The following is a 277,545-nucleotide window of genomic DNA, read 5'->3' as shown; positions in this document are numbered from 1 at the left end:
TGCTGACACATAGTGTGTTTTGCCACAGAAGTCATATTCATGTTTAGGACTACATGACAGGGCTGTGCGGCCATCTATCTTTCAAATAGCCTTTTAATCAGTCAAACCCAAACACCTGCGGGTCTTAACCAAGGTTTCCCCTAAAGTCGCATTCATGAGTGAATCACAGCCAGTGGAATAGGCCTTCCCATTGAGTCTGTGGCACACTCACCCAGGGTAGGGGTTGACCCTTTTGATGTTCAGTCTAAGGTAGGATTTGACCTTGGGTCTACTGGCCATGAGTCTGATGCAACAACCACAAGGCTACCAGTGACCGGTTAATGAAACAAACATGATATATCAAATGTGGCGAATAAACAGATTGAAAATTGAGAGAGAGAGAGAGATTAATGTATTTAATTGTACAAGAAGGGCGCACTGGCACAGTTTTCCAATGTACCAGTATTTTTACTTTATATTTTTTTTCATTTATTTATTTGATGCTTTTTTATTTCCAAGATAAATCACCATTCACAGAACCAAAATAATTGAGGGATCTGTGTTTTTTTTTTACTGTGGACCACTTGTATAATAATATGAGCTAAATAATTATTGTTCTTACCATTCAGTCAAGATTTTAAAAATAAACAATTACATTGATAAGTAATGTGCAATATGTAAAAAATAAAATGCTTTAGCAGTTTTCTTTTTGTTTTGTATCTATTCTGCCAAATAAAATATACATCTACATACTATTAATTTAATAGCGCAATTGCTGATTTGTGACCTGTCCTGGATGAAATTATGCAAATATGGATGATATCACTGATTCCATTACGTGAATGCAACCAAGACCTTACAGACTCAAAGCAACTAGGTGACGTGTGTAAATTATGTAGTTGATATGCATAAACTGATACCAGATTTTTATTTACATTAACACCAATTGTGAACAAAAATTCAATGTCAAACTGTAGCACATATGCACATAATGTACTAAAACTGGCAATTTCTTATGCAAATTGACTAATTAAAAACCATGGATTTGTTTCAATATCTAATCAGGTCTTGAGTTACAATGTATCTGTGTGCCAAATTGCATTCACTTCACTCAGTGGTTAGTATTCTCACCCTTGGGAATATTTTTCTTTTTTGCTCCTCAAAATGTACATGTACCAAGTCAAAAGCCAACAAGGCTTGTACTTGTGAACTATGATTGGAATAAACAAATAACCAATCTGCTTAGGAGGAACTAGTGTGTACTGAGAATATTGGAGAAATTGACAAGTCATTGAAAATGACACAGTCCCCATTAAATTTTTAGCTCCGCTGTCGACTTTGTCGAGCGGAGCTTATCATATGAGTGATTGTTCGTCGTCGTCGTCGTCCGTCGTCGTCGTCCGTGTCAATGTTTTACTTTTTCGACTTCTTCTTGAAAACTACAAGCCTGAATGCTTTGATACTTGGTGTATATGTACCTTGGGTAGACCTCTCTCAGATTTGTTCATTTCATGATATCTTCAATTCTCTAATTTTGGTGAATATTTTTGTCATTTTTAGTAAAAAGTGATATTTTCGACTTCTTGTTGAAAACCGCAAGTGCAATTGATTTGATATTACATATATAGGTACTACATGTCGACCTCTCTCAGATTTGTTCATTTTGTAATTATATCTTTAATTCTCTAATTTTGGTGAATATTTTTGTCATTTTTGGTAAAAAGTGATATTTTCGACTTCTTGTTGAAAACCACAAGTCCAATTGCTTTGATATTACATATATAGGTACTACATGTCGACCTCTCTCAGATTTGTTCATTTTGTAATGATATCTTCAATTCTCTAATTTTGGTGAATATTTTTGTAATTTTTGGTAAAAAGTGATATTTTCGACTTCTTGTTGAAAACCGCAAGTCCAATTGCTTTGATATTACATATATAGGTACTACATGTCGACCTCTCTCAGATTTGTTCATTTTGTAATGATATCTTCAATTCTCTAATTTTGGTGAATATTTTTGTAATTTTTGGTAAAAAGTGATATTTTCGACTTCTTGTTGAAAACCGCAAGTCCAATTGCTTTGATATTACATATATAGGTACTACATGTGGACCTCTCTCAGATTTGTTCATTTTGTAATGATATCTTTAATTCTCTAATTTCGGTGAATATTTTTGTAATTTTTGGTAAAAAGTGATATTTTCGACTTCTTGTTGAAAACCGCAAGTCCAATTGCTTTGATATTACATATATAGGTACTACATGTGGACCTCTCTCAGATTTGTTCATTTCATGATGATATCTTTAATTCTCTAATTTTGATGAATATTTTTGTAATTTTTGGTAAAAAGTGATACTTTCGACTTCTTGTTGAAAACCGCAAGTCCAATTGCTTTGATATATTATACATATAGGTACTACATGTGGACCTCTCTCAGATTTGTTCATTTTCTAATGATATCTTCTGTTCTTTAATTGCCATGTGCATTGCTAACAGCGGAGCTATCTCAGCCGACAGGCTGCTTGTTGAAAGTTCTTTGTGCTTGTCATATTAAAGCGAAGGGGTTGTCGCAGGCGTGTCCTTGAAACTTGAGTTCCAAATGGCATATACAACAGATTGTTTATTCACATCAAAACACGTGTTCCGTGTAGTAGTAATATGGCCAAAAATAAAAACAGCCGTTATTCGACCATCTTTGATCTGATTATGAAATACACTGATATGTATGATGTATGTGCCAAATACGAATGAAAATGGTACATAAATTGTGGAAATATAGTTGTAAGACCAAAAAATCAGATGTCTGTAAATCGGCCATCCTCGACCAGATTTTGAAACAAATTGTCATGGACATGCATCCTAACATGTATAAAGTACATGTATGTGCCAAATTTGAATGAAAACTGACAGAGCACGTCCAAGATACCGCATAAAAAAACAAAAACAAGATGCCTGCCAGTCGACCATCTTTGATCCAATTGCGAAATAAATCGTCATGGACATGTATCCTAACATGTATGATCTATGTACCAAGTTTGAATGACAACTGACAAAGCATGTCCAAAATACAACATTTTCAAAAAACAAGATGGCTGCCAGTCGGCCATTTTGAATCGAATCGCTAAACCATTGCATGTCCATATGTCCCACATAAGGTACTAGACACATGCAAAGAATGAACGGAATCAGTCCACAGGATTCTGAAATATGACTCTGGACAGACTGACGCACGGACGGACATACTCAGGAACTCACGAACGGTCAGGGACATGTATCCTAACATGTATGATCTATGTACTAAATTTGAATGAAAACTGACAAAGCATGTCCAAAATACGACATTTTCAAAAAACAAGATGGCTGCCAGTCGGCCATTTTGAATCGAATCGCTAAACCACTGCATGTGCACATGTCCCACATAAAGTCAGTGTTCTCCCCAAAGCGTTTTAGCGTAGCGGGGCCGCTACTCCATTATTTATGCCGCTACTCTGAGAGATTGCCCGCTACTCTGTGGCATTTCCTGTTACTCTTTCTTTTAGCTTGTTAATACACGTGCGAATCTGTTAGTCAGCGTCATCAGCGTCCGGTACTGTGAGCCAAATCAGGTGTGAATGGAAACATGTCAGTGATTACGCAAAGACAATGGACTAATACAGCTTCGTACTTCGACAATAAACACTTTCGCCCTATTTAATTGGGGTAATAGCGAGTATTTTCTCAGTAACATATTTGGCTGGAAGAAGCAACGATGTCAAACAGCAGAAATATTACGTTGTGGTTCCGCGTAGAACGCCCTGCTGGGCCCCTGGTTGCGAGCGATAAACCCACCAGCAACGCGGTCACCGGTACCCCTGTCGGCAGTGGTACTAAACGTGTCCAAGATGATGTTACAACGAAAAGTGCAAAAAAATAAACTCTAGATTTGATGCACAATGGACAACAAAATATACGTGGCTGAGAGAAACATCCGATGGCAAAGGTAGAAAAAGTATTTATTTGTAGCGTTTTACTTGGAAGCGAGTTTTGACCTAGTTTAGTAAATTTTTGTATGGCTTCATTTTTTGCCGATCGTCGAAACATTTTTTTGGAAACGACCTTCTTTCTGGAAGTTCAAAAATTGTTGGCTACGATTTATCAAAGTAACTAATACTAGTATTGTGTTTTGAAATAGTTGGGTAAAGTTTATCGTGGCAATTTTTAAGTTTAGCGACTTTTCAAAATGGCGGCAATTTGTTTATTTTCGTGTTGATCGTGACGATCGTGACGATATTTTTTAAATACAAGTATTGATTCGCTCCTATTTCGTATCTTTTAGGAATGCTGTGACACATATGTGGAAAATTCAACTTAAAAACATCCAGAAATAGTTCTTTGGTATGGAATTCTATGCCATGTATAACTATTACGAAATATATGCTATCGATAAACACGCACACTCGGAGATGCACAAGAAGGCCATGTCATTTAATAGAAGTGGGAAGCAAAGAAAATCACGGCGTTCTCAAAAGCTGCAGATCACTGGGCTTCCATGAAAGTCCGAAGAATCAACATTACATAGAAATCACACAGCAGCAGATTCATTTAATCTTTTACATAAATTTGTTAAAAAATAAAGACACATTTTCATCCATGCAAGCCTGTCATTATTGTTTTCTTTATCTTCAGACAAATGCTAATGATATGTAAATTATATGCAAATTAGCCGCCACTCTGATACATTTTTCTGGGGAGAACACTGAAAGTACTAGGCACATTCAAAGAATGAATGGAATCGGCCCAAGGGATTCTGAGATATGACTCCAGACGGACGAACTGACGGACGGACGGACAGAGACCGAATTACAAGTCCCCGTTTTCGGACTTCGTCCGAACGGGGACTAATAAAGCAATGAAAAACTGAGGTAATCTTTTCCTGAGAGAGAACATCCAAGCATTTTCACTGCCTGACAATCATCCAAATAATGGTCAAAAACTCCCAGACAACTACTTAGTTGAGACACTTCTGAACGACATGTGCAACATGTATAAATTTGGTGGTTCAGGATAGCCTCAAAAGTGAGTTTGTGATGTTTTCAGCGGCTCTTCAAGCAGCTCGCACAGAGCCTATAGAAATGCATAATACAGTGATGTGCATCCAAATAACATTCACCACATACAATAAAACAAGCAGCCTCTCGGCTGAGATAGCTCCGCTGCTATTCATCAAAATTAGAGAATTAGCGATATTATCACGAAATGAACAAATCTGAGGTCTACCTGTAGTACCTATATATGTAATATCAAAGCAATCGATCAGACTTGCGTTTTTTAACATGAAGTTGAAAAAATCACTTTTTACCAAAAATGTCAAAGATATTCATCAAAATTAGAGAATTGAAGATATCATGCAATGAACAAATCTAAGAGAGGTCTACCCAAGGTACATATACATCAAGTATTAAAGCATTCAGGCTTGTAATTTTCAAGAAGAAGTTGAAAAAGAAAAACATTGACACGGATGCCGATGGACAATCACTCATATGATAAGCTCCGCTCGACAAAGTCGACAGCAGAGCTAAAAAAAATATGTCAGCCGTGGTTGAGATAAAAATTGAAGTCAAAATAATAACAGAAAACATAGTTACATTATGACAAAATATATGAATTTGATTGTATACAAGTGTAAGAGTTGAAAATTGTTGAATTTATGCATGTTAGGAATTAATATGCATAGATTTGTAATACATATTTCAATGCGACATGTAGGCAATAAATAAATGCAAGTACACATTTTAGAAATCAGATTTATTTTTTCTCCATTACTAAAAAAAATACAAAGGCAATATACAAGCTGAATCAAATAGCATATGACTACTATTGAAATGTATCTCAGTTTAGAAGACAAAGTACCAATTCATGTACAACCTTGAAGTACATCTACTACAAAGTAAGAAATGTATACAGATATCATTTACATAAATAACTTAGGTGTCTTATGTGAAATTGTAACCTAGTAAGATTGTGTAATTACTAGACAAAGAAATAAACTATATTACTGTAAAATCTGTATTAGAAACTGCGACTTCTATTAAAATGGCACAATGCAACGAAAGGGATGCGGCTTTTATTAGAGCATCTACACATATGAAAAATGGTGAATTTTTGGTTTTCAATTGTTCAAAAAGAATGGGTGCGGCTTCTATTAGGGATGCGGCTTCTAATACCGATTTTACGGGTACATGCTAACACCGGGAACAAAATTATGATATTGTGTAAAACCTTGAAACCATATTTTCTTCATTAGTAGTACATCTATGCACTTATGTAAGCCAATGAGTCAGCAAGGTTGGCTCAGGGAACACCACAGACACATCTATGTTGACACAGAGAGCGCCACTGAACTTCAGCAAGGTTGACACAGAGGGCGCCACTGACTGTCAGCAAGGTTGGCTCAGGGAACACCACAGACACATCTATGTTGAAACAGAGGGCGCCATTGACTGTCAGCAAGGATGACACAGAGGGCGCCACTGACTGGCAGCAAGGTTGACACAGAGGGCGCCACTGACTGTCAGCAAGGTTGACACAGAGGGCGCCACTGAACTTCAGCAAGGTTGACACAAGGAAAGCCATAGATAGCAGAGTTGGCACAAGGAATGCTATAGACAGCAAAGTTGACACAGAGTGTCCACTGACAGTCAGTAAGATTGGCACAGGGAGAGCCATTGACAGCCATCAAAGTCGACATAAAGCACAATTGTTTCAGAACGTTATATCTTCACCTCAACCTCATCTTCATAATTATCCTCTTCAGTTGGCAGCCAGTGTTCATATTTGATTCGATGTGAGTCAAGAAGAAATGCAGTCACTACGGCTTTGGTTATAAATGGACCTACAAGTAAATATTAAATGAGATGATGTCTATGAATATCACAATTTAACAGTATTTTATGCTGTATATAAAATGGAAAAAAAAGAAGCGAGAAACACATTCTTCCTTTCCACAGTAGAGGGCACAATTTGATCCATAGTTGTCAGATTATGATTTTCTCACACACCCAGCTACATTCCAAAAAGTTGTACAACAGTATGATTCCCCTAGCAGCGGGTGAAAATGTGGGTTGAGTTGTCATTTTATTTATTACATTACCACTTATGCTCATATTTGAACATCTAGGGTATTTTGAAGTCCAGTGGAGTGTGTATTGATAGTCTCCACTTATGCAGCCACTGCTACGCAGAGTACCCCGATTCCCAATGGCGATACTCACAAAAGTTTGGCAAGGTTTTGATAACTAGTGATATGATTATTTTGGAGAGTGAAATGCATGTATGATTACAGCCCAAAGTTGGGGGTTTGTGATCTCACACAATGAAAACATTTATTCTCAGGCAAACGTTCTCCAGCAATAGGGCACAAACGTCAATATTCGGCCAGTAAGGTAATATAGTCTTTTGTGGATTATGAAAATTCCCAACTCACCGTATCTCAGTGGTTTCTGAGAACAAATTGCTTGAATCATCGTTTCTATGTTCTCTGCTATTTGTTCATTTGATTGGCTTAACTGAAAAGAAAGATTCTAACATTATAGGTGTAATGCATAATTTATGTTGTTAGCATATTACCAACATGTTTTTTTTTATTGTTTATCAGTTGCTGTCAATTACTTGCATCTCACACACCCGCTTGTTATTTTTATATCATGTACACCGGTATCAAATTAAACACATACATGTATGCTAGGTATAATGCAGCACATCAAGCAAATAGAAATCTTGCATATTAAAACTAGTTAGTAATTTGCAGTAATTGTTTTCAATATAAAAACAAAGATGTTACCAATGGAAGTCATCATTAAGTGGCAGCGTGCATAAACCCCTACGATTGGCTATTTCTCAAAATAATGGAGATATTTACACTTCCAATCAGATCAATGCACTGTACCCTTTATTCAGCTTTTTGTTCAAGTGGGACCCACCAGCATTCTTGATGTACTGTTCTAAAGATGTCATAGTTAATTCTAGACAGTGTCAAATCTTATGAATAAGTATATCTTATAATTTCATATATTCATTCAGAATCAGGCACATGTAAATAAACAAAGTGTATTTGAATGTTTGGTGCTGGAAAGTCTTCACACCACATCCTGTTTGATATGGGACTCATAGAGACGTATACAACGCAAGTAAAATACATTGTTTATTTACATGAAATTTGATCACTCGCTGCGCAACGACTACCATGCTTTAAATACTAAAGCAGCAAAGACATTGGATACAAATTTACCTTTCCTACATTGACACTAACACCTTCCTTATGACATTTATAAACTTGTCCTTTTCTGTACAATTCAATCATTGGTGGTAAATCTCTGCCAACAGATTCTGAAAAATATATTACGAACAGGATAACAGATAGCTCTGCTGTATTTGTACTATTAGTAGTACATGCTTACATAAATGTATCTATGGTCCAAATCACAGTTCCTTACGGGTAACGATTTGATTTCCTTTGTTTATCTTTCAAATCCGAACACCATTTCGGAGTATTATGGCGAATGCTTTGTGGGGATGTACACAGACAGATGATATGAAAGAGGTTTGTCTTTGTGTCAAAATAAGTTATGGTTTGAAGCTGAGGGTTAGTTTCCTGTGCATGCAGGGAAATTGAGTCATAAGTGACGTACAAAATGTACACTGAAAATGCAGAGAGTCATGGGTAGAAGCTTATTTGTAAACAACAACATGCTATAGCCATCTGTCACATGCATGACTCTCCCACTTCAGTAATCCAGGTTACAATAAATGTGTACGTCTAAATAGAGCAAATACAGGTACGGGTTAACCTTATTTCCAATGTGCACATGGTAAATCTACAAACACTTGGCAAATACAGGTACGGGTGACCTCATTTCCAATGTGCACATGGTAAATCTGCAAACACTTGAATATACTTACTTCGTTTCGTATTGGGAAATTTTTTTCTAAGTTTTGCTTTCAATGGCACTATTTCCCTCATGATATCAGGTGCAGAAACATAGTGATCAATGTGTTTGAATTTGCGGCTTAAAATGTCAGGAATCAGTTCACTTCCCCCAGCTATCTCAGCACCAGACTGTTTAGCCAAGTCTACATCTGACCCCTATAATAGGGAATACTGTTAATGCAGAGGCAATAATTGAAAGCATAGAAGTGAAATGGGTTCTAGACTGTGGCTGAACCATCATGTGTCCAGTTGTGATTACGAACACTTATTTAAACACGCAGTGCTTTTGTACCCTATCTTGTGGTATACTGTAAAATATTTTATTTTAGCTGGAATTAATTTCTGCTGATAAGACTTTTTGGGAGTTTTGTGTTTGCATAATATTCGCATAATTATTCCAAATGGACATTAATTCACCTCCTTAACACAATGCACATATTACCTTACAAAACTGTTATTGCTTTAATAGTGTTACAACTACACACAAGTTTTCAGTAAATTATCATTTTGATTTAAAAAGCCAGCCAAGGCACTGTGGTAGTCAGTATAATGACCGTGGCAGGGTGTGACCAGTGTGGCGGTAAAACAAAGCACTGCCATGCTGTTTGTATCCTGGTGAAAACGCTGATAACAAGTTTTGTCTTTGGTACTGTCATTGTAGAACCGTATAAGTGCTGAACTTCTATTGCAGTGGCAACCTGACCCACAAAGGAACAGAACCAAAATGCATTTTTTTTAGCTTAGTTTGTAATGATTTTGCTTGAGCTTGAATAAAAACACTAAACTAAAGTATGATTAACTGATTCATTCAAATATTACCTTTGCAAAACATAGCACTTTTCTATCTTCTCGGAAATGGTGTGGTAACATAACAATACTTTTAAAATTCTCCACTTTTTTCTGAAATTAAAAAAAAAAAAGATATATAAAATTCTCCAAATGATGCTGTAAACTTTCATGAGATCCTCAGTGAACAATTATTTGATGGTTTACAAAAATAGTAAAAAGTTAAGTTGTCTGATTCAAATGTCGTTATTAGATCATGTGATTAATTCTTCAAAAAGAAGTTAGTATATTCGAACATGGAAACAAAAAGTAATTGCTTTTTTTCAAGGACTTTTTTCATGCAGTAAACTTCTTAATTTACTGAAAAGTAAAGTTATGCATTAAAAATTTCAACATGTTTGTTCAATGTGTTTCAAATGCTGTACCATGATTTCTATTTCTCAGTAAAATAGTGTAATTGTAACAAAGGTCATTTTGTCTCAGTGATATCAGAGGTACATTACTTCCAAGGGGTTTGCAACGCCCACAGTACTGTATGGTGACATCATGTCAAGATTCCAGTCAAGTCTCATCTCGTAGATAGCGAGACTGATGCTACGACCTTCTGACATGACATAGGCGGTTTGTAATAAAACAATAAAACATGTATTACCACATTCATAATGGAAAAATGTAATACATCGAAAATGTACAGAAAATATAGTTATCGTAATCCGTCATATTGTGAGCAGCTATTTTGATCCACCTGGACATCCCAGTATCCAAGTTACCTCGGGCATGTGCATTCACATTTTTATGAGTTGGAACGCTTATGTGAGAGTGAGATTGAAACGGGATCTTGGTATCATGTCACCGTAGTTGCAAACCCCAAGTAATGTACCTCTGGTTTTACATGGATTAAGAGTAGAGTAATAGAGTAAGCTCTGTGTTACTGCAAACATACTGTAAAATGACAAATTTTCACTGGGTTTAAATTTCACTGATTTACCATTTCAGGCATATTCAGTGGGTTTTAAATTCACGGTTTTATCATTTAGATAATGTGTTCTAAGCTAAATTTTACATATTCACTGGGTTTTAATTTAGCGCATTTTCCAGTCAGCCAAATTAAAACCCAGTGAATAACTAAACCTTTTACATTATTTGCTATATTTACTGCATACAATTTCTAGGCAATGATAAAATGTCTGTTTATGCCGTCTTACATGTATATTTCACCATTTATATAAGTGAAAGAGATGGATGATGATGCATTCTTTTTTTTATAAGCAACGTCTTATGGAATAAAGTTCTTTATCTTCTCTATAAGAAGTACGAATCAATCAAAAATTGCATTTATTAAAATAAAATAAAAATGTTACATGTCTGTTATTTACATATACATGTATGTACTAGGAATAGATTGTTAATTGTTTTTAGTGTCTTTTGAAAGTACCTGTATCGAATATGTTGGAGCCTTTGTTATGTCATTTTGTTTTTTTGAACATTTTTCAATCCCCCACGATTCATAAAATAAGAATTATTTTGAAATAAGAGTTTTATTATAGCTCTGACAGCAGCAGAAAACCAAGATGACAGATTTACACAGTTGTGATTTACTGCAGCTAAAATAAATAACTTTTTTTTCTTATAACAAGATTTTATTTCAGAGATGTGCTTCTAATATACATGTAACAGTAGTTGATCTTAAAAGATGGAAATTTAGCTAGATATGAGACAGTTTATCACTCCAATAACAAACATATCAAATGAATCATTTCCCCAAAATAGCAATAGAGATAAAATATTGATACCTTTTTATCTAATGCCATATCTAATTTCACTGCCAGCTGAACTATCCTGTCACTGTATTTACCCTTTTTCCGACACCATGCCCATTCACTCTTAGTTCGAAGTCTCGCCAGTGCTTCATCGAGTGTCAGAATTCTGGGTGGATAATGTCTACAAAACAATCATCGACAGATATATCCATCATCAATTAAAGAGTAAAATGAAAACCACAGGATGAATGGTAAACAATATCAATTTTTTGAGAAGCCTGATTTTTGTGAATTTGGTTCATTGTGTTTGACTTTTGCGACATATAGGTAGTTTTGCACAATATAGGCAGTTTTATATCTCAAAAAATATTTTATTCTTTTGGAATTATTATATTTAGAGCAACTTGCATGAATCTCTGTGTAAAGCAATAGAAAATCTAAAAGTTTACAGAAAACATTATTATATACATGTACTTGAGTATGGTCATTACAGGTCTGGGGCTGTGTCACAAACTCTTCTACGAGGACGTGGAAGCGATTTCATATGAGAAAATGGTCTTTCGCACATGTATGTGGCAAGAATTTTTAAAACTTGAATACACGTTAAAAGGGTGTGTCCCTTTAATTTTATTTGTACAAACAAAATAATCTCTCAGTGTACCAAACATAAGATAATTTTGTGACAGTGAACATTTACAGAAGGCACCAAAATAAACATATCTGGAAAACTGCTGTCTCTCCATCAATTGCAACATTGTATTATTATTAGGAACAGTACAGGTGGTGTTTTCAACTAAAAATAACAACATTCAATTGGATACAAAAAGTCCATTACATTTACCGGTAACTGCCCAATTTTGATATGCAATTGAATGTTTGCGAGTAAACAGTATTTCGCTGTGTTTAAAAGCTAGAACATAGACAGGAACCAATAAATAACAAACTTCATATTTAAAGTAATTCATCTTGAATCTAAATCCATCAATGTCAATTTCAAAATGGGCGTTATCAGGGAGCATTGGGTTGTTAGGATTGAAAAGGGCAAAGTCAAAACAAAAACCAATATTGCAATGGAGATTTGCTAGAAGATAACTTTTTTTTTGATCACTTTATTTCGATTTTAATAAAACTTGTCCTCATTAGTGTTATACTGTGAATGTTGATAGCAGCAAGAATTAATTGGAATCTGTTTTAAACCATTGAATTTAAAAACTGGTGACATTTCATTTAAGACAAGTCATTGTCAATGACACGTCCCCGTTCCGTTCATATTTGAGTGACATATACATTCAAAGCAGATCATGACCGAAATGCACCTGCATATGTACAACACATTGTGCTAAATCTGAACAAAATCCATCCATGCATGACTGAGATCCGGTTCTGGAATTGTGAAAATATGTGATTTTGATGCATTTTCGGCCTTAAAATGGCCATCATTCCGCTATTGTTAAGCAGATCATGAAACAAATGCACATATCTATTTGTGACATGATGTACCATGTGTGTGTGAAGTTTGAACTTGATCAATCCAGACATGTCTTGGATACGGATCCAGAACTGAATTCTTTAACAAAATGGCCGCCAGTCGGCCATTTCGAATTTGATCCGAAAAAAAAAAAAGATGTGCATCAAGGTCCTATTATGTTTAATGTATGTACCAAATTTGAACAAAATCCATCCATGCATAACTGAGATACGGGTCCGGAATGGTGAAAATGTGCGATTTCAATGCATTATCGGCCTTAAAGCGGCCCCGATTTGGCTATCGTTAATGAGATCATGAAACAAATGCACATACATATTTGTGACATGATGTACCTTGTGTGTGTGAAGTTTGAACTTGATCAATCCAGACATGTCTCGGATACGGATCCAGAACTGAATTCTTTAAAACAAAATGGCCGCCAGTCGGCTATTTCGAACTTGATCCGAAAAAAAAATGACGTGCATCAAGGTCCTATTATGTTTAATGTATGTACCAAATTTGAATGAAATCCGTCCATGCACAACTGAGATCCGGGTCCGGAATGGTGAAAATGTGCGATTTCAATGCATTTTCGGCCTTAAAGCGACCGCCATTTGGCTATCGTTAATGAGATCATGAAACAAATGCACATACATATTTGTGACATGATGTACCTTGTGTGTGTGAAGTTTGAACTCGATCAATCCAAGCATGTCTCAGATACGGATCCAGAACTGAATTCTTTAAAACAAAATGGCCGCCAGTCGGCCATTTCGAACCCGATCCAAAAAAAAAAATGACGTGCATCAAGGTCCTATTATGTTTAATGTATGTACCAAATTTGAACAAAATCCGTCCATGCATAACTGAGATCCGGGTCCGGAATGGTGAAAATGTGCGATTTTGATGCATTTTCGGCCTTAAAATGGCCGCTATTCGGCTATCGTTAATCGGATCATGAAAAAAATGCATGTGCATATGTCCCATATAAGGTGTGATGTATGAGTGAAGTTTGAACTTAATTGGTCCATGCATGTTCAAGATACAGGTGATCACGGACGCACGGACGCACACAGGGCAAAACATAAGTCCCCGTTTTCGGACTGCGTCCGAACGGGGACTAAAAATATAAGCTACCGGAAAAACAAGTTGTGGCATGACATAGTCTTTACTTGTTCATACAGGGCTTACATGCATACACATGTCCTATGATAAATCGCAAGATATACGTTTCTAGAACAGCATTCATTAAAACAAAATGGCCACCAGTCAGCCATTTTGAATAAAATCTGAAAAACAAAAGGGCATACATGCCATTATTTCTGATGTATGTACCAATTGTGAATGAAATCTGTTGATGTACAACCAAGATTCGGTTACTGATTTGCAGAAACACTTGTTGATGAAATTAATGAGGTCACATGAACCCAATTATACAAAGTAGGAATTAATATGCATTAATTTCAACCAGAAAGTAATCAGATCTGTGGATTATCCAAAGGCACCTATGTACCAAGTTTCACCTATAAATTGTTTAATTTATACAAATTAGGCAATTAGTTCTCAAAAAAAAAAGTTAAAAATAACATTTTTGTCAACAAAAATAGAAAATTGAAAATAACATCATAAAAACTTGTCAGCCGAGATACCTACATGCCAAGTATCAAAGCAATTGAGCATGTTGTTTTCAAGAAGTCAAAAATAGCATTTGTTTTTATCAAAAATGACAAAAATATTTGCCAATAATAGAAGATATCATCACTAAATCTATAAATCTGACAGAGGTCCACCTGGCATTCCTACATACAGTATCAAAGCAATTCAGATGGTAGTTTTCAAGAAGAAGCCGAAAATGCAATTGTTGACAGATGATGATAGACAATGAACAGCTCTGCTTTGTCATCTAATATGACAGTGGAGCTAAAAAATACATAAATGTGAGCAAAATGTTCTCTTAACAATGATGCTCAAATAAATAGAACCTTATGTGTACAATGGTTAACGTGTACATTCTGCCCACTTGTTAGACTTGCGAAATTCATTTCGGGAGAATTGAGTCATTTTGATTAGGAACAGGTATTGTTCCTTATTGTCAGTGCATGTCAAAGATCCAGTTGTACAAAGAGTAGCATTTCCTGTAGAACAACTTAAGTATTCCTCTCAATACATGTTTATGCTGGAGTTGTTGTACCGCATTTCTATGTCTGTAAAGGCGAGGATCCCCTTGACAGGAAATGCTAGCCAATACCCTCAATCTGTAATGCCACAATATATAGTGCCAAGGTGTTAGCCACGCTAGCTAAGATAATCACACGTTAAGCTTAAAAACAATCAAGCATTGGCGCCGATAATCTTTTCCTGCCTTGGCATTGGCTTGAAATTGTCTATACCAATAAACAAGCTGGTTGCTATACAGCTGGTAGTGAGGGGAAAGATTACATTGCTTAGTCTGCCACTAAAGGTTATGTAACAAAAGATGACACATTTAAAACTGTATTAAACATAAATACATAACATAGTATGAGTGGGTAATAATAAATATGTATCTTCAATACGATAAATAAATAAATAATAATTACCTCAACATGTATACATCATCTACTGGTTCCCACGCCATATAACCTGGTGGTTTCCTGGCTTTAGCTAAGAAATCTTCTGCTGATTTGTCTGTATCTGAGTCGATATCCGAGTCACTACTTGACTCACTATCTGATGATGACGAACTTGAATCTGAACTTGATCTACTGCAAGAAATCAACAATTTAAAATAAGAATTGTGATGTGTTTAACAATTCGTAAACACAATGCTTTGTTAGTAAGTAATACCTTGAAAATACCTCATAATAACCTCATAATACGCAGAATTCTTTCATTCTGCAATAAATTGTGCTCCGGAACAATATAATGATATTGACTTTAAATAAGTTGGCGGTCACCAGCCAAATTTTTGAGAAGATGTGGTTGTATTTTAGTGGATAATAACCAATTTTGTCAGTATGCTTTTACCATAGGTTCCTATAGCAGAGATATTATACCATATCTCAAATTGTAGGCTGGTGAAATAGACTGAAAATATAATATATTGTGGTAGGGTACGTTTTGTTGTCCAGAATTAACTAAAAAATCTAAGGTTTGAAAAGTATCAAACAATGCAATAGCATTGTGGTCTATGGAATTGTTCTAAAAATAAAAAAATTTCAAAAAGTAACACACAAAAGAAAATTATTTCATGGTGCCATGGGACAATAGCTTCATGATTTTACTTAATAATGAACAGTTATGCAATTTATGACCAACTTTTTTAACAAATTATGAGTAGGTCTTACTTTAATATTTGACATTCTGTGGTCAAACAATCATATTAAACAGTTTGATTTCAACGCTCCCTAATCCAATTTTGTGATTTGATAATGTGAGGGAATTTTTGCAGATAAAATTAAGGTAAATTGACTTGCCGACTTAAAGACCCCTTATGAAATGCTACAAAATTTCATGTGTTCCCAAACTCGCAAACATTTGTATTAATTTTGAAAAGAAAAAAAATGTGCTAAATCAGCATGTCCCATGAAAATTGCATGTCGTTGTATGGAGTTTCTGATGACATAAACTAAAATGTATTGTCACCTGATTTCCAAATAATCATTCTGTTTATAAAATGTAAATTTCATTTCACCAAATTGCAAACTATAGTAAGATGTTTTTCAAGATTGTGAGCAAGGAAAAAAGCATAACTATTTATGTTGCATTAAAACTCTATCAGTGACGCCTCAAAAACAAAGATCTACAGTGTGTGCGTCAGTGACACGTCAAAAAAAAAACTATGTGCGTCAGTGACACATCATATTGGCAAAGAGGGCACACAGGCTCAGCAACAAATTTATTGCAAGGAAACTAGACACTTTTGTATTAAGTTACAGATCATTTAACTTGTGGGGAAAATCCACACAGAAAAGTGCATTGATATAACGTAATATATCTGTATGAATAAAATTAATGTTACTGAGATATACAGTATTTGCTCCATTAGAAGCACATCTCCAATATAAGCGCACATTACCTTACACCATTAAGCCAACTTGAGCAAGTTATGTATATTCAAGGAATTCAGCATTCTCCTAAATGCCAAATTTAATTTGCATATTGATATTACAATTTGCATAATGATTTTGTCACAATCAATACTGTGTTGTTTCTTAAAAGTTGAAACAAAGCATTTTTGTGGGCAAGCGCAGTAAACTTTCCTCAAATACTCGGGAACAACACTGATGATTGTCATATTAAACAAGTACAAATCAATTTCTGACAACAGACTCTATGATATCATACTTTACCCTTAATCCTTTGTTGAAGAATCAAGATGGTGGACTACATAAATTGATGAAAAGTTGAATATCTAGAGAATGAAAAGTGATATAAAAAAACTGTAAATTGCATGTTCTTACATTTGGCGAGCTCTTTTATCGGGTAGTATTATGTTGTTAGCCTTGACGTCCCCTTTAAGAGACAAATTTTGGTGAGTTTCATAGAGAAAAATCAATAAAATTCTCGTGGTCATAATCGTGAACCCTTGTAAACTCATCAAAACAAAAGCATTTGTAAAAACTGAATGTGTTCATTTTTTCCCCCTGTCAGAACTGTAAAAGTAGCATGTGTATTCAAACACATTTATTCATCTAATATAACGTGTTTGAAATTAAGAAAACAGTTTACTTGTCCATCCTAGTGGTTTGACGATTATGGTTTAACGATCATGATATGTGTACTAATAAAAAACACCAAAATATTTATTCATTATCATGTTACAATTATGTAGTTTTTGGTAACTATATTTGCCACATGTGACGTTTGTTTGGCAAATGTGATGTGAAAGCTTGGGGAACAAGCAATTCCTACAACCACCTGTTACAAAATATTTCAAAGTACAGTAATCTAAAGTAATCATGAATGACCTACTAGTATCTGGATTTTGAACTCTGCATTGCTATCAACAAGTACTATTCTAGTTATTTGTTTACTCAACCAGCATGGTACACAATGTACATAAATAATATTGATAAATTCCATTGAAAATATTTTCTGTTTTTGCTAAGAATTGCTATTATAGTATATTATAGTCAGGGTTCTCCCCAGAAAAAAATGTATAGTGCTGTAACTAATTTGCATAATAATTTGCATTTCATTAATTAATTAATTAACAGAACTCATTTCCAATTATGAATATTAATGAGCTCGGTCAGTGCAAATATTTTTTTTAATGGGATTCAAAAATGAAACATTCTCGAAATACAAATGCTGCAGACTAAAAACAAAAACAAATAAATTATTGTTGCAATATTAATTAATGTTGATTAATTATTAACGTTAAATGAAATGCATTCGAAACGTTAAGCCAGAAATATGTTCACGAATTTCATGATTTTATTTACTCCAAAAACATTCTCCTTCAAAAAATTAATTGGCGGTTGTGATTTATTATTCGTAACATCAACTTCTAGAACATTTACATATACAGTAATGAACAAACAGATAAAACTTCAAAACGATCATCAAATTTACGACGCGACATAACTTACTTTGCGATGTTATAAACCGGTTATACCAATAATTCCTCTTACTCAGTCATGATGCCATGCAAAAAAATGTTACTTCTTTTTTTTTGATATGAAATGAAAGTAAATATCGGGAGTGATTATTTTTGATCACTCGATCGCTTCGGTAAAAAACACAGACCAGCCATGATGAGTGTGACGTATTAGTTGACCGGCATGTGTCCTTTGACTTGATGGGTCAAAAATGCCATTAACCAATCAAAATGCCGCATGGTATTGCCGGTAGAATCTGAAGTTTTCCGAATGGTAGTGATCATATAAATTACATTGTGGAAGTGAAGCGAAGTCGTGCTACTATGTGTGATGTATTGGCATCAATTTCAGTTAAAAACTGCATGATGGTTTTCGAAAGAGATGATTTGCAATTTTTAGAAGGTAAAAAGGTCTTGAAAAAAGAGTTTTTACATGATTCGCGATGATAACAGTTCAAATGTATTTAACCAAATCACGCAATAAACACGTTTTTTTCTTGAGTAGCGTAAACTGATCGTGAACTTCCCTTTGACAAAGTTATATCAAGGTGGAATTGATTTTGAAAGAATTTTATCTTTCAATCTAAAGACTGTGTCTATCACAGAAAGTATTTGCTTACAAACAAAGAGGTGCTAATTTTACAAAATTGACTAGCTGCTGCGTATCATGCGACTAGGTCTATTGTTTACAAATTATAATCCACCACTGGCAGGATGCGTGTCGATGGGTACATAATAACAATTAAACAATAGTCCTAGTCGAAAGTGTTTCCGTGGTGGTTACTAATTTTGAGTGCCGGTCGGGTTGACCAGCGTGGCGAACAAACCTTTTGCACATCTGATATTGGCATGTCAAATATAAAATCAAGCGCTGAGGTCGGAACACATAGCGCCGAGGTTGGAACACATAGCGCCGAGGTCCGAACACATAGCGCCGAGGTCGGAACACATAGCGCCGAGGTCGGAACACATAGCACCAAGGTCCCAAGTAAAGCGTCAAGATTCACAAATATAGTGCCGAGCACTGCGGCGCTAAAAAGCCCTGGGGAGAACCGTGATAGTAATATTCATTGCAGATAGCTCTCAGCATGAAACAATTAATGTAGGGGGACAGGAAGCCATGTGAAAACTATTGAGGATTTCTGGGAATATTCCCCTGCTTTAAGTTCTGAATCTTGAATATCAACCCCTAATTACTGAAAATTTTAATTTGTGCTTCAAGTATTACAATATTTTCGGATGTTGAAATGATTTTTTACGTATATTGCACGATTTTATCCATGTATGGTGTTTTTTATTGGCCTTCATGAATGAGTGAGTTGCAGTAACTCCTTTGAAATGCACGTTTTTCTAATCGCCTATCATCTGAAATAGTTTTCTCTCTACAAGTGTGTAACTCGTTTCTATAATGTAAAGCAGTACACTGTACCCTTATATAAAGATCAGATATAATTTATCTCTATATGTGTATCATTCCAAAGGTCAAGTAGTTATTGAAAATGACGTGTGAGGCGCTGACTTGTTTACCTGAATTTGATTTCATGTCAAGATCTCTCTCCCAAACTGGGGGATTTTTAACCCTTTTAACCAAAGTCAACTTTAGTCATTTGTCATAAAATAAACTTGCATAATTTTTTTCCAGATTATACTCACTGGGTCGAAAATTAGAAAAGAAAATAGTAAAAAAAAGCCTTGAAAAAATGATGTGTAATTGTATTTTTGTTTTTAATTTTATTAATACTTTTACATTTTGATGCTATGAAATTGCCATGACCCCAATGACATTGTGGTTAAATATATATGAATTACTGATCATTGTAAGCCAATGACAGGGCTGTTTACATGTTTCTAGATTCATGGCTACGGTGACCAAATAAAAAAACATTGTATCATTTGTAATTTGTACAAACACACTTCGTTCAACTATTTAGCAAATTCGCAGCCCTTACTTGAAATGATTAAATGAATATTTTTCAGTGAATGAATTTGTATCAAGTATAGGAATAATATGGGCAATACATCCACATTTTTACTGTGATTGCAAAAAAAGAATGGAACAGCAATATAGTTTTAGACACTGTTTTGCTAATGATCAGTGTTCTCCCCAAAGCGTTTTAGCGTAGCGGGGCCGCTACTCCATTATTTATGCCGCTACTCTGAGAGATTGCCCGCTACTCTGTGGCATTTCCTGTTACTCTTTCTTTTAGCTTGTTAATACACGTGCGAATCTGTTAGTCAGCGTCATCAGCGTCCGGTACTGTGAGCCAAATCAGGTGTGAATGGAAACATGTCAGTGATTACGCAAAGACAATGGACTAATACAGCTTCGTACTTCGACAATAAACACTTTCGCCCTATTTAATTGGGGTAATAGCGAGTATTTTCTCAGTAACATATTTGGCTGGAAGAAGCAACGATGTCAAACAGCAGAAATATTACGTTGTGGTTCCGCGTAGAACGCCCTGCTGGGCCCCTGGTTGCGAGCGATAAACCCACCAGCAACGCGGTCACCGGTACCCCTGTCGGCAGTGGTACTAAACGTGTCCAAGATGATGTTACAACGAAAAGTGCAAAAAAATAAACTCTAGATTTGATGCACAATGGACAACAAAATATACGTGGCTGAGAGAAACATCCGATGGCAAAGGTAGAAAAAGTATTTATTTGTAGCGTTTTACTTGGAAGCGAGTTTTGACCTAGTTTAGTAAATTTTTGTATGGCTTCATTTTTTGCCGATCGTCGAAACATTTTTTTGGAAACGACCTTCTTTCTGGAAGTTCAAAAATTGTTGGCTACGATTTATCAAAGTAACTAATACTAGTATTGTGTTTTGAAATAGTTGGGTAAAGTTTATCGTGGCAATTTTTAAGTTTAGCGACTTTTCAAAATGGCGGCAATTTGTTTATTTTCGTGTTGATCGTGACGATCGTGACGATATTTTTTAAATACAAGTATTGATTCGCTCCTATTTCGTATCTTTTAGGAATGCTGTGACACATATGTGGAAAATTCAACTTAAAAACATCCAGAAATAGTTCTTTGGTATGGAATTCTATGCCATGTATAACTATTACGAAATATATGCTATCGATAAACACGCACACTCGGAGATGCACAAGAAGGCCATGTCATTTAATAGAAGTGGGAAGCAAAGAAAATCACGGCGTTCTCAAAAGCTGCAGATCACTGGGCTTCCATGAAAGTCCGAAGAATCAACATTACATAGAAATCACACAGCAGCAGATTCATTTAATCTTTTACATAAATTTGTTAAAAAATAAAGACACATTTTCATCCATGCAAGCCTGTCATTATTGTTTTCTTTATCTTCAGACAAATGCTAATGATATGTAAATTATATGCAAATTAGCCGCCACTCTGATACATTTTTCTGGGGAGAACACTGAAAGTACTAGGCACATTCAAAGAATGAATGGAATCGGCCCAAGGGATTCTGAGATATGACTCCAGACGGACGAACTGACGGACGGACGGACAGAGACCGAATTACAAGTCCCCGTTTTCGGACTTCGTCCGAACGGGGACTAATAAAGCAATGAAAAACTGAGGTAATCTTTTCCTGAGAGAGAACATCCAAGCATTTTCACTGCCTGACAATCATCCAAATAATGGTCAAAAACTCCCAGACAACTACTTAGTTGAGACACTTCTGAACGACATGTGCAACATGTATAAATTTGGTGGTTCAGGATAGCCTCAAAAGTGAGTTTGTGATGTTTTCAGCGGCTCTTCAAGCAGCTCGCACAGAGCCTATAGAAATGCATAATACAGTGATGTGCATCCAAATAACATTCACCACATACAATAAAACAAGCAGCCTCTCGGCTGAGATAGCTCCGCTGCTATTCATCAAAATTAGAGAATTAGCGATATTATCACGAAATGAACAAATCTGAGGTCTACCTGTAGTACCTATATATGTAATATCAAAGCAATCGATCAGACTTGCGTTTTTTAACATGAAGTTGAAAAAATCACTTTTTACCAAAAATGTCAAAGATATTCATCAAAATTAGAGAATTGAAGATATCATGCAATGAACAAATCTAAGAGAGGTCTACCCAAGGTACATATACATCAAGTATTAAAGCATTCAGGCTTGTAATTTTCAAGAAGAAGTTGAAAAAGAAAAACATTGACACGGATGCCGATGGACAATCACTCATATGATAAGCTCCGCTCGACAAAGTCGACAGCAGAGCTAAAAAAAATATGTCAGCCGTGGTTGAGATAAAAATTGAAGTCAAAATAATAACAGAAAACATAGTTACATTATGACAAAATATATGAATTTGATTGTATACAAGTGTAAGAGTTGAAAATTGTTGAATTTATGCATGTTAGGAATTAATATGCATAGATTTGTAATACATATTTCAATGCGACATGTAGGCAATAAATAAATGCAAGTACACATTTTAGAAATCAGATTTATTTTTTCTCCATTACTAAAAAAAATACAAAGGCAATATACAAGCTGAATCAAATAGCATATGACTACTATTGAAATGTATCTCAGTTTAGAAGACAAAGTACCAATTCATGTACAACCTTGAAGTACATCTACTACAAAGTAAGAAATGTATACAGATATCATTTACATAAATAACTTAGGTGTCTTATGTGAAATTGTAACCTAGTAAGATTGTGTAATTACTAGACAAAGAAATAAACTATATTACTGTAAAATCTGTATTAGAAACTGCGACTTCTATTAAAATGGCACAATGCAACGAAAGGGATGCGGCTTTTATTAGAGCATCTACACATATGAAAAATGGTGAATTTTTGGTTTTCAATTGTTCAAAAAGAATGGGTGCGGCTTCTATTAGGGATGCGGCTTCTAATACCGATTTTACGGGTACATGCTAACACCGGGAACAAAATTATGATATTGTGTAAAACCTTGAAACCATATTTTCTTCATTAGTAGTACATCTATGCACTTATGTAAGCCAATGAGTCAGCAAGGTTGGCTCAGGGAACACCACAGACACATCTATGTTGACACAGAGAGCGCCACTGAACTTCAGCAAGGTTGACACAGAGGGCGCCACTGACTGTCAGCAAGGTTGGCTCAGGGAACACCACAGACACATCTATGTTGAAACAGAGGGCGCCATTGACTGTCAGCAAGGATGACACAGAGGGCGCCACTGACTGGCAGCAAGGTTGACACAGAGGGCGCCACTGACTGGCAGCAAGGTTGACACAGAGGGCGCCACTGAACTTCAGCAAGGTTGACACAAGGAAAGCCATAGATAGCAGAGTTGGCACAAGGAATGCTATAGACAGCAAAGTTGACACAGAGTGTCCACTGACAGTCAGTAAGATTGGCACAGGGAGAGCCATTGACAGCCATCAAAGTCGACATAAAGCACAATTGTTTCAGAACGTTATATCTTCACCTCAACCTCATCTTCATAATTATCCTCTTCAGTTGGCAGCCAGTGTTCATATTTGATTCGATGTGAGTCAAGAAGAAATGCAGTCACTACGGCTTTGGTTATAAATGGACCTACAAGTAAATATTAAATGAGATGATGTCTATGAATATCACAATTTAACAGTATTTTATGCTGTATATAAAATGGAAAAAAAAGAAGCGAGAAACACATTCTTCCTTTCCACAGTAGAGGGCACAATTTGATCCATAGTTGTCAGATTATGATTTTCTCACACACCCAGCTACATTCCAAAAAGTTGTACAACAGTATGATTCCCCTAGCAGCGGGTGAAAATGTGGGTTGAGTTGTCATTTTATTTATTACATTACCACTTATGCTCATATTTGAACATCTAGGGTATTTTGAAGTCCAGTGGAGTGTGTATTGATAGTCTCCACTTATGCAGCCACTGCTACGCAGAGTACCCCGATTCCCAATGGCGATACTCACAAAAGTTTGGCAAGGTTTTGATAACTAGTGATATGATTATTTTGGAGAGTGAAATGCATGTATGATTACAGCCCAAAGTTGGGGGTTTGTGATCTCACACAATGAAAACATTTATTCTCAGGCAAACGTTCTCCAGCAATAGGGCACAAACGTCAATATTCGGCCAGTAAGGTAATATAGTCTTTTGTGGATTATGAAAATTCCCAACTCACCGTATCTCAGTGGTTTCTGAGAACAAATTGCTTGAATCATCGTTTCTATGTTCTCTGCTATTTGTTCATTTGATTGGCTTAACTGAAAAGAAAGATTCTAACATTATAGGTGTAATGCATAATTTATGTTGTTAGCATATTACCAACATGTTTTTTTTTATTGTTTATCAGTTGCTGTCAATTACTTGCATCTCACACACCCGCTTGTTATTTTTATATCATGTACACCGGTATCAAATTAAACACATACATGTATGCTAGGTATAATGCAGCACATCAAGCAAATAGAAATCTTGCATATTAAAACTAGTTAGTAATTTGCAGTAATTGTTTTCAATATAAAAACAAAGATGTTACCAATGGAAGTCATCATTAAGTGGCAGCGTGCATAAACCCCTACGATTGGCTATTTCTCAAAATAATGGAGATATTTACACTTCCAATCAGATCAATGCACTGTACCCTTTATTCAGCTTTTTGTTCAAGTGGGACCCACCAGCATTCTTGATGTACTGTTCTAAAGATGTCATAGTTAATTCTAGACAGTGTCAAATCTTATGAATAAGTATATCTTATAATTTCATATATTCATTCAGAATCAGGCACATGTAAATAAACAAAGTGTATTTGAATGTTTGGTGCTGGAAAGTCTTCACACCACATCCTGTTTGATATGGGACTCATAGAGACGTATACAACGCAAGTAAAATACATTGTTTATTTACATGAAATTTGATCACTCGCTGCGCAACGACTACCATGCTTTAAATACTAAAGCAGCAAAGACATTGGATACAAATTTACCTTTCCTACATTGACACTAACACCTTCCTTATGACATTTATAAACTTGTCCTTTTCTGTACAATTCAATCATTGGTGGTAAATCTCTGCCAACAGATTCTGAAAAATATATTACGAACAGGATAACAGATAGCTCTGCTGTATTTGTACTATTAGTAGTACATGCTTACATAAATGTATCTATGGTCCAAATCACAGTTCCTTACGGGTAACGATTTGATTTCCTTTGTTTATCTTTCAAATCCGAACACCATTTCGGAGTATTATGGCGAATGCTTTGTGGGGATGTACACAGACAGATGATATGAAAGAGGTTTGTCTTTGTGTCAAAATAAGTTATGGTTTGAAGCTGAGGGTTAGTTTCCTGTGCATGCAGGGAAATTGAGTCATAAGTGACGTACAAAATGTACACTGAAAATGCAGAGAGTCATGGGTAGAAGCTTATTTGTAAACAACAACATGCTATAGCCATCTGTCACATGCATGACTCTCCCACTTCAGTAATCCAGGTTACAATAAATGTGTACGTCTAAATAGAGCAAATACAGGTACGGGTTAACCTTATTTCCAATGTGCACATGGTAAATCTACAAACACTTGGCAAATACAGGTACGGGTGACCTCATTTCCAATGTGCACATGGTAAATCTGCAAACACTTGAATATACTTACTTCGTTTCGTATTGGGAAATTTTTTTCTAAGTTTTGCTTTCAATGGCACTATTTCCCTCATGATATCAGGTGCAGAAACATAGTGATCAATGTGTTTGAATTTGCGGCTTAAAATGTCAGGAATCAGTTCACTTCCCCCAGCTATCTCAGCACCAGACTGTTTAGCCAAGTCTACATCTGACCCCTATAATAGGGAATACTGTTAATGCAGAGGCAATAATTGAAAGCATAGAAGTGAAATGGGTTCTAGACTGTGGCTGAACCATCATGTGTCCAGTTGTGATTACGAACACTTATTTAAACACGCAGTGCTTTTGTACCCTATCTTGTGGTATACTGTAAAATATTTTATTTTAGCTGGAATTAATTTCTGCTGATAAGACTTTTTGGGAGTTTTGTGTTTGCATAATATTCGCATAATTATTCCAAATGGACATTAATTCACCTCCTTAACACAATGCACATATTACCTTACAAAACTGTTATTGCTTTAATAGTGTTACAACTACACACAAGTTTTCAGTAAATTATCATTTTGATTTAAAAAGCCAGCCAAGGCACTGTGGTAGTCAGTATAATGACCGTGGCAGGGTGTGACCAGTGTGGCGGTAAAACAAAGCACTGCCATGCTGTTTGTATCCTGGTGAAAACGCTGATAACAAGTTTTGTCTTTGGTACTGTCATTGTAGAACCGTATAAGTGCTGAACTTCTATTGCAGTGGCAACCTGACCCACAAAGGAACAGAACCAAAATGCATTTTTTTTAGCTTAGTTTGTAATGATTTTGCTTGAGCTTGAATAAAAACACTAAACTAAAGTATGATTAACTGATTCATTCAAATATTACCTTTGCAAAACATAGCACTTTTCTATCTTCTCGGAAATGGTGTGGTAACATAACAATACTTTTAAAATTCTCCACTTTTTTCTGAAATTAAAAAAAAAAAAGATATATAAAATTCTCCAAATGATGCTGTAAACTTTCATGAGATCCTCAGTGAACAATTATTTGATGGTTTACAAAAATAGTAAAAAGTTAAGTTGTCTGATTCAAATGTCGTTATTAGATCATGTGATTAATTCTTCAAAAAGAAGTTAGTATATTCGAACATGGAAACAAAAAGTAATTGCTTTTTTTCAAGGACTTTTTTCATGCAGTAAACTTCTTAATTTACTGAAAAGTAAAGTTATGCATTAAAAATTTCAACATGTTTGTTCAATGTGTTTCAAATGCTGTACCATGATTTCTATTTCTCAGTAAAATAGTGTAATTGTAACAAAGGTCATTTTGTCTCAGTGATATCAGAGGTACATTACTTCCAAGGGGTTTGCAACGCCCACAGTACTGTATGGTGACATCATGTCAAGATTCCAGTCAAGTCTCATCTCGTAGATAGCGAGACTGATGCTACGACCTTCTGACATGACATAGGCGGTTTGTAATAAAACAATAAAACATGTATTACCACATTCATAATGGAAAAATGTAATACATCGAAAATGTACAGAAAATATAGTTATCGTAATCCGTCATATTGTGAGCAGCTATTTTGATCCACCTGGACATCCCAGTATCCAAGTTACCTCGGGCATGTGCATTCACATTTTTATGAGTTGGAACGCTTATGTGAGAGTGAGATTGAAACGGGATCTTGGTATCATGTCACCGTAGTTGCAAACCCCAAGTAATGTACCTCTGGTTTTACATGGATTAAGAGTAGAGTAATAGAGTAAGCTCTGTGTTACTGCAAACATACTGTAAAATGACAAATTTTCACTGGGTTTAAATTTCACTGATTTACCATTTCAGGCATATTCAGTGGGTTTTAAATTCACGGTTTTATCATTTAGATAATGTGTTCTAAGCTAAATTTTACATATTCACTGGGTTTTAATTTAGCGCATTTTCCAGTCAGCCAAATTAAAACCCAGTGAATAACTAAACCTTTTACATTATTTGCTATATTTACTGCATACAATTTCTAGGCAATGATAAAATGTCTGTTTATGCCGTCTTACATGTATATTTCACCATTTATATAAGTGAAAGAGATGGATGATGATGCATTCTTTTTTTTATAAGCAACGTCTTATGGAATAAAGTTCTTTATCTTCTCTATAAGAAGTACGAATCAATCAAAAATTGCATTTATTAAAATAAAATAAAAATGTTACATGTCTGTTATTTACATATACATGTATGTACTAGGAATAGATTGTTAATTGTTTTTAGTGTCTTTTGAAAGTACCTGTATCGAATATGTTGGAGCCTTTGTTATGTCATTTTGTTTTTTTGAACATTTTTCAATCCCCCACGATTCATAAAATAAGAATTATTTTGAAATAAGAGTTTTATTATAGCTCTGACAGCAGCAGAAAACCAAGATGACAGATTTACACAGTTGTGATTTACTGCAGCTAAAATAAATAACTTTTTTTTCTTATAACAAGATTTTATTTCAGAGATGTGCTTCTAATATACATGTAACAGTAGTTGATCTTAAAAGATGGAAATTTAGCTAGATATGAGACAGTTTATCACTCCAATAACAAACATATCAAATGAATCATTTCCCCAAAATAGCAATAGAGATAAAATATTGATACCTTTTTATCTAATGCCATATCTAATTTCACTGCCAGCTGAACTATCCTGTCACTGTATTTACCCTTTTTCCGACACCATGCCCATTCACTCTTAGTTCGAAGTCTCGCCAGTGCTTCATCGAGTGTCAGAATTCTGGGTGGATAATGTCTACAAAACAATCATCGACAGATATATCCATCATCAATTAAAGAGTAAAATGAAAACCACAGGATGAATGGTAAACAATATCAATTTTTTGAGAAGCCTGATTTTTGTGAATTTGGTTCATTGTGTTTGACTTTTGCGACATATAGGTAGTTTTGCACAATATAGGCAGTTTTATATCTCAAAAAATATTTTATTCTTTTGGAATTATTATATTTAGAGCAACTTGCATGAATCTCTGTGTAAAGCAATAGAAAATCTAAAAGTTTACAGAAAACATTATTATATACATGTACTTGAGTATGGTCATTACAGGTCTGGGGCTGTGTCACAAACTCTTCTACGAGGACGTGGAAGCGATTTCATATGAGAAAATGGTCTTTCGCACATGTATGTGGCAAGAATTTTTAAAACTTGAATACACGTTAAAAGGGTGTGTCCCTTTAATTTTATTTGTACAAACAAAATAATCTCTCAGTGTACCAAACATAAGATAATTTTGTGACAGTGAACATTTACAGAAGGCACCAAAATAAACATATCTGGAAAACTGCTGTCTCTCCATCAATTGCAACATTGTATTATTATTAGGAACAGTACAGGTGGTGTTTTCAACTAAAAATAACAACATTCAATTGGATACAAAAAGTCCATTACATTTACCGGTAACTGCCCAATTTTGATATGCAATTGAATGTTTGCGAGTAAACAGTATTTCGCTGTGTTTAAAAGCTAGAACATAGACAGGAACCAATAAATAACAAACTTCATATTTAAAGTAATTCATCTTGAATCTAAATCCATCAATGTCAATTTCAAAATGGGCGTTATCAGGGAGCATTGGGTTGTTAGGATTGAAAAGGGCAAAGTCAAAACAAAAACCAATATTGCAATGGAGATTTGCTAGAAGATAACTTTTTTTTTGATCACTTTATTTCGATTTTAATAAAACTTGTCCTCATTAGTGTTATACTGTGAATGTTGATAGCAGCAAGAATTAATTGGAATCTGTTTTAAACCATTGAATTTAAAAACTGGTGACATTTCATTTAAGACAAGTCATTGTCAATGACACGTCCCCGTTCCGTTCATATTTGAGTGACATATACATTCAAAGCAGATCATGACCGAAATGCACCTGCATATGTACAACACATTGTGCTAAATCTGAACAAAATCCATCCATGCATGACTGAGATCCGGTTCTGGAATTGTGAAAATATGTGATTTTGATGCATTTTCGGCCTTAAAATGGCCATCATTCCGCTATTGTTAAGCAGATCATGAAACAAATGCACATATCTATTTGTGACATGATGTACCATGTGTGTGTGAAGTTTGAACTTGATCAATCCAGACATGTCTTGGATACGGATCCAGAACTGAATTCTTTAACAAAATGGCCGCCAGTCGGCCATTTCGAATTTGATCCGAAAAAAAAAAAAGATGTGCATCAAGGTCCTATTATGTTTAATGTATGTACCAAATTTGAACAAAATCCATCCATGCATAACTGAGATACGGGTCCGGAATGGTGAAAATGTGCGATTTCAATGCATTATCGGCCTTAAAGCGGCCCCGATTTGGCTATCGTTAATGAGATCATGAAACAAATGCACATACATATTTGTGACATGATGTACCTTGTGTGTGTGAAGTTTGAACTTGATCAATCCAGACATGTCTCGGATACGGATCCAGAACTGAATTCTTTAAAACAAAATGGCCGCCAGTCGGCTATTTCGAACTTGATCCGAAAAAAAAATGACGTGCATCAAGGTCCTATTATGTTTAATGTATGTACCAAATTTGAATGAAATCCGTCCATGCACAACTGAGATCCGGGTCCGGAATGGTGAAAATGTGCGATTTCAATGCATTTTCGGCCTTAAAGCGACCGCCATTTGGCTATCGTTAATGAGATCATGAAACAAATGCACATACATATTTGTGACATGATGTACCTTGTGTGTGTGAAGTTTGAACTCGATCAATCCAAGCATGTCTCAGATACGGATCCAGAACTGAATTCTTTAAAACAAAATGGCCGCCAGTCGGCCATTTCGAACCCGATCCAAAAAAAAAAATGACGTGCATCAAGGTCCTATTATGTTTAATGTATGTACCAAATTTGAACAAAATCCGTCCATGCATAACTGAGATCCGGGTCCGGAATGGTGAAAATGTGCGATTTTGATGCATTTTCGGCCTTAAAATGGCCGCTATTCGGCTATCGTTAATCGGATCATGAAAAAAATGCATGTGCATATGTCCCATATAAGGTGTGATGTATGAGTGAAGTTTGAACTTAATTGGTCCATGCATGTTCAAGATACAGGTGATCACGGACGCACGGACGCACACAGGGCAAAACATAAGTCCCCGTTTTCGGACTGCGTCCGAACGGGGACTAAAAATATAAGCTACCGGAAAAACAAGTTGTGGCATGACATAGTCTTTACTTGTTCATACAGGGCTTACATGCATACACATGTCCTATGATAAATCGCAAGATATACGTTTCTAGAACAGCATTCATTAAAACAAAATGGCCACCAGTCAGCCATTTTGAATAAAATCTGAAAAACAAAAGGGCATACATGCCATTATTTCTGATGTATGTACCAATTGTGAATGAAATCTGTTGATGTACAACCAAGATTCGGTTACTGATTTGCAGAAACACTTGTTGATGAAATTAATGAGGTCACATGAACCCAATTATACAAAGTAGGAATTAATATGCATTAATTTCAACCAGAAAGTAATCAGATCTGTGGATTATCCAAAGGCACCTATGTACCAAGTTTCACCTATAAATTGTTTAATTTATACAAATTAGGCAATTAGTTCTCAAAAAAAAAAGTTAAAAATAACATTTTTGTCAACAAAAATAGAAAATTGAAAATAACATCATAAAAACTTGTCAGCCGAGATACCTACATGCCAAGTATCAAAGCAATTGAGCATGTTGTTTTCAAGAAGTCAAAAATAGCATTTGTTTTTATCAAAAATGACAAAAATATTTGCCAATAATAGAAGATATCATCACTAAATCTATAAATCTGACAGAGGTCCACCTGGCATTCCTACATACAGTATCAAAGCAATTCAGATGGTAGTTTTCAAGAAGAAGCCGAAAATGCAATTGTTGACAGATGATGATAGACAATGAACAGCTCTGCTTTGTCATCTAATATGACAGTGGAGCTAAAAAATACATAAATGTGAGCAAAATGTTCTCTTAACAATGATGCTCAAATAAATAGAACCTTATGTGTACAATGGTTAACGTGTACATTCTGCCCACTTGTTAGACTTGCGAAATTCATTTCGGGAGAATTGAGTCATTTTGATTAGGAACAGGTATTGTTCCTTATTGTCAGTGCATGTCAAAGATCCAGTTGTACAAAGAGTAGCATTTCCTGTAGAACAACTTAAGTATTCCTCTCAATACATGTTTATGCTGGAGTTGTTGTACCGCATTTCTATGTCTGTAAAGGCGAGGATCCCCTTGACAGGAAATGCTAGCCAATACCCTCAATCTGTAATGCCACAATATATAGTGCCAAGGTGTTAGCCACGCTAGCTAAGATAATCACACGTTAAGCTTAAAAACAATCAAGCATTGGCGCCGATAATCTTTTCCTGCCTTGGCATTGGCTTGAAATTGTCTATACCAATAAACAAGCTGGTTGCTATACAGCTGGTAGTGAGGGGAAAGATTACATTGCTTAGTCTGCCACTAAAGGTTATGTAACAAAAGATGACACATTTAAAACTGTATTAAACATAAATACATAACATAGTATGAGTGGGTAATAATAAATATGTATCTTCAATACGATAAATAAATAAATAATAATTACCTCAACATGTATACATCATCTACTGGTTCCCACGCCATATAACCTGGTGGTTTCCTGGCTTTAGCTAAGAAATCTTCTGCTGATTTGTCTGTATCTGAGTCGATATCCGAGTCACTACTTGACTCACTATCTGATGATGACGAACTTGAATCTGAACTTGATCTACTGCAAGAAATCAACAATTTAAAATAAGAATTGTGATGTGTTTAACAATTCGTAAACACAATGCTTTGTTAGTAAGTAATACCTTGAAAATACAACTACCGTAAAAACTCAATCGATTCGGCCATGTAAAAATAAATATTTTTGGGGGTGGGCCAATTGACTGAATAAATATAGAAATCAAAGAAAGCTTAGAAAGAACTCCCATGTGCTGAGAGTATTGGAGACACATTAAATATAATTTGAAATTACTTAGCTGAAAACTAATTATGCAAATCAGAAAATGAAAATGAACAGATTTGATTGTAAAACTAATGAGGTCTGCGCAATGTAACAAAAACTCTATGTACCAAGTTTAATTGAAATGTGATTAGAACCAAAAAATTATGAATTATTATGCTAATTAGGGAAACAATATGAACAGTGTTCTCCCCAGACTTCATGTCAAGCATCACGGTCAATTTGCATAACAATACATCTAATTTGCATAATTATATTTGCATAATACTAGTAATCAGTTTTTCCCAACCAATTTGGTCAATCTACTAATACAATTAATTAATACAATTAAGACAAGATATTTTTATATTTGATAAATTTTATATCATTTTACTGCATTGTATTTTATGTTTTTGTATCAAGTCAAATAAAGTTTGAAATAGAACAGCATAAAAAGGAAAACAAATTGAAAAACTTGTGTTATAGCTAGTCAGTGAATATAATGTTATCCATGGATGCATGGATGTACATGATGGATGTAACTGATCATTGTGTACAAGTTTTAGTGCCCATGTCACTGTCAGTTCATATAACGTCGAGGGAAAACATCTTTTGGTTAAATTTATAAAGTCGGCGAGATATCGAAATATGTTGAAATAAATCAATAATTAGAAAAAAATTCTACAATGGCAGTTCGGCACTAATAGTCGGCGATTTTTCATTGCTATATACCTTGTGAGTAACGCTACGATCACCGTAACATTGTCAGCTGACGGCGTTGCGTTGGACGGGTATTCACTGCTGCTATTGCGATCATCGGTATCTGACTTTTTGGTGTAAAATACACAAATTGTTTATTAAAACGGTTCATTAACTATTATCATAGGCAATACATCAAAATCGCCAACGAGATGTTGTTTTTAAACATCGCGGAAAAACATGCACTCTGCGCCGCCATCTTTGTTACCTCGATCAGAGCCCCCCTGTAACGCAGCATGCATCGGTCACAAGGTTGCAACGTGCATTATGTCGCCTTAGGGCGGCGTTCTTCGCTACTAAGGCATCCTATGAATGGGGTATTTCCAGAGGTCAGGGTTCGTTTTTTCTTAACCCGTCTCGTCTGCTGTTGAATTATTCACACTTTTCTTTCCAATGCGACTTAATTTCACTTGTTTTTTTTTTTTTAATTTTGGGGTAATTAATGTCACCGGCGATTGAGTGATAAAAAATCGGAGTGCAGCAAATCGGGGTTGATCTTCCCGACGTACGCCGTGACTTGTTTTGTCACATTGTTGCCGTTGCGTGCAATGGGCAAATTATTGCTACTCTAGTATTTTTGGGGGGATTTGGAGGCTCTGCACCCCGGCTCTGCATCCTTGAAAGACTTCGCAACTTATTGCAGACTTCCGTTTTTATCACTGTCTTTGTATGGCTAACAAAAGCGGGATTACCTTTCGATCAATACATGTTATTGTTTTAAATTCGTGCAAGACGAGACTGACACTTGTAAACAAAGCAATAAGCATCACGGGCAAATGACCAAGCGTCACGAACAAAGGGCAAGCATCACGGCCGAGTGTCCAAGCGTCACTGTACCGTGTCGCTTCAGAGGCCTGGGGAGAACACTGCCCCAAACTAATTAGGTTTGTACATTGTCCTAGAGCATCTTTGTACTAAGTTTCATTAAAATGGAAATTAGTACTTTAGATATCAGTGTGAAAGCTTAAAATTGGTTAATTATGCAAATTGGGTAATTAATATGTACAGATTTTAACCCACAATTATCCAGGTCTGTCTATTATCCTACAGCATCCATGTATAAACATTCATTGATATGTGATGATTAGTACCTGAGATATTAGTGTGAAAGTTGGAAATTGGTTAATTATGCAAATTAGGTGATTAATATGCACAAATATTTACCAAAAACTAATTGGGTCTCTGCATAATTCTAGATTCATTGAAATGTGATGATTAGTACTTTAGATATCAGTAGAAAAGCTGAAAATGAATTATGCAAATTAGGTAATTAATATGCACAATTATTTACCCTGAAACTAATCAGGTCTCTGCATAGTCCTAAAGGATCTATGTACCAAGTTTCATTGAAATGCGATGATTAGTACTTGAGATACCCGTAGAAAAGCTGAAAATTAACTAATTATGCAAATTAGGTGATTAATATGCACAAATATTTATCCGAAACAATCAATCTCTGCATAGTCCTTGAGTATGTAAGTACCAAGTTTCATTGAAATGTAATGCTCACTACTTATATCAAAAGCTGAAAATTAATTAATTATGCAAATTAGGTAATTATATGTACTGATATTACCATAAAAACTATGTACCAAGTTTCATTGAATGTGATGATTAGTACTTGAGATATCAGTGGAAAAACCGAAAATTGACTAATCATTATGCAAATTAGGTAATTAGTATCCACGGATTATTACCAAAAACTAATCAAAACCTAGGATTAGTTCAGAGCAAGTTTCATCAAAATCCAATGAGTGGTTGTTTAGATATCAGTGGAACAGTCATGGAACCACTAAAAAATAGCTAATTATCATGCAAATTAGGTAATTAAAATGCACGGATTTTTACCAAAAACTAATCAAATCTGCGCATATGTTCAGAGCATCTATGTACCAAGTTTCATCAAAATCCAATGAGTGGTTCTTTAGATATTAGTGGAACAGTCATAGAACAGCTAAAAATTAGCTAATTATCATGCAAATTAGGTAATTAACGAGCATGGATTTTTACCAAGGGAAGAGTAGGAAATCAAACGGGCGGTTCACCGCGGTAATCACCGCGGCTCTCCGCGGTACACCGGGGAGAGCCGCGGACTGCTTATAATTAGGGGTCTCTACCGCGGTGGCCACCGATACCGGTTGCAACCGCGGTCGTAGGAAAAGTGTGAAATACGTACTTAACAGTTTCCTTTGTGATTCCATGAGTCTTTGTTTCAAATAGCTGTTTTTAAATCGAGCATGTTACGAGCATCGCTGGCATGGAAATACTAAGCATATAGTAATATTATCGGCCCACGTATTTTATTAATATAAAAATCCATAAGTCCAATGCTGTATACGAATTGTTGTTGCGTGAAACAATGTTGTATTTTATGCATGTATTTATCACCAATTCCAAGAGTAAAAGTCGTAACTTTCGAAGGTACGAGTATTATGACTCGTCCATACATTTCACTTACGTTTGTTACACTTGAATAAAGTCTACCACATGAAAAGAATGTTATTTACGAAGTTTTAAATAGCCAAGCCTTCCTGATTCGAGCCTCTTGTTGATTTGACAACGGTGGGTATCATTAATGTTTATTCTTTGCCTGTATCGCATTCCAGACGAAAAGTTCAAGATCGGTAAACAAGAAATGGACGAACTAAAATGTCTCCCGTGTTTCACGCGCGGCATGATTATATTAAAAAAAAACAGAGTTAAGCGGTCATGTACATTCTATAAATCTAACCTTGCACACATAATCTTGTATTGACGTGTTTTTTTTTTGGTCAAAAACGACGTTGCCTTTCAGTTAACTCTTCGCGAGAGTTTACCGATTTTTTGAACAAATGTTAAGTAACTATATCGTTTTGCGTCAAACTGGGTGGCCCGAATTTAAATGTCAGTGCGTGAACTCATTGAGGTCATTGCCCATTGCCGCACGTAATTCAAACACGTGGTTATTAGAGTTCAGTCAAAATGTACGTGAATAATGCGATCGAAGTGCGCTGCGAGTTTATTATAAAAAAATTTAACATTACGCATGATATTGTATGGTTAATATTACATATTCACTTTATTTCGAATAAAATAATTCACCGATGAGTCACAAGTATTTAAATTATTTTCTCAACTTTCGTTAGACACCTGACTCCGGGACCTGACTATCTTTTTCAATGATTTACTAGTAAATGCGCCCATGTTTATATTTGCGTAATAATTACGAATGCAACACATTATCAAGTCGGTAATATTGAAATATTCACAGACCCAATAGCCCGGGTTAGTGTCCCAACAATAATAAAAATAACATAGTTTACGTAATTATTATAAAAGTAATACATTGCAAAGTTGAAATATTTAGAGCCCGTCCAATACTGTAAACATATTTGCGTTATTAGAAAAGCAGCACACTAAGTAAACGATGTTGAAATATTCAAAGCCAATACAGAGTTGGATACAAGTTGTGTTATTACAGTACCGCCGGATAGGATAACAAATTTACGAGATCGAAGCGCGGACCAAGAAAGAAAAAGGTTGCTAAGGTAACGCGCCAGTTCAGCGCGTGACTTGGGGGTCAAACTTCGGTCAACACACACTTGATGTCAGCATCGCCGCGTAGCAAGTTTCGCAACGTACAAGTTCAATTGTGCCCCAAAATGATGTCGACGATCACTCAATTGTCGCAACGCATGTTGTACCAAGTCCATGATACACCCCGTTTCGACTTTGGCTTGCTTTTTCTTCTTAGTGCATGTTCTTGTTCACGTAAATGCGACCTCTCACCAATGTATTAAAACACTTTGAATTTATACTTATGCGTGATTATATTTGGTCTACGCGAAACATTAATCTTTTTAAACATTTTCTGAGACCATGCATGATATATATTCACAAAATAATGCGATCTTATTTTATACTATATTGATCTCTGCGTCTTTCTGGATCGTTTTGTGATTTTATTCCAAAGCTCAGGCAAATAAAATAATGTGAACTATTATAGACTAGTTTCCTAGCTTTTGGCTCAGCCAAATTGGTTTAATTTTTCATTAGAACTTTGTGATCCTGTTAATTTCCCAGTTCCTTGTGTTCATTAATGGTCTTGACAATAAGTGTGAATTGCTGTGCGAGCCCACCGCACACGACCGCGGTAAACCGGGGTCATGGATTCTATGCATAAATTTGCATAAAATGCGGTCGACCGGCGAGCACCCACCACCACCGCGGTAATGACCGCGGTGCACCGCCCGTTTGATTTCCTACTCTTCCCCAAAACCTAATCAAATCTGCGCATTGGCCCAAAGCATATATGCACCAAGTTTCATCAAAAACCGATGTATGGTTCTTGAGATAGCAGTGGAACAGTCGGACACACACACACACACACACACACACACACACACACACACACACACACACATACAGACACACTAACTGCAAAGACTCCCATTTTGTGCTTCGCACATGGGAACCAAAAACCACGAACAAGATATCACCAATAATGACTAAACTGATCATCATTTCACTCTATTCACTGCTATATTTGGAATAATATCATCAAAAATATAAATATACAGTGACTATTAGCCAACATTTATTTTAAATACTGTTTTATTAAAGTAAAAAGAACACTGGGTTCAAAAACCGATGTATGGTTCTTGAGATAGCAGTGGAACAGTCGGACACACATACACACATACACACACATACACACATACACACACACACACACACACATACAGACACACTAACTGCAAAGACTCCCATTTTGTGCTTCGCACATGGGAGTCAAAAATGTTTCCGAAGTGGTCGATTTGTTTGAATAATTTTTCAACGTTTTAAAACTGGGTTCGAAGTGTGTATCACCGGTAACTGAATAAATATATCGTTTTCCCGAGATTAGAGTAAAGGTGTAGTACTAGTCTGAGACTTGACCCAATTTTAAAACAAACTACAAGCGCGTTCAAGAAATCTGATGCAACCATGCCACCTGCTGTTTTGTTGCCGTGGAGACGACAGTTTTATGTCACGCTCCCGTAAAAAATGAATCGATTCGAGACAAGGCTAGCGAGCGACAAAATAAGTATTAATAGCTTGTGGGAAAACTAAAAGTGAGCGTCTTTCCCCAGAGAAATCGCCACTTTTATAGCATGATACTCTGACCAGCCACAACATTATCACATATTCTTTTGAAATTAAAGGATGTACATCAGTCAGTACTCAGTCTGACGTACAATGTCGAAATGATAGGCCCAGGATTCACACCTCACGTCGTCTCGTCTGCCACTTTACCGTAACCACGCACCGCTACTGAAACCGCTATGAGAGCGCAGTCTTCACTTCACGGTCATGTTTTTTTACCCACAGTTAAAACAAAACAAAAAATCCACCCGACTTTTAAACGAACAACGTTGCAAGAGGAAGTTTAGAACATAACTGGGACAACTGTGTCAAAACAATCCAGCCGGTGATTTTATTTGGGTCAACCAAAAAAAAAAGAAGATATTTTGACTTGCTGCGTGACTGTGTAAACAAAACCATGTCCAATAAAAATGACGCTTTCACGCTACACATTGGCGACTTTGTATCGACTTACTGGAAATGCCGAAGACGATACAATTTGCAAGTCGGCATTAATTAATTTTTTACCCCGTTAACATTAATAATCTACTTGACTTTTAAACAAACAACTCTGCAGGACAATGTTTCGAACATTACTGAAACGACTGTGCTGAAACAATCCAGCAGATAATTTTATTTGGGTCAACCGAAAAAAAGAAGATATTTTGACGTGCTGCGTGACTGTGTAAACAAAACTACGTCCAATAATAATGACGCTTTCACGTAACACATTTGCGACTTTGTATGACTTGCTTGAAATTCCAAAGACGAGAGTCAAGTGTCAGCCTGAATTTTGTTGTCCCTAAACCATGGAGCTTCGTTTCGTCAGTGATTGCTAGCAATGTCTTAAAGTATTTGTTCGTTGTCCATATTTTTGGCGTCGTGATGAGAATTTTCTTAGCGATTATTTACAACTGATGTACTGGGTAATTTGTAATGACAATCAACAGAGTATATTTCACCATGGACGTACTAGAGATTTCACACGTCTTTTGTACAACCACGGTTGACACCATGACTGCACATCTGGCGGATATCCCGATTGCTTATACCATGGATGTAAATGCTTATACATGTACATTGTATTTACGTGATAGATGTGTGAAAATATACCTTTGTTGAGAGAGTGACGTAAAAATCGGGCGGTGTCATCACCGGGCGAACTAATTGAATACAAACAATAGACTGACTGGACAGATGGTCGAACTAAACGGATACATTTTAAAATTAACCATGACGCAAAAAATAGGTGGCCGAACTATTTGAGTGGCCGAATTGATTGAGCTTTTACGGTACTTGCACTACATAGTCCCACGAATTTTTCAAGAAATGTCAGAAGTATGGCTCCAAAAGTACATTCACTGAAACAAATTGGCCACCAGAAATTGATGTGCTCAAACTTCAATGTACATACCAAGTATGACCAAGATCCAGATCATCAGAAATGCTTGATTTTGAAGAATTTTTAAGCACAAAATGGCTGTTAATAGGCCATGGAACGAATCGACATGCATATGGTGCTCAACAGACTGCAAGCAAGTCTAGGTCAACTCATGTATGGGAAAGAACATGGCGGATATTGTATAGCACCGAGTGTTTACATGTGAGTGAAATCATTCGCTTGTGATGAAACTTAGTTATATTTTACTTGCATTTCATAACAATTCAAGAAATTTATTTTTTGGACATTATTATCACTACTGGGTAATAATCAACAATTGTGAAACGCTGCATGACTGGATTGCGCTACCTTGATTATTAAGCTCTAAGCAATGCATTCATGTTTGCTTTTATTTGAAACTTCTTTAGGAAAATACTTTCATTACAAATTAAATTAAAAAAATAAAATAATAAAATAAATATAAATTAAATATACTGAGTACCGGTATACCTATTGTCATCTGGTGATTTTTTTTTTTAGGCACGGATCGATTAGTATGGCCAAAACGGTGTTGGTTATATCATTGACGTACTAACACAGGCTGAGCCACTGAGTTAAGAGGAATAAAAAAGCACTTGAGAAAGTTCACTTTCGGTGTTATAATGTGTTAAAATCCTTCTCAAACCTCAAACCAATAAACATAGTCCATGGTTATACCTACACACATGACAGGGCTGTGCGGCCATCTCTCTATCAAATGGAAATTTAATGCGCTATCCGAATCAACCATGGTTCAGTCAAACACAAGCACCTGCGGACCTTGCCCAAGGTTCGCCCAAAGTCGCATTCGTTAGTGAATGAATCTCGGCCAGTGGAATTGGCCTTCCCATTGAGTCTGTGGCACACTCACCCAGGGTATAGGTTGACCCTTTTGGTGTTCAGCCCGAGGTAGGATTTGAACTTGGGTCTACCGATCATGAGTCTGATGCAACAACCACTACGATACCAGTGATCGGTTCGGAGTCAAATACCTTAGCTTGTGACAAGACAACATGTTGAGTGCTTAGCATGTGCAAAGAAATGCTTAAGTTACAGATTAAATCTGGCCTGTTTTTAAGACCTGGTTCAGAGCTGGCACTGGCTAATAAAATCGGCGTGACCACTTAGAGACGACGTCAAAAGATCGATGTCGGATAAAAAACTTAATTCCTTTAGTTTTTTTCCAAACCCCCCTACCCCCCACTGAAACTTAATTGATAAATATTGGTCATGGCGTCAGACTGCATTCACCATTAAACACAAATTGATAATCTAACAGTATTGCATAGCAGTTGGTTGTCGGGTGGGTGTAAAAAGATTTTACAAATGCACCTCATTTGACGCACAGATTTACACTCGAACCAAACCATTTTTCTGTTTTTTTTTTTTTTTCCTTTTTCGGTTATTTCTGTCCATGATTGGATAGAAAAAAAACGAACTACAAATACTCCAAGATTTTTTTGACTACATTAAAAAATAAAATCGTTTTTGTAGGATGGAAACTTTTTGAGGTCAAAACCCCCCACCCCCAAACTAAAGGAAATAAGTTTTTTATCCGACATCGATCTTTTGACGTCGTCCCTTAGCTAAAGCTATACGGCACTGTATTCAATATTCATTTGGAAGTTTTACTATTATATTCATAACTATTAATACTTCCAACATGACAATCAACACGAGCACAACTAGGAACATTGTTCTCGAGAAAAAAATAAACTGACGATGAGACTATGTGGTACTTCCTGCAATTTCCAAATTTGTTTTGGTATTGTTTTAGAACCGTAGAACTAACATGTATGCCTTCCTAGTTACTGTAGTGAGTAAATCTAGTAAGGGAACTGATCATTACCACCAAGCCGGTTTCCTGTGAGTCTCCTGCGGCATGCGTTTCTTTACCGTACCAGCCGCTGCTTTACCGTACCGGCCGCTGCTTTACCGTACCGGCCGCTGCTTTACCGTACCGGTCGGTTCTTTACCGTACCCGAAGGTCATTAGCCGTACCGGCAAGGCCGTTACCGTACTGGCAGGAGGCAATTCACACTTCTGACAAGTTAATTTATGCATTGATTTTCCGGTTTACCGGTAAAATGCCGACCTGTTTAAATTTCAGTTTTATGCACAGGATCGCCAGAGAAAGCAGAACTGTAGAATTAATTTGAGTAGAATTTGTTTAGTTTGTAGTTATAGTCTGTTTATAAATCATTTTGTTCATGTTTGCTATGCGGTAGCTTTCGAGGTCAAATACACCACCAGGGCAATTTGTTGCGTCTTTTTATTTGTCAGAGATTAAACTTTACCATTATTATTGCATAATATTTACATTCAAGTTGCGCGTGATAATGCTACACATGATTTTTGTGAGACCATGGAGCTCCCAGTACGTCCAAGTGAACTGTTGGATATGACTACAGACGGAACTGCGTCTTTATTTTATACGATATTTTTTTTTTTTTAAATCGGGATCAGTGCTCCCAAATCAACTGAGCCGACAAAGTGGATTACAAAAATAACAGTTCCATGAAAGTGGCTATATTTGTGTATGATGAATCCTGAGTCGGTAGTTTTGGCATGTAACCTAATGGTTTTGGTTATTGTTACAAATGCACAGTGCAGACGTAATTTTGTTTTCATTTTTTCACTTTATCTGGCGCCAGTGCACGTGTGCTTGGATGTTTTTTTATTCAGTGATTGGGCTAAATATTTGACGACGTTGCCAACGTATTCAACATACGAAAATAGCATGTGTGTGCGTGTGCGCGAATGATAGATGCAGACGAGATTTCTCGTCGCAACGCGTTTTATTAGTTTATTTCCAACGCGAGTGGTTGGCGCCTTTGATTGCGTTTAGTTTGTTCTTTCATTCGCAAAATCTATCGCTGGCACCGTTTATTTTGTTATGTCTCACAACTGAATGTCCAAGCTGACTTTGTATTGGCTGTAATTATTTTTTTTTTTTGTAAAACAAAAAAAAGTCCCGACCTTTCCAGTCTAAAACGTATTCTGCCCCAAACCAAACATGGCCAATCACATGTTCCAAAAAGAGATGTACCGGCACACTTGCACACTCTGTTTTGTTATAATAAAGTTACATCGGGGATTGTTAGAAGGGATGTGTAAATATGTTTGGTCAATTCCATAAGCAAAATCACAAAATGAGGTCGAAAAGCAATGGAAAAATGTTGACCTAGAGCAAGGTCAAATTCCGTTTTACGCACTTGAATTTTATCTGGACTACGTGCACGCGTTGCGCGTGTTATTGTCAACAAAGTATCAAAACAGATTTTCGAACGCCCAAGCCCGAATTTAAATACATGTGAGCTCGGCCAAGCGAGTCACGCTGACAGATTATGCAAGTATCATCGAATTCATGCGACAGGTTGAGACGTTTTATTCAACGTTGTGGGTAAGCTACGATTTAGGACTGTCGTTTTATAGCGTTACAGGCGATCATGAATATGTGAATAACACACATATATTGAAAAAAAACACATGCGAAGAATTTCAGAAAGACTTTTTTATTTAATTTATTTATTTATTTGTATTTCGACGGTTGTCCGACTTTCTTTCCACTGTGTGAGCTACTGACAAATATAAACAAATAATTAAACCATCGAGTCCTCTAGTCGACTGGGACGTAACACTCTGTTGTACAAGTCCTAAAAAAAAATTCTTATTGTTTGCAAAATGCCCAATTAATTCATGCATGACTCACGGTTACCGGCAGGGCGCCGATCAGTTACCGGGGCTTTGTTTACCATGCATTCATTAATCGAAGGTGATAAATAGTCGGTATTGGTCCTATCAGTACGGTAATTGTCCAGCCGGTACAGTAAAGCACCGGCCGGTACGGTAACGCAACGATCGGTACGGTAACGCAACGGTCGGTACGGTAACGCAACGGTCGGTACGGTAAAGCAACGACCGGTGCGGTAAACCGAGTCAAACTCACAGGAAACCGGCTGGGTGGTAATGATCAGTTCCCTAAAAAAGACGAAAAATTTTTGTATATTTTTACAAGTTTGGGCATTCATTAGCCCGTGCCACTGTTTCCTCTTGCGTGTGAATGCAATTGGGTCTATCAGATATGCAAACATACAAAATTAGCGCAAATCTTAGCCCGTACTTGGTGTAGCGTGAACACTACTCATGTCAAGTCAAGTTAATTAGCCATCTCAGCTCACCTTGGTGTCAAGCCCTGCTAGTACTATATAGTCTGAATGAAATACATGTTTTTAAATATTTTGACCAGACACCTCCTAAAGACAAAGCAACTACTATTTTTGAAACTATTGTATTTTTGAAAAGTTGGAACTTGATGAAAATAGTTGCATCTTTGCAGAACTAATGACCTAGAACATAATATTTGGCCTATGCATAGTATTGTTAAAGCAAGTCTGTAGAGAAAGGACCAGAACAAATTCAGACCGGTTTCTGGTTCACACAAAATGTACTTGCCCACGCAACATAATAGAATAGAAGCAGTACATACCTATCCGGGGAAAAGTATCTTACATTGAGTGTACTTGTGGTTACTTGCAAGTGACCCAACAATAACCTTTGAGTTTGTAATTTATATCCATGATGTATTTTCAAAAGATGGCCATGAAGACACCTGAAAAGAACTTTAAAATAATACACAAATTACATTGCATGCAGTTTCAAATTGTACCAAATCCTTAAAAACTCTCTGGGACTGGTACAATCAGAACTAAAGATGCACTTTGAGATCATACCTTTATTCGAAATTATTGAGCTATTTGGTGTATGAAATATTTGTTGGGTTACATTTTGATGCGAATTTTTTAAACTTGACCAAGAATTGCTGGAGTTGTGCTAAAAACAAGACGTTAACTTGATTTTTTTCCAATATTGTTGTCCATAAACACGAGAAACAATAATCATAGTTATTAAATATTGTAATATTTTGATGATACACCTCTCCGAAGTGTGTTGGAACCCATTTTCAAGCTGAGATACTGAGGCAGCCATTGTCTAGTTTACAACACATCGCATCATGACTTAGTTCCTAACATTTTGACTTCATAAGTACCACTTGCTTCTTATCATTAATGTCACAAATGGTCTTCACAATGCCCTCGTCATTTTATTTTAGTGTGTACAGGAGATGTTTCAGTAAGGAATTGTTATGCATATCAAAATCCTTTATTGGAACAGAACATCACCAAAAACAACGTTGCCATGTTTCAAGGCGTACAACGAATTGGGAACAAAAGAAATCGGCCGATCAAAACGACCCGCGTCCTTGAGAATCTAGTCTTATCGCCTTTGCCTTTCAAGTGAAAAAAGGTCAAGGGCAAAAATAGGATAGGTTATTTATTAGAAGCGCACGCAAAACCAAAATTTGGAAAGTGAATCACTCCGGCGGCGAAAAATCAGTGATACCTGCAATAACCACAGTCCCTGTGTAATAACCAATGGGTGAGAGACTATTTACCAAATCCAAAATTTAGCGTGAATGCCTTTCCAAACGAAAAATGTTGAGGTAAAAAAAAAAAAAAAATAAAAAAGAAATATTTTCGCCCAATCATCCATTTTTTTATTCAGCCCAGCAATAATATAGCTTATATATTAGTGGCACACGGGAACCAAAATTTGGGACGTGAATGACTTGGACAACAATCATAACCAACAGGTGAGAAACTACCGTGGCGATAGCTACACCAATTATATTTTGATTTTAGTAATCGAGGGTAAAAACCGTGTTTATGCTATGAGAAAGTGCAGATTTTGAAAGTACTTTAGTGCAAATACGCCTATCACGGTGAACGCAATTTAATGCGAGTAAATTTCCCTACTAATTTCCCTAGTTGCATGTGGTGTCCAATATGGCGACCAAGGGCAAAAACATGGTTATGCAAATTAGCTTTAGTTGAAAATTTGAATTTTCTCGGCGATAGCTACGGTAAAAACTCGATTAATTCACGGTAGTAAAAATAATTATTTTTTCAAGTGCGCGAATTAATAATGTAAAAACCGAAATTATTGGTATTGGTATTAGTACTTTTAGATTGATTCAAAACAGAGCTGTTTTCATAAATTTATTAGTGATTTGTTTTGTTTTCCAATGAACACGATGACAGGACGTTGTTTTAGTGCCTCTGAGACTCAAGGCTAGGGACATTTATGGCGTATAGTCGGCCAGAGAACACGCACTGCGTCAAGGACCACGCACCATGTTACACTTGAAATGGAACAGTGAAATGGCAAAGGTCACTCTGTACACATACAAACAATGAACACGTGGCTACAAAGTAGCCGTCTGGCTGCACTGCCACTGGCAGTACTGTCAGACACAAATTATTAATTGTTTAATAATTAAGGTCGTCGGCAGTGAAGCCGTCAAACCAATCACCATCTTCGTCGTCGTCGTCGTTTAAAAGCAGATCGGCAATGAGTTCTGCTATTTCAGTGTTGCTTCGGATAAGGTGGTCTTCTGCCCCGTTGATTGCATTTTTGTAGCCATGTGTTCATTGCTTACATGATTGTTTTTTTTCTGTCAAGCACTTTCATCTACCGGATTCGGCTGATACCCCACTCTGGGCGATCTTATGGAGGATTCGATTTTTTTTTAGAAAAATGTGGACCGAAAGATCGCCCAGGCAATGTTATGGCAGATATTAAGAAGCCCATCTTGTTTGTGAAAATAACCCTACGTTGATAAAAATGGTCTCAGAAAATGTTTAGAAAAAATAATTTTTCGCGTTAACCAAATATAATCATGTAAAGTATAAATTCAAAGTGTTTTAATACAGAGAGGTCGCATTTTACGTGAACAAGAACATGCACTAAGAAGGAAAAGCCAGCCAAAGTCGAAACGGGGTGCATCATGAACATGACACAACACACGCTGCAACAACTGAGTGATCAGCGACATCATTTTGAGACGCAATTGAACTTCAAGTACTTCTTTGCGAAACTTGCTGCGCGGCGATGCTGACATCAAGTGTGTGTTGACCGAAGTTTGACCCCAAGTCACGCACTGAACTAGCGCGTTACCTTAGCAACCTTTTTCATTCGTGCCCTGCGCGTCAATCTAGTAAAATTGTTATTATATCCGACGGTACTGTATCCAACTCTGCACTGGCTTTGAATATATCAACGTTGTTTACTTAGTGCACTGCTTTTCTAATTACGCAAACTTGAATACAATATTGTACCGGCTCTGAATATTTCAACTTCGTAATGTATTGCTTTCATGCTATGATAATTAGTTTTTTTTTACTATTGTTAGGGCACTGACCCGGGGTATTGGATCTGTGAATATTTCAAAATCACCGACTTGATAATGCGTTGCATTCGTAATAATTACGCAAACATAAACATATCATACGTCAAATTAAATTTTACTATAATATAATATAATAAACTTATTAATAGGATACAATTTTAAACATGTTTTTGAACGGCGTGAATTAAAAGAATACATTTAAAAATTAGCGTTCGAAAATAAAATGGGTGCGCGAATAGGGACCGCGAATTAATCGAGTTTTTACGGTACGTACATTTGAACCAAAATGTTATCGGCAAAACTCAGAATATGACTGTGACAGCTACTGAAACGTAATTGAAGGCAAATGAACACGTCAAGCGAAAAAAAGGCCTTTTTTAGTCGTGGCGTAAAATGGAGGCATATACCATTGTTGACTCTTGAGGCGAATGGAAATCAATTGATTTGAGGGTGTCACAATAAGCGAGGGAGCAAATCATTTTTATGCTACAAAAAAATGAAGACCTTGAACATACTTTTTGGACTTTAGTACAAGGTCATTTTTGTTTGATTACCTAAAGTTTTTAGGTTTATGTGCTGCAAGTTTCAGAGCACATACCTAAGCGACCATCGCTCAGCAAATAATGAAGCAAAGGAATTTCCGACGTTGAAATCGCGAAACTTTTCCTTTTTAAGCAAACTGGGAAGTTTGAATTACTAAACGAAGTACAGGACGAAGAAGATGAAAGAACCAACATATACCAAAAATTATATCTCAAAAGTGAATATTCGTGGTGTATTTTAAGTCTAACCGGATCCGAAGTGGGAATTTGTTAGTACTCTAAATATCCAAACATATTTTAGTACAAGGTAGTAATAATATCATCTGCTGAAAATTTCATTCAATTTGGTTGAGAAATAGCGAAGTTATACAAGATTATAATTGTTTTTTGTCATACAATTATTGCCACTGTCTTCTGTATTCTTCAATGGTCAATTGTGCAAATTAGTGTCTGAAAATTAATTGAATCTTAAAAGAATCTGTAACTGCTGTAACTTTTCAACAAGACCTCTGAATTAGATTGTGTAAAGTGCACTGTACTGCTCTTGTAGTGAGCTGTAAAATGCCACTATTTACACTGCAGTAGTGTACATAAATAATTTCCCCCTGGAAACCCTATTTCTATTGTCTTTGTATGAAACAAGTTTTCACAAAATTTGTCTGTACATGACCAAGATCTGGTTCCGGAATGATAGAAATGGTTTGTGAAAATTTATACGACAGACTATCAATAGTCGCACCACAGTGATGTTTACAGCAGAAATATATCCATGATATGCATCACAATGGTGTACTTAGTGAATGACATGTGTTAATTTACTATTCTTATTGCAGTAGTCTAATTTGATAGACTATTCACACCACAACCACAGTGTAACTAACATAAACTGGTCACATGCAGCATAGTAAACAACAATAATAGATCCACTGCATTAAATTTTCATAAAAAACATTCATGCTTTAATGAAGTTCACCGTAATTATGCTCCAGTCCATGTCGACCCCGGCCTCTCCCACCTCTGGCAATACAGAACAAATGTGGGGCATTATATGGGGTTTACCGCCAAACTGTGTCCGTGGAGGTGGGGTAATAGCAGTGTTTCGTGTCCCGTCATCGCTATCTGCGCATGCGTATACGTTCATTGAGTACTCTGCTGATAGCAAGCATGGCGGACAGTGGGGATCGGTGGGGGAAATGTGGGGGGTTTGGTTTGGGTGGGGATTTGCCTATCCTTCTTGCCCCAGGAGGTGGGGCATTTGGCAAATTTTACAACAATAATTTCCAAATCCCCCACTAAACCCCTGGTGGGAGGGTGGTTGACATTGACTGGAGCATTAATTACTGTAATTACAAAAACTGACTGGCCTGGGTGGTACGGGCTGAATCGGTAAATTTGACTTTTTTTTTTTAATCCCCCAACCCCCGGGATCTGATCATGCGTCAAATACCCAAGGGGAGTGAACCTCTACTGTCAATTTAATTAGTAGACGCTGGTAAATTTAACAACATACGGGAACGTCATGCCATTCAATCCCCAATATTGGATAGTTTTTGTTGTCAAATTCCCCCCGCTGTCCCGTATTTGAACACTTGTATGGTCGCGATACTGAGTCCTAGTACAGCCAGCGTGTGCACAAATCGCGTCACGTGTTTATAAATCGAGTCGTCCTCTTGTGCACAAAAAACCGCCACGTGAACAATGTGTTATTGAGATGGCGTTTACCACGTGACGCATAGCTTTTCTTATTTTGAATCGAGTTCTGCTGTTGCATTTTTAACGCACGTTACTGTAAGTTCACATTCTCACCTTTTCCTGCATTGGAGGCTGCCATCTTGAAAATCACGATCCGGTTCGGAAATGTCCGACTTTTACCGAGGTGAATCAACATATTAAATTAATATTTAACTCTTTTTCCGAGACCTTCCTTACACTTGATTGCTTCATGGAGTACGAGCAAAAATATTTTATTTGTTTGTTAACGTACTACAACGTTTATGAGATACAATTTCCGTATTCAAGCTAGTAATTTTAGTTTTTCTTCTATTTGAACGAGGATGAATAAAGTTCCCAATGTTGACATTTGAGGATAATGTATTCAAACATATTCGATAATTGGCCAATCACAGGCTTCGTTACAGGTGGCTTCGGTAAGGTAATTCCCCTATTTTTTTTGTTTGGTGGCCATGTTGGATTTTCCTGCTGATATTAGTGTTTTCTCGAAATTTGCCCCCAATTCTTGACAATCGTGCGGTTGTACCGTAATTTTAGTTCAATGAAGGTGAGTAACGTTTATCAAAAAATATAATTATTTTATTTTTTTCTAGAATTGACATCCATACTTTGTAAAATTTCAGAAGCAAACACGAGGCGGTAAAATCGAAAGCACGTCTTTCATAAGAGTTCCCTCTGCAAATACCACCACTCTACCATTGACCGACAAAGCTGTTATTATACCAACATTTATACATCTCTTCATACAATAATTGATTTGTGACGTATTTTCGGTAAAAATGTAACTGCCGATCCTATTAGTTTTAAACTATTTAAGCGTTTTTCAACGTTAGAATAACATACGTCGAGGTCTCTTTGTCTAATAGTAAACCTGTGTGTACACAACGTACGATACGTTTTACGTAAAAGAACAATCTCGTCAACGTGTATTCATAAGACTATTTTGCAATTTTTATTTTTCTTGCATAATTACCGCATTGTTGTGACGCGTCAAATGTGCACCTGGAAAATATTGGCTCTTTGCCGTGGCTCTTTAGTCTGATCGTTTGCTGTGGACGCAGTTGTAGATAAGTGTTTTTCGTGGTTAACAGTGAGGGCTTCCCCATACCCAAGAATTGTCAATCAGAAATGTTGCATGTGGTATTGACCTACTATCCATCTTGAATGTCCGTCTTGATTACTGTTTATTCCGATTTTTTTATTCACGACTTAGGAACTGTAATCATTAAAATAATTAAAAAGATTGTCATTTTTTTTTGCTGCTGAAAAAAAGTGTTAGTAATAGTATGAATTTAGTAATAGTATGAATAAATATTGACATATTTTAGGGTGCATAAAAATGAATATTATGTGTGTTATGCAAAATTATTATTTCCTAAATTTGTAAAGTAAATATTAAAAATCAATTTATTTATTGAAGGGGTGTATTCATTATGTTTACCCACAGAAAGGGACTATGTGTTGACCAACCAATGGACAAGGTCTCAACCTTTGAACAATCGTTTCTTTCTACTGAATAAAAATGCATGTGTCAAACTGAATTGACCTTTTTAGCTGTTACAGGTTTGCTGTTTTTTTAAAAACAACCAAGCTTTGTTTTAAAAATTAGGTTTTAAATTTAAGTGATAACTACATGTACTGGTATTTTAGTGGATTTTTACAAATCTGATCAATCATCATTAGCATTTGTGGTAATGTGTTACAATAATAGAATATATTATTTATCTCATTTCTTTGTGTTTTTTAGGATTTACCATTAACTGAGCACAATCTGAAAATGTTTGGCGGATTATGTGAAAATAAATCACATGTAGAAATCTTGTTAGTGATATCTTTGAGTGGTTCAGAGAAATATGCACAGTCCTTCTACAAAATCAAAATTAATTTCCTGTCTTAAGGGTGAGCCAAGTGCTCAAATTTAAAACATAGATATTTCCAGTTGTTTCCATCACAGTGAGAGAGACAAATACATGTAGGAGCAGTATGTGTGTCTGAACTAATTTTTGAGTTGTGTGCATTTTAACAACCACAACCTTGTTCTACAAAAAGTATTGAAAGTTGAACACTCATAAGGAAAGTACAAAGAAAGGTATTACAAAAGTTGGAATAGTTCTTATGCAAGTATTACCAACAAATAAATGTTGTAAAATTGGTTTAATATTATTTTTAATTTTAATTTAATTTAAAGAAATGATAGATAAATATTTATTTTCTTTTTTTTCGGAAAATTGTAAAAATAATAAAAAAATTTAGCCATGAAATTTTCTATAATTTGGGTGTATATTTCCAAATAATAGTGACTAAAGATGATATAAAAATGGTATCCAGGTAAAAACTTTTTGTTCACGCTTGTATGTTCACTCAGGTATTTTTTTATCATGTGAAAATACCAACAATATAAACTTTTCAACTGTTTATGATGTCTACTGGTAATTTAGAAACAAATTAAGGCCTTTTATACTCACCTGACACCTAAATTAGAGTGACGCCTAAATTAGAATACCTACAGTGAGTGCTGGTATACAGACATGTAGAAAAACCTACTTCACGATGGGATTTCCTTACACAGAAATGATTTCACAGTACTACTTGACACATCAACAATGATCACATTTTATACAAATCAATTTAGGATTATTTCTAATCCATCTTATTTATTGTTCACTGCTTTTATAAAATGTAAAGTTATCATATAGATTAGTACATATTCACTAGCATTTTCTGTCAATGTAACTAACTCATCACATCACAATCTTGGTGCATGTCCTTCAACTCGATTAAAATTTGTGTTAATGCTCAGATTTAGATTTTAATACGAAACAAGACAAATGTATCCAACTAAGATAATTGGGATTATCTTGATCCCATTTCATTTCAGATTGTGATGACTATGGCTATGACGACATAATTGCTAAAAACGTGTGCTTTGGACAATTATGAGCTAAATCGAAAGCTTACTTTATGATCAATTTGCTTGGTAAAACTACTAGATTGAAATTGGCGACCAAACAAGCTGTCTGTATTTTATTTATTAATTTATTTATTAGTCGGCTGGTTTTGAAAATTTTATTGACATCAAAAGCTTGCAACGTGATTGTTTTTGGTTACAAATCCCTTCGATATCCAGTGCTTTCGATTAGCATGTGTGGTGTTTGATTTTATCCTTTGCTGACCATTTAAAAAGCAAGTCAGTTAGAGTTTACTGAAGAATCATGATAAACTGTCACAGTCATTTTCAAATTCCTGTTGTTTAGACTTGCTTGTAATTAATTCAAAACTGCTAATTTGATTATTCACACCTGGTAATCCCCAATAAACCCAATACATGTAAAAGTATTATCTTTGTTTTGAAGCAATTAGTCGACAGAAGTTGGCGAAAAATGGCATCAAAGGGAGTTTTCTTTCTCTTTTTTTTCTCCCTTGGCTAACAAAGTGTGTATCAACACTTTGTGCCCGAACACTTTTATTCAATGTCCTATTTGGAAGTTTTACTACTATATTCATAACCATTTTATTGTGCATGATCACATCCAAAGACACAGTAAAAAATTCAGTCTATACCCTTACCTTACCTTACCTTACCGATCACACCATGACCGATGTCTGATTTGAAAACAAGAATCATTCAAAGAAATGCTGATTCCAATGTTGAAAATAAAACTTTTTATGAAAGTACTAATAATTAAAACATCAATGAAATCAAAAAAATTATTTTAGGCTTCACGTAAGGCCATAAAAACGTGATGTCAAAAAGTTCAACTTGCTTTCCATCATGGTTGGTGACCTTTTGGCCTACTTTTTTCAGTGTGTAGCCTATCTGCCGTAACACACAAGCTGCCATGATTGTTTACGACCAATACAATGTTCAGTTTCCACTACGGCCAGGGATTTTTTATACATTTCAGTTGTTATTGTTGTCATTTAACCGAAAATCTTGTCATATTTTTGCACCAATATCAGATAATATTAATTTTCTTTTTTTACTGATTTAAGCGCTGACTCGTGTCTTCATTCTAAATTATAAAACTAAAAGTAATATGGTAATACAAATATATAAGCAGTTTACGAATAATTAAAAAAATGTACGAACATTATGAATAAATTAAAAAAATCATGTTCTAATTATTATGCAAATTAGCCTCCATCCTTGACGAAATCCTGGGGAGAACACTGCTTAGTGATTTCCTTTATTGTTGTCAATTATAGTGAAATTGGCCGCAAGGTAATCTCTTGGTTTGACATAATCACTACCATATTCATCTATATCCAAGCTTTCAGATGATGTATAGGTTATTTATGGCAAGCTTAGTAACTTTTATAGAATTTCTGAATCCTAGATCAATTTTTTCCCCATTGCTACCTTAAATGTGGCCCAATTTATAAATTGTACATACCATGGGCAAGGTTTTAATAGCAATGCCATGGTTTCATTTTATTGTGTGAATCTTTATCTTTAAGGTAGAAGCCTATTTATAAAAGCAATTAATATACGTCTGTCACTGTAACGCTGTAAGTGACAGCGTGCCGTAACTTTGTGGTATTTTACGCTTTATATTCATTCTACCATATTAGGAAATGCGAATTCCAAATATGGAATGATTACGTGCCTAAGCGTCCTCTAATAATAAAGTGCGCCACGCATTGACCTCCGCTGTGCGTTGGTCAATATTTCCGCTGTACTGACTTTGTGCAACCTTTGAGGTATCCTCATAATAACCTCATAATACGCAGAATTCTTTCATTCTGCAATAAATTGTGCTCCGGAACAATATAATGATATTGACTTTAAATAAGTTGGCGGTCACCAGCCAAATTTTTGAGAAGATGTGGTTGTATTTTAGTGGATAATAACCAATTTTGTCAGTATGCTTTTACCATAGGTTCCTATAGCAGAGATATTATACCATATCTCAAATTGTAGGCTGGTGAAATAGACTGAAAATATAATATATTGTGGTAGGGTACGTTTTGTTGTCCAGAATTAACTAAAAAATCTAAGGTTTGAAAAGTATCAAACAATGCAATAGCATTGTGGTCTATGGAATTGTTCTAAAAATAAAAAAATTTCAAAAAGTAACACACAAAAGAAAATTATTTCATGGTGCCATGGGACAATAGCTTCATGATTTTACTTAATAATGAACAGTTATGCAATTTATGACCAACTTTTTTAACAAATTATGAGTAGGTCTTACTTTAATATTTGACATTCTGTGGTCAAACAATCATATTAAACAGTTTGATTTCAACGCTCCCTAATCCAATTTTGTGATTTGATAATGTGAGGGAATTTTTGCAGATAAAATTAAGGTAAATTGACTTGCCGACTTAAAGACCCCTTATGAAATGCTACAAAATTTCATGTGTTCCCAAACTCGCAAACATTTGTATTAATTTTGAAAAGAAAAAAAATGTGCTAAATCAGCATGTCCCATGAAAATTGCATGTCGTTGTATGGAGTTTCTGATGACATAAACTAAAATGTATTGTCACCTGATTTCCAAATAATCATTCTGTTTATAAAATGTAAATTTCATTTCACCAAATTGCAAACTATAGTAAGATGTTTTTCAAGATTGTGAGCAAGGAAAAAAGCATAACTATTTATGTTGCATTAAAACTCTATCAGTGACGCCTCAAAAACAAAGATCTACAGTGTGTGCGTCAGTGACACGTCAAAAAAAAAACTATGTGCGTCAGTGACACATCATATTGGCAAAGAGGGCACACAGGCTCAGCAACAAATTTATTGCAAGGAAACTAGACACTTTTGTATTAAGTTACAGATCATTTAACTTGTGGGGAAAATCCACACAGAAAAGTGCATTGATATAACGTAATATATCTGTATGAATAAAATTAATGTTACTGAGATATACAGTATTTGCTCCATTAGAAGCACATCTCCAATATAAGCGCACATTACCTTACACCATTAAGCCAACTTGAGCAAGTTATGTATATTCAAGGAATTCAGCATTCTCCTAAATGCCAAATTTAATTTGCATATTGATATTACAATTTGCATAATGATTTTGTCACAATCAATACTGTGTTGTTTCTTAAAAGTTGAAACAAAGCATTTTTGTGGGCAAGCGCAGTAAACTTTCCTCAAATACTCGGGAACAACACTGATGATTGTCATATTAAACAAGTACAAATCAATTTCTGACAACAGACTCTATGATATCATACTTTACCCTTAATCCTTTGTTGAAGAATCAAGATGGTGGACTACATAAATTGATGAAAAGTTGAATATCTAGAGAATGAAAAGTGATATAAAAAAACTGTAAATTGCATGTTCTTACATTTGGCGAGCTCTTTTATCGGGTAGTATTATGTTGTTAGCCTTGACGTCCCCTTTAAGAGACAAATTTTGGTGAGTTTCATAGAGAAAAATCAATAAAATTCTCGTGGTCATAATCGTGAACCCTTGTAAACTCATCAAAACAAAAGCATTTGTAAAAACTGAATGTGTTCATTTTTTCCCCCTGTCAGAACTGTAAAAGTAGCATGTGTATTCAAACACATTTATTCATCTAATATAACGTGTTTGAAATTAAGAAAACAGTTTACTTGTCCATCCTAGTGGTTTGACGATTATGGTTTAACGATCATGATATGTGTACTAATAAAAAACACCAAAATATTTATTCATTATCATGTTACAATTATGTAGTTTTTGGTAACTATATTTGCCACATGTGACGTTTGTTTGGCAAATGTGATGTGAAAGCTTGGGGAACAAGCAATTCCTACAACCACCTGTTACAAAATATTTCAAAGTACAGTAATCTAAAGTAATCATGAATGACCTACTAGTATCTGGATTTTGAACTCTGCATTGCTATCAACAAGTACTATTCTAGTTATTTGTTTACTCAACCAGCATGGTACACAATGTACATAAATAATATTGATAAATTCCATTGAAAATATTTTCTGTTTTTGCTAAGAATTGCTATTATAGTATATTATAGTCAGGGTTCTCCCCAGAAAAAAATGTATAGTGCTGTAACTAATTTGCATAATAATTTGCATTTCATTAATTAATTAATTAACAGAACTCATTTCCAATTATGAATATTAATGAGCTCGGTCAGTGCAAATATTTTTTTTAATGGGATTCAAAAATGAAACATTCTCGAAATACAAATGCTGCAGACTAAAAACAAAAACAAATAAATTATTGTTGCAATATTAATTAATGTTGATTAATTATTAACGTTAAATGAAATGCATTCGAAACGTTAAGCCAGAAATATGTTCACGAATTTCATGATTTTATTTACTCCAAAAACATTCTCCTTCAAAAAATTAATTGGCGGTTGTGATTTATTATTCGTAACATCAACTTCTAGAACATTTACATATACAGTAATGAACAAACAGATAAAACTTCAAAACGATCATCAAATTTACGACGCGACATAACTTACTTTGCGATGTTATAAACCGGTTATACCAATAATTCCTCTTACTCAGTCATGATGCCATGCAAAAAAATGTTACTTCTTTTTTTTTGATATGAAATGAAAGTAAATATCGGGAGTGATTATTTTTGATCACTCGATCGCTTCGGTAAAAAACACAGACCAGCCATGATGAGTGTGACGTATTAGTTGACCGGCATGTGTCCTTTGACTTGATGGGTCAAAAATGCCATTAACCAATCAAAATGCCGCATGGTATTGCCGGTAGAATCTGAAGTTTTCCGAATGGTAGTGATCATATAAATTACATTGTGGAAGTGAAGCGAAGTCGTGCTACTATGTGTGATGTATTGGCATCAATTTCAGTTAAAAACTGCATGATGGTTTTCGAAAGAGATGATTTGCAATTTTTAGAAGGTAAAAAGGTCTTGAAAAAAGAGTTTTTACATGATTCGCGATGATAACAGTTCAAATGTATTTAACCAAATCACGCAATAAACACGTTTTTTTCTTGAGTAGCGTAAACTGATCGTGAACTTCCCTTTGACAAAGTTATATCAAGGTGGAATTGATTTTGAAAGAATTTTATCTTTCAATCTAAAGACTGTGTCTATCACAGAAAGTATTTGCTTACAAACAAAGAGGTGCTAATTTTACAAAATTGACTAGCTGCTGCGTATCATGCGACTAGGTCTATTGTTTACAAATTATAATCCACCACTGGCAGGATGCGTGTCGATGGGTACATAATAACAATTAAACAATAGTCCTAGTCGAAAGTGTTTCCGTGGTGGTTACTAATTTTGAGTGCCGGTCGGGTTGACCAGCGTGGCGAACAAACCTTTTGCACATCTGATATTGGCATGTCAAATATAAAATCAAGCGCTGAGGTCGGAACACATAGCGCCGAGGTTGGAACACATAGCGCCGAGGTCCGAACACATAGCGCCGAGGTCGGAACACATAGCGCCGAGGTCGGAACACATAGCACCAAGGTCCCAAGTAAAGCGTCAAGATTCACAAATATAGTGCCGAGCACTGCGGCGCTAAAAAGCCCTGGGGAGAACCGTGATAGTAATATTCATTGCAGATAGCTCTCAGCATGAAACAATTAATGTAGGGGGACAGGAAGCCATGTGAAAACTATTGAGGATTTCTGGGAATATTCCCCTGCTTTAAGTTCTGAATCTTGAATATCAACCCCTAATTACTGAAAATTTTAATTTGTGCTTCAAGTATTACAATATTTTCGGATGTTGAAATGATTTTTTACGTATATTGCACGATTTTATCCATGTATGGTGTTTTTTATTGGCCTTCATGAATGAGTGAGTTGCAGTAACTCCTTTGAAATGCACGTTTTTCTAATCGCCTATCATCTGAAATAGTTTTCTCTCTACAAGTGTGTAACTCGTTTCTATAATGTAAAGCAGTACACTGTACCCTTATATAAAGATCAGATATAATTTATCTCTATATGTGTATCATTCCAAAGGTCAAGTAGTTATTGAAAATGACGTGTGAGGCGCTGACTTGTTTACCTGAATTTGATTTCATGTCAAGATCTCTCTCCCAAACTGGGGGATTTTTAACCCTTTTAACCAAAGTCAACTTTAGTCATTTGTCATAAAATAAACTTGCATAATTTTTTTCCAGATTATACTCACTGGGTCGAAAATTAGAAAAGAAAATAGTAAAAAAAAGCCTTGAAAAAATGATGTGTAATTGTATTTTTGTTTTTAATTTTATTAATACTTTTACATTTTGATGCTATGAAATTGCCATGACCCCAATGACATTGTGGTTAAATATATATGAATTACTGATCATTGTAAGCCAATGACAGGGCTGTTTACATGTTTCTAGATTCATGGCTACGGTGACCAAATAAAAAAACATTGTATCATTTGTAATTTGTACAAACACACTTCGTTCAACTATTTAGCAAATTCGCAGCCCTTACTTGAAATGATTAAATGAATATTTTTCAGTGAATGAATTTGTATCAAGTATAGGAATAATATGGGCAATACATCCACATTTTTACTGTGATTGCAAAAAAAGAATGGAACAGCAATATAGTTTTAGACACTGTTTTGCTAATGATCAGTGTTCTCCCCAAAGCGTTTTAGCGTAGCGGGGCCGCTACTCCATTATTTATGCCGCTACTCTGAGAGATTGCCCGCTACTCTGTGGCATTTCCTGTTACTCTTTCTTTTAGCTTGTTAATACACGTGCGAATCTGTTAGTCAGCGTCATCAGCGTCCGGTACTGTGAGCCAAATCAGGTGTGAATGGAAACATGTCAGTGATTACGCAAAGACAATGGACTAATACAGCTTCGTACTTCGACAATAAACACTTTCGCCCTATTTAATTGGGGTAATAGCGAGTATTTTCTCAGTAACATATTTGGCTGGAAGAAGCAACGATGTCAAACAGCAGAAATATTACGTTGTGGTTCCGCGTAGAACGCCCTGCTGGGCCCCTGGTTGCGAGCGATAAACCCACCAGCAACGCGGTCACCGGTACCCCTGTCGGCAGTGGTACTAAACGTGTCCAAGATGATGTTACAACGAAAAGTGCAAAAAAATAAACTCTAGATTTGATGCACAATGGACAACAAAATATACGTGGCTGAGAGAAACATCCGATGGCAAAGGTAGAAAAAGTATTTATTTGTAGCGTTTTACTTGGAAGCGAGTTTTGACCTAGTTTAGTAAATTTTTGTATGGCTTCATTTTTTGCCGATCGTCGAAACATTTTTTTGGAAACGACCTTCTTTCTGGAAGTTCAAAAATTGTTGGCTACGATTTATCAAAGTAACTAATACTAGTATTGTGTTTTGAAATAGTTGGGTAAAGTTTATCGTGGCAATTTTTAAGTTTAGCGACTTTTCAAAATGGCGGCAATTTGTTTATTTTCGTGTTGATCGTGACGATCGTGACGATATTTTTTAAATACAAGTATTGATTCGCTCCTATTTCGTATCTTTTAGGAATGCTGTGACACATATGTGGAAAATTCAACTTAAAAACATCCAGAAATAGTTCTTTGGTATGGAATTCTATGCCATGTATAACTATTACGAAATATATGCTATCGATAAACACGCACACTCGGAGATGCACAAGAAGGCCATGTCATTTAATAGAAGTGGGAAGCAAAGAAAATCACGGCGTTCTCAAAAGCTGCAGATCACTGGGCTTCCATGAAAGTCCGAAGAATCAACATTACATAGAAATCACACAGCAGCAGATTCATTTAATCTTTTACATAAATTTGTTAAAAAATAAAGACACATTTTCATCCATGCAAGCCTGTCATTATTGTTTTCTTTATCTTCAGACAAATGCTAATGATATGTAAATTATATGCAAATTAGCCGCCACTCTGATACATTTTTCTGGGGAGAACACTGGCTAATGATACACCTTTAGCTATAAATTGTGGCAACACTTTGTGTAATGTTATTTTGTAAGTTGGAGGACATTTCATACATTGAATACACATTTAAATAATGATTGACAGAGATTAATTATTCAATACAATGGTATTAAGTATTAAGTCACTTTTTTGTATGAAAATATACAGTTAAAAGTAACAAAAACAAAAAATTTCACCACCACATACTTTTATGAGAATCACGTTACTCTAAAACAAATCCTGACATTGGCATAACAAAAATTTTTCGGACTATAGACAAATCTATGGGTAGTCATATTGAAATGTTTATAAATTAAATTTGTAAAAACAATATTAGTATCACTTTCAGTCATGCTGTCAAAGAATGAATTTCTGACTTGGTCACAATATTCTATTTTTAATCTTCACTTTTATTCAAATTTATTTAAATTGAAGTAAGCCTATAGCTATTTGCCTGAACATGTAAAATCGAAAAAATAAAGGGTGGGCTTGTACTCAAGGACCACCTCGGAAAAAATAATTTTTTGGTGCGTTTAAAACTGTAACCATCTTCCCAGCCTCGTTAAATTTCCAAAAACAGAGGGATGGTCTTATACTCGGGGAGGGGCTTATACTCGGGGAAGTACGGTACTTTAATACTGTTGTGCATTTATCACACAACAGAAAATATTTCACCAATACTGTAAATAAATCTGAATTGAGGTATTACCGGTAATAATAACCTTGTCAGTTTAGTGTTTTTGATTCATGTTATTTTAATGTTTATTGCTCAGCTGGCTACATTTAGTAGTCTGTGTTGCCTGGTCAAAATAACACCGAACAATTCACTCGGAAAAGTTATGTCTACGTAAATTGCACCTGGTGATTTAAAAAGATAAGGATCTTATAATCTTGTGTCCACATCAGCAATTCTTACAAGAGGTGTGAATATGGTGGCCGCTGAATCATGTGCACGATGACACTGACTAGTAGGTTGGCTGTTTTGGTTTACCACATATATTTGTCTTTTGTCTACATTTTCAATCGAGCAATAATAGTTAACAATTTTGGGTCGTGTGAAATTTCATAATAATATACATGTATGTATGAGCTAAACGCTTGTTTAGATCTATGTTAGAACTAATCGGCATAATTTGAGTTAAACATCAGATATAGGTCAATGTAACAACCAGAACTGCCTTAAAATTGGATACCTGTTGTCAGCCTGCCTATTTTGAAATAATATAAACTCAAATATGTAGTAGTACAGTATATGTATAACAATTTACAGGTCTGTTCTAAGTGGCTACATGTTCGTTATGTGGGACTGGTAATTGTACATTTTTGTGTGCAATTTTTGTGGCTAATAGGCTGTCTCACTATGACATTATTCATTTATATTTTTGCCAACCAGCAAGCAAATGTCCAATAACAAATATTGCTTATTATCCCCTAGCAAGTAAGTTATTTTATTAACAGGGACAAATACATTTAAAACAGCAGCAAAGAACACTACTATTTTATCTAAAATCGCATGAACGTCTGGTTCTTCCCAACCAGTCACTGCATGTGCATGCAAAATGTTACTCTGGCCTATACATTCAAGTGTTGCTACTAAAAATTTCTAATATGATATTGACAAGTTATTCATCAATTGGTAGATTTGCATACAGTCGTTGTTTATTTTTCAGTGTTTTTTTTCAATAGCAAAGAAACCCTTACAAGGGTAACAAGTCTCTTGTTTATTTCGCCATAACGCGGCTTTATCATTTATACACTTCCATCTTTATTTTATTGAAAAACAACAATGAAAAATAAACAAGTCTTGCCGCTTGGTTGAAAATTTGAAATATCCATTTATATGTTTACATGTATACATGTAGATATGTGAACATTTAATTGCTGTGGAATATTTTAATTTCACTACTTTCACTGCACTGCATGAGTTTTAATACACATAAATTCCAAATCTGTGAAAATATATTACACACATGAAACAAAGTAATTTACAATGTTCTCCACAAGAAGATTGACCCACTGACCAACTTTTTAGCTCCGCTGTCGACTTTGTCGAGTAGAGCTTATCATATGAGTGATTGTCCGGTGTCATCCGTGTCAACTTTTTAGCTCCGCTGTCGACTTTGTCCAGCGGAGCTTATCATATGAGTGATTGTCCGTCGTCGTCGCCCGTATCAATGTTTTACTTTTTCGACTTCTTCTTGAAAACTACAAGCCTGAATGCTTTGATACTTGGTGTATATGTACCTTGGGTAGACCTCTCTCAGATTTGTTCATTTCATGATGATATCTTCAATTCTCTAATTTTGGTGAATATTTTTGTCATTTTTGGTAAAAAGTGATATTTTCGACTTCTTGTTGAAAACCGCAAGTCCAATTGCTTTGATATTACATATATAGGTACTACATGTGGACCTCTCTCAGATTTGTTCATTTTGTAGTGATATCTTCAATTCTCTAATTTTGGTGAATATTTTTGTCAGTTTTTGTAAAAAGTGATATTTTCAACTTCTTGTTAAAAAACACAAGTCCAATTGCTTTGATATTACATACCGTATTACCCCGGGCACGCGCCCAGGGGCCTGAACATACAAAATCGGGAAAAAATGGGGGTAGGCGCTTACCCGAGGACCAAATAAAAATAAATAGAAGATAGAAGAAGGGATGTGCTTGTTCCAACTCGTCAAATTGTAAAACCAATGCATCTATCTATGTCGTTTTTCTAATTGCCGTATATTTAGCTACAATTCTCGAAATATCTCATAGTGGTTAGCTGTTGAGTTTGTTTGGTTGAGTAAAAAATGTCATCAACAAAATTGGTATCAGTCATCTTGTTTGTAGCTTAAACTGACTGTTAAACAGTTCTTGAATGTATTTTTATTATGATATTTTTTTGTTCCTTTGCAGATAAGGCTGACGTCATGCCTAAAGAAAAGTATGAACCGCCGAATCCTCGGCGGGCCTATAAGATAATGTCAGCAGAAGAAGTTGCTTCAGGAAAACCATCCCATTGGCCGGAATTGGAAATTAATGGTAAGTTTAAATCTTTTGTCTTTTTCATAACTTCCATGTGGCCATTTTAGTGTATCTTGGAGATTTATTAATTCTGTTTACTGCTACATGTACTGAATTATTCATGAGTTTAACCATGTAGTTCAATCACTTCAATTTTGCAAGAGACTTGTAAAAAATTCAGGGAAAGGTATTGTCGTTATTATGGTAGGCCTTGTGCTTGACCTCAAAAGGTCACACATCTTGGTATCTTCTGGGGAAACAAATTTCTGGATAATAAATTTCAAAGTACTGCAATCTGTTTTCTGGAAAACGACCAAGTTTAAGGTATGCTATTGGAAAATAATTATGGTTATGAACAAACAATACCCTCAGAAGTGCCAGGATGTGCGACCTTTAAGGGTCATGTATACAGCCTACCTGTACTTGCGTTATATTTCAAACTTGTCTTACATAATGCATAGTATAAAGCATTTAATGATGTTATTCTTCGCTCTGTACCCTCTATATACAAGGATGTATAAAACATGGGCATGCACACTGTGTGATATGCTATGAAGATCTCACAAGAATTGATGTCACGCAAATTGTGACACGATCACAAAGTCGCAAGACAAACCTATGTTCCTAGAAATACAAAATGCTAATGAGTGAGTTTGTGAAAGAAATCTCTGGTGTTCATCTCTGGTAGTTTTTCTAGTATCCTTACTTGTTAGAAAGGTATTTTTCTTTTCTTTTTTTGAATACAACAATAACCACCATTATTTCTTTCTGTTTTACATGAATGAACGGTTGATTACATAATGTTCATAACAGTTGGGACAGAATGTGGATTCGTTGTAATAATTCCTAAACATGATTTGGCAAGTACAACCCACAAACTATGAATAAACAATCACTACCTCATTTATCTGAAAGATCGTTCTTGGACGATGTTTCATTACCGATCAAAAACAAATACCATGAATTGTAAACAATAGTGAATTAATAGAATACAAATGGAATTTTTTTTTTTTTGAGTTAATAGAATAATTTTTGATTGACTCAATTAACCGTTTCACCACCAGACTTTCTCGTCCAAAAATCTCTGGAAACCGGCACCCGCCAAAATGCACCTGGGGTAGGTTATCGAGTTTCACCAAAAACACTGCATTAATGAAAAAACAACTGAACAATGCTGTTTTTTAAACAGTCCCATGTGAATTAATTACTGAAGTACAGAGTAACAACTAAAATTGTGCTACCTGAGCCGTGTCTGTGCGTAGACAGACGTATACCAGTACAATGATATAACATGTCACCACGGTATGCCAGAACCGTATAGACAGAGACTTCTCCAATACCACCTGTACAATGCAACAAGGGTAATGTGTATAAACATTCAATAGAGATTCAATAGCTGTGTGTGTAGTGTAGTATGATGTTGACCCTTTGACATTCACATGTCTAAATTTAGGAGAAAATTACAGTGAAATGATTTGCTTCATCCCATCTTTGTTTCAAGTAACGTTTTCTGCAAATTAAAATCATACAGTAATTTGGTAAGCTAGAAGCCACGGCTTCTATTAAAATGGTGGAATGCAACAGAGGGGATGTGGCTTTTATTAGAGAATCTACACATATGAGGAATGGTGAATTTTTGGTTCTCAATTGTTCAAAAATAATGGGTGCGACTTAGGGATGCGGCTTTTAATACAGATTTTACGGTAGTTCCTCTGCTTGCACTTTCACAGATTAGTGTAGGAGCCAGTATTACAAAAACGGTTCCATATCAGTACAGTAGTTGTAAGCAACTGCACTGGATTATATTTTGTATATGGTATTTTGGCATTTTATGCCTCTATTTTTGTCTTTTCATTTATTCATTTTGCAACACCTTTTTTTTTTTTTGACATTGTGACCAATGATTTACGTGACATAGACTATTTACAAGTACGTGACCGATCTGAATAAACTTAGATGCTTTCAGACTGCGTTGATCATCATTGCTTATGGCAAAAAAAAAACACACATCTAAGATGAGTCTCATAGAATTGTAGCTGTGGAAATCGTAGACAATAGAAAGTGGAGAAATTGAGTGAGGCGGTAATGTTTTTTTGAGTGTGGTGGTCTCCACCAGCGTGTGTGTTGCGGGGAGAACACAGCAACTGTATTTCACACGTCTGTAGTACATTTCTCAGGTCCATCAGGTCCGGTGGTAAAGTTGTAAACATAGTGGTCAAGACTCGAGGAGGACCGCCATGTGGGGATAACACTGAGTTTGATATTTTTATCTTATAGATTCTTGTCAGTACTTTATATTTTTTGTTTCTCATCTTTTCAGGAATTGTGAAGAATCTTAGTCCTGAGTTATGGACTTTACATCATTTGACTTCTTTATATTTGAATGGTAATAATTTATCTCGAATACCACCTGATATATCAAGGCTTCGGAATTTAATGTTTTTAGATTTGTCTTCAAATAAATTACGAACGTTACCGGCAGAACTAGGAGATATGGTGAATCTCAGGTGAGTGACTATGTGAGTGGTGATCTTTGTAGAACTTGTTGGATAAATGAAATCTTTTCCATCGGAAACAATTCTTGACTTCCTTTGCGTTTTAAATTACCTTCTAGTGGTAAAGCTGATTTGATTTTGGAAATCTCAGCGTAACCAGAAATAAATTAATTTTAATATTAAACTTATGCGTTTGCCTTTTTTCTATGCCAATTTTGTGACATTTGAACCTAATTGCAGTGTTTTACCCTATATTGACCTTAGTGGCAAAATCTTCCTTCCTTTCTCAAAATTCAGTTCTGTGCAATGGGCTAAAAAGTTGTATATTGTTATTGACATAAATGCTAATATTGTTAATACATTTCAAAAAATTGACATATAATTTAGTTGGTTTTCAGGGCAATAAAAGTCATCATATTAATTGGGAAGTTTTTCCTCAATAATGCATTGCATTAGTGCAATATTGGGCTCAAACTTCCTTTTGGGGCTAACCATTAGATCCTAAGGAGATAGGGGAAAATGGATTATAGAAAGTAACAATAATTGATAAAATAAAATTTTTGGGAAATGTAATTTGCACAGTATTTTCACCTAACCCTAAACTAAGCCTCAAATTTCATATATTGTATTAAAAGTTCATGAGAAGGTCTGAAAGAAAAGTCAAGGAATATGGTTAGGGTTAAATTTGCTTATCAGGGATCGAAATACCCTGGTGCACACTGCACTATGCACATAGATTATTAGCTAGTGCAAGTAAACTCAAAATATAATGTGCATGCTGTGCATGTAGATTTTAACACAACATTTTCTCATTATATTCACTAAGCCTAAATTAAGTTCAACCAACATTGTGAGACAACTAAAAAAAATCAAATTCTTTTGTGATTGCATCAATCGAGAACCCGTAAATTTGATTTAAACTTTAAAAATGGTGCATTTCACAACAAGTTAGTGCAGGTAAATTTCAAATTCAACATGCACACTATGCATACAGGGAAAAAATTCTATTTCAATCCCTGCTTATGATCTTTTTGTTTAAAGGGAATTATTGCTCAATAACAACTGTTTACGAGTGTTACCCTACGAGTTGGGCAGGCTGTTTCAGCTACAGACACTAGGATTGAAAGGGAATCAGTTGTCATCAGAATTGATGGGCCTTTATAGCGAGCCAAATGGAACATCCAAATTACTTCTTTATATGCTGGACAACCTGGCAGGTAAGAAATGACAAAGCGGGAATTATCTCGATTTAGTATTGTAAATTTCCTAATATAGTTTGAGTTCTAAGCAATGCATGTTTTCTTTCTGTAACATAGCTGCAGGAAAAGTTTTTGGGAACAGATCATTATTAGTGTAGGGGTGGAGTAGGGATTCAGAGCAAAAATAGGTGTCTCTTTGAAAAAGAAGTTGCGATAAACGCAAATGATCACCCAAAATAAATACTGAATAAATACCCACCCCCAGATATAATGGCCTACTCCTGTCTTGTTCAGTCCCCAACCTTAAAATATGTGCAAATTTAAAGATTTGATTCCTCAGTATTCTAAGTAGTGGGGTATCTATTTTTGTTAGCCTTTCTCCCTCCAATAAAATTTTAATATGCTATGGATCGTTTTTCTCGCATGCCTTGGCTTTTTTGTTAGCTCCGCTGTCGACTTTGTCTTGACTTCGACTTTATTATATGAGTGATTGTCGTCGTCCGTGTCAATGTTTTACTTTTTCGACTTCTTCTTGAAAACTACAAGCCCGAATGCTTTGATACTTGGTGTATATGTACCTTGGGTAGACCTCTCTCAGATTTGTTCATTTCATGATGATATCTTCAATTCTTTAATTTTGGTGAATATTTTTTGTTATTTTTGGTAAAAAGTGATATTTTCGACTTCTTGTTGAAAACGCAAGTCCAATTGCTTTGATATTACATATATAGGTACTACATGTGATCCTCTCTCGGATTTGTTCATTTTGTAATGATATCTTTAATTCTCTAATTTTGGTGAATATTTTTGTAATTTTTGGTAAAAAGTGATATTTTTGGCTTCTTGTTGAAAACGCAAGTCCAATTGCTTTGATATTACATATATAGGTATTACATGTGGACCTCTCTCAGATTTGTTCATTTTGTAATGATATCTTTAATTCTCTAATTTTGATGAATATTTTTGGTAAAAAGCGATATTTTCGACTTCTTGTTAAAAACCGCAAGTCCAATTGCTTTGATATATTATACATATAGGTACTACATGTGGACCTCGCTCAGATTTGTTCATTTTCTAATGATATCTTCTGTTCTTTAATTGCCAAGTGCATTGCTAACAGCGGAGCTATCTCAGCCGACAGGCTGCTTGTTTTTTGTATGATGGTTTTGATGCACGTCAGTTTACTTTGTGATCTGGTTTTATCATTTTCAGACATACTTTGACTGATTTTGTTCAAGAAAATTTTCTTTACCCTGTGGGTATTATGCAAAATACTTTCCAAACATTTACCGGATTCGGCTGATACCCCGCCCTGGGCGATCTTATGGAGGATTCGATTTTTTTTTAGAAAAATGTGGACCAAAAGATCGCCCGGGCGATCTTTTGGCAGATATTACGAGGCCCATCTTGTCTAAAAAAAATAACCCTGCGTTGATGGAAATGGTCTAGAAAAAATAATGTTTCGCGTTGACCAAATATAATCATGCAAAGTATAAATTCAAAGTGTTTTACTGTAGAATACTTTATTTTCGCTTGGAATTTATTTTCGCTATTTTCGCTGAAAGGATGTTTCCGTGAAAATAAAATCCAGCGAATATACTTTTTTTCCAATATTTCACATTAAACTCATCAAAAATCAGTGAAAATAAATTTCATACAAAACGCCCAAAAAGCCTTTTCAGCGAAAATTAATTCCAGCGAAAATAAAGTATTCCACAGTAATACATTGGTGAGAGGTCGCATTTTACGTGAACAAGAACATGCACTAAGAAGGAAAAGCAAGTCAAAGTCGAAACGGGGTGCATCATGGACATGACACAACACACGCTGCGACAACCGAGTGATTAGCGACATAATTTTGGAACGCAATTGAACTTGAAGTACTTCTTTGCGAAACTTGCTGCGCGGTGATGCTGGCATCAAGTGTGTGTTGACCGAAGTTTGACCCCAAGTCACGCGCTGAACTGGCGTGTTACCTTAGCAATCTTTTTCTTTTGCGGTCCGCGCGTCGATCTAGTAAAATTTTTATTATATCCGACGGTACTGTAATTACGCAACTTGTATGCAACTCTGTACTGGCTTTGAATATATCAACGTCGTTTACTTAGTGCACTGCTTTTCTAATTACGCAAATTTGTTTACAATATTGTACCGGCTCTGAATATTTCAACTTTGTATTAAATGTATTGCTTTCATGATAATTACGCAAACTCAAGTTAATTTTTACTATTGTTAGGGCACTGACCCGGGGTATTGGGTCTGTGAATATTTCAATATTACCGACTTGATAATGCGTTGCATTTGTAATAATTACGCAAACATAAACATTGGCGCATTTAAATCATTAAAAATGATAGTAGTCGGGTATCTACAGAAAGTCGAGAAAATATTTTAAATACTTGTGATTCACCAATGTTCCAATGGTGATTTTTTTATTCTAAATGAAGTGAACATGTAATATAAACCATACCATGCGTCAAGTTAAATTTTACTATAATATAATAAACTCTGGACAGCGCACTTCGATCGCAATATTCACGTACATTTCGACTGAACTCTAATAACCACGCGTTTGAGTTCACGCACTGATATTTAAATTCGAGCCACCCAGCTTGACGCAAATCAATATAGTTACTTGTCATGTGTTCAAAAAATCTTTCAACTCTCACAAATACCATGAACGCGAAGAGCTAACTTGGGGTTAACTGAAAGAGAACGTTTTTTTTTTTGGAGAAAAAACACGTCAGTACAAGATTATGTGTACAAGGTTAGCTTTATAGAACGTACATGATCGCTTAACTCTGTGTTTTTTAATAATCGTGTCGCATGTGAAACGCAGGAGACATTTTAGTTCGCCCATTTCTTGTTTACCGACATTTTGTCTGGAATGTGATACAGACAAAGATTAAACATTACTGATAACAACCAAGAGGCTTGAACCAGGAAGACTTGGATATTTTAAACTTCGTAAATAACATTCTTTTCAAGCGTAGACTTTATTCGAGTGTAATAATACGCAACAACAATTCGTTTACAGCATTGGTTTTATTGAAGTTTTTAATGCTTTTCGGTCTCACAGTGAATTATTTTAGCGTCATATTTGAAATAGCGCGCTCGATACAAGATGTCGGACGGGAAAATTGGGGTCTGTAAAAATGTCTGTTGGTTCAGTCAGGCAATGTGTGGACCAAAACATCGCCCACTATTTGAAACATCGCCCATGGGCGGGGTTTAGGATGGGCGGGGTATCAGCCGAATCCGGTAATTATAGCATGTACTTGTCATTATTTATTTTTAAAACAGGGACTGTCATTCACAATTGTTTATGCTGTCTCTTACAGACCCACAGAGTCAGCCGCCTCAAAGGCAATGGATACAATTTGCTGCACCTGATAGAACAAGACCAACAGGTAAGACTTGGACAAGATATAGTGGGATCAAGGCAAAGGCTTAATGGGGACCAGACAAGGTGTTGTTTGATCCTGACAGACAGACAGGCTCTTTAGGGACTAGTGGGATCCAGACAGACAGACATGCTTTTAGGAACTAGTGCGATCAAAACAGACAGACATGCTTTTAGGGACTAGTGGGATCCAGACAGACAGACATGCTTTTAGGGACTAGTGGGATCCAGACAGACAGACATGCTTTTAGGGACTAGTGGGATCCAGACAGACAGACAGACAGACAGACAGACAGACAGACAGACAGACAGACAGACATGCTTTTAGGAACTAGTGCGATCAAGACAAACAGACATGCTTTTAGGGACTAGTGGGATCCAGACAGACACAGACAGACAGACAGACATGCTTTTAGGGACTAGTGGAATCCAGACAGATAGACATGCTTTTTACGTACTAGTGGGATCAAGACAGACAGACATGCTTTTAGGGACTAGTGGGATCCAGACAGACAGACATGCTTTTAGGGACTAGTGGGATCCAGACAGACAGACATGCTTTTAGGGACTAGTGGGATCCAGACAGACAGACAGACAGACAGACAGACAGACAGGCTTTTTAGGGACTAATGGGATCCAGATAGACAGGCAGGCTAGCTTTTTATGGCCTATTTGGATCCAGACAAGGACACATAGTAGGAACAATGTATATTATGAACCAGACCAGGTGTAATTTGATCCCCAAAATATGACAGTGGAACCAAGAACCAAGCAGGGTATTGGAATCACAAAAAGGAGATTTAGTATTTAGAGATTTAGACTGTAGGAACTAGAATTATTGATGCCACTGAAAGTAGATTTGCAATCAATTACTTGCCATGCATTGCTATTATAACCTAAAATTCATTTGACTTTTGTAGCTATATTCAGTGTAATGTGTTACAACGTATTGTGTGACAAATACGCTACCAGACAAATATACGGTTACTGTCCGTCATGGGCGTTAGATTGGGACTATCGACGGAAAGGCATAATGCAAGAAATACTACAATATGGTGCAGACATAATAAGCTTGCAAGTAAGTATATATTGTCTCTGTCAAGAGTCATTCATTTGGTCTTTATTATATTAAAGGCACATCCCTAAAGCACATGCAAATTAAATGGAAGCAATCTAACTGTTAACAGCTAACAGAAAATGGACAAAAGGTTTTTGAAAACAATTCAACTTTAAATGTGAGATTTATCTTTGGTTGCATTGCTTTTGGTTCAATGTTTATGTCAGGTATAAATTTGTTTTTGCAGGAAGTTGAAACGGAACAATATTACAATTTTTTCCTGCCCGAGTTAAAGCAGCTGGGATATGATGGTGTATTCACTGCCAAGTCGAGAGCTAAGACAATGACAGAACATGAAAGAAGATTTGTTGATGGGTGTGCTATCTTCTTCAAAGTAAACAAGTATGTAATTTATTGATGATCAAATTGTTACTCACTATGGATGTAAGATACCATCAACCACTATCAAGCTAGGAAGTTCATAATTTGATTTTTGACTCCCATGTGCGAAGCACATAATTGGGAGTCTTTGCAGTTAGTGTGTCTGTATGTATGTATGTGTGAGTGTGTGTGTGTGTGTGTGTGTGTGTGTGTGTGTGTGTGTGTGTGTGTGTGTGTGTGTGTGTCCGACTGTTCCACTGCTATCTCAAGAACCATACATCGTTTTTTGATGAAACTTGGTGCATAGATGCTCTGGGCCAATGCGCAGATTTGATTTGGTTTTGGTAAAAATCCATGCTCGTTAATTACCTAATTTGCAATTTCCACTGATATCTAAACAACCACTCATTGGATTTTGATGAAACTTGGTACATAAATGCTCTGAACTAATGCTAGGTTTTGATTAGTTTTTGGTAATAATCCGTGGATACTAATTACCTAATTTGCATAATGATTAGTCAATTTTCGTTTTTTTCCACTGATATCTCAAGTACTAATCATCACATTTCAATGAAACTTGGTACATAGATGTCATATGACACTGTACAGACCTGATAGTTTTTATGGTAATATCAATACATATAATTACCTAATTTGCATAATTAATTAATTTTCAGCTTTTGATATAAGTAGTGAGCATTACATTTCAATGAAACTTGATACTTACATACTCAAGGACTATGCAGAGATTGATTGTTTCGGATAAATATTTGTGCATATTAATCACCTAATTTGCATAATTAGTTAATTTTCAGCTTTTCCATGGGTATCTCAAGTACTAATCATCTCATTTCAATGAAACTTGGTACATAGATCCTTTAGGACTATGCAGAGACCTGATTAGTTTTAGGGTAAATAATTGTGCATATTAATTACCTAATTTGCATAATTAATTTTCAGCTTTTCTACTGATATCTAGAGTACTAATAATCACATTTCAATGAATCTAGAATTGTGCAGAGACCCAATTAGTTTTCAGTAAATATTTGTGCATATTAATCACCTAATTTGCATAATTAACCAATTTCCAACTTTCACACTATTATCTCGGGTACTAATCATCACATATCAATGAATGTTTGTACATGGATGCTGTAGGACAATAGACAGACTTCGATAATTGTGGGTTAAAATCTGTACATATTAATTACCTAATTTGCATAATTAACCAATTTTAAGCTTTCACACTGATATCTAAAGTACTAATTATTCCATTTCAATGAAACTTAGTACAAAGATGCTCTAGGACAATGTACAAACAAACCTAATTAGTTTGGGGTAAAAATCTGTTCATATTAATTTCCTAATTAGCATAATAATTCATAATTTTTTGGTTCTAATCACATTTCAATCAAACTTGGTACATACATTTTCTGTTACATTGCGCAGACCTCATTAGTTTTACACTAAAATCTGTTCATATTAATTTTCTGATTTGCATAATTAGTTTTCATCTAAGTAATTCCGAATTATATTTAATGTGTTACAATACCCTCAGCACATGGAAGTTCTTTCTAAGCTTTCTTTGATTTAATGATTTTGTTGCAATATTTTGTAATTTTCACTGACTGTCTTTTGTAAAATGAAAAGTTTTGCAGTATAATCTGTTATGTTGCACTCAAGATTTGTATGTTGTTTTTCACTGAATTCTAAACCAAAATTTATTTGCTCCATATTTTATCATTGCATGGCTATAAATATTCCCAAAGTTCCCAATTTATTGCAAAATTCTAATTTCTGTATAACAGTACTTGTTTCCCACTTATTGGTGCAATAATGGGTACTAAATTCGTTATTGACATGGCAATATCAAACACTATAGAAAGACACTTAGACATGATAATTGTCATGCTTCAATGATTCAAGCATGTTGTGAGGACAACATTTTATGGCAGTCACTGTAACTATCATAATTTCTCATGGAATCATTGAAATAAGTTTTTCAAATATCTCCAATAAGAAGCAGTTCACATAAAACCCAAAATGTATTGGTGGAATTTTGCGCACACAAATCTCATCGTGAGTTGTTGCTTACCTCTGAATAAAGCTTTTATATATGTGTATGCGCTTCTAATAGAGTGAATACAGTATTATTGTGGAAGTGGTTTTATGCGACTTGGGTGCCAATGTCTATCTTTGTAACTTTTTACAGGTTTTCCCTTGTGAAGGAACACATAGTTGAGTTCAATCAGGTAGCAATGGCTAATGCTGAAGGATCTGAAGTGATGCTGAATAGAGTAATGACCAAGGATAACATTGGTATTGCTGCTATGTTGGAAACTAAAGATGGTATATTTGAAAACTCAGGTAGGCAGTTTTTTTAGTCCTCATGACATTTTTCAAAATAAGGACTTGTGTTTTGGGCTTTAATAGAGTGTATCCGTCCAATGTCATTTATTAGACTTGCTTTGATTGATATTGATCAAAGTTGGTCTAAAGACGAGACATAAATAATAGTGTACATTTGTTTGTTTTTTTGGTTTGTTGAGATTTGATCAAATAGTGGCCATTTTTGTCCCAAACAACACAAAAATCAATTTTATTCAAACTTGTTTTTAGTGGTTGGGCTCATGATTATGTGTATATATTTTGACATTCAGTGATGGAATTACTTTCCATAAATTTGTGAATTTTATAAACTTCTACAAATAAGTTGTTCTTAAACAATCATTAATAGAACTCCCATTTTTTGTGTGTTTGTTTATTTATATTTACTTATTTAAATCATTCATACCTTTTTGTTTGTTTTTTCAGGACCACATTGCGAACTTCCATCTGCTCGTCAGTTGATTTTAGTCGCAAATGTACACATTCATTGGGATCCTGAGTACAGTGATGTTAAACTCATACAAACTATGATGTTCATGAGTGAATTGAAAACATTTATTGAAGAGTCAAGTCATAGTTTCCGACCAGGAGCAATGACGCCTGATAGTAATTCCATTCCACTTGTGTTCTGTGGAGATCTGAACTCACTGCCAGATTCAGGTGAGGCATTTAAAGTCTTGTGTTGAAAGTTCATTTTGAAAATCATGAGCCAAAATTTAACAGAAAACACCTGCGCTCTTTGTCTGAAATTTATAACATTTAAAAAAAAATACTAGCAAATTATTGATGGTCCTGTGAGTATCTGAACCACTGGTGATTGGCGAGACCCTACCCTGTTTAATTTATGCATTTATGGTTAGTGTTGGAAACAATACAAAAAAACTTTAAATCAGGAAAACAAATCAGATGCATTATGCTCTATTTCAAGAAGATAACTATCGTTTCTGCTTTAATATATATTTTTATAGACTTGCTGACTGTTGTGATTCTGAAAAAAACATCTTGAAAAATAAATATAAATTTCGATGAACGCGCTGAAGGCAGAAAGCGAAATTACTTATTTTGCTGTCACAGCTATTTCGCGTTCACCCCTTGTTTTACGCAATTAACAATTATTTTTAAAGAATGTTTATAAGCAGACTGCAAGAAAGTCAACTGTTATACAACGAATAGAAAATAGGTTTTTGTTATTTTGTTTTGTTATATGACTTCAACCTCTTTATTGTGTCAAAAGTGGGGGGTGGGTGTTTGCCTTAGCATGGGCCCTGACCCGGATAAATATGGTACTTTTCGACAATAAAGCTATTCTTCCTCATCCGTCAGCTCATCCACCTATTCATTTCCTGAGGGTGATCTTGACCACTATAGCCAATCTTGACCACTATAGCCAATCTTGACCACTATAGCCAATCTTGACTACTATAGCCAATCTTAACAACTGAGGCAAGACCTGCGAAAAACTGAATTTTTTTCCTCCACAAATTGTAGAGGCAAATATTTTTTTACATGTAAAGAAAGCCCACAAGTGTTCTTTTTATTAGCTTTGTTATCTGTGTTTGATCTGGGCAAAGCAATGCTGTGATCTTCTAAAACTTACTAAAATGCAATTCGAAATTTGATAAGCATCGATATTCTGTTTGTTTTTTCGACCTAATTAATTTTTTTTACAGTCACTGCAACCACTGATACAGTTCTTCGTTGAGTACCATGCTAACCAGAAATCTAATTTTCATTTCTGCTTTTGATAAATTTCTTAAATATTTGTTTAATTTTTTAGGCGTTATTGAGTTTTTATCACAAGGCGCAGTTGATGTCAATCATGCCGACTTCAAAGATATAAAATATCATTCCTGTCTCACCAACTTCTCAAGCAACGACCACCCGAGCGAGTTCTGTCACTCATTCAAACTCCGGCGGGCTTACGAGGGAAATATAATGAGTTTCACCAATTATACATATGATTTTAAAGGCGTTATCGACTACATTTTCTACTCGCACCAGTTCATGCATCCATTGGGTGTTCTGGGTCCAATCGATCCTCGATGGTTTGAAGAAACGAAGCTCCTTGGTTGTCCTCATATCCACGTCATGTCAGATCATCTTGCATTACTCACAGAGTTCGAAATGTCGTTTCCGATGCCTGGCAATAATTTAATAGCTCGGAGATAGCGCATATAACTAATGTGAAGTGTACATAAGAGTACATTGATTTAAGTTTCTGAAATGATCGTCTGTAATGTTTGCATTCAAGTTTTAGTATTATGAATTGTGCCATCTAGGTAATAGGCCTTGTTTATGACCCTAAAAAGGTCACATATCCTGGTACCTTTGGATGATACAAATTTATTATAAATGTGGATTTCTCAATTACATTTCCTCAGAAATGCATGCTGTGAATACACTGAAGTTCATAAACTGTTTAACACTGAAAATTTAGGTACCATTCAAAATTATTGATGTTATGAGATAATACTTTCTGAAATTACTAGGATGGGTGACCTACTATGATAATCAGTGGGATGCATATCATTATAGATATGAATACTAATCGGGTGATTCGCATAATTATCCTGTTATCTGGGTGGTATGATTTATAACATTTTTTAATAAATTTAGTGGGTTACAAAGGAATTAATTCTTAAAAGATCAATTAGCTTTGTTTCTATATTAACCCTCTTAACATCAAACTTGAATTTTGTCACTTTTCACAAAACCTGCAAACTTTTTCACATTTTTTGACAAATTTTGATCAAGAATTGTATCCAATGGCAATTTATGTCCATTTGGTTCAAAATTTAAAAAGAAATTATAAAAACATGTAGAAAAATGTTCCATCAAATTTTGGCGGGAAAGCATGAAGAATTTATAGAACAATGCAAACAAATGAGTACCAAAATTTATGAATTCAAAATATTATAGTTTTTTTCAGTTGAAAGTGAATGCAAATATTACAACTGTTTTTATTGATCAATGTGATCTTTACAGACTGACCTTATTTTGTAAAAAATAGTCGAAAAAATAATGCTGAGACAGAAGTACAAGATTTGTCTATTGTTATCAATTCCAAGTGTTCCCTTGTAAAGAATTTTATCCAAAAACTTTATCATAAGGTGATTTTTTTGAAATTTATATATAGTCTTTCAGATCTGTCCATGTTTATGTTTAACTTCAAACTGCCAAAAGTGGGAATTATTGTCATGTTTGGTTTTATCAATGCCTGAAATATTCTGGTTTGGATCTTTATGTTGGAATCTCGATGTTAAAATCAACCAAATGTTTAAATCAATTTAAATCTCCAAAAATTACATCCCTCCCCAGATACTATTTGGACAGTTTTAATATGACTTGTGTGTAAACTTTTTATTCTGTGCTATTTGCAGCTTATTTCATTTATTTTTAAATGTGTAGATCTTCATGGTAATATTCACAGACCACAGATTCTGTTCTAGAGATTGTGTCTACGTTTGCAGACTTGCATTCATATCTTAATGTTTTTGAATTTACATACATGGCACTGAATTAATTTTAAATTTCCTATTAATTGAATCATTTATTGTCATTGTTAAAGTAATGCTATTTTAAAGAAATTATAGCAGCTTTTGATAGCTTCAAGATATTGTCAATATTTGAATGTGAGTTTGCTAATGCTAGAATGGTTCCTACACAAATCTTGATTGCAAAACAAATTTTGTTTTTAAATTCAAAATTGATATTTTAATAAATATTGCCATTATTGTAATTTTTGCCAATTTTTAATTGGGTATGTTTTGATGGTTTGCAGGCAGTTTTTATTCACTACTCTACCTTCCACCTATGAATACCTTCTCTATTCTGTTTCTAAGTTTGTAAATTTGGAATTTGGGGCGTATGTATGTGCGGCATTCATCATTGCTGTTTTAAGACCGAAAAACAAATCATCAACATTTGTATGATAAAAACTGCCATGATTGCCTGCCAAGCTAAGGCCTTTGTGTGTGAAGATACTTCTATCAGATTTTTTTTATTTGCTAACGAGTTAAAGTCAGCATTGACAACTCTCTAACTAGAGACGTAAAACTATTTTTGATTGGTTGGTTGAACAAAACATTCTGGTCGGTGGATTTTTTTTTAATTGTTGTCATGGATATAAGCTTCTGTATATCAGATATATTAAATTTTCTCCCGTTTGCTATAATTTGTACAAGTTATGTTTTGTAGCAAACTGTTAGTACAATGCACAAAGAAAATTTTATCATTTTAATTATGAAAGTTCGGGTATTTTCAAGGATATGTAAATAATAGCTTAATAAATGCCATTTAAGATGTATCACCATCTTGCTCATATTCTATAGTTTGAGGACATTTAGTTATTTTTGTAGAATTTTTAGTTTGCATGTGTAGGTATTCCGATTGAAATATATCACTCTTTCCCTCACCTTCTATCCATACACTTTAGTGATAATGCCAAACATTTTAGTTTTCCATTTGCACTTTACTATTGATTGGCTGCTTTCAGTCATGTGTTCTACACTTGACTGCCTATTGGCTGCTTTCACTTGTGATGCTGCTCTTTACTACTGATTGGCTGCTCTCACTTGAGATGCTGCTCTTTACTACTGATTGGCTGCTTTCACTTGTGATGCTGCTCTTTACTACTGATTGGCTGCTCTCACTTGTGATGCTGCTCTTTACTACTGATTGGCTGCTCTCACTTGTGATGCTGCTCTTTACTACTGATTGGCTGCTCTCACTTGTGATGCTGCTCTTTACTACTGATTGGCTGCTCTCACTTGTGATGATGCTCTTTGCTACTGATTGGCTGCTCTCACTTGTGATGTTGCTCCTTACTACTGATTGGCTGCTTTCAGTCATGTGATGCTACAGTTGAATGCTCATTTGCTGCTTTCACTTGTGATGTTGCTCCTTACTACTGATTGGCTGCTTTCAGTCATGTGAAGCTGCACTTTAATGCCTATTGGCTACTTTCATTCATAATGCTGGATGGTAATTTCTTTTAGTCACTCTGGTTCAAGTTATGCTTCACATTGATGCCTATTGGTTGCTTTTACTCGAGTAATATTGATAGTTTTTTTCATCCGTGTGATACTGCAGATGAATCTATTGGTTACATTCAGTAATGTGATGCCAGGCTCATTCAATATTGGCAAAGGAGACTAAAGTTTTGAATACTGAATGAAATGAACATAACTTTCTTATAACTGCATTTGCATTCCTCCTGTCACAAGTATTCACAACAGTATAATTTCAGCAAATTTTGAAACAAACTTGATTATCTGTTTCATTGGGTGGATAACGTGCATGCAAGAGTATAATTTTTATGATGATTGTTTCATTACTTTGATGGGTCTTTCAGGCTAATAATTGGCTCTTTATGTGGGTGGGTGTATGAATTGCAGTTGTGGAGAAGCCATGTTTCTGGGAGATTGGGTGTTGATGGGAATCTGCCATGGTGGTAATTGGTGGTATTTAGTTCACGATTCAAGTTGTGATATTTGCCTTTGTTTTGCCTTAACGACAGGGGATAAGGTTAATTAGACGTTATTGGGGTGTGTTTTGACTTCCCCCTAATGAATGCATAACAATTGTGTTGGGCATTGAATCAACCCATTGTGTTTCTTTGCTGTACATCTTGTATCAATTTATACGCAACTCAACCAACCAGCTGTAAGCATTTCATTTCATTTCAAAGGCGAAATTGGTTGTCATTTTACAATTTGAATTTCCCAAGAACAAATATAGAATGTAATTCACTTCAACAAGATTGTTTTTTTTTTGTTTTTTTGAACACTATTTGAGTCTGTGATGTTAAAATTGGATTTCTTTTATTAGCTACATGTAAAATGTTTTTCCCGGAAAAGTCCTTTGTTACCACGACAATGGTTTATGTAAATATGCATTTGGTTAAAAAAAAATAGTTTCATAAGGAAAGAAAAGTTTTGTACAAATGTGATCAGAGATTCTGGTCCAGTTTTTTTAAAGTATGACCAAAGTTAAATGAGAAAATAGCTTTCCTTTTTTGTGACTAAAACAGGGATTTTGAAGGAAGAATCATTTTATATGAAGTATTTGTATTTTTTATATTGTGTCTTTAAGTGTAATAAAGCCAGTGTCCACCATAATGATATATTTGGATATCTACATGCCTCATTTGAATATGCTAATTAGGTGATGTTACCCTATTGAAGGAATTATGGAGCAGGACTGCCAACAAATTCACAATAAAAACTGATTCTAGTCACAAAAGGATGGGCACTTCATTAATATTCAGATACTAATGCAACGTCATTTAAATGCAGAAATAAGTTTCCCTTGCCTCCTGGATATGCTAATATATTTCCTATGCCTACTAGATACATGTTATATGCTAATAATTTTCCCATGCCAACTAAATGTGCTTATAAGTTGCCCATGACCACCAGACATGCCAATACATTTCCATGCCTACTAAATATGCTAATGAGTTGCCAATGCCTACTATGTATGCAAATGAATTTGCTCTCACTTGTATGCCACTCAAGTAATTCCCTGAATCCGTGGTATAGCATTCACTATATATCTGTGACTCTACCATCTAATGCATAGAATCTATTCTGTGTTTTATGCACTATATGCCACTTCACAAATGCCTAGAATCAATGTTCCACTCATCAAAACAGTCCACTAATACACAGCTTTGACACTAATATTCTATTTTCTTATCCATTCTGGTTTATGTAAATGTCATGAGTCTCTTATTGAATAAAATACTCACTTGCTGTTCAAATGCATGGAATTACATGTATGCATATTACGCGATCTAAGATGATTGACAATGTTTACAAAGACAGAATTTTCATCCAACCAAATCTATGACCAAGCAGCTGACTGATGAGATATTACTAGCATTGTAGCTAAGCATTTGTGCGGTGTCATGTAATAAGGGAAATGTACATTCTAGGCTATGGAGATCATATCAAAGGCAATTTATGAGAGAAAAAAACACCTCTTTGATTCACATTATGACGTTATAGTTCATTTTACGTTTGAACTCTGGTTCACCAGTTGTATAAGAATCCAGTCAGTAAACACATCTCTCAATCATCACGGCAGCCATATGATTATGGTGGAACCTTTTTTGGGCCATTCCACTATGAATTAGGGGTTCAGCTAGTTTAATGGTTATTTTCACCTGATTAGAGAAATCCAACCACCCTAACTTAGCAATTAAAAAAAGTCAAGTTGGAACAAATTTGTACTAAAGTACCAATGAATGATTAAAGATATACCATATTGCCTTATAATTGCATTCTTTGTACTTCATTAAAATTATGTTGTGCATAAATTGGCACTATTGAGTAAAGTTATTGCCATAAATTAAATCTTATGTCAGGAAGGGGTTAGGGTTATGAACATTTCAGACTTTTTTACCATATGTAGTCCTGCACTTACCTTTCTATAGTTGTCATGGTAACCACAGACCACACATCTATTTGTATATTTTTGTGGAAACAATAAAGTCCAAGCATTTTACAAGCTTCAAATGTGTTATTATTCAAATTTGACTGAATAAATGCCGAGACTTCTCACTCGGTGAAATGGTTCCTACTACATGTACTTGCAACACAGGATTTTATGAGTGTTTTGATTTCCGTGCATCACGATAGTTCCGATGACTTACTGCACATGGTTTAACAAGTGAACTTTCAATTTCCACAAGTTCTCTCGTGCACTATGGAATTTCCCACTTCTCACACAAAAATTAGCACGCGAGACCAGTGCAGCTACCTTCCCTGGAGGTTCCTGCGTAAATTTCAATATTTATATATACATTCTACATCTTGTCGCACATGTGTATGTATGTATAAGTGTTTGACCATCAAATTCAAGATGGCCGAATGGCAGCTATTTTGATGTTGAAAATTCATGAAAATCAAACATTTCTGTCACTTCTGAACTAGATATTGGCTGTGTATGGATGCATTCGTACATACCTAGTACATATATTGGACATTATGGGACTTTGATGATAGTCATTTTGTTTTTCGGATCAGATTCAAAATAGCAGACGAGCGACCATTTTGTTTTAAATAATTGTTCCTCATCCGTATCCTGATTTGCCTCGACCAATGACGTCCAAATTTTATATATACATTATACATGATATCACACATATGCACATTTATTTGATAATCTGATTCAAGATTGCCAAATAATTGTAGATTCAATGTTAAAATGCATCTAAGTCAAGCATTGCCATTTGCCATTATGAATCCATTTACAATTTTTCAGATTCGATTCAAAATTGCTAATGCAAATGCTTTTCTACTGACAACGATCAAACTTTATACAATTACATTAGACATACCCTTTGTTTCATGGTCTGATTCAAAATAGATGACTCATTTTAATTTTAATTTGACCAATATGACTTGTTATATTAAAATATTCATGCCTAACTGTATAAAAGAAAATTTCATCAACCAAGAAAATAAAGCTGACTTCCCATTGGCCAGTGAATCAAGTATGACTGTAGTAAAGCTGACTTCCCATTGGCCAGTGAATCAAATATGACAGTAGTAAAGCTGACTTCCCATTGGCCAGTGAATCAAATATGACAGTAGTAAAGCTGACTTCCCATTGGCCAGTGAATCAAGTATGACTGTAGTAAAGCTGACTTCCCATTGGCCAGTGAATCAAGTATGACAGTAGTAAAGCTGACTTCCCATTGGCCAGTGAATCAAGTATGACAATAGTAAAGCTGACTTCCCATTGGCCAGTGAATCAAGTATGACAGTTGTAAAGCTGACTTCCCATTGGCCAGTGAATCAAGTGTGACAGTAGTAAAGCTGACTTCCCATTGGCCAGTGAATCAAGTATGACTGTAGTAAAGCTGACTTCCCATTGGCCAGTGAATCAAGTGTGACAGTAGTAAAGCTGACTTCCCATTGGCCAGTGAATCAAGTATGACTGTAGTAAAGCTGACTTCCCATTGGCCAGTAAATCAAATATGACAGTAGTAAAGCTGACTTCCCATTGGCCAGTGAATCAAATATGACAGTAGTAAAGCTGACTTCCCGTTGGCCAGTGAATCAAATATGACAGTAGTAAAGCTGACTTCCCATTGGCCAGTGAATCAAATATGACAGTAGTAAAGCTGACTTCCCATTGGCCAGTGAATCAAGTATGACTGTAGTAAAGCTGACTTCCCATTGGCCAGTGAATCAAGTGTGACTGTAGTAAAGCTGACTTCCCATTGGCCAGTGAATCAAATATGACAGTAGTAAAGCTGACTTCCCATTGGCCAGTGAATCAAGTATGACTGTAGTAAAGCTGACTTCCCATTGGCCAGTGAATCAAATATGACAGTAGTAAAGCTGACTTCCCATTGGCCAGTGAATCAAGTATGACTGTAGTAAAGCTGACTTCTCATTGGCCAGTGAATCAAATATGACAGTAGTAAAGCTGACTTCCCATTGGCCAGTGAATCAAGTATGACTGTAGTAAAGCTGACTTCTCATTGGCCAGTGAATCAAATATGACTGTAGTAAAGCTGACTTCCCATTGGCCAGTGAATCAAGTATGACAATAGTAAAGCTGACTTCCCATTGGCCAGTGAATCAAGTATGACTGTAGTAAAGCTGACTTCCCATTGGCCAGTGAATCAAGTATGACTGTAGTAAAGCTGACTTCCCATTGGCCAGTGAATCAAGTATGACTGTAGAAAAGCTGACTTCCCATTGGCCAGTGAATCAAGTATGACTGTAGTAAAGCTGACTTCCCATTGGCCAGTGAATCAAATATGACAGTCGTAAAGCTGACTTCCCATTGGCCAGTGAATCAAGTATGACAATAGTAAAGCTGACTTCCCATTGGCCAGTGAATCAAATATGACACTAGTAAAGCTGACTTCCCATTGGCCAGTGAATCAAGTATGACTGTAGTAAAGCTGACTTCCCATTGGCCAGTGAATCAAGTGTGACAGTAGTAAAGCTGACTTCCCATTGGCCAGTGAATCAAGTATGACTGTAGTAAAGCTGACTTCCCATTGGCCAGTGAATCAAATATGACAGTAGTAAAGCTGACTTCCCATTGGCCAGTGAATCAAATATGACAGTAGTAAAGCTGACTTCCCATTGGCCAGTGAATCAAGTATGACTGTAGTAAAGCTGACTTCCCATTGGCCAGTGAATCAAGTGTGACTGTAGTAAAGCTGACTTCCCATTGGCCAGTGAATCAAATATGACAGTAGTAAAGCTGACTTCCCATTGGCCAGTGAATCAAATATGACAGTAGTAAAGCTGACTTCCCATTGGCCAGTGAATCAAGTATGACTGTAGTAAAGCTGACTTCCCATTGGCCAGTGAATCAAGTGTGACAGTAGTAAAGCTGACTTCCCATTGGCCAGTGAATCAAGTATGACTGTAGTAAAGCTGACTTCCCATTGGCCAGTGAATCAAATATGACAGTAGTAAAGCTGACTTCCCATTGGCCAGTGAATCAAATATGACAGTAGTAAAGCTGACTTCCCATTGGCCAGTGAATCAAGTATGACTGTAATAAAGCTGACTTCCCATTGGCCAGTGAATCAAATATGACAGTAGTAAAGCTGACTTCCCATTGGCCAGTGAATCAAGTATGACTGTAGTAAAGCTGACTTCCCATTGGCCAGTGAATCAAATATGACAGTAGTAAAGCTGACTTCCCATTGGCCAGTGAATCAAATATGACAGTAGTAAAGCTGACTTCCCATTGGCCAGTGAATCAAATATGACAGTTGTAAAGCTGACTTCCCATTGGCCAGTGAATCAAATATGACAGTAGTAAAGCTGACTTCCCATTGGCCAGTGAATCAAATATGACAATAGTAAAGCTGACTTCCCATTGGCCAGTGAATCAAGTATGACAATAGTAAAGCTGACTTCCCATTGGCCAGTGAATCAAATATGACTGTAGTAAAGCTGACTTCCCATTGGCCAGTGAATCAAATATGACAGTAGTAAAGCTGACTTCCCATTGGCCAGTGAATCAAGTATGACTGTAGTAAAGCTGACTTCCCATTGGCCAGTGAATCAAGTGTGACTGTAGTAAAGCTGACTTCCCATTGGCCAGTGAATCAAATATGACAGTAGTAAAGCTGACTTCCCATTGGCCAGTGAATCAAATATGACAGTAGTAAAGCTGACTTCCCATTGGCCAGTGAATCAAGTGTGACAGTAGTAAAGCTGACTTCCCATTGGCCAGTGAATCAAGTATGACTGTAGTAAAGCTGACTTCCCATTGGCCAGTGAATCAAATATGACAGTAGTAAAGCTGACTTCCCATTGGCCAGTGAATCAAATATGACAGTAGTAAAGCTGACTTCCCATTGGCCAGTGAATCAAGTATGACTGTAGTAAAGCTGACTTCCCATTGGCCAGTGAATCAAGTATGACAGTAGTAAAGCTGACTTCCCATTGGCCAGTGAATCAAGTATGACTGTAGTAAAGCTGACTTCCCATTGGCCAGTGAATCAAATATGACAGTAGTAAAGCTGACTTCCCATTGGCCAGTGAATCAAATATGACAGTAGTAAAGCTGACTTCCCGTTGGCCAGTGAATCAAATATGACAGTAGTAAAGCTGACTTCCCATTGGCCAGTGAATCAAATATGACAGTAGTAAAGCTGACTTCCCATTGGCCAGTGAATCAAGTATGACTGTAGTAAAGCTGACTTCCCATTGGCCAGTGAATCAAGTGTGACTGTAGTAAAGCTGACTTCCCATTGGCCAGTGAATCAAATATGACAGTAGTAAAGCTGACTTCCCATTGGCCAGTGAATCAAATATGACAGTAGTAAAGCTGACATCCCATTGGCCAGTGAATCAAGTATGACTGTAGTAAAGCTGACTTCCCATTGGCCAGTGAATCAAGTGTGACAGTAGTAAAGCTGACTTCCCATTGGCCAGTGAATCAAGTATGACTGTAGTAAAGCTGACTTCCCATTGGCCAGTGAATCAAATATGACAGTAGTAAAGCTGACTTCCCATTGGCCAGTGAATCAAATATGACAGTAGTAAAGCTGACTTCCCATTGGCCAGTGAATCAAGTATGACTGTAGTAAAGCTGACTTCCCATTGGCCAGTGAATCAAATATGACAGTAGTAAAGCTGACTTCCCATTGGCCAGTGAATCAAGTATGACTGTAGTAAAGCTGACTTCCCATTGGCCAGTGAATCAAATATGACAGTCGTAAAGCTGACTTCCCATTGGCCAGTGAATCAAATATGACAGTAGTAAAGCTGACTTCCCATTGGCCAGTGAATCAAATATGACAGTTGTAAAGCTGACTTCCCATTGGCCAGTGAATCAAATATGACAGTAGTAAAGCTGACTTCCCATTGGCCAGTGAATCAAATATGACAGTAGTAAAGCTGACTTCCCATTGGCCAGTGAATCAAGTATGACAATAGTAAAGCTGACTTCCCATTGGCCAGTGAATCAAATATGACTGTAGTAAAGCTGACTTCCCATTGGCCAGTGAATCAAATATGACTGTAGTAAAGCTGACTTCCCATTGGCCAGTGAATCAAATATGACTGTAGTAAAGCTGACTTCCCATTGGCCAGTGAATCAAATATGACTGTAGTAAAGCTGACTTCCCATTGGCCAGTGAATCAAGTATGACAATAGTAAAGCTGACTTCCCATTGGCCAGTGAATCAAATATGACTGTAGTAAAGCTGACTTCCCGTTGGCCAGTGAATCAAATATGACAGTAGTAAAGCTGACTTCCCATTGGCCAGTGAATCAAATATGACAGTAGTAAAGCTGACTTCCCATTGGCCAGTGAATCAAGTATGACTGTAGTAAAGCTGACTTCCCATTGGCCAGTGAATCAAGTGTGACTGTAGTAAAGCTGACTTCCCATTGGCCAGTGAATCAAATATGACAGTAGTAAAGCTGACTTCCCATTGGCCAGTGAATCAAATATGACAGTAGTAAAGCTGACATCCCATTGGCCAGTGAATCAAGTATGACTGTAGTAAAGCTGACTTCCCATTGGCCAGTGAATCAAGTGTGACAGTAGTAAAGCTGACTTCCTATTGGCCAGTGAATCAAGTATGACTGTAGTAAAGCTGACTTCCCATTGGCCAGTGAATCAAATATGACAGTAGTAAAGCTGACTTCCCATTGGCCAGTGAATCAAATATGACAGTAGTAAAGCTGACTTCCCATTGGCCAGTGAATCAAGTATGACTGTAGTAAAGCTGACTTCCCATTGGCCAGTGAATCAAATATGACAGTAGTAAAGCTGACTTCCCATTGGCCAGTGAATCAAGTATGACTGTAGTAAAGCTGACTTCCCATTGGCCAGTGAATCAAATATGACAGTAGTAAAGCTGACTTCCCATTGGCCAGTGAATCAAATATGACAGTAGTAAAGCTGACTTCCCATTGGCCAGTGAATCAAATATGACAGTTGTAAAGCTGACTTCCCATTGGCCAGTGAATCAAATATGACAGTAGTAAAGCTGACTTCCCATTGGCCAGTGAATCAAATATGACAGTAGTAAAGCTGACTTCCCATTGGCCAGTGAATCAAGTATGACAATAGTAAAGCTGACTTCCCATTGGCCAGTGAATCAAATATGACTGTAGTAAAGCTGACTTCCCATTGGCCAGTGAATCAAATATGACTGTAGTAAAGCTGACTTCCCATTGGCCAGTGAATCAAATATGACTGTAGTAAAGCTGACTTCCCATTGGCCAGTGAATCAAATATGACTGTAGTAAAGCTGACTTCCCATTGGCCAGTGAATCAAATATGACTGTAGTAAAGCTGACTTCCCATTGGCCAGTGAATCAAATATGACTGTAGTAAAGCTGACTTCCCATTGGCCAGTGAATCAAATATGACTGTAGTAAAGCTGACTTCCCATTGGCCAGTGAATCAAGTATGACTGTAGTAAAGCTGACTTCCCATTGGCCAGTGAATCAAATATGACTGTAGTAAAGCTGACTTCCCATTGGCCAGTGAATCAAGTGTGACAGTAGTAAAGCTGACTTCCTATTGGCCAGTGAATCAAGTATGACTGTAGTAAAGCTGACTTCCCATTGGCCAGTGAATCAAATATGACAGTAGTAAAGCTGACTTCCCATTGGCCAGTGAATCAAATATGACTGTAGTAAAGCTGACTTCCCATTGGCCAGTGAATCAAATATGACTGTAGTAAAGCTGACTTCCCATTGGCCAGTGAATCAAGTATGACTGTAATAAAGCTGACTTCCCATTGGCCAGTGAATCAAGTATGACTGTAGTAAAGCTGACTTCCCATTGGCCAGTGAATCAAATATGACAGTAGTAAAGCTGACTTCCCATTGGCCAGTGAATCAAGTATGACTGTAGTAAAGCTGACTTCCCATTGGCCAGTGAATCAAATATGACAGTAGTAAAGCTGACTTCCCATTGGCCAGTGAATCAAATATGACAGTAGTAAAGCTGACTTCCCATTGGCCAGTGAATCAAGTATGACTGTAGTAAAGCTGACTTCCCATTGGCCAGTGAATCAAATATGACAGTAGTAAAGCTGACTTCCCATTGGCCAGTGAATCAAGTATGACTGTAGTAAAGCTGACTTCCCATTGGCCAGTGAATCAAATATGACAGTAGTAAAGCTGACTTCCCATTGGCCAGTGAATCAAATATGACAGTAGTAAAGCTGACTTCCCATTGGCCAGTGAATCAAATATGACAGTTGTAAAGCTGACTTCCCATTGGCCAGTGAATCAAATATGACAGTAGTAAAGCTGACTTCCCATTGGCCAGTGAATCAAATATGACAGTAGTAAAGCTGACTTCCCATTGGCCAGTGAATCAAGTATGACAATAGTAAAGCTGACTTCCCATTGGCCAGTGAATCAAATATGACTGTAGTAAAGCTGACTTCCCATTGGCCAGTGAATCAAATATGACTGTAGTAAAGCTGACTTCCCATTGGCCAGTGAATCAAATATGACTGTAGTAAAGCTGACTTCCCATTGGCCAGTGAATCAAATATGACTGTAGTAAAGCTGACTTCCCATTGGCCAGTGAATCAAATATGACTGTAGTAAAGCTGACTTCCCATTGGCCAGTGAATCAAGTATGACTGTAATAAAGCTGACTTCCCATTGGCCAGTGAATCAAGTATGACTGTAGTAAAGCTGACTTCCCATTGGCCAGTGAATCAAATATGACAGTAGTAAAGCTGACTTCCCATTGGCCAGTGAATCAAGTATGACTGTAGTAAAGCTGACTTCCCATTGGCCAGTGAATCAAGTATGACTGTAGTAAAGCTGACTTCCCATTGGCCAGTGAATCAAATATGACAGTAGTAAAGCTGACTTCCCATTGGCCAGTGAATCAAGTATGACTGTAGTAAAGCTGACTTCCCATTGGCCAGTGAATCAAATATGACTGTAGTAAAGCTGACTTCCCATTGGCCAGTGAATCAAATATGACTGTAGTAAAGCTGACTTCCCATTGGCCAGTGAATCAAATATGACTGTAGTAAAGCTGACTTCCCATTGGCCAGTGAATCAAATATGACTGTAGTAAAGCTGACTTCCCATTGGCCAGTGAATCAAATATGACTGTAGTAAAGCTGACTTCCCATTGGCCAGTGAATCAAATATGACTGTAGTAAAGCTGACTTCCCATTGGCCAGTGAATCAAATATGACTGTAGTAAAGCTGACTTCCCATTGGCCAGTGAATCAAATATGACTGTAGTAAAGCTGACTTCCCATTGGCCAGTGAATCAAATATGACTGTAGTAAAGCTGACTTCCCATTGGCCAGTGAATCAAATATGACTGTAGTAAAGCTGACTTCCCATTGGCCAGTGAATCAAATATGACTGTAGTAAAGCTGACTTCCCATTGGCCAGTGAATCAAATATGACAGTAGTAAAGCTGACTTCCCATTGGCCAGTGAATCTAGTATGACTGTAATAAAGCTGTAGAAAACTCAATGCATGAATAGTTTAAATAGAGGAATATAGCAAACCACCATTAGAGAACCATCATAGAATCTGAGTCTGTCTTGAAAGGTCTGTCTTAACAGAAAATGCTGCCAATTTGAGCAATGGTGATAAAATATGCAGGTTTACTGGATCTCTCGCCGGAAGTGTTGCCTATATAATAATTCAAAACATTACGATTGCCTTTCTCTAGGTCCAATATATAGTCAGTATAGGGTTTTAAAAAACTATTGAATATCAGTATTTAAAACAATATTCTTTTATTCATAAGACTGTATCAGAGCACCACACCATGGAATAAAATTCACATTTTCAAAGAAATTAAACTTATAATAACAAGACACAATTCATTTCTTTAAAAACAAAATGTTTATATCAATGTATTTAGCACATGCGCTTACGGGTATTAATTTCACAAAATAATTAATAATTTAAAGATTTAATATACAACAAATGTGATTTTCAGTTTACATGCACTTCTATTGGAGATGTCTATCTATTAGAGCATATACCGGTATATGCATCAACTAAAAAAAATGATATGCTGAAGTTTTAAAAATTAAATACTAATAAATTAAAATGTTTTTCGTAAAAAAATACTTGTCACCTGGTAGGAAGGATTAAAAATAAGTGAGAAGGAGCTTTCAGATTTAATGCCATATCAGAATGGTGACATGTCAAATCATGTTACAAAGAAGTCTGATATAACTTATGATGCTTAGTCTGTAACTAAGCTGATTCATAGTATAGAAGAAGTTGCATTGAAGATATTGTCACAAAATGAAGAATCTAAAGTCCATCGCCTATTAAAATATAAAATACCAAAGCACTAACACTGGCTGTTTTCTATAAAATTAGAGAATTGAAGTTATCGTCATGAAATGAGTAAATCTGATATAGGTACACCCAAAGCACTTTCTTTAAAAATATCAAGGCCACATGTTTAACAGCTATCATGTGTAAGCCAGCTGACTGTGCATGGAGTCATGCTATAGTTGCCAGTGCATGGAGTCATATGCTATAGTTGCCAGTGCATGGAGTCATATGCTATAGTTGCCAGTGCATGGAGTCATATGCTATAGTTGCCAGTGCATGGAGTCATATGCTATAGTTGCCAGTGCATGGAGTCATGCTATAGTTGCCAGTGCATGGAGTCATGCTATAGTTGCCAGTGCATGGAGTCATGCTATAGTTGCCAGTGCATGGAGTCATATGCTATAGTTGCCAGTGCATGGAGTCATGCTATAGTTGCCAGTGCATGGAGTCATGCTATAGTTGCCAGTGCATGGAGTCATATGCTATAGTTGCCAGTGCATGGAGTCATGCTATAGTTGCCAGTGCATGGAGTCATGCTATAGTTGCCAGTGCATGGAGTCATATGCTATAGTTGCCAGTGCATGGAGTCATGCTATAGTTGCCAGTGCATGGAGTCATGCTATAGTTGCCAGTGCATGGAGTCATGCTATAGTTGCCAGTGCATGGAGTCATATGCTATAGTTGCCAGTGCATGGAGTCATATGCTATAGTTGCCAGTGCATGGAGTCATATGCTATAGTTGCCAGTGCATGGAGTCATATGCTATAGTTGCCAGTGCATGGAGTCATATGCTATAGTTGCCAGTGCATGGAGTCATGCTATAGTTGCCAGTCCATGGAGTCATGCTATAGTTGCCAGTGCATGGAGTCATGCTATAGTTGCCAGTGCATGGAGTCATATGCTATAGTTGCCAGTGCATGGAGTCATATGCTATAGTTGCCAGTGCATGGAGTCATATGCTATAGTTGCCAGTGCATGGAGTCATATGCTATAGTTGCCAGTGCATGGAGTCATATGCTATAGTTGCCAGTGCATGGTATCATGCTATAGTTGCCAGTGCATGGAGTCATGCTATAGTTGCCAGTGCATGGAGTCATGCTATAGTTGCCAGTGCATGGAGTCATGCTATAGTTGCCAGTGCATGGAGTCATATGCTATAGTTGCCAGTGCATGGAGTCATGCTATAGTTGCCAGTGCATGGAGTCATATGCTATAGTTGCCAGTGCATGGAGTCATGCTATAGTTGCCAGTGCATGGAGTCATGCTATAGTTGCCAGTGCATGGAGTCATGCTATAGTTGCCAGTGCATGGAGTCATATGCTATAGTTGCCAGTGCATGGAGTCATATGCTATAGTTGCCAGTGCATGGAGTCATGCTATAGTTGCCATGTATTGGATGACCATTTTCTCAGGTATGTGGTTCTATTTCTAAATCATGTGACTTCAAAGTTTGGTGTTTGGGAAAAACAATTTTGAATTCACTTTCCAATGAATTGCAGGTGTATATCTTAAACAATAATGAATCGCACATACAGTATTGGATCAGGTGAACGGCCTATAGTGAGATAATGTGTGAGGTGAAGCTAGGCAAATTATTGTGCTTGGACCCATCTTTAAATATGACGCTGTTAGGTATTCATTATTATTATTATAAATCCCCACCATCAGAATAAAAAAATTTTGTTGAAATGAGTTTACTTGCCGATTTACATTAGCGTGTGATAAATTTACAGCTATGATGTCAAAAAAAACTCTAATTCACTAAAGTGATGATATATAAAATAGAGGATAAAGGATGATACACTGCCCATTATCATGTGATAATGCACAGCTATGACATCATAAAAACCTCAAATTCTGATAGTGGCAATATATAATAGAGGATAAAGGATGATGCACTGCCCATTATCACGTGATAATGCACAGTTATGACATCATAAAAACCTCAAATTCTGATAGTGGCAATATAAAATAGAGGATAAAGGATGATGCACTGCCCAAAATCATGTGATAATGTACAGATATGTCATCATAAAAACCTCAAATTCTGATAGTGGCAATATATAATAGAGGATAAAGGATGATGCACTGCCCAAAATCATGTGATAATGTACAGCTATGTCATCATAAAAATCTCAAATTCTGATAGTGGCAATATATAATAGAGGATAAAGAATGATGCACTGCCCAAAATCATGTGATAATGTACAGCTATGACATCATAAAAACCTCAAATTCTGATAGTGGCAATATAAAATAGAGGATAAAGGATGATACACTGCCCATTATCACGTGATAATGCACAGCTATGACATCATAAAAACCTCAAATTCTGATAGTGGCAATATATAATAGAGGATAAAGAATGAAGCACTGCCCGTAATCATGTGATAATATGGCAAGGTCCCTTAACATGAATGATTCATAGAAGTGTTGGTAAAACATTCAATATTTTCAATCCATGCACAATTTTTTGGAGAGTTCAAAAACAACCTCAAATAGGGCTCAGATATAGTGTCTCATAATCAGGCAAACCGGGTACCAATCAACCAATTAGAATGCTCCATTTGAATAAACAGCTACACTCTGTATTACAATAGATAACATCAGGAAAGAATAACGCTAAACGACATGATTCACGGTAATATTCCCGATTCCCGAAAGTCACTTTCCTTCTCAGTCTTAAATAGTAACTCACTATCAAAACTCACATCAATTGCAAAACGCATGAATTGCATGCAGTTTTACCCATCATGCAGTTGTTCTATTAAAAATTCTAATATTCAGAAACATAAAATATAATAATACAGTTTTCAAATTACAACAGTTTTTTTTTTGTTTCTTTTTAAACTATATGTACTTCAGAATCAAACTTCTAGCGTTCCGGTAACTTGTGCATCATCTGCCGCAAGACCACTGCTTCCTGTCCCGAGATCAAAAGAATTGCTTCGCTTGCGCTCTGTACTTTCATCTCTAAATGGATTTGATCGAATTTCTTCCTCCACATCTTTTGTACTCTCATCATTCCATGCATCTTCTTTAAACAAGGGTTCAATATTATGAATACTATGCGTTGCTGCATCAACTCGTGCGCCACCAATTGGAGCTATCATATCATCCCCTTCAACTTCTCGAAAACGTCCATAATTTTCGTTTGAAATACCTTGCTTGTCCTTGGCATCTTTTATCGTATGTAATGAGTGCAATACAGCACTAATTATCAACATTATGCCTGAAAGAAAGAAATTATTGAAAAAGATTTGATTACAAAATAACGATTTCTATGGAGAAATGATATCGCTTCCTACTATTTACATGATTTTATTTTTATTCGTCAACATGGGGTGTATTTCAAGTTCACGTTAAAGTTATGTCTTCCTTCTGAATCAAAAGAAATTAGTGTAATTAGTACATATTGAATCTGAACAAAACACTTCTATTTCATGTATGAGAACACAATAACAAGGAAGATAAACACGCTATGTGAAGTTGTATACCTTCCTATCATGAATGGTCTGTTTACATAGTATCACAGAGCGTCAGTGACGCTCGTCAGTAAACTATGAATACGTCTGACTGTAGAATTAGACACATGAGCTATGTTATCGTAAAAGCCTACTCATAATGTTTGAGAAAGTCAGTCACAAATCACATGACAATGTTCATTGGTTTATTATGTAAAATCATGGAGCTATTGTCATTCTTTTGTATGTACAGTGACATAATTTGAAAAAACTTTGAAATATTTAATTTGCATTTATGACTAGCCTTCTACCTCAAGTGTCTTATATGTGATTCTATTCCAAATCATTAAAGCATTCAATACGTACATTTTTCAAATACATAACGACAAAAGAAATGAACCCCATTTTAGTTTTCAGATTCACTCATTTACATATTTCTAGAAATGTGCAATACATTTGCTATTATGACCTGTAGGATCTTTAGCACATAGCTGCATGCCCTTAACTTTTCATCTACCTTTGATAAATAAAGATGATAATGACCTTCAACTTTATACAGTAATATACAACTATAGACACTATAGTGTTTGTCTTGTTGGCACCTTGTGAGAGGGTAATCACTCACTAGCGATGCACAACGGAGGTGAGGAAGGTGAGCAGCTCACGTAAGGGACACTTTGTTAACATTAGGGCTACAGAATTATCATTGCACTTAAAGCGCCAACAACATAAATGCCATATGTCCATCTTTATATAATATACTCTGTAAACAGATTCTTACAATGCAAGTACTGTTATGAGTATTATATGGATATTACGAGGATACAGCAAAGTCTGTACAAAGACAGCACAGCAGGAATATCGACCAATGCGCAGTGGAGGTCGTTGCGACTGCGTACTGTCTGAGTACATACTTTGCATTATCCTCCTAATAACCTTATTATTACCCGGTATACATCTTTTTCTACTAGAGATACATCATGGGAATGCCGAAATCCAAAGTGTTTAGAACAGATTTAGCAAATTTAGCAGTGCAATATCGCAAAATTACGCCACGTTGTAACTAACTAATAACTAACTAATAAATTGAAATTAATTTAATTTATATTAGAATACTAGGTTCTTGAGCTGTAGCTAGGGTGAAAAATCAAATTGAAATATGTTGATGATCTTTAGTAATTTTTTTAGTATTCTGATCTACATTACATAAAATAATTGCTTTTGCAACTAAAACACAATTCAATTTCAATGAAATGAGCATGCATATTGAATAAATAGTACATACAAGTTATTTAAAGCGTATACTGGTACCGTATTTACTCTGTTAGGAGAACATGCCTTTGTGTGAATGACAAAATTTAGTCTATAATCAAAATATCACATACAGTATTTCAATTTTGGTTTATGTGTACTTTTATTGAAAAAAAGTGTTCTAACAGAGCAAATACAGTATTTATGAATTTTTCTTATTTCATCAAATGAATGCTACAATCTTATGCATAATCAAAATAACGTTCTTAACTAATGATGCATTTAATATATGAATTCCTGTAGTATCAGATAAAAAACATTAATAATACTGAAATCAATCCATTTTAGCTGTTGACGAATTTTCCACAAAAATACATAATATGCACATACCTAGTTAAAGCAGTGGTTGCCATGGCAATCATTAGTAGCATGTTATGATTAGTATTTCATTGACACAAGCAATTTACAGGCATGGTGGCAGAAACAGCAATGCAAAAACAGAAAAAAAGCAAGATGTTAAACAAATAAATTCATATAATACATAAAAAACTTTGCTGTAATTAATGTATTTTTTGATCAAAATACAGTTTTATTTCTGTCTTTGGAGACTAATTGATGTGAATGTATGTTTTAGTAAAAAAAAATATATATCATCTTATTATTTCAAATATAATAAAATTTCATGTCTATTGAAAATAGAAATATCATATTTATTAATAGTGCACATGCTTACATAGATGACAGTGTTCTACGATCAAACAAAGGCATATTTTAAACTTTTCAATACCAGACTTTCTTGCCCACATTTGTCAGTACTTTGTTCTTATATTCTTAAATATTTCTGGAAATGAACTCTAATTTTGGAGCCTACAGACAAAATTTGAATCAATTTTCAGTTTTTACTAAAAAAAATTGGCTATTTTTGTCCCAATCTTCTGAAGAAAAGTGCAGACTATAAACAGAACTATTTTGTGAATTTGTAATGAAAAGGGGGATACTGGTGGTGAAAAGGTTATTGATGAATGCAGTCAACAATAAATGCAATGTTTGTGCACTTCTAATAGAGTATATACGTTGAGTTGAATGTTTTATGGTTGTTAGACTACAATAGGTGATTTTCCGTACAATTGCGAGATCTCGCGAGATGCATGAAAGACGCACGTCGAACGTCTGCCATAAAAATCAAATGATTTGATATGCAATTTCAAATGATTTGATTTGATTTTTAACTTGAATTTCTTTATTTCGTAGCTCACATCGACCGGCCGATCTTCGACAGAGGAATATTGCTTTCGAATACCCTGACTTAATCGAAATTGCATATCATCAAATGTGGACAGCACATTATTAAGCATGGAAATGTCCCCGAAAATACTTTTGCGTTTGTCTAATTCCACGCAATGTTTGACGCCACTACGACGCTATGACCTTTGTTTGTCCTGTTTTACGTTTGATTTCACGCATAACGCATGATTCTCGCAGTGAACGGAAAATGGTCTATTGCACGAGATGGTCGATTTCGTATATCTATGGCCTACAACCTAACATTTCACCTAATATTGTACAAATTGATATCTGACATTCAAAAATATTAAGAAATTAACAAAACATACAGCTTGCCATGACCATTCAATTATGAATAGTTTACTTGTCACATCACAGATACAGATATGAAAAGTGTTCCATATATTGTACACATTTTGACTTTTGACTACTGTGGAATACCGGTACTTTATTTTCGCTTGGAATTTATTTTCGCTATTTTCGCTGAAGGGATGATTCTGTGAAAATAATATCCAGCGAATATACTTAATTTTCCTATATTTCACATTAAACTCATCAAAAATCAGTGAAAATAAATTCCATACAAAACGCCCAAAAATCTTTTTCAGCGTATTCACAGTATTTATATTATCAGGGGGGAATTAAGGCATGTTCACCGCCTGGCAACCATCTCCAGGGAAAACAATGGTTGCAAACTCTCAGAAAACTGTACTTTGGGATAGTTGTTGAGACTCTCAACAGTGTAATAAGATTGTTCAGTATTGTCTCATGGTTGAGTTTGCAGCTCTTCTGTAGCTCCGTCCCAGAGAACAGCAGTGAATAAAATGTCGTACATACATCCCAAATATGGGCAATCAGTGTACTTCTATGGCATCATGGGAATTACTGGCTAAACCACATATAAAATTTGTTAAATTATTTTATATATGTGAATATTCATATTTTTCTTTTTTGACTGCTCGCTGCTCTGGCGTCTCTTCGTCTTTGTAAACTGTTTTTACTCCATAAATTAGTGCCAATAATATCACTAAAGAACCTTAAAACCAAAATAAAATAAGGGAAAAAAAACTTAAAGTAAGTATCAAAGGAAAGATTATTATAAGTTGATGTCAATATTTGCAGTGTAAATTTATTCAAAATGTTTTGAATAAATTGACAATCTCATCTTTAACCCTTTGAAAGCTATTCCTTTCCCGATCAAACTTTTTTGTACAATATTTTGTACTTTTTTGGGTATTTTTCAATAATTTCTTCATTAATTTTGGACTAAATAGACATAATTTTCCACTATCTACTGATCGTAATCAAAATTGGTTAAAAAATGTGTAAAATTTACGCGGATTTATTTTGTGAAAGGTAGACGAAAGCAGTTCTTTGGTGTTCAAAGGGTTAAAGGGCGGTGGTCGTCACACCGATAAACATTGATTTTACCACAATCCAATGCGCTCTTCCAATGAAAATCACGAGTACATGTTTTAACCTTGGTGCAACTTGCACTCCTTCAATACCATCCAATCACCAAAGAAATTACAAGTTTGGTAATGTGTCAGTTTGTACTAGTAGATCTGTGAAACAGTCAAAGTCGCCATCTTTATTCATAAGAGACCCATATCTTGCACATGTGTGGTGCAACGACCACCACCCTTTAAAGGTGTACCGTCTTTTATAGAGTTTTAAATGCCTTTAATTGACTTGTGATGTAACACTGAAATGTGTCTTGTACCAACTAATAACAGTTACTGTATTTGCCAGAAATTTGAGATAGAAGCTCATTACAAATAACTGAAAATTAACAACCATTTTTTTTTTGTCAAAAATGTTCATAAAAGTACAATATGTAGAAAAAAGGCATCCAATAAAATTTTTGCAATATTATTCTACTGTAATTAAAATGAAATATTTGAGCAAAAGTAATACCGTATATAAAAAATCACAAAAATTATTTTAACACTAGCACATAGCATGAATTTTCTTTTAAAATATTTTTATTAGTAGATTCATAGCAAATCATTGATGTTTTTTTTAAAGAAATACTTTATTTGTTTTGATGGAAAAAAATACAACAATTTAGCTCTTTCAAATAGAAAACAAAAAATGGCTTGAAACTACATGTAATGAAGAATTTAATTTGAGTCAAAATTATTAATATAAAAAACATAAAAGCAAAGTGTGATTTTTGTGTAATTATGATGATTACGAATTAGCATGGAAAAGATGTAGAAAGAATGTCGAAAGTGTACAGAAATAAATTAAAATGAAGATCTATCAATGTGAAGCATTTTCAGATACAGGTAACCGCATGCCACCTTTATTTGAGTACAACATATGAGCCTAAATAAATATGTTTACCATATTTGTTCTCCATCATATGTATCATCAAATTATTATATACATTCATATTTTAAAACGAAGGGTCGTCGCTTGCGCACATGCGGGAATTGAGTCCCACTCGTCGATAACAACACACGCTAAGAACGCAATGGCTCATGGGTATACGCTTTGTTTGTAAACAATGACATGCTATGGCCATCTGACGCATGCACAGGTGACGACTCCCCCACTTTAATATTATTATAATTACAATACATGCAACTGTTGGTTTATACACGGTTACTAGTAACCGTGGTTTATATGCTCTTCCAATGGTAATACAGTGTTACTTTATTTTTCTGGGAATTTATTTTCCAAAATTGTGTTGACAATTCAAGCTCATGCAGTGATTAATCACATGCAAACCATTTCGAGATTAGTTTCCAGGAATAGACTCATTTCAGCAAAAAATAGCTATTTAAATATATTCTGAGTAAAATACAGTATTTTATCCTGTATATTATGGGAAGTCAGTATAATAAAGCAATTTTCTGTGCTATGGAATAAAAATCTTAGTATTACAAGCGAATGGTCATGCAGAATGTAATAAAGTATACAGTAAACTAAACGATATTGATAAACTTTGTCTGATTTATTAGAATTTTGTTTTGCAGACTTCACAGCTCCGGGAAAAAATAGGAAGCATGTGACACAAAGTACAGCACATGCGCAGGTCACCCTACAAAGGTCAACCGAATGTTTTCCCCAGTGCATGTCAGAAGTTTACCGCACTCCATGCTTGGAGTTTGACTTTTGACATTTAGGCAATCACAAAATAATTCATTAAGTAGGTTTTACCAAATTTTTCTTGAAATTATCAGGAATTGTATTAATTTGGATATTTCTGGCAGTTTCAGAAGTTAAGCTATAACATGTGTGTATAAATGTAATTCTCACAACCTCAACTTTTCTGTGTACAGAAATTTGTTTCACTTATGTCTAAGTGTTGATTTTTTCAGATTGTGAAACGGTCATAGTTTAAGAATTGACTTCAACAATTGTAACCATGTTACCAAGTTACCAAATCATCCCCAAAAAGGGAACTATAGTGACAGCTCAAAAAATAACTATACTTTCTAATCGCAATAGTGTAAAATACAGTCAGTCAGTGTTCATGGACTGTGGTCTTTTATTCAAATCAGTCAGGATGTTTTACAATGTCTTGACTCAGGGTCACAAATCATAATCACTGTGTTAGTTTTCAGCTTGTAAAATCAGTGAAATGGGTACATGGGATAAGTAAGACATCAAATTTATGACTTTACACAATATCAGATTTTCATTTGTTGACAATTGAAATTTATTACATTTGTTTAACTTTTCTCCCACCAGACTTCCTTGGCCAAATTTGTATGCACTTTTTTTTTTATGTTCTTCAAAATTTCCGGAAATGAACCTTAATTTTAGAGCCAAGAGACAAATTTTAAGTCAATCTTCAGTTTTTACTCAAAAGAATTATTTTTTTTTTGTCCCAATCTTCTAAAGGAAAGTGCAGACTATAAATAGGACTATTTTGTGAATTTGTGATGAAAAGCGGGAACTGGTGGTGAAAGGGTTGATAAATCTGATATTGCAGGTGCAGGTATGATGGTTGAAACAATATTCTGATTAAATACTGTTGCTTTTTTATCATAATTCACTGTCTGCTTAATCCCATGGAAAATATTGAAGTTGAATTGTTTTTTTTTCCTCAAATAACACTGAATAACAAAAATTTGATCTAGCAGCATCTGAGTCAGCAGTATTATGAAATCAGTAGGTGATTTTCAGTTCAGTGAGAGGGCTTGTGTATTGCGTGAAAGACGCAAACTAAACATTGATCTGCAGCAAAACAGACTTGATTTTGAATTTGAATTTTTTAGAAACACTGATCTTCCAGAGGGGAATGTGGTGTTGAGATATATTTACCTCATAAAAATTTACCATCATCGAATGTGTATAGCATTTAAGTATGGAAATACCCCAAAAAATTACTGTGGCATTTATCAAATCTCATGTGTTTTAACACACTGTGATGATATGAGATTTGTTTGTTGTGTTGTTATGTTCAATTTGCATAACATAGTATCTGGCACTGTGAATAGAAAATACTACAAAGCAATTGGACTTGCGGTTTTTAACAAGAAGTCGAAAATATCACTTTTTACCAAAAATGACAAAAATATTCACTAAAATTAGAGAATTAAAGATATCATTACAATAATGAACAAATCTGAGAGAGGTACACATGTAGTACCTATATATGTAATATCAAAGTATTTGCACTTGCGGTTTTTAACAAGAAGTCGAAAATATCACTTTTTACCAAAAATGACAAAAATATTCACCAAAATTAGAGAATTGAAGATATCAACATGAAATGAACAAACCTAAGAGAGGTCTACCCAAGGTACATATACACCAAGTATCAAAGCATTCTGGCTTGTAGTTTTCAAGAAGCAGTTGAAAAAGTAAAACATTGACACGGACAACGGACGACGGCGACGGACGAGGACAGACAATCACTCATATGATAAGCTCCGCTCGACAAAGTCGACAGCGGAGCTAAAAATATATTTAGAAATTCATACATTCATTCAAAGAAAATCGTTAACAACGCCACCAACAATGATGCTGACAGACATGTTACCCACAACACTTTCCATTCTTCATTACAAGAAAAAAATGGACTAAACCACTTTGTCAGAGGGGTGATTGACTGATTATAGCAATAGTGTAAAATATGACAGGACTAGGCCACTTTGTCATAGGGGTGTATGACTCATTAATAACAAGGAAAAAATGTGACTGGACAATGTCACTATGTATTTTACTCACCTGATATAACAGCCATCCATACTGTGTGTGGGTTTAGAAAACATACTATGGATAACAATATATAAAGAATACCTCGCTTCCAATTATCTATCCAGAGGATGCCACTCCAACATTTACCACAACAAGTGTCTTCACTAAAATACAAAATTTAGAACACAATTAAGCCAATGAGAATGAAGCAAGGACTTGTCATAAACATTGCCCTTGAAAACAAGTTATTATGCAATTAGTTAGAGGTTGGTTGAGATCTTGATCTCATTGCCATGGAAACGAGAACATAAACATAAATTACACAGTCATAATAAAGTTTTTACCTGCAACACTTCTTAACACATGGATTCAGTAAAAACAAGGCTTCAAAAAAAGTAACAATTATGGCAGTAAATCTGTAATAAATAAATTATTCAATTATTTATTGTACTATAATAATATTCATAGGCTTTGTAATGTGACATAGCGTCCATGCAACATACATAATGTATGTAAAATAAATAAAGTATTTACAAGAAATTTGAATGTACACTGTTTGCTGACTGTTATGTTAATGAGCAGATAATTATGATTGCAATTATATCAGCCAATCATTTTAATTATAATCAATGTTTTATTATACTCACATAAGATAAACACCAATTTCAATGTGATCTCCTCGATGACATGTTTCAATACCAATACCCCATAAACCTAAGTAGAGTTATAATAAACAAAGAAAAAAATATTTACTGCGGAATTGATTTTTGCTTTTAAGGAATGATTCAGTGAAAATACAATTCAGCGAATATACCTTTTTTCCTATATTTTACAATTATTATAAAATAAAGTATTTTACAAATAATAACAAATAATAACACAATGTTATACCAGTGTAGTGATATACACAGAAGATCCAATGAAAACAAAATAATAACACAATGTTATACCAGTGTAGTGATATACACAGAAGATCCAATGAAAACAAAATAATAACACAAGGTTATACCAGTGTAGTGATATACACAGAAGATCCAATGAAAACAAAATAATAACACAAGGTTATACCAGTGTAGTGATATACACAGAAGATCCAATGAAAACAAAATAATAACACAAGGTTATACCAGTATAGTGATATACACAGAAGATCCAATGAAAACAAAATAATAACACAAGGTTATACCAGTGTAGTGATATACACAGAAGATCCAATGAAAACAAAATAATAACACAAGGTTATACCAGTGTAGTGATATACACAGAAGATCCAATGAAAACAAAATAATAACACAAGGTTATACCAGTGTAGTGATATACACAGAAGATCCTATGAAAACAAAATAATAACACAAGGTTATACCAGTGTAGTGATATACACAGAAGATCCAATGAAAACAAAATAATAACACAAGGTTATACCAGTGTAGTGATATACACAGAAGATCCTATGAAAACAAAATAATAACACAAGGTTATACCAGTGTAGTGATATACACAGAAGATCCAATGAAAACAAAATAATAACACAAGGTTATACCAGTGTAGTGATATACACAGAAGATCCAATGAAAACAAAATAATAACACAAGGTTATACCAGTGTAGTGATATACACAGAAGATCCAATGAAAACAAAATAATAACACAAGGTTATACCAGTGTAGTGATATACACAGAAGATCCAATGAAAGCAAAATAATAACACAAGGTTATACCAGTGTAGTGATATACACAGAAGATCCAATGAAAACAAAATAATAACACAAGGTTATACCAGTGTAGTGATATACATAGAAGATCCTATGAAAACAAAATAATAACACAAGGTTATACCAGTGTAGTGATATACACAGAAGATCCTATGAAAACAAAATAATAACACAAGGTTATACCAGTGTAGTGATATACACAGAAGATCCAATGAAAACAAATTAATAACACAAGGTTATACCAGTGTAGTGATATACACAGAAGATCCTATGAAAACAAAATAATAACACAAGGTTATACCAGTGTAGTGATATACACAGAAGATCCTATGAAAACAAAATAATAACACAAGGTTATACCAGTGTAGTGATATACACAGAAGATCCAATGAAAACAAAATAATAACACAAGGTTATACCAGTGTAGTGATATACACAGAAGATCCTATGAAAACAAAATAATAACACAAGGTTATACCAGTGTAGTGATATACACAGAAGATCCTATGAAAACAAAATAATAACACAAGGTTATACCAGTGTAGTGATATACACAGAAGATCCAATGAAAACAAATTAATAACACAAGGTTATACCAGTGTAGTGATATACACAGAAGATCCTATGAAAACAAAATAATAACACAAGGTTATACCAGTGTAGTGATATACACAGAAGATCCAATGAAAACAAAATAATAACACAAGGTTATACCAGTGTAGTGATATACACAGAAGATCCTATGAAAACAAAATAATAACACAAGGTTATACCAGTGTAGTGATATACACAGAAGATCCAATGAAAACAAAATAATAACACAAGGTTATACCAGTGTAGTGATATACACAGAAGATCCAATGAAAACAAAATAATAACACAAGGTTATACCAGTGTAGTGATATACACAGAAGATCCAATGAAAACAAAATAATAACACAAGGTTATACCAGTGTAGTGATATACACAGAAGATCCAATGAAAGCAAAATAATAACACAAGGTTATACCAGTGTAGTGATATACACAGAAGATCCAATGAAAACAAAATAATAACACAAGGTTATACCAGTGTAGTGATATACATAGAAGATCCTATGAAAACAAAATAATAACACAAGGTTATACCAGTGTAGTGATATACACAGAAGATCCTATGAAAACAAAATAATAACACAAGGTTATACCAGTGTAGTGATATACACAGAAGATCCAATGAAAACAAATTAATAACACAAGGTTATACCAGTGTAGTGATATACACAGAAGATCCTATGAAAACAAAATAATAACACAAGGTTATACCAGTGTAGTGATATACACAGAAGATCCTATGAAAACAAAATAATAACACAAGGTTATACCAGTTGAGACAGTTGTTTCTTGTCTTTATTTTTACTATATTTTTCTTCATACAACTAAATACACTGCATGTGAACACATTTCTATGGGATATCATAAGATGGGTATAACACCCATTGGGTAAACACCTCTCAGGAGGACACACTAATGTCACAGTTCTTAGCCTGATCTGAGAGCTGATTGTTCTCTGAAGGAGATATCTGATATAGTTTAATTACATCACAAAATCTACCGTCTACTTTAAAATGTCATGCTATCAATACACTTGCTTATTGTGTTCATACACAACACAACACAACTCAGCCTTGTCAGCCCAACAGTCAAAATACTGAATGTCGGTCTAAGAGCAACATTGCAAACTGACTAGCAAATATGTTCGCTAACTCAATGTATTGGTATTTAAACATGGTTACAGTTATCATAAAATACCGGTACTTCATTATGCTATTTTTATTAAAAGTTTATTGTTTTGCATGTATGTTTATGGTAAAGTAGCACAATGCTGATATTTTCAGTCATTTCAGTGATATTACAAACGTCAAATATAACACATTTCATTCATACATAGTATTCAGCCAATGAGGGTTGAATCTTGTATAAACTGAACATTCTCTTTCTGGGCATATAATAGGCGATTGTTTGCAGCTGATTTTCGCTATGCAAATGTTTCTTGATTAATACCGTAAAATCTGTATTAGAAGACGCATTCCTAATAGAAGCCGCACCCATTCTTTTTGAACAATTGAGACCAAAAAAAATCACCATTTCTCATATGTGCAGATGCTCTAATATAAGCCACATCCCCTATGTTGCATTGTACCATTTTAATAGAAGCCGCGGTTTCTAATACAGATTTTACAGTACTTAAAATACGCTCATGTTCACAAACAATAAATACTCCATTGTCGCGAAAGTCGGAGTGATGTGTTAGGAACAACCATATTTTGATAAGTAAGATCTTTGAACTAAATAGTGAGAATAAAAACTATCAAGTGTTCGGAAATAACCACAAACCACTCAAAGAGAGCCAGCATAATTTAGGAGACTGTTTCTTAATTTCATCCAGAGTCTGTACACGGCATATATACAATTATATTACATCTACTAGTAGGGCTAAGGAGTTTCAGAATACAATAATTTGCGGTATCTGCATCCAATAATTATGCAAATTAGGATGCGAAGTCCAATAATCATGCAAATTAAGGTATTTGAATTTTGTTTGGCCTCTTGCCCTCATCCGTAGATCACCGTAAACAATCGAAAAAAAAAACCTTTTCACCGAAAATATATTTTTGTTTTCAAATTATATGAACGACAACATTTTAGCAATGGTTATCAGCGAATTCCGTTAAGATGGAACTATTCTGGCTGGTGATTTTCCAAAATCTCCAGGTTGCTACTACATTCAATAATACTTTCTGTAGATACATGTATCTATTGACTGTATGAAAACATGTACCAGCTTTTATGAAAGCATAATACAACGGTTATGGCCTGTCTGGGGTCCAATTGAGTATGAAACGAATGATAAGAATTTGCATCAGTGGATTGTGCATGTGTGGTGTGATAGGAATATTGAATATACATGAAGTCGTCACTTGAGAATGAATGAGTACATGTGGTACAGTTGGTCCAAGCATAACTTAACATTTACCAAGCATTCAGCTAGCTTAAACCTAGCATAGTTTGCTTTCAAAACTGACACATATCTAAATTATGCAGAGTAATCCATCTAACTATGTCCTATATTACTGTCACCACCATATCCTCGGGGGCGGAGCCACGTCACAAGACGTTCCAAATTGCTAAGACGCACACCACTGTACCACGTATTTCTATGGGCTCTGTGCGCGCTGCTGATGAATGCCGAGCGTAGAGCCGATGAAAATTCAAGAAAACAACACAAACTCAAGTTTGAAGTAATCCTGAACAATCAAATTCATATATGTTACACACGTAGGGCTAATCTTGTTACACTGTTTCAGGGGAGTCTCAACAACCATCCCAAAGTACCATTTTCTGAGAGTTTTCGGCCTTTGTTTTCACCGTGATGGTTGCTATGCCGTGAAAATGCCCGGATGTCCGCCCCTGAGGATTGTTTCAAACACCAAAATAGCAACATTACCAGGTATATGGCAGACTGGTTTGCTAAGATTGCTCTGAGATCGTTATGCGATCAATCCAACTTGAACAGGAGACGTCAAACTAATAGTGAGGGAGTCAGACACATCGGAATATAAATAGGAGATCACGATGCAATTGCTTTTCATTATATTTTATTTTATCTCATACATTTGTATATAATAAATGACAAAGTTATGTATTTACACAGTATGAAATGTCTGGATACAGGCGTTGGTGTGTCTGATGTGTGTACTCTAACTAACTAACCAGGTCTAATCATGTAACAATCTTGAGACGCCTATAACAAACCAGTAGGCAAATTAGCTGGCAAAGTTGATATCCGGAACAATATGGCGGTGATAGATTTGGTAAATACTAAAAAGAATATATTGAACTTGATGGCAATGACACTCACTTTAAAAATTGTAAGTTTTCATGAAAAGGCAAAGCAAGCTGAAAGCCATCATGGACATAAATAAATTACGCCATTGTGATGTAAGTGTGTCATAGACGTTCGCATTTAAAGCACGGTAGTCGTCGCGCTGCGCTTGTGCGAGATATATGGGTCTCATATAAAGACTTTGACTGTTGCGCAGATCAACGAGTACGAACTGAGATGTTTCCAAGCTTTAATTAGCCTAGTAATTTTTATGTTATGCGAAGGTGTCAAGGAGTCACCGGCGGTAATCAGTGCAAGTCGCGCCCAGGTCAAACCTCATACTTGTGATTTGAAGAGCGCATTGGATTGTGGGAAAATCAATGTTTATCATCACAAAAGTGCGACGACTACCGCGCTTTAAGTTATGCAAAGAGGTAATTTTCTAGATGAAAAAATCTAGAGTTTCTCAATGTAAAAAAATCATGATAGTTTTGATGGGTTTGTTGTCAAAACAAATTTGGGGAAACATTGAACATGGTCAGGTCACACACATTCTTAGTATCTTCTTGTCACTATGACCTTAGTCACTAAACAGCTACATGTGATAACAATCAACCAATGAGAACTTGTTATTTCAATGTTGAGCAGTGGATGGCATTATAATGAATATTATATGGATATATCCATGAAAAGTTCAGAGCACATTATGCAAATTAGCACTGTACAATATGTTATCAGTATTAGCGTTTACACCACCAGACTTTCTCGCCCATATTTTGGAGCCAACAGACAAAATTTGTATTGATTTTCAGTTTTTACTCACAAAAAATTTTTTTTTTTGTCCCAATATTCTGGAGGAAAGTGCAGACTATAATCAGGACTATTTTGTAAATTTGTGAAAAGCGGGAACTGGTGGTTGAAAATGTTAACGAAAGTTGGGATGTTTATACATATTAATGTAAAATACTCATGCAAATATTATTATCATTTGATTTCACACAACCATCTTTTGAAATATTAAAAATTATATTAGATTTTTACTGTCAGTAAGATATGATGACGACATTCCAATAATTACTTTAATTTACGCGATCCATTTAATTTTTGTTTGCAAGAAAAAGTAGAATTCAATATACTGTAAACTACTGTATTTTCGCTGAAGGGATGTTTTAGTGAAAATAAAATCCAGCGAATATACCTTTTTCCTATGTCTCACATTCAACTCGTCAAAAATCAGTGAAAATAAATTCCATACAAAACACCCAAAAATCTTTTTCAGTCAAAATTAATTCCAGCTAAAATAAAGTATTTCACAGTATTTTATTTTAGCTAAAATTATTTTTCGCTGAAAAGACAGTTTTGTATAAAACTCATTTTAACTGATTTTTGATGAATTGCATGTAAAATATAGTAAAAAGGGTATTTTTACTGTATTTTATTTTCACTCATTTATCCCTTCAGCAGAAATAGAAAAAATAAATTCCAAGTGAAAATACAGTACTTCAGAGTAAATAAACATTAAAATTTCTTTTCCATTTCTAACACTATTTTGCTACACACATGGAATAAACTATTCATTTATAAAAACAAATTTAAAACTACGGTTTTCACAGATCTATGGCTTCCACTGAGTTACATACACGTACTCCCTTAACTGACTGAATACATCATAGGGCACAACATAATTTAGTTGACTATCATCAGTGCATCTCATCACATGTTAGGCCAGGAGAAAAAAATTCTCTGTTTCTCGTTTCATGGAAATTTTTAAACGAGGCGGCGAGGCGACAGTTCAAAATGATGAACGCGGAAACGAGAAACAGAGATATTTTTTTTCTCAGTCTTACATTTTCCGGAGGGCGAAATCATTAAAGTACACTGAAAGCACTGCATCACAGAACTAGAGGTTGAATATTGAACGATTGTAAATTACTAGTTGAACCAGTATCATAGCAGAAAAAAAATCAGTAAATATTCAGTATTCAAAATTCAAAAAGTATTCAGGTGAGAATTTAAACATAATCTTTTTAATTTGGAAATAAATCAGGATTAAATCACCATATTTTTGTATTTCCAGACATATAAACATTATATTATTAATATTTTGGAAACAAAATTACACCCGTTTGCTAATTTGGTGTAGTCAGAGCTCCAACTATAGTCATATCTTGGTGATTTTAATATTCAAATTTAACCATGGTAACCATTATAACTTATCGCTGGATTTCATTGAGTTTTATAATATGGTTTTATTTTATACTGCTGCTCACAAAATCCAGAAAACAAATCAAACTACTTTTTGCACAAAAAATGTGTTGAACACCAATGAAAATGGTAATTTTTGAGTCATTTGCCATTTGTTCCTTAAAAAGTTTACGTCATATTTCAAAATTTCGCTCAGATACATATAGTGACTAAATATGATGTATGTAAAATGGGTTCTTATGATTGTCTTGAATTATTAGGAAATCATGACGAATACTGTAAAAGGGTTAATTATTCACTATTATTCATTATTAATTTTGCTTATTGTGAAACATGTTGAAAAAGCGATATGCAATTTTAGCGAATTGTGGTAAAATGGCGTAATACCAAAATAATGATTTAGCGAAGCTCTCTTGTCGTTGTTGATTTTCTGTTTTCACAATACTTGTCTGCCAAGTGCCAAAACAAATGTGCAGTTATCACCTCCATAAAAACAAAGAAAAACCGTCAAGTGTATTTAGGAAGTGCCCAGGATTGTTATGTTTCGGATTACTGTATTACAAATTCTCAAGCCTTGGCCATTTTGAATTTATAATAAAGTCATTAGCGACATCTTGAATTAGCGAATTAGTTCTTCCGCTAAATTCGCTAAAAAGACATGCTCGCGAAAACGACATGTTTTACAGTATTTCGCTGACTGGAAAATGCGCTAAATTAAAACCCAGTGAATATGTAAAATTGAGCATAGAACACATTATCTAAATGATAAAACCGTGAATTTAAAGCGCACTGAATATCCCTGAAATGCTAAATCAGCGAAATTTAAACCCAGTGAAAATTTATTTTTGTGAAATAACCCTTGGAAATAGTTCCAAAACAGCCTATTTTTGCATGTTCTCAGACTGGTTTTTTGCTCTTAAAATATACTGGGTAAAAAATCGCAAGTCGATTGATGACTAAGTTTAAATTAATTCTTATGTCACACTTTTAAAACAAATAAACGTGATAATTTTGTTGACCTTATTAAATCGGATGAATACCTGCGAATGACCTTAAATAAACAAAGCCAATGATAGAATTACACAGTAGCCCGAATATAGATGTGAAATGGATAACACATCCATCCCACAAGGGATGATCTGTATGCAAATGAGGTCAGCCAGAGATTTAAACACGGCTCACATCAGAGCCATCCCAGCCTGGGAGTGTGAAAGTGGCAACACATTTTCTGAGAAAATATTTGTTATTAAAATTTATTATATTTAGCAGCCATTTTGTCAATTTTAGAACCAATGTAATATTGATTCATATGGTTAATGGCATTGCATCTTATTTTACATGTGCGTATGATATATCATGGAGGTACCTCCATGGATATATATATATATTGATGAAAAAATAATATGGGTTTTTAAAATTCTACAATTTGTTCATACCGGGGGGGTATATAAATTTTTGAATAATAATTTGTCCATCTTTTATTCAATATAAAAACTTGCACCACACTGTTTAGTATTGTTCACTGTTAACTGGTGTATCCTCAATCAACAGGTATTTGAAGAATAAATGTTAAACCAAGCAATTTGTACTTATTTTATAGGGGAAAAGAGGAATTGTACTTCTTGTACATGTATATTGACGACTCATAAACACAGACGTATTAACGAAATATTCAGAGAGACTTAAAAATGCGATTTTGTGTTTTGGCGGTATCGGGAATCCAGCGATTGTATTTTTAGTGTTTGAACCCTGAGAAAGGAGATTAACCTGTATCTGACCATGGAAGGTTCCATGCTGTGCAAACGATTGACCAAACATACGGAGACTGTCTGGATGTCACTGACAGCGTTTTATTTGAATTTCTATAACGTTTGATTAGTGAATTGCAGAGTAAAATAAATCACCATGTGAATTGCATCATTCATGTTATTGGTGGCGATGTGCGTTTTCTAATCAACAAATTACAGAATCATAAACCATAAGCTTACCGATTGCCGTTAAAATTCCCCAAACCCTGGCGACGAAAGTAAAATGGTCCCACAGCATCCAACACAAGCCACACCTTCTTGGAGTAGTTTCTGCCATGATTGATACTGTGTGAGCTGTTTATAAAAGGTTATTTTGCTCCCCTTTCTTCACATCACGAGCGACCACATTAATACGTGTAACGCGATCGCTTTCGTAATGTACACAAAAATAGACCCATGCCGTATTTGCATAAGTCGTAGTTCATGCATTTTTCTCACGCTACAAGTGCAGACTTTAGAGGGCGCTTCATATAGGTACCTGTTGATATTTGTTAAATTACGTACAAGTTTTCATGCTAGTTTGCTACACCCTGCGTAAAATTAATAAAGGAATTTTGAATAAAATGTAATATTATAATAAATATAACAGTACTGTTATATTAATAGAAATATATTAAATAACTCAGCCTATATCAACATTAGCTGCAGTTCTGTAGCTCGCTTGGGAAACCCTGGTTTCGCGTTAACACCACGACGAACAAAATAACCGACAGCGAAACCAAGCGAGCTACAGAACTGCAGCTAATATCAACATACAACATAGAATCCAATGCAATGTCATTTTCAGGCTGTTTCTGGCAAGATTGTGTCATAAACCCAGTTATTACAAATTATCAACTTGACCGGTAGTTAAACTGATAATTTTTTCTAACTTTGGCACCACATACTAAATAATCTGCCGTGAATACCGCCATAATGGTTATGATATCAAAAAAACGCACTCAATTTCATGAATATGGAAATATTTATTTAATAAAAAAGTTCTGCTAAATTTATTTATGAAAATAAGCATTTAAATATGCATTGCTCACACATACAAAATTACCAGGGTAATTACACATAATAATCTTGGTAATGATAACAATTTACAAGCAAATAAGTTTGGGAATTTAATGTGTGACAACTTGAAATTAAAGCACTTTTAAAAGCTTTTTTCATAAAATAGTTAAAATAGATACTTTTTTTCAATGTAATTCGTGGTTATTGACCACCAGAAAAAAAACACCTCTGCTATATTCACAATACATGTACTTGTTTTTAAGATACCTTGTCCTGTTAACTGTCACCTAATTAACATAAACAGTATAGCGCCCTCAACAATAAAATCAAGATATGCAACTGAACAATTTAAAATCAATATACAGTGTGTGTTATTTTATAAATAGGAAAGGAATGCTCTTGCAGCTGTGCTCAAATTTCAAGCCAAGATGGACTGTAAGAAATGGATAACTAAAGAAACATAATAAAAGAAACATGGATTTCACATAAAACAACCCCACTTGGGCCTTAATACCCATCATCTTATATAGATATATCTTTAAATCTTTAAAAAAAAAAAAAATTCATAAATTTGTTTAGTATAGAATAGGGTGAATGAATAGGCAAGGTAGCTTATATATCGTGGCTAAATATGTTTCCATTGTTTCTTGAGTCTTTCTGGAAGTTAGAATTGCATTATTTCATCAAGTTGGCTTATTGGATACTATGCAGTCTGTGCAATGTGGGACTGGTAGAGGGTTGGTACAAAATTCCCTGGATTAGAGTATAGATTAGACTAAACTAAAGATAAAAAAAACGTTTGAGAAATAGAGTAAAGAGAGCTGAACTGGTTGATAGTTATCAGTTTCTCAGCAAATAATAAGCATGGAAAAAAAAATTTAATAATAAGGATGAGCAATCATATATTTGTCATGAGTATATAATGTGATAGTATGTGACAAATACCACATGACAAATACCATGTCGCATGATGTACACATGACAAATACCATGTCGCATGATGTACACATGACAAATACCATGTCGCATGATGTACACATGACAAATACCATGTCGCATGATGTACACATGACAAATACCATGTCGCATGATGTACACATGACAAATACCATGTCGCATGATGTACACATGACAAATACCATGTCGCATGATGTACACATGACAAATACCATGTCGCATGATGTACACATGACAAATACCATGTCACATGATGTACACATGACAAATACCATGTCACATGATGTACACATGACAAATACCATGGCGTATGATGTACACATGACAAATACAATGTCACATGATGTACACATGACAAATACCATGGCGTATGACGTACACATGACAAATACCATGTCGCATGATGTACACATGACAAATGCCATGTCACATGATGTACACATGACAAATATCATGTCGTATGATGTACACATGACAAATACCATGTCACATGATGTACACATGACAAATACCATGTCACATGAAGTACACATGACAAATACCATGTCGTATATACCCAAATTACACCAAAAATAGCATTAATTAACTAGTGATGTATTCAGGAGGTCATTCAATTCAAACAAACATATATATACATATATAAAATAAGGTGAATGACAAACTTGTTTCATAGTGGCAGTAGCATTGAAATGTTTTTAAGAACATAGGGGGACTTCATCAAAGCCATAACTCAGTTGTTCCTAGTTTCCTATACTAGTACAAAATAACAAATGCTATTATATGAATGTAAAATATGTAAGTGCATATGGCACATATAGTGAATGTAAAGTATTATATATGAAATGTATTACACATGACATGAAATGCATTACACATGACATGAATTGTATTACACATCACATGGTGCACACATGACATGAAATATATGACACATCACATGGTACACACATGACATATGAAATGTATTACACATCACATGGTGCACATGACATGAAATATATTACACATCACATGGTACACACATGACATATGAATTGTATTACACATCACATGGTACACACATGACATTTGAAATGTATTACACATCACATGGTGCACATATGACATGAAATATATTACACATCACATGGTACACACATGACATATGAATTGTATTACACATCACATGGTACACACATGACATTTGAAATGTATTACACATCACATGGTACACACATGACATTTGAAATGTATTACACATCACATGGTACACACATGACATTTGAAATGTATTACACATCACATGTGCATATGACATATGAAATGCATTACACATGGCATGAAATGTATTACACATCACACGGTGCACACATGACATATGAAAAGTATTACACATCACATGGTGCACACATGACATATGAAATGTATTACACATCACATGGTGCACACATGACATATGAAATGTATTACACATCACATGGTGCACACATGGCATGAAATGTATTACACATCACATGGTGCACACATGACATATGAAATGTATTACACATCACATGGTGCACACATGGCATGAAATGTATTACACATCACATGGTGCACACATGGCATGAAATGTATTACACATCACATGGTGCACACATGACATATGAAAAGTATTACACATCACATGGTGCATACATGACATATGAAATGTATTACACATCACATGGTGCACATATGACATATGAAATGTATTACACATCACATGGTGCACACATGACATATGAAATATATTACACATCACATGGTGTGCATATGACATGAAATGTTTTACACATCACATGATGCACACATAACATGAAATATATTACACATCACATGGTGCACACATGACATATGAAATGTATTACACATCACATGGTGTGCATATGACATGAAATGTATTACACATCACATGGTGCACATATGACATGTATTACACATCACATGGTGTGCATATGACATGAAATGTATTACACATCACATGGTGTGCATATGACATGAAATGTATTACACATCACATGGTGCACATATGACATATGAAATGTATTACACATCACATGGTGTGCATATGACATATGAAATGTATTACACATCACATGGTGCACACATGACATATGAAATGTATTACACATCACATGGTGCACACATGACATATGAAATGTATTACACATCACATGGTGCACATATGACATATGAAATGTATTACACATCACATGGTGCACATATGACATATGAAATGTATTACACATCACATGGTGCACACATGACATGAAAAGTATTACACATCACATGGTGCACACATGACATATGAAATGTATTACACATCACATGGTGCACATATGACATATATATGAAATGTATTACACATCACATGGTGCACACATGGTGCACACATGACATATGAAATGTATTACACATCACATGGTGTGCATATGACATGAAATGTTTTACACATCACATGGTGCACATATAACATATGAAATATATTACACATCACATGGTGCACACATGACATATGAAATGTATTACACATCACATGGTGTGCATATGACATGAAATGTATTACACATCACATGGTGCACACATGACATGAAATGTTTTACACGTCACATGGTGTGCATATGACATGAAATGTTTTACACATCACAGGGTGGCACTTGACACGCACAACATATCACATTACATACATACATACAATATACACACATGAAATATCACATTGTGTACATATGGCATATGTACAATATGCATGTAAAGTATACCACACATCACACTACGTTTGAGTATATGTGACGCCAATTATGCAGAGATTTCAACAAACATCCAATGATCAGCCATCCATACTTATTTTCTAATGTGCATTTCAGTAAAGTAAAATAGACAGTGATTTCAAGTTGAGGTATTTCAATGTGCTTTGTCGTGATTGATATTCATGGCATGTTTCAACACATTTGTCCAGTGAAGTTATGTACAGAAATGATTCTTACATTCTCAAAAAAAAAATACCTTTTTAAAATTCTCAAATGAGTTAACAATAAGCATCCAGTTAAAACTGGATGGATTACTGTGATAGTCATGTGACAGTCATGTGTATAATCACATGTTGTATGCAGTCTAATCAAAACACCATTAAATATGTACCATGAAATTATTAATTTGCAAAGGGTATGGAGCATAAAATGAGCCAATGGTGATTTTTGTTAAACAGCAAGAACTTGGTAACATTTGAGGTAGAATACTGGCAAGGTGGAAGTGGTAAAAATGCAAACCGTTGCAATTATATAACGTATAGTGAACGAGTTGTGAAGACAAACAGAAAGTAATAGTAATATATAGAAACAGAATGAACATATGTAAAATTGATTGTCTATAAAAACAAGATTGTACATTTTATATTATACTTGGATAAAGCAAACAATAAATTTGCAACAATATTGACAAACATCAACATGGGATACAATACATTGACAGTGGTGAACAACATGTTGGCATGGGTTGGTAAGTGAACATGTTGGCATGGGTTGGTGAGTGAGCAACATGTTGGCATGGGTTGGTGAGTGAGCAACATGTTGGCATGGGTTGGTAAGTGAACATGTTGGCATGGGTTGGTAAGTGAACAACATGTTGGCATGGATTGGTAAGTGAACAACATGTTGGCATTGGTTGGTAAGTGAACAACATGTTGGCATTGGTTGGTAAGTGAACAACATGTTGGCATTGGTTGGTAAGTGAACAACATGTTGGCATGGATTGGTAAGTGAACAACATGTTGGCATGGATTGGTAAGTGAACAACATGTTGGCATGGATTGGTAAGTGAACAACATGTTGGCATGGATTGGTAAGTGAACAACATGTTGGCATTGGTTGGTAAGTGAACAACATGTTGGCATGGGTTGGTAAGTGAACAACATGTTGGCATGGGTTGGTAAGTGAACAACATGTTGGCATGGATTGGTAAGTGAACAACATGTTGGCATTGGTTGGTGAGTGAACAACATGTTGGCATGGATTGGTAAGTGAACAACATGTTGGCATGGATTGGTAAGTGAACAACATGTTGGCATGGATTGGTAAGTGAACAACATGTTGGCATGGGTTGGTAAGTGAACAACATGTTGGCATGGATTGGTAAGTGAACAACATGTTGGCATTGGTTGGTAAGTGAACAACATGTTGGCATGGGTTGGTAAGTGAACAACATGTTGGCATGGATTGGTAAGTGAACAACATGTTGGCATGGATTGGTAAGTGAACAACATGTTGGCATGGGTTGGTAAGTGAACAACATGTTGGCATGGGTTGGTGAGTGAACAACATGTTGACATGGATTGGTAAGTGAACAACATGTTGGCATGGGTTGGTAAGTGAACAACATGTTGGCATGGGTTGGTAAGTGAACAACATGTTGGCATGGGTTGGTAAGTGAACAACATGTTGGCATGGGTTGGTAAGTGAACAACATGTTGGCATGGGTTGGTAAGTGAACAACATGTTGGCATGGATTGGTAAGTGAACAACATGTTGGCATGGATTGGTAAGTGAACAACATGTTGGCATGGATTGGTAAGTGAACAACATGTTGGCATGGATTGGTAAGTGAACAACATGTTGGCATGGGTTGGTAAGTGAACAACATGTCCATATTAGTTGACATATGAACATGCTGAAAGACGGTAAGTCAACAATATGGTAACACAAGTTGGTAAATGTTAAAATGGGTATATAGTTTGAAAGGTGAATGCAGATGAATTTGTACAGAAACAGGATTAAAATACACATCAGACAACAATTATTAGAACATTGAAGCAAAGACACATGAGCAGACAACTAGTTATAAAAATTTGCACAAGAGGAAATAATTCATATGTACACTAAATTTACAGGTATCTCTTAAAACAATTTTGTGTAAATCATATTTTCTCTTATATTACATTAACTAATCTAGTTACCATGGTAACAATTGCCTAAATAACTGTCATTTTGAGTTTTTAAGATATTTACAGTATAATATTCTGAGGATTTTGAAGACTGTATTTGTACGATGTTGACAGAAGCATGTTAACACATTTTGATGTAGCTGCTTCAGCAGTTGGAGAAATTTGTCAGATTGGTCTTAAAGTGTACTCTCTGAAAACAGTAATAATTTAATCTGCATTTTTAGATGCTTTACTATGCCACATATTTTACTCAGCCAATGTAAATATGATAACCATTGCCCATATTTGGACATTATAAATAGAGACGATAGAGTACTCCATTGCTGTGTTCCATTGGATAAGGTAGAAGCCTACTCATAATTTTTGAGAAATTGGTCATAAATTGCATGACAATGTTTATTGGTTTATTATATACAATCACTATATACAATTGTTTCATGGCACAATAAAACAGCCTTCTTTAAATGTTAAAATTAATTTAGAATAAAAAGTACCCCCTCATTAACAAGATACGATTTTTTCAGTCTATGTCACCAGCCTACAATTTGTGATACGGCATATCTCTGCCATAAGGACCTATGGTAAAACCAAAATGGCCACTATCAACTAAAATACAACCATAAATTTTTACGAAAATTAGGCTGGTGACCCTTAATAGGTCAATATCCTTTCAATATTGCCCTGGAGTACACTTGATTGCAAAATGAATAAATTCTGTGTATTTTCATTTATGTGTAGACAGACTTCTGCTTTAAGCATTGTGATGTTTAAAAGATATTTGGCAATAACCAGATCAAAATCTCCTCAAAATGCTCCTGTAAAGTCAGTGTATCACGGAAAATGATAATAACTATAAACCACATATGATCGCAAAAATGTGTATAGTATTACATTGTAAGTAAACTCAAATTAGACAGTTATTTAGGACAAAATTATGTATGATAACTGTCATGGACATGTATAATACCATGTTGAGAAGGATACACAGGATATTACAGTTTTGAATCAATCGTACAGACGATGTGTATAAATAAAATGGCGTAGGTTCAATAATCTACTGATTGTTTCAGTAGCCTTGATTCTGCGGAAGTAATTTCCATTCCGACTGATGTTATAAGTTTTGTTGCAGAGACAGTCGCTCTAGTCTTGTCTCCATTCGCTGCGTTGCGTTAAAGTCATTCCAAAGGTAGAACTGGAGAATCCACAGCAGTAATATTGTAGGGTAAGCTGATTCCGTCAAGACAACCGTAAGATCGCCACATTCCAAAATTGAATGTATTTTGTAATATTTAACATTAATGTATTTTTTGCTCTTTGATAAACAGCTGTGGACAAACAATCATTTCAGTAATCAAGATATCACGGTTTGCTACGAAAACAAACATTGTTCGGTGATAAACTGTATTTGCAAGGTTTTCTAAGACACTTTGAAGTAAGGTTGCCCAACGTCCATGTGTGATGAAGAACCGCCAATACCGATACCATGGATACCTGCCAATAATTTTCCATGTTTGGCTGGGGAGGAGAAACAAAAAAGAACAGATGAGAAATATAGATTTGTCAAAATTTTAATAATTTAATGACCAGCAATACAGAATTGTGAAAAAGGTGTTTACCTGAAGTGGGACCAGTTGATTTGAGTAAACCAGCAAATTGTGATGACTGCGGTGTTGATGACCTTCTGTTGATGCCAGTGACACTGACTGCAGGCGTGTCAGACTGGAAAAAAAAATGAAAGATTGTGAATTTCACAAGCGGTCACCACAAAAAAAAACACTTTAAAGGTCAGCAATTCCACATTTAATTTCATAATTCATACAAAGAAATGTATGGTAGTATCCTTACCCTGTAGACTGTTTGTGAAGTATTGGGTCTTGGGTCAGGATAGTTTGCTAACCGTTCACGGTACGGTCTCCGAGTTGTGTCATCACCCACAGCACTGGATATTCTATTGAAGTTGTAACGGCCCAATCGCTGAAAAAGAACACAATTTTATCTGAATTATTCTTAGGTCTATAGTTTTATTTTCAGTCATAACAATATTTAATTATAACTTACAACAGTTTTGACATGTAAAAGTATATTCAGAAACATTTCTGTAACTAGTGCCCTCTAGTGTCAACAATCATAAAATCTGACTTTCATTAGACTTACTGGATGTTTGAGGTTTGTCGTGGGTGAATATTCCTCTTGCACTGTTTCTATTGGTGGTAACCTGTTTGACCATGTGTGATACGGTGGTGATATACTGGGGTGAGGTGGTGAGCCTAAACGTTGTGGGTCAGCTGGGGTTTTCCTGAAATAACAAAAATGGAAGTCACACAAAAACTGAAAACATTTTTATGTCAATTTTTGTTTACTTAAATGATTGTATTGGGTATGTATAAAACATCTCTAACAAAATAGACTATAATCATTAATATGAATGGGGCAATGCATGGTTCATGTAATATGAACTGCCAATTATGGGTTCAAAATCCAATCCTTGATTCTTGACTGCTTTGGTGCCCTTAAATTTTCACTGCACAATTAGACCAAGGTATTTTCAATATGTTTTGTCTCGAAAATTCAAGTTTTGATCCGATGTCATATTTTTATTTGTATTTAAATACAAATAAAAGTGCATATAAAAATGATTTGTCATTTAATTTGAGTCTGCATGATTGTCTGCACTAAATTTAAGTGAAAATTGATTCCGAATAGACCAAAGCTGCGAATGGCCCGCAAGATTTTATTTGACGTGATACTTTTCTAGCTCCTCAAATAACGTTCCATTCTCTCAAATATAAATGAAAATGGTCCATAAGCCTTGGAGATACAGTAGTATGCTCAAAAAGCAAGATGGCCGCCAGGTAGCCATCTTTGATCTGATTGTAAAACAATTTGTCATGGACATGTAATCTAAAATGTACAATGTAAGTACCAAACTTGAACATGCATAAGATGCCACAATTTCAAAAAACAAAATGGCTGCCAGTCGACCATCTTTGATCTGATCTTTGAATTGAATCAGTAAACTACTGCATATGTCCCAGATAAAGTATAAGGCACATGCAGAGAATGAACAGATTTGGTCCACAGGTTTCTGAAATATGACTCCGGATGAACGGAGGGATGAAGACCAAATTATAAGTCCCCATTTAGAAATTTGCTCAAACAGGGACTAAAAACCATCAATATAATCAGGTCAGGCTAACAATGGATGCGATGAAAAGAAAGAAAGAGAACAAAATTAAATCTTGTGACTTTCTTTTTTTCAACAAAAGCTTGACAGTCATTTACGTCTATGATATGCTGTAGAAAAGTAAACATAATGTGCTGAGAATTTGTTATCCAGTGCCCCACTGGAATGAAATCCTTGACAGTCGGTGATGAATCAGAGAAAATAAATCAGGACACAACATCACACAGTATACCACATCAATATACTGTAAAACGATTTATTTTCACTGGTATTTAATTTCATGATTTTGAGCAACTTCACTGATTCTAAGTTAAGGAATTTGGCAAGGAAACAGAGTTCTATTGTTATTTTTACATGTTTATATGTATTTAATTTAGCGAAAGTAGCATAATTAAAACCCAGTGAATAATTCATGCATTTACAGTCTATTAGCAGTTTTCAAGAACATTCACTTACAGTTTTGTTCCCAATGCTAGTAAACTGTATTCATCCGTCATGGGCGTCTTGGAACGATCCCCAATGGGCTTCAAAGGTTTTCTATTCATATATCTTGGACCTTGATATTTTGTACTTAATGGCCTACCACGATTTAAAGCACTTGAATGAGGTCGATTGGTCAATGCATCGTCACTAAAAACAAAAATTGTTTAATTATTACATTATAAATCTTATTACCACATCCAGCAATGGAATATTGTGATTAAAAAAAACAAAAACACAAATCAAATTTTGCCTGCTCAGACAAGTAAACAAGCAGCCTGTTGCGAAATAGCTCCTTGTCTTGTCAAATACGAGATATTATCATATCAAAAAATACATTAAAATCATGAAGGCCATAGTAGAAGTGATTACTCTTTTATTGTAACTTTGATAAATAATAGATGTACTTACTTTTTTCCCTTCCTTGTATGGATTGTTTTAGAGCCTATCTGCATGACGTCTGCTAAATTAATGGGCTTTGATAATTTCATCTATAAAACAACACAACATAAACTGTTTATCACATTATCTCAAGTTTCATTAATTATTGTACTCTGAAAGGCTATCAGTGGATTTGACAAATGTAAGAAATTTGCTAAAGATGGAACGCTAACAACATACAAAGAACTTACATCAACTGGGAACCATGAATCTAAGCACATGGACAATGGAAACATATCATGAAGGTGCAGAGCAATGTTGCTGGTGCGTATAGACGAAAATTCAAAAAACGCTCACAGCTATTACACATTTTGATAATGAATTCACTAAAACTTTGCTAAATTATTTTTCATGACTAAATACTAAATGGTTCTAAATACCGCCGAAAAAACATTGGGCACTTGAACTAGTTTTTTGACTGATTGAACCAGAAGTCTATTGTACAAAAATGGTCGCCCAAGTAAGGTTTACTGGGGAAAAGTATTTACTGTTTGTCATTAATTTTACTGACTGCACTGACTGCTAAATATGAAGGAGGAAAATATGAAATCTACTTACACTTGATTGTATTGATGCCATTTTGGGAAATCCCCTTGACAACGGAGGAGAGGGAAGGTTATAAACATTTTCTAGTGGACCAAGCTGTGATAATAGATCGCTCTCTTCAATTTGTCTTGTCACTTCATTTTCTAAAAGTATAGTCAGATTTCAGATATGAATCGTAGTCTGTTTATGGACACACCTGACATACAAGATTTTATTTGCAGTATCTTATGCATGAGTTCAAAATACCACACATCCTGGTCATTCCGGGGGTATGAATTCACTATCAATGAGAGTTTCAGTTGACATACAATATTGGATATTATTACCGATAAAAGGCAACAATACCCTCAGAAAGTACCAGGATGTGTGACCTTCAGGGTCATGCATATAGCCGATTCAGACAGGTTTTCATAGTTTCATGCAGCACATCATAGAAAAAGATTACTGTAAAATACTTTATTTTAGCTGGAATTAATTTTCGCTGAAAAGACTTATTGGGTGTTTTGTACAGAGTTTATTTTCACTGATTTATGACGAGTTGAATGTAAAATATAGGAAGAAATGTATATTCAATAAATTTTATTTTCACTGAATCATTCCTTCAGCGAAAATAGCGAAAATTAATTCCAAGCGAAAATAAAGTATTTTACAGTTACAGAGAAGACAGCAAACAACAAACTTTGTAATGGCATACATAACACAATTTGTATTATGGCTGATTATTATCTATACCACATTTTCACAATTCCTTCAACTTCAGTGCTAAAAGAAAAAGACATAAGGAATTGTGCTTCATGGTGGCGTGTGAATGTATTGCATCACTGCTGTTATGAAATTATACAAATTGGTGGTACAATGATTAGAACTACTACCATTTTTGTGGATGTTTAATATGTCCTATACAGAAATAAAAAATAATCAACTGAAATTGAAAATTGGGCATAAAGAAATATTTTATTAAATTCACAGAACAGTAAATATGAAAGCAAAAACGCCTTAGCCGAGTGGACGATAGGAACAACTTACCTGCCAAAGTTCTATCTACATATTTTTTAACCAACGGCCGTAACCATGTGATAATTTCACTCCATGCCGCATCAAATACTTGATTATTAATGGTGTCTTGTAAACATGCATTGGGTGTGATTGGTGGAAACCCCAGCCTTCGCGGCCGTGGATTGTGATATTTTTTCTGTTCAATAACTTCATCATCTCTGTAAACAAAAAAAGTGTTTGAATTTTACTTCTAAACTCTTTGAATAAAAAAAATGTCTTGAACAAGATATGCATGCATCAAGTAAAAAACATTGTGGTAGAATTATCAATAGAAACAGAAAGTTCTGTTAAAGTGTGCCCTCAATGTGAGACATCTACTGTGTGAGCGCCCCCAACGAGTCATTCAGGCAACTAAATTTTAAACTGTAAAACACAAATGTCAGACGCTAACCACCACATTGACTGAACACATCTCTGATCACTTTAAGTCTTTTTTCCATTTACCATCGATGCCATATCCTGGTATTTTTCGAAAGTACTAATTAACTATTATTGAGAATTTCCCAGATTATCCCAAAATGCAGGTAAGTTTTCATTGAAGTTGAAAAACAGTTAAACATGGCTGAAATTGACGTACATGTACATATAATATTGGAAATTATTGTCGTTATAGAGCAATAATACCCTGAAAATGTACCTAGATGCATATGGCCTACCAGTATTACAGATATTTATGGATGCTAAAGCTTCTATGATGGCTGACACAAGACAAAGAAACCAATCTTGTACTTGGCAAAGGTGATTCAACTTTTTCATAAATTATTTTGTAAATTTGTACTGATGCAGTGGATTAGTGAAAATCAAAACCTGTTATCATATTTTGATCGTAAACTCAATTTGTTGTTTGTTATAGAAAACATAACTTCCGGCTGTGATAAAACTATTCACAATATTTGACCTACATGTATAGCAGCCACCCATGAGGCAGCAACTGATTTCTATTGACTCGCATTTCCAATTAGTTCAGTATTGAGTACACTTTGCATTATTCATATTAATAGAGAATGTAGTAACAAACTAACACAGTGAAGTTTTAATCTTTTCACCACCAGTTCCTTCTTTTCATCACCAAATAGTCTGCACTTTTCTTCAAAAGATTGGGACAAAAATAGCCAAATTTTTGAGAACTGATTTCCAGAAATATTGAAGAATATAAGAAAAAACGACAAACGGTTGGGAGTCTGGTGGTGGAATAGTTAAAATTCCCCTAAAATACACACAAATCTTATCTTGTGGCACTTACGCAATTTTATCGAAAGCTAGATATTCTTCTATACATCCATCACTTTCAAATATTTCTTCTTCAAGGTGCGCGAACTGATGATTTGGTGATGTTGTTCTAGTGTCTGTATTTGTGGGTGCCACTACGGCATCTAGATGGTGACCCTGAATTGTAAGTCTGCAACAAAGACAATATATATATATTAAGGTGGCAGTTGTCGTGCATGTATTTTATGTATTGTGTACGTGGCGGCTATGGGTCCCTATCGAACAGGACATGACGACTATCAGCTATGAAATGCTACAGTTGCCGCACATCATCCCTCCAGCCGACAAACAATGTATTTAACATGTGTTGTGTATGTGGCTATGGGTTCCATATTGATCATGACGTGTGATGTGGCGACTACCAGCCTTTAAAGTGCTACACCCGTCACACTTCCTCTAGCCTAGGTATTACCAATATGCTGTGCAATTCACAGGTCATTAACATGGCTGAAGTGTTAAAAACATTGTTTTCAATAGTCTGAATAGTAAAAAAAAACCACAATAACAATATTGATTGAGCATGCATTGGTAGGGCATATGTACTACTGTATTCACCTATATTTAAGCTTTCAGATGGTGTATAGGTTGGTATAGTAGCATACTTAGTAACATTTAAAGAATGTTTGACTCACAGCTAAATACGTTTTACCCCTGTTGCTACTATAAAGTCACTGTTGTATTAGTCACAAATGTTTAATTTGAGAGTACACAGTGACCTTAAGGTCAAAGTCGAAGATTTTTTTTTTGGTTAGACTTGTAACCCATCCATTGAACTAAGGGACGCTTGTAAACCATACACAGTCGTTTAACGTTGAAAATCCTTCTTACAAAATTCATTTTTATCATGTTGCAGCCATTGCCGACTGTTTGCGTTCCAAGCCTCACTCTCACTTTGATGTACTTTGTAATATTTCACGGCAACTCAATCGTAGGTATGATACAAGGATAGGAAACCAAGGCTTGGATGCAAAGTAAAGGGGAAGTCAAGCCAAACAAAATAAAGCTCCCTAAAGAAAGGACTCTATAAATGTAGGAGAATGCAATTTACAGTTTTGCTGAAAAATCAAGATGGTGGACTACATAAATTGAATATTTAATGAATGCAAAGTGATATAAAAATACTGTAAATTGCATATTCTTTAATTTGCTGAGCTTTTTCATCTGGGAGTATTACGTTGTTAGCCTTGAGTATTCCTTTATGTCAGCAATAGTTGCTATATGATAATAATGAAATGGGCTATTTGTTAATTGCGGTTTGATCTGATGATAAATATTAACTGTACAAACACTTTTTAATAACGCAGAACAGCAATATCACCAAAATCCCATAGAAATGTAGCCATGTGATTGTGGTTGTGTAAACTCCAGAGTAAAATAAACACATTTTTTCTTGTACAGTTGTTGAAGTTTAATATTACTACAGTTTAATATATGTTCAACTGTCAGTTAAGTCAATATTGGGTCCCAAGGGATAGGCACTCAGATACATCAATGTCAGTGGTCTGGGTACCTAGAATTACATATAGCATAACTATTGTACACTGAGGAACTAGATTAAATAACAAATGGATAGGTGGATGGATGAATGAATGGATATATCGATGGATACAAATTAAAATAATGAATCAACATTTTGTGTAAAAAAAAAAATTGCTAAATTTAGGTGGGAATAATTCTGGCTGAAAAAAGCTGGAAAACAAACTACAGTGTAATTGTAACCTTTTTTGATTTATACTCGTAATGAAAACAACATATCAGTTAACTTAAGCTTATTTTCTAATTGACAGATTTTGGAGAACACATTACTAACATCTGGTTCTTATTACCAGCTGTATAAAAGTATTCTTTCCGTATTATTTTTTTTATTCCAGCCAAATTGTACCCCATATCTTGTAAATTTCACTTGATAGTTACACCAAAATAGGTGATTTTCCGTACAATTGCGAGATCTCGCGGGATGCATGAAAGACGCGCGTCGAACGTCTGCCGCAAAAATCGAATGATTTGATTTTGAACTCGAATTTCCTTATTTCGTAGCTCACACCGACCGGCCAATCTTCGACAGAAGAATATTGCTTCCGAATACCCTTACTTAATCGAAATTGCCTATCATCAAATGTGGACAGCACATTATTAGGCATGGAAATGTCCCCAAAATACTTTCGCGTTTGTCGAATCCCACGCGATGCTTGACGCCACTACGACGCTATGACCTTTGTTTGTCCTGTTTTTACGTTCGATTTCACGCATAACGCGTGATTCTCGCAATGTACGGAAAATGGTCTATTGAACTTGCTTGTCATTTCATAGTTTTGATAAGATTCCCGAATCGGAAGATGATCAGATAACAACTTTTATCTGATCAACAAGAAAACAACAATTTTAAGAAATTTAACCTTCATCTTGAAAAATATACATATACCAAAATCAAACTTAGCCAAGACCCCAAACTAGTTATTACAATATTAAAGACAGACATTTTCTCCTCATATACCTTGATTTTTATATGATGATACAGACAAGGTAAAATTGGTACTATGAGAATACAAAGCAACTGTTAGAAATTCATAAGAACTTGCAAATTTGGCTATTACTTTGATCATTTTGATTACACACGATTTAATTTATTTAACAATTATTTCAGGTGAAACAATCTGTGATTTGAAATATTTTTACTGTGGGTGAAACTTTGTCACATAGGAATGCAAATTGGATGTTTCATAACATCAGTAATCTCATACTGTTGCTATGGAGATTCATCTTGTATAATTGTCTGAAGTGGTAGAGAGAGGAAGGAAGGTGTGGTTGTATTAATGTAAACACACTGAGTGATGAGTCAAAATGAGCACTGGCATTGAAATTTGCATTTTAGTGGTATAAATTCACCTCTATGCATCAGTGCATTCCAACAGACATCCCAGACTTTACACATACATCATGTTATGCATACATGCACAATTGTTCACAAGGTTTTTGCTGTAAACCCTTAGTGAAATGAAGCTTATACTGTAGAATACTTAATTTTTGCTTGGAATTTATTTTCGCTATTTTTGCTGAAGGGATGATTCTGTGAAAATAAAATTCAGCGAATATACTTTTTTTCCTATATTTCACCTTAAACTCATCAAAAATCAGTGAAAATAAATTCCATACAAAACCCCCAAAAAGCCTTTTCAGCGAAAATTAATTCCAACGAAAATAAAGTATTCCACAGTACATGTATGTGAGCAAGAGTGTTTGCATAAACAGTTATATAATTTTGCTCAAATGATAACATTGTTGATTTCAAATGCTGCTATCATGGTTAGCTCTTTGGATATCGCACTTTTCAAACAACAATTTTGCCGCAACACTATTCTGTTTTTTTCTGGAATTTCATTATTAATCTGACCCAAATAGATAGGTCTTGTTCAAAATTTTGAAGGTTTATTTTGGGTCAGGTGAAAAAAGTTGATTTTGGTATTAATGGATAACATGGTGGTGGTTGTCACAGCATGCAAGTGCTTAATTTGTGTTGTTAAACACACACTTTTCCCACAATCCCACAAGTTTTGACATAGCAGTTTAGTAATTTCCTTAATAAACCTGGGTACCATCTATTTGCTTGTACATTCTGATCTGTACAACACACAAGTTATTTCCACAGAATGTGTGTTTGTTTCATTGCGATTAATACTATCAACAATGTACCATATTTGTTGTATGTTTGCCATGACAACCGCCCATTAAATCCATAAAGTACTGTCCACTGACCAAGATACATGTAGACTATAAAATGTTGGGGCTTGATTCAAAGTGGGGTAATTTCATTGATGATGTCCCGACGTTATCACTAGACAAGGATATTGGTTCTCTGAAGTCTTGATGTCAGTTTTGCAAGTTAGTTTTCGGTGAATACATACCCCTGAGTGTCTGTCGTAGCGACAGCAACCATTTCATTGTCACCGACATCTAGTAGCATGTTGCCCGTGGACGGCCTCGGCGCTTCCTGCGGGTAAACTTGAAAACCAGCATCTTGGGGCTGGATTAATTGTAAACCTAGTATTCTGTAAAGAAACAAGATATTTATTGAATACTTTAGGAAAGAATGATTGCAAACTGAGGCATTTCCTAGCATAAACTAAGCTAACTGCTGTTAAATGCCTTGGGGCGAGTCTTTGTCATTTACACACATGAAAATATATCTGCTTCTGGGTAATGGCTAGCAGGTTTGCCTCACACCAGAGAGTTTCCTGGGTTGATTTCTGGAGCTGACTGTTCACTCAGCAGTTTAAATCCTAATATAGTCTCTGCCCTGCCTTCCAAACACGCAGTATTACCGTAAGTTTTCACAAATGCACTTTTAAAAAAAAGAAACTTGACAAGGCTACTAACTGCTGATCATAACATTTGGATTTTTGATGATACCGGAAAATTAAAATATATTTGATCCAAAATCACAAAAACTTTCATGGAAACAGGACAAAACTTAACGGACTAAATACCACACCAAAGGTATGAATGAGACGACAGCAGCAGCAAAGTACTGCATTAACCTTATGTGGAAAAGATTTTGTAATTTCACAGAGGTACATGTAGCAGGAAATGGGGAGAGAGGGAGAGAGTTTTGATTTAACAGTGGCTATCGTTGTGAAGAATCACAGATTCCAGATTATGATATCCTGAGTATAACAACATGAATCAAAACTGAGGTCACTTAAATACCACCGTGATGTCATCTTATTTTATCTCTAAAACCACCTGCTCCTAGTTTGAGATTCATCATATTGCATGAATACTTTGCCTTATAACGAGAGCAGTGATTTATTAAAATGTATTCAGACAGTAATTTATTGATATTATCAGCCACATTTACAATTCTCGTTAAGGAGACTGAGTAGACGGAATTTTTTCAAGATTTCAAAATTGTATTCAGTGAAATAGAGTAAAAAAAAACTGATACCGTATTTTTTTATACTTATTAACACAAGCACTTAATGAGTAATAATTAATTATAATTATTCAGTATACAACAAATGTGATTTTTTACAGTATATATAATGTCTTACAAGGTACTTGATGATGTCACGAGTTATCTAAAAATTGATATTATTTTCAGTGCTCTCTGAGATTACTTATAAATTAAATATTTAAAAGAAGGAAACTGTAAGAATTGCAAAGAATATTTGATGATTCAGTCTTTTTATGGAATACTCTATTAAAAGTAATCCACAACTGTCGCAAATTTCAGTGAATCAATGTTTCATATCACTAATCAAAAGCAGATGAAATTAAAACTAGCCAGGAAGCTGAAACAACCACCAACCTTCAGATGCATTGAAAATTCTTGAATTTTGAATGTTTACTACAAAATTCCCACAATTTAAATCACCAAATAATTAACATACGGTAGTTGAAGCACATGTAAACAGCAATTACATTTACATTTGTACTATACACTGAACCATTGAAATATGAATTATTTTGACCACAGACAAACCTCATTTACATAAGCACATGAGCTACTAATAGAGCCAATACGTTAACAGTCCCAAAAAACCAATAAAGCTTTAGAAATTATTTCACAGTTCATTTTTAAAATTTTTAAGACACAGGATTCTTCACTATTTTCAATTTTGGTTTGGATGTACAACTTCTTTTTTTTTTATGATGAAACAACACATTGAACTGACATGACCTTTACAGGAAAGGCAAAATAGGTAAATTCACTTAACATAAAAAAAAGAAGATATCTGAACCTATTATCTTCAATAACGAGCAGCTGAGAGTGAAAGGTTTACCTACCTTAAATGGGGAAATCTTGTATTCCAATCTTTGCACTCTTGGATTAATTGCTGACTGATGCCTTGTGTACTGTGTGCCTCAAAAAGCATCCTATCAATTTCCTCAAACATCTGCCGCACTGTACGTGCTGCTCTCCTGTCGAATTCCTGTTGGCACAAAGACAATGTTATATGATCTGGTCAGTTTAGTAGTAATCTCCTCATTTTTTTTATACAAGTTCATAAAATAAATGTACAGAACATGGAAAATCATCAACAATCTCAGTTACTGTAGAATACTTTATTTTCGCTTGGAATTTATTTTCGCTGAAGGGATGATTCCGTGAAAATAAAATCCAGCGAATATATATTTTTTCCTATATTTTACATTAATCTCATCAAAAATCAGTGAAAATAAATTCCAAGCAAAACGCCCAAAAAGCTTTTTCAGCGAAAATTAATTCCAGCGAAAATAAAGTATTCCACAGTATGTTTCCCATGCCTTCACTTTCACAGTCGATACAAGGCTTATAGTAGACAATTTGTAGTATGTTGCAATACAGTCTGAATTTGTTTTATGCGCAAAATACCAACAACCACCAAACATTGGTAGTTTTTTTGTTATTTTACAGTTGCACTGTGAGATCATTCATTAAGTTTTACTGGAATTTTGGGACTATTATGTGAAATATTTTATGGTATCAATATGCACAAATGGCTGGTAATATTTGTGTTCCAGATATGAATGTTCGTGAGTCTAGGCAACACTATATAAAATCGTTGGCAAATGAATTTCGGATAAACAATCAAATAGGAAGTCAAAACGGTCACCTAAATTTGAACATGATGGAAACATTTAGTAAATATCTCTCGCAATTTTCATAAATACTTTATACGTACCGGTAATAGTCCTAGGCCTAGACCCCCAATAAAACTTATTGAATCATCTCAGAGTACAACTTGAAAACTGTCAACATATATGATTGTTAGAATTTTACAAGTATCAGCTGAGACTGAAGGGCGTGAAATAACAATATTAAGCCTGAATATACACAGTACAGTACCTCCAAACATTAATCAAATGAACTTCTGTACTAAGCCATAGTGAGGCAGTATGTAAAAGCTACTTCAAAAGCAGCAACCACAACGTATGTAAATTTAGTAACAACTTGGACAAGTGGCCCAAGTCCCACAAACAATTTTAACATACATCAAGAATGTAAATTTGTGTGCAAATATGGACTATGCTGTGACGAACTAAAAAACATAAATCACTTCTTTGTACATGTACTATGAAGTGCGCCACTTTTCAGCAAATTGTCATAGCTGAGTAGGGATACTTTGCTATGTAATAAGAGAAATCCTGTTTTCAGCACTAAATTCAAAACATTGACAGAGCAAGACAAACCCCTACATGTGGCTCACTTACATCATCAGCCCAAGAGAACAAACTTCTTCTATCTGTTGAGTTACCAGCTGTCCATTCATTCGACGCCGACAACCAGCTGTGATTTTCTAAGGTGGGTGATGATCTCCCACTGGTAGTGGGTGTGATGAAACTGGAAATGGCTTCATTAACAGTGTCTATGTAGGGAAATGGTAACGGGTCTTCTGCCTTCTCTGGTAGCGGATGGTTTTCCCCACGTGATGCTATGCCACGTCTGTAAATAAATAAATGAATGAACATAGTACGATTATTATTGGTGAAAGTGTATACATCATAAGTCTCTATTAATGCATGTATATTCATCATGTTTGTGTCCAGACTAATTTTCGAAAATCCATTGATGTTCAAAAAAAGCAGTTCCTAATATTATTAATAGGCTCATGGTATTTATTTACTTCACTGGAACGAACATGTATGCGAGTGACTGGTTGGTACAGGTTGTTTCAATGATAACAGTATTGTTCACTGTTGTTATTCAATATACATGTACGTGTATATATCCCTATTAATAAAAAAACTTATGCGCTGGTGCTGGTCAGTGAGCTTTTACCTGGCTTAAAGCTAACTTACAGAAACACCCAATATCTAAATTGTGCAGGGTAATTCAGTCTGAATATATGTCTCATATTAGTAAATACGCAGGAATTGAGTCCCAAGCGATGATAACAACACACTCAAAAACTGCAAAGGCTCATGGGTAGACGCTTGTTTGTATATAGCCCATGTAAAATACATTGTTTGTTTACATGAAATTTGAATGCAACCTGCATGACGACCATCGTCATTGGACTAATCTTAACATGCATGTGCCTTGTATAAAAAACATTTGGTTATGCCATAATGAGTGCATTTTTTGACCATGTTTATGTCCAGAGAGAGATAGATAAAACTTATACCACATTTGTTTTGAACCAAGTATGTTTTAGGACATGTCATAGCAAAGTTTGTATGACCTCTAAGCCAACCAAATCACAGACATCCAATAATCATAGAGATGGAATTCTTAGCAAATCCAGTCTTCACTGGACAGTGGATAACCATTGGAACACTTATCCGGTAACTAGGCTACGCTATTGTCTCATGGTAGCTAGGGGGGAAATGAAGATATGTCAACATATCCCTAAACTAACCCTTTGTATCAGTGACACACACAACAATTGTCGTGTGTCAATATATTTGATAATTTCTGAACAAAAAGATCTGGAGTGATGGTGAAATATGAGAGTGAATATACATATATATTACTACATGATGAACTCGTAGCTATCAGACCAAAGGATATTGTTGTCTTTCATAAAGCTTTTACATCATAAATTACATTTTCACTTTAACCCATGCTATCGACTGAACAAAGAAGACAACAAAAGACTATAGTGCATGTACCCCCTGGTACAGACCAGCAGTGGTACAGAATTCTAACTCAGTATACATTTAACACAAACACTATTACCAGTACTATCCAGGATAGGAGGAGATGTTGTAAACAACTTTACCAAGCCTATGTAAGTGTGTGAGTAGCTGCGTGGCAGTGTTTGTACACCTATATCCCAAGTTATTGAATAGCATCTACTGTAAAGGGATTAATTATTCACTGGGTTTTAATTTTGCTTACTGTGGAATAGTTTATTTTCGCTGGAATTAATTTTCGCTGAAAAGGCATTTTGAGCGTTTTGTATGAAATTTATTTTCACTAATTTTTGATGAGTTTAATGTGAAATATATGCAAAAAAAATATTTTCGCTGGATTTTATTTTCGCGGAATCCTCCCATCAGCGAAAATAGCGAAAATAAATTCTAAGCGAAAATAAAGTATTCTACAGTATTTCGCTGACTGGAAAATGCGCTAATTTAAAACCCAGTGAATATGTAAAATTTACCATAGAGCACATTATCTAAATGACGAAACCGTGAACTTAAAACCCACTGAATATGCCTGAAATGGTAAATCAGTGAAATTTAAACCCAGTGAAAATTAGTCATTTTACAGTATTAAAAATTTCCACACCATTTCCAGCATCAGTCAATGCTGCTGATGAAAAATGCTGGAGGTTAAAACCACTACACGCACCCACAACCAATAACCAATAATTTAAAAATAAACATATAATGAAATTTGAAATAATCAGGAGCTTTCACTGCATGTATATAAGCTGATTCTTAACCTTTTCAGCACCAGACTTAACATCAGAAGTATCTCAATATTTGATGTCATAACAAAATATTTGATTTTTTACTTTTTCCTTTTACTATATCCAGCACAAATGTCTTTAAAGTCTTACACAGCATTCAGCTGTATAATCAATAATAAAACCAGATTATCACATTGCACTTTTTCTAAAACTGTTAAATAGTATGTGTACCGGTAAATTAATTTTTAGAAGAAAACTGAAAATGTGAAGAAAAAAATGAATTTATGTTGTTTTTTTTCCATGAGAATACTTCTTCAGTAAACTATATCTTTGCTCATCAAAGCCAACTTGCGCCACCTTTCTTTTTCTGTCGCAAATATGAAATTATGACCATCTGATCCAATATTATAGATAAAATAGATGTTTTTTACACCAACATTATCGCAGCAAGTTTTATGGTGACCAAATTGTTCCTGTCATTCATTTGAAAAAAATGAAGATAAAAAATCCCATTACCGGAGATATATGCAGGTTTTTAATGTGTGAATTCAAATAGTTAATTTAATATCCACATAATGAACATCTTAGAAGTGGAAATGAATTAAAAATGATTAAGATCACCCATAAAGAAATGTTTTTGTTATGTACATAAATCCTACATCAAACCATTGGGAAATAAAACGAGTCTTTATTTTGTTGTCGGACGACATATAAATTCAGGCATGAAACCGGTAAACAGGTAAAAGCAGGTGTTAGAATTCCGTTATGGAATAATCAAATAAGATCATTATTTATTCTAACCACACATTACGTGAAGCGGCGATCACGATACATGATTTGCGACGGAATAGCTCAAAAACAAATTAGTGTGGATACTGCATTGCGTGAACCAACGGAACTGCATTGTCCCATAAATCACGCCAACACAGTAGTGTAAGTCTGTAAACATTGTGATCACCCGTTTACATTTCTATCAGCTTCTACATTAGATAAACCAACAAACTGTAACAATATTTAATAAGAAATTTTCAGCACCATTGTTGGTTTGTCAGTTCAGAAATTGCCTCTGTTGCATGTGTATATTTACTGGAAATGAATTGTTTTAAATTCTTATCATACATTTATAACACCATGTGGTAGAAAGTATTTGGACAAGCAGTCGAAAAAAGTTGAAAATATCCTAAAAATGACAAACTTACTGAATTGAAGATGAGTCTTAAGGTACATGTATACATGTATAAGCAGGAATGAGGCAATTGGAGTGTTTTTTTTTAAGAAAAAGAATATAATCTTTGATCAAAAATTAGAAACTATTACATATCTTTACCAAATTAACAAACATCTGAGAGAGGTTAACTTGAGGTAACTATATATATATATATATATATATATATATATATATACATACCGGTATATATATATATATATATATATATATATATATATATATATATATATATATATATATATATACACAGACTATCGAAGCAATCAAACTTGCGGTTTTTAGAAAAAAAGTTCAAAATATCACTTTTTACCAAAAATAACAAACATTTATCAAAATCATTAGAGAAGTCTTCAATAAGTCTGAGAGAGGTCCACACAAGATATATACTAAATATCAAAACAATCAGACTTGTGGTTTCAGAAAAAAAAAGTTAAAAATGTAAAAAGTTCACACAGATGACAAACTATGAGCAATAATGATTTGATCTGCTCGACAGTGAAGTTAAACAAAAAAGGGGCCTTGTAGCTGGCAAAAAAAAACCAATATGGGCTTTGGGTATAAATTCACACCTTTGCTTTCAATTAAGTTTCAACAAGAACAATGAAATCTTTGTAAACTGGCAAACCCACAAATTTGCCAACGTTGGACACCTGAAACAACACTGAATACAGACAAAAATACTCAATGTATTAAAGCAGCTTTCCTAAAAACAATTATTTCCCATCAAGGACAAAACGCATTAGTTCTATGGCAATCATTTAGGAATTTGAAGCTGTTTTTTAAACGCAAACTTCCTGCTGACAAGAGTGGAAAAAATTTCATCACTTGTTACCTTCGCAACCAATTAGCATCACTATGGAAACAAACAAACAAATAAATCACATCTGCTGATGACATGATAAACGTACCACTTTGAGACTGGGTGATAAGTAAATAGTTTATAACATATCAATAAGCAATCTGAAACAAAAACTCCATGAAAACTTACAAGTAGGCCACCTATATATTATGAATGCAGTACTTACTGGAGCAGATAACACAACACAAATGATTATTGGGGATGACAATTCTAGAAACATTACATCTATGAACTGTGTGTTATATACGATGGCAGGATTTGACACTATTAATGGGTAAAATGTGCTTGTATCAAAAGAAAATGACAAAAGTGACAAATAGGAATGTAATTTGATGACACTGAATCATAGCCTCAACTCCAATTTCACATACACTCAGAGCTTTTAGTTCATGGATGCATCAATGCGATTAGTTGATTGCATTCAAGGGTACTATGCCATTAAAATCAGATATTGCTTTCCAAACATTGATTAATCTAACGCTTTTGTTACTGGTTAGATCTTGAAATTGGGTGTCCTCTAGGCTCATTTTTACCTCTCGCACACACCTTCAGATAAACTATTGAGTCAATTCATTTCTTGTACAATGTAAGTATTTTCACATCTTTAATATAAAAACATGTACATCAAAAATTGCATTCATTTTATTTTATTATATTTTTATATATATTTAAAGTATGATTTATTTGACCATAGAGACACCCTCGATATATGTACCGGTACTACAAATGGAGTGAATACAGTATTAACCTGGTTTAATTCACTAAAAAATGCTCATATTTGGAATTTACATGTACACTAATACTGCAAGATACCATACTGAAATATATACTTAATTTAATAATGCTGTGTACTGTAGAATACTTTATTTTTGCTTGGAATATATTTTCGCTATTTTTGCTTGAAGGAATGATTCCGCAAAAATAAAATCAGGCGAATATACTTTTTTTCTTATATTTCACATTCAACTTATCAAAAATCAGTGAAAATAAATTCCATAAAGAACGACCAAAAAGCCTTTTCAGTGAAAATTAAATTCCAGCAAAAATAAAATATTCCACAGTATTTTAATTCCCATGTTAATGTTTTATAGTAATGTAATTTTCAAGATGGCAAAATAAAAAATAAATAAAAAAAATATTAGCCTGGTTACCCTTGTATTATTTTGTTGTCCTTTAGTCCTCTAGTCACAGTCGAGGGGCGTTTAAAATAATAAGACTAATACGATATACTCAAGTACATGAACCATAATACCGGTAGTTCTATTAGAAGTGTATTTTCTAATACATGTAGAAGTAAAGATAATTAAAAATGTTATTTTAATATTGTCATCCAATATATACTGAATCCAACATTTGAATACGATTTCTCTACTATAGCCCAATGCGTTAAAATTTATTTTGAACACTGACACTTTTGTCATTCACTAATAGAACAAATACTGTAACATGATTAACATAACCTGACATTTCTCAAAAGCTACCTGCCAAGACAGTGTCAAGATAAAGATTATGGACCATTGAGATAACTACATAGATGCACCACTTGACAAAGCAAAACTCATTGCCTTTCAGTTTTCTCCATTTCCTATGAAATCAGCATGACAGAAATCCAAACATCATCACAGAAACATCAATATCATTCCATTAGAATTCACAGTCTGTTAACCTTTTCACCACCAGATTTTCTTGCCAAAATATTTTTGCACTTTTTTCTTACATTCTTCAATATTTCTGGAAATGAACCCAAATTTTGAAGCCAACAGAAAATTTGAGTCAATTTTTAGTCTTCACTGAAAAAATGGGGCTATTTTGTCCCAATCTTCTGAAGGAAAGTGCAAACTATAAATGGGACTACCTTGTGATTTTTGTGATGAAAAGAGAGAACTGGTGGTGAAAATGTTAAGTCAAACTGACACAATATTCTATAATTTATGAAAATTTCTATCTTACGGAATATAAGAATTCAATAATTTGAGTAAATTTCCATGATTTCAATGTCTTTTAAAGATTGTTGTAGTTATATGTGGACACAGCAAATACATGTTGTGTAAATTACCGTAGCAGTGAGCTATTGTTAATAATGTAGACATTGAAAGCAGAGAACAGCAGAACAATCAATCAAGTCCTCTGACAATGTTTCATGCATACCAAGACAGTATACATAGCTGTGACTATTAAAACTAAATGTATCTTTCACATCCCATATACTGTAAAATACTTTATTTTAGCTGGAATAAATTTTTGCTGAAAAAGTCTTTTTGGCGTTTGGCCAAATTTATTTTCACTGATTTTTTTGTGAGTTGAATGTAAAATATAGGAAAAAAGGTATGTTCGCTGAATTTTAATTTCACTGAATCACTCCTTCAGCGAAAATAGCGAAAATTAATTCCAAGCGAAAATAAAGTATTCTACAGTACTGTATTTTTTCCATTTTATATCTGTTCGACTTAATAAATGTAGCAGTGTACATGTATGTGCTTTCATAAATGGCACAGGTGTGGTGTCTACTAACTCATGTTTTAATGATCCAGCATACAATATATACATTTTGGGTTTGTGTATGTTTTTATCATAATGCAAATACATAATCTACTGGTTTAATACAATACAGAAATATGCCTAACAACACAATCAACATTTAACTGTACAGTCCCATATTTTGATCACGAATAATAAACATCCATATTCCCTAAGAAATCAATGAAAATATAACAAATTGATAACAACCCAAAATAATGAGTGACATAATATTAGGAGGATGATAATTATAATAAAGTGATAATTGCTCATAATTTTTGTTATTATGGAGACTATACATATTGGTTACTGTAAAATGCTTACGCTTGGAATTTATTTTCACTATTTTTGATGAAGGAATGATTAAGTGAAAATAAAATCCGCAGATATAGATTTTTCCCTATATTTTTCATTCAACTCGTCAAGAATCAGTGAAAATAAATTTACAAAAAAAAACAAAAAGACTTTTCAGTAAAAATTAATTCCAGTTAAAATAAAACATTTTACAGTATAATAGAAGGACAATTTATTGTCGTTATTTACTTTTTAGTTGTCTTCTCAGAAAAGAAAATCAGACTCTGAAAGCAAACAGTTCTAATCCCGTTCAGGAAACTGACTGAAGCCATACATGTACATGTAGATTGGCTTGTGACCAACATTTCAACTCAAAAACCTACAAATGTAATGTTATAAATAGCAATAACCATGACAACAGAAGGCAAATATCAGTCTGTCATCAACATTTCAACTCATTAATTTAGTAATGTAACATTAACAATAGGAATAGCCATGACAACAATATAAACGATATTAATAATTAATTTTTGTATTTATAAGATTTCAAAGTTGATTATGATTTGTAATTAAATTTTATTTTTCGATATAATTATTCAGAACTGAAATATAATAATTTGAATGATAGCATATTAGCTCCACTAACTCTGTGAGTGGCATGCTTTTTTTTGGAGGGGGGCAAATTGTTGTTCATTCTGTGATCTTTTTATGTTTTGTTTTTTTCCAATTTTGGACTAAATGAACATAATTTGATTGAAAATCATAACTGGACATATTGCAGAATAAAAAATACCTGTCCCAATTGGATGTTGTATGTGTACCTGTTTCTAGTGATACAAATGTATAAAGTACGACATAATATTTGAAATATCATTTTCATTCTTGACTCATCATCATCTCCCTGAGTTTTAAAAACCCTGAAAGCAATTTTCTGGGCATTAGCAACTTTGGAATACCCCATTATGATGGTTATTAAAAACTGGATATTTTTTTTTTCACCTGTCCATAGGAGGAAGCAGTTTGTACATTTACCTGTCCCAGGTAAAATCTGCCTGTCTGGGACAGGTGCACGGGCTTAAGGTAATTACACTGATTGTTTAGACAAAACGCACCAAGCTCAACGAATAGAATACCACAAAGATGCATAGCTACATAGTAATCTGTCATCCCATTAGTAGTATACTCATGATAACCTCATCAATAGAGCAAATGAGACAAAAGATTAAAGAATACCTGTACATCTTTACGCAAGATTAATTCCTCCTATCTCGATTATCAGGAATACTTCATCAAGCAATTTAATATTTCATTTTTACGGTTGCCAGGGTCACTTACAGATAAATGGTTATGCAATGTGTATTGAAAGAAAATATAAGATATCATGACACGGAAGTTAGGGATACCTGAAAAAGCCTGTAACATAACCCAAGCTTGATCAGCTATCATATTGGCAGCGATTATTTACTAAATATTCTTCATAAAAGTAATATAAGATTATTTTCCAGAAATCATTTAATGAATGGTGGCTGAATAGCCAGAAAATGAATAAATGGATGTCACAATCGCTGCCATGTGCTAAAAAAAGTCGTTGAATGAAAGAATTGTCACTGAATTGCCAGAAAACCAATAGTTGGATGTTAAAGTTGCCGCGGCCGTGCTACAAAGTTGCGGGAAAAAAAACCCATGGTTGTTAGGTATCATGTACAAGAAATTCATTGGATACCATAGCCAAAAAGTAATCCATCATTTGACAGCTACCACTTGATCATTCTTAATAAATAATGGCAAGCAGCCAGACTGGCTGTAAAGGTACTTTAATGCAGCTTTAACCTAAGGTATTTTAATTTGTTAGACACACCAAAAGCAAACATCTGGAGCACAAGCAGAAACTCATTACTATGAAAAATGAGATTCAACAAGAAACAATTCAGACTGCTTCAGTGGGTAATCTTTCCATTTCCGTATTACCCTTATCATAAAACACAGCTGATGGCATAATGATCTATTTTTAATATCATTTATCATACATCAGGAGAAACCCAAAACTAAGCACTGATAAAAACGATAATGCCAGTCTCATCAACATATAAACTTACCAGGTTCTAATATCTAGAATAAATAATTAAAATAATTATAAAATAACATTATAAAATAACACTGATGCATGGACATGTGACCTCACGTGTCAAAAGAGTGTAGTACGGTTGATATTGTCATTACTATTATTTGTTATCATCCAGCTCAACATGGTTTCCTCTGAATGCACCTTTTTGTCATCAACACTTTTGATCAGAATGTGACAGCCATGGCTAATTCTTACCTAAATATTTTTTCATAAAAATAAGTAAAATCTGGATGAATTTAACCAGGCTTGTTGCCGTCACGCATTAGACAGTGATGAGAAAAGTAAAGTTTTACGAAATCTGAACTAATCACAGTGGATTGCCAGCTAGAAAAAAAAAAGAGGGGTTTAAAATGAGGTCACGCCCAATAATTAAAGCAAAAACTTAATTTATGATTGTCTTTTTGTTTAATCTGAGTTGTGATTGTTATAGCTATCATAAAAGGAAAAAAAACTTCCAGCACCAGAAGATCGCAACATGAGCATGAAACAGCATGAATTTTATTTTTATATTATTTGATCACTACATCTGATTAAGTTATTCTCATGACCTATAAAGTTCATCCCCATTAAAAAATGAACTCAGATCATGGTTAGATTTAATACTGCATGAATGCAGTCACTGATTCCATTTTACTTTCGTATATATTTCCAATCAAATCAGTGGCTATGATAAATACGTACTTGAAAATCGTTACCTATAGTAAATTAATGCATCAATCACGCATAACGAAACATTTTCATTGAAAAAAAACAGAAAGTGATTATCGTTTATTTTTTTTGTTTTCGCATCCCTACTGGAAATCAATTAGGCTACCCTGAGCCCCCTTTGTGCTTTAAATGGTTAACACATTTTCTGAATGGAAGATAGAAAATTAATTTGTTCTAAATGGTCGGCTTCAAAGCGTATTACTCTGTAATACCCGTGTGTAATGTATTTACTGTTTTCCGCATCATTGTGCCTATTCTCATTTTCCTGCATTACGATATTAAAAAATAAGCAATAATCCTTGCTTGCTATAGTGATCTATCGGCGTCACAAAGAAATATTATTCGACAGAAGAAGCGAAAAAAAAAAACTGGGAATAAGATCTCCACTCTTGGGCAAATCTAGTTTGTTTAGGTTTGTTTTGATGGGTTGTCATAGCGATATGAAGGATGATGGGGTAGTCAGTGTGTTGTCATGGCCATTTCAATGGCTTATTACGACTATTTCTTAGCATCAATGGGCTGACATAGATATCAATGGATTTCTGACAACTATTATTGTCTAAAGTTTACTACCAATTAACTAGAATAAGGTATTATAATGAAGCATATTTATAGCATTGCTCAGTTAATGGGGACTGAGTTACAAAGAACCATTGCACATAGTGCCACAAACATGCATGCTATAATCAACATAGGTACTTTGGAATGGCATCAATTCTTATAGTTAGATTTTTTTTCCAACATTTCTATGTATTTTCTGACCAAATGGACTACTTCCTCGTTAGCTAATGTTCAAGATTGAACTTTTTGAAAACAAAAAGAATAAATTATGTGGGTTTATTTTGTGAAGAATTCATCTAATGTACAGAAATGTTTATCAAGAGAATCTGTGACAAATTTGATGGCAAAGAAACTTTTATTTTAACAAAATATTCAATTATTAAAAAAAAATACTCAAGAGACAGCTAATGTGAAATTATGTCAATTTGTTTTTAAAAAAAACATGAAAAAAAAGAAGTTTCATTTACAAAGAACGAGTGACACAAATTCAAATCCTAAATGAAATAAATGCATGACGCGAATGCAAAAACTTCTTCAAGAGCAATGAAATCAAAATATGAGTGCAGAGTAAGTCCTCCAATTGCCACAGACAAGGTCAACATAATCACAGAAAATTATCTTCTGCCTTGAAAAATCATTGAAGGGGTAATAATGACCCCAAAAGGTTAATGGAATAACTAGCTCTTCCTGAAGATCATTTGAGAATTATTGTTTACCCACACAAGTCTGAAAATAAGGAAGGTTGGAAAATTAAATGGTAAATGTCCTTAATAATTTCAGTAATAGAAGGTTATGCCATTAAGGTACAGAAAATGAAATTAAATTGTGGGGTCACTGGTCGATTTTTTAAATTGCTTTTTTAGGTGTACCAAAAACCATTTAATTTTTGCTGACCAAAATTTCAGGATTTAATGATTGTACGGCATTCATAAAGACAAAATTCTTTAAATTAATAATTTTTTTCAAAATGGACATAATTTACGATGTTTTCTTCATAAGTTTATTTTATGGAAACTCAAAGTGACAGAAGTTGACTTTGTTAGTCAATCCATATTATCCCTGAAAATATTTTCGCATTTAGTGGTTGTTAAATTGTCACAATTATATATTTAAACTACCATATTTGATTTATTAGAAGCACACATTTACTGTGCATTTGATCTTTGAAATCAGATTAATTTTTTCGGCCACACTTCTGTAGTTAACTTAAGTGCACATGGTTCTATAATAGGTGATTTTTCATTTACTGCAAGATCTTGTGTATGGCGTGAAAAGCATTGACTAATTGTCTGCCATGAAAATTAAACGATTTGATTTCGGATTTTTGAAAGAGGAATATTGTGTTAAGATATTAATACTTCATCAAAATCGACCATCATCAAATGTGTATAGCGTAAAAATCCCCCAAAATGCTTACTTGTTTGTCAAATGTCATGTGATATTTAGACATCACAATGATCATTCATTTGTCATGTTTTTATGTTCGATTTCACCATAACACAGGATTTCGCTGTGAACAGAAAATGGTCTATAGAGCAAATATGGTATTTATGTTTGTAACATGCAGCACGAGTAGAATTAGATAGGGGAGGGAGAGAGACGTCTTAAAAAGTAGTAGACAAGCTTTATGTACACATGAAAAAAAAAACATTGCATCTTTACTTTTCAAATTTATCTGGGTATAAAAAGTTTTATAGGAACAGTTATTATTCACCTAAACTGCACTGTTCCATATCAAGTCATATACCTGGAATAGTATTGTTGAAATTACGAGTAAAAACCCGCCCTGTCATGCAATAAATCACTGAAATAAATGACTGGAAACATAACTATTCCTAGTGATGATCTATTTGTTGTGTATGGTTGTGATGCATGGTACTGGTAGCTTGATGTTTTGTTTTAAGAGGAAGAGAAATCTCATTTAATGAGACTTGACTAGGAGGTCATTTTAATACAGGGATTCAACCTAACAAACAGGAAAGGACAATTTATCTTGATTTTTTGTTTATGATACAATTTATCAACTTTTTGGATTTTTTACCCATACAAAATTTTTTATTCTGTAAAAAAAGAAGCAAAAATAGACATTTTTGGACATTAATAGAAATCAAAAGTATTAAAAAAATAAATTTTAATAATAATTTGGACAAACTGGAAATATGCATTTTGTAACCACATGTGAGTTTTAACCACCTGTAGCCAAATGGAATTTTATGATGAACATGTTGTTTCACTAGAAACTAAAGATAAATGGCTCAAAATCTTTTCATTAATCTTTATACTGCAAGACCACATGTATTCTTACATTAACTTGACCAGGTACTACGAGATTGAAAAGTTTGTACTGAAGTAGTTTGATAACCAAGCAAAGAACTGCATTTCTTGGTATTCATACAAAGTTGATTTAGTCTTGAGCATGTATAGTCAACTGAGTGCAACAATTTTGAATTATACCAAGATGTACCTCATTAATTCATTTTATAAATAAATGCAATAACACGGTAATCAATCAATATTTGACCAAGGTCAAAGAGACAAGATCTGAGTTCCATGGTTGCTATGCTACGAAACGTGTGCATGTGTGCGTGTTCAATATTTAGAAAGGAGATTCATTTCACAGTTACAATGTATGTCTTTCATAAGATACATGTATAAGTTGGTGGATTTTCATGACAGTTTCCGAGAAACCCGCAATGCAAGATACCAAAATAACACAAATTATCAGTTGAGTCAAAGATTATACATACATGGCAGAATTGTATGTGCCATAAAAACCTATCAACTAACAAGCTGTTTTCTGATTGGTCTAACTGTTAGATGCGAGGGTTGGGTAGCCAATCAGGCACAACCTTGAAAGTAATACGGTAATATGGATTGCTATAATCAAAATCCAACAAGTACAAAACTGAAAATTTATATTTTTGATAGCTGCAGAACAGTAGCACTCACTTTACAGGTCAAAGCATGTGTTGAGTTCGAGTCGGCATTTGCCGAAAAAAACTTGATCTCTCTCCCAATATAGAGTCAAGGCTGAAACTTGGAACATGACAAGTTTAACTGCCGTCATAGATTAGAATATGAGGGCGTGATTTTGGCACCAGTGGAGTGGGTTCCAAGTGCTTCCCAATTTGGTTTTCGACTAACATGAAAGCAACAGCTGTGATCCCTCTTCAATTATGAAGGAATTACAATTTTTGACATCATTGCACAAATGGTAACCTAGCAACAAAACTTCCTCATATACATGTATGTATATATGTAAATTAATATAAAAAAAATGATGAAGCTATCCATGCATATACATACTATATAACATTACATAAGATATTTATATTATACTATCAGAGACTCAAGGGAGCGTAACATACTGCACAACGTTTGTTTTTTATGTCCTGCAAAGAATATGTAATTTGATAAACATGATATTTAAAAGAAATTGCCTCTGGGCAAAATGACATGCTCGTAAATTATGGATGTATTCTCTAAAGAATAATATGTAATTATGTTGCTTCGTATTTGACACAATCGACTCTGTACCCTCTCCAGATGCCAGCTTTGAGAATCATAAAAACAACATACAGTGTAGTTACTATGGATATTAACAGCTTATTGTTAATCAAAAGAACACCCCTCAGTCAACATTTGTCAACTTTAACATAATACACCTGCCTAAATTGTTCAAGACCTGTTGAAAATGGGATAGTATGTTCTTTTGGTCTAAAACTAAGAAAAAATTACAGATAAATAAATGTAGGGCTATGACGTTCAAATGATTAATTTAATTTTTAATCAAGTAAAGTATTGCAAAAAAAATGAAAAAAATTGCTATAAAATGCACCTACCCTTCACTTCAACACTGTGACACATTTATTAAAAATGATATTAATAATTAACCTAATTATAAATGTCTACACCTTCATGCAAATAGGGTTTAGAATGGAAACATCTCGCGGTCCAGTGAAGCATGGACATGTATACGGGCCGTTGCTATGCATCACATTTTGTTAACCACTGGCGTCTGTAATTATTATGTTGAGTAAACTTCACGTATACAGATCTGTTTATACCTCCATGCATATATATACAAACCAAATATGGGTTCATCTACATGAGCATTAATTCATCTTTGTAAATATTTTGATGTTAAGCTATAACTATATTCAAATAACATATCTGGAAATTTTGAAAATATTTTATATCGCCCAATAAAATATCAGATCCCACTAAAAAATCATAATACTGACTGAATTGACACAGAAGATTAATACTGATATATTTTGTTTGTATTTCCGCATGACATCATTAAAAACAGCTGTGTTAATACTGTGACATGAAAAAAAAGCTGGGTTTAATACATAAAATGATGCCCCAGATATTAGCAATCCCTTTTAGTATTCACAGTATACCCCCCTAGAGTTTGTGAGAACATTTTCAAACAAGCAACTGATGACCTTCGGAGCGAGGCTTTTAGCTAGCTAACAGTCCACCTAGTCATTTTAGACAGTAAAAAAATGTCAATTGACAGGCTAAATTTCTACAAATCTGTCCACTGCTCATTAGAAATTTACTGTAATTTAAAATAACGATAATCAACAATAAATTTAATACAAGTCTGACTATTCTCTCATTTCAATTTAGTTTTCAGGCATGCACTTTTTATTTTTGGGGCTATAGCCCTGCTTAAGAGGCAACTGTTCTTTCTGTACAAGTGTCCACATTTGAGCTTTAACATATTTATTATATGATTGCCTCTCAGATACATGTACATGTATACAATGGGGTGCAATTTCCACAAAATTAGCTTAGGATATTTTGCCCAAAACGGCAGCTACAGTCATGGGACATTTCTAATTATCTGGCATATTTTGAGTGTAAAATAGCAAATTCAACAAAAAACAATTAGACTCTTTGTCTTTATTGATTAACAAAATTAGGACGTTTTGAAAAAAAATTCCATCAAATTCGTGATGCCTGATGAACATGTGAATCACAAAATCAAGCAAAATTTGGTGGTTATGCTGTGTAGCAACTCTACACATGTGGTGCAAGTTAGTACAGGCTGATGTATCAGACTGCAATACAACCCTGGGTCATATTCTACACCATGTATTGAAACAGGGGGTTGAAAGGCATGAGGGGAACAATCATTCGAAATAATAAGCGTGTGAGCAGTGTAATTTTTTTTTTTTGCAATGTCTTGCCTGTAAATTTTCATTTTCTTTAACAAGCCACATTTTAATTCCAGCATGCAATGTTCTCTTGGTGTCGAACTTGCAAATTCTTTTTTCCAACAAATCCACCAGCCACCCCCATGATAACAAATGCTTGATCCCTAAAAATGTTGCACAAATTAAAATTATATAAACATGACGATATCATGTACTGCTGGATCTGTACAGCAAAATGCAAGTCTGTATATTAACTTTATCGAGGATTGTCACGTAATTAGACACAACAGGAATCTAACCAGTAAAGCGATTTTAAGTGGACGAATTGTACATGTGCATTGGTTTTTACGTGCTCATTATTGCTTTTGTCAAGTCAATCATTTATGACACACTCAAACGAGTGAAATACAGTTCATCATATACATTCATGTCTGAAACCCAGTCAACTCTTAGAAATGCAAAAATATCATTCTGATGAATAATTCAGTCATCCATATTAATGACAGTACTTCACTATTACATTTCCTAATCCATATATAGAGGCCATGGCTCCACTTCTAATATTTCAAAAAAATTCAATTAAAATCCACAATTTTATATATTCTGTCAATACTCTGTCAATACTGGCTATGTGGCCTCAGGTTTTGGAGATAATAATGATAATGTTCAATAAATACCTACTCTTACTTTTTCAGAGTCATATTTCAGAATTTCTAATAAGGTCAGTAGATAGCTGTAATCTAAGCAAGCACCACTAAGCCTGTTTGTTCCATCACAATTAGTAAAATTTAGTGTGCATTATATTATATCAAAAAACTACAACCCTAACAAATATTACCTATAAATTGTGTACAGACAAAACATGTTAAAAAACTTTCAGGGGTTCAGTTGTCTAGTAATTTGTCAAAAATGGTAATTTGCATCATGGGTGCAAGACGGTAAATTTAACAGAAAATGCCCTTTGTCTGAAATGAAATTATTGGAAAAAAACAAATATCAAAATTACCAATGTTTGGCGAGCATCTGAAACACTGACTTTCTGTTTTTGTAACTTCACGAGTGATGACCTGCTCACCCCTATAAATAATGGCATTACCCATAAAGATATTGCATTGTATATGGACAAGGATCACTGCATATGTATCCAAGAGGGATACTAAAACACACACTAGAGTGGGTGTGGCTCGTAAATTTATTCTAAAGATGTGATAGTTGTCAGAATTGGGAAAACAATGTAAAAACAGAGTCAAAACAATTCACATTGTTTCCACCGAGACAGAAAACAGCATGCCTCGTATATCAACCAAGCGTCAATTTGAAAACTTCATGTAGTGTTGATTGAAAATGACGAGTCAATCTAGTGAAAAACAAACTGAGGCATGTTAAGATACATAGTAAACAAGCCCAATCAACACTAAGAATTTTCTTATCGTGTTTTAAGCCACATTGTCACGTTTCCCACGCTTGCAGCAATTTATGGTTATAATGACAGACAACTTGCATTTCAGTAACTAGGCGTGAATTAAATAAATTATTTCTGGAGATGCCATTATAAAGGTAAAGTCATCAATTTTAAAATGCTGTGGAATAATCAATTTTTTAATCTATCCTGTTTATTTATAATATCTATACATGTAGAGGAACCAATTTATACAATTTGTAGATTAGAACACCTAGCCAGGTCAACTTTATATAAAAGGGGATGTCAATCACAATACAAGATTGATTTGATAACAGTAATAGGTAATATAATAAACAAAGAGGATACCCACACGCTTAGCACAGATGACAGCTGTCGTAGATTCTCAGCATCCAGACTGCAAACAGAACGAGCTTGTCTTTTTCCGCCAGTATTCACTGCATACAAGTCCTTGGTTTGTAAAGTCATCATTTAGTTAATCTGACTTTATTGGATTGTATTCTTCCCCCCAGATTGAATTTTTTTCTTATACTGTTATATCCGTCTAAATTTCGATCGACGTGATTTATTCCATTAATTGTCGGTACAGCACAGGTCATTGAATGTCTGTCTGACTAGAATATTGCACAGTTTATAAATAAGACCTTGGGTTCAAACAAAACAACATATGGTTTGCGAAAACGTACAGATGGGGAGGCTTGAACAGACCTCATGTGATAAATCCAGTAGATCAAAATGTCCCGGTGATCTGCAGTTCCTGAGATCATGAATTAGCATTATATTGCAGTAACAATTTAGGATATACACTCCATCGGATATGTGAACCTCTCTGGAAAAAAGTCAAATTCTCAACCATGGGTGCTTGTCAATAAAACAGCTTCATGTTAGAACACCGCTTGGTTATTACGCGATAGATCTCCTCACTGGCATATGAAAGTATGAGCTATTAGAGGTGATAGCATCACAGAGTTTCAGAGAGTGGATGACAAGTCCTCATGAAATAGCTGATGCAAAGGCACTATAAACATATAGAACTGTAACAGTGCAGGAATTGCTGATATGAAAATAAACACAACAGAAGTACTTGTACTTGTGGATACAAAGGTTAATTAGCACCAATTCACTGAAGACCCATTCATCTGTTTCTCATTATATGAGCCAATCACAAACTCTTGATTAATGTAAAAAAACACTCCTACAAAGCCAGTGATGTAAGGAAGTAACAGTTAACGGTGAAATAAAGCATTATCTTGAGGGAGTCGGCATCCATTGCGTTGAATACACACACCACTTAAAAACTGATGTGTTCTTTCTGGACCATACTTGCCTGGTTATGTTTGCTGATAATTAATCCAGTAGCTCATAAGATTCTGGTTTATTTCTCATGACAGCCGGTGATATTCCTTGGCGTAGCTCACTCTACTACAAGTCCACCTGCATGTACAAGTGACGGTCACCATTGTATTGGGTTGTACATCAATACCATTGCGTGACATTGAAGTTCATCAGTGCAAAGTAATTATCTCAAATACATGTAGGTATTAAGCCATGACTCAAACGAATCCCCAGAGAACGATCACTCGACCTACCTAACAATGCAACACACAGCACTAAGACACAGAATATCCTACACATACGAATACAAATCCTGAATGGAAACACAGCAGCGTCACTGTATTGGTAACATATGTGGCATTTGTTGTACGTACAACACTCAATCCTATTGGCTAACATTCACAGTATGTGACAGTTATTCAGAGCATAGTACACAAAGAAACAGACCTCCTCAGGAAGACAAAAGGCTTGACAAATAAAAGCCAGTCCCAGCAGTTATATAAGATTTAGCACCCTGTTACAGAACAAATTTCTTCACATATGATACCCAATACATAGAGTAATCATACATATATTTCCTAATATATCCAGCCTACATATTATCAACACTAGAGGGCAGCAAAAGTAAAAACTGTACTGATAAAAGTCTGATAATTTTTTCAGGGTTGAATACAAATTATTTTCTAAGTAGCAGTAGATAATCAAGAGCCGACACGATTTGTAATCACAACGTCAAATTGGAGAAGGGGGATAAAGGTACCATGAATCAAACAACGTCATTGTTATAATAGTAAGTTTCTGAGCTGGTTTGAAAAATATTTTTTCGTACACCCAAATAACAGTGAGAATTGTTTAGTGTCAAAGATGTTTCTTCATTGAAATGCACTGCACATGTATTGTTTGCAATACACAGAAAAACGCAAAAGAGACAATAGGAACATTTAACGTCACAGGCAGTCCTGTCACCAAAAATATTTAAAAATCTGTTATGTAATGCACCCCAAAATAAATTTGGTTGTTTTGTATTTGGCCGCGTATTATTGTCTTTTTAACTTATGTTTATCTTATTTTAAGAAAAAAATAATATTTTGTTTTCAAAACACACTGTGGCGCCACACACACATCAGTCACTCATTAACAACTAAATAATGAGTGTGAAACTTTCAGCATGTATGTGTGAAGTGACATTGGTGTAACACAGAATCCACTTTAACTGCACTGTTGATGTGGTAAGCTGTGATATCACATTCATGGTATGCGCTCATCAGTATATTTTACAGCAATTCCAGGCACTGATTTGATGCTGAAGTAGTGCTAGATGTTGATAACTTACTACAATAGGTTACACACTTTGTTTTCAAATTTACAGAAGTTGTAACTAGAAATATAAACATTGACTGCAAATCAGAGGAATGATTGACAGATATTGCCCACAATGTTTTCTATTTTTGTTTTCAGGTACACCTAGACTTTGACGCGCGTATGTCTTTCATTTGCTTTTGGTCGGTCATCGTGTAGTTTGCGTCTACAAATCGGCATTCGTCCAAGTTGTTTAAGCACCACGATGGAGAAGCAAGGAGTCAAAAAACCAGTTGAAGTGAGAACAAGAGTTGTCGATTTGTATTTCCGTGGACTGTCATTTGCTGAGATTAGAGATGGAAATGGTGTTTCAAAGCAGACAGCTTATAATATCGTCAAACGGTTTGTTGCCACCGAGAGTATCCTGCCAGGAATCTGACAACGTTATAGACTATGTCGAATATTATAAAACATTGCACCGCGCATTTACGGACGGGAAATTCGACAAAAACCCTCCCGGTCGTGTGATCGTGTTTTGCCAGTGATAAGCTTTTTAAAGCGATTATTTGGTGGCACATCAACCTTTTGGTTCTCATCGTCGAGAACTAATAATCGAATAACACCCATTCTACTTATGTATTCAATTTCATTATTGATATACTGGATGCCGTCTTTATAGGACATTTGTTGCAGGCAGTTTTCAGTTATATACATCGACGTGATACGGATATTTCCATAGTAATAATGAATGCACTTTGATCAATAATTCTGTCATGATCAGTCGGTCAGCTGGTTCTGTAAAATAACGTTTTTTACAGTGCCACCACTGTATGCGCCCTCTCACTGAAATAACATGTGACGCAAATTGAAGTACAAAACTAAGTTGAGAGCCTCGATCGTTTATTGGAGGAGAAATTCAAAACTAATGTGCTGCCACTTTTATGGGCGGAGCTTTCATCCAGGGCGCTTCAAATTGCAGACATGCTGTCTGCATTATTTGTAACAACTTTTGTAAATGTGAAAACAAAGTATGTAACCTATTGTTATCAACATCTAGCACTACTTCAGCGTCAAATCAGTGCCTGGAATTGCTGTAACACATACTTTATAGGAGAAATACATAGCAAGCACCTATATATATTTTTGCTGTCAGTGATGTACACTTCACAAAACCACAGTAACAAAGAGGTCCTGTATACAGAGTAAATTAAAGACATGGATTCCATATAGTCATAATAACACAATTGAGAATAGCATATTAAGGATGCTGTACACGTTTTTTTTTTGCTTTGAAACCCAAAATTCTACTTTTTTGTATTTTTCAGTGCTGGACTACAAGGAGCAAACACTCAGTAGGAAAAAAAGTGAATTGGATGTTATTATAGGATGTAAAAATCAATTTTTGTTAATTAAAAACAAAAACACATGTCATTGTTTTGAAAGCTATATTTTAATTAATCAGCCAATAACATAATAGACAGATAATAATCTAACAAAAATAATCTTAGGTTAACATTCTATTTTAATTTCCCATAGTGGAAGCCATCAGTACATACTGAACTTGATAATAAAATTTCTTACCAAAAATATTTTTCAAAATTGGAAATTTGAAGATGTCATCACTAAATAAACAAATCTGAGAGAGGCCCACTGGAGTTACATTTGTTAGTAAGCATGAAACCCATACAGTTGTCTTTACAAAAGCATAATATTGCAAAATCATGAAAAATAGTGCAAATTAAATGGTTTACAGGAAATTACCCTGTTACATCAAATTGTATGTATTGTATGAAAAGTCTAAACAAAATCAAAGACTTTAAACATCTACACGAAATGAACTAGAACTAACAAGCTGTACAACTATAATATTTTCAAAATATCTCTAAACTTTTAAAGAGTGCCCTCAAGTGTTCATATAATTGTTTGCTTTTCTTTTTTCAAAGCAATTCTTTGCTGAAGTTCATGCAACTTAGCTATGACGTTTATAAAGCTACATGTAAGGAATAGGAATTGGAACACATGGATGTGTTTGGCTTAGACGATTTTTTGTTTGGTTTAACAGGTTTTACTTTACACTATAAACTGCTTCTATGTTTGGATATTAGATGTTAGGAAGACAACCAAATTTATTGATCAATGTAGGAAAGAGTTGCCAAGTGGCATCACTAATTCACAATTAGAGTAGACTATCAACTCAGGCATGGATCACGGCTGAGTTGATGGTCTACTCTAATTGTGAATTATTTTTAATTTTTTATTTAGTCAGTATTCATCGGAATGAAGACGCATATTACCCACTCATACTCTTGTTCATAGAAACTCCTATAAATTTACATAGACATGAACAAAAAATAATAGAGAAAATACGGTATTGTGAATTCACTTTGTAGAGTAGGGGAACAGGGGTATAGTGTATAGAATCCATGCAGGGGACCTCCATCAAATTAATTGCATATACACATGTATAGTTAAATACTGTAAAGGGATTAATTATTCACTGGGTTTTAATTTTGCTTATGTCGCTGACTGGAAAATGCGCTAAATTAATTAAAACCCAGCGAATATGTAAAATTTAGCATAGAACACATCTAAATGATAAAACCGTGAATTTAAAACCCACCGAATATGCCTGACATGGTAAATCAGCGAAATTTTAACCCAGTGAAAATTAGTCATTTTACAATACACAATGTAGGTGGTATGGAGCTAAAATGTACAGTGTCACTAAAACACCAATTCATCTTGTAGTAATAAAATTAGGTAAAAATATTCTCAGATATCTTGACACACCTCAATGTTGCAAGAACAAATAAAAAAGCCCTGTATCTAGGCCACTTTTTAAGGCATCACCTGCAGGTTCTGAGTGTCCAACAAAAAAGCACGATGCTTTATAGTGTATCTTGTTCGGTTTTAATAGACTTTAAAAAGTACAATTGTAGGAAATCACCGCAGGTGGTCGAATCACGTTCTCATTTACAAGTCATGAATATTTCATAACAGTTTTCTTTTTCAAGGCAAAGGTGAGTGTTTTTAATGGTGCTGAATTTTCTGGATGTCCGTAAATGACATCGTAATACTGTAATCATATGTTCTGAATTTGGTGACTGAGCAATAAAAATGCATGCATAGTAGTGATCAATTTCATGTTATAACATGGTCTCTGTTGTTTTTAATGAAAGAGTACATTTCAGTGCATGTGTAAACAAAATAGCTGTACATTGTATGTTGCATATGTACATGCAATCTCTCAAAATACATGGTATCGTACATTTCAACAACTTTTGTTATTCAACAGATTTGAACCAAATTATCCAACCAATAACTGGAATATTGTTCCACAAAGGCTTAATATTGTTACATTATTTATATGACAAGAGTTATATTCATGTTTTCAGGCATAAAACGGCTGGCATTCAGCCATCGGCACATTGCTTATGTTCAATATGGTGTCAGATGGACATGAGAAGTTTGAATTTAATTAGTCCAGGCATGTCAGAAATATGGATCCAAACTACATTATTTCATACAAATGACCGCCAGTTGGTCATTTGAACCCAATCCAAAAAATAGGATGATGTGCAATAAGGTTCTATTGTATACAATGTATGTATAACCAAGTTTGGGAATACATGTAGTGAAAAAGTGTGATGCATCTTTAGTCTAAAAATAATTACCATTCAGCCATTTTGAATCAAATCATAAAACAAATGCATGTGCATATGTCTGATTCAATTTCTGATGTTTGTGTTGAGTTTGAACTTGATTAATGTAGGTATGTGGATGAATGCAAGCAATGTGATCAATTCATAATCCTCATTTTCAAAATATATTATTAGAAATATTTTTTCTGTATATTCTTTATTATTTCCAATCAGGTTTCAATTTAGCATTTAATTATAGTTAGTATTAATGATATTTTGGTGAAAATTTTGAAGAATTAACTACTAGTACATAGAATGCTAAATTTAGGCTATAACGTAGTTGTTGTTTTACTGCTACTTGCACCACAGGCGGTATGTATTATGCTGGTACTGTACAGGACCATCTGCATATTTCAACAACTCAGCAAAGTACATCAGTACCATGCCTTTTTGAAAATAGCCTGTGAGCTGAAAATGACTCAGAAGACAGTAACACGAGTGATTAGGAGAGCTATATGTACACTATTAAAATTTCATTTAGATTTTGATTTTGATGAGAATGATAGGCAAGTAGAGGGGTCACTCGTCTTGAATGTAAGTGGAAAGTAAGAAGTACTGCAAAAATTCTTTAGCATACATGGATACAGTAAAAAAGTAGCTGGTATTTTACTATAATGATCCACAAGTTGGATATAAGTACCTATAAGTATATTTGTGTAGTAATATACTTTTATACTGAAGTACATGTTGTATACATATAGCTGGGAAAGCAATTTCACTAGCAGGGCCTTCTAAGAGCACAAAGAGGTAAAGAACTTTGCAGAGTTCAAAATTCATGGAGACCACGGAATGCATAGATGTCCCCCCACCTTGAATGCCTTGATGTGGAATACAACCTTCACTATTTTCAATCAATCAAAGGACACTTTTAAGACATTTTGGCCTTGAAATTTGGTGCCCCTGGAATACAGAAGTTCAAGTCTTCACTGATATCCAGATTATTTAGAGCATATTTTCTCTATTATGCGTGCCTCTTCAGTAGAAGTCCACATAAGCCAGAAAGAGCATTTATATTATGCTGAATCATAATATAAATGCCATATTTTGACAATTGACACATCTGTGCTACTAATAGAACAAATACAGTAATTGTATTAATAATTTCGAACCAAATAAACGTACCATATTGGTAATTATCTATTAGCTATTAAGTCTCGACCAACATTTTTTGGTAAGTTATCTTTGACACTCAAACAAGTCTTGTGTATTGTTGACAATAAGTACAGGGAGCAATTTTGAATCAAAAATAAGTAAGAAACAGAATCACCAGTAGTGTCAGCCCACACACGCATATACCATGAATTGGTTTCCCTGAAAACATTGAAAACATGTGTCTAAACAAGCCATTTTTATAACAACACGGTAGACGGTGTAACTATGCAGTCAGCGTAGAGTAGCGATGTCTGAACCTATTCAACCCGTTCTATTATTCTTTAAGTATAGAGGATTTCTGTTACATTGTTGGAACGTTTTTGCTTTCAGCTATACTTTACACAGTATTGACCTTTGCACTGCTAGTTTCTATATACACATAAAAGACAAGGTTTGTTGTAGAAAGAGAAAGCAGTGATTCGCTATTTTTCGGATTCAAGGGAAATAAATATTCAAAATCTAGAATCGTGTGAGTGTGAAATACACAGATAACCTGAATAAGTACGATAATAAGATAATTGAGTAAGAACAATAATGATCATCTGTACAGTGGTTTTAGAAAAGCAACACAGCTTTGCTTTGCATCCTGATTCCTTTTCCGTGCTAGCAATGGGTGTTTTAAACTTTTTTGTATGTATATGACTGACCGGCAAAAAAATGTTGTTGACATGCGTTGCTAAAGCTAGGCGCAACTTTGTTAGCTCTGATGAATAAATAAAAAAATTGTGCAGAATACACATACCAACTAGTTTACGTATGACTGACAGATACACATATAGCTAATACAAATATATATTGTCAGCGTAGGTACACATATGATTGCTTACCAACCTGAAAACACTGTAATAACAACAACACACCTTAGATAAACACAACATCGTTCAAATACAATTTGTAAATGCATGTCATACAATTAATATTAATGTTCAGTATAAAAGTACGAAGAATATACACAAATGCTCTAATACTGTAAGCTGTTATGACGACCAATGAATCGAACCATAGGACACCCAACGTAGTTACTACCTCACTTTATCTGTTCTCACTATAGTGGTGGTTTCAAAAAGGTCCAATATTCACAATGGCCATTTAAAACCTTGGGATGTTTTCACATGACAATCCCACACAGACTTTCTATACTTTAAAAGCAGCACTTCAATGAGCTTCATTTTTTATAGGGTTAATTTAGATAAAAATAAAACGGACATAAAATAATAAAATGCTCAATAAACTCAAATAATAGAGTCTCAATTCAGTGAAGCTTTATTGAGAAGAATTTTAACAAAACCCTGAAATGCACACAACAAAAACATAGTTGTAGTTCTACTTTTTTGCATGTTTGTTGATATACAATGTACACGTACATGTAAGACCTCCAACCTATCACCTTGAGGGGAAATCGTTATAAATACAACAAAGGCAAAAAAAAATACAAGTTGGAGAATTGTTAATAATGAATTGTTGATTAATTTTAAGTTAGAAAAAGTAAATCAGACGGCTAATAGAGAATATGTGAAACAAATTTTCGTTACTGGTAGATGTATGTTTCGTTGATTGCCACAATCTGGTGAAACGCAATGGACTCGCATGTATATAACAGAAAAATCAAGCAATATAGCTATGATTGGTGAACTGATTTGATATCTGAGCTTGAATTTATAGTTGAATTCTGTAACTTGCATGGATACACAAAACTTGTATCACATTTATAATTCATTTTAATGACACCAATACATATATATAGAACATTCGCAAACTAACGACCAGTTTAGAACGCTGCCTGAACTACACTTTGTTTTTGCTTTTTCACAAATTATTTTACGTCACTACTACATTAATCCAATTGAACATACAGTTTTCATGGATTTTCAACAACTTGGCAATCGTCGGAGAGTTAGTGAATGCCCAGTTATAAATGACATATCAGTACTTCTTCGCACATGATATTTAGTGACGTCAACACCTGGAATGTTATTACATGCCTTCTATTTTTTGAACACGTAATACACGTCAACACCTGGAATGTTATTACATGCCTTCTATTTTTTGAACACGTAATACATGGTTTAGAGCAGAAACATCCAGGTTATTTTGCGGTCCAGTGAAGCATGTACAAACTATTGGTACTTGTACAGAGCGTTGCTAAGCAGTGAACAGGCCGGCTTCAAAATGGCGTCATCACAAAATATCTGCTGGATTTTCGAGGCTGATGTCTAAGATACAATGAAGGTATGAAGAGTATCAGCAGAATAACACTCAGCACTTTATGAGAAATCTTCAAGATGTTGATTTGAAGGTTGAATGTGTGCCATTTTTAAAACAAAATCTTCCACTCTGATTATGGAAAATAATTCTTTTAAACTTTTGGTTATCAATGTAATTTTGAATGAAAGCAGCCCAGCCATCCGAAAAATGTACGCAGACATACTCAAGTATTAGGATTTAATAAACTTTACGACAACAATGGCCGCCAGTCAGCCGTAATATATCCGATCACAAAACAAATTGAGGTACACAGGTATCACATGATGTACTGTCTGAGTGTTGACTTCGAATAGAATCGGCCACTGCATTACAGAGAAACAGATGTATATTACGCACTTAGGGAACACAAATTTAGCAAATTCAATGACAAAAATGAAAGCCAATTAACCTATTTGACCTAATCAGAAAACAAGTTGAGGTATTGTATCACATACAAATGTAAGGTAATGTCTGTGTTCTACATCACAGAGACTTGCGCAGACACAATGAAAATAAAAAAAATGCTTGACCTGATATAAGAGGGAAGATATGTGAATCTGCAAAGAAATGTAGGGTTATCAGTTCAGTGATCCCTGAGAAACAAGTGAATATTTATAATACAAATGGTCACCACTCTGCCACATTTAACGATGAATAATAATTACACCAGCAAGATTTTCAATCACTTTCATTTATACAATGCTATAACATACTACGGTAGGTCCAGTCACAGCTACACTGTGGTGATTTTATAGCAACTGTCGCTGAAACTCACTATTGAAAATATTCAGTTTTCTAAACATGACTGAGAAATACGACAAGCACATATCTAGTATGCGTATTATAAAAACACCTGAAGACATATTTAGTGAAACTTTTGTACTCCTGCACATATGCAATGCATTATGGGAGAAAATATTTCCATTGTATACCAAGTATAATGGCAATCTATTATCATATACCGGTATGAAGAAGTGATATGAAGAAATATATTCACCATTGAAAACAGTGTAAAATGCACATTATGAGCATATTGCAAAACATTTTGGACTACTGTGTCTTTATCCGGTGACCCCAATTTTGTTTTTATGTTTGGTATCTTGATGACATGAACCCATTATAATAAAAACATGGTGAACATCACATACATATACATGTATAATTATTAATTCGGCTTAAAACTTTTAATTCCATGATTTAAAAGTTGGAGAAAATCACATATTTGTAGCAGTGTACTACATTAACTGTCCTAAGAATATTATTTTCTTATTTTTTGTTTATAAAACTTGTTATAAAAGATGTATTCATTGGGTGTATAACTGTGAATTTACAAAAACACATAAAAATAGGGAAATGTTATTATAAATTATGTGTTTCAAAATCCTCAAGTTTACAGTGTAAAGTGATCAACTGATAAAAACAACCTTTTTTTTTTTTTATAGTTTTTGTTTGCAAACAGAAAAATATTACAAGATGCAATTTTTTTAATACCATATTTTCTCTATTAGTAGTGTATGCACTTACATAAATCACAGGTGTTTTATTGTCAAAATAAGGCATATTTTAATGATTTGGTATACAACAAATGCCATTTGTGGTTAATATGCATATGGAGATGCTCTTTTAATAGAGTAAATACGGTTGACACTATTATCAGAAACACTATGACTGAATTGACGTACAACATTAATTTATTACCCTAATACATCATAATTTTCCATGGTGATGACAGAAGTGGCTTTAAACTATACATTGTACCATGAACTAGTCGATACATAACTTATGAGCAATGCTATACAAAGCCACATTATTAATGAATTATTGCTGTTTACATCGATTGAAGACTATCTTACAGTTTTACAGTTCAATTACTATTTTAGATAAATGGAATCCAAAAGTCCTATTAACATATGAAATATAAGAGCGTGTCCCAGTTCAAATACACAAGTGTTGCCTTGACTACAAGATTTAGATGATACAGAGGTTCCATGATTGATTCATAATGGTATACCAGTACATTCTGAATCGGAACGATACAAATGTATCGATATGACTGTGTGTCTAACCACCGCAAATTAGCAGGTATTTAAAGTGCTGCGCTGCATTCCCTGGGATTGTACAAGGGCGTCATGGGAAATGTAATTTGAATGGCCTGCCTGTTGTTTACTATGGTACACAAGCGTTACCAGTGGTGTTATAAATACATTTGTAATTTCTTACATAAAAGAATTATCTGATTGCTTGCATTAAAACTTTGAATAAACATTATTGACAATAATTTTGAAGATTTGACTGGCAGTTTAAAAAATGACTTCTCGTGTCATTCGTGATAATTGTGCTTGAAGAGCCACTTCACAGAACACTCCGACCAGTAGTTGATGCATCACTTAAAAATGTGCAGACCTTTTTTCAAAGTTTTTTTGTCATTTGTATAAAGAAATCTGGTAGCCATCTTCCTTTTATACCCCTAGAGTATGGTCAAAATAAGTCACAAGATCCAATATACAACAAATGTACTTCGAATTTTTGAGAAAGTTGGTTATAAATTGCATTACAATGTTTATTGGTTTATTATGTAAAATCATGGAGCCATTGTTCCATTATTTTGTACGTTACAGTTACGTTTTTTGAGAAACTTGTCCTAATATTATTCAAAAATCGTTATTTTTAGAACAATGCATAGAACACAATGCAACTTTTTAAAAGCATAATTATAAAAAAAAACTCAGGACAACAAAAATTAGCCCATCATTAACAATATATGATTTTGTTCAGCCTATCTCACCAACCTACAATTTGAGACATGGCATAATATCTCTGCCATATGAAGCTAAATGTAATATAATAGTGCCACAAATACTACCATTAAAATAGAACAATCATTTTCTCGAAAATAAGGTTGGAGACCCCAAACTTGTCAATACTTTTATGTTGCCTTGGAGTACAATTTATTTTAAAAGTGAATACATTCTGGGTATTTTCATTTATGAGTAGGCATTCTAACAGAAATATGAAATCATGAGTACATGAACATGCTTATTGCTAGAGTCCTACCTGGCTGCACTATACCTGTAGTAATTTAATACCTATTAATTATGGATTCTATAGATTATGTCAGCATTGAATAGCTGTAACAGAGAACAAATAAAACACTTGAGTATTAAAGGTCTAAGTCCTATTACTTTAGACTTCACACCCATCCTATATAGTACAAAATGTAATATAACATTCCAACCATACCATAAACACTCATAGATTGGTATCAATGGGTTCCACTGTTGTTGGCTTGTTAAAAATCAAAATAAAGTACCGGTAATTTTTTGTTTATTTTTTCACATTTATGAATCAAAAATCAAGGCAAATCCTTTTTTCACAGACTGGGAAAATTAGTATCAGGAATGTCATCAGTAATCTGCAAAATTAATAACTAGATCAAACAGCGAATTAATTAAGTATTCATTCAATTCAGTTTACTACATGTATATGAATGTACCCTAATTGTTTCTGAAGAAGAAAAAATTAAAAATATAATTTTTATATAAAATATAATTTTTTGAGTTGTTGGAGTATTAGAGTTTGTCTGAGTTAGTGTTAATGTAATCATAAAAAGTATACAGATGTTAATGGCAGCTAATTCCAGATACTGTAAGTGCTAAACATTGAAACACAGAAAATAAAAAGAAACATCAAAGTAACATCTAAATATGGTCATTTACAGTCATGTGGTTGAAGAAAAAAACAAGGTTTTATTGAAAAATCAAGTGGCCCAACTCATGAAGGAACTATGGTAATCTTTTTATTTTAAATACACCGGTATATATATATCGTCATGGTGAGTATGTTGTATACAAACATATTACGGTATTGTCATGGAGACCGATGAACAATTTTTATGAAGTTGAAGTACTGTAAGATTTGTATTAGAAGCTGCATTAAAATGGAATAACGCAACAGAGGGGATTCTATTAGAGCATCTACACATGTTAGAAATATTGAAATTTTGGTTTTCAATGGTTCAAAAAAATGGGTGTGACTTTCATTAGGAATGCGCCTCCTAATACTGATTTTATGATAATGGCATCAATGGCAAATAATTAAAATACAAGTATGAACCTAAAAAGACTTACAAACGGTTCAAACTCCCTGAGAAGATGGTATCAACATATTTAGAATGTAACTATTATGTTATTCAGGCATACACACATATATGAAAACAAACTGGCCAGCGCCAGGGACAAAGTTTATGAAATTGTTAATTATTTTAATTACTGAGCGAAACTCTTTCAAAGAAGAACACTGTACTTAAATGACAGAAGAATGCGCGTGATGGTCAGAAAACACACTTTTATATAATGCAGATTAACAGTTGCTATGGTGACAGATAAACAAATTCAAATTAAGGGATTAAATGCAAATTTGATTCAACATCTAAAAATAATCGCCTACACAAATTTTTCGTCTAATTGCAACCACTATTGACAGCACTGGCATTCTCATTAGAAAACCTCACTATACACAGTAGTTAAGATAAATATCACAATCAATTAAGCCCAACACCTCCGCATTATCGGATGTTTATTCAGTTCTTGTAAAAACAAACTAAGTATTCAGGTTTAAAAATGTTAATGGTAGAGACCACTTCAGGCCCTACTGTGAATATGTATATGAACCAAATATTTAGCAAATTCAATTACAGGGTAAATCAAGTTAATTTTTCAATTTTATATGGCTTTGCAGTTTCGCCCTTGTTCGAACAAACATTTTGTGACATTTACAATGCATGAACACAACACACTGATGAAACAATATTGTTAAATTCAAGAAAATTATGATCAAATATTTAGTTAAGGTAGATAGATTGCTACAGCTATGACATAATTTTAGCAAAGCTAAGGATGCCTCTAGAAAGTGAATATAACAACTTGTTGATGAAATAGCAATATGGATTATTATTTTGAGAAATCCATACATATACAGTCAGTCACAGTGAGTGTTTTGTGTTGGTTGATAAACCAGTACTAACCATTACATCACTGAGAATAGTTACATATACACAGATGCTCTTTCAGTCACCATAGAAACAGGTTCCGCATGAATATAATATGCAAATTGCTACATGCTTAATCATCACCAGACAAGAAAAAAAAGGCAACATTGTGCTTTGCAGACAAATCAATAATGTACTCACACTTCTTGCCTAGCCTTTGTATTTGCAACAACCGTTTCTATTTATTTTCACTTCTCAGTCAATATCCAATTTTTAATTTAGATGCAATTCTATTTAACGCAAAGCTTTGCAATTGCCAGCAATCCACATGTGCATCAAAGAAATTGTAATAAACGTCTAAAGCAGTGTAAACATAAAGGGTTGAAAAGAATACATTACTTAAAGTTCATATAGAAGTAGAAACAAGTTGTTCGCAGGTAATAAACATTAACGTTTGCACCATTGTATAGCAGCACCCATCAACAATGATCCTCCTGTGGTTACTGAATGTCAATTGGCAGCAAAACGGTCGTAAAAGTAATGGTTTTCGAAAGGTTATGAAGTACAAATAGCTCTGACATTGAGTTGCAAGTTTATTACTGTTTACGACTGACATGCACTTCATGTACCATCAATAACCACTCACCCACTCCAGTTTACATTACTTGTTTGCCCGGAAAATCAAGAAATGCCCAAGTTGTTTCCACCTAAAAAAAAGATCTTTATCTGAATTACCGGTACTGTATGTATTAGGGGTCCCAGACAGGTAGACAGTTGCTAATGTCCAGAAAAATGTTTTCAGGGTTTCTAAGACTAATGAAATGATAATAAGCCAGGAATTAACATTTTATTTGCAGTAATATGTATTAATTTATTTTGCTAGGAACAAGTACATAATTAATTGGGACATGTATTTTTATTCTCCAATCAGACGACAAGCAAATTTAATTGCTAATTTCAATCCCTGTGTATGAACCATATGTGCTAGTTATGCACTAAATCGTAACTTGTCATTGGTTGAAATCCAATTAGGATGCAATGAATGCAACAAACATCATATGATATATCTTTTCTTGTACAAAGCTACAATTATCAACTTTGCTGTTGTTTGCAAATTTTTACACATGGTGTTGGTGTAGTGAATTTTGTCACAGAACCTATGATCCAATAATGTGGATAAAATGAATGAAGAGGCATTGATTTCAGGTGTATGTCACAATATATAGGGAAATGAGCTGCTTGGTGGAGTGCTGCATTCTCCGATTGCTTTTTCGTTATCACCGGATTTCGCACAAGATATACACAATAATTTAAACCCTAACACACTGACTTTCAATTCGTCCCTTCAGTGAATATAAATCCCATCATGGATTTCATGTGTGATTTAACAACACCATTTGAGTCTGCACTTGAACGTTATGCATTGTACAATTCCCTCTGTTCCAGCCATTGTATTTTAACCGTGTTAGTCAATGAATTAATGAATGTATTACTTGCGCACCACGGCCATCCTTAAGAGAGAACGTGAACGAACGTGTATGAATATTTGTACAAGTTCACTGCACGTTCGGCTGTGGCTTGATTAAATTTCAATTCATTGTTATTGCATCATTTCCTTATCAACATTGTGGATTTGTACACTCTTATAAAAACCTGCTCTATGAACGCATAGACTATCACATGGTGGGAAAATATTTATTTGTGGTAACTTATCCAATATACTATTATCAGTAAAATTGTAGATTCAATATGTTTCGGCTTCATGTGCATTCTAATGTATTGTTCTCTGGATGGTTTTCACCTTCATTGCAAGCACTAAATCATAAAATATGCACAGAACATTTTAACACAACATGATTGTAAAGAGTAAAACACAAAACAATTGCATCTACAGACATAAGTAAATGCACAAATTCATATTTCTTCACCTGTTTTCTGTGAACAGCTGCATTTTCAGCAAAGATGTGATGTCTTCACTTGTGATTCTAGCTTAGCCATCTAATTGGCTAGCCTATAGATCATTCTCAGCTTTTGCAACCCTCAACGACAAAGATGTAAAGTGCGTGTAAGAGATGTAGTCACATGGTTGTTATTATTTTGAGCGATGATCATCTAATTAAAAAAATACTATTTTTTAGAAAGTTACTGTATTCTAAACAACAAATTATTTTACAACCAAAAGCAACTGCTAAATTTCAAAGACACTGCTCACATATGGATGTAATTGAAAATATAGTACCGGCTAACGCTTTGTAGTGATTCATACGGATACTCACCAGACATCAGCAATTTGCTAGTATTTATTCAAAATTTTGTTCAATCATTTCAGACAAAAGGGCCAAAGTGTTTTCTGTTAAATTTACTGTTTTAGGCCCAAAATACGGCGAATAATTAGAAATGTCCCATGACACTAGTTGCCATTTAGGACAAAATGTCCTCAGCTAATTTTGTGACAAGTGAACTTCTACCTTACTATTCCTATGCATTCACACAATTGGAAATTCAGTCTGCTTTGCATGCATCTTCATATTATTTTACTCACAATCTAAATTTATTAAACATTTGACCAATACAGAGAAATAATAGTATACGATACTATTAATAAATGAGCTGTTCAAACCATAAACTATGATACGAACATAAGCGCCTCCAAGTCTGGGTCTAAATATTCAACACTGCTGAAAGCAAGCATATCTCTCTGTCGTTACCAGCCAACAGCAACTATTTAATATCTAAGTACTGTATGTAAACAGGTTTAAGCCTTGGGAACTACTATAGGAAGAAAACAAGTTTATTTTAGGAACAGCCCATCTGGGCTTCTGCTCACCCTAAGCCAGTCAAGAGTAGCAAATTACTTTGGTTACAAGAAAATAATGTTCCTTTTAAAACATCATCCCCTGAAAAAATGCGAATTTAACATTTTTAATAAAGTAAATTTTAACATGTATTTTAGTTAATTTCATAGCTTACCCTAATATAATGTTCCTAGTGTTTGCCAAGTGACTACTGTAAAATACTTTATTTTAGATGGCATAAATTTTCTCTAAAATGACTTTTCGGGTTTTGTACAGAATTTATTTGTTACTGATTTCTGGCAAGTTGAATAAACAATATAGGTATATTCGCTGGATTTTACATTCACTGAATCATCCCTTCACCGAAAATAGTGTTTCACAGTATTTTACAGTAAACAAGTTGGTATTTGGCTAACAAAAACAATATTATATTGCTACCGTGGTTTCAACTATTTTATTTTAAATGGAAGCCCAGTCGATACATACCGGGTAATAAATATACATTGTATTATATAGAACAAAATAATGAAACTGCATTGTTAATAATATCATTCAAAACTGAGTTTATTCAGTAAAATAGCAGCAGCCAATAAGGGAATAGACATGAAAATAAAAGCTGTTGCCTGGAAACTGAACTGGTAAACAGTAATATTCGGCATAGCAACCAAGTCCAATTGCCCGCTGTAAAATCTTAATAAATTACTCAGTCGAAGATGATTTCATATTTGTTTATCTTGTGAAATGGATTAAAGACGGATTAAAGTATTATAGTCTTCATACAGCAATTTTGTGTAAATACACAATGCATTTTACATGTGTTGTAAACGTACGGTAACATGGGACCCATATCAACACAATGTGTTATGAGTACTATGAAGCTTTAGATGTGCATGTTAATTAGTGTAAACACATTATTTATTGGGTTTTTAATTTCACTATTATTGCTAATAGATAGAACTAACATATGAAAACATGGCTTTATTTATTCTATTTATCTACATGTTATTAGCAATGCTTATCAGCAAGATAATAGTTTACATACAGTAAACATATAAACCTACAACATTTTAATCATAAAAGTCAAATGTCCTCAGATGCTACTGATTAGTGTTCAGGGTATGCTAATCTCAAAATCACTATGTAAGCCCAGGCTTGAAATAACAAGTGGTGATAGCCACACCTACAATTCTGTTAAATCGTCTACATCTACAAAAAGCGAGATTTGCAAATGAAAATTTAGATTGAAAGTTGGAACGTAGGCAAAAAGAGGTTACTGAACTCAATTAAGCCACTGTATGGGTTTTCTGACTACTCCAACTGCGAGGAGAAAATGAAAAAGAAATGAAAAACAATACTATTACATAGTAAAGATAATGGCTTTTGTCAGCGCATTGTTTATCAAGTGAATGCCTACGACTGAAACATTATTAGTCTGAAGGCTGTTTTTATTAAAGTTCTGTTAATAAGCTCTTTCCAAATAGTGAAGAATTGCACCTGTTGTGACGACCAATTTTGAAATTAATTATTTAACAATTGCAGGATATCTTAGAAACATTATAGCCGAGAAAGATTTACACCTTCTATTAGAAGTATTTTATGTGCACATTATGACTGTGGAACTTTGAAATTAAAAGTGTCATCATAAATTTATTATTCGTTTATATATTTTTTTTTATTTCAGGAAGGCGTGTGTACCACAGTCTGGCTTGGAGTGTCAGTGTTTTATCAATTTCAGGTCGCTTCAAAGCTAAAAGTGTCAATATCAATTTTTTCTTATATTAATTGTTTTATTTCAGGAAGGCGTGTGTACCATTTTTGCTTGGAGTGTCAGTGTTCTATCAATTTCAGGTCGCTTCAAGCTAAAAGTGTCAATATAAATTTTGTTTATATTAATTTTTTTATTTCAGAAAGGCATGTGTACCACAGTTTGGCTTGGAGTATTAGTCTTTTATCAATTTCAGGTCGCTTCAAAGTTATAAGTGTCAATAGCAATTTTTTTTATAATTTCAGGAAGGCATATGTACCACTGACTGGCTTGGAGTATTAGTGTTTTATCAACCTCAATGAAGTTAAAAGTTTCAATATAAATTTAATCTTAGTTTACATAATTTTTTTAATTTCAGGAAAGAATGTGTACTTACAATGTATGACTGTCTTGGCAGTGTTCTAGTTTTATCAACCTCAAGTCATGGAATTTTTTTTCTATTTGGGTTTTGTCAAATATCACTACAGTATGATTGTAAAAGCACAATATGATGACCATTCGGTCGCATTTATATATTATCATATTTGCTCTAACCAAAACATGTAATCATTAAAATATTACTTAATTTGACCGAAGAAAAAGATAATATAATATAATATAATATAATATAATATAATATAATATAATATAATATAATATAATATAATATAATATAATATAATATAATATAATATAATATAATATAATATAATATTATATTATATACTGTAGAATACTTTATTTTCGCTGGGAATTAATTTTCCATGTACCATTTTTCCTATATATTACATTCAACGCACCAAAAATCAGTGAAAGTAAATTCCATATAACACACATAAAAATTCATTTCAGCAAAAATTAATTATTTTACAGTAATATAATATAATATAATATAATATAATATAATATAATATAATATAATATAATATAATATAATGGATTGGTAATGAGAGATTAACTGTAGAATATGAATTAATTTAAGCAAGCCTCTTTAAATAGTTAGGAGACATAATTTTTCATTGAAAATCAGTGGATGTGTTTGTCTAAGGAATAAGAGCATCCAGTACACTTGAAATTACAGGATATCTACTTTTAAAATATCATATTTTTTAACTAAAACAGTATCATTTTATTATTTTAATCTTGTTCTGAAAGTGATTTTTCATCAATTAGCAAAGTGGGAATCATATTTTTAAGAGAAGCTATTTCAGTTTGAGTTATAATTCAATTTTTGTTTTTAGTCATTCTTCATCACGCTGTCCTATTAACATGCTGAGATAAATGCCCTCAATTCCAGTTAGAAATGTAAGATTTTTCCAATCTATATGTAGAAAGTTCATTAACCGGCAAAACTATGCAAATATCGATTTCAATCTCAATGAGAAACCACAAGAATCCCAGAACGGTAACTACACTGTTGCTAGTGATACAATGTTTGACCCTCCAGTCAACAGAAAAAAAACAAAAGCCTTGCATTAGGGTGTGGATTACAATGTAAACCGAACTCATTTTTCTTGTACGGCCACTGAGTGACAGAGTTTCTTACAATCGCCCCTTCATACATGTAAACACTACTTTCCAAAGCCACCACGCTTTGTTACCGCTATTTTTTTTTTTGTCATTCAGTCTTGCCATTTACTGTACTAGCACAGCGTAACACTTCACAAATTGGAAAGCTGGTATACCTCAAGCTAAGTGAAACATGTCTACAGTTGTACAAGAATGGTTTGTGAATTAATTCATACTATCATTTAGTTGCAGCCATCCAATAATGCATTCAATAATTATAAAAATACTAAAATTGTAAAACGTAAATTTTTAAAGTTACATTACATTCAGCTTTATTGAAACTATTACTATTACGTGACATACTAGTATATTACAGTCTGTATTTGCATTAATCAAGAGAAATATATTGTTCAGCATGTCCAATGCATTTTTACTTCAGTTTTGAATAGATTTAGAATGCACTCGGATTCACGAAGATTCAAATTTGTTCTTAATTACAGCAAGCATTTTTTCCCTGCAATGCAAATTTAGCAAAAACGCCACAAAAAAGTCCCAAGACCCAAATTAAGCTCTATGAATAATCTCATGAGTGTTCAACTTTAAGTCACATCTTTAACATGAATATGAAGTACAAAACAATGAAAGCATCTGTCTGGTTATCATGAAACCACTTAGATAGAAACCCAAGTTCACCCACTACAAGTCAACACTTCTCCAACTTGTAATCTTATGAAAGCGCACAAATTGGGTTACAGTTTCTTTCTTTTGTAATCAGCTCAAATTTGAACGTCAGCTTGCTTTGGTTATCAACATTATGGAAATGAGACATGGAAAGTACAAGTATCAAGGAGAAATTAAATACGGTCTCACAGTCCTCAGTTTTCATTAACAAGTATATGTATCACTGGTATAACATACACACACACACACACACACACCGGTTCTTGCACACCAGTCACTGATAAATAGAAAAGCGGTCTAATGACTGATATAGTTCAGCTGTTTCGGATGCATAATGAGAAATAAATATCAAATCATTCAGTCAAGTGATTTTCAATGTAACAAGAATATTTACTAAAATGAGAAAATTGAAGTTATCGACACTCAATGAATTATTCTGACAGAGAAATGACCCAAATCAATCTGACAGTGATCCATCAAAAGAACCCACATATAAAATACCAAAATAATCAAGCTGATCGTTTTCTAAGAGATGTCAGAAATATTTCTTATTTACTACAATTGACAAAAATGTTAACTAAAATTGGAGATTAGTATTACCGCCACAAAATGAATTAATCTGAGAGAAACCACCCAAGGTACATTTGTAGGGAGTAGGAAAATGTAAAAATTTACATCAATGGAAGAACAACCAGTAATATAAACAGCTCCGCTGGCTCATAACAGTTTTAGTACAATTCAGCTTTCTCACTTACTCTTTATTCAAATGCAGCCACTGGTATGATGAGTGAAAAATCGTTATTAAATCATTTTTTAACCAAATTATGAACATTGCTAGCTCACAATATACAAGTACAAGAAGTTTCAGGCTTGTTTTACTCATCTGGTGACACAGGTTTTAAATATTAATGTTCAACCGTACTGACAATAGGGAGTGAACAAAGTGGAACACATAATAAAAGATTCTCTAGGATCACCATACACAACATAGATTCAAACACAGAATGGCAACAGGGTTCAATTTGAAAGTAGCCTGAGGCACACAAAATACCAGATCTAATCCTAGGACAACTATTTTCAAAATGAACTAGCCGTGTTATGCTGCGTAACAAACAAGCAAACAAATCCCCGTCCAGAAAACACCATTAATTGTGTCTCCTTGTGGATAGAAAAATAATGGTTGTCAGTCTAGCTAGACACTGGCCAAAATGTAGAGCCACAAGTTGCAAATATTACGAAAAAACCTACTCATGCAAAAATAAACATGAACTTGAAGGAAAAATAACTTCCATAAGCAAATGAAACTTATTAGGAAAAAGCCCTTGAACAATGATTTGGACAGGCACATTTACTCAGATTACAGATAGGTAACTTTTATTCTCAGTTTCAACCCCATGAAAGGTTAACGTTGTGAGAAATCAATCATGAAGAAAAAAAAATCAGATTCCCATGCAGCCTTCGAAAAGACTAATTCTAAACCAGTTAATCTTAAGTTTGGAAAATGTCATTGCAAAATGCTTCAAAGTGGGATGATATCATGTACAGTGTTATAGTAGACACTCAAAAGACACTACTGTCTTCATTCAATTAATTATAAGTGACAGTATGTGTAGTTATCAACAGGTGACTTCACTTTTTTTTTAAATTCAAATGGTGGCATTTATTTTTAGTAACTACAAGAATATACAAAGCACTGTACAGATCATACACTACTGTATAGAGCTTGTTTCAGACTTGTTAAGTAGGACTTTTTTACTGTTTTATCTGAAAGTAAATATTTTTAGTTTTTCACCATGCTTGTGTGACTGCAAACGCTGAAAAAACTAAATATATTTATTTCAGATAAAACTAATATGAAATTAGGGTTTACTTTGCTGATAGCTAAATGCACTAAATTAAAACCCAGTGAAAAATCAGAAATTAATGATAGAATGTATGGTTTTCGCCATAAACCAGTGATTTTAAAAACTTGATGAATATTCCTGTGACATAAAAATTGCTAAAAAATACTGTGGAATACTTTATTTTCGCTGGAATTAATTTTTGCTGAAAAGGCTTTTTGAGCATTTTGTATGGAATTTATTTTCACTGATTTTTTATGAGTTTAATGTGAAATATAGGAAAAAAAGTATATTCGCTGGATTTTATTTTCACGGAATCATCCCTTCAGCGAAAATAGCGAAAATAAATTCCAAGCGAAAATAAAGTATTCTACAGTAAACCCAATGAATATTCCTTCTTTATTATCTTCCATGTCCAATTTCAACAGGTAATGTTGAAGTTAGACGGTAGCAAAATATTATGTAATGAAAGAGCGGTTGTGTTCATTGTGCAAGGATGAAATGATGCAATGTTTACATAGTCATAGGAGATGTGTGAAAAACTCACTCACCCTTTATCATCATCAAATGTTTTGAAACACAAGTGTTTGTTTACAAATATGTTGATGTCATTGTCACCATTGAAAACAACTCATTCAACATTTTAATTTACCTTGTTATTAATTAAAGTAAGTATCTTGTAACTTTGAAATGTGTGTGATAAAACTATAATTACCTGCCCGAGATATTGGTTTTCATATAGTGTGAGGTCAAATATATCGGGCAAATTAGTGTCCCAGTTTTATGAGGTCAACGTTTGATTTCGTAATGACTATTGTGTTTAGGAACTTTAATTACCACACATTTCAACATTTACGAACGAATTAGGACACAGAACGATGAGCACGACATACACATTAACGTCATGGTTATGAAAGTATGGTAGTTTTAGTGTTGTAAACACAGTGAAATAAATTGTCATATAAAAGGAACACATTACTTACACTTCGATCAGTACGTTCCTATTCCTCACTTTCGCCGCCATAATTTCAACAGTTTTGCTCCGTATAGCTGCTTTTAATGTTCGTTATAACGTCGTCCGGTTTCATTGAGATAATTCGACGGGTATACATCGACAATCAACAAGATAACTAATATAAAATACACAACGATATCGTTCAGACGAGCTCACTGCCAGTGGGTTTACGTTTAGACATGAGATACCACCATGATCCTTAATGAACCCATGGCGACGGAAATGCGTTCGGTCGGCAGTTGCTTTTTAATGTCCAGCACACTATCTTCGGCGTGGGCCCTGCAAGAATCTAACGCGAAACGGGGATATCCGTGTTCAACATATTAAAACAGAAAACACAAGGTGGCGATTGCAATTCAATAACTTTAAGCTGTAAACCCTTTCGTCGGTAAACAAAATGGCGAAGTACATTCCAATCCCACAATGCATCAAACTGTTGATCTGCCTATTCAGACCCCTTAACTTTGTCATTACAGGGATAGGACGAGTCGTCGCAAAATATGTCTTCAAAGTTACGCCCTACGCAATTCCACAATTTTGATAACATTTACCAACCTCTTTTTTTAATAAGATAATCAACAATTGTTATTATAAAATGTAAATATATGAAAAATCAGTATCAAAAGACCTCCTAAGTTTAAACTGATTCATTCCAATATGCTAACAAACTGATATGCAGTAGTTTCCTTAGACGCGACTGAGAAATCCTCACTGCCTTGATCTGTATTCATTCATTTTATGAACAGTTTTCTTTTATTTTCCTGTGGAATACATAATGTAGATACTCATTTTTATTAGTAGTTAACATAACCAACACAACGAGTCGCAAAAAAAAAACACTTTCACATTTAAAAAATAACAGCGTCGTCACGGACACAATTTTCTACAAATTATCTGTTATGAAGAAGATTACTAGTTTTCTCTCCATTCACGTGACGGGCTCAATAAAAAACAAAAAAATTACACCTACAAACTGTAGGTGGCGCCAGTGTATATGAAATTAAAACACAGACTTGCGCGTTGTAAACGCCGGGTGAAGGATGACCAAACGAGTCCCAAGTAGCGCGTAGCGTGTGACTCGTCACTTGAATATGCTAGTATATTCGTATTTCGAACACTTTTGATATTTAGTATTAAAAATGTGTTGAGTTATAAATACATTATATGGCAGTCCAACTATTTTGTTACACATGTATTTGGTAGCGTTTAATTTTGTGATATCCCACGTAGTAAATGACGGGCAAACGTATTCCGAGACTGTACAGTGTATTACATTATTTGACATTCAAAGATGCTATACTCGAAATACGTTTATTGAATTTCATTCCTGATATTTGACCCAATAGGGGCAAAAACAATTATCAAAATTATTCATTGTAATAATTGTACATATTAATTTTGAAAAACTGCCTGAAATGATTTACAAATGAGAAGTTTTGTTTAAAAACAATTTCCATAGGGAGCCATGTTTTCATGAAAAATGAATCGTAATCATTAGACTAACAACCACAAGTAACCGTCTTGTAACTACGTATGAGTTTTTTTTATCATATGTTTCCAAACGAAATTTTGAGATACTATGAGAAAGTATTTTCACGGATGTTTGACGTATGTTTTGTGTGAATAACGCATCGTGGAATTACAATACAAATACTCGAATCTCTCATAGATGAATAGCATGACGCAATGTGTAATGGCATGACGCATTTTGGAATTACAATATAAGTGCTCAAATCTCACATCGTAAAATTGCATGTTGTTGCGTCAAATGGCATAACTTACAATTGAATGGCATACTAGTATTCTACTTTTTGCAGGAATACAACGCCATAAACCGTGACTGAACGCAGAAAGTTCAACTTCTTACAGACGTAATGGTTTGAGTACACGGCGCCTAATGTCTAGCCTAATAGTTTATAACGTGTTTTACGTCACAGTGAAACAGGGAATTTCTGTCAAACGAGTAGACGAAAAGAACTTTCTCCGAACGCTAATAGCATTATACTTTTATACATTATATACATTATATTTTGTTTAACTACAAATGCCAAAAAACAATCTACAAAGCAGTGTTTTTTCTCGTGTTATTAGTTCCAAGGTATTTCGACGAAATAGGTAACAGTAACAGGTACATTGCAATCCGCTCCACTCAAAAAATAAAACAAAAACGTCTTTTCGGCTGTTGCCGTGGTGGGAAATGAACTCGAAGCTGACGTCGGTTTTTAACTATAATCGGGCCCTATATACGAAGTTCGTCATGAGCATTAAGTTTTCAGTTTTCAGAAGTCACTTCACTTTATTACTAGCACATAATTTCCTGTACAGTTATATTTATTACTATTTCCGACCGTTTTGCTATTGTATTTTCTTTGATTGAATCCAGCATTTACAGTTTATTCAAAGTTCAAAGCTGCGTTGGGACTTACGTTGATACAGTATTAGTCGCGCGACACAGTGAAAGTTTCAACCAGCACAGTTTTCAACATGGCACATAATAACAATGTCAGCGCTGGTGATCTCTCGAGCTCGTCGGTGTGCAACTTAGCCACACAAAAAACGTGATCATTGGAACCCCTATATTACAAGACTGGTAGGAGGTAATACATTTGGAGCGATAGTTTCAAAATTAGTTTTTTGGCTGTTGTCATGGCAACGATGGTTTTTCCGATTTCACCACCCAACTAGTAGAGTGGCGGTATGACCGGTCTGCCAAGTATGAACAAAATCGGCCCAGCCAAAAAAATCACAGAAATAATACGTGAAGACACTGAAAATCACACATTACATGGATTTGATCGAGTTGTGACGCAGCCTGGGCGGGACAGGATCACCCCTTCGATAAAACGCACCGGTACGTAGTAAACTACTTTATGAAAACACTAAAAGAATGTCAATTTGCCGAATAGAAGTGATGATACACCTTGAGGTAAACATAATTTCAATATATGAGTAGGTATCAATATACAATATACCTACAATCATTATATATTATCACATTTACAAAATTTCTTCTAATTTTTCTTCAATTACAATTGGACGCTGCATTGTTCGTATCTTCGTGTTCGACGTCTGAAACCCGCAAGGGCGCTGTGCACAGTTCAGTAAATAAGGAAATAGTTTCCAGTAAAAAATAAGATTGATGAAGAAAACACGATATGATGAAAAAAGTATCAACTCGCTGGACACTGCAACCCTTATTGGCCAGGCGCCTGTGTTGGAAACAATGATACCATAGACCAGTATCATGTCTTCACCTACAGTGCGATGAAAACTACGTGTCTTCAACTCAAAATGATGCCTGGGTCATGGAAGAAGTGCGTTACTTTACATGAGAGGAAGAGTTACGATGTGTGCCAACTACAGTGATGATGAGTCGACCTTCTGGACCGACTCGACTTACCGTCGGAAATGGAGAATGGAGATGAACCTAACACGCTTTGTGCGAGTACCAGTCTGACTAGTAATGTGAACTTGAGAGGAACCTTAATTACATACTATACGTACAAAATCACAGTAACCTCGAAATCTCCACTGCACCTGGTACCCGCAGACTATTAATTTTAAGGAATATTGTGTTTTTTGTTCAAATAATTTTTAACAGTAATTTATTCAAGTTCACAATTGTAGAGTGTAAAATGTGTGAATCTTTGCCACCACCGCTGAGGGCGCAGCTCTAGAACTAACGGGGTTGGGAGAAGTGTTTTGAACCTCACCACTACAATATTGTTTGCGTTTCCGCAGATTAGAATACTAGTATTATTTCATCTATTCATTACGTAAGTGAATTATCAGGTGATTATTCCGACCCATGATAGAGTACGACTAGGATGCCGCTGCGCCGAGGACTATTACAGAAGAGGCGGCACGAAATTTTCCATGGGGGGTCTGCTCACCAAACTTACTAGAGGGTCCCTAGTACAATCTATACCCTCTGTTGAAATCTATACCCTCTGAAACGCTATTTCCTGCATTTTGAGGGGAAAATTTTGCTGACACAAAGTGTTTCAGCTTGATTTTGGAGGGCCCCAAATATTTTTTCGAGGGGACAACTGCCTCTCTGCCCCTTCCCTCCTGTGCCACCGCCACTGTATTACCAGACCTTAAATCTATACGTATAGCTCTGTGGGGTAAACTAATAGACGATGTCCCGGTGTTGCCTGTCCGTTCCATGTAAAGTTCATACACGCAGGGCTAACCAGACCGAGACAAAACAGTCCGCAGGCCCGTGGCGCTTCTAAACTTTAAGGGGGGGGGGTGATTATCTATATTAAACTATGGTATTATAACTTCACTCGTCCTCAAATTTCTGGCTTTGGAATCGCCTGCGGCCCGAAACTCCTCGGTGTCGGTGGTTCTCCATTACATAGCAGCCAAGTAGGAGAACTCCAACGAAGTTATGCCGCGAATTTAGTGAGTTTTAGGCGGTTTTTCTGTAGCCCCATTGCGGGCTGTGTGTTGTCACAACGTGTATTTGTTACGTGGCTCCTTAATACTAGTATACAAGTAGAATGATAATGTGCTAATGACCTGATTTACCGATTTATCCCAGGGGGCAACATGCTGCATTACATCACAAATGCACATGGGGGTGTACTTTCCACTTGGACCATGTGAGCACAAGTTCTGAAATGCGGACTAAGAAACAAACAGAACTTTCATAATCAATGAGCATTAATAACTTGAAACAAAGACCTTATAGAAGGTCTATGCTTGAAACATACATAGTGAATGTCCACCATATCCTCCATTGTACGATTGTATTTACTCTGAATGTCCTGTTTTCAAGTCTCCTTGCTTTCATAGATTGTCTTGGCACTTTTATACAGACCACATAACATCAATATGTTTACTTATCTATTTCATATTATGCAAATTGGATGAGAACACTAATCACACATTCCGATAGATCAACGCTCACGCACACATATAGTATATACTGCATTCACGCATTGCGTACTCGTAATAAAAGTTCGGGAAATTTTATAGCATATTTCATTTAATAATTACTATTACAAATTTCGTGCAAAAAATTACAGGACTAACTAAAGGCCTTAAAGTATGATAAATTTCTATAGAACGTTTAGGGTGGCAGGAAACTTGACCAACTTTGCATATCTCTGAGTCATGTGACTTTACACACTCCTCGTGCATCATTGCAGACAATACCTGTACCGTTAGCAACGTTGCATGCAGCATCACAGACTTCCCACGTCACATTACAGTCTTTGCAGGCAACTTTACCAACATTGCACGCGATTTTATACACTTCCGACGTAGCATTGTAAACTTTGAATGTACTGTTACCAATTTTGAATGTGCCATCTCGTATTAGAAATTTGACTGGTAACTTTACCAACGCTGTACGCGATTTTACACACTTCAGGCGAAGCTTTACAGGCTTAGAATGAATTGTTACCTACATCACATGAGCCTTACAGACTTCCAGCTTTGTATTACTAACTTTACAGGCAACTTTACATTGCACGCGACAATTCCTACGCAGAATTACAGGCTTTTCCGTAACGTTACCAACTTAGCATGCAACTTTACGGACTAGTATCCACATAGTATTACGGATTGACAAATTTATCAATTTTGCACGCAACTTCACACACTCCCCACGCATCATTACAGATTTTGAACATACCATTACCAACTTTGCACGCAACCTCACGGACATTTCAAATCGTATTACAGAATTTGTTGGCAATTTTATTAACTTTGCCCTTATCTCGCGTTCAACGTTACTAGGAACTTACCAACTTGCATACAAATTGACTTTGCAGACAACTTTACCAACACCGCACGCGACACGTGTATCATTAAAGTCTTCGCACGCACCGTTAACAACTTTACATGCAGCGCCACACAGACCCATGACATATTACAGACTTTTGAGCCAACTGTGCACGAGATTTTACACGCCTCCCACACAGCGTAAGGATTTGCACATATTGTAACCAACTTTGCATGCAACTTTACAAACGTCCCAAGTCGTATTACAGACTTTTCAGACAACTTTACCGAAATTGTAAACCGCATTACAGACTTTGCTCGCGCCGTAATTACAAACTTTGCATGCAGCTTCACGGACTTTCCACGTAGCATTACAGACTTAGAATGTACCTTTACCAACATTACATATGCCTCACAGACTTCTTATTACAGACTTTACAGGCAGCTTCACGGACTTTCCACGTAGCATTACAGGCTTAGAATGTACCTTTACCAACATTACATATGCCTCACAGACTTCTTATTACAGACTTTACAGGCAGCTTCACGGACTTTCCACGTAGCATTACGGGCTTAGAATGTACCTTTACCAACATTACATATGCCTCACAGACTTCTTATTACAGACTTTACAGGCAGCTTCACGGACTTTCCACGTAGCATTACGGGCTTAGAATGTACCTTTACCAACATTACATATGCCTCACAGACTTCTTATTACAGACTTTACAGGCAGCTTCACGGACTTTCCACGTAGCATTACGGGCTCAGAATGTACCTTTACCAACATTGCATATGCCTCACAGACTTCTTATTACAGACTTTACAGGCAGCTTCACGGACTTTCCACGTAGCATTACGGGCTTAGAATGTACCTTTACCAACATTACATATGCCTCACAGACTTCGTATTACAGACTTTACAGGCAGCTTCACGGACTTTCCACGTAGCATTACGGGCTTAGAATGTACCTTTACCAACATTACATATGCCTCATAGACTTCTTATTACAGACTTTACAGGCAGCTTCACGGACTTCCCACGTCACATTACAGTCTTTGCAGGCAACTTTACCAACATTGCACGCGATTTTATACACTTCCGACGTAGCATTGTAAACTTTGAATGTACTGTTACCAATTTTGAATGTGCCATCTCGTATTAGAAATTTGACTGGTAACTTTACCAACGCTGTACGCGATTTTACACACTTCAGGCGAAGCTTTACAGGCTTAGAATGAATTGTTACCTACATCACATGAGCCTTACAGACTTCCAGCTTTGTATTACTAACTTTACAGGCAACTTTACATTGCACGCGACAATTCCTACGCAGAATTACAGGCTTTTCCGTAACGTTACCAACTTAGCATGCAACTTTACGGACTAGTATCCACATAGTATTACGGATTGACAAATTTATCAATTTTGCACGCAACTTCACACACTCCCCACGCATCATTACAGATTTTGAACATACCATTACCAACTTTGCACGCAACCTCACGGACATTTCAAATCGTATTACAGAATTTGTTGGCAATTTTATTAACTTTGCCCTTATCTCGCGTTCAACGTTACTAGGAACTTACCAACTTGCATACAAATTGACTTTGCAGACAACTTTACCAACACCGCACGCGACACGTGTATCATTAAAGTCTTCGCACGCACCGTTAACAACTTTACATGCAGCGCCACACAGACCCATGACATATTACAGACTTTTGAGCCAACTGTGCACGAGATTTTACACGCCTCCCACACAGCGTAAGGATTTGCACATATTGTAACCAACTTTGCATGCAACTTTACAAACGTCCCAAGTCGTATTACAGACTTTTCAGACAACTTTACCGAAATTGTAAACCGCATTACAGACTTTGCTCGCGCCGTAATTACAAACTTTGCATGCAGCTTCACGGACTTTCCACGTAGCATTACAGACTTAGAATGTACCTTTACCAACATTACATATGCCTCACAGACTTCTTATTACAGACTTTACAGGCAGCTTCACGGACTTTCCACGTAGCATTACAGGCTTAGAATGTACCTTTACCAACATTACATATGCCTCACAGACTTCTTATTACAGACTTTACAGGCAGCTTCACGGACTTTCCACGTAGCATTACGGGCTTAGAATGTACCTTTACCAACATTACATATGCCTCACAGACTTCTTATTACAGACTTTACAGGCAGCTTCACGGACTTTCCACGTAGCATTACGGGCTTAGAATGTACCTTTACCAACATTACATATGCCTCACAGACTTCTTATTACAGACTTTACAGGCAGCTTCACGGACTTTCCACGTAGCATTACGGGCTCAGAATGTACCTTTACCAACATTGCATATGCCTCACAGACTTCTTATTACAGACTTTACAGGCAGCTTCACGGACTTTCCACGTAGCATTACGGGCTTAGAATGTACCTTTACCAACATTACATATGCCTCACAGACTTCGTATTACAGACTTTACAGGCAGCTTCACGGACTTTCCACGTAGCATTACGGGCTTAGAATGTACCTTTACCAACATTACATATGCCTCATAGACTTCTTATTACAGACTTTACAGGCAGCTTCACGGACTTTCCACGTAGCATTACGGGCTTAGAATGTACCTTTACCAACATTACATATGCCTCACAGACTTCTTATTACAGACTTTACAGGCAGCTTCACGGACTTTCCACGTAGCATTACGGGCTCAGAATGTACCTTTACCAACATTGCATATGCCTCACAGACTTCTTATTACAGACTTTACAGGCAGCTTCACGGACTTTCCACGTAGCATTACGGGCTTAGAATGTACCTTTACCAACATTACATATGCCTCACAGACTTCGTATTACAGACTTTACAGGCAGCTTCACGGACTTTCCACGTAGCATTACGGGCTTAGAATGTACCTTTACCAACATTACATATGCCTCATAGACTTCTTATTACAGACTTTACAGGCAGCTTCACGGACTTTCCACGTAGCATTACGGGCTTAGAATGTACCTTTACCAACATTACATATGCCTCACAGACTTCTTATTACAGACTTTACAGGCAGCTTCACGGACTTTCCACGTAGCATTACAGGCTTAGAATGTACCTTTACCAACATTACATATGCCTCACAGACTTCTTATTACAGACTTTACAGGCAGCTTCACGGACTTTCCACGTAGCATTACGGGCTTAGAATGTACCTTTACCAACATTACATATGCCTCACAGACTTCTTATTACAGACTTTACAGGCAGCTTCACGGACTTTCCACGTAGCATTACGGGCTTAGAATGTACCTTTACCAACATTACATATGCCTCACAGACTTCGTATTACAGACTTTACAGGCAGCTTCACGGACTTTCCACGTAGCATTACGGGCTCAGAATGTACCTTTAGCAACATTACATATGCCTCACAGACTTCGTATTACAGACTTTACAGGCAGCTTCACGGACTTTCCACGTAGCATTACGGGCTTAGAATGTACCTTTACCAACATTACATATGCCTCACAGACTTCTTATTACAGACTTTACAGGCAGCTTCACGGACTTTCCACGTAGCATTACGGGCTTAGAATGTACCTTTACCAACATTACATATGCCTCACAGACTTCTTATTACAGACTTTACAGGCAGCTTCACGGACTTTCCACGTAGCATTACGGGCTCAGAATGTACCTTTACCAACATTACATATGCCTCACAGACTTCGTATTACAGACTTTACAGGCAGCTTCACGGACTTTCCATGTAGCATTACAGGCTTAGAATGTACCTTTACCAACATTACATATGCCTCACAGACTTCTTATTACAGACTTTACAGGCAGCTTCACGGACTTTCCACGTAGCATTACGGGCTTAGAATGTACCTTTACCAACATTACATATGCCTCACAGACTTCGTATTAAAGACTTTACAGGCAGCTTCACGGACTTTCCACGTAGCATTACGGGCTCAGAATGTACCTTTACCAACATTACATATGCCTCACAGACTTCGTATTAAAGACTTTACTGGCAGCTTCACGGACTTTCCACGTAGCATTACGGGCTCAGAATGTACCTTTACCAACATTGCATATGCCTCACAGACTTCGTATTACAGACTTTACAGGCAGCTTCACGGACTTTCCACGTAGCATTACGGGCTCAGAATGTACCTTTACCAACATTGCATATGCCTCACAGACTTCGTATTACAGACTTTACAGGCAGCTTCACGGACTTTCCACGTAGCATTACGGGCTTAGAATGTACCTTTACCAACATTACATATGCCCCACAGACTTCGTATTAAAGACTTTACAGGCAGCTTCACGGACTTTCCACGTAGCATTACGGGCTCAGAATGTACCTTTACCAACATTGCATATGCCTCACAGACTTCGTATTACAGACTTTACAGGCAGCTTCACGGACTTTCCACGTAGCATTACGGGCTTAGAATGTACCTTTACCAACATTACATATGCCTCACAGACTTCTTATTACAGACTTTACAGGCAGCTTCACGGACTTTCCACGTAGCATTACGGGCTTAGAATGTACCTTTACCAACATTACATATGCCTCACAGACTTCTTATTACAGACTTTACAGGCAGCTTCACGGACTTTCCACGTAGCATTACGGGCTTAGAATGTACCTTTACCAACATTACATATGCCTCACAGACTTCTTATTACAGACTTTACAGGCAGCTTCACGGACTTTCCACGTAGCATTACGGGCTCAGAATGTACCTTTACCAACATTGCATATGCCTCACAGACTTCTTATTACAGACTTTACAGGCAGCTTCACGGAATTTCCACGTAGCATTACAGGCTTAGAATGTACCTTTACCAACATTACATATGCCTCACAGACTTCTTATTACAGACTTTACAGGCAGCTTCACGGACTTTCCACGTAGCATTACGGGCTTAGAATGTACCTTTACCAACATTACATATGCCTCACAGACTTCGTATTAAAGACTTTACAGGCAGCTTCACGGACTTTCCACGTAGCATTACGGGCTTAGAATGTACCTTTACCAACATTGCATATGCCTCACAGACTTCGTATTACAGACTTTACAGGCAAGTTTACCAACATTTCATGCGACGTTACACAATTCCCAAGCAGAATTGCAGGATTTTCCATATCTTTACCAACCATGCATGCCCTATTACATACAAATTTATCATTTTTGCTCGCGACTCACATCCCACGCCGCATTAAAGTCTTTGCACGCATCTTTACCAATTGTGCATACAACTTCACGGACTTCCTATGTCGTATTACAGACTTTGCAAACAATTTTACCAACAGTGCACACGACTTTAAAAAGTTCCCACTCAGTATCACAAGCTTCTCACATACTGTCACGAACTTTGCATGCAATTTTGCGGAATTCTTACGTGATAATACACTCTTTGAAGACAACTTTGCACGGGACTTTACACATTTCCCACGCAGAATTACAGGCTTTTCACTTACCATTACTAACTTACATGTAAATTTACGGACTACCCGCATATATTAGTGACTTTGTAGGCAACGTTACAAAATTTGCACGCGACTCTACACACTTCCCATGCAGTATTACAGGTGTTTACGTACCGTTATGAAATTTGCATACAACTTTCGACTATGCACGTAACATTAGCAATTTTGCATGCAGCTTCATGGATTTCACACGTCTAAAGACTATGCCGTCAACTTTACAAACATTGTCTGCGAATTTACATAAGTCCCACGTAGCTTAACAGACTTTCCACGTACCATTACCACGTTTGTGCATGCAGTTTCACGGACTGCGCCGTATTACAGACTTTGCAGGCAGCTTTACCAACATTGTCGGCCACTTTACCAACTTTGTATGTGATTTTTCAGACTTCCCATTTGGCATTATAGATTTGCACGTACCATTGCCAACATATAAAGCAGTTTCACTGACTTCCCACGTCATATCACGGACTTTGCAGGCAATTTTACCAATATATCATGTGACTTTACATGCAGTTTTTTACTGGTTTTCACCTATTTATTTCAACTTTGTATGAAACTTTTTTGGAATGTCATCATCGTATCACAGACTTTGCAGGCAACTTTACCAATGTTGCAATTTAGCAATGTTGTGCACCCCCAAATTATAACATTACAGACTTTGCACATAGCGTTATCAACTTTACATGTACTTCATAGACCTCCACGTTGTATTACAGATTATCTGCCAGTAACTTCTCAAACATTTCTCGGGACTTTACACGTTTCCCACGAGTTACAAAATTTGAATACTGTGAACTGTACACTTTTCATTGATAATAATGCACTAACAGATGTGTAAGTATTAACTGTATTATAGCGAGTTTGCCTGTATTTCTTTGCATAAAAAACGATTGAATACGATATTACGAATATGCACAAGCGCGTCTTCTTTCATTGACGTCACAGGTCGGCACCGATCATGTCGTCCAAGAAGTGACATGAGTTTTTCGGAACTCAAACATTACTCGTCGGTAGGTCGAAGGATCAATTTATTTAATGTTGTAAGTTAAATGATGGTATTTGCTCCTTATTTCACAACCTTTGACCCTGCAACTAAGACTAATACTCGTTGCTATGATAATGGAATCTTCCGATTTCAAGTTGGAATTAACCAACCCCAGTTTTGCATAGTGCTTTGAGATCATCATTGAGACCGCGCTCAACAACATTGAAACGTAAATCGTGCCCTATAGCGCGTAGCAACGCTAGAAAGTTGTGTTTTTCGACTTGCTGAAGGTTTTCTTCAGTTATTTTGCCCTGAAATTATAGTTCACTTCAATATTTCGCAGTGACCCAAAACAATGGCAAAGACACTGAAATAACACGACGTGCAGTCGACCAGCAGGGCGGTTTTAGTGCAGTAAAAATATACCTTCATTTCTTATGAAGAATGCAATGGGGAAGTGTTTTCCCGAATTAGGAGTTTCAAGGTGTTTCGAGGAAGAAGTAGCAGCTACGTTTCAAACTTTTATTATTTTTATTTTGTGGGAGTAAATGAGAATTGGGTAGTGGCGTAGACTGAACCATGGCTGAACGAAATCACCTTTACGATAAAAGTCAACGCTACTCGGCTCATACGGTAATCTTCTTTTAGTCCATGGTCATTGTTTATTATGTTTTCCAGGAATACACGCGACATATTAAACTTCTACGTTACTATACTGTGGCCGTATGAAAAGAAAATGCCGTTTTGTTTTGCGTTATAATAAATGTTGTACGGATAGTAACATGACTTTACAATGTCATAATTCAGTAAAAAAAACAACAACAATGAAATAGTTGCGTGAATTCCAATTGCAACTGCTTTACACATTGCATAGACCCTAAAAATCTGAAGACCGTATTTATTATGTAAACCACATGCAGCTATGTAAATAAAGTACTAAACACAGCATTTTTCAATGAAAGAAGTGTCATTTTTTTGACCCGTTTTAAAATGTGTTCCACTCAGGCTGAAATCGAGGGTTTGGTTTTTACAGCATAGTAACCTTCATTGATGTTAAAAAGAAAAGGGCGGTGGTCGTCACGCCACATCCTGTTCGATATGGGACTCATAGCGACGTATACAACACGTGTGAAATATATTGTTTGTTAACACGCGCTGCGTGACGACTAGCGTTCTTTAAAGATAATACCTTTTAAATGGACTGCAGTCATTTCTGGGCTCCGATAAAATGCGATATAAGCTGTGGCTGTGGGAAATTGGTTTGTTTAGTATAGCTACTCAGAAAGCTAGTCACAAAATTCAGTTCATTACTAGTAAACACCAAATTGACGTTTATTCAACGATAGAACACGGATACATTGTTTCCCGTGACCTGTGACCTAGATGTGTGATAGGTCAATAGGAGAGCCTATCAATGATCGTAATAATAGATTAACTTTGAGAATTAGACAATCAGCTGTGGAAAATCCTATAAACTCTTATAACTATAGAATTATTAGAATGAATTAAATACACAAACTACACATCAAATCATCACAACTTCATATAAATAATACACAGCAAATGTGAAATAATATAGTGAACATTCTGATATCTAATTAGGCAATTCAACTTGATCAACAAACACGTCTATGGTTTGTATCTCGCCGCGACATAAGTTGTACACCACAATATTGGGCATCATTTCTAATAAATGTATTTTGTAATGATATTGGTCGAAGTAAAACAAACTTATGGATGTCTAAATAAAATGTAATGTAACAAACTTAAGTAGTGTGGGATTCGTATCGTTCACTCTCATGGTTTCGTCCACGACAGCAAGCTGTTAAAATATAACTTGAATATTCAAGATGGTGATTCCACCAAGTGGCGCTAAGTTGTATACGATACATGTGAATATTCATCCATGTCATGTAAGCAATGAAAAATTGTTTAAACATAAACCGGGTCCATACGTGTAATATTAATTGTTATTTCTATTGCGTAAAGTTGTGCGTAAATCCTCTGCGATATATATACATATAGCGGGAGTTGTTTTTAGTAATCGTGCGTATACGAAAACAAACGTTTCATCGCAGTGTTTCGTTGAGGGCGGTCGGCTCGAAGGTTGTTTTCTGTGAATTGCCTTCTTTCCTCCAAAAAGATTGAAATCATGCGCATGCCCAGTTTTTCACAACGCAATGTCTTATGGGAACGCCACGTTGATTGGTCTTGAGGGGTAAGGTTGACGTGGATTTCTTGGTTATCTGTCATTATTGGCCACGTAAACACAGATCGTCTTATCCGATTGTAGTCGGTTGGTTATAAGTTTAATTCGGAAGCCAGTACATTATTTTAGAGTGGAGGTGCATTTTGGATTCCCGAGTACACTGTGAGTATACCGGTGTTTTATTTTTGCCAGGAAGTGCATTTCCAATATGGCGGACTTGAATCAACACAGAACGAGTGAACACAAAGTAGTATTAATGATATTTTATGATATGTTGTCGCCTGTTAAGCACAGTCAAAAAATTATAATTCTTAACTCATTTTTGATATGCGTTTAATAATTATTAACGATCTAGGGTCACGTGCTGCTCAATGTGAGTCAACTTTCATTTTCTTGCGTATCTGGACGATGATTGACTTTTTTGTTGGAGGAATTATTTATAAATACTTATATTGCCTGGCGCATTATCTTGCATTGACATTCTATCACGGCCAAAGCAAATGTCTAAGAATAATCTCAGATAAGAAAGAATGATCAACTCAACTCTAGTAACGAATTGACTGAAACCCACCTTCATTATAATTCATATAAAACATGCAAGAAAGATTGAATGGATTTCACCATCAAATAATGGACTTGTTTGGTGTCTCAACAACACAATGTTTTACTGAAATGCTGCATTGATCTGAGCAGTGGTCTGAAAATGCATCTTTACATAATTCTTTGTTTAAATTTGTCCACCTATTCTGTAGAATTTTTTTTGGAAGAGATGGAAAAAGTTCTTTCTGTACCCCTAACCTTAACTTTAACCCTCAGTCCCAGCCTTCCAATTCATTCGTATATGCCCCTTCTAAATAACTATAAGTGGCCGTAAGAGGGGCATACATATTAAATTGGCGAGCGCTGGACAGTAGGGGAGGATTGAAATTAGCATTACGGCTGAAAGTACATTTTGTACAAAAGGAACGGATAGTATACTGTGGAATATTTTAATTTCGCTGGAATTAATTTTCGCTGAAAAGGCTTTTTGGGCGTTTTGTATGGAATTTATTTTTACTGATTTTTGATGAGTTAAATGTGAAATATAGGAAAAAAAGTATATTCGCTTGATTTTATTTTCACGGAATCATCCCTTTAGCGAAAATAGTGAAAATAAATTCCAAACGAAAATCAAGTATTCTACAGTAATTGAATTAACTGGTATCCAAGTTGTTTTGAAATTGATAGTTACAATTCTTATTCAAATGACTATGATGATCCATTGTAAATATGCATGCATTTAGAAACACGTATAGCTACTGTAAAATGACTAATTTTCACTGGGTTTAAATTTCGCTTATTCACTATTTCAGGCATATTCAGTGTGTTTTAAATTCACGGTTTTATCATGTAGATAATGTGTTCTATGCTCAATTTTACATATTCACTGGGTTTTAATTTAGCGCATTTTCCAGTCAGCGAAATAAGCAAAATTAAAACCCAGTGAATAATTATCCCCTTTACAGTAGTTTACATTATGAGGTCATGTATTAGGTGATTTGGATGAAATTGTGTCAAATTACCCAATTTGCCCTGATGTTGATTTTGTCCTTCTACATGTACATGTAGATCTATGTTTAGGCATTAAGCCACTTGGCAATAATTTAATGAGCTGCTTTTACGGAATTGCTAAAAAATTCAAACTGTTGATTCAGCTGTGCCAATGTTCGGCACATTGACTTTTACTGTAACACTGACCTGCTGACAGTTAAAAAAGCTTACATGTAATTAAAAATATTTCATTTTCTGTCTTAGATATGTTTGATGTACATGTATTGTTATGTACATACATGTATCATATTTAAAGTCCCAACAGGCATCATGAAAATACATGTATGGTTTGCTGTATTTGCTTTATTTGTAGTGCATATGCTTAACTTAAATAAAACGTGTGTTATATTAGAACTTAAATCCAGCATGCATTAAATGTTGCATAATTTTTGGTTTAGGTTCATTTCTAATAGAATAAATACGGTACTTTTGTTATCATAGTGTGAATTACAAGCAACAAGCCCTTTACTATTGTCCCTTGTTTATTTCAATTCAGTTCATGTTCAGAAATGAGTATTAATGATGCAAATTAAGTAATCTTGGTACTTAATTTGCAACAAATTTTGTGATGTATTTATTATACCAGTTTGACATTCGATTTCTATTCTAATGTGTTTATAATTATAATTCAGGACTTGTGTGTTACAAAATTAAGTTATTAAAATAATGTATACTGCTTTAGGCAGAGCTTGACTGTCAAAGAAGCGTTGGAGATAGTTTCCTTAATGCCCATTGGGGCTGTCTTTGTACCCTTTGAAATATAATTCTTGCAGTCTGTATGTGCTAAGACAATTCTATAAATCTTGGCTTTGAAAATATGTTCTCTCTCAATAGACCGTTTTTTGTTCAGTGCGAGATCCTGCGTTATGCATGAAATTGAATGTAAAAACAGGACAAACAAAGGTCATAGCATCGCGTATTTGTGGTTCATTGCACGTGTATTAATAACATTATATACTAGTACCATTAATACATGTACTGTGGAATACATTATTTTATTTATTTATGCTGAAAAGGCATTTTGTATCGAATTTATTTTCACTGATTTTGGTGAGTTTAATGTGAAATATAGAAAGAAAAGTATATTCGCTGGATTTTATTTTCACGGAATCATCCCTTCAGCGAAAATAGTGAAAATAAATTCCAAGCAAAAATAAAGTATTCTACAGTATATGACTGCCATCTGATTATTCTCCTTACCTGAATTTGAGGTTATTACATAGTCTGTTCATGACCGTGAAATTACATAATTGTATGAGTACATGTATGCACGGTTACTAAAAAAGACGGTCAGGAAACTCCATTGTTAGATAGTGTGAATCTGCCTAATCCTTCAAGGATGCGTGTCGCGCTGTGTACACCCTCTATTGCTTGAGATTTCAAGGTTCACCATTTTGTTTCATTTTTGTGTCGATCACTTGATGTTCCGCAAATTTGAAATTTTAAGCTTGATAGAATATCCACATTTAGTGAACAAGCTCCACGAAGAACCACATGTACATTTCGGATGAGTACTCTTTGTGACTGTGAAAACAATCAGAATCGAGAATAGTCATTTATCGTTTTCACTGTTGTCATGAGAGTAAGCTTGGGTCCCGGTAGAAAAGTGACAAAAATTCTAACCCCTAAGTCGCTATTTTAAAATACATTATATTATAAAAAATACTACCAAATGAATTTTTAGTATACTACTGTGCGTACTTATGAAGGTTGTGTGCGATTTGGGGGCTTATTAGAGTAAATTTTGTTGTTTTGCTTTCGCGTCACTGTATCAGCCATTTTGTTCAAAGTCGTAACACTTTTTTTGTAGACGCCGTAGAAATTGTTGAAAATGTATTCAACATTTTCCGCCAGTTTCATAAAATGCCTGTTTAATTGTTCTTGTCTGTCTTTGTTTCAGTTTTTTTGGAAAATTTTTCATGTTGCAATATTCAGCGTGCCGTTAAATGTGGTTTTTGTCAACACTACAATTTTTGAACACATTGAACTGTCGGTACAACTTTCTAGCAGTCTCTTCGCCAAATCAATTTTTCGAACCCTTTTTAACTGTTCTTAATTTCATTGGAACTGCCTGTTGTTGCATATTTGGTCTGCTTTACATGCATTTTGTAGAGCATGGGCGGGTCATTTCAGTTATCTTATCGCATATTTTGTTTATTTCCAACAAAATGTACGTGGTATCATGGCTCCTCATTAAAACTTTCGCCTGGCTGAAATATAAACACTTATATGGTTTCTTTGACGTCTTTTTTTCTTATAATGTTTTGTTGGTTTTTTTATTTCAGTTTTCTGCCGATCTTGTTATTTAGAAACGAAAATGCCATACACGATAGGCAAATTTGTTTTGAGTTTAAACCGAGCGACAGGTTTTGTCAGGATTCACTGTAACAACTTACACTTTAGTATTACTGAAAGTATTGACAGAGACACAATAAAATGGCGTGCAGTTGTTGATTGCAATGAACTCTGGGGAAAATGACGTCATATTTGCGTGATTTCCTGTCTACATTTTATGTTAATGATTTATCACAGATTAGTACGTCTTTTGTTTCAAATGTTTACCCCCGACACGCATCCAATGAAAAGAACATGATTCGTTTTCTAACCGTCTTTTTTAGAAACTGTGATGTACGTGTTGTAATGGCTGCACTTTGGATACAATTGACTACCAGCCATTCATAATTTAAGTTTGTTCTCTTGTTTTTTTCACAGAGTGCAAAATGAAGGTTAAAGAGATCGAAAGGACCGCCAATATAGCGTGGAGTCCATCATGTCAACATCCAGTGTATCTCGCTGCTGGTACAGCAGCACAACAATTAGATGCCACGTTCAGGTAAATCTGTCTTCACATGTGCATAGGTGTTGACATATATAGCATTTCCATTGCAATAAAAGGTGAAATCAAATTTTTGTTGTCTGTAATAATGTTAACTCTTGTGTGTAGTAGTTGTGAAATGAGAAATTGTATTTAAATCTGCGGCTATCAATACTTCAATAAATTAAGATTGATTTTTTGGCATTTGCTCCTCCATCCTCTTATCCTCCTCTTGCATATGTGAGCAATTATTCTGTCATTCAACAGGAAGTAATGTTTATAATAAATGAGATGCATTCTGGGAGTTTTACTAGGTTACCTTGAGTTTGACTCCTAGATTTTCCACTCTTCCCTTACATTCCTTTAACTTTCCGGTACTGTACATGTTTTTAGGCATTTCCATCACTGTAGACAGTTAACTTTACATTTGTATGAATTTTTTTGTATGTTTTTCCATATGCTGGTTGAGGGCGCTATGTACAATCCATAACACTAGCATTTTTCTGTTATCAGAATTTCCTAGTTACCTGTTAAAGTTAGCCAGCCACCTGTCATATTAGATATTCCAAATGGGTACAAAATTGATTGACAGGCAAAATTTGGACAAACCTGTCCAATGTTCATTGAAAATTACCTGTAAATTACAAAATAACCATAAACAATAAAAAAAAAAATAGAGGTAAAATACAGCAAAAATGACAATTGGAATTTATTGTTGCTACATTGAAAAAAAAAGTTTTTGTTATTGTATTTGTAGCAGATGTTGTTATAAGTTTCGAATTTCATTTAAGCTGAATCTCAAATCTGTAAAATTCAAAATTTATATTTGGGAATTTAAATTGATCTGCAGTAGGCAAGCCAAGCCAAGGAGTGTATTATACTGTAAAACGGGAAATTATTTGCACAGTTTTATTTTCGCATTGTTCACGGAGGTGCTAAAATTAATTTAAAATGCTTTTGTTAGTCCCCGTTCGGACGCAGTCCGAAAACGGGGACTTGTGTTTTGACCTCCGTGCGTCTGTGCGTGCGTCCTGTATCTTAGAAATGCCTGGACCAATCACAATCAAACTTCACACATACATCACACATGATATTATACATATGCACGTCAATTTGTTTCACGATCTGATTTAAGATGGCCGAATGGCGTCCATTTTTGTGCTGAAAAATCCTAAAAATCCAGCATTTCTCGGCTGTTTACAGATGGATTTTGTTCAAACTTTGTATATACATTAGACATTATGGGCCCTTCATGCAAATAATTTTGTTTTTCAGATAAGATTCAAAATGGCCGGCTGGCGGCCATTTTGTTTTAATGAATGTGGTTCTCGTGCCATATCTCCAATATATTGTTTTGACTGATTATGTTCAAATTTTAAATATTCATATTACATTATGTCATAGATAAACAGATATATTGGTTCGACGATCATATTCAAAATGGCCGAATGGTGGTCATTTTTGTGCTAAAAAATCATCAAATATCAAGCATTTCTGGCATTTATGGATGGATTTCAGTCAAACTTGGTACATACATTAGACATTACTGGTTCCTGATGCACGTCATTTTATTTGTCAGATTGGATTCAAATTGGCTGACTGGCGGCCATTTTGTTTTAATGATTGGGCTTCTAGAGCCATGTCTCTTAAATGCTTTGACTGATTATGTTCAAATTTTATATATTCGTTATACATCATGTTATTTATATATACATGTATTCAAAATGGATGATTTTGAATGCTGTTCCAGAGCAATATCTCTCAATATGGACAAGTACTTGTTTGACGATCAGATACAAATGTCGATCATTTTAATGTTAAAAAAATCATATTCCTAACATGGTTATATTCCAGCTATATTACTATAAACAAAACTATATATCTTAAATTTGATAACTAACGAGGACTGTGCCATGCATGGCTTGTTTTGTTTGTTTTTATTTTAATTTCACCACTGGGGGCGCTGTATTTTTGTATTACTGCCGATGTACACAACACTCCGCATTCACATCATTCAAGCAGTGTAAAACAAATTTAACATTTAATGTTTTCATCCAAAAAAATGTATTTGCAGTCAACAAATTTTTTTTTTAGACAAATAGTAGTTAAAAACTTTATCTTTACAGCACAACGGCCGCTTTAGAGATTTACCAGTTAGATTTGGGGGATCCTGAAACCGAAATGCCGCTAAAAGCATCGCTGACAACAGAACATAGGTAAGAAATATATAAAATATGTCATGGTGGCTGTGCATTGTCACATGATATGACAAGTATTTATTCAACCCTTTCATCAACCCAAAATTAATGGACCCCAACATTAATGGACCCCAACATTTTCTTCAGCTATGATCTTTAACCCTTTGAATGCCATTGTTTTTAGTGCAAACTTTGACTTTATGAGTCAAAGGTGCAATTCTGTTACTATGGCGATGTTTCATTTTTTGTCTTGTTAATTTTTAGAAAAATAATTTACTATGAATGAAAATTTGGAAATGCTCTTCCAAAAAATGCATGCAGTTTTAACATGGTGACAATTAAGGTAGAATATTGGAAATTAGGACAATTCCCCCAAAAGTGCCAGGATGTGTGACCTTTATGAGTCATCCATAAGACCACCGCTATGCCATTACATGTGTAGTACTGTGCGAAAGTGGCATTATTTATGGTAGCCAAATCTAATCAAAATTCGCTATTAGTGACTGGCAATGGGTTAGCTGAAACACAGATTTTCTTAATTAATTTGCATAATTTGTCAAATCAGTATAATTTACATACTAAAAGGCCAGTATTCTTTTTTTTTACCCACACACACACAAACCTAAGTTACAGTCGTTACAATTAAGCTGTATGGAATTCAATATTTACATTCAATATGCAAATGTCCAGATCCTAACTTAATTATTCTGTTTTATCCAAGGTTTGATAAAATAGTCTGGAGTAGCCATGGAATGGATGACAATAGTTACACAAATGGTGTTCTAATCGGCGGTGTTGATAATGGTAACGTAATTCTGTATGATGTTTCCAAGTTATTAGAAAATGAAGATGGATACATAACCAAAACAGACAAGGTAAAATTGCTTGTAATCTTCTTGTGTCTGTTTAACTGCTTGCATAGTAACGGCATAGGAACTTTTAAAGCAAATCGGTACCTACTTGCTTTACTGGTTTGAATAAGGGGAGGGGCATATTTTGTGCAGTAGCACAGTTCGTATAATCAAGAATTGGTATTCTATGTTGGGATTTCTTCTTTGATAAATAAATTTTGGGGTTTATCACTTTGGGGAAGTTTTACTCATTAAAACTTAGAAATAAGAAACTCTGTCTACTCTTGGACTTCTAGAAGGAGGGTGCATTAGTATAAACAGGGTTTTCTATGAGCAAGTTTTATATTGTTTCAAGAATGAATGGGGGTATCCAAAGAGTAATAAACACAAAAGTACATTAAAACAATGTGCCGACACACAAAATGGATAAATTTAAATTGTGAGGTTCCAGTTTCACTATCAGAAGAATGGCGTTTAACTTTATTTCAGGTAAAATTGCATTTTCAAAATAGTTGTTGAAGCAAACTATGAACACATTTTTCTCAACCACCGTACATTAATTTTTAATTTTCACCAGCCAGTCTGGAAAGTTGCATGCCATGGGCATATGGGGGAATAGGTATTTCAAACATGACATGCATATTCCTGTGGCCTGATCACTAAGTCGGTCATTTGTTTTACTTTCAGCATACAGGTGCAGTGCGCGCCTTAGATATCAATCCATTTCAGCCCAATCTCCTGGCTTCAGGAGCTAGTGATTCAGAAATATATATCTGGGATTTAAATAATCCAGTTAATCCAATGACCCCTGGTGCCAAATCTCAGGTAAGGAAAGTTTATAAATGTATCACATGTAACATGTTAAATGAAATGTTGGTGTCTAGTGTTAAATGGAATGTTGGTGCCTGGTGTTAAACGAAATGTTGGTGCCTGGTGCTAAATGAAATGTTGGTGCCTGGTGTTTAATGAAATGTTGGTGCCTGGTGCTAAATGAAATGTTGGTGCCTGGTGTTTAATGAAATGTTGGTGCCTGGTGTTAAATGAAATGTTGGTGCCTGGTGCTAAATGAAATGTTGGTGCCTGGTGTTAAATGAAATGTTGGTGCCTGGTGTTTAATGAAATGTTGGTGCCTGGTGTTAAATGAAATGTTGGTGCCTGGTGTTAAATGAAATGTTGGTGCCTGGTGTTAAATGAAATGTTGGTGCCTGGTGTTAAATGAAATGTTGGTGCCTGGTGCTAAATGAAATGTTGGTGCCTGGTGTTTAATGAAATGTTGGTGCCTGGTGCTAAATGAAATGTTGGTGCCTGGTGTTTAATGAAATGTTGGTGCCTGGTGTTAAATGAAATGTTGGTGCCTGGTGCTAAATGAAATGTTGGTGCCTGGTGTTAAATGAAATGTTGGTGCCTGGTGTTTAATGAAATGTTGGTGCCTGGTGTTAAATGAAATGTTGGTGCCTGGTGTTAAATGAAATGTTGGTGCCTGGTGTTAAATGAAATGTTGGTGCCTGGTGTTTAATGAAATGTTGGTGCCTGGTGCTAAATGAAATGTTGGTGCCTGGTGTTTAATGAAATGTTGGTGCCTGGTGCTAAATGAAATGTTGGTGCCTGGTGTTAAATGAAATGTTGGTGCCTGGTGTTAAATGGAATGTTGGTGCCTGGTGCTAAATGAAATGTTGGTGCCTGGTGCTAAATGAAATGTTGGTGCCTGGTGTTTAATGAAATGTTGGTGCCTGGTGCTAAATGAAATGTTGGTGCCTGGTGTTTAATGAAATGTTGGTGCCTGGTGCTAAATGAAATGTTGGTGCCTGGTGTTAAATGAAATGTTGGTGCCTGGTGTTTAATGAAATGTTGGTGCCTGGTGCTAAATGAAATGTTGGTGCCTGGTGTTAAATGAAATGTTGGTGCCTGGTGTTTAATGAAATGTTGGTGCCTGGTGCTAAATGAAATGTTGGTGCCTGGTGCTAAATGAAATGTTGGTGCCTGGTGTTAAATGAAATGTTGGTACCTGGTGCTAAATGAAATGTTGGTGCCTGGTGCTAAATGAAATGTTGGTGCCTGGTGTTAAATGAAATGTTGGTGCCTGGTGTTTAATGAAATGTTGGTGCCTGGTGCTAAATGAAATGTTGGTGCCTGGTGTTAAATGAAATGTTGGTGCCTGGTGCTAAATGAAATGTTGGTGCCTGGTGTTAAATGAAATGTTGGTGCCTGGTGTTAAATGAAATGTTGGTGCCTGGTGTTAAATGAAATGTTGGTGCCTGGTGTTAAATGAAATGTTGGTGCCTGGTGTTAAATGAAATGTTGGTGCCTGGTGCTAAATGAAATGTTGGTGCCTGGTGCTAAATGAAATGTTGGTGCCTGGTGTTAAATGAAATGTTGGTGCCTGGTGCTAAATGAAATGTTGGTGCCTGGTGCTAAATGAAATGTTGGTGCCTGGTGTTTAATGAAATGTTGGTGCCTGGTGTTTAATGAAATGTTGGTGCCTGGTGTTAAATGGAATGTTGGTGCCTGGTGTTAAATGAAATGTTGGTGCCTGGTGCTAAATGAAATGTTGGTGCCTGGTGTTAAATGAAATGTTGGTGCCTGGTGTTAAATGAAATGTTGGTGCCTGGTGTTAAATGAAATGTTGGTGCCTGGTGTTAAATGAAATGTTGGTGCCTGGTGCTAAATGAAATGTTGGTGCCTGGTGCTAAATGAAATGTTGGTGCCTGGTGTTAAATGAAATGTTGGTGCCTGGTGTTCCTCATCTTACACAAAGTCTACTGATTGCGTGGCAAAACAAATGTTGAACATATCTTTACTATTTGTGTGTTTTTGGATGTGCAAGCAATGCATTTTCACGAGTTGGTATAAATATTGAATTTTATAGCAGTTTTTGCTTATTACAAGAGTATGCATAGTAAGTCCATACAAGCGTTGAAATCAATGACTGACAATGGTTTTACAAGAATATTTACTAATGACATAGAAAGCATAGCATTATATAAAATAAAATATATGCACTTTTTCAAAGTCACTGATAAAGGGTAAAGCATTCTGAATGTTTATGCTTATCATTGATTATTTGATTACAGCCTCCTGATGACATCAGTTGTCTTGCTTGGAACCAACAAGTACAGCATATTCTAGCATCTACCAGTCCTGGTGGACGATCTGTGGTGTGGGATCTCCGTAAAAATGAACCAATTATCAAAGTTACTGATCACAGTTCGAGAGTAAGTTTTAGTAGAATATTTGTGAAATGTCAAGCCAAGTGAGCTGAAATGTTTTAATCTGGATCTTCAAAGATACTTGTGTTAAAGTTCAAAATGTCTTAGAGCAATCAAGTGGTCTAAAAGTACCCTGATACACTGGTTGTTCACATGAAAATGTTTGTCCCTGTAATTTCTACCTCACTTTTGCAACTTTGTAACAAATTTTCGCAACTTTCCATGCATTCATATATTGATTAGCAAATGATTTTGTTGATTTGGCTGATTCAACAAATTTGGCTGAGTGAAACCCCAGGATAAAATCTTCTTTGTTATTCACCATGTGTTAAACCTCACATGGCTTTGATTTAAACAAGTAGGTAGATTCTGTATGATAGCTGCTATCATCACTTGTTGTGAATTTTGTTACGGCAAGTCTCAGAAGTATTGGGGTAACAAGTTACCTAACTTGCTCACTAATTTTCCACCACTTTCGTTTTGACCAAAGCAGTTGACCTATAATTTGAATAGTACTCTTCATTCTGTCAATATCTTAAAAAACACTATTTGAAACAAGCTTCTGGGGTTTTACAGCACTGAAAAGTATGCAATTTTTTTTAGTGATGGTCAAATGTGCTTTGTCAAAACAAATGTTGGTTACATGTAACTTGCTGTCCTAAGACTTACAAGACTTGCTGTGGAGAAGATCATTAAATGTTGGTGTCTGGAGTGCCAGTTAAATCATGTTAGGATCTGACTTTGCAAAAACAACTCAAAAATGTAGATACTATGCAATAGTGTGAATTTGTATTTATTTCAATTTTTGTTTTAAGTTTTGCCCTATGAAAAAGTGGTTGTGCATTGGCTATGAGACATTGCCAGTGCCAGTTTTATCCCTGAGATGTTGTCTTGCATGATATCATTTCATATGGTATTTACTTGACATTGTTTGTTTATATCAGATACGATGTAAAGCGGTCGCTTGGCATCCTGATGTAGCAACTCAAATGGTACTGGCATCAGAAGACGATCATTCACCAGTCATACAAATGTGGGACTTGCGATTCGCAACGTCTCCGCTAAAAACTTTGGAAAATCATCAACGGTAAGTCTACTTCAAATACGTTCGCAATTTTTTCTTCCCTATTTATTGCCACTTTTATCATTAACCCTTTTCCGGTCAAGTCGGTGAAAAACCGCCGTCAATATGGGTATGCTAGAATTTCCCACTCCAGCTAGCTAACTGGTTAAGTCGTTGAAAAACGGCCTGTTATTTAGGTTGCTCAGACGGTCAAGCGTTTATAATACGTTGTACGGAACCTGATATTTTACACTTGCGAAATTATGGAGGGAGAGAATTTGTTTTCGATTACGCCAAGTCAAATAAATTAACCAAGTAATAAAGAATGTAATTCTATACTCTTGTCTGCTCATTTCACTATTTTACCGTCACAACGCGACGTTTGCGACGACGTAAAAAAACCGCCTTGACCACATTGCAAACTGCAGCATTACAACCGTATTTGAACGACACGATTCACGGTTATAACGGTAGTAACGTATTTTGACCAGCTTGGCAAATAGTCCCGGCACTTAGAATGAATAGCATAACGGATTCCAACGGCTGAGCTTGGAATGTCGGCAATCACCAACGTAAAATGACCGGGACAGCTGGTGGGAAATATTAAAGTCCACGTGATTTCACCGTCTGAGCTAGCATATGCAATTTTATGTGTATGCAAATTGTAACCAATCTGTGTTCGAAAAAATAACATATTTATTTACATAACAATAAATATTCAAATTGTGGGGAGATGCAGTCTTGTGGACATCTGGTCGTTCAGTATAAATATGGCCGAAGAAAGTGAGATAAAGCCCAGACTCGCTGTGTGCCTCCTTTCCGACACATACGTTAATATGCCGTCCTATACAGATAGAAAGTGTTTTATGAAGGCAAGAAGGAAACTGAAGAAAACGCGTCAATCGTGCAGTGGCACGGGGAGTGATAAGTTTGACATTGACACGACAGATTTTTCACCAGCAAAGCGTGGAAAAAGAAAGAAATCCAAAGCAAAGGAAACATTTGACGTCGGTGAGTTACCAGCCGAGCGTACCACGGACACCAGTGATAATAGTCCACTCAAGAAAAGGCGTAAAAAGAATAAGAACAAACGCAAGTCGGAGACTGTCTCCTCTGTCAATGAACATGCGATTACAGAAGAAAACCGTTTGAAGGACTGCAGGGGCAAACCAGGAGGCAAACGTAAATCGAAGACGAACCGTAAAGTGGTTGAATCGCCAGCTGCCGACAAAGCAGATGCCGAAGAAACGGAAGTTGGTCACGCTGAAATACAACGTGTCGTCGAAGATGTGATACAATTTTTGCAAGACAATGTTTGCGATTCGGAACCGTCGACATCCGCCACAACTGCCAACGCAGAAAAGCAGGGGCCTGAACATATCGACCCAGCGAGTACGCAACAAAACGTCGATGTCACCAAAGAAATGGTACAAGAAAATGTATGCGGTACAGAACAATCAACACTTGCGAGTTTCCCCGAAAAACAAACTATTAAAAAACGTGTTGTGTATGCACACGCATCGCCAATGGACACGCGTGATGATGAACTTGTATTGGACGAAAAAACGGGTGAGCTACGACACAAAATACCAGATGATTTCATAGTTGCAACTGACGATGATACAGATTCAGAAATCGATGAAGATCGTGCTGAGAATGACGATTTTTTAGAGCAACGTTACCCACCTGTACTCGATAGCGACATTGAAATTGAATCCGACACAGAAATTGGTGCTACATTCGATTATGTTGCCTCCGGCACTGGTGAATGGAGAATGGCCACGGAGGAAGACGGCGATATATTTACTATTCCAGTTTTTGAACCCGAACCTGGACCAACTTTCGAACTGCCTTCATATGCTCGTGAGGTGGAATATTTCTACAAATTTATCCCACCAGAACTGATAGAACTGGCTTCTACCGAGACTAATAAATACGCCAAATATCATCAAAAATGCATTGCAAAAAAATTAAATGCCCGCTGGCGTAATACAAATTTCATTGAAATGCAAGCATTCTTTGGTGTGATGATATGTATGGGTGTTGATCACAAATCAGCAATCGACGATTATTGGTCGAGTGACCCCTTTCTGCAGAACATGGGAATTGCATCAGTAATGACTCGGGCCAGATTTCAAATGCTAATGCGTTATTTTCATTTAGCTGATCCAGTAAATGACCCACGGCGGGATCCTGACATTGAACGTCGCCGTCAACGATCAAAGGCCGACCCGTTGTATAAAATCAACCCGTGGCTGAAACCCGTACTCGAAAATTGTCGGCGATACTACCAGATGGGACAGGAAATTTCGATTGATGAGGGTATGATTAGATTCAAGGGACGGTCCAAGTTTAAGCAGAGATTGCCCCACAAACCCGACCGTGATGGCTTCAAAATATGGCAGGTGTGCGACTCGACAACGTCTTACATTGCAAACTTTGAACCATATTTGGGGGTGAAATATAAAACTACAATTGAGGGGAGAAAGAAAGAAACTGGGACAATCAAGAAGACAACACACCGGTTGCTACAGCCCTTCACAGAAAAAAACCATATTCTTTTCTGTGATTCGCTTTTTACGTCAGTTAACACAGCCCTTGAATTACAAGACAAGAAAGTGTACATGGTCGGTAGTTTTAGCAGACGAAATCGGAAAACCATGCCGCCGCAATTAATTCCTGAAGGGAAAAGCAAGAAGCTGAAATTGAAAATTGGTGAAATGAAAGCAGCAACTCGACCGGACGACACTATCAATATTACTGCATACCAGGATGACAGCGCGCAAATATTGATTTTAAATACAGTCTATCCCCCACTGGCTACGTCGGCAGAAGCAGTAGATGACGAGAGACACGTGCCTGTATCGTCACAATGTTACAGACATCACATGGGTGGCGTGGATCGTTCTAACCAAAGGCGAAAATACTATCACACGGGCAGAAAAAACAATCGTTGGTGGATCTACATGGCCTGTTACCTCATAGATGTTGCATTGGTCAATGCTTATGAATGTTTCAAGGCATTGAATCGCACGACTAAAGTAACGCACAAATTCTTCAATATCCGCACAGGTAAACAACTGATTGGTGGACACTCGAGTAGAATTCAAAAATCCATAAGAGAAGTTGGCTCTCTTCCAAGTAACACGTCATTTATTCGTAGTGAAAACATGGATTCGCACGAAATATGCAGACTATCCGGGCGTCAAAAATCGTGTAAGCAGTGCAGCAAGGACGGGAGAAAAACTGCGAGTGGCCGATTATCAGAAACATCAAAAGGATGCCCAATTTGTAAAGTTCACCTTCACGCTGGCGAATGTTTCGCTGCTTTTCATCACAACATGGCACTGAGGGGAAAACGCACCGTGGGAACACAAACACGAAGTACAGAAGAGCAGCCCTCTACATCAGGCAGACGCATGGGAGCAGCCCGCCGGGGTGGACGACTAAGAAAGGCGTACAACAAATAAATTTGGGACTTATTACAGCGTCACGAACTGTACAATAGTTTGAGTTGGTGAAAATACGTTATCGTTAATTTAGTTTCATGCTCAGTCGGTATTTATACGTTTTAATGTCAGGATAGTTCATCGGGTCTAGTCGGTGGAAATACGTTTCTGCGTGAGTATATATACACGCCAAGTCCCTGCAGTTACGTTCTCGCTAGTTCGTTTTATTTCAAGTCGTTAAATATACGTTGAAATATTTAGTTGGTTAATGTGGTCATGTCGGTGAATATACGTTACCGTGTGAAGGTAACCCCGATCAAGTCGTTGCAGTTACGTTCTCGTTCGTTTCAGTCTCAGTTTGAGTCGTTAAATATACGTTGTAAGTGTGGACTTACTCATACGGTAAAGTCGGTTAATATACGTTAGAGCTTGAATATAACATCAGTTAAGTCACGGAAAGTACGTTGTAATATGTTACACATGTAGTTCAAGTCGTTGAATATACGTTGCAATTTGAAATGTACGCTAACGGGTCGAGTACGTCAAACACGTTTTCCCCCGTACATGTCCCAAATATCCCCATACTCACGCGTTTTTTTTCTTCTTACTTCGAACTTGCATTCATGTAGTGACCTTGTACTTGCTTGTAATGTGTTTTCAATTAAGCAATATTTATTTCAATGTTTAACACGTGTTTATTGAGACTGTACAAAGGGCAAAACATCGTTACTTAACGACAGTAAAAAATGTGTATTGAAATAAAACGGTGATTTTTTTTATACGAGAAATTGTTGTCCATGGTGGTAATGAAGTGTGTATGCAAACAGATTGCAAAAAATGTGAAAACTGTGGTCGATACAGTCTGTTAACTATGGCCTATTTTTGCAAAAATGTCTGGCAGGATAGCATGCTCAGATGCTGGCTACTGGAGTGCATTGAATCATGACCGTTTTTCAACGACTTAACCTGATAGCGTGAAACTCCCCTGACCGGAAAAGGGTTAATGATAACCTTCTATTCAGGGCTTGATTTTTTTAGATCAGAAATTTCTCACCCATATTTTTCTGCACTTTTTATATTCTCCAATATTTCTGGAAATGAACCCCAATTTTAGTGCCAACAGATCTCAACTCAACAAATTTGAGTATTTTTGACCCAATCTTCAGAAGGAAAGGGCAGATTATAAATGGGACTATTTTGTGAATTTGTAATGAAAAGAGGGAACTGGTGGTAAAAAGGTATAGATGCAGGTTCATAGGCACTTGCAATGAATTTTTAGCTTCGCTGTCGACTTTGTCGAGCGGAGCTTATCATATGAGTGATTGTCCGTCGTCGTCGTCGTCCGTCGTCGTCCGTGTCAATGTTTTACTTTTTCGACTTCTTCTTGAAAACTACAAGCCTGAATGCTTTGATACTTGGTGTATATGTACCTTGGGTAGACCTCTCTCAGATTGTTCATTTCATGATGATATCTTCAATATCTCTAATTTTGGTGAATATTTTTGTCATTTTTAGTAAAAAGTGATATTTTCGACTTCTTGTTGAAAACCGCAAGTGCAATTGCTTTGATATTACATATATAGGTACTACATGTGGACCTCTCTCAGATTTGTTCATTTTGTAATGATATCTTTAATTCTCTAATTTTGGTGAATATTTTTGTCATTTTTGGTAAAAAGTGATATTTTCGACTTCTTGTTGAAAACCGCAAGTCCAATTGCTTTGATATTTACATATATAGGTACTACATGTCGACCTCTCTCAGATTTGTTCATTTTGTAATGATATCTTCAATTCTCTAATTTTGGTGAATATTTTTGTAATTTTTGGTAAAAAGTGATATTTTCGACCTCTTGTTGAAAACCGCAAGTCCAATTGCTTTGATATTACATATATAGGTACTACATGTGGACCTCTCTCAGATTTGTTCATTTCATGATGATATCTTTAATTCTCTAATTTTGGTGAATATTTTTGTCATTTTTAGTAAAAAGTGATATTTTCGACTTCTTGTTGAAAACCGCAAGTGCAATTGCTTTGATATTACATATATAGGTACTACATGTGGACCTCTCTCAGATTTGTTCATTTTGTAATGATATCTTTAATTCTCTAATTTTGGTGAATATTTTTGTCATTTTTGGTAAAAAGTGATATTTTCGACTTCTTGTTGAAAACCGCAAGTCCAATTGCTTTGATATTTACATATATAGGTACTACATGTCGACCTCTCTCAGATTTGTTCATTTTGTAATGATATCTTTAATTCTCTAATTTTGGTGAATATTTTTGTCATTTTTGGTAAAAAGTGATATTTTCGACTTCTTGTTGAAAACCGCAAGTCCAATTGCTTTGATATTTACATATATAGGTACTACATGTCGACCTCTCTCAGATTTGTTCATTTTGTAATGATATCTTTAATTCTCTAATTTCGGTGAATGTTTGTGTAATTTTTGGTAAAAAGTGATATTTTCGACTTCTTGTTGAAAACCGCAAGTCCAATTGCTTTGATATTACATATATAGGTACTACATGTGGACCTCTCTCAGATTTGTTCATTTCATGATGATATCTTTAATTCTCTAATTTTGATGAATATTTTTGTAATTTTTGGTAAAAAGTGATATTTTCGACTTCTTGTTGAAAACCGCAAGTCCAATTGCTTTGATATATTATACATATAGGTACTACATGTGGACCTCTCTCAGATTTGTTCATTTTCTAATGATATCTTCTGTTCTTTAATTGCCATGTGCATTGCTAACAGCGGAGCTATCTCAGCCGACAGGCTGCTTGTTTTTATTTTGCTTTTTCTTACTCAGTCTTTGCTAAAGTCTGTTAACATTTTGGAGCTTTGTCAGTAGTGGAACATGCTCAAATAATAATTTAATCTTGAGTCAAAATGGAATTCCAACAATTAGTCAAATTTGTCATTACTGATGAGAGGTATTGGAATAAAATAAAGATTGCATTTGACTTTAAAGAGCTACTGAAGGCACCGACTAAAATTTTGTGACACCTGATTGTGTATTGTGTATTTCAGGGGTGTACTCGCTGTCGCTTGGTGTCCGCAGGATCCTGATCTCTTGCTCAGTTGTGCAAAAGACAATCGTATACTGTGTTGGAATCCAAATAGTGCAGTGTCTGGCGGTGAAGTCGTATATGAATTACCCACATCCACACAGTGGTGTTTTGACGTTCTTTGGTGTCCAAGAAATCCTGCTGTTATTTCCACGTCTTCATTTGATGGTCATATCAGTGTGTATTCGTTGATGGGCGGCGGCCAGCCAGTGCAACAGAAACAACAACTGCAGAAAGATAAAGTTAGTATTTCTCTATAGACAAAAATGACACTCTCCACATCGTGGGCATTTGTTCCTGCATGCTTCATACACATGTACCTCTGCCAGACATGGATCTACCATGCTGTGCAGAAGAAAATTATTGGTGCCATTTCTGCATGTATTATTATACAATCCATGCGTGGCAGAGGGGTGTGAGTGAAGCATGCTGGGAGCAACCGCCCTCCATGTTGAGAGTGCAAAAATGGTGCGTCTTATGAATTGTAACTTGTACATAACAGAATGTGGATCAATGCACAGTGAAGTGTACAGCAAATGTGCAATGTAAACGTTAATAACTCAGTGTTATCAAAGAAAAACAAAAAACAACAAAAAAGAAAACAAATGTAGCTGTTCTCACATTAAGGCCAGACTTTTTTTATTCCTTGTTTCTTAAGTTTTTATAAAGCAATTTTTTTGAGGAAAAAAAAAATAAATAAAATTAATTCTTTTTTCCCCATTAGATTTGTGTGATTCTCAAAGAATTGTAAGTGTGATCATTGATCGGAGAGAAGAAATGAAATAAAATTGTATTCCATGTATAACCTTGTTTCATGATCATGATACTCCCACAAAATTGCAACTTGGGTTTGTTATGCGGCGGGCGAAAAAAAAAATGAAGATAAAAATAAGTTTGTTTTGACAATTTTTCGCACTTACAAGTTGGCGGGCGCGAGAAATTACGCTGAAATAAAATTTTATTTTTATTTCATTTTCGGCTCCTGTTCATTCGACGGGTTCGCGAAACAAGGGATAATAAAAGTCTGTCCTAATGACTCTCCAAACATTTTTGAATAACAAGTTATTTCAACTATGACAAACAACAAAATTCACATAACCTGGTTACAAAGTACCTTACAAATACTCAGTTGTACTTTTAATTTAATTTGTTGTCAAGCAGCTGGCCCAGTGGTTTATAATTTCTATTCTCACACGTACCAGAACTTACCAGTTGGCTCTGTGTCTGTGTTTGCAAGAACTAGATTAATTCCTAAATTATGTCTTGTGTAGATTGCCGAGTCTTTCCCTGGTGCAGAACCATTTGTACAACCTGCCTCACAGCAAGTGGAAACCAAAGCTGAACCTGTGCTGCTGAAACAACCACCTAAGTGGCTAAGAAGACCAGTTGGTGCAAGTTTTGCTGTAAGTACATGTACATGCACCTTGATTATAGAGTGGATTGTCAGCCAGTGTCTGTTTCCTATTTTACTTGTCTATGGTGCAAGTTTTGCTGTAAATACATGTACATGCACCTTGATTAGAGTGGATTGTCAGCCAGTGTCTGTTTCCTATTTTACTTGTCTATGGTGCAAGTTTTGCTGTAAATACATGGACATGCACCTTGATTAGAGTGGATTGTCAGCCAGTGTCTGTTTCCTATTTTACTTGTCAATGGTGCAAGTTTTGCTGTAAGTACATGTACATGCACCTTGATTATAGAATGGATTATCAGTCAGTGTCTGTTTTCTATTTTACTTGTCTATGGTGAAAGTTTTATTGCTATGGTAACACAGCTTGACACTGTATTATCTGATAAGCCATTTTTTTTCAGTCATGGCATTAAAGATGACCTGGGTCTTCCATGCACAATGTCCAAATCTCTGAGAACTACTGTAGAATACTTTATTTTCGCTTGGAATTTATTTTTGCTATTTTCGCTGAAGGGATGATTCCATGAAAATAAAATCCAGCGAATATACTTTTTTTCCTATATTTTCACATTAAACTCATCCAAAATCAGTGAAAATAAATTCCAAGCAAACGCCCAAAAAGCCTTTTCAGCGAAAATTAATTCCAGCGAAAATAAAGTACTCCACAGTATTGTAATTTATCTTAAAATTGCCAAAAAATTGGCATTTTTTGTTGCTGAACCTCAGTTACAAAATATGTACATTCTTTCATAATTTGCATAATTTGGTTGTTTAAAGTGTTATCGTTGTTGCTAAGCATTGTACTTCAGTATAGATTCCATGTGATGTATACAGATCATGTAAAATATTAATAATAATAATAATTTATTTCTTTACCCATAATTGTTACACATACAAATATTTACAAATACTGTTGTTATGAAAATTGTCATGAGTAAAAGAAAAGTGAAATAGCTACAGATTTTTGTTTTTGTTTTTAAATGTTAAGCTTTTAATGGTATCATTGTTCTGGTAAAGCCTTCGTGCTTGAAGATAGGAACACGAGAGGTTCCAGTAGACCAGATACAATTTTGATCATATCTATTTTATTGATATCTGCATGCAAATGAATAAAATATTGATTGGCAAAGTAGTTTGTAACAGGATGCTCTTGAAAACTATTGTGACAGTGTTTGACAAATAAATGCTAAGTTTCTGTCTCCGTGAAATACAGAGTTAATCTATTCAGATCCCTTGTATGGACTTGAATACGCTGTGTACGACTAGTACAACACATTAAATGCATGTCTAATTTCCACAGTAATTTTACTACTTCTCGTGTTGCCAATGTCTTTGTTGGATAATATAGTCATAATGGATACTTTGTTATGAATGTTATCGAAAATGTATTTTGTATGTAGATGTATTTTTAGCTCTGCTGTCGACTTTGTTGAGTGGAGCTTATCATACGAGTGATTGTTCGTCGGCGTCCGTGTCAATGTTTTACTTTTTCGACTTTTTGAAAACTACAAGCCTGAATGCTCTGATACTTGGTGTGTATGTATCTAGGGTGGACCTCTCTTAGATTTGTTCATTTCATGATAATATCCTCAATTCTCTAATTTTGGTGAATATTTTTGTCATTTTTGGTAAAAAGTGATATTTTTGAATTCTTGTTGAAAACGGCAAGTCCGATTGCTATACATACATTTTCTAATGATATCTTCAGTTCTTTAATTGAAAAGTGTCTTGCTAACAGCGGAGTTATCTCAGCCGAGAGGCTGCTTGTTTTATATTAGGAACCACATACAATATATATATATATATATATATGTGTGTGTGTGTTTACCTCTTTTATCTTATTTGCCAAGTCCAATCAGTGTTCTATGTCTATTTGTACCGTAATTTAGCAGACATCCATTGGGAACTTCATCGGGTGTAATACAAGTTGTTTTATTGCATTCTGTTACTCATCTCTCCTCATAGTTTGGTGGAAAGCTAATTACCTTTGAAGGGGCCAAAGCAACTGGACAACAGCAACAAAGACCATCCCGGCCAGTTCATATAAGTCAGGTGGTCACTGAGAAAGAATTGTTGAAGAGATCATCTCAATTGGAGGCAGCTTTGCAAAGTGGAAATTTTGTAGATTTTTGTGATAATAAAATTACTGGTGCTAAAAATCAGTTTGAAGGAAAAGTTTGGAGTTTTCTGAAGGTGAGTTTACTGGCATATTTTTTCGCAGATTACATTTTATTCAAATATATAGAATTTCAACATCAGCAATGAGGATCACTTTTTGCTCAGTGTATTGGAATGGTGATGGGGCATATGTGATACATAAAATGTATTTTTTGAGATCAGCTTTTCATGTCTGTCCTAGTGCTGAATTAACTGCAATAAAACCTGTGGTTAAGTTATTGCAAATGAAATTCTTGAAACTTTAAGTGGTTGGGGCGGGATTTGGATGTGCTCTCCACATAATAATGTGATCACAATAGACTGTTTGCTAAGTTTGCTTTTGATTAATTTTTGACCAAATGGACATTATTACCTGTTGGCAAATTGAATCAAATTGAGGAGTTTTTTGTTGTGAAACAGTAATGATTATTGCGCATAGGCTTTTCATAGTGACTTTCGTAGGTAAATTTACCTCTCATAAATCCATCAAAATTTTCTATTACTGAAATGTTTGTTGTTTTTAGTAGATTTTGAGGTTATCTAAAAGTAGATTATATATGTTTTGTTGAGGTTCATTTTGAAAAAGATTCAAGACATCAGTTTTTACGGTTACTTGGATATGATCCTCATGAACTTACTAAGAAAGTAGCATCCGCTACGGGTGCTGCTGTATCGATTGCTAATGGCACAGACTTGGGGATAGATGCAACAGAGCTAGCAGAGAAGATGGAGTTGCTGGCAGCAGACGGCAAATCTTCTGATGCAAGACTTGGTAGTGGGCAGAATACACCAATCCTTGGATCAAAGGTGAGAAAATAAGCTTTGATAATTTGCTCACAAATAACAATAACAAGAGGTTAGATTTAATATTCTTTATTTGTATAGTTTAAAACTGTTCCCTGATTGGCTGATCTCTCATCCCTGTTTTAATGTCCACGTTTCAGAGCCAATCAGCAAGTAGTTTTAAACTATGCAAATGAGATTGTGCAGATTAACCATTGTGTCAGTTTTGGAGATGCATTTCAGCTAAATTTGGGTAAATTTGAGAAGTTTTGTAAACAAGAATAGTTTATTTAAGTGCAGTTGTCAATGGTGGCCATTTTGTCCAAATTATTTTTTCTATTACAGCTAATAATACTGTTTGTTGTCGTCAACTATTATCATCATTGTATATCTATAATTGTGAGCTGTTACATTTTAAAAATTAATACAGCCTCCCAAACTGTTTGCTGACTTGACTGTATATTTAGACCCCAGATAGTGATGCTGCAGCCACCTTTGATGCCATTACAGCCCAGGGACCAGTAGAAATACATTCTGGAAAGAAAACAGAGTCTAGATCGCAGTCTCCTTTCTCAATCTCGACAGATGAAGGTGAGTAAAGATTAATAGTTTTATAGAGTGCAGGTAATTAGCCCTTTGAGTGGCAAATTTTGTACCCGTTCAAATTTGGGAAAATGTTCTGTAATTTTCACCAAATTCAATTTCAATTTTTGATCAGACAAATGTGACATTGTTTCTAGTTTTTGATCAAAACAATTGAAACACTATTGTAAAACAATCTCACTATGAGAATATACTTATATTTTGAATTAGAGACATCTTAAATTAGCAAAATTACGAATAAGCTAAATTAGCTGAAAAATCATATTACCTAAAAAGATGTTTCGTAGAATGGTTTATGTGATCTGACTGAGGAATATTGGTATGTCGGCTCTGTTGAAACGGCAAACCTGATTGGCTCTGTTGAAACCGCAAACCTGATTGGCTCTGTTGAAACCGCAAACCTGATTGGCTCTGTTGAAATCGCAAACCTGATTGGCTCTGTTGAAACCGCAAACCTGATTGGCTCTGTTGAAACCGCAAACCTGATTGGCTCTGTTGAAATCGCAAACCTGATTGGCTCTGTTGAAACGGCAAACCTGATTGGCTCTGTTGAAATGGCAAACCTGATTGGCTCTGTTGAAACGGCAAACCTGATTGGCTCTGTTGAAACGGCAAACCTGATTGGCTCTGTTGAAACGGCAAACCTGATTGGCTCTGTTGAAACGGCAAACCTGATTGGCTCTGTTGAAACGGCAAACCTGATTGGCTCTGTTGAAAGCGCAAACCTGATTGGCTCTGTTGAAACCGCAAACCTAAATGGCTCTGTTGAAACCGCAAAGCTGATTGGCTCTGTTGAAACGGCAAACCTGATTGGCTCTGTTGAAACGGCAAACCTGATTGGCTCTGTTGAAACGGCAAACCTGATTGGCTCTGTTGAAAGCGCAAACCTGATTGGCTCTGTTGAAACCGCAAACCTAAATGGCTCTGTTGAAACCGCAAAGCTGATTGGCTCTGTTGAAACCGCAAACCTGATTGGCTCTGTTGAAACCGCAAACCTGATTGGCTCTGTTGAAACTACAAACCTGATTGGCTCTGTTGAAACCGCAAACCTGATTGGCTCTGTTGAAACCGCAAACCTGATTGGCTCTGTTGAAACCGCAAACCTGATTGGCTCTGTTGAAACCGCAAACCTGATTGGCTCTGTTGAAACCGCAAACCTGATTGGCTCTGTTGAAACCGCAAACCTGATTGGCTCTGTTGAAACCGCAAACTTGATTGGCTCTGTTGAAACCTATATGATTTAGTCTTTGTATGGAATAAGGAATGAAATTCTGTGTTTATTTTTTACAGATACAGATGGACTAATAAGTCAGTCGTTACTAACGGGCAATTTTGAGGCAGCCGTTGAAGTATGTTTGCAGGCGGATAGACTTGCTGATGCTATAGTGCTTTCTATTGCGGGTGGAACCCATCTTCTGGCTAGGACACAGAAAAAATACTTTCAAAAAGTGAAAACTCCAACAACTCGGGTAAGGATGGACAAGGTCTTGCTTTTCAAAGTTAATTTGTATTTACCAGTTTTTGCATGGATGATGTCGATATGCAATCTGAGAAGTTTTTCAAAGGTTATTTGCTAAAACATTGAAGCTAACAAACATTATATCTTGATATGCCAATGCTTGCAACACAATAGGTGATTTTTCGTTCACTATGAGATCTTGTGTTTGATTACATGAAAGACTTGGATCAAACTGCTGCCACAAAATCAAATGATTTGATTCTGACCTTTAAGTTCTATTTTTCAAAAAGGAATATTTTTTTGAAATATCCATGTTTGTTGAATCCCATGTTTTGACGCCACGCTGTCGCTATGACCTTTGTTTATCCTGTTTTTACGTTCAATTTTATGCATAACACAGAATCTTACAGTGAATAGAAAGCGATCTGTTCATGAGCTGATTATGGCACTGACAAAAGACATGAAACAAATTTGCAACCGAGTTAAGATTCTAGGTGGTTGCTGATGTGATTTATTCTTCAGTAATTAAGCAATTCTGTTAACGTAAAGCAGAAAATTAAAATGACCTGCAATTAAATTTTCTAATTATCCGTTATGTCTGTAATAATTTTCAGCTGATATCTGCTATAGTAACAAAAGACTGGTCTGATATCGTCAGTGGGTGTGATTTAGATAACTGGACGGAAGCACTGGCTGCGTTGATGACCTATTCTAAAGCAGAGGAGTTCTCAACACTCTGTGGTATGTATCCTAGTTCATTTATTTTGTAAGGTTTTGAGTAAGGTTGAGGTGGGTCAGGTGTTGTGACTTGGCTTTACAGAAAGAATAGTTGTCACTCTTATTTAGGCTTCAGGAAAGAGTGGAAGGCCTTAATTTGGTTCTAAAATAGGTGTCACAAAATGTTGAAAAATTATTGTCAATCAAAAAAACGTTTCATATGATAACATAAAAAAAAAACCTTAGTATATTTAATGTAATATGCATTTATTTTTTTAATTTTGTTGGTAATGAAAAGTATATATTCTAAAAGACCAATGCATTGCTTAGTAGTAAATGATCACAGGTTGGTAGCGCAATTTGATACGATTAATTCTGGATCCTAAACATGTCATTCTGTGTAGTGTATTGTACTTCTATGGTGCACTGTATTACTCCCATGATGCATCTCACTTGTGTTTTTAACACAGACTGGTAACATTAGACAAGAGAATGATAACTTTAAACATGTTCACATTACATAGATTCTATATCGTACCTGATTTGCACAACAGCTGTTAATCAATTACATCACTAAATATTTTATATTTTTATGTTATTTTAGATATTCTAGGAGAAAGGTTAGAAAGTGAAAGAGGTGGTGAAATGAGTGTCAACGCTTGCCTCTGTTATATATCCTCTGGTAATATTGATAAATTAGTCTCATGTTGGTCTAAGATAGCCAAGTCAAGTTCACCATTAGCATTGCAGGTAGGTTGATTATAATTGTTAGGGTCGTATTTTGTAATTTTCTTAATGTGGAATTGAAAGGTAACTAGCCTTTGAATTTTGTCTCTTCAGGATTTGATTGAAAAAGTAATGATACTTCGTAGAGCTGTTGAATCCCGGAAAGGTCGTAGTGAAATCTCTGGAAAAGCTTTTGCTAATAAACTGAGTCACTATGCTAAGCTGTTAGCAGCCCAAGGTAATCTGATGACTGCCATGCAGTATTTGGGGCAGTCCCAGGAGGTAAGATACAACAAACAACTAAACTTCATAATTTCTTATCTTGGAAGTAACAAAGTAAAAATGAAAAAAAAACATATCACACTCCTGCAATTTTGTCATTGACTTGTTGATGTAATGAACTCAGGGCAACATTAACTCATTTCTCATTTCCTTTGGTGTTCAGTTAAATTTTATAGATATGATTCTGTGTTTTCAGTGCAGTTTGTGATCATCACATAGGATTACTTTAAAATTGCTTTTTTTTTTATTTTACTTGTCTGATTTTGGAAAAGTTATTTGTGCTAACTAAGGTTATATGAAATGAATACATTTTTTATGTGGAAGTAATGTTGTTATTATCTGATACAATGTACCTAGAACAAAGGCGGTCGTAATGTTTCCGTACAGGCAACACCTCCGTTCTGTGATCCAGTATAGCTGCATCAGTTACGAGATTGAAAACCTTTCTATTTTTGGCAATTTACAACTATGATTACCATAGTTCTGATTGTATGCTAATTTGCAGCTAAGCATTGCTTTTCTTTGAAAACGATTAGATTCAACGACAGAGTAGTAAAAGTTGGAGTTCCATGTAAATAATTTCTGTATGTAACAGTGACATTAATAATCTATCCCTTGTTATGTTTATAGACTGGCTTTGTGTCTTTATTTTCAGGCTGTCTTAACACTTTAGCAGACAGCCAGTTAGAACACTGAATATGAATAGACACAGCTCAATGATTCTTCCCACAGCACTTCGAGATGGCCTTTAAAAGAATTAACCTTTTCACCACCAGTTACCTCTTTTCATCACTAATTCACAGAATAGTCCTGTTCATAGTCGGCACTTTCCTGCAGAAGATTAGGACAAAATTAGCCAAATTGAAGTAAAAATGAAAATTGATTTAAATTTTGTTTCTTGGCTCAAAAATTTGGGTTCATTTCCAGAAAAATTGGAGATTATTAGAAAAAAGTGCAGACAATTTTGTGTGAGAAAGTCTGGTGGTGGAAAGGTTAAGATAGGTCACAATTAGTATATCACATCAGCAGTATCAGTGAATTGGTACACACAATGCTTAATATTGATCTTACTGTTGTTTTTCTCTGTATTTGATGTTTGTAATTTCTGCTTTTGTTTGATGTAATTTTTAGTAGTCAGTGATATTAGCCATTGGCTAAGTATTTCAAACTGACTTTAAATAAACGAATTAAATTGAACGCTGTTTATAATTAATTATCCGATTTTATTACAGCAAAGTATTCTGGAACTACATGACAGATTATTCCAAGCTCAGGGTGAGGCTGTATCTCATTTAAATGCCCCTCCCTTCCCATTTAAGTCGGTGAATATCAAGGACAAACCTGATCCAGAACCAGTACCCCAGCAGCAGCAGCAGCAGCAGCAGCAGCAGCAGCAACAACAACAACAACAACAACAACAACAGCAGCAGCAACCACAACAACAGGTATGTGAAATTTCTATTCAGGATGACAAACTCTTGTTAAAGCTCTGTCGATATCTTCAACGTTTGTCCCATGCAAAATACATTCTCTGTTCACACTGAATTTGAACACATTCTGCCCGGTAACCATGACTTTTTAATTCTTATGAGATCATTATCTAGTGATATTCGTCATCATGAAATCAAGTGACTATGAAATCATGTACAATCACGATACATACTAAAATATACAAAAAGACGTCCTTAATGAAAGGTTTATTGGTTTCACACCTCTGATTTTAAAATTGAAGGGAAATGCTGTGATTGGTTTGTGATGTTGTCACTCATAAATATACATTTCAACTTCATTCAATTTAATGTAGTGAGTTTGATTGCGTTTGCACAGATAAGAGTGTTCCTGTAACTATCTGTATAAAAATGTTTTTAAGAACATGTGTTTAAGAATGAAGTCAGGCGTGTAAAAGACTTCTAAGGGCTATATAATAATGCTCGTAATCGATTCAATCGAGAACGAACAAATACAGTAAAAATTCACAGTTGTATCCTATCTAGGTTTATGCTATTCGCCTTGCATTTATTTTGTTGAGAACACTGCCCAACTCAGTGAATATTATTTCTATTTGAGCGGTCTCTCAGTACATTATTCTATATTTTTACTTGACAGGAAGTTGGTGTGAATTCGTTTCAAACCAGAACGGTTACAAGTACTCAATACTATTCATCTGGGCAAGTACAACAAGAAAATCAGCAACAACAACACTTTGCTTATCAAGACCAGATAGCTAATCAATCAGAAGGTGCTTACGGATCAACACCAGCAGCATCTGCCGACTCAACGAATATTTATTCCTGGAAAGGTAACCAGGGGAAGTATGCTAGCTATGCGAAATCTAGCAGCGTTCAGGGATATAACTATTCACAGTCGGGTTATTCTTCATATACGCAAAATCCTGAACAGCCGCACGGAATGTATGGGACAGCCGCACATAATAATGGTAGTTATAGTACGAATACAACACCTTCTACTGCTCCCCCATACCTACTATCGACGGGACCACAGGCACCTCAACCACCACAACCACCTGTACCACAACCACAACCTGGTATGTCTAATCAGCCACGTTCAATGCAACAGACAATGACGACGGGTTCTTCTTCACAACAGGATCCTCCACCCGGATGGAACGATACCCCAATACTGAGGCCTAAAAAGGTAATTTTTCATGTTCAATGCAAAGTGGTGAGGATGAAAACCTATTTATGTTGTTGACACCTGTTGAACTTGTCTGTATGCTAAATCTGACATAATTTCACAAACTAATTCTGAAATTTCTGTAATACTATTTCAGAGCCAATCAAAGCAGTCGTATGTCGCACCACAACCGATTACTGCCCCAATATTCGGTGTGCCACAAGAAGAAGTAGGCCCTGCCCCTCCCGGTGCAACCCAAGATGCTCCCGGAGCCCCCACAGCATACGTACAACCTCCTCAGGTATATAACCAAAATGCTTATCAGATTCCAGCACAACAACCAATAACAAATCAACAAATACCGACTGCTACTAACCAAGAACAGGTAACGCGAACGAAAACTGTTGACTCAGACAAAAGCACGGTTGTAAAAAGTTTTCAAGCTTTGTAAGTTAGCGTACTCTGGCAGATGACGAAACAGTTTATCTCTTGCAGTATATTAGCTACAATGACTCACTTGTTATCATTGATGGTATATACTTGTACTGAGGTGCGACGTTGAAATCTCTGTTCGACTGAAAACTACTTGTACCCTGACTGTACAACATTTCTATTTGACCAATAATTTCAGGATACAAGTGAATTTTATGTGTACTGTTTGTTTCTGGTAAAATTCTTGTTTTTTTCTTTCTATCTTTTCAAATCCTGACTAACCTTTTTGCTCGCTGTGCTTTTGTGAAAGTTGTATCTTTGTTTAATTACTAACATTTCTGTTTTTGCTTTATGTGTAGATGCAACTACTAATCAGTGGCTGTGCTAAGCAGCATGTCGCCCTCTAGTATTCAAAACGCAGATATGTAAAATTGCATTTCCCAAACAGAAAGTGGAACTGATATTCACACAATATGGTTTCAGGAAATGTTTACTGCTCGGCTTGTTAAAGTATGCACATCTGGCTTAGGAGTGCATACAGAATAAATTAAAACCACAACAGAATTACTTTTAGTATTCCATGTACTGTAAAATACTTTATTTTAGCTGGAATTTTGCTGAAAAGACTTTTTGGGTGTTTTGTATGGAATTTATTTTGCACTGATTGTTGACCATTTGAATGTAAAATATAGGAAAAAATGGATATTTGTTTGATTTTATTTTTAATGAATCATTCCTTCAGCGAAAATATGAAATATAAAGTATTTTACGGAATTTGCTAATGTACATTGATGGTTATATTGTTTATTTGTGTTTAAGGTGAGCATGGTGATGTGGTAATGCATCTTTTCTGATTTCATTTACTAAACCATTAAAGCTCAGTTATTCTGCACTACAGTCAAACCTGTGTTAACGACCACCTGTGCAGAGCGGCCACCTGCTCATAGCGACCACCTTAGTACAGTCCCTTCGCAATTTACACGTTAAAGACACTGGATATAGTGAACACCTGTCCAACGCGACCAGCGACCACCCTATTGTAGACCTATTCACACTTTAACCTTTGTATAATGACCACCAACATTTCCATCAGACTGTCTCAGCAAAAAGACAATAGCTACTTGCGAATCGCTAACAGGAAAGTGGCCATATGTTACGTTCAGATTACCGAGTACGCAATCTTTAGGGCTAAAAGACCATCGCAACTTGGTTTGTGAAGTTGCGAAAAAGTAAAAAAAAAAGTTGAATATCATCTGAATGTAACGTCTAGAGACTGGAAAGATTTTAAAAACAAATTAAAACAGTTTCATTCAAAGTTTGCAATGAAAAACTAGCTTGTTTCCGATCGGTACTACCCCCGGTATACTATCGATCCCCAGCCGGCCAGCGGCACTTCTGTGGACTGTCTCGCACATGAAGAGCAAATTCCCCCAGTCTCGAAAACAAAAAAAATGAACCAGTTTTATTAAATGAGAGATGTTTTATTTACCTTGTCGACATGAAATATCCAAACAAAATAATAAAACATTCGTTTATCTCGTTTTCATCGCGGGATTGCAAAATCCGACCTATTTTGGCCGCCATGTTGTTTGTTGTTGATCGTTATAAATTATGCCAATGAAGCTAGCGCATGGGCAAACGTATTGTTACTGAGGGGTCATCTCGGGGTTTTTCTCAACAAAAGATGTTTTCTATTTTGATCCTCTTTTTTTTTTTTTTTTATAAACGGTAATATCAATATTTCGCAATCTAGAAAATTCGTTTGGGCAGTTTTGACACGTCGATGCTTGCAACAAATAACTGTAAAATTGCGTGTACGATCACCGTGTTTCATTTCCAGTTCTTTTGACTTTCTGATTCAACACCGAGAGTTGGAGCAATCGTTATGAGTTTGGTCAATTTTGTTTTTTTCAATCACGACAACTTTGCCTGTGCATTTTGTCACAGTGTACAATCGACAATACTAACGATGGGACTGATTACCGCCTGTGATGGAATATGTGTAAGAGACTGGGGAATAAGACTGCTTGGCGAGAGTGTGAAAGTCCGAGCTGAAACCCCAATGCGGCCGATCGTTGACAATCGTTCTTATGCATTAAATACACCAATGAATCCATGGGCAGAATCACTTGGCTTCAGTGAATTTACATGGTATAATTTGTAGTAAAAAAGTAAACCTGTAATTATCCAGATGAAAATGAGTGACTTTTATTAAAAAAGACATATTCATTGTAGGTTTGTTTTTATGTATTGCTTATGATCTCCCTTAAAATTCTGGTCCTAATTAATATTCATGATTAAATGAATAAATTAGGCCACCTCCATATAAAGACCACCTGTCTATAAAGGACAGTTTGGCTCAGTCCACTGACTGTCCTTTATAGACAGGTTTGACTGTATATACTAATTAGCTGCATATATTTTATGTTGATGAAACTGACATTTATTGCGGTATTCACAGCCTAAAAAGGAACCTGAGCCTCCAAAAGAAAAGGCACCAATCCCAGCTGAGCACCAGGTGGTTTCTACGACATTCGATGGTTTAGCTCAGAGATGTGCATCTGTTGGTACGAATCCTGTAAGTGTTGATTTTATTCTACCTAGTCTGTCACCAATTCCATTTGCCCCTCCCTCCCTCCCTCCCTCCCTCCCTCCCTCCCTCCCTCCTACTTTTCTGCTGCAATACTGGTATGAGAATAGGATTATTGTATTCACAAAACATCTGCGTAATTGTTTAACTGTATCCGAACATAAACATAACTTTGATACACGGTGAGCAAATTACGAAAGTTAGTTAATTAATAAATCCTAAGTTGTTAAATTGTATTTGTGGTTCTGGCATTTTTTTCACATGTGATAAAATGTAGTCTTATAAACATGTATGTTGAAATGTGCTCTCAATAATGTTGGCCCGATTTCTGGCCTGTCCATCGTAAGATGCTCTGACGTTTTCAGTGAAATGATTGAAACGTGAATGGATTTATTCACTAATAATTACAATTTAATTCATCCTTGCTGAATTGTAACTGAATAAGCATGTGAAATTACTAGTATATACAGTGTTTGTAATTTCTCAAAATGGTGTACCAGATGCACCTCAGCTGGTACGGTAACATTAAAATTGTCAGAAAGTTAACAATCCTGCATAAAATATCATTTTTCGCATGGCTATAATGAAGTGAAGAGAAAGTCATAGTTGTGGCAAAATGGTCGTCGCCATCGCCGTCCACATCGTCATCACTGTCGTTATCGTCAACTTTTCTTGTGGGCACGTAAAATTCAATCAATCACAGGAAAACTCAAAATTCTGTTGACACTCAGACCGAATAATTTAAATTTCCCATTATAAATTGTTGCGTTCTTTGTTTCACGATCTGTGTATCATTAACTTCAACCACAAGATAATATCATTTAGTGAAATTGCATTTAAAATTTTGATTGGAGCAGACAATGGAAAAATGTTTACAAACCACTGGGCATGCAAGTTTTTAGTTTTAACAGCTCGACTGGAAAGTTCTGTCTCGGACATAGCTTTCAGAAAGTGTACACATGCACCGCTATGAATCAAGAACACTAAAAGATGTCTCGCATCTGTAATGATAATATTCAGTTATTTATGGATATTTTTTGTTCTTGTTTTTACAGCAAATAAAACGTAAATTAGATGATGTCAATAAAAGATTAGCTGCACTATATGATAAACTGAGGGAAAATTCAGTAAGTATTATAATTTCCTGCATTTGTGTATTTGTGCATTGATATGAATATGAAAGCACTGCCATTGTCGTGTCATGCTTTATATGGGACCCATGTGTGCAACATGTGTAAAATACATTGTGAAATTCGGACATTCACTGCATGTCTCAATGTAAGACCTGCTTATTGCTATTGTGAGGGCCACCCACAGAACTCACACTAGACAGGGTTTTTTCACTGCTAGAATGGGGTAGACAAGACAATAGTACTGGAAATGCAATACACATACACCAAAATATCGAGTTAAAGCAACTGGCTTTAATACCTCTCAAACTAATTACAAGAAACAAAAGCACAGAAAAATACAATGAAAAATTCACTTAAATAGGGGATTGCCTAGGGGTGTGTGCATTGGTGATAATTTGATGACAATCAATGGCTTCTGCAAGACAACGGCGATGAAATACAAGTCTTGTTTGAAGAGAAACATCGTTATTCTGGAGGGCACCTCTGATAGCAGAGCAGTTCATACATGTCTCACAGAATGATGGTTGAAGCCTGTATCACTTGTCTTGCAATATCGCAGGAACATGCAGAGTATTCAGTTGAAATGGTGGACCACAACTGTTCTCAGTCTGCCCAATTTATAGGCATAAATAGCCCATAAATGTTGCCATTCCAGGGATTGAGGAGCCCCGGTATAAATGACATGGGTGTGCCTTGTATTACCCTGAGCTGTATTTTCATGACTGAACATAATAAATGCAAGTTTTGGTTTATGTGCATGTCAATAAAGCAAATATGGTGTTCTTTTCCTGTACTGTGTTTCAATTAGTGGATATTCAGAGAAATAATTGTCTCAATTTTAAAGGGCGGTGTTTGTCGTGCCGTGTCATGTCGTGCTGCGCCGCGCCACATCGCGCAAATACGACATTTATATCCCATCAATCCATTGTGCTCTTCTAATGGAAATCAGGAGTACAAGTTTTGAACTAACGTGACATTATCTAATTACCGAACTAATTACTTATTGTCAGTTTGTACTTGTTGGTCAAAGTCGCCATCTCTGTTCATACGAGTCCCAAATCTTGCACATGTATGGAGCGACGACCAGCGCCCTCAAATCAGTAAAATGTATACAGCTACAAAGTGGTATTGGTACCAAGTTATCTTACTACTGTATTTGGTGCATGTTGTGTAAGTGGTACTTGTTACAATGTAATCTGTAATATCTTGTTTTACATTTTATTTCAGTTATCTCCAAATGTTATATCAGGTCTTCATGATATGTCACAAGCTATTAATAGTTACGATTATCAAGCAGGATTGGCTGTTCATCAGCAGTTGGTTGCTACTGGTAACTTCTCCGAAATTGGTACTTTTATGCCTGGATTAAAAGTTCTCATGCAGGTTGCCGTACAGCTGAGAGTGTAGTTATGATAAACACGGATCCCAAGAATTGGCTTACAAGGCTTGATTCTAAAAAATCTCTCTTCTTATGAGGGAAATTTGTATATGAAAGAGTTTTAATTTATTCTTTTGTTTCAACAAATCCAAGCATTGTGGCCGCTATGCTTGTTTTTTGGGGTGAACACTGGATTTGTTTCAAACAACTCCATTGTCTTAGTCAAGCTCATTTTTACCAAGCTATCCCGCTGGTTTTTATCCTCCAATTCATCAGCTTCCTTCTCAGTGATGCCATAACGATTCCTTGTCAGACAGGGGGAAGAATAACACTCTGATAATGTATGCATTTGCCTCAATTGTTTTGCAGCATAACATATTCATTGTATCATCAGGATATTAAAGCAGCTGCAAACCTTTGAGGAAAAATTAGTCATTGTGTCTTTCAATAAACAATTTGTTCGTAAAATTTTCTTTGGGATTAAAATACTGCTATTCCTGGGACGGGTGCTCTATGCGATTATGCATATAAGTACCTACCAACATTAGTTGACGGCCACGATTAGTAAATCATTTCTGTTTTTGTGACCTGATTTTGAAAGTACAGAGAACTCCTTGCTTGTGTATAGCATTACAAGGGCCTCCTCTCAAAAAAGTCAATTGGCCATTTCACTATATCCTAACATTTGTAGAAACTGTCCCAAAATAAAGATTGTTTAATTCTCTTTATTCTTTGTACTGTCTGTGACTTTTATGGCATCAATACAGCAAATACAAAGTCACCTCTGCGGCTGCTTATTTGCTTATCAACAGTATCTGACCCACTGCCTCAATCTAAGACGATGTTACAAATATTTTATTTTGCTTAATTTTTGAGCTGTTAGGACACAATAGTTGTCACAACTGAAAGTTGGACGGCCTTGGAACTCCCTTTCACAGCACTTGTGGATTTGTGTTGGAAAATAACAAAATTTGTTGAGCAATGTTTCCTGTACAACAACAAACAAACAAAATAAATCTACAGCAGGTTTTTATTTCTATTTAATTAAATTCTGGAGAAAAAAAATGTTCTAAATTTTTATTTATTGCCAGAATGCCCCTCGCCTGCCTGTATGATAAAGGAAAAGGGGTGATATCTGGGTAGGTTGTTTCATTGAAAGATTTGAGATAATGCTTCCATTGAAGGTTGAGTGTAATGCTCCCCTGTGATAATAATAGAAATGTTCCCAATTTTAAACTTCTGTTTATTCGTCTGTATTGTAAATGAAGTGACAATGCAATGTTTGTAAAATGTCAATCAAATATTGTGATTTTTAACCAGATCAATAAACAAAGCATCTTTACAAAACTAAATATTAATGAGTTGCATTTTACTTGAACTTTTTTACCTCCGGCCTCCGCTGTCGACAAAGTCGACACAGTGGAGCTGTTCATTTTATTGATTGACGGCGTCATAGTCAACTTTACAATTTCAACTTCTTCTTCAAAATCGCATGTCAGAATGTTTTAAACTTTGATATGCAAGTACCTTGGATGGTTCTTTCTTAGATTTGTTCATTTCATGTCAAAATTTCGAATTCTCTATTTTTGGTGAATATTTTTTTGTAATTTTTAGTAAAAAGTGTTATTTTCGACTTCTTGTTAAAAACCACAAGTCTGCGATTGCTTTGAAATTACATATATAAGTACTACATGTGAACCTCTCTCAAATTTGTTCATTTTGTGATGATATCTTCAATTCTCTTATTTTGGTGAATAATTTTGTAATTTTTGGTGAAAAGTTATATTATCGACTTCTTGTTGAAAACTGCAAGTCTGGAATCATTCTAATCAAAGACGATAGTAAACTACCAGTACTAGTATTTCATAGTTTGAAAACTCGTCCTGAATATTGGTCCAATTTTAAATTCATAGTCGACATTTCAAAATTAATCCTAGCCATTTAGTTAATGTTTCTAAATTTAACTACGGGGTTGGCATGACAATGACTTAGTCCAAATATACAAGCACCTCCGTCAACATTTCATTCTTATTTCACAACTTTGTGTGCTGTTTTACAACTTTGTACGCTGTTTCACAACATTATACAGTCACCTCATATGACGATCTGCTAATATAGGCTGCTTTACGTCTGACTTTTATTCATTTTTTTGACACTTGCAAATGCAGGGTTTGACATGCCAACAACTTCGGTCAAATATACAACTACATCTGCCAACTTTGCCCGGCGTATTATCAGCTTAAAGCCACTATGTGCCGACCGCATCAACAACCTGTTATTTGATCAATAGGGAGAATTTGCTTGAACTTGAAAAAATGAAAAAATATCCACGACTTTCTACTATAAATGATTGACATCACAGTAAGAAAGAATGCACGAAAGTTGCCTCGTATCTTTTTCATGGTTGTGATGACACCCAAAATAGCCTCCAGCGGGTTTTATCAATGGGTCTTCCATGTACTAACCATGTCCGATTTAGCTCAACTTTACACATCGGTCCATCACCTAACCACACTGCTGCATCATTAATTTTTAAAAATAACCAAAATTGGCGGTTACTTCATGCTTGTCAATGTCTTAAAATTGATATTGTATGCACAAGTAACTTTTTGAACCGACTTTTAACCTCAACATGACTGAAAGACGGTACGATAATTTAACGGCTATTTACAGAATATTTATTCACATTTTTGAACGTTTTCAAGTTCCTTCTAATTTTGAAGAACAAGTTGTTCCATGCCATTGGCACCTAGTGGGTTTTAAGCTGTTAACACAACGTGTAAAACTTTTCAAAGTTGTGCAAAGTTATTGCAAACTTGGTAGATGTATTTGTAAATATTATCTAAGTTGTTTGCATACAGAACCGCGCAGTTGTAAAGTCGAAAAATGTAATAAAACCCAGTTGAATGCAGCCTATAGATGACATGAGCTGACTGTAAATTGTAAGAAATAGCATGCAAAGTTTGAAAAGGCGAAGGAAATGTTGGTGGAGTTGCTTGTATATTTAACCTAAGTCATTGTCATGACAATCCAGCAGTTAAATTTCGGAAACTTCAAATAAATGTTTCGAGAATGCCTCATATAGAAGCAGATTATCACAACAGCCAATCAAAAAATCGTCAACAAACTGCTTACAAAGTTGTGAAAAGCGATTGCAAAGTTGGTAATTTCATTCGGGATCGTTACCTGCGATATCATTAACAAATCCCATAGTTAAATGTTCGAAAATGAATAAATATTTCGTAAATTGCTGTTAAATTACCATTACGTAGGGTTACCCCCCCCCCCAAGTATGTAGAGGTCATAGGTCAATTCTAGAAGGTACTTGTGCAAGTGATATCGATTTTAAAACATCCAAAAACATGACATAGCCATCAATTCGTCTTAAATTTAAATAATCCATGCAGCTGTGTGGTTAGATGACCTACAAATGTTTAAAGTAAATCACAATCGGACGTGGTTAGTACTTGCATGGGAGACTCTCTCAGTAAACGAGCTGTTGAATTTATTTAGATTTTTTCATCACACCCACGGAAAAGATATAAGGCAACGTTCCTGCATTCTTTCTTACTGTGATTTCAATCATATATAGTGGAAAATCGTATAATTTTTGTATCTTTTTTAATTAATGGCAAGTTTTCAAATTCCCTCAAAATTTTCAAGAACAAGTTGTTGATGATGTCAACACGTAATGGGTTTTACGTTGTTAATGCAACGTGCAATGTTGTTCGAAGTGATTGCAAAGTTGTGCAAAGTTATTGCAAACTTAGTAGATGTATTTGTATATATTATCTAAGTTGTTGGCATACAGAAACACGCAGTTGTAAAGTCGACAAATGTAATAAAAGTAGTTGAAAGCAGCCGATGGATGTTCACATGAGCTGACTGTAAATTGAAAGAAATAGCGTGCAAAGTTGGAAAAAGCAAAGGAAATGTTGGTGGGGTTGCTTTTATATTTAACCTAAGTCATTGTCATGACAACCCTGCAGTTAAATTTCGGAAACTTTGAATAAATGTATCGAGAATGCCTCATATAGAAGCAGATTATCACAACAGCCAATCGAAAAATTGTCAACAAACTGCTTACAAAGTTGTGAAAAGCGATTGCAAAGTTGGTAGTTCCATTCGGGATCGTTACCTGCGATATCATATTAACAAGTCCCATAGTTAAAAGTTCGAAAATGTGAATAAATATTTCGTAAATTGTTGTTAAATTGACGTAGTATCACTACAAGTTTGTAGAAGTCATAGGTCAATTCTAAAAGGTACTTGTGCAAGCGATATCGACTTCAAAAACATTTTAAAACATGAATTAGCCGCCAATTCGTCTTAATTTCAAATAATGTATGCAGCTGTGTGGTTAGGTGACTGACAACTGTTTAAAGTAAATTACAATCGGGCGTGGTTAGTAATTGCATGGGAGACTCCCTGAGTAAATGAGCTGTTGTTGTTTTTTTCATCACACCAATGGAAAAGATATAAGTCAACGTTCCTGCATTTGTTTCTACTGTGATTTCAATCATTTATTGTGGAAATCGTGTAATTTTTCTAACTTTTTTCAATTTATGGAAAATTTTCAAATTCCACCTAATTTTCAAGTACAAGTAGTCGATGCTGTCGGCACGTAGTGGGTTTTACGTTGTTAACGCACCGTTAAAAGTGATTGCAAAATTATGTAAAGTTATGGCAAAGTTGATAGACGTATTTGTATATATGATCTAAGTTGTTGGCATATAAAAAACGCGCAGTTGTAAAGTCGACAAATGTAATAAAAGCCAGTTTACCTCATTTACATCAGTCCAAACTTCTGCTACAGATTCTTCATCTTTATTACCGCTTCTATCTTATATGTCACTGACCTCAGTTTCTATACTGCTACCACAAGTAGTAACCTAATAAAACAACCTATTAACATGTGTATTAATTTTAATTTGCAATAAACAAACAAACCTGGAAAATACCAATTTTTCTTACATACTACCCCACAAATTCCTGATACAGTTTGCAGAAATAACCATGCTTATATCCAGGAGATTATTGTCCACGCATTTCAGACAGAACATCTTCATTTTTAGTCAAACAAGCAATTCGAGGACAACACACACTGCATCATGAAATTGTGTGTCCAGTTGCACAACAGTTACATAACAGTTATGAAGCATAACCGTTCATAACCGTTCATAACCGGCGGATTATGCGGTAACCGTCAGCGGAATCACTTCGTTTGTCGTACGTACTAACAAACGTAAATTTTTGAAAATTTACGATTTCCGTTTAATGTTTACACTTCTAAATAACCGCTGAAGAAATGCACGCCAATTTACGTTGAATCTGAAACGACATATTAATTAACAAGACTAATTCTTTTATTTTGTTGTGTTCTTTTATATTTTATACTTATTCTGTGCTGCATATCAAAATTGTCAAAATCGGACTATTGTAACAGATTTTATGAATTTCACCCTTCACGAAAAGTGTGTTGACCCTTCCACATGTTCGGTCATCGTGACGTAACACGAGATCAAAATAGGTCAAACTATTTTTTTTAACTCTACTCGTCAAGACGAGAAAATTTTTGAATTTTGGCCCAAAAATGGAGGTTTTTGGCCCCAAAATGGCCAAAAATGATTTTTAATTTTGGCATCGCCCTGACGTGGAACCTTACTATATACGGACTTGATCTAGCATAGACGCCTGTTTGTAAAAAAAAAAATGCCGACAAAAAAATTTAAGCACTTTCTGCTGGCTATCTAACACTGTAAAATGTCATTCACAGATACGTGTTTTTCAATATAACGTTAACTGTAGATGACCCCTTATACTACTCAATTGTACGATAATCCACCGTCCCTCAGGACGGTGGATAATCTTACTAACCCGTGACTGTGGGCGAACACGATCAAAATTGCGACCGTATCGCCCAAGTAAATAGAAATCCTGGAACGTAAATCAGTTTCCGTTATCTGTTTCAATCAAAGATCGAGCATAGCCAAAAGTGCCGACCTTAAGAGCACTGCGGAGGAAAATGTAATAACGTGTCAATACGATCATATATCCGTCTCAGAATACTAATTAGTGTTAATTTAAGACTGCAAAATAAAGCCACTAAAAAAACTGACAGTTTACTTTCACGTATGTTACATAATCGTATCGATCGTGCATAAATGTACCACCTTTACGGTGGTGCGAGAATGATACATAGACACATAGCTAACCTAGACACATAGCTAACGCTACAATCGTTAACGCATTACGAACGTTCATGTTTTTAACATTCAATCATTCCACACACATAAATAAATCCACGTACGTTTATGTGTCGTTCTAATAAGTACTTGTAGTCATTGAATATAATGTGGTCTACTAAACAATCTACAAAAGAGGGTGATAGACGTCTTCTAAGTGCAGATAAATCGCAAACTAGCTTTGCAACAGGCACAAAAGTAGTAAGAGTGCTTTCTATGTGCATATGCAGCTACGTATATAAGTGGGTGGACCAATAGCAACTTAGGGTGGGGCGATAGTAAAACAAAACTTGTCCTATGTTGTTTTTTCCATGATGAACTCGAATTCTTTTTTTTTCCTGTGCAATTTTTTTTTTTTTTTTTTCAATTCTGCCATCGCCCTTTCTCGAATTTCTAATGAGCAAACCCTAACGGTTACAACCCAACTGTTATTGGAGTGCCCTCACTCTGAGGTTTCTTTTAAAAAAAGGTGTTGCTTCTCATCATCGCGGTTAAGTTAGAACCTTGCGCCTCACTATTTTGTTGTTGTTGTAATGTTGCGTTCCGGTAAAGTGCGCCACGTACGGTAGAATGGAAACATTTTTTTCTGTTTCATAAGTTGTTCTGCAAACATTTAATGCATTTATATATCTTTATATATCATATAAAAATGTCACTACATCATTTTGAAAAAAAGATGAAAAGCGAAACCTTTTTTGGCTTAATCTTATAAAAGCAAGTGGCCCTGGCGACGTAGTCAATGAATTCATTAAAAAATGTGGAAATAAAATTCGAGAATTGTATTGATTCAATTTAACATAGATGTGTGTTACAAGGACAGACGTGTTAGGATAAATCATAGTCTAATATATCTATCAACATACTATATCAAAAACAATGACATTGACATATCCTCGTCTATATTGCATCTAGGCGTTCACCGGTGAAATTGAGCTGCGCATCTGACTAGCGATTGATCAATTCTGCGCATAATGACGTAGTTGTAAACAGGTGAGGTCAAAACAATTGAGCATCACTGTTTTCGCTTTCAGTAATCTCTCTAAATACTAAACTATTAATAATATATAGCACAAAATACTAAAACAAAACAAAACAAAAACAGACAAACACAACAAATACAATATAAACGATTGACGATGTGTGCTACATACCCAATACTAGTACTATTAATATCATGTACGAGTGTGAAGACAACGTACAGTTCGATTCACATACATGTACGATTGATACTTCCATTGAAATACCTATAATTCACGCAAATGTTGATATAAGCAATTTAAACTAATTTAACAATATTTTTGCTGCAGAATAAGAATCAATTTAGTATTTTCTGTGCAAATCAAGGTTATAAATACTTTCATAGAGCACATGACAGTTCCTTTTCGAATGCACGAGAAAGAAGATCAAAAGGCAATAAATACTAATAAAAATATTGTCAACGTTCTTGTTTCAGAGATTTTGTTTGTTGTGTTTTTTTAGAACTGAGTGGTGATAATTTGAAACTATATTTTGTTCTTTTAAACATATATGTGACTTCCGATTTGAGCGAGACCGTGGTACTATTTATAATTGCGAATTTCTAAAAAAAAATGAAAAATAGCTTGTTCTTCATTTTTTCCACACAAAAATATTGTTACATTGGCTAAAATTGCTATGTATAAATATTTGTGTGAATTTCAATAGTACGTGAATCGTTCGCGAAAAGGACGTGAATCGAACTGTACGCTGTCATCACACTCGTACATGATATTAATAGTACTAGTATTGGGTATGTAGCACACATCGTCAATCGTTTATATTGTACTTGTTGTGTTTGTCTGTTTTTGTTTTGTTTTGTTTTAGTATTTTGTGCTATATATTATTAATAGTTTAGTATTTAGAGAGATTACTGAAAGCGAAAACAGTGATGCTCAATTGTTTTGACCTCACCTGTTTACAACTACGTCATTATGCGCAGAATTGATCAATCGCTAGTCAGATGCGCAGCTCAATTTCACCGGTGAACGTGATAACGGAGGGCCGTTGGTACCGACGTTTTCTGTATAAACAATCCATTTCAAGAGGAGGATCGGACTCGGTCACATTCAGTGATAGCCACACCGAACGTCTGTGTCGCTGGATCACATCTCCGCGGCACAAGAACGCCGACAGAAGCAAGCATTGGCGAGTTCTGCTGCCTGTATTTCACGTTAGATCACACAGAGTCAGTGGCCATTGATTTCAACCCATAATTTTATGTTGGTGTTTCCGATCACATCTCGGAAAAAACAAGGTAACTACTCTATACCGACCTCGTCGGTAAGGTTCAGATACATTTAAATCAAAAGAGATCGTCACGGAGTGTCGATTATGTCTATTAACTGTCCGTTAGGGCGGGAAATTCTTCCGCTTTCGTCATTGTTTTGCGTAACGTATTTCCCACTTTAATAGTCAGGTGACGTCCGATTCAGTCTTGTTTACTTCCTACCATAGTCTACGTGTAGATTGTAGCTACACGGAAGATAAAGTGGAATTTTTAACTCTTGCCTACTTCGAGAATTGCAAGCAATTTAATATATAATAATCTCATTGATTTTGTGACGTTTTTAAAGTATAAATTTGACATCAACAGTGAGTTTACTGTGAACGAAAAAACAACCCAACCAGCTCACTGTTTTGATAACAAAATAACAATATTTATAGTTCAAATGTAACTAAGCCAATATCAATATTGCTACTTTTTCATCATAACTGTTTGGTATATTGCAATACTGCTGGTTGGGTTGTTTTTTTCATTCACAGTAAAATGAAAAGGTCAAATTAATATACAAGCCCTTATACCTGTAAACACACACCTTAAAATCTCTTTCTAAGGTCAATGCTGTAAACAAAACAGTCCTCCCATTTGTACATTTATCATTAACAACTGTTATGGTCACATAAATCTGACCTTTCAGATTTGACATTTATCATGTTCAGGTGTAAATATGTCATCTGTATTATTCACAAAATATAATAGTCTATTCCTAGTGTGTGGTCATTGCACACATTAGTTTATACATGTACATGCTTGGCACAGCTTTTGTAAAAATTATAAAAAAAATTTAGTTTTCATAAAAAGTCAAAATTAAAGCACAAATTTAATGGCTATACAGTATTTTAAAATAAAAAATAAAATAAAAATTTTCTGGAATATTTATATATTGATTCTGGAAAACAAACATTTGTAATCACAGGGGGAGTGTCTGCAATTTTTTTTTTCACAGTGTCTTGTCAGTTGTCTGTACAATTTTTTTTCTTTAACTATGCCAACAATTGTTTTTTTAACAAATCGTCCAGTCAGCCTGCCCCCTGATTTCAAATGATCAACACTTAATTAGTGAGTATTCAAAATATCATGACATCATCAAATCAAACACAAATTTTATTTTTCTGACCAAAGATTTATTAAGTGTTTTCTGCAATGCTGTGATTCAGATGCTCACCAGACATCAACAATTTGCTGGTATTTTTTAAAATATCTTAATTTTGTTTAATCATTTCAGTCAATGAACTAAATGTTTCTGTTCAATGTGCTATTTTACACCCAAAATATGGGAAGTAATTAGAAATTTCCCATGATGCTTGTGAGTTTACGTCAGAGAATTCCTACTATAAACATATATGTAAATTTGATATTATTACCTTAACATCATATTGCAATTACAGTATTTTCATCATGTATTTTTGTAATGTATTAATACTACTTGTTTTATTTGTTTTGCCTTCACTCAAGGATCACTGTTGATGTCATTGGTATGTGCTTATAATTAATGCTTTTAAAAATTATATAATATCCTATGGATTATGCATGTGTTTTGGTTTTAGTACCTTTACAAATTTCTTAGAACAGAAGAATTCATTCATTAGATATAGAATATGATCGTGTGTGACTACGGAATGCTTTTCTCTCTTTGCAAATTTCATCTTATCAAAGGTCAATATACTTTATTTTAGCTGTAGTAAATTTTTCAGTGTTTTGTATGGAGTTCACTTTCACTGATTTTTGATGAGTTGAATGTGTAATATAGGAAAATGTATATTTGCTGGATTTTGTTTTCACTGAATCGTTTCTTGAGCAAAAAGATTTGACAGTAGACAGTATTTGGATGAACATAAAGTCATCATTATTTAGCCTGATGATTTCAAGCTTAATAGAATTACAACTCCCCTTGTATTTTAGTTGGTTATTATTTATTTATTTATTTATTTATTTATTTATTTATTTATTTATTTATTTATTTATTTATTTATTTATTTATTTATTAATTAATTAATTTATTTATTTATTTATTTATTTATTTATTTATTTATTCATTTATTCATTTATTCATTTATTCATTTATTTATTTATTTATTTATTTATTTATTTATTCATTTATTCATTTATTCATTTATTCATTTATTCATTCATTTATTCATTTATTTATTTATTTATTTATTTATTTATTTATTTATTTATTTATTTATTTATTCATTTATTCATTTATTCATTTATTCATTTATTCATTCATTTATTTATTTTTAAAAGTGCTCCAACAAACAAAAACAAATGCTCCAACCCGGAGAGTTTAAGATGAAATTGATGATTGCTGATACTGAAAGTCTTTTCCATAATTGTATATATTTGTACATTCCGAGAAACAGAATTAGAAGCACACATCTTCGACTGGTGATCAGTTATTGAAAAGAAAAATGAAAAAATTCTAAAACTGACAAAATGGTCATCATTACTGTATTTACCTTATTCCCACCTACATTTCTTATGCCATTTTCTTAAATTGCCTCAGAATATAATGAAATTTAGATGAACACTGAGTATTATAAAAATTGTTTAAACCAAAATAATCTGCCCATGCCCTGGTAATCCAGCCAGTGGTATGTATGATCCAGTGTTTATTTTTAGGAATTTCTTTTCATTTCAATACTGCCCTGCCCTAGCTGTTATTGAAACAAATGTTTTGTGACATGGAGAGGACATATGTTGTAGGATTTGGAATTCCTATTGTACATTTGTAAATGTGATGGTGAATATTACCATTAATTAAAGTAAGGGAGTTGTCACCTACGCATGCCTCAGGTGGCCATAGTGTGTCATTGTTTACAAACAAGCGTCTACCCATGAACCTTTGCTTTTATAGCGTGTGTTGTTAACGTCGCTTGGGACTCAATTTCCGCGCGTGTGCAGGTGATGACCATTTCGCTTTAACACTTTGAGTGTCAGAGACACTTCAGGCACTATCTATCTGATGAGGTCGCGTTCGTTGCGGCCTCTAAACCCAACACAATCTTGACAGAACGATGTAGTTTTTCATTTCTCCTGATGATTTTTTGACGGTACCAATCAAATTGCAGAAACGTCAGTTAGTGATAGCCATCAAAAAGTAACCATTCATGGCAGAGTTTAATTCCGTGCAATGTTTATCATCTTGTTGAAAACAGTCTGTGATTTTTGCTGACAATACAAACACTGCTTTGATCGATGGTATTAGCATGACCACCAAAATGAATACTCATTTTAACTCATTGCAAGAAGGCGTGAACTTTGCGAATTCGCAGTATTGATCTTGCCGACGAGACATATACTATTCTGTCAGGCGTTAGTAAGGTCTGATGCTGTTCAGCCGGCGAAGGCTTACTCACGCCTAAATGTCAGGCTATATATCCTCAATATACTTTTAGTCTGTTCTCTTCCGCATGAAATGTTGGAAACTAGTAACAATGGTACATTTTGTCTTCTTGGTCTAAAATTAAGATTGAATTCAGTGAAAATAACAGAAAATATGTACAAATGTACCCAAATTTTTTTTTTTTTTTTACCCAAATATTAGTGGGAAAAAAAAATTGGTGCCCATTTGTAAAGAGGCACTGTCACCAGAACTGTATGCATTGTACTCTTCCATCAATGTTCTCTGAATAGTCTATTGTTACATAACACTCTTTACACTGCCTAAACATTGCTTGCATCATAACTAGTACTTTATGGTCATATAAACTTCAACTAGGACCGAGCATGATCCATGTTGATAGAAAGCATGCTAACTGGATATGTCTGCTGAAAAAAAACTGTTTCACAATGGTGGTAGTTTCCTGTATTTAATTAATATTTCCTTGAAAAACTTATAAAAATATTTCAAAATGTTCTTTCTTTTTTTTTTAGATGTGGATCAACCTGAAGTAATATGTGAGGATGTGTTGCTTGGAAGCACCGAACAATGATTCTGTTAAACGAATTCATTTTATTTTAAGTCTTTGTGTCTTGTATCATAATGTCAGATTTGTCAGATACTTCTACGACATCCCTGTCACCGAGGAAGGGAGGCAATAAGAAGGGAAGATCGTTTATTTCTCGACTACCATCATTTCGAAGGAAAAGATCAAAAACAAGTGATTCTTCAGATCAAGATTCGCCTGTGAAGGAATCAAAAAAAAAGAAGAAAACATCCAAAAAATTAAATAAGCCGGAAACCATGGCAACTGCTTTTTATGCAACAACGAGATTTACTCCATATGTTCGCCCACCAGGTTCACAGAACTACAAAGGACCATCGTTACAAAATGTACAAAAGTTAACATCTACTTCTGAAAGAGTTGCTTTGTATGAGGACAGGCTGTCTGTGTTAAAGGAGGAGGAAAACAGATCTAATCCAAAAATAAAACCCAAAATAGAGAAAGATAAAAATGGCAGTTCTCCTCCTAGAGTTTTTGGCGAGGAAGTAATAGCAAAAAGCTCACGATTTGGTTTTCTTGGTGGTTCTAGGAGTTCCCAGAGTTCTATATCAAGTAGTAGTAGTGGTAGTGTTGGATCGGTATGTCCCATCAATGATGAAAACAAAGAACCGAGAGATTCTCCTTCAGTTACTGTAATCCCAAATTCTATTCAACCTAGTAGATTACCGACAGCACCATCTGTAAACCCAAATCTTGTTCAACCCAGTAAATTACCAGCACCCTCATCAACAACAAATGGTAGTAAGGTGCCCATCTATGGTTCTTCAGCCTCCCGTGCAATATCATCATCCACTGCTAACAAACCAACTGTGACAAATGGGGGAAAAGTGTACATGAAACTGCCCATATATAAAAGCGTATTTGGGGAGAATACTCGATCTGCGCAATCTGGGACTGATATAAAAATATCTCAGAAAGATACTGGGCTGAAGCAGGTATATGCCGCTAATTCTGTATCCGCTGTCTCTAATCCAGCATCTAAACTTGTTAAAGGAAATGAACATGCATTAGATAAACCCAAGACTGGAATACGTGTTGATGACCCCATACTACCCACAAACAAAATCTTGTCTCCATCGATCATAAAGTCAAACAATGAGATCCTAAGTCGAGGTTTTGATGTCTCAAATAGGATTGAAGGAATCAAGAAAATAGATGGACTGTCAGGAAATTCAATCCAGTCAGAGGATTTACCAACACCCCCCACACAATCGGATTTCAGGGTAGCCATTAAAGGTATGGCAACAAGTACTCCACGGCATGAAGTGCCAAAGCAGAATCTTGTATGTGAACTGAATCAAGAGAATGAAAGTCCTGGCGAGGAGTTGCTCGCTGCTGTAAGGTCAAAAATTGAGAAAACACTGTGCACTGGCATGAGGACACTGTCGATTGATGACAGTTGTGCTAAACCAACAGAAGATGGAAAACAATCAAAATCTGATCCTCAAAATACAATTTGTAATGAAACATCATCTGTGAAAGAAACACAAAAAACATTTGTGAAGGATGCAAAAACGCCCTTCAAATCTCCAAATTTTGGTGAAGTACCGATACCAATTCCGTTAAAAAATCCTAAAATAAGTGAACTGCAAGGTGAATTTGATTCTTGTGACATGGATTCCCTTGCTTCTGATGACTTGATGTGTGATTATCATTTCCTTGATGATGAGGAAGAGACGTTTTTAAGTAGAAGTGTAGGACCAGTCGATAATGGAATGAAATCTCGACTTGAGGCACGTGAACGATCAGCGAGTGTTGACACTGCTATTGAAGACAAAGTAGAAAAAAGGTTTGTTTTCTGTTAATTATTTTTTATTTCATGCATTTGAGTGTCAATTTTTTGTTCTGCTTAAATTTGTGTAAATTGATTAAAATTTTTTGTCATTTTCACTGAATTCAATCTTAAAAATGTGACATTGCTTCTAGTTTTAGGTCAAAAAATGTTCACTACATTTCATGTGAAAAAGAGCAGACTACATTGTATAAACTATTTTGTGAATGTTGCCTGAAGATGACTTTGGCCCACAAAAGGTTAGGGTTAAATATCTGCATGTTAATTGCCTAATTTGCATAAATTAGCAAATGCTATTAAGTAATGTAAAATCTGTATTAGAAGCTGCAACTTCTATTATAATGGCACAATGCAACAGATAGGATGCGGCTTCTATTAGAGCACCTGCACAGATGAGAAATAATGAATTTTTGGTTCTCAATTGAATAAGTGCGATTTCTAATAGGGATGCAGTTTCTAATACAGATTTTACAGTACATGTCCTAGATTTCACTGAAATTTGGTGCTTATATGCTTTCTGATATAGACCTGATTATTTTAGGTTTGAGACTGTGCATATTAATTACCTAATTTGCATGTTTAAGCCACCATTAAGTCACTCAGTTGGGATTTAACCTGTGTTCAGTGTTTGCATATGATGTGTTGCATGAGCTGGATGATGATCTTTAGATCAATTCGTTTATGAGGCAATAACCTTAAAGGGCCGCAGTCGCGTTCCGCGTCCTGTTCGATATGAAACTCATAACGACGTATACAACGAGTGTAAAATACATTGTTTATTTACATGAAATTCAAACACGCGCTGCGCGACGACCACCGCGCTTTAATCATGATCTATTGATCATGCTCATGTCATGTTGCTCTGAATGATTACGGTAGATTCTGTTTACAGTAAAAACTATAATATTAATCTCATTAGCCTTGTATTTTTATTATACAATTTAAAAAAATATTCACAATGAGTTTGGTATTTTAAATTCACTGCAGGTTTTTTTTTAGAAAAAAAACTGCAAGAGGGAGCACTGCAATTCAGCAGCACCACCAAGTGGGGAAAATACGGTTCTCCCTAGTTTTTGAGTTTTTGATAATTCTAAGTTAAATTGGAGCATTCTATGGCTTCCTTGGGCCAAAATTACTATCAGACAGGTCACATTTAAAAACTGTGGCCACATGTGATCCTTGGTCAATAAAAATTTTATGATTGCCAGAGCATCTGCTCCCAGTGTAGAGGTGCATGGCCATGGCATGAGGGCGCTGCATGCCTGTTCGCTTATTTAAAAAAATCCCTGCACTGTTTTTTTGTGAAGAAAAAAATACATTTTATGGTTACAAATGTATATTTGAAATTCACTGGGTTTTAGCATATTTAGCATATGTGTATGTGCAGCACAGAATAAAAAAAATCTAAACTCTGAATCTAAGAAGTCGGTTAAATTTTCTAATGGTAATCTTATTGACTTGTATGATACCATGTGCAGGAATATGTCTGGGGAGAAGACAGCAGGGAGGGTTTAATGCTTGTCTGCTGTAATAATACTGTAAGCTGGGCTCTATGTAATATATAGTCTGTCTTCCTTTTCCCATCATGCAGTGTACAAAATGGAGTGAATTTTTTAGCGTATATTTTAGAATGTACTGAAAATTGTTTCTGGTGATTCAAATCACGCTTAATCAGTCTTTAGGCTGTTTTTTTTTATTTAACTTATTCTGTTATCAGTATGATAAATACTAAATTTGATGAATTTTTTAAAACATTAGCATAGATAATGTTTTACTGAAATTCCCATTTTTAAATTTGGATATTTTTACCTCTGGTTGAATCTGCTGGTATTCTAGTCACAAGTTATTTCTGTTCTCCTCTCAACTGAGTTTAAGGATTCTTTTTGACTCCAAATCAATAACAGTTTGAAAAATGTTTGGTATTCTGTTATGTACATGTGAATGTTTTAAGTAGGTGTTTGATGTCGTAAAAATCTGTGGCAATTATATCTGTGCTCTTGTGATTTTATGGATGTTTAAAGGACCTGTCTGGAGCAAACTGTCAGGGAGGGACAACATGTAAGAACTTTCAAAGTATAAAAATAAATAATTAAATACATGTATCAGTACTTGTAACACAAAGTAATTTCCAGTAATTAGTAATTTAGTTCACTATCAGAATTCATCTCAAATCCAAATACCGGTAGTATTCCTACATGTATGTAACTTAACACAAGTCACCTAAGTGATATTATAGCTCTTTTGACCAATTCCCAAATTGATAGCGTTTGCGGATATCGCGTGACCCGAAGTCAACACCGGCAGGTAGGACAGATTTTGAATGTTCTAAATGCGCACAGTCACAATACACCGCTCATCAATGTCTTCAACTCGCAGCATAAAAAATCCCCTCGAATAAAAGTGCCTTATCATCTTTCAACCAACTTGTGTCAGCCTCTGAATATTTTTCGTCTGAATTTGTTTCAACTGGTAATCCACGTTTCTCAGCTGCCCTATTGAGTTATTCCAGCTGGCCCCTTTTGTACATGTTTTGTGCTATCTTTTAAAAACAAATACAATGTATGCTGCTGACTTCTTCCAGGGTTGCCTGTTTATTGTTATTTGACTTTTTATATTTTTGTCCTACCCTTGTCAGTTGCTAGGTAGGTTATGAATACGCATCCTTCGGTGACTGGGAATTCTTACCACATATACATGTACTAGTAGTTTGTCTATGCATAAATTACAGAGGTTTATTTATGGCTGAAATAAGTAATATTTAAATGATTCAAGATACATGTATAACAAATGTAATTTTTGGTTTATACATGTATGTGTGTCTATTGGAGATGTGCTTTTAATAGAGGAAATACAATATTTTCTATTTTCAAACAAATTAACAAAATATTTAATTGTTTTTGTTTTCTGGCAAACTTTTGAAATGTTAAACCTAAAAGCAGATCTAAGTCACACTAAATCAGATGTGCATAATTTTAGTGATGACTTACTACAATGTTGGATTATAAAATAAATTTGAGGAGTTTTACTTTAAGTCTAAATAAATAAATAATAAATGGTTTAACAGCATTTCATTTTCACTAAAAATTTGGTAAAAAGTAAAAATATTATAATGGTAATTGATTTTTCTAGCTTCACTGTCATTGAAGATGAAAGGGTGGACATGGATGTCATTGTACAAAACATAATCAACTTTATTTTAAGATAGCTACAAAGACGGCAGAGTTATTTTGATCGTGATGTCACTTCTCTAATATCTTCTGTTTCATCAATAACTTTAGCATAGTAGTAAATTTGTTATATTGGAATATACCCGGTAGTTGTGACATAATCCTCACTACATGGGACATACAGTTTTTTAGCTCCACTGTCGACTTTGTCGAGCGGAGCTTATCATATGAGTAATTATCCGTCGTCGTCCATCGTCTGTCGTCCGGCGTTTGTGTCAATGTTTTACTTTTTAGCTCCGCTGTCGACTTTGTCGAGCGGAGCTTATCATATGAGTGATTGTCTGTCATTGTCCGGTGTCGTCCGTCGTCGTCGTCGTCGTACGTCGTCCGTCGTCCGTGTCAATGTTTACTTTTTCGACTTCTTCTTGAAAACTACAAGCCTGAATGCTTTGATACTTGGTGAATATGTACCTTGGATAGACCTCTCTTAGATTTGTTTATTTCATGATGATAACTTAAATTCTCTAATTTTGATGAATATTTTTGTCATTTTTGGTAAAAAGTGATATTTTCGACTTCTTGTTGAAAACCGCAAGTCCAATTGCTTTGATATTATATATATTGGTACTACATGTGGACCTCTCTCAGGTTTGTTCATTTCGTGATGATATCTTTAATTTTCTAATTTTGGTGAATATTTTTGTCATTTTTGGTAAAAAATGATATTTTCGACTTCTTGTTAAAAACCGCAAGTCCAATTGCTTTGATATTACATATATAGGTACTACATGTGGACCTCTCTCAGATTTGTTCATTTTGTGATGATGTCTTCAATTCTCTAATTTTGGTGAATATTTTTGTCATTTTTGGTAAAAAATGATAGTTTCGACTTTTTGTTAAAAACCAATAGTTCAATTGCTTTGATATTACGTATATTGATACTACATGTAGACTTTTCGCAGATTTGTTCATTTCGTGATGATATCTTCGATTCTTTAATTTTGGTGAATATTTTTGTCATTTTTGGTAAAAAGTGATATTTTCGACTTCTTGTTGAAAACCGCAAGTCCAATTGCTTTGATATCACATATATAGGTACTAAATGTGGACCTTTCTCAGATTTGTTCATTTCGTGACTGATGATATCTTAAATTCTCTAATTTTGGTGAATATTTTTGGCATTTTTGGTAGAAAATGATATTTTCGACTTCTTGTTAAAAATTGTAAGTCCGATTGCTTTGATACTATACATATTGTTCATTTTCTAATGATGTCTTCAGTTCTTTAATTGAAATGTGCATTGCTAACAGCGGAGCTATTTCAGCCGATAGGCTGCTTGTTTAAATTATTTTGTAAAATTAGATTCATTGTTATAAGGCCCACAAATAGGTTTTGTTTCTTGTTTATCGTGCACTAAACCTGTGCCTCACACATTTTTTTTTCAATTTTGCATAACAGTGAAGTGCGCCACCTATGGTAGAATGGAGAAATGTTTGTTTTCTGTTTCAGTCCAAATCTTTGCATGTATGTATGCATGTATGCAAATTTCAATCAAAAAAATTAAAATTAAAACCACATCAATTTTTCCTGGGATGAAAGAGCAAATATATATTTTGGGGGTTTTAGTATGGCCAGAACAAATATTTAATGCTGCTACATTTCCATTTTTTAGAGATGTGCTTTAAATAAAACAAGTACAGTATGCTCTTCCTATAGAGGAATTACCGTCTACTGTAGACCGCAGACAAATTGTGTAATTTGTCGCACTGATTTTTAAGATACTGATTCACATGGACTTTTGAGAAATGTCCTAAAGCATACCCTCATATATGTATATGTATTGGTAATACTGTATCAAATTGACAGAATATAAATAAAATGTGAAAAAAATAAAATAAACACTTTAATGTGTTTGATTCCAAAACTGATAATTGCATTGACCCAGCGAAATCAAAGTCCATGACGAGATAGTGACGTAGACATCTCAATCCAGTTAGAGTCTGCTAGCATATGGTGGTGGATTTCTTGTTGCACATATCAGTATGGACATTTTGAGGTATACTTTGTGTTTTTGTTAAATATTTTATGAGGGCAAGATGTAAAAAATTGTAATACTTTAAATCAACCTGTTTCCAGCATTACATGTAAATTAACAAAATACATAAAGCCCCATTCTGACTGTATAATGAAGTCAACCTAGAAATAAGGTGATCGTTAATATCTCTAATTAGCATACAGGTAACACATATGAGGTTAGCCTGCATGTTTCACTGTTACAAGATGGAAAACCTGTCAATTTTTTGACTTTTTGTGAATATCATAGTAATGATTGCATGTCAATTTTATAACAATTACATGTTTTCCTTGAAAACTTAGTTAGAATCGAGGGCAGTGAAAAAAAAGTAGAAATCTCTTGTGAATAACTCTCAATCACATCTTTGACATTAAATAATGTATCTGTTATCTGTGTATAAGCAGGTTTCCTGTATTTACTTCTACACTGTCTTCACACTTTAATGGACAGACAGTTACCTTCCTGAATTTCAATAAGCACACGTCCATGAGTCTGTCCACGGCACTTTACAAAGGCCTGTAATAGAAAGCTATAGAAATAGCAATATATATTCGTCTTGTTTTCATTTAAAATTTCTACTGTATTACTTGTAAACCCTATTTTGGTGAATTAACCCAATGATTTGCATATGTGAAATAGAATTAGGGTATTATCATATTACAAGTTTATCATAAACTAAATCATAAACTAAAAATCAGCATATAAATGTGTACACACGATTTCTGATGTGCAAAGATGATAAACATTTTTGACATGGGTAAAGCCACTCTATACTGCAATACATGTATTCCCCAGAACGTACAATAACATAGACAGAAAGTTTCAGTTCTTTAAAACAACTGACATCTTTATTCAATATGGTAGAACAGGAAACACTCAACTTGAAAATACATTCGTAGAAAAACATGGCGGTCCACACGTTGCTTTGTTTCTCGTGACCTCACTATGACCTAGAAATGATAGGTCGATTGAAAAGCCTATCAACTTAATCTGTACATGTAGGTTATTGACAAAATGGTTAAATAACGAGTCATTTGTCTGTTAGCAGTGAAAAAATCTAGAAACTCAATAACTACAGTGTGTATAGAAATTCTAGAGGAAAGCGAATAATCTAAACTACATATCAAAGTATCATTACTTCACATAAATAATAACTTTGTTCTGCTTTGATGTCTAATTAGACAATTCAAATTTGTTCTGCTTGATGTCTAATTAGACAATTCAACTTTGTTCTGCTTGATGTCTAATTAGACAATTAAACTTTGTTCTGCTTGATGTTTAATTAGACAATTCAAATTTGTTCTGCTTGATGTCTAGTTAGACAATTCAAATTTGTTCTGCCTGATGTCTTATTAGACAATTCAACTTTGTTCTGCTTGATGTCTAATTAGACAATTCAAATTTGTTCTGCTTGATGTCTAATTAGACAATTCAAATTTGTTCTGCTTGATGTCTAATTAGACAATTCAAATTTGTTCTGCTTGATGTCTAATTAGAAAATTCAAATTTGTTCTGCTTCATGTCTAATTAGACAATTCAAATTTGTTCTGCTTGATGTCTAATTAGACAATACAAATTTGTTCTGCTTGATGTCTAATTAGACAATTCAAATTTGTTCTGCTTGATGTCTAATTAGACAATTCAACTTTGTTCTGCTTGATGTCTAATTATACAATTCAAATTTGTTCTGCTTGATGTCTAATTAGACAATTCAAATTTGTTCTGCTTGATGTCTAATTAGACAATTCAAATTTGTTCTGCTTGATGTCTAATTAGACAATTCAACTTTGTTCTGCTTGATGTCTAATTAGACAATTCAAATTTGTTCTGCTTGATGTCTAATTAGACAATTCAACTTTGTTCTGCTTGATGTCTAATTAGACAATTCAACTTTGTTCTGCTTTGATGTCTAATTAGACAATTCAAATTTGTTCTGCTTGATGTCTAATTAGACAATTCAAATTTGTTCTGCTTGATGTCTAATTAGACAATTAAAATTTGTTCTGCTTAATGTCTAATTAGACAATTCAACTTTGTTCTGCTTCATGTCTAATTAGGCAATTCAAATTTGTTCTGCTTGATCAACAAACACACCTGTGGTTTGTATCTAACTGTGACACCTTTCCACAATTTTTTGGAATAATAACTTTATCAACTAATAAAATAATTAATAATAATGTGTATGTAAATTAGAGGATAGTAACTCACAAATTAGAATGACTCCAGTTTGAACGATTTTTTTTAAAACATTGGTGAAATTTTCAGTTAAAAAAAATAGTTTCTCCACATACCGCGATAGGCCCACTCACCGCAAGTATTTCATGGTGAGTGGCAGTTTTTCACAGAAATATTAATTCACTTGAAACAGGAATAATTTAATCTTCCCAACTGTAGCCAGGCTACCCACAAATTAGCAGTGTAACAACTGTAATAATTTTGAGATAATTATTATCTCATACTTTGTTTTCTTTTAATTTTGGTTAAAGTAAATATATAATATACATTTAAAATAAAAAATGACATTAATCCATATTAAAGTTAAATGGCTCAAAGTTAATCACAATTTATAATAATACATAAAAGGTAGTACCCCGGTAGATGATCTTGTGTTGTAGCGCCCTCTAGTGGTCAGTAATGTTTAATAAACAGTATTTGTTTAGACATTTAATACATACATGCATATTACCTCGTATAAAATTGTTTTTTAATATAAATAAATACATAAATAAAGAAATATATAATATAAATACATTTTATGTTTAAATAGTCAGTAGAAACTCACTGTCAATGTGGCAATTTATGAATAACAATATAGTACTACATTTTGTATGTGTGGTGTGTGTGAACGTGATAACAAAAGGAATAACCACATCAGCCAGCATATTGCGATAATTTGCATATTATACCATGACATCATAGTTGGTATTGGCATACAGCTGCTTACTGTGGGTATAAAACCATGCCGTGTTTTCATTGTTCTTGTCTGTAAGTTGAATTTCACTAATTTCAAAATCAATGTTATTGTTATTCTGCTGTTCAAATCGTCCTGAGTTTTAACCACATTAATCCATATATTCCCTGTCATAACTCCTGTCAATATCAAACCATTTTGGCAGTGCTGTGGGTGTGGTGAATTTCAGGACAATTCCGTTTAATTTTAAATTTATCTGAATACTTTATTTCTATATTTTACTTTAGGGGATATTAATTTTCTATTTATATTCATTTTTATAGAAATGTATTTTTTTGGGATTAATTAATATTTAGATAGAAATGGTTTGAATATACTGGTTAGGTGTTTTCTGTATGGCTGTATGAGAACCAAAAAATTATTCATTCTATTTTAAAATAGCCAGTATTTGACAGTATTATGACTGTATGCATCTGATCTGCATATGATCATGTACATTGTACATTGTATACAACCTGTTGTGTTGTGGTTATATTGTATTATATTGCATAGCATATGTACTTATTATATTATATATTTGTCTATGAATGCCAAAATGGAATATATTGAATTTATTTTAAAACCAACATCGATTTAATCTTTTGTTTTTATAAAAAATTGTGCATGTTACCTCATCATTTGACCTTTGACACAAAAGTGCTTGTTTTTTATTATTATTTGTTGATTCATTGTTTTTTATTTTTAATAATAATGAGCTAACTAGCTGATTTACCTGTAATATAATTGTTTTAATTTTCGCTATTAATTGTTATATTCTGTCATGTCTGCTTGGTAATTGATTAATTAGACTTAATTACTCTACTTTCTTTGCATAGTGTTTAATACATTGTCTATGTGTTCTGTATAATCTGTCGCACTCAGCTTGTTTTTACACATGCTGCACATGCATAGTAACCATGGTTGGCAAGAACCGATTGTTTGCACCCAAAAATAAAATAATGATGTTGTTCCCTGTTATTGATTAAACATGTATGTGTTCTTGTTCATATCATCAACAAGTCACTAAGCATTGGCATCAGTAAATTACATGTACATTTATCAGCGTACAATTCGCTTGCTAGTTTGCAAAAATCTAAACAAATTATGTGACAGCGCGACAGCCTATAATCCTGTGTACAGGATTTTATAAATTTACAAAGTTAAATTCAATTTTTGCACAAAACAAGGTCACCATTTCTTTTGTTCTTTTGGTACACAGATTTTATTTTTCATGAAATGTGGACTGAAAAAAAAAAGATTTCCCACATTTCGAAACTGAAGTCAACAATTTGATTTATGTAGAAATGCATACCTGGTTGCCATGGAAACATTCATTTTTAGAATGATTTTATGTATAACTTGGTTATTCTCGGGGGAGGACATCAAGGTATTTTCACCGCTTGGCAACCATCACGGTGAAAACAAAGGCCGAAAGACTCCCCTGAACAGTATAACAAGATTAACTCTGCATGTGTAATGCATATAAATTTGATTGTTCAGGATTACTTCAAAGTTGAGTTCCTGTTGTTTTCTTGAATTTTCACCGGTTCTTCGCTCGGCGTTCCGCATTCCTCCAGAGCACATAGCCCATACAGTGGTGTGTGGAACGTTTTGTGACGTAGCTCCGCCCCTGAGGATAGATGTATTCTCATGAAAGTTTTAGAAAGACACAAGTTTTTAATTTTATTAGATTTTAGAGATGTGGATCCAGTTGCAATGGAGATAATATATTTTTATAAAATTCTTCACCATTGCCAGATAGGGTTGTATTTCTGATTGGTTGAGTGAAAATTCAAGACTCAATTTGGTCTTACTTTTTCAAAAAAATCTAGAAGCTTATGTGAGTTTGATAAATGTGTTTTGACAGAAGAATACATGTTAATACAATAAATAGAGTTATTAACGAGGATACATGTATGTACTTAGCATCTATGGCAGAGGTTTTCGCTTTCAAATTTTCTTCTAGTTTAAAAATAATATAATTTACAAGAGTCAGGAGTTTTAATTAGACAATCATAGTTTAGTGGTTGTTCCATGTGCACATAATAATACCTGTGATACAATGTATCACAATGTTAGGTATTATTATGTAACATGTACATATACATATATGTACACTAATTTGTACGTTGTTGAAATCTAAATTCTAAAAGTCTCTTATTTCATATCTAATCATACATATACCTGAGGCTTTAACCAGAGTTGGTGAAATGAATCCAATCTTAATCTCCCCATAACCACATTGCAGTTTATCTGGTTTTTCATCAAAGTGAAATTGAATTCATATTTTGACGTCAACATTCTTAAAAGCGGTTTAATTAAATCTGTGTATTTATCAAGATACTATGCATGTATTATTCTTGTCTTGGTGATTGATGCTTACATTGTAACATAATATTTAATCACTAAAAAATAAAAAATACACTTTGCTTCTCCAGTTTTAATTTCCCTTAGTGCTTAGATGGCTATTGAGTTGAATGTAGATACTATAGTGAAGGCTTACATTCCTTCTGTACATGGCAGATAAAAAATGTATTAAAAATAAATTATAATTCTGTGTTAATCAAGAATATTTTCATGTTCTAATTTTTATTTACTTACATATTTAGATATGGCATGTTGTAACAGCTGTTCAAATCACAAAAGCATGTCTGTACTGCTATCTAGGAATCTGAAATGATTCTGGTTTTATAGTATGAAAGTTGAATGTAGAAAATTGATTTAGTTCTGATTGGGTTGTTGTACATTAAAATTAGTCTATTTTGTGTGCTCTCAGTGTCATACAAATATGCATAACATTTTTGGCACCTTGGTTGATGATGTGTGTTTTTATTGGAGCATGTACATATTATTAATTTGCTGTGACTGATTCAAATAATTTGTTCCATGGCTGTTACTAATTGAGGAGATTTGAGCCAAATATTATGAATACCGGGGGTATATGTTAATTATTAGCACTAGCTGTTTGAGTTATTGGTACCACAGACCTGGAACTGTCTTGATTACCCCTAGTATAGTGGTTGTTGCTATGAGCTCACTATCGATAATAATATGGCTACAATCTGTGGTAAAATACACTAATCTGCATATTCAGCAAATATTGTCAATCCAAAAAAATGTTAAAAAATAAAACAAGTTGTTTCAGTGTTTTGCTTTTAAAGGTTATATTTTCATTATTGTAAAGTCATTGTATTCTATTGAATTTCAAAAAGTCAGAATTCACACACAAATTAATTGTATTTGGATGTACGTGTTACACATAAGCTCTATCCCCAGTCTTAATTCATTTCAAACCGTATAATTTGCTACAGAATTGCTTAAATACATTCTTGATACTTTCAGATAACTTTATGACAATTAGCTATTTCTAGGTTTAATGTATTCATGGAACTATTTATAACCCAATGAAATTAGATTAATTTAATTGTTATTCAGATCAATTAACAGACACATAATCCATTTGCAGATCTTGAAGCCACAGCGGTTGTACTTGGTTAATTCATAAATGTCTTTGATTTGTTCACATTTCAGAGGGTCATTGAGAAAAAAGAAGAAAGAGACAGGAACTTATGGATCCTTACCCCGGATAACCAAGAAAAAGGAAGAGCTTGTATCCAGTAATGACACATTGGATGAATTGAATACGTTAATGGGAAATGATAAATATACCCAAAGGTAAGAGTGTATGACTAGGGCAAAAATGCGTTTCCACCATATTGGATTTTGGGTTATATCAGGAATCAGCTAGAATTGGGACTGACTATTAACAGATACATGTACTTCTTGAAGTGGAGAATATTCTGCATTAATTAGAGGAAAATATTGCCCAGGTTGCTACTGTATTTACTCTAATAGAAGCGCTTATAAACAGAAAAAATGTTATTTATTATATACTGCATCATAATAATAATATTTATTGCATCTTTAGAAATACAGTATTTCTATCAGTACAATCAGTGTGACGTTCATGAATAAGGTTCTAATAATCTCTTTTCTCTCACAAGGTTGTATTTTCTTTTCCCTTTACCTCTGAGGAAATGTACATTATTCGGGTTACAATTAAACGTAGCTGATTTTTAATGCGTCTTCTGTGTGATTACAATGTTGTAACCTCGTTAAGTAGCTACATTATAATGTAAATTCAAATTAACTGCGGTAAGGAATATTGTTACCATGATTACCCAGTTAACTTTTCACACCTTGTCCATTACAATGGAAGAAAAGGAATTGAAAAGAAAAATGCAAATGTGTTTACATCACCATAAACAATTATATGTAATTATGCAAAATTATATACATGTATGTAAAATGACTAGTGCTAGATATTTAGGATCTCTGCCCCTATGCTGGTATCTGGCAGTATTGGAGGCCATCATACGTTGTACATGTAAATATTTTTGAGTTAGTATGACATGTAAATGTATATATATGCCCCCTCCATTACATGTCTGCCCCCTCCACAACATTTTTTTGTCTTTGGGTGCGATTGCGACGATGTATATGCCATATCTTTTAATTTCATGATTAAGACATACCCGGTACATGTACAAACAAAAATATAATTGACTGAATTTAAATATTTTGATTTATATCCACTTTATTGTTTTACTATTTTTTTTTACCTAATTATTACTCACCAAGTATTCTGAATGTTTCATCAAAACAATGTAATGCCTACATGTATTTGTATTCAAAATGTTTTTTGATATGTTTTTTAATGTTTTATCGAGTTTTAACTCATTGTCGCTGAGCTACCTGGTAGTTGGAGCATGAAGCTGACTTGTTATTGTTTTATTAATCACACTGTTCTTGTTTCTCTGAAACTTCTGTACTGATTTAGCTTAATCATTAAATTACAATTCCAAGTTGCTCATTTTTGGAAACGTTAAATCTTACACTTTTTTTTTACTAAACACTGATTTTGTTATATTTTCCTTTACCTAGGTTTAAACAGCTACATCTGGCTGCCAGAGGACGTAGTTACAGTACTCCCAGTTCATTTCGCCCTCCGCGTCATATGTCAATGCCGCTAGACGATGCAGACGCTGTGGAAATTGATACCCATTCCTACAGACAGCTAGTAGGTGATGTCACTGGAGTCAAGACCATGCTCTTAAGACTAAAACGAATGCTACAGAATGTGAGTAGTAGATTAAATGTGGGGAGGCATATAATGTGAAATTTTGAGCAATGTTGTAATTAACCATGTCATCCACAATTGCTGAATCGTGGTGGCCTACTTTAAATTGCGTTCAGCGATTGCTTAACCCAGCATTCCATTCAATTCATGTTTAAACATTTTTTATTTATAATATCAACATCAAAGAATACATATTTCAAATACATCACACCCTACAACCAGCTCATATCATTTGCATATCAGTCATTGATTAACATATTAATTTGCATATTGTCAGAAACATTATTGCAAACTTCTAGATTGACATTTCTAAACCAATTTCCTGATTTCTTCATATTCATTACGAAATACACAAGTATTAATCCTGCCTGCTGTAATTTTCCATGGACTTAACTGCATAAGGGATAAAAGTATCCAGTGGAATACTACACGGATAGGACCTTTTTACTCATTTGCATATCAACAGTAAATATACAGATTGTATTTTAAGTGGTGCAACAAAGTAAACTGCACTACAAACATTGTATGAACTAGAGGATATTCAATGTGAAGCTTAGATGAAAATGATGAAAGTCATTCATTTTAGATCAACAATCTATATTAAACGTTACCAACGACATAATTTAAACACGATCAGGTTTTTAAAATATGAAAAAAAAAAAAAGATTACAACCAAGTTAATGCCATAGGAAACAATTGCAGTTTATTGTGTGAGTACCGGTAAAGCACATTTCATCTGTTATCATCATGAAAGCTGTTTCAGTACTTGTTTCACCTTTTAAAAAGTGCTATTATAATTGCTTCGCAATACCTGTGATTTTGTTTGTTCAAATATAACCACATAAATGTGACCAAATCTTACTCAAATATTGGTTTAGACACAATTGTGCATTGACAAATTGACATTGTTATGAGAAGCGGTGTGAAAACTAACGGTCAAGTAGTCGCTATTTTGGTCATGTGATGGAGACTGTATAAAATTATGATGCACAACACACACTGTTATGGGGAATGAGAAATGAAATTAGAGTGAGAGGCATTCAGGAAAAGCTTGTAGCTTCTCAAAATAGAAATTTTTTTTTGGCATTCCGCCCGGGGCCCGGGTAAGTTGTCAGCTTCTACCATAATCTCTTTGGTTCTCTTGACAAATCTGGATTTCAATAAAGGGCATCATCCTCTGGAGACCTGTAAGCAACCTGCCATCTTTTCAGTTGATATTAAAAATAAAAAATCAGAGAAGTTACAGATGTTGCTTCTTTGAAATTCATCATGTCGTGAAATCAAGGTAAATAGATCTTACTAAAATTTTGATAAACATTTAATTTACTTTTAAAATGCATTCTTTGAAATCAGCCATTTTCAGAAAATGTCAGAATGTGTTCATACTGAATTGTGGTCAACATGTGATATATCACCTATATAACCTACTCACATTGGTAAATTGTAAACAATATAAGGAAATTTGAGAATTAGGTAGAAAAACATAAAAATAAATATTTTTAGTTCCGTGTCCATGACAACTATTTTATAAACATGGATGGCACCAGTACATGTATGCTACCAATCTCTAAACTTTCAGCCAATTTGAAGTTAAACTTTTGAAGTTATATGTGAAATCATTTTCTCAATTTCTGACAACAGATTCCATGATGTCATACTTTACCCATAATCCTTTGCTTGAAAATCAAGATGGCTGACTACATAATACAGATGATAAGTTGAATATCTAGAGAATGAAAAGTGATATAAAAAACTGTAAATTGCATTCTCCTACATTTGTGGAGCTTTTTTTTAGAGGTCATTATGTTGTTTGAATTGATGTTTCCTTTAATTTGGTACTTGAATGGTGATGTGAAATTAAATACAGTTCATAAATATATTAAATACAAATGTATAGCCTAATTATGTATGGGATAATTTTCAACCTTTTTGATCTGTGTGAATGTTTACATGGCGTTCCTGTCAGTTAGGGTCTCTGTGCTTACAATTACATTGTTTACATTCTCAATCATTTTGAAAAATATATATTTCTGAAAATGTTCAGCACTTTGGGAAGAGTTGGTACATAATTATGTAAATAACATATCATAACACATTGTTGGGGGGGATGCTCATTATGTTCAGTTTTCCAGATCAGAAAGCAATGATTTCTGATTGGAAATACAAAATTTACAGTTGAAAAAGGTCACAAAATGTGCATATACTTGCAAATACTGTGTGATTACTTGGGCCCTTTGCCCCAGGTCACCAATGATCATCTTCCACTGTACTCGTCTCTGGGCCTTCCTTCTCAGGTCGTGCCAGCTGTTACTGATGTTCCTCATCTCTGCCTCAGTGTCCCTTCTCCAGCTGTTCTTAGGCCTTCCCTTCTTTCGCTTGCCCTGTGGGTTTCAGGTTAGAGCCTGCTGTGTGATGCTCGTTGGTGGCTTTCTGAGAGTGTGATTGACATTCCTTAAAATTACTACCCTGGGAAAAAATGCATAAAAATTGCACACACTCCAACAAATTTTGGTTGTGAGAAATTGGTGTGAACCGCTCAATCATGCATTCTGGATTAGAATCTGAACAGTATTCATCTCAGTGCTATAGTAGTTAGTATCTGCCGTATGGTTATGACATATCAGATCAAAACCTGTTGGTCTTGTATTTCCAATTCAGAGAGGTTACTTTATTATATAAAATTAAATTGAAGAGGCACAGTTGCTGTATAATATGTGTTAAAATTTCATTTATGCAATGTACATGTATGTGAATAGGACTCATAAAAACACTACACTATGATGATATAATACCAAACACTAATGTTACTTTTCAAAGATGTATCTATTTAGTTGATCAGCAGTGTTAATTGAAAATTTAATCTATAATTAAATAATATACTGAATGAATGATTTTTTTTTTTTTCAGGCTGATACCATGTCTCCATTTGACCCAGTTTTAAAGGTAAACATCTGGTTTTTGGTGCATCTTTTGTACACAGGTTTTAAAATGTCAACCATTACAATAAACCATTTTCTGATCACTGCGAGATCCCGTGTAATCGAACGTAAAACAGAATAAACAATAGCTTTGTAGTGGTGTCAAACATAGCGCTGGATTCGAACGTGAAAGTATTTCGGGGAATATTTGTATGCTTACAATAATAATGTGTTGTACACATTTGATAATGATCAATTTTGATGTAAGGGTATCTGAACCCAATATTTCCCTGTCAAATATCAGTCTTTTGACTTTGAGATCAAAATCAAATCGTTCGTTTTTTGCGGCAGATGTTCAGTCTTTCACACAATATGCAAGATCTCGCAGTTGAACGGAAAATCACCAATTTACTGTTAATTAACTGTTAAATTGTGTATTAATTTTTGACACTGATAAATAATTAGTGAGAGTTTGGGGAATGTAAAGTGCCACCTAAAATGCCTCTGTTGGATATGCGCTTCAAATAAAGAAAATACAGTATATGTGTCTTCATTGAAGATGTGCTTCTAGTAGAATAAAATACAATAAATCCAGAACTTTTGATTAGTGTCATATGGAACTAGGTCGAAAACAAATTCATATACTGTAGAATACCGTATTTTCACTTGAAATATATTTTCAGCGAATGGATAGATCAGTGAAAATAAAATCCAGTGAAAATACCTTTTTTTCCTATATTGTACATTCACCTCATCACAACTTAGTGAGAGTAAACTTTATATAATAAAAGCCAAGTGTCTTTATTCCAAATAAAATGAAGTATTTTATAGCAACTTGAAATGATTGACATTTGTTCAATATTACCTAAAATGACTAATTTTCACTGGGTTTAAATTTCGCTGATTTACCATTTCAGGCATATTCAGGGGGTTTTAAATTCACGGTTTTATCATTTAGATAATATGTCCTATGCTGAATTTTATATATTTTTCCAAGTCAGCGAAATAAGCAAAATTAAAACCCAGTGAATAATTTACCCTTTTTTAGTATAGATTTTACTGTGCTGTAGAATAATTCATAATATGGGTCAACTACTGTAAAATACTTAATTTTCGCTTGGAATTAATTTTTGCTATTATCGCTAAAGGAATGATTAAGTGAAAATAAAATCCAGCGAATATACCTTTTTTTCCTTTATTTTACATTCAACTTGTAAAAAAAATCAGTGAAAATAAATTCCATACAAAATACCCAAAATGTCTTTTCAGCGAAAATTTATTCCAGCTAAAATAAATTATTTGACAGTAACTAAAAATAGGACTAACATAAGTATAGAACATTACCCAACGTCTGAAACAGATGAAATGTAGAAAACATATCCAAACCATAAAGATCTCTATTAATTAATCTATTACCCTCTAGCATGTTGCTTTATTGCAGCATTTCAGTGATAGATTAATGAACAATGTTATTATATTCCTGCAGGCTATGTCAAGTGCCACCAGTAGCCCATATGGCAGTGAACCTACCAGTCCAGAAGGAAAGAAATTACCACCTGGATACAATGTTGATATACTTTTTCAGGTTAGTCAGTGTAAAGATTCATCTATTAGTACATAACATTTCCTTCATTATTTTAGTTTACACAGCGACCTGTTTCACATTTTGAGTGCCCAATCACTAACCAGGCTGCAATCTTATCATGTGCAATGCTGTCTTCCAAAGTACCATTGCGAATTTTTTGAATTTGGTCTTCCTAATTTATAACGATCAATGATTTTAATTTTGTCATTTTCTGGTTCAACAAGATTAAATGATTTAAATGTCTTGCGATTAAATTGTCCTGCAAACATTTGAGTTCTGAACAATCAGTTGACTGTAAGGCAATTACCTTGTCAATGTAGTTGATTTACCCATGTTCATACGCTGTGTCATCATCTTCTTTTTTCAAATGCTAAGCATGGAAGTTATCTTCTATTAGATCTTGGCAGAGATAATGTCATAATACCAATGGTAAGAACTCATTGCTGGAAATTTTATAAAATAATTTCAGATTAAAATTGTACACTTTTTTTTTCCAGGAAAATCAAGAGTTAAGATACAAAAAATATCAGTTAGAGTGCCAGGAAAAAGACTGGATAAAATTAACAAATGAAAAAGACAAACATATCAAGAATTTACAAGACCAGGTGGTAAGTATTATACTGGGAATTGTGGGTAATTTGGTGATTATTTGCCAAGCCGTAGGATAGCCAATATGAGGACACAAACCAATATATATTTTTTTGCTGTAATTTTACATTTTTTACTTTAATGATACGAAATCTAACACACTCTGGTAATCACTGTCATCTTGTAAAGTTTGTTTGCAATTGTGCTTACAAATGTCAATGGCCTATAAAATACAGGGTATTCCTATTTTAAACTTGCATGAAAGTATTTTATTTAATCATTTCATTTAGATTTTAAGTGGAGGTGCAGAGCTTAGCATATGTTTGTCTTGCACCCTGAGGTTCTGGGTCAATTTCTGTAGCCCACTGTTTTCTAAGCAGTATAAATCAGGGTACAATCTGTCTGGGTACAATTTGACAGCTTTTATATGTAGCACTTGTGCTTTTCAAGTCTAGTATGCTTTGCACCTTTAAGCTGAGAATATACGTTGTACTGCCCTCTATCAGGTTTAGTGAGAGAGGTAGTTTCTGTATGTGGTTCGTGGCTTTAGGATGTTTAGTTAGAGCAGTGTCAAGTTTTGTCAACATTTCAGGTAAACTTTTCCATTCATCTGCGCGTATAATGAATAGCAGTGTCATTGTTTTCTGTTTGCGCTACAGAGAAAGTTATCTGAGCAGCTAAGGAAAGAAACCAGTGATACCGGAGTCCAGACTGATATACAATTGGTATGTATTGTTGCAACTTTAATTCAGAAGTGCAGTTGTTCAATCCGATATGGCCATCTGATGGCCATTTTTGTAAAAGATGTGGAAACAATGAATGAATGCAGTGTAGAAGTGTTTTGAGCCCTTGATATGTAATTTAATGTCGTTTTCTATTTATTTTATTTAAAATTGAAAAGCAAAAATATTAAAAAGTGATGAATCCATCAATAGTGGGAACCAAATTAAAAAACTTTCATTTGTTTCAGGATTCGAAGGTGAAAAAACATCAATTGTTGCCTAAGACGTCATTACAGGGGACTGCAAATACTGATGAATTATCGGCACCGCAAATAAACTGTAATATAACATCGAAGAATTCGTCAGAGGCCAATGCTAGAATTAAAAGTGGTAACAAACTGCGGAGACTTGGACAGGACAAGTCTTCTCCCACGATAGAACTATTACAGAAACCCAAAACAGAATCCAATCGATTTGGTGCTCGAACATATACCGGGAAACAACAGTCAACACATCCTAGAACTGAGAAAGAGGCTGTGTCCTATCCTGGGAGAGAAAACAAAACTGAATCTAAAGTCAGTAAGGACAGTAACAAGGCTGCCATAGCAACAGTCGTGGTGGTGAGCAAGACACAGACGACACAGCCAATGCTATCTAGGTAAGGACTGTAATATCTTTTCTGTTTAGATGGTTTGAAAAATTTGATTTTATTACGACTATGAGTAAAGTCCTATGCAGAATAAAAAGTTTGTTACACCCACAATTTTGCCCTTCCCAGCAAGACTTATTTTTTAGATATTCTGAGTCATGTTGAAATCTCCCAAATCAAGTTGAGTCGACTTGTTAATTGCTGGGGATGGGTCGGTCTTCAAGAAACATGAATCTCTATCAACTTGTGCGTTTGATTTTAAACAGTTGGAGAATAACTATGGGTCACTAATTGTTTAGATTACCCATGATGCATGTTTGGAGGGGTGTATGTGTAGATTTATTAACATTGAGCCATTTAACACTGTGAAACACTTGAGAGAGTATGTGTATTAAGTGAGATCTCAGTGTTTTCAGCATTTTCTGTCATTTGTTTAATTTGAGCACCAAGCATCCATAGACTCTTGCTTTTCCTGTGTGTTTACTAATGTCCGCGTCTTCTTCCAATTAGACCAGATGGCTGCTGCTTACTGTCTTTCTCTTTCTATCTAATATTGCATCAATGTTTGTATCTACATTCACAACCAAAATGTTAATTATATTATGCATTTTAAACCGTGTCTGTACAAATATTTGAGGAGTTTTCTCACCAAATTAATGCAATACCATTATTGAATTAAATTTATATCATTTTTTTTTGGAACATCAATGAATTTGCGAATGAGTTTGGGTGTTTTAGTGATTTATGTTTTGGTTGAGTTTCAGAAAGATAACTGCATACCTACTGTAAATAATTTAACTTTCGCTGCAAGAAATACTTATGATTTGCCGGATTTTTTTTTTAGGACAATTAAGTCACCACTGTGTGTTATATAAGGCCCCGGAGAAATTATCACTGCTATAAAGCAATTATAACTGATTTGAAAAATGTTGTCTTGTGAAACGTTTACAGTACCCTCAGTAAAAGATATAGCATTTGTATTGAATCCTATCTCAATCTATAAATTGTCACATTTCATGGTGGATCCTCTACAATTTCTATGAACTAGTATGAACCCACATTTTGTTCAATTTTAAACACTCCTCCCATTCCATCATTGGTTTGTAGGGAAAAGGTTTTTCTGCGCTCATTTATATTATACTGTATTTGCTCTATTAAAAATGTGTTTCTAATAAAAGCAAAATAAACAAAAAATTGTATTTTTTCTTGCTGCATCATAACACTATGACTTATTTGATTGCTTGTACTGCTAATAGAGCAAATACTGTACATGCTGTATTTTGTTAAAATTTAAACATGTGTTCCATTTTCACCCTGGCAAACATGCAGGCTTAAACTTTGGAGAAGGTAAACAATGCTTGTTTTGTCCCTTTACCCCCCATTATTAAATGGTACCACTCATCCATCATAGGGTCATTCCATAGTATCATTCATTATGGGGGGTAACAGGGTTCTTAGTTTGCACTTACAATGCATATGCTGCACTTTTGTTCATGTTTAAAATGTCATCCTATAAAACTGTCATGTTCATCTAAAACTGTCATGTTCATCATCCAAAAACTGTCATGTTCATCATCCAAAACTGTCATATTCATTGAAAACTGTCATGTTCATCACCCAAAACTGTCATGTCCATTTTCCAAAACTTTCATGTTCATCTAAAACTGTCATGTTCATCATCCAAAACTTTCATGTTCATCATCCAAAACTGTCATGTTCATCATCCAAAACTGTCATGTTCATCTAAAACTGTCATGTTCATCATCCAAAACTTTCATGTTCATCTAAAACTGTCATGTTCATCATCCAAAACTTTCATGTTCATCATCCAAAACTGTCATGTTCATCTAAAACTGTCATGTTCATCATCCAAAACTTTCATGTTCATCTAAAACTGTCATGTTTATCATCTATAACTGTCATGTTCATGTTCAGAACTGTCATGTTCTTCCAAAACTGTCATGTTCCTCCAAAACTGTCATGTTCCTCCAAAACTGTCATGTTCATCCAAAACTGTCATGTTCATCATCCGAAACTGTCATGTTTCATCATCCAAACTGTCATCTTTCTTCAAAACTGTCATGTCTATCATCCAAAACTGTCATGTTCATCATCCAAAATTGTAATGTTCCTCCAAAACTGTCATGTTCATCTTTCAAAACTGTCATGTTCATCATCCAAAACTGTCATGTTCATCATCCAAAACTGTCATGTTCATCATCCAGAACTGTCATGTTCTTCCAAAACTGTCATGTTCCTCCAAAACTGTCATGTTCCTCCAAAACTGTCATGTTCATCATCCAAATTGTCATGTTCTTCCAAAACGGTCATGTTCATCATCCAAAACTGTCATGTTCATCATCCAAAACTGTCATATTCATCATCCAAAACTGTCATGTTCATCATCCAAAACTGTCATAGTCATCATCTAAAACTGTCTTTGTTTTAATAATTGCATTTTACATGTTTATGTCACTTTTTCACCACATTTTTAACCTGTTGTTGGTATTGTCATATTTGGTGTAATTTATCTTGGATCATGACATTGATTGAGCCAAACAGACAAGATTTTGATTTTGATAATAATTCCTAATCAACATTTTTTGAGAGAAAACCCAATGGTCATGTTTCTATTTTTGTTTATTGTACTTACATTTACTTGTGATCTCAATATAATGATGTTTTAAACTCATTTTGCATTTATTGGCCACCGGATGGCCGGTCTCCAATAAACTTTCTTTCAATTGGTGACTGTTTTGATTTATTCAATAATTTATTTTCTTCATATTTATACATTGTCTAATCCAGTTGTCATTCCCATTCTGCACATGCCATATATCCATGCTTTGCATTAGCATGTATCTCAATGTATCTATAATTGTTTTGTATTTTGTAGTAATCTGTTGAATCAACTGGATAAATGCATTAAATTAAAAACCAGCAACTATTCAAAATTAACCATGGAATATGTGGTTTCCCATAGAAACCAGGAAATTTAAAATCACTCTCAAACAATAGCATTGTATTTTACCGGAATCACTCACAAACAATAGCATTGTATTTTACCGGAATCACTCACAAACAATAGCATTGTATTTTACCGGAATCACTCACAAACAATAGCATTGTAGTTTACCGGAATCACTCACAAACAATAGCATTGTATTTTACCGGAATCACTCACAAACAATAGCATTGTATTTTACCGGAATCACTCACAGACAATAGCATTGTATTTTACCGGAATCACTCACAAACAATAGCATTGTATTTTACCGGAATCACTCACAAACAATAGCATTGTATTTTACCGGAATCACTCACAAACAATAGCATTGTATTTTACCGGAATCACTCACAGACAATAGCATTGTATTTTACCGGAATCACTCACAGACAATAGCATTGTATTTTACCGGAATCACTCACAAACAATAGCATTGTATTTTACCGGAATCACTCACAAACAATAGCATTGTATTTTACCGGAATCACTCACAGACAATAGCATTGTATTTTACCGGAATCACTCACAGACAATAGCATTGTATTTTACCGGAATCACTCACAGACAATAGCATTGTATTTTACCGGAATCACTCACAGACAATAGCATGGTATTTTACCGGAATCACTCACAGACAATAGCATTGTATTTTACCGGAATCACTCACAGACAATAGCATTGTATTTTACCGGAATCACTCACAGACAATAGCATTGTATTTTACCGGAATCACTCACAAACAATAGCATTGTACTTTTGTAGTTCATTTATGCCTTTCCTAATTGGATGTTGCTTTTCTGCTTTTGTTCTTTCCACTTACAGTAAAGGTCACCACTCTGCTAATTCCCAAGCTAAAGAGGTATTTTTGTTCATTTCTTCTGCTTGCTTTCTTTACACAGCTTTGCTATGTGCGTTGAAATGTATGACTGAGTGGAAGTGAGCTTACAAGAAACAAACTCATTATCATACTCATTATAATATGGGTCATCTTGTTTCCGATTGGCTCTTTCACAGATGTACATTACATGTAAACTGACTGACCAATCAAATTCTCAGTATGGTGTTGAGTGAGTTGATTGGTTGTCCACACTTGTGTGATTCACTGGATATATTCACTCCATGAGCATCAAGGAAGAAAAAATAGTAATATTCCTAATGAATATATAATTTTATATTACCTAAGATACCTGCCATTTTAAAATCCTAAGCCTTTTCACTGTCCACTCAGAATTTGTTTTTAATAAAAAAAAAAAAAAAAAAATACAAGCTGATTTTGTTGCTATAGCAACTGATAATGTGTGTAAGTTCTTCCCTCTTGTGTTGGCCTTGATATAATATTTTCAGTTTAACACAAGTTGCTAATTTGAAAAGGTTGCTGAAAACTGTTCTTCCTGATTATCTGTCACCAAGTTTACATTTTGTACTTTTTATGAAAAACTGTTAACCATATTCTATTATTGACTTCTTGAAAATGAAAATAGGTAACTTGGTGGGCTTCTTTAGATTTGGTCATTACATGACATTATTTTTAAACTACTTCTATACTGCTTCCAGACATCACTGATAGCGGAGTTATATCAGCCAGCCGACAGACGTCCTGTTATCAATTTTAACAAAACAATTTTTGCATTTATCAACAGCTGACTACTAAGGGAGACAACACTGTAAAGAAGAGCGGTTCCAAAAGCAACGCATTCTTGCCAAAACGTAATCATCCACTAAATGATAACACGCTGGATAATAAAGATACTCCCACATTGATACAGCAGTCAAGTTCTAAAAAGCTGACTCCAGTGAGTTACCAACCGATGAATGGCCTCAAGTCACGAACGTCTGTAGCACCGCCATCGACTGGAAGTAAAAAGTCAATGCTACCAAAGCCAAAATCATATCAGTTTTGAGATGATTTCTGAAAGATTGGTATTTGCAATTACAGTATTTGTATTTCATTGTAATACCCACAATGCAACAGTAGTACACATTTGTGTATTTAACTGCATTGCGAATTAGCTTGGCTGTTCAAGAATATGATGACTTGATGTCATCTAGAGGTAGACAATACGTCTCTCGTTTTTGTTACTTAGGCTACCTTGCTCGTACAGTGACAGAGAGAGATCCATGTTAGATATGATGGTTGCTAGCAGCTAGTCAACACAAGATTCAATCTCTAAAACCAGATCCAATCTCTAACGGCTAAAACCAGATTCAGTCTCTAACTGGGTAAATCTAGATCCAATCTCTAACTGGTTAAAACCAGATTCAATCTCTAACTCAGACAGTATGCTATCGCATCAACCTCTGCTGCACATCGGTCGATACTCCTGTCTTTGTGCATACTTTTTGGTATCCTCATAATAACCTCATATCAATATCACCTACTCATGGAAGCTTTCAGTTCGGCTGTGTTTTTGCAAAAGGAAATTTGAGTGCTTGCCAATACTTTTATATCAACATTAATGGCCATCGAAGGGAACTTATAGGTTTTATAATCATTTACATTTATAAGTACAATGTAGTTATTACTGTTTGTCTTTTTTGGTGATTCTGCAATGTCCAGAGATGTGTTTGGTCGATTGATTGATATGCAGATTACCCATCAACTTTTTTCCCACCAGTTCATCACAAAATAGTCCTGTTTATAGTCTGCACTTTCCTCCAGATGATTGGGACAAAAATAGCAACATTTTTAATTAAAAACTTAAAATTGACTTAAATTTTGTCTGTTGGCTCCAAAATTAGGGTTCATTTTCAGAAATAATAAAGATTACAAGAAAAGTGCAGACAAATTTGTGCGATAAAGTCTGGTGGTGAAAAGATTGATGCAATTTCCCACCTCATTTGTTATAACCTATTGTGTCTTGTTATTCATTGGTTACTGGATTTGTACAAACAAAAAGCAAACATCCGTGAAAATGAAATTTGACATGTTATAGTAGACTGGCCACAGTCGGGGCAATTTTTTCAAACATAGGTGTAATTTTGAATTAAAAAAAATATATGTTATCGTGATCACGCTAAAAAGGCCAAATTGACAATTATATTTTTTTTGTAAAACAAAAAAGAAGTCCCGACTTTGCCAGTCTAATGTTATAGTTACTGTGTGCATATTCTAGCTCTCAGAATTCATTGATGTATCACAAGCCACTAGAACAATCACCAATTCTGTGAAGTCAAATGCAGATCAGAGAAACTTTTAAATGATAATGTATTTATAAATAGATAAAAACAAATTTATTATAATTTCCCTTTCTTTATCAAGTCTGAACAAATGGTGACTCAGTGTGTGTGATAGATTTCTGAATCTGTTACCAGCGAGAGACCATTATAAAAAAAACTTACTGAATTAATATGTATAAATCTGATTTTCAAAATTTAAAATTTTTATAATATCTACATTTTATGTTTGTAAAAGTTCTATGCTGATTTGTTTCTTGCCAAACAATGTTTGTCAAAAATGTTTAAAGCGCGGTGGTTGTCGCGCAGCTATGAGTCCCATATCGAACAGGACGCGGCATGACGACTGCCACCCTTTAACTTCAATGCTGGTACAGTGATTCTTGGTGCAATATTTTTTGTTTTCTTTATTTTCAATGTTAATTTAGGACCAAACACAGAAATTGATGTCGCATATATGAATATTTTTAACAACATTTTTGATGAAAACAAGTTGGCTTGAAATGGAACAGTTGATTATTTGCATGATATACTGACAGTGACTGGTATTGTCATTGCAATATATATATAAATTAAGTTTGTAAACTGATTTAAAATGTAAAAACATTTCCTAAATTTGAGAACTGGACAGCACAAGATTATATATATTAGATTTGGCATTTTGAAAAAAAAAAAAAATTGCCTTTCCCAGCGATAAAATGTACATGTTAACTGCTCACCTTTCTGCACATGACCATAGAGGGCACTGTCACACAGCAATGTTGTGGGCAATAGTACCATCTGCTCTGTAGATTTTCTTCTTATTGCAGGATCCCATGTTTTGTGTGAAATTTAATGTAAAATCAGGACAAACATAATTTTGGGGTATTTTCACACCCAAGAATGTGCTATACACATTTGATGATATTCAATTCTGATATTGAGCTATACAAAAAGAAATTCAAAACGTTTAATTTTTTTGGTCCGTGTGTCTTTCTCGCATTATGCAAGATCTCGCAATGAACAGAAAATCACCTATTGAAAACATTTTTTGCACATGACATAATGGGCAGTGTTACAACAATCTTGTGGGCAATAATTACTGTGGAATACTTTATTTTCGCTTGAAATTAATTTTCGCTGAAGGAATGATTCAGTGAAAATAAAATCCAACAAACATACCTTTTTACCTATCTTTTACATTCAACTCGCCAAAAATCAGTGAAAATAAATTCCATATAACACACAAGTCATTTCAGCAGAAATTAATTCCAGCGATTTTACAGTATCTCTTATGTTTGAAGCACACATCGAGTACAGTGCTAACTACTCAATAAATACATCCAAAAATAATTTCTATAATTTCTTAAAAACTAAACAAGGATTATGCAATAGAGGACAAAAAATGGGTATTATTGCCATAGCAACAGAATATTGCCAATGCTTAATTATTTACATTTATTCAAAACACCAACATCATAAATACTGATTTCAAAATATGTCAATCATTAAAAAAAAAGTCAATAAATAGTACCAGAGGTACATTACTTGGGGTTTGTAACAACGGTGACATGATACCAAGATCCCATCACAATCTCACTCTCGCATAAGCGTTCCAACTCAGAAAAATGCGAATGCGCATGCCCGAGGTAACTAGGATACTGGGATGTCCAGGTGGATCAAAATAGCTGCCCACGATATGACGGATTACGAGAACTATATTTTTTGTACATTTTCGATGTATTACATTTTTCACTACGATAGTGACAAGAAAAGTTTTATTTTTTCATTACAAACCTTGAACATTGATATATGTCATGTCAGAAGGTCGTAGCCTCAGTCTCGCTATCTACGAGAAGAGACTTGAATGGAATCTTGACATGATGTCACCATACAGTACTATGCGAGTTGCAAACCCCAAGTAATGTACCTCTGATAGTACATATTTTGCAACTGTATTGTTAGAAGCTGAAAAAAGAAGAGAATGCTTGAGTACATTGTTTCTAATTTAATGACTGGTTTAATGTTTATGAATGTAAAATATATAAAATTACAATGTGTAATACATGCCTACAAGAGATTTTTTCTTATAACTATTTTTTGAAATGTTTAGAGTAACAATCATGTTTTCTATATTTGTTTAATAATATATAATGTGGCTTGAATTTAAGAGGTGGGAGAGTCAAAGGCTGTTTCTTCTACTAGTATGTGGCGAACATCAATTTTCAAAGTTGAAACAAATGTTTCTTTTACGTTTTCAGTCAGTTAAAAATATTCTTTTGTGTTTGAGGGTAAGTTACAATTCTACATGGAAGATCTGATATTTTTACGATTTGTTTTTTGGCAAACTTTAAGAACACGCCTTAGCATGCCTCACCTTTGAACTTTGTAGCTTACCATATTTGGTAATTTCCATGTGTTGCTAGTGCTCTATTCCCCTATCAAGTAATGCTAGTTTGTGTAGTGCTAAAGTATCACATATGGCTATTCCGTTTTATATCTGCCTCTCCCGTTTACAGAAATTTCATGGCATTATTTATTTACATCGCATCTCATTAATTTAAAACACAGTGGTCGCGTAGCGTGTGTTCGAATTTCATGTAAATAAACAATGTATTTTACACACGTTGTATACGTCACTATGAGTCCAATATAGAACAGGACGCGGCACGACGACTGCCGTCCTTTAAGTACCCTATAATAGAACGCAATGTTCAATTTATTATGCACTAATGCCTGGATACATTGCTAGTACTCTTTAACCAAAACTGTTATTATTTGAAAATGTTGTCGATGCGAGTATTGCCAATCACTTATAATCGGAAATTCCTCGCATACAGCTTTCATGCTGGCCAAGGAACAGAGTATTTTCCTCTTTGACATATGGTGTGCATTTGCATAGGTAATAAGATATTACTAGCATTATATCTAGGCATTTATGTATAACACTGAACAATTCCCTGCTAATGACAGTGACTGGTTGGCCACATGTATATTTCCTTTTGCCTAGAGTTGAATGCACTCCTGCATATATACTTCAATTATTTTTTATTACTGTGGAGTAATTTATTTTTGCTGGAATTAATTTTTGCTGAAAAGACTTTTTGGGCGTTTTGTGTTGAATTTATTTTCACTGATTTTTGTGAGCTAAATATAGGAAAGAAAGTATATTTGCTGGATTTTATTTGCACGGAATCATCCCTTCAGCGAAAATAAAGTATTCTACAGTATGTCTGTAACCAAGGATTTTTCTCACTTTAGATAATGTCTGTAATACAGGGGATGGACACGATCATGGGAATGACTCCTCACAATGTTTGTCTGTACACACACAACTCCTGAAATTATGCTACCTACTGTATAGTGTAATAAACACTGGATATATTCATATTCTCTGTTATTAATGAACTCCATGGATCCAGCGTACCCGACCACTACCAGTTTGCGAACACCAATATTGAAACATGTTTTAAAGCATAGATCTATACTGCCAATGTTTTTTTGATTATCTGCATGAACTGTTTACTTTGCTCATTACAGAAATTAAAAGCTATTTAATAGTAGTATTATGTGTTGATTTAGTATGGTCTATTAATATGTGAAATATAATTGCCTTTAGTTTTCAGCAAATATCGCCCTCTAGAGCCCAATATTTGTATGAATCCTCGGGGGCGGAGCTACGTCACAGGACGTTCCACGTTGCTACGACGCGCATCACTGTACATGCATTTCTATGGGCTCTGTGCGCGCTGCTGTGGAATGCCGGTCGAGCCGGTGAAAATTTGAAAAAACAACACAAACTCAACTTTGAAGTAATCCCGAACAACCAAATTTATATATGTTACACACGTAGGGCTAATCTTGTTACACTGTTCAGAGGAGTCTCAACAGTCATCCCAAAGTACCATTTTCTGCGAGTTTTGGGCCTTTGTTTTCACCGCCGCGGGTTGCCAGGCGGTGAAAATGCCCGGATGTCCGCGCCCGAGGATTGACTAACCAATATTTGCCACTGAGGGCAGTATTGCAATTTCTGCATTTATGAAGTTGTCCCTGGATCAGCTGAACTAGTTATAACAGATACATGACAATTTAACCAAAATAGAAGCGTTATAAAGACTGCACATAATTTCTGATCGTTATTGTTTTGTGTTTGGTTCATCTAATCCAAAAAAATGCATCATTTTGCTGGGCATTCACAAATATAGTGAACACAGGAACATAATATGGCGTACTGTATGAACACTTTACATAATACCTTTGCAATGAGTTTCATTGAATATTCATTTCGGTGGTCATGGTAACACCATTAATCAAAGCAGTGTTTGCATTGTCAACAAAATTCAGACAACATGATGATTAACATTGGACAGAAATTTGACAGCATCTTATCACATATGTCAACAAATAATTAAACTCTGTCGTGAATGGTTACTTATTGATGGCCGTCACTATTTGACGTTCCTGCAATTTGATTGGTACAGACAAAAAATCGTCTAGGGGGAAAGTGAAAAACTACATCGTTCTGTCAGGAGTGTATTGGGTTTGGAGCATCGCAAAAGGCGCAACTCACGTGACCTTGTCATGCAAAATGAGACTCTACTCTCATAAATGTACGTTTGAGATCTCAAATGTATGTGCACAAATTTAGTTTTGAATTCAGTTTCAATACCCAACCATACACATGTAAAAAAAATTACATGCTTCAGTAACCCAACATTTGATTAGCCAAAAGCATGCAAGAGAAACAGTTGACACGTTTTTTTGTTGTCTTTTTTTTGGACCAAAATGGCAGTAAGATTGAATTTCAATAATTCCAAAAATAATATGTAACATCACATGTTATACTATAATCTACTGCTAGTTGTCAATCAAGACTAAAGTGGCAGTGAGAAACAAGTTGATAATACTGACTGCTATCTGTGACTGAAGTGGCTGGTAGTTGTCAATCAAGACTAAAGTGGCAGTGAGAAACAAGTTGATAATACTGACTGCTATCTGTGACTGAAGTGGCTGCTAGTTGTCAATCAAGACTAAAGTGGCAGTGAGAAACAAGTTGATAATACTGACTGCTATCTGTAACTGAAGTGGCTGGTAGTTGTCAATCAAGACTAAAGTGGCAGCGAGTAACAAGTTGATAATACTGACTGCTATCTGTGACTGAAGTGGCTGGTAGTTGTCAATCAAGACTAAAGTGGCAGCGAGTAACAAGTTGATAATACTGACTGCTATCTGTGACTGAAGTGGCTGGTAGTTGTCAATCAAGACTAAAGTGGCAGTGAGAAACAAGTTGATAATACTGACTACTATCTGTGACTGAAGTGGCTGGTAGTTGTCAATCAAGACTAAAGTGGCAGTGAGAAACAAGTTGATAATACTGACTACTATCTGTGACTGAAGTGGCTGGTAGTTGTCAATCAAGACTAAAGTGGCAGTGAGTAACAAGTTGATAATACTGACTACTATCTGTGACTGAAGTGGCTGCTAGTTGTCAATCAAGACTAAAGTGGCAGTGAGAAACAAGTTGATAATACTGACTGCTATCTGTGACTGAAGTGGCTGCTAGTTGTCAATCAAGACTAAAGTGGCAGTGAGAAACAAGTTGATAATACTGACTGCTATCTGTGACTGAAGTGGCTGCTAGTTGTCAATCAAGACTAAAGTGGCAGCGAGAAACAAGTTGATAATACTGACTACTATCTGTGACTGAAGTGGCTGCTAGTTGTCAATCAAGACTAAAGTGGCAGTGAGAAACAAGTTGATAATACTGACTGCTATCTGTGACTGAAGTGGCTGGTAGTTGTCAATCAAGACTAAAGTGGCAGTGAGTAACAAGTTGATAATACTGACTACTATCTGTGACTGAAGTGGCTGCTAGTTGTCAATCAAGACTAAAGTGGCAGTGAGAAACAAGTTGATAATACTGACTGCTATCTGTGACTGAAGTGGCTGGTAGTTGTCAATCAAGACTAAAGTGGCAGTGAGTAACAAGTTGATAATACTGACTGCTATCTGTGACTGAAGTGGCTGGTAGTTGTCAATCAAGACTAAAGTGGCAGTGAGTAACAAGTTGATAATACTGACTGCTATCTGTGACTGAAGTGGCTGGTAGTTGTCAATCAAGACTAAAGTGGCAGTGAGAAACAAGTTGATAATACTGACTGCTATCTGTGACTGAAGTGGCTGGTAGTTGTCAATCAAGACTAAAGTGGCAGTGAGTAACAAGTTGATAATACTGACTGCTATCTGTGACTGAAGTGGCTGGTAGTTGTCAATCAAGACTAAAGTGGCAGTGAGAAACAAGTTGATAATACTGACTACTATCTGTGACTGAAGTGGCTGCTAGTTGTCAATCAAGACTAAAGTGGCAGTGAGTAACAAGTTGATAATACTGACTACTATCTGTGACTGAAGTGGCTGCTAGTTGTCAATCAAGACTAAAGTGGCAGTGAGAAACAAGTTGATAATACTGACTGCTATCTGTGACTGAAGTGGCTGGTAGTTGTCAATCAAGACTAAAGTGGCAGCGAGTAACAAGTTGATAATACTGACTGCTATCTGTGACTGAAGTGGCTGGTAGTTGTCAATCAAGACTAAAGTGGCAGTGAGAAACAAGTTGATAATACTGACTGCTATCTGTGACTGAAGTGGCTGCTAGTTGTCAATCAAGACTAAAGTGGCAGTGAGTAACAAGTTGATAATACTGACTACTATCTGTGACTGAAGTGGCTGCTAGTTGTCAATCAAGACTAAAGTGGCAGTGAGAAGCAAGTTGATAATACTGACTGCTATCTGTGACTGAAGTGGCTGGTAGTTGTCAATCAAGACTAAAGTGGCAGCGAGTAACAAGTTGATAATACTGACTGCTATCTGTGACTGAAGTGGCTGGTAGTTGTCAATCAAGACTAAAGTGGCAGTGAGAAACAAGTTGATAATACTGACTGCTATCTGTGACTGAAGTGGCTGGTAGTTGTCAATCAAGACTAAAGTGGCAGCGAGTAACAAGTTGATAACACTGACTACTATCTGTGACTGAAGTGGCTGGTAGTTGTCAATCAAGACTAAAGTGGCAGCGAGTAACAAGTTGATAATACTGACTGCTATCTGTGACTGAAGTGGCTGGTAGTTGTCAATCAAGACTAAAGTGGCAGCGAGTAACAAGTTGATAATACTGACTGCTATCTGTGACTGAAGTGGCTGCTAGTTGTCAATCAAGACTAAAGTGGCAGTGAAAAACAAGTTGATAATACTGACTGCTATCTGTGACTGAAGTGGCTGCTAGTTGTCAATCAAGACTAAAGTGGCAGCGAGTAACAAGTTGATAATACTGACTACTATCTGTGACTGAAGTGGCTGGTAGTTGTCAATCAAGACTAAAGTGGCAGTGAGAAACAAGTTGATAATACTGACTGCTATCTGTGACTGAAGTGGCTGGTAGTTGTCAATCAAGACTAAAGTGGCAGCGAGTAACAAGTTGATAATACTGACTGCTATCTGTGACTGAAGTGGCTGGTAGTTGTCAATCAAGACTAAAGTGGCAGTGAGAAACAAGTTGATAATACTGACTGCTATCTGTGACTGAAGTGGCTGCTAGTTGTCAATCAAGACTAAAGTGGCAGTGAGTAACAAGTTGATAATACTGACTACTATCTGTGACTGAAGTGGCTGGTAGTTGTCAATCAAGACTAAAGTGGCAGTGAGTAACAAGTTGATAATACTGACTGCTATCTGTGACTGAAGTGGCTGGTAGTTGTCAATCAAGACTAAAGTGGCAGTGAGTAACAAGTTGATAATACTGACTGCTATCTGTGACTGAAGTGGCTGGTAGTTGTCAATCAAGACTAAAGTGGCAGTGAGTAACAAGTTGATAATACTGACTGCTATCTGTGACTGAAGTGGCTGGTAGTTGTCAATCAAGACTAAAGTGGCAGCGAGTAACAAGTTGATAATACTGACTGCTATCTGTGACTGAAGTGGCTGGTAGTTGTCAATCAAGACTAAAGTGGCAGTGAGAAACAAGTTGATAATACTGACTGCTATCTGTGACTGAAGTGGCTGGTAGTTGTCAATCAAGACTAAAGTGGCAGTGAGTAACAAGTTGATAATACTGACTGCTATCTGTGACTGAAGTGGCTGGTAGTTGTCAATCAAGACTAAAGTGGCAGTGAGAAACAAGTTGATAATACTGACTGCTATCTGTGACTGAAGTGGCTGCTAGTTGTCAATCAAGACTAAAGTGGCAGTGAGTAACAAGTTGATAATACTGACTACTATCTGTGACTGAAGTGGCTGGTAGTTGTCAATCAAGACTAAAGTGGCAGTTAGAAACAAGTTGATAATACTGACTGCTATCTGTGACTGAAGTGGCTGGTAGTTGTCAATCAAGACTAAAGTGGCAGTGAGAAACAAGTTGATAATACTGACTGCTATCTGTGACTGAAGTGGCTGCTAGTTGTCAATCAAGACTAAAGTGGCAGCGAGTAACAAGTTGATAATACTGACTGCTATCTGTGACTGAAGTGGCTGCTAGTTGTCAATCAAGACTAAAGTGGCAGTGAGTAACAAGTTGATAATACTGACTACTATCTATGACTGAAGTGGCTGGTAGTTGTCAATCAAGACTAAAGTGGCAGTGAGTAACAAGTTGATAATACTGACTGCTATCTGTGACTGAAGTGGCTGGTAGATGTCAATCAAGACTAAAGTGGCAGTGAGTAACAAGTTGATAATACTGACTGCTATCTGTGACTGAAGTGGCTGGTAGTTGTCAATCAAGACTAAAGTGGCAGCGAGTAACAAGTTGATAATACTGACTGCTATCTGTGACTGAAGTGGCTGGTAGTTGTCAATCAAGACTAAAGTGGCAGTGAGTAACAAGTTGATAATACTGACTGCTATCTGTGACTGAAGTGGCTGGTAGTTGTCAATCAAGACTAAAGTGGCAGCGAGTAACAAGTTGATAATACTGTCTGCTATCTGTGACTGAAGTGGCTGGTAGTTGTCAATCAAGACTAAAGTGGCAGCGAGTAACAAGTTGATAATACTGACTGCTATCTGTGACTGAAGTGGCTGGTAGTTGTCAATCAAGACTAAAGTGGCAGTGAGTAACAAGTTGATAATACTGACTGCTATCTGTGACTGAAGTGGCTGCTAGTTGTCAATCAAGACTAAAGTGGCAGTGAGTAACAAGTTGATAATACTGACTGCTATCTGTGACTGAAGTGGCTGCTAGTTGTCAATCAAGACTAAAGTGGCAGCGAGTAACAAGTTGATAATACTGACTGCTATCTGTGACTGAAGTGGCTGCTAGTTGTCAATCAAGACTAAAGTGGCAGCGAGTAACAAGTTGATAATACTGACTGCTATCTGTGACTGAAGTGGCTGGTAGTTGTCAATCAAGACTAAAGTGGCAATGAGTAACAAGTTGATAATACTGACTGCTATCTGTGACTGAAGTGGCTGGTAGTTGTCAATCAAGACTAAAGTGGCAGCGAGTAACAAGTTGATAATACTGACTGCTATCTGTGACTGAAGTGGCTGGTAGTTGTCAATCAAGACTAAAGTGGCAGTGAGTAACAAGTTGATAATACTGACTGCTATCTGTGCCTGAAGTGGCTGGTAGTTGTCAATCAAGACTAAAGTGGCAGTGAGTAACAAGTTGATAATACTGACTGCTATCTGTGACTGAAGTGGCTGGTAGTTGTCAATCAAGACTAAAGTGGCAGTGAGAAACAAGTTGATAATACTGACTGCTATCTGTGACTGAAGTGGCTGGTAGTTGTCAATCAAGACTAAAGTGGCAGTGAGTAACAAGTTGATAATACTGACTGCTATCTGTGACTGAAGTGGCTGGTAGTTGTCAATCAAGACTAAAGTGGCAGTGAGAAACAAGTTGATAATACTGACTACTATCTGTGACTGAAGTGGCTGCTAGTTGTCAATCAAGACTAAAGTGGCAGTGAGTAACAAGTTGATAATACTGACTACTATCTGTGACTGAAGTGGCTGCTAGTTGTCAATCAAGACTAAAGTGGCAGTGAGAAACAAGTTGATAATACTGACTGCTATCTGTGACTGAAGTGGCTGGTAGTTGTCAATCAAGACTAAAGTGGCAGCGAGTAACAAATTGATAATACTGACTGCTATCTGTGACTGAAGTGGCTGGTAGTTGTCAATCAAGACTAAAGTGGCAGTGAGAAACAAGTTGATAATACTGACTGCTATCTGTGACTGAAGTGGCTGCTAGTTGTCAATCAAGACTAAAGTGGCAGTGAGTAACAAGTTGATAATACTGACTACTATCTGTGACTGAAGTGGCTGGTAGTTGTCAATCAAGACTAAAGTGGCAGTGAGTAACAAGTTGATAATACTGTCTGCTATCTGTGACTGAAGTGGCTGGTAGTTGTCAATCAAGACTAAAGTGGCAGCGAGTAACAAGTTGATAATACTGACTGCTATCTGTGACTGAAGTGGCTGGTAGTTGTCAATCAAGACTAAAGTGGCAGTGAGTAAGAAGTTGATAATACTGACTGCTATCTGTGACTGATGTGGCTGGTAGTTGTCAATCAAGACTAAAGTGGCAGCGAGTAACAAGTTGATAATACTGACTGCTATCTGTGACTGAAGTGGCTGGTAGTTGTCAATCAAGACTAAAGTGGCAGTGAGTAACAAGTTGATAATACTGACTGCTATCTGTGACTGAAGTGGCTGGTAGTTGTCAATCAAGACTAAAGTGGCAGTGAGTAACAAGTTGATAATACTGACTGCTATCTGTGACTGAAGTGGCTGGTAGTTGTCAATCAAGACTAAAGTGGCAGTGAGAAACAAGTTGATAATACTGACTGCTATCTGTGACTGAAGTGGCTGGTAGTTGTCAATCAAGACTAAAGTGGCAGTGAGTAACAAGTTGATAATACTGACTGCTATCTGTGACTGAAGTGGCTGGTAGTTGTCAATCAAGACTAAAGTGGCAGTGAGAAACAAGTTGATAATACTGACTACTATCTGTGACTGAAGTGGCTGCTAGTTGTCAATCAAGACTAAAGTGGCAGTGAGTAACAAGTTGATAATACTGACTACTATCTGTGACTGAAGTGGCTGCTAGTTGTCAATCAAGACTAAAGTGGCAGTGAGAAACAAGTTGATAATACTGACTGCTATCTGTGACTGAAGTGGCTGGTAGTTGTCAATCAAGACTAAAGTGGCAGCGAGTAACAAGTTGATAATACTGACTGCTATCTGTGACTGAAGTGGCTGGTAGTTGTCAATCAAGACTAAAGTGGCAGTGAGAAACAAGTTGATAATACTGACTGCTATCTGTGACTGAAGTGGCTGCTAGTTGTCAATCAAGACTAAAGTGGCAGTGAGTAACAAGTTGATAATACTGACTACTATCTGTGACTGAAGTGGCTGCTAGTTGTCAATCAAGACTAAAGTGGCAGTGAGAAGCAAGTTGATAATACTGACTGCTATCTGTGACTGAAGTGGCTGGTAGTTGTCAATCAAGACTAAAGTGGCAGCGAGTAACAAGTTGATAATACTGACTGCTATCTGTGACTGAAGTGGCTGGTAGTTGTCAATCAAGACTAAAGTGGCAGTGAGAAACAAGTTGATAATACTGACTGCTATCTGTGACTGAAGTGGCTGGTAGTTGTCAATCAAGACTAAAGTGGCAGCGAGTAACAAGTTGATAACACTGACTACTATCTGTGACTGAAGTGGCTGGTAGTTGTCAATCAAGACTAAAGTGGCAGCGAGTAACAAGTTGATAATACTGACTGCTATCTGTGACTGAAGTGGCTGGTAGTTGTCAATCAAGACTAAAGTGGCAGCGAGTAACAAGTTGATAATACTGACTGCTATCTGTGACTGAAGTGGCTGCTAGTTGTCAATCAAGACTAAAGTGGCAGTGAAAAACAAGTTGATAATACTGACTGCTATCTGTGACTGAAGTGGCTGCTAGTTGTCAATCAAGACTAAAGTGGCAGCGAGTAACAAGTTGATAATACTGACTACTATCTGTGACTGAAGTGGCTGGTAGTTGTCAATCAAGACTAAAGTGGCAGTGAGAAACAAGTTGATAATACTGACTGCTATCTGTGACTGAAGTGGCTGGTAGTTGTCAATCAAGACTAAAGTGGCAGCGAGTAACAAGTTGATAATACTGACTGCTATCTGTGACTGAAGTGGCTGGTAGTTGTCAATCAAGACTAAAGTGGCAGTGAGAAACAAGTTGATAATACTGACTGCTATCTGTGACTGAAGTGGCTGCTAGTTGTCAATCAAGACTAAAGTGGCAGTGAGTAACAAGTTGATAATACTGACTACTATCTGTGACTGAAGTGGCTGGTAGTTGTCAATCAAGACTAAAGTGGCAGTGAGTAACAAGTTGATAATACTGACTGCTATCTGTGACTGAAGTGGCTGGTAGTTGTCAATCAAGACTAAAGTGGCAGTGAGTAACAAGTTGATAATACTGACTGCTATCTGTGACTGAAGTGGCTGGTAGTTGTCAATCAAGACTAAAGTGGCAGTGAGAAACAAGTTGATAATACTGACTGCTATCTGTGACTGAAGTGGCTGGTAGTTGTCAATCAAGACTAAAGTGGCAGCGAGTAACAAGTTGATAATACTGACTGCTATCTGTGACTGAAGTGGCTGGTAGTTGTCAATCAAGACTAAAGTGGCAGTGAGAAACAAGTTGATAATACTGACTGCTATCTGTGACTGAAGTGGCTGGTAGTTGTCAATCAAGACTAAAGTGGCAGTGAGTAACAAGTTGATAATACTGACTGCTATCTGTGACTGAAGTGGCTGGTAGTTGTCAATCAAGACTAAAGTGGCAGTGAGAAACAAGTTGATAATACTGACTGCTATCTGTGACTGAAGTGGCTGCTAGTTGTCAATCAAGACTAAAGTGGCAGTGAGTAACAAGTTGATAATACTGACTACTATCTGTGACTGAAGTGGCTGGTAGTTGTCAATCAAGACTAAAGTGGCAGTTAGAAACAAGTTGATAATACTGACTGCTATCTGTGACTGAAGTGGCTGGTAGTTGTCAATCAAGACTAAAGTGGCAGTGAGAAACAAGTTGATAATACTGACTGCTATCTGTGACTGAAGTGGCTGCTAGTTGTCAATCAAGACTAAAGTGGCAGCGAGTAACAAGTTGATAATACTGACTGCTATCTGTGACTGAAGTGGCTGCTAGTTGTCAATCAAGACTAAAGTGGCAGTGAGTAACAAGTTGATAATACTGACTACTATCTATGACTGAAGTGGCTGGTAGTTGTCAATCAAGACTAAAGTGGCAGTGAGTAACAAGTTGATAATACTGACTGCTATCTGTGACTGAAGTGGCTGGTAGATGTCAATCAAGACTAAAGTGGCAGTGAGTAACAAGTTGATAATACTGACTGCTATCTGTGACTGAAGTGGCTGGTAGTTGTCAATCAAGACTAAAGTGGCAGCGAGTAACAAGTTGATAATACTGACTGCTATCTGTGACTGAAGTGGCTGGTAGTTGTCAATCAAGACTAAAGTGGCAGTGAGTAACAAGTTGATAATACTGACTGCTATCTGTGACTGAAGTGGCTGGTAGTTGTCAATCAAGAC

The 277,545-nt window shown here is 35.1% G+C and overlaps 7 protein-coding genes and 3 long non-coding RNA genes across 15 annotated transcripts; 6 read left to right on the top strand and 4 right to left on the bottom strand.

Annotated features, from left to right (window-relative positions):
• The first annotated feature begins 3,547 nt into the window (after positions 1-3,547).
• On the top strand, positions 3,548-4,616 carry LOC146730297 (uncharacterized). The gene is made up of 2 exons (XR_014927421.1): positions 3,548-3,960; positions 4,297-4,616. It is a non-coding gene; the product is annotated as an uncharacterized LOC146730297 (long non-coding RNA).
• Positions 4,617-6,082: 1,466 nt separating this feature from the next.
• Positions 6,083-17,515, bottom strand: LOC146730296 (large ribosomal subunit protein uL1m-like). The gene is made up of 8 exons (XM_085493703.1): positions 17,403-17,515; positions 15,540-15,704; positions 11,526-11,673; positions 9,766-9,846; positions 8,919-9,102; positions 8,248-8,345; positions 7,444-7,525; positions 6,083-6,852 (listed from the first exon to the last, which is right to left on the bottom strand). The coding sequence occupies exons 1-8, from the start codon at positions 17,513-17,515 to the stop codon at positions 6,731-6,733; spliced, it is 993 nt and encodes a 330-aa protein (XP_085349829.1). The 3' UTR covers positions 6,083-6,730.
• Positions 17,516-20,775: 3,260 nt separating this feature from the next.
• LOC146730295 (uncharacterized) lies at positions 20,776-21,844 on the top strand. Its single transcript, XR_014927424.1, has 2 exons — positions 20,776-21,188; positions 21,525-21,844. It is a non-coding gene; the product is annotated as an uncharacterized LOC146730295 (long non-coding RNA).
• Positions 21,845-22,974: 1,130 nt separating this feature from the next.
• LOC100369800 (large ribosomal subunit protein uL1m-like) lies at positions 22,975-50,084 on the bottom strand. Of its 2 annotated transcripts, none has more exons than XM_085494021.1 (9): positions 50,028-50,084; positions 44,920-45,052; positions 32,768-32,932; positions 28,754-28,901; positions 26,994-27,074; positions 26,147-26,330; positions 25,476-25,573; positions 24,672-24,753; positions 22,975-24,080 (listed from the first exon to the last, which is right to left on the bottom strand). In XM_085494021.1, exons 1-9 carry the CDS (start codon positions 50,050-50,052, stop codon positions 23,959-23,961), a joined length of 1,038 nt encoding a protein of 345 aa, XP_085350147.1. In that variant the 5' UTR covers positions 50,053-50,084; the 3' UTR covers positions 22,975-23,958. The 2 variants fall into 2 exon arrangements, with proteins under 2 accessions (XP_085350147.1, XP_085350148.1); XM_085494022.1 differs by having other exon boundaries at positions 32,768-32,929.
• Positions 50,085-50,384: 300 nt separating this feature from the next.
• LOC100370392 (CCR4-NOT transcription complex subunit 6-like) lies at positions 50,385-80,872 on the top strand. Its single transcript, XM_002730880.4, has 10 exons — positions 50,385-50,499; positions 63,718-63,843; positions 66,146-66,332; positions 67,362-67,537; positions 70,861-70,929; positions 71,843-72,000; positions 72,227-72,381; positions 74,573-74,727; positions 75,175-75,408; positions 76,526-80,872. The coding sequence occupies exons 2-10, from the start codon at positions 63,732-63,734 to the stop codon at positions 76,915-76,917; spliced, it is 1,638 nt and encodes a 545-aa protein (XP_002730926.1). The 5' UTR covers positions 50,385-50,499; positions 63,718-63,731; the 3' UTR covers positions 76,918-80,872.
• On the top strand, positions 59,637-60,705 carry LOC146730294 (uncharacterized). The gene is made up of 2 exons (XR_014927426.1): positions 59,637-60,049; positions 60,386-60,705. It is a non-coding gene; the product is annotated as an uncharacterized LOC146730294 (long non-coding RNA).
• A 12,591-nt stretch (positions 80,873-93,463) lies between the features above and the next one.
• LOC102802026 (transmembrane protein 72-like) lies at positions 93,464-112,685 on the bottom strand. Its single transcript, XM_006820456.3, has 5 exons — positions 112,466-112,685; positions 103,345-103,411; positions 103,042-103,113; positions 102,728-102,861; positions 93,464-94,773 (listed from the first exon to the last, which is right to left on the bottom strand). The coding sequence occupies exons 1-5, from the start codon at positions 112,560-112,562 to the stop codon at positions 94,409-94,411; spliced, it is 735 nt and encodes a 244-aa protein (XP_006820519.1). The 5' UTR covers positions 112,563-112,685; the 3' UTR covers positions 93,464-94,408.
• A 6,855-nt stretch (positions 112,686-119,540) lies between these two features.
• LOC100371322 (protein FAM149A-like) lies at positions 119,541-175,101 on the bottom strand. Its single transcript, XM_085494116.1, has 13 exons — positions 174,646-175,101; positions 133,348-133,579; positions 131,941-132,086; positions 130,059-130,202; positions 126,131-126,286; positions 124,858-125,045; positions 123,844-123,974; positions 123,256-123,335; positions 122,821-122,994; positions 121,335-121,476; positions 121,026-121,154; positions 120,797-120,899; positions 119,541-120,695 (listed from the first exon to the last, which is right to left on the bottom strand). The coding sequence occupies exons 1-13, from the start codon at positions 174,684-174,686 to the stop codon at positions 120,598-120,600; spliced, it is 1,764 nt and encodes a 587-aa protein (XP_085350242.1). The 5' UTR covers positions 174,687-175,101; the 3' UTR covers positions 119,541-120,597.
• Positions 175,102-189,058: 13,957 nt separating this feature from the next.
• LOC100371167 (protein transport protein Sec31A-like) lies at positions 189,059-225,047 on the top strand. Of its 2 annotated transcripts, none has more exons than XM_085493855.1 (22): positions 189,059-189,296; positions 193,437-193,557; positions 195,666-195,755; positions 196,459-196,612; positions 197,276-197,413; positions 199,660-199,800; positions 200,739-200,881; positions 207,353-207,632; positions 208,662-208,793; positions 210,767-210,994; positions 211,529-211,765; positions 212,209-212,332; positions 213,635-213,813; positions 214,418-214,544; positions 215,125-215,270; positions 215,361-215,528; positions 216,761-216,973; positions 217,635-218,183; positions 218,320-218,463; positions 221,056-221,172; positions 222,240-222,311; positions 223,545-225,047. In XM_085493855.1, exons 2-22 carry the CDS (start codon positions 193,445-193,447, stop codon positions 223,722-223,724), a joined length of 3,675 nt encoding a protein of 1,224 aa, XP_085349981.1. In that variant the 5' UTR covers positions 189,059-189,296; positions 193,437-193,444; the 3' UTR covers positions 223,725-225,047. The 2 variants fall into 2 exon arrangements, with proteins under 2 accessions (XP_085349981.1, XP_085349980.1); XM_085493854.1 differs by having other exon boundaries at positions 218,320-218,547.
• Positions 225,048-231,889: 6,842 nt separating this feature from the next.
• LOC100371016 (uncharacterized) lies at positions 231,890-267,497 on the top strand. Of its 4 annotated transcripts, XM_085493861.1 has the most exons (13): positions 231,890-232,212; positions 233,695-233,714; positions 236,119-237,978; positions 249,704-249,847; positions 251,117-251,312; positions 254,220-254,255; positions 255,717-255,815; positions 256,313-256,423; positions 257,063-257,128; positions 257,374-257,783; positions 259,104-259,121; positions 261,604-261,640; positions 262,422-267,497. In XM_085493861.1, exons 3-13 carry the CDS (start codon positions 236,228-236,230, stop codon positions 262,680-262,682), a joined length of 3,129 nt encoding a protein of 1,042 aa, XP_085349987.1. In that variant the 5' UTR covers positions 231,890-232,212; positions 233,695-233,714; positions 236,119-236,227; the 3' UTR covers positions 262,683-267,497. The 4 variants fall into 4 exon arrangements, with proteins under 4 accessions (XP_085349987.1, XP_085349986.1, XP_085349988.1 ...); XM_085493860.1 differs by lacking the exon at positions 233,695-233,714; XM_085493862.1 differs by lacking the exons at positions 233,695-233,714; positions 259,104-259,121.
• Positions 267,498-277,545: the final 10,048 nt, after the last annotated feature.

Source organism: Saccoglossus kowalevskii, chromosome 19 (assembly GCF_978046115.1).
Source record: "Saccoglossus kowalevskii chromosome 19, keSacKowa6.1, whole genome shotgun sequence".
Lineage (NCBI taxonomy): Eukaryota > Metazoa > Hemichordata > Enteropneusta > Harrimaniidae > Saccoglossus > Saccoglossus kowalevskii.
Note: the sequence above shows the minus strand (reverse complement) of the source record. Positions and strands in the feature narration are given on the sequence as shown.

What these genes read in the sequence shown, in the direction of transcription:
- LOC100371016 (XM_085493860.1), top strand. Translation starts at nt 236,228, where the DNA reads ATGTCAGATTTGTCAGATACTTCTACGACATCCCTGTCACCGAGGAAG. An exon ending in CATTTGACCCAGTTTTAAAG is followed by an intron (nt 254,256 to 255,716) that starts GTAAACATCTGG and finishes ATATTCCTGCAG; the next exon opens with GCTATGTCAAGTGCCACCAG. An exon ending in TCCAGACTGATATACAATTG is followed by an intron (nt 257,129 to 257,373) that starts GTATGTATTGTT and finishes CATTTGTTTCAG; the next exon opens with GATTCGAAGGTGAAAAAACA.
- LOC100371322 (XM_085494116.1), bottom strand. Translation starts at nt 174,686, where the DNA reads ATGGCGGCGAAAGTGAGGAATAGGAACGTACTGATCGAAGT. An exon ending in TGTTCTCTTGGGCTGATGAT is followed by an intron (nt 132,087 to 133,347) that starts GTAAGTGAGCCA and finishes TTGTGCCAACAG; the next exon opens with GAATTCGACAGGAGAGCAGC. An exon ending in CGACAAACCTCAAACATCCA is followed by an intron (nt 121,155 to 121,334) that starts GTAAGTCTAATG and finishes GTTCTTTTTCAG; the next exon opens with CGATTGGGCCGTTACAACTT.
- LOC102802026 (XM_006820456.3), bottom strand. Translation starts at nt 112,562, where the DNA reads ATGGCAGAAACTACTCCAAGAAGGTGTGGCTTGTGTTGGATGCTGTGG. An exon ending in GGGAATTTTAACGGCAATCG is followed by an intron (nt 103,412 to 112,465) that starts GTAAGCTTATGG and finishes AACTCTACTTAG; the next exon opens with GTTTATGGGGTATTGGTATT. An exon ending in TGTGTTAAGAAGTGTTGCAG is followed by an intron (nt 102,862 to 103,041) that starts GTAAAAACTTTA and finishes TTTGTATTTTAG; the next exon opens with TGAAGACACTTGTTGTGGTA.
- LOC100371167 (XM_085493854.1), top strand. Translation starts at nt 193,445, where the DNA reads ATGAAGGTTAAAGAGATCGAAAGGACCGCCAATATAGCGTGGAGTCCA. An exon ending in TCGCTGACAACAGAACATAG is followed by an intron (nt 195,756 to 196,458) that starts GTAAGAAATATA and finishes GTTTTATCCAAG; the next exon opens with GTTTGATAAAATAGTCTGGA. An exon ending in TTACTGATCACAGTTCGAGA is followed by an intron (nt 199,801 to 200,738) that starts GTAAGTTTTAGT and finishes TGTTTATATCAG; the next exon opens with ATACGATGTAAAGCGGTCGC.
- LOC100370392 (XM_002730880.4), top strand. Translation starts at nt 63,732, where the DNA reads ATGCCTAAAGAAAAGTATGAACCGCCGAATCCTCGGCGGGCCTATAAG. An exon ending in TGATAGAACAAGACCAACAG is followed by an intron (nt 70,930 to 71,842) that starts GTAAGACTTGGA and finishes TGACTTTTGTAG; the next exon opens with CTATATTCAGTGTAATGTGT. An exon ending in ATCTTCTTCAAAGTAAACAA is followed by an intron (nt 72,382 to 74,572) that starts GTATGTAATTTA and finishes AACTTTTTACAG; the next exon opens with GTTTTCCCTTGTGAAGGAAC.
- LOC100369800 (XM_085494021.1), bottom strand. Translation starts at nt 50,052, where the DNA reads ATGGCAGCCTCCAATGCAGGAAAAG. An exon ending in GATGATGTATACATGTTGAG is followed by an intron (nt 28,902 to 32,767) that starts GTAATTATTATT and finishes ATTGTTTTGTAG; the next exon opens with ACATTATCCACCCAGAATTC. An exon ending in ATATGGCATTAGATAAAAAG is followed by an intron (nt 27,075 to 28,753) that starts GTATCAATATTT and finishes TTTTAATTTCAG; the next exon opens with AAAAAAGTGGAGAATTTTAA.
- LOC146730296 (XM_085493703.1), bottom strand. Translation starts at nt 17,515, where the DNA reads ATGACCACGAGAATTTTATTGATTTTTCTCTATGAAACTCACCAAAAT. An exon ending in GATAAAAGAGCTCGCCAAAT is followed by an intron (nt 15,705 to 17,402) that starts GTAAGAACATGC and finishes GATTTCTTGCAG; the next exon opens with TAGATCAAGTTCAGATTCAA. An exon ending in ATTTCCCAATACGAAACGAA is followed by an intron (nt 8,346 to 8,918) that starts GTAAGTATATTC and finishes TATATTTTTCAG; the next exon opens with AATCTGTTGGCAGAGATTTA.